We start from the raw sequence: 284,666 nt of genomic DNA, 5'->3' as shown, positions 1-284,666 counted from the left end.
AACAATTCTTAGATTCCTTTGTAAATATTTAAAATATAATATGTGTAATCAAAACTGGATATGAGGAGGACAAACATAGAAAGTAAGATAGAGGGAAGAAAAGAGGGTAGAAAGAAGAAGAAGAGAAGGGTAATTGAGGGGGTGAGGAATTCAGGGAAGGAGTGTGGCTACCCCCGTAGCCCAGCGGACAGGATACATGCCGAGAAACGGCCCGAAGGCATACGACAATAAGCTACATAGTGTGTCGGGTTCTGGAAACCCAGAGATCCAGTTCAGGAGTTTCCCTAAAAGCGATCCAAGGGGCCCATATGTTGTAGGTTTTCTCTACGTTACCTGGTGACTGGTTTATCAACTGCTCCATTCTATAGATGCTATTAAGTTCTGCCACAAATTCTGTACGGGTAGGAAATTTTTCTTGTTTCCAAAACCTAGGGATTAGATTTCTGACTGCGGTAAGAAAGTGTCTGAGGATACCCCTCTTGAACCTAGATATTGATAGGTCGCATAGAGACAGCAATGCTAGACCTGCTGAAGGTTGGATCTGTGTGATAGACAACTTATTATGAAGTTCAAAGACAGCCGACCACAGATCCTTTACGGGGGGGCAATCCCACCAGATATGCATGTAAGAGCCTATTTCCTTTAAACATCTCCAGCAAGAGTCAGGGGTCGTGGGGAACACCGCATGCACCATGGCGGGGCATCTATACCATCTTGCTAGAATCTTATAGCTCCTCTCCTGTGATACCGCGCATAATGACGATCTGGAAGAGAAGAGAAGAATTTTTCCCCTGTCTTCAGATGACAAGGACCTTCCCAGATCGCCCTCCCATTTCGAGAAAAACAATGGCCAACCCTGCAGTGGAGCCCTCCCCTCTTGGAAAATTTTATATAGCAGCGAGACAGTATGATCCGGGGGATTTGCTGATGTACAAAGCATCTCAAAGGGAGTTAGCGGCCTGTAGATATTGGTTTGTTTAGAGATTGAGTGGATATAACTTTTTAGTTGTTCATAGAAGAACCAATCGGTAGAGTGAGATTCTTCCTCCGGGAATAATTCCCGAAGGGACTTCATCCCAGTTTCTTTTAAGTAATGATGGATGATGGGTTTGGAGTCTTTTCTCTTATTTAGAAATGTCTCTCTATTCAGCCCTGCTGGAAAAGCAGAGTTGTCATAAATTGGAATTAAGGGGCCTGGGAGAGTTGTGATCTGAAGGTCTTTGTTCCGGTTTTTAATGAGAAGCAATATGTTTCGCGTGAGGAAAGGTATGTAGGTGCCCGATCCTAGCCCCCTGCCTCCTGTCCAAAGAACAACTTGCGGGTCACATCCGTTAAGATCGTTTTCCAGGTTTACCCACTTTTTGTTGTTTTTACTGTGATAAAGGTCTAGGATACAGGTTCCTATTGATGCATAACTATAAATCGCGAGATCCGGGAGACCCAATCCACCTGTCAGTTTAGATCTACTTAATGTTGTATATGAAATACGTGCCCGATTATGAGACCAAATAAAACGAGTAATTGTTTGTTTAAGGCGGGAAAAGAAGGAAGCTGGTAGGTATAGGGGGATTGTTTGGAAAAAATATAAGAGGCGAGGTAAGAGGTCCATCTTAACTGCATTGATCCTACCCAGCCAGGACAGTTGGAGCTTGTGCCATTAAATGTTCATTTTTATTTAAACATTCCAAAAATTCCTGTGAAGCACCAGAAGGGTTAATAAACTTCTTGAATATGGTTTTGAGCACCATGAGGGGTGCAGTTTTTGGAATGGTGTCACACTTGGGTATTTTATATCATATAGACCCCTCAAAATGACTTCAAATGAGATGTGGTCTGTTGTGAATTCTGTGGCAGAGCTCCCTCCTGTGGTCACAAGTGGTACTTCGGCTGATTCTCTCTGTGAGCTTCCGTTGGTGGAGGAGAGTGGTACTGCGGCTTCTGAGTTTCCTTCCTCAGGTGATGTGGTGAAGTCGTTAGGTGCTGCTCTATTTAACTCCACCTAGTGCTTTGATCCTGGCCTCCAGTCAATGTTCTAGTATTGGACCTGTTTCCTCCTGGATCGTTCCTGTGGCCTGCTGCTCTGCATAGCTAAGTTCCGCTTTTGCTATTTGTTTGCTGTTTTTTTCTGTCCAGCTTGCTTATTTGTTTTTCTTGCTTGCTGGAAGCTCTGGGACGCAGAGGGTGTACCTCCGTGCCGTTAGTTCGGTACGGAGGGTCTTTTTGCCCCCTTTGCGTGGTTGTTTGTAGGGTTTTGTGTTGACCGCAAAGTTACCTTTCCTATCCTCGCTCTGTTCAGAAAGTCGGGCCTCAATTTGCTATATCTATTTCATCTCTACGTTTGTCTTTTCATCTTAACTCACAGTCATTATATGTGGGAGCTGCCTTTTCCTTTGGGGTATTTCTCTGAGGCAAGGTAGGCTTATTTTCTATCTTCAGGTTAGCTAGTTTCTCAGGCTGTGCCGAGTTGCATAGGGAGCGTTAGGCGCAATCCACGGCTGCCTCTAGTGTGGTTGGAGAGGATTAGGGATTGCGGTCAGCAGAGTTCCCACGTCTCAGAGCTCGTTCTATGTTTTTGGGTTATTGTCAGGTCACTGTATGTGCTCTGACTTCTATGTCCATTGTGGTACTGAATTACCAGATCATAACAGTGGTCCCTAAAAAAAAATGGTGTTGTAAAAATGAGAAATTGCTGGTCAACTTTTAACCCTTATAACTCCCTAACAAAAAAAATTTTGGTTCCAAAATTGTGCTGATGTAAAGTAGACATGTGGGAAATGTTACTTATTAAGTATTTTGTGTGACATATCTCTGTGATTTAATTGCATAAAAATTCAAAGTTGGAAAATTGCGAATTTTTCATAATTTTCGCCAAATTTCCATTTTTTTCCACAAATAAACGCAGGTACTATCAAATAATTTTTACCACTATCATGAAGTACAATATGTCACGAGAAAACAGTGTCAGAATCACTGGGATCCGTTGAAGCGTTCCAGAGTTATAACCTCATAAAGGGACAGTGGTCAGAATTGTAAAAATTGGCCTGGTCATTAACGTGCAAACCACCCTTGGGGGTAAAGGGGTTAATGAGCGTTGAATTAAAAAAAAAACGGCGTGGGCTCCCGCGCAATTTTCTGCCGCACAGAGCCCCGGCAGCCTGCACAGAGCCCCGGCATGCCGCACAGAGCCCCGGCTGTTATGAGAGGTAATTCAGTACCACAATGGACATAGAAGTCAGAGCACATACAGTGATCTGACAATAACCCAAAAACATAGAACGAGCTCTGAGACGTGGGAACTCTGCTGACCGCAATCCCTAATCCTCTCCAACAACACTAGAGGCAGCCGTGGATTGCGCCTAACGCTCCCTATGCAACTCGGCACAGCCTGAGAAACTAGCTAGCCTGAAGATAGAAAATAAGCCTACCTTGCCTCAGAGAAATACCCCAAAGGAAAAGGCAGCCCCCACATATAATGACTGTGAGTTAAGATGAAAAAACAAACGTAGAGATGAAATAGATTTAGCAAAGTGAGGCCCGACTTACTAAACAGAGCGAGGATAGGAAAGGTAACTTTGCGGTCAACACAAAACCCTACAAACAACCACGCAAAGGGGCTAAAAGACCCTCCGTACCGAACTAACGGCACGGAGGTACACCCTCTGCGTCCCAGAGCTTCCAACAAGCAAGAAAAAAACAAATAAGCAAGCTGGACAGAAAAAAGCAGCAAACAAAATAACAAAGCAGAACTTAGCTATGCAGAGCAGCAGGCCACAGGAACGATCCAGGAGGAAACAGGTCCAATACTAGAACATTGACTGGAGGCCAGGATCAAAGCACTAGGTGGAGTTAAATAGAGCAGCACCTAACGACTTCACCACATCACCTGAGGAAGGAAACTCAGAAGCCGCAGTACCACTCTCCTCCACCAACGGAAGCTCACAGAGAGAATCAGCTGAAGTACCACTTGTGACCACAGGAGGGAGCTCTGCCACAGAATTCACAACACCCGGCAGCCTGCACAGAGCCCCGGCACGCCGCACAGAGCCCCGGTACACTGCACAGAGCCCCGGCAGCCCGCACAAAGCGCCGACAGGCCCATACAGGTCCCCTGGCAGGCCCGCACAGAGCCCCGGCAGCCCGCACAGAGCCCTGGCAGCCCGCACAGAGCCCTGGCAGCCCGCACAGAGCCCCGGGAGGCACGTACAGACCCCCGAGAGGCCCGTACAGATCCCTGGCAGGCCCGCTCAGACATAGACGCACAGTGTCCGCCCACGCACCGCCCACACTCTTCCCCCCTTCAGAACAGGATGTAGAAGGACAGAAAGGGCTTATTTACATTCCGATATTTGTGTCCCACTGACTTGCATTGGTATCGGGTATCGGTATTGGCGATATCCGATATTTTTTGAATATCAGCCGATCCAATCCGATACCGATACTTCTGGATATCGGAAGGTATCACTCAACACTACTACTGGCCTAACCAATAATTCTTAATTTTCAGTTAGTTCCCTAAGTGCTTGTCTCTCATACTGGTTAAGATTGTCAAAATCAGAATGTGATACTCTATCTAATGCCACTAGATCTTCTTCAATTAATTCTTAAAAAATATCCAACACAGCTGACCTACATTGGATGGGGTAGAAGGAAAGGTTAGACATATAAAAAGAATCATTCTTAGAATAGTCATGGGTTAACGACAGACTGGATAAGTGAATTAATAATAATAATTTTATTTATATAGCACCAACATATTCCGCAGCACTTTACAAATTATAGAGGGGATTTATACAGACAATAGACATTACAGCATAACAAAAACACAGTTCAAAATAGATATCAAGAGGAGTGAGGGCCCTGCTCGCAAGCTTACAATCTATAGGAAAAAGGGAGACACGAGAGGTGGATGGTAACAATTGCTTTCGTTGTTCGGACCAGCCATAGTGTAAGGCTCGGGTGTTCATGTAAAGCTGCATGAACCAGTTAACAGCCTAAGTATGTAACAGTACAGACACAAAGGGCTATTAACTGCATGAAGTGTATGAGAACATGATGTGAGGAACCTGATTATGTTTTTTTTTTTTAATGGGCCACACAGGGATAGTTAGGTTAATGCGTTGAGGCAGTAGGTCAGCCTGAACAAATGCTTTTTTAGGGCACGCTTAAAACTGTGAGGATTGGGGATTAATCGTATTAACTTGGGTAGTGCATTCCAAAGAATTGGCGAAGCACGTGAAAAGTCTTGGAGATGGGAATTGGAGGTTATGATTATTGATGATGCTAACCTCAGGTCACTAGCAGAACAGAGAGCACGGGTAGGGTGGTAGACTGAGACCAGGGAGGAGATGTAGCGTGGTGCTGAGCCATGGAGCGCTTTGTGGATGAGGGTAATAGTTTTGTACTGGATTCTGGAGTGGATGGGTAACCAGTGTAATGACTTTGCACAAGGTAAAGGCATTAGGGTTGAGCGAAACGGGTCGAACATTTTCAAAAGTCGCCGACTTTTGGCTAAGTCGGGGTTTCATGAAACCCGATCCGACCCCTGTGCGGGGTCGGCCATGCGGTACGCGACTTTCGCGCCAAAGTCGCGTTTCAATGACGCGAAAAGCGCCATTTCTCAGCCAATGAAGGTAAACGCAGAGTGTGGGCAGCGTGATGACATAGGTCCTGGTCCCCACCATCTTAGAGAAGGGCATTGCAGTGATTGGCTTGCTGTCTGCGACGTCACAGGGGCTATAAAGAGGCGTTCCCGCCGACCGCCATCTTACTGCTGCTGATCTGAGCTTAGGGAGAGGTTGCTGCCGCTTTGTCAGAAGCAGGGATAGCGTTAGGCAGGGTCCATTAACCACAAAACCTCTTGTGCTGCAGCGATTTGCACTGTCCAACACCACCCTCGGTGTGCAGGGACAGTGGAAGTTTTTTTTTTTTTTTTTTTCCCCTCAGCGCTGTAGCTCATTGGGCTGCCCTAGAAGGCTCCCTGATAGCTGCATTGCTGTGTGTACGCCGCTGTGCAAACCAACTGCTTTTTTCAAAGCACAAATCCTCTTGTTCCTTCCTTTCTGCACAGCTATCTTTTTTGTTTGTCCACACTTTTTATTTCATTTGTGCATCAGTCCACTCCTTATTGCTGCCTGCCATACCTGGCTGAGATTACTGCAGGCAGGGAGATAGTAGCTGCCTGCCATACCTGGCTGAGATTACTGCAGGCAGGGAGATAGTAATTGTAGGACATTCCCTGTTTTTTTTTTTTTTTTTTTTTTGGTGGGAGATTAAGATTGGCAATTTGGCATTTCTGCTAGAGTGCCATCCCTGTGTGTGCCATCTCTCTCACATAGTGGGCCATAGAAAGCCTTTTCATTTTTCTGTATTTTTTTTTGTGGGGTGTATAAATTCTCCCTGATAAAAATACAGTGGGAGATTAATATTGGCCTTTGGGCTTGTGTGCCAGTCCTGAGTGTGCCATCTCTCTCACAAATAGTGGGCCATAGAAAGCCTATTTTATTTTTTTTTGGGTTTTATAAATTCTCCCTGAAAAAAAGGGAGATTAATATTGGCCTCTGGGCTTGTGTGCCAGTCCTGAGCGTGCCATCTGTGCCAGCCCTGAGCGTGCCATCTCTCTCACAAATAGTGGGCCATAGAAAGCCTATTTAATTTTTTTTTTGGTTTTATAAATTCTCCCTGAAAAAAAGGGAGATTAATATTGGCCTCTGGGCTTGTGTGCCAGTTGTGAGCGTGCCATCTGTGCCAGTCCTGAGCGTGCCATCTCTCTCACAAATAGTGGGCCATAGAAAGCCTATTTAATTTTTTTTTTTTGTTTTATAAATTTTCCCTGAAAAAAGGGAGATTAATATTGGCCTCTGGGCTTGTGTGCCAGTTGTGAGCGTGCCATCTGTGCCAGTCCTGAGCGTGCCATCTCTCTCACAAATAGTGGGCCATAGAAAGCCTATTTAAATATTTTTTTGGTTTTATAAATTCTCCCAGAAAAAAAGGGAGATTAATATTGGCCTCTGGGCTTCTGTGCCAGTCCTGAGCGTGCCATCTGTGCCAGTCCTGAGCGTCCCATCTCTCTCACAAATAGTGGGCCATAGAAAGCCTATTTTTTTTTTTTTTTGGGTTTTAGAAATTCTCCCTGGAAAAAAAAAGGGAGAATAATATTGTCCTTTGGGCTTGTGTGCCAGTACTAAGCGTTCCATCTCTCTCTCTCTCTCAGTCAGTGGGCCATAGAACGCCTATTTTTGGTTTTATTTGTTTTCTAAATTCTCCCTGAAAAAAACATTTTATTTTATTTGGTTTCTAAATTCTTCCTGATAAAATCATATTTTTTTTATTATTTTTTTTTCTAAAGTCTCCCTGAAAAAAAAAAAAAAAAAAAAAAAAAACAGTGGGAGATTAATATTGGCCTTTCTGCTTGTGTGCCAGTCTTGACTCCTGGGTGCGTCATCTCTCAGTCAGTGGGCCATAGAACGCCTATTTTTGGTTTTATTTGTTTTATAAATTCTCCCTGAAAAAATCATTTTATTTTATTTGGTTTCTAAATTCTTCCTGATAAAATCATATTTTTTTTATTATTTTTTTTTCTAAAGTCTCCCTGAAAAAAAAAAAAAAAAACAACCAAAAAAAACAGTGGGAGATTAATATTGGCCTTTCTGCTTGTGTGCCAGTCTTGACTCCTGGGTGTGCCATCTCTCTCTCTCTCTCTCTCTCTCTCCAATTGTGGTCCATAGAAAGCCTATATTTTTTTTCCTTGATTTGGGTTCCAAAATCTACCAGAGAAAATAACTACATCAATCATTGGTAGAAAAATATTGGCCTCTGGGCTTGTGTGCCACTCCTGACTCCTGTGTGCGTCATCTCTCAGTCAGTGGGCCATAGAACGCCTATTTTTGTTTTTATTTGTTTTATAAATTCTCCCTGAAAAAATCATTTTATTTTATTTGGTTTCTAAATTCTTCCTGATAAAATCATATTTTTTTTATTATTTTTTTTTCTAAAGTCTCCCTGAAAAAAAAAAAAAAAAAACAACCAAAAAAAACAGTGGGAGATTAATATTGGCCTTTCTGCTTGTGTGCCAGTCTTGACTCCTGGGTGTGCCATCTCTCTCTCTCTCTCTCTCTCTCCAATTGTGGTCCATAGAAAGCCTATATTTTTTTTCCTTGATTTGGGTTCTAAAATCTACCAGAGAAAATAACTACATCAATCATTGGTAGAAAAATATTGGCCTCTGGGCTTGTGTGCCACTCCTGACTCCTGTGTGCGTCATCTCTCAGTCAGTGGGCCATAGAACGCCTATTTTTGTTTTTATTTGTTTTATAAATTCTCCCTGAAAAAATCATTTTATTTTATTTGGTTTCTAAATTCTTCCTGATAAAATCATATTTTTTTTATTATTTTTTTTTCTAAAGTCTCCCTGAAAAAAAAAAAAAAAAAACAAACAAAAAAAACAGTGGGAGATTAATATTGGCCTTTCTGCTTGTGTGCCAGTCTTGACTCCTGGGTGTGCCATCTCTCTCTCTCTCTCTCTCTCTCCAATTGTGGTCCATAGAAAGCCTATATTTTTTTTCCTTGATTTGGGTTCCAAAATCTACCAGAGAAAATAACTACATCAATCATTGGTAGAAAAATATTGGCCTCTGGGCTTGTGTGCCACTCCTGACTCCTGTGTGCGTCATCTCTCAGTCAGTGGGCCATAGAACGCCTATTTTTGTTTTTATTTTTTTTATAAATTCTCCCTGAAAAAATCATTTTATTTTATTTGGTTTCTAAATTCTTCCTGATAAAATCATATTTTTTTTATTATTTTTTTTTCTAAAGTCTCCCTGAAAAAAAAAAAAAAAAAACAAACAAAAAAAACAGTGGGAGATTAATATTGGCCTTTCTGCTTGTGTGCCAGTCTTGACTCCTGGGTGTGCCATCTCTCTCTCTCTCTCTCTCTCTCCAATTGTGGTCCATAGAAAGCCTATATTTTTTTTCCTTGATTTGGGTTCCAAAATCTACCAGAGAAAATAACTCCATCAATCATTGGTAGAAAAATATTGGCCTCTGGGCTTGTGTGCCACTCCTGATTCCTGTGTGCGTCATCTCTCACTCAGTGGCCCATAGAAAGCATATAGTTTGTTACATTTGTTTTCTAAATTCTCCCTGCAAAAATCTATTTTTTTTTTTTGGGGGGGTTTCTAAAGTGTTCCTGAAAAAAATAAAAATAAAAAAAAAATAATAGTGTGACATTAATATTAACATTTGTGCTTCAGTGACAGTCCTGCGTGTGGGGCATCTCTCTAATTTGCAGCCACCAAAAAAAGAGTGTGTAACATTGGGCCTGATTTTCGCTGTGGTCTCACCAACCTGTAAAGGGGTAGCTAAATCATACTGAAGTTATAGCTCACCGTGTAAGTTGTGTGACTGCAACAAATAACGTTAGTTTGGTTACGTTTTTAAAACAATGAGGAAGTCTAGTGGAAGAGGTCGTGGCCGGGGGCGTTCATTGTCAGCTGGTAATGAGGGTAGTGGTAGTGGTGGAGCATCAGGTGGTCGTGGGGAAAAAAATATTGCACCTAAGTCTGGAGCTGTGGAGCCAGGTTCGTTGTCCGGCTACACAAGGCCTCGAACGCTCCCTTTTCTGGGATTAGGAAAACCGCTTTTAAAGCCGGAGCAGCAAGAGCAAGTTTTGGCTTATCTTGCTGACTCAGCCTCTACCTCTTTTGCCTCCTCTCGTGAAACTGGTAAAAGTAAAAGCAGCGCGTCGTTAGTGGATGTTCACGGTCAGGGACAAGTCACTTCCTTGTCCTCTTCAGCAAAAACAACAACAGAGAAGAATGCAGCAGGCGACACAACGGGTTACTCCATGGAGCTCTTTACACATACCGTCCCTGGCTTAGAAAGTGAAGCAGTTAACAGTCCATGCCCATTACAAATTGAATCTGACATGGAGTGCACTGACGCACAGCCACAGCCAGACTACTATGCTGGTCCTTTGACTCAGACCACAACATTGCCCTCGCAGGGTGCTGATCAAGAATCAGACCCTGATGAGACTATGTTGCCCCATCACGAACGCTATACCACCGAACGACACGGTGACACAGACGAAGTTGCGCAGGAGGTACAAGAAGAGTTATTAGATGACCCAGTTCTTGACCCCGATTGGCAGCCATTGGGGGAACAGGGTGCAGGCGGCAGCAGTTCTGAAGCAGAGGAGGAGGAGGGGCCGCAGCAGGCATCAACATCGCCACAGGTTCCATCTGCCGGGCCCGTATCTTGCCCAAAACGCGTGGCAAAGCCAAAACCTGGTGGAGGACAGCGTGGCCATCCGGTTAAAGCTCAGTCTGCAATGCCTGAAAAGGTATCCGATGCTAGAAAGAGTGCAGTCTGGCATTTTTTTAAACAACATCCAATTGATCAGCGCAAAGTCATCTGTCAAAAATGTCCTACTTCCTTAAGCAGAGGTCAGAATCTGAAAAGTCTCAATACTAGTTGCATGCATAGACATTTAACCACCATGCATTTGAAAGCTTGGACTAACTACCAAACGTCCCTTAAGGTTGTTGCACCCTCGGCCAATGAAGCTAGTCATCAACGCAACATCCCTTCCGGCAGTGTAGGACCACCATTTAGCGCACCACCTGCTGTATCTGTGCAGGTATCTTTGCCAGGCCAAAGCAGTCAGGGTCAGGGAATCACCAGTTTCGTAGTAGGAAACACTGCATCTAGGGCACCGGCGGCAACAATACCATCTCCCACCGTCTCTCAGTCTGCCATGTCCACCGGCACCCCCGCTAGTTCCACGATCTCCAGCTCTCCAGTCCAGCTCACCCTACATGAGACTATGGTTAGAAAAAGGAAATACTTAGCCTCGCATCCGCGTACACAGGGTTTGAACGCCCACATAGCTAGACTAATCTCGTTAGAGATGATGCCCTACCGGTTAGTTGAAAGCGAAGCTTTCAAAGACCTGATGGACTACGCTGTACCACGCTACGAGCTACCCAGTCGACACTTTTTTTCCAGAAAAGCCATCCCAGCCCTCCACCAGCATGTTAAAGAGCGCATCGTCCATGCACTCAGGCAATCTGTGAGCACAAAGGTGCACCTGACAACAGATGCATGGACCAGTAGGCATGGCCAGGGACGTTACGTGTCCATCACGGCACACTGGGTAAATGTGGTGGATTCAGGGTCCACAGGGGACAGCAAGTTTGGGACAGTTCTGCCTAGCCCACGGTCTAGTAAACAGTTGTCTGTAGCCGTTCGCACCCCCTCCTCCTCCTCCTCCTCCTCGTCCTCCTGCAGAAGCAAGAGCTCGTCCACAGACCGCAGTCGCACAAACACTCCATCCGCACCTGCCACTGTTGCACACCAGGTCTCCCATTATGGGGCAGCTACTGGCATACGTCAGCAGGCTGTATTGGCTATGAAGTGTTTGGGCGACAATAGACACACCGCGGAAGTTCTGTCCGAGTTCTTGCAGCAAGAAACGCAGTCGTGGCTGGGCACTGTAGATCTTGAGGCAGGCAAGGTAGTGAGTGATAACGGAAGGAATTTCATGGCTGCCATCTCCCTTTCCCAACTGAAACACATTCCTTGCCTGGCTCACACCTTAAACCTGGTGGTGCAGTGCTTCCTGAAAAGTTATCCGGGGTTATCCGACCTGCTCCTCAAAGTGCGTGGACTTTGCGCACATATCCGCCGTTCGCCTGTACACTCCAGCCGTATGCAGACCTATCAGCGTTCTTTGAACCTTCCCCAGCATCGCCTAATCATAGACGTTGCAACAAGGTGGAACTCAACACTGCACATGCTTCAGAGACTGTGCGAACAGAGGCGGGCTGTTATGTTTTTGTGGGAGGATACACATACACGGGCAGGCAGTAGGATGGCAGACATGGAGTTGTCAGGTGTGCAGTGGTCGAAGATTCAAGACATGTGTCAAGTCCTTCAGTGTTTTGAGGAATGCACACGGCTGGTTAGTGCAGACAACGCCATAATAAGCATGAGCATCCCCCTAATGCGTCTGCTGATGCAAAGTTTGACGCACATAAAGGATCAGGCGTCTGCACCAGAGGAAGAGGAAAGCCTTGATGACAGTCAGCGATTGTCTGGTCAGGGCAGTGTACATGACGAGGTACCGGGCGAAGAGGAGGTGGAGGATGAGGAGGATGATGGGGATGAGTATATTTTTAATGAGGAAGCTTTCCCGGGGGCACGGGAAATTGGTGGCGTGGCAAGGCAGGGTTCTGGTTTTTTGAGGGACACAAGTGACGTAGATTTGCCTGCAACTGCCCCTCAACCAAGCACAACCGCAGATTTGACAACGGGAACTTTGGCCCACATGGCGGATTATGCCTTGCGTATCCTCAAAAGGGACACACGCATTACAAAAATGATGAACGATGACGATTACTGGTTGGCCTGCCTCCTTGATCCTCGCTATAAAGGCAAATTGCAAAATATTATGCCACATGAGAACTTGGAACTAATATTAGCAACAAAACAATCAACTCTTGTTGACCGTTTGCTTCTGGCATTCCCTGCACACAGCGCCCGTGATCGTTCTCACACGAGCTCCAGGGGCCAGCAGACCAGAGGTGTTAGAGGGGCAGAAATCAGAAGTGGCGTTGGCCAGAGGGGTTTTCTGACCAGGTTGTGGAGTGATTTTTCTATGACCGCAGACAGGACAGGTACTGCAGCATCAATTCAAAGTGACAGGAGACAACATTTGTCCAGTATGGTTACAAACTATTTTTCATCCCTTATCGACGTTCTCCCTCAACCGTCATTCCCATTTGATTACTGGGCATCCAAATTAGACACCTGGCCAGAATTGGCAGAATATGCATTGCAGGAGCTTGCTTGCCCGGCAGCTAGTGTCCTATCAGAAAGAGTATTCAGTGCTGCAGGTTCAATACTAACAGAAAAAAGGACTCGTCTGGCTACCCAAAATGTAGATGATCTAACCTTCATTAAAATGAACCACAACTGGATTTCAAAATCTTTTGCCCCACCCTGCCCGGCTGACACCTAGCTTTCCTATGAAAAGGTCTTGCCTGTGGACTATTCTGAATGACTTTTCCAATCTCGTAATTTTCTTCACCTGATTGTCCAGCATACGACATGTTTCCACCTCACGAAATGGCCAAACTCCCCACACGGGGCCGTGCTATCGCCACTTTGCGCTTGGACCCTTGAGAGTGCTGTTTGTCTGAAGAGGTGGGTGTGGCCGCTTTTGGTCGACGGCACTGCCACTGGGTCCCTCATAGTACAATAAAGTGTCTCTGGCGGTGGTGGTGCGCACCCAACGTCAAACACACCGTTGTAATATGAGGGGCCCTGTGCCTGTACCGCCGGCCACAAGACAGTTCCCCCCCCCAGCTCAAACAGTGCTCTACCACTAGCAAAATTATCTCTCACAGCTTCACCAATGTGTAGTCTAGGCGCTGACATCCTTCAATGCCTGGCACTGACAATACCATTGTTTTGACATTTTTGTTATGTTAGGCCTTCGAAGCCTGTCTGCGGTCCCTTCTTTCTACAACTACTACACTGACCAGGCCACTGCTGGCCGTGTTACCCTGGAACCAATTTAAAAGTGCCTACAGTCAGCCCAATTTTGTTATGTTAGGCCTTCGAAGACTGTCTGCCGTCACTCCTTCCACTAGACTTCCACTGACCATACACTGCTGCCCATGTACCCCTGGAACCAATTTAAAAGTGCCTACAGCCAGCCCAAGTTTGTTATGTTAGGCCTTGGAAGCCTGTCTGCGGTCACTCCTTCCACTAGACTTCCACTGACCAGACCACTGCTGCCCGTGTACCCCTGGAACCAATTTAAAAGTGCCTACAGCCAGCCCAAGTTTGTTATGTTAGGCCTTCGAAGCCTGTCTGCGGTCACTCCTTCCACTAGACTTCCACAGACCAGACCACTGCTGCCCGTGTACCCCTGGAACCAATTTAAAAGTGCCTACAGCCAGCCCAAGTTTGTTATGTTAGGCCTTGGAAGCCTGTCTGCGGTCACTCCTTCCACTAGACTTCCACTGACCAGACCACTGCTGCCCGTGTACCCCTGGAACCAATTTAAAAGTGCCTACAGCCAGCCCAAGTTTGTTATGTTAGGCCTTGGAAGCCTGTCTGCGGTCACTCCTTCCACTAGACTTCCACTGACCATACACTGCTGCCCATGTACCCCTGGAACAAATTTAAAAGTGCCTACAGCCAGCCCAAGTTTGTTATGTTAGGCCTTCGAAGCCTGTCTGCGTCCCGTTCTTTCAACTACAACTACACTGATCAGGCCACTGATGGCCGTGTTCCCTTGGAACCAATTTTAACTTGCCTACAGCCAGCCCTATGTTATTATGTTAGGCCTTCGAAGCCTGTCTGCGTCCCGTTCTTTCAACTACAACTACACTGACCAGGCCACTGATGGCCGTGTTCCCCTGGAACCAATTTTAACTTGCCTACAGCCAGCCCAATGTTAGGCCTTTGATGCCTGTCTGCCGTCACTCCTTCCACTAGGCCTCCACTGACCTGTCTATTGCTGCCCGTGTACCCCTTGAACCAACATCATTAAATATAAAAAAAATTAATTTGATTATAAAAAATAAGATCGTGTTGAGATCTCAAATGCAGACATTTTAACAATCAAAACAAACACACAACAAATATCTGGAACTGTACTACAAAGGTCCAACAGCTACAATTTCTTTCTCCTGCAAGAAGTTAACTGAAAGTTTTTTGGAGTTGTTAACACAGATATGGCATCCACCGAGTGTTGTCCTGTCGCGTCTCCTTTAAATTATTTCCAATAAGATGTTAAACTATTAATTTAATAAAATCAATAATTAAAAAAATAATTGAGTAAGTCAAAAGCACATTGCAAATAAACATTAATTACAAATCAAGAAGCATGGCGCGTCCGAGGGTGAGTAGATGCCGAATAAGAATATAATCACCCTCGGACGCGCAATGCTTATTTACAACAGCCTTCCTTCCTAAGAATCAGCCCTTCCGTGGTGTAGAGAGAGGTTGTGTTACACTCCAAGGTGTTCCCCAGGTTGCCTTTCCTGAGCTTCGATCTTCCGGCTCTCGTTTAGTAGCTGTTGGAAACTACGCTGCATTAGGCCTACTAATTGTGTATGGGTGAAACAGTGGCGCATCTGCGGTCCCTCCTTCCACTAGGCCTCCACTGACCTGTCTACTGCGGCCCGTGTACCCCTTGAACCAACCTAATAAAATATTTAAAAAATTAATTTGATTATAAAAAATAAGATCGTGTTGAGATCTCAAATGCAGACATTTTAACAATCAAAACAAACACACAACAAATATCTGGAACTGTACTACAAAGGTCCAACAGCTACAATTTCTTTCTCCTGCAAGAAGTTAACTGAAAGTTTTTTGGAGTTGTTAACACAGATATGGCATCCACCGAGTGTTGTCCTGTCGCGTCTCCTTTAAATTATTTCCAATAAGATGTTAAACTATTAATTTAATAAAATCAATAATTAAAAAAATAATTGAGTAAGTCAAAAGCACATTGCAAATAAACATTAATTACAAATCAAGAAGCATGGCGCGTCCGAGGGTGAGTAGATACCGAATAAGAATATAATCACCCTCGGACGCGCAATGCTTATTTACAACAGCCTTCCTTCCTAAGAATCAGCCCTTTCGTGGTGTAGAGAGAGGTTGTGTTACACTCCAAGGTGTTCCCCGGGTTGCCTTTCATGAGCTTCGATCTTCCGGCTCTCGTTTAGTAGTTGGTGGAAACTACGCTGCATTAGGCCTACAAATTTGGTATGGGGTGTAGAGACAGGTTGTGTTACACTCCAAGGTTTTCACCAGGTTGCCTTTCCTGAGCTTCGATCTTCATGCTCTCGTTTAGTAGGTGTCGGAAAGTAGGCTGCATTAGGCCTACAAATTGGGTATGGGGTGGAGAGAGATGGTGTGTTACACTCCAAGGTGTTCCCCAGGTTTCCTTGCCATTGCTTCGGTCTTCCGACTCTCGTTTAGTAGTTGTAGAAAAGTACACAGCATTAGGCCTACAAAATGGGTATGGGGTGGAGAGAGATGGTGTGTTACACTCCAAGGTGTTCCCCAGGTTGCCTTTCCTGAGCTTCGATCTTCATGCTCTCGTTTAGTAGGTGTCGGAAAGTAGGCTGCATTAGGCCTACAAATTGGGTATGGGGTGGAGAGAGATGGTGTGTTACACTCCAAGGTGTTCCCCAGGTTTCCTTGCCATTGCTTCGGTCTTCCGACTCTCGTTTAGTAGTTGTAGAAAAGTACACAGCATTAGGCCTACAAAATGGGTATGGGGTGGAGAGAGATGGTGTGTTACACTCCAAGGTGTTCCCCAGGTTGCCTTTCCTGAGCTTCGATCTTCATGCTCTCGTTTAGTAGGTGTCGGAAAGTAGGCTGCATTAGGCCTAAAAAATGGGGAATGGGGTGGAGAGAGATGGTGTGTTACACTCCAAGGTGTTCCCCAGGTTTCCTTGCCATTGCTTCGGTCTTCCGACTCTCGTTTAGTAGTTGTAGAAAAGTACACTGCATTAGGCCTAAAAAATGGGTATGGGGTGGAGAGAGATGGTGTGTTACACTCCAAGGTGTTCCCCAGGTTGCCTTTCCTGAGCTTCGATCTTCATGCTCTCGTTTAGTAGGTGTCGGAAAGTAGGCTGCATTAGGCCTACAAATTGGGTATGGGGTGGAGAGAGATGGTGTGTTACACTCCAAGGTGTTCCCCAGGTTTCCTTGCCATTGCTTCGGTCTTCCGACTCTCGTTTAGTAGTTGTAGAAAAGTACACAGCATTAGGCCTACAAAATGGGTATGGGGTGGAGAGAGATGGTGTGTTACACTCCAAGGTGTTCCCCAGGTTGCCTTTCCTGAGCTTCTATCTTCAGGCTCTCATTAAATTGTGGTTAAATGGAACAACTGCATTTGGCGTACTAGTTGGTTTGGGGCCTACTATCGGTGTCTGCCACTCCTTGCTGTTCTCCTGGTTTCCTGTCCTGAAATACCATTTTCAGCCTCTCGTTAAGTAGTTGTTAATGTTAGACTGCATTTGGCCTACTAGTTGGGTTGGGGCCTACTATCGGTGTCTGCCACTCCTTGCTGTTCTCCTCCACTGAACAAAGCTGTGCCGCCTGTTTACTACGGTTGCCAATTTTGAACTGCATTTCGACTACTTACTGATTTGGCCCTACTCTCTGTGTCAGCCTCTCATTCCAGTTGTCCTCCACTGCAATGCCCCCTGGTTATTCCTGTGTTACCAATTTTGAACTGCATTTAGCCCACTTTCTTCTTTGGGCCTATATCTGTGTTTCCACTTCATCGTGCCCATTGCCCAGCCAGTGATAGATGAGTCTGCTGGTACATTGACCCATAACGCAACATTCCCCGTGCACGCTACACAACAACATTGTGACCCTGCTGAAAGTCAGGTTGCTCTTCCCGCATACCATACCACCTTACACGGGGACAAAGAGGAAGGTGCAGATGAAAGTGCAGGTTCCTTCATCAGGTGGGGGGAGGAATACTAGTTGGCGACGTCACTGGCACAGGGCCTCTCATAGTACGCAAAAGTGTTGCTGCCGGTGGGAGGCGCCCCCGCCGTGCAAACACACCGCTGTACTTTGAGGGGCCCTGTGCCAGTGCCAATGCCAACGAGTGGGCCCCCCCTGCTTGCTCAGGTTCACAGCACTTGCAAAGTTGAAATACTTACCTCTCCCTGCTCCACTGCCGTGACGTGGTCCAGATTTCCTGGGCCCACTAATTACTTGAACCAGCCCTACCCCCCACAACTTTAGCCAAATGACCCCCAATTTCAAATGCCTTCCAATTATTATAAGGTAAATTACGCTTGACAAGCTTCATTAAGAAGAATGGATGGTTTTGACATTAAAATGGCCACTCTAGGTGTTTTCCTGGCCCCCACTCACTGCCGACTATGCTGCCCCATTGACTTGCATTGGGTTTCGTGTTTCGGTCGATCCCGACTTTACGTCATAATCGGCCGATTTCACTCGACCCGACTTTGGACATAGTCGGGTTTCGCAAAACCCGGCTCGACTCTAAAAAGGTCAAGGTCGCTCAACTCTAAAAGGCATCAGTGTAACGGTTGGTGAGGAATATGATCCTGGATTTAGATCGTGAAAGAGAAAAAAGCATGTGGTTTGTTATCTACTACATGGAAAGAATTTTCAGTAGAAGCAATACACAGACCATCATTATTAGGGGACTGATGAAAATGATATTTCAATGTCAAGTTTCTGGCTAATTTATTAGTATCCAAAATAGTCTTGAAAATACACATTTTTTTATAGGACAGAAATGTAAGCCTTTTTCTAACTAAGAGATTTGTGATTCAGATAAAATAAAGCTAGACAAGTTCCAGAAGGGACAGATTAATATTTCTTTCTGTTCCTCAGTTGATAATCTCGCCCACTTGTGCTTCCTCCCTGCACTCCTTGGTCGTTTTTTTTTAAACTTAGTATAAGGTACTAAGTATAAGGATTAAGCGACTTGTCCTTTCCTGTAAATTTACTGTGATGGTCATTCAAGGAATTATCTGAAAAATCCTCAGAAGAGTTATGAGCAGATGATGAATCAAAAGAACTGGTGAAGCTGACTCTCCGTCCCTGGTCATGTCTTTGATAATTAAACCTTCTTTTTTGGTAGAAGCTTGTATTTCTGGACTTTTCCAGGTATAGACTTGGTCTAATTCAAAGTCTCGTATATCTCTTTTAAATTTCATCTTTTTTTTATCTCCGCTATATTATCCTCAAATGTATTGAGGTTTTTCTCCATTTTTTTCTACCAATTATTCATCATTATCAGATCTGTTCAGTTCCATTTGTAACTTGTATTGTTGCATTCTGTGCAAGCCGGGGTGTGGCCTCCCTGTTTCTGAGCTAGAGATTGTATATAAGGCTTCCTCAGTCTGATGAACCCTAGTTGGGCCCAGTCCTTTTGTCTGCCCTTATTCACACTGAGGTCAACATTGACACATGGTAAGGTTTAACTTTTAATATTAGACAGTGTAGGACTGTCCCTATCTGTTGTGAATTCCGCTCTTGGGCTCCCTCCGGTGGTTGTAAGTGGCACTTTTGTGAGTTCTGCTCTTGGGCTCCCTCTTGTGGTTTCTAGTGGTATGGCTGCTCCTTGGAGTTAGCTGTCATCAGCTGCCTCCACTTATCGTCTCTTCTGCTCGGCTATTTAGGTCTGGCTCTTTCTTCTGCCAGTGCCACTTGTAAATGGTTCCTGGTTGGATTCACATCTCTTTGGAGTTCCCTGTTATCCTGACCAGTTCAGCTAAGCTAAGTTTTTGCTTGCTCTTTTCTGTCCATAGATTGTGGACTTATTCATTCTGTGCTTTCTATGTTTGTCCAGCTTATCAGTGTGAATTAATTCTGTCTTGCTGGAAGCTCTGGGAGGCAGATTTGCTCTCCACACCTTTAGTCAGGTGTGGAGATTTTTTGTAAACTCTGCGTGGATTTTTGTAGTGTTTTATACTGACCGCACAGTATTCCATCCTGTCCTATCTATTTAGCTAGACTGGCCTCCTGTGCTCATCCTGGTTTCATTCTGTGTATGTCTTTTCCCTCTCCACTCACAGTCATTATTTGTGGGGGGGGGGCTAAACTATCCTTTGGGGATTTTCTCTGAGGCAAGATAGTTTTCCTGCTTCTTTCTTTAGGGGTAGTTAGCTCTTAGGCTGTGACGAGATGCCTAGGGAGAGTTAGGAGCATTCCACGGCTACTTCTAGTGTTGTGTTGAGCTTAGGGACTGCGGTCAGTACAGCTACCACTTCCTTCAGAGCTCTTTCCATGTTGCTCCTAGACCACCGTATCATAACACCTATCAGAGTTACCTTGACACGGTGGGATGGCTTTTGTGCTATTTTTTTTAATCAAAAAACAGTATTACTAAAAACTCTGTTATTTAAATGCACTTTTGCTTTTTTACTTAGTTACATCAGGGTTTTTGCTTACTTTTTCTCTAGTAGGTTTTACCATTTGAAACTTTGTAATGTCCTGTTTAACATCAGTAAGTTCAAAGTCTTCATAATTAATAATTATCTCCATCGGTTGGATAGAACACGAAGTGAGAGCCTGATTTCACAATGTGGAGAAATTATCCGAATACATGCAGTTTGCTTTTTGTAAATCTACAAACTGCACGTCTATCTTCAGCACGTCTGACACTGGTAGTACGTCTGGCACCTGTAGTACATCTGACACTTGTAGTACGTCTGGTACTTGTCAGCACCTCTTAGTCCTCACTCGTAGATTCTGTCTGATCCTTGTGACTTAAAGTACTGAAGTTGAATTCCTGACACTTGTATAATAGACCTTTAGCAAAGCTCTACTCTCTTCCCCCATGTACAAGCAGAAGGAAATCCACTCAAAATAGCACAAAAAAAAATCAGAAATGGCTGGCTCATCATTGTTAAATATACTTATTTGGGATATTTATTTATACAGGACTCTTTACCAGATGCGATGCTCTAAAGAAAATGTCACAATGTTTCTTATAAAAAATGTAGTGGTTTATTGGATTGTCCACCAAAAAGAATCACTGCAGCAAAACATAAAATAGGTGAAATAGTTACGAAGAGATTGTCCATACCAAAATTTGTTCCCCATCTTTCCCGGGATCCTGAATGGTAGATTCCATCTGTCTCTGTCAAAAGCATGGCTGAATAAAGAAGCGCGTGGTTAACTCACATACCATCTGTCCAGCGTACAACCTGATGTCTGTGTAGAGTGTGTTTGAAGTGTGCGCCCCTTCCTGTGGGTCATGTGTTATATATGTCCCACAGAGCACGTGTTCTCTCTATATGGTGCTAACATCTACCCTGAGCTAAATATACAGAATACATGTAATGTCAGCTAAACCTTCCACGAGGCCATGTGCTCAGTACAGAATTGAGAATAAGAATAAATTAATAACCAACAATTAATATTTAACAGTGGTGGAGATTACAGTAAATGGGGGAACAGTGCTGGCTAATCAGTTAGCATTCTTAACCCCTTTCTGATCTCGGATAGGATAGTACGTCCGAGGTCATTTACCCTGCTTTGATGTGGGCTCCGGTGGTGAGCCTGCATCAAAGCCGGGACATGTCACCTGTTTTGAAAAGCTGACATGTGCCCGCAATAGCAGCGGGTGGAATCACGATTCACCCACCACTAATAACTAGTTAAATTGCGCTGTCAAACGCTGACAGTGGCATTTAACTAGCGCTTCCGGCCATCCACGTGAACGGGGGTCAGGGATGCATCAGCACAATAACCAGAGGTCTCCTTGAGACCTCTATGGTCGTTGATGCCGGATTGCTATGAGCACCACCCTGTAGTCGGCGCTCATAGGTATGCAACAATTCTACTACATAGGAGCGATCTGAGCTTCGCTCCTATGTAGCAGAGGTGATCGAGTTGTGCCAGCTTCTAGCCTCCCATGGAGGCTATTGAAGCATGGCAAAAGTAAAAAAATGTTTTAAAAAATGTGAAAAAATTTAAAAAATATAAAAGTTTAAATCACCCCCCTTTCGCCCCATTAAAATAAAACAAAAAAAATCAAATATACACATATTTGGTATCGTCGCGTTCATGTTCAGTAAATGCACAATATACTTGATCGGGCTACTTTTGCAGCAATTACTGCATCAATGCGGCGTGGCATGGAGGCGATCAGCCTGTGGCACTGCTGAGGTGTTATGGAAGCCCAAGTTGCTTTATTAGCAGCTTCAGCTCATCTGCTGTTGTGAATTCTGTGGCTGAGTTCACTTCTGTGGTCACAAGTGGTATTGCAGTCTCTGGGCTTCCTCCCTCAGGTGTTTTGGTGAGCTCGTTGGCTGCCTTGCTATTTAGCTCCACCTGAGTCTGTCTTCCTTGCTCCTTGTCAATGTTCCAGTGTTGGATCTGAGCTACTGCATCTTTCCTTGGGCCTGCTGCTCTGCTAGATAAGTGCTTCTAGTTTGTTTTCTGTTTTTTTTCTGTCCAGCTTGCTATTGTCTTTTGCTGGAAGCTCTGAGAAGCAGAGGGGTGCACCGCCGTGCTGTTAGTTCGGCACGGTGGGTCTTTTTGCCCCTTTGCGTGGTTTTCGTTTTAGGGTTTTTTGTAGACTGCATAGTTCTCTTTGCTATCCTCGCTCTGTCTAGAATATCGGGCCTCACTTTGCTGAATCTATTTCATTCCTACGTTTGTCTTTTCATCTTGCTAACAGTCATTATATGTGGGGGGCTGCCTATTCCTTTGGGGTATTTCTCTGAGGTAAGTCAGGCTTGTATTTCTATCTTCAGGCTAGTCAGCTCCTCAGGCAGTGCCGAGTTGCATAGGTAGTTGTTAGGCGCAATCCACTGCTGCTTATAGTTGTGTGAGGATAGATCAGGTACTGCAGTCTACAGAGATTCCACGTCTCAGAGCTCGTCCTATTGTTTTTGGTTATTGCCAGATCTCTGTATGTGCGCTGATTACTGCACGCTGTGTTGCCTGATTGCCAGCCATAACAGTACAAGGAGCCACACCAATGATTCCCAATAGAGGGAAAAAAGAAATCCTGACATCATTTTTTTTTCTTAGCTCTGTCTTCAGTCTTTTTTTTCCCCTAGACATTAGAGTGCTTCAGGACACAGCTGTGGACATGGATATTCAGGCTCTGTGCTCCTCAATGGATAATCTCGTTGTAAATGTACAAAAGATTCAAGATACTATTGATCAGAAATCGATGCTAGAACCAAGAATTCCGATTCCTGATTTGTTTTTTGGTGACAGAACTAAGTTCCTGAGCTTCAGAAATAATTGTAAGCTATTTTTGGCCTTGAAACCTCATTCTTCTGGTAATCCTATTCAACAGGTTTTGATTATTATTTCTTTTTTGCGCGGCGACCCACAGGACTGGGCGTTTTCTCTTGCACCAGGAGATTCTGCATTGAGTAATGTTGATGCATTTTTCCTGGCGCTCGGATTGCTTTACGATGAGCCTAATTCAGTGGATCAGGCTGAGAAAAATCTGCTGGCTTTATGCCAGGGTCAGGATGATGTAGAAGTATATTGTCAGAAATTTAGGAAATGGTCAGTACTCACTCTGTGGAATGAATCTGCACTAGCGGCTTTGTTCAGAAAGGGTCTCTCTGAAGCTCTTAAGGATGTAATGGTGGGATTTCCTATGCCTGCTGGTTTGAATGAGTCTATGTCCTTGGCCATTCAGATCGGTCGTCGCTTGCGCGAGCGTAAATTTGTGCACCATCTGGCGGTACTGCCTGAGAGTAAACCTGAGCCTATGCAGTGCGACAGGACTATGACTAAAGTAGAACGGCAAGAACACAGACGTCTGAACAGACTGTGTTTCTATTGTGGTGATTCTACTCATGCTATTTCTAATTGTCCTAAACGCACTAGGCGGTTCGATAGCTCTGCCGTTATTGGTACTGTACAGTCCAAATTCCTTTTGTCCATTACCTTAATGTGCTCTTTGTCATCGTATTCTGTCATGGCGTTTGTGGATTCAGGCGCTGCCCTGAATCTGATGGATTTGGATTATGCTAAACGTTGTGGATTTTTCTTGGAGCCTTTGCGGTGTCCTATTCTGTTGAGAGGAATTGATGCTACACCTTTGGCCAAGAATAAGCCTCAGTACTGGGCCCAGCTGACCATGTGCATGGCTCCTGCACATCAGGAAGTTATTCGCTTTCTGGTACTGCATAATTTGCATGATGTGGTCGTGTTGGGGTTGCCATGGCTACAAACCCATAATCCAGTATTGGATTGGAACTCTATGTCGGTAACCAGCTGGGGTTGTCAGGGAGTACATGGTGATGTTCCATTTTTGTCTATTTCGTCATCCATTCCTTCTGACATCCCAGAGTTCTTGTCGGACTTTCAGGATGTATTTGAAGAGTCCAAGTCTGATGCCCTACCTCCGCATAGGAATTGTGATTGTGCTATCGATTTGATTCCTGGTAGTAAATTCCCTAAGGGTCGTTTATTTAATTTGTCCGTACCTGAACACACCGCTATGCGCAGTTATGTGAAGGAGTCCCTGGAGAAGGGACATATTCGCCCATCGTCGTCACCATTGGGAGCAGGGTTCTTTTTTGTAGCCAAGAAGGATGGTTCGCTAAGACCGTGTATTGATTACCGCCTTCTTAATAAGATCACTGTTAAGTTTCAGTATCCCTTGCCATTGATTTCTGACTTGTTTGCTCGGATTAAGGGGGCTAGTTGGTTTACTAAGATTGATCTTCGTGGTGCGTATAATCTGGTGAGAATCAGGCAGGGAGATGAATGGAAAACGGCATTTAATACGCCCGAGGGTCATTTTGAGTATCTGGTGATGCCGTTCGGACTTGCCAATGCTCCATCTGTTTTTCAGTCTTTTATGCATGACATTTTCCGTGAGTATCTGGATAAATTCTTGATTGTTTACTTGGATGACATTTTGATCTTCTCAGATGATTGGGAGTCTCATGTGAAGCAAGTCAGAATGGTTTTCCAGGTACTGCGTGCTAATTCCTTGTTCGTGAAGGGATCAAAGTGTCTCTTCGGTGTGCAGAAAGTTTCATTTTTGGGGTTCATCTTTTCCCCTTCTACCATCGAGATGGATCCGGTTAAGGTTCAGGCCATCCAGGATTGGACTCAGCCGACATCTCTAAAAAGTCTGCAGAAATTCCTGGGCTTTGCTAATTTTTATCGTCGCTTCATCTGTAATTTTTCTAGCATTGCCAGACCATTGACCGATTTGACGAAGAAGGGTGCTGATTTGGTTAATTGGTCTTCTGCTGCCGTGGAAGCTTTTCAGGAGTTGAAGCGTCGTTTTTGCTGTGCCCCTGTGTTGTGTCAACCTGATGTTTCTCTTCCGTTCCAGGTCGAGGTTGATGCTTCTGAGATTGGTGCAGGGGCGGTTTTGTCACAGAGAGGTTCTGGTTGCTTAGTGTTCAAACCATGTGCTTTCTTTTCCAGGAAATTTTCTGCTGCTGAGCGTAATTATGATGTGGGCAACCGAGAGTTGCTGGCCATGAAGTGGGCATTCGAGGAGTGGCGTCATTGGCTTGAGGGTGCTAAGCATCGCGTGGTGGTATTGACTGATCATAAGAACTTGACTTATCTCGAGTCTGCCAAGCGCTTGAATCCTAGACAGGCCCGTTGGTCGTTATTTTTTGCTCGTTTTGATTTTGTGATTTCATACCTTCCGGGCTCTAAAAATGTGAAGGCGGATGCTCTGTCTAGGAGTTTTGTGCCCGACTCTCCGGGGTTATCTGAGCCGGCGAGTATCCTCAAGGAAGGAGTCATTGTGTCTGCCATCTCCCCTGATTTGCGGAGAGTGTTGCAGAAATTTCAGGCTAATAAACCTGATCGTTGTCCGGCCGAGAAACTGTTCGTCCCTGATAGGTGGACTAGTAAAGTTATCTCTGAACTTCATTGTTCGGTGCTGGCCGGTCATCCAGGAATCTTTGGTACCAGGGAGTTGGTTGCTAGATCCTTCTGGTGGCCATCTCTGTCACGGGATGTGCGTGCTTTTGTGCAGTCCTGTGGAATTTGTGCTAGGGCTAAGCCCTGCTGTTCACGTGCCAGTGGGTTGCTTTTGCCCTTGCCGGTCCCGAAGAGGCCTTGGACACATATTTCGATGGATTTCATTTCTGACCTTCCCGTTTCTCAAAAAATGTCGGTCATTTGGGTGGTCTGTGATCGCTTTTCTAAAATGGTCCATCTGGTGCCCTTGGTTAAATTGCCTTCCTCCTCTGATTTGGTGCCTTTGTTCTTCCAGCATGTGGTTCGTTTACATGGCATTCCTGAGAATATTGTTTCTGACAGAGGTTCCCAGTTTGTCTCGAGGTTCTGGCGAGCCTTTTGTGGTAGGATGGGCATTGACCTATCTTTCTCGGCCTTCCATCCTCAGACTAATGGCCAGACCGAACGAACCAATCAGACCTTGGAAACATATCTGAGATGTTTTGTTTCCGCTGACCAGGATGATTGGGTGTCATTTTTGCCGTTGGCTGAGTTCGCCCTTAATAATCGGGCCAGCTCGGCTACCTTGGTCTCTCCATTTTTCTGCAATTCTGGGTTCCATCCTCGTTTCTCTTCAGGACAGGTTGAGTCTTCGGACTGTCCTGGTGTGGATTCTGTGGTGGACAGGTTGCAGCAGATCTGGACTCAGGTAGTGGACAATTTGACCTTGTCCCAGGAGAAGGCTCAGCTTTTCGCTAATCGCAGACGCCGTGTGGGACCCCGACTTCGTGTTGGGGATTTGGTTTGGTTATCTTCTCGTCATATTCCTATGAAGGTTTCCTCTCCTAAATTTAAACCTCGTTTTATTGGTCCGTATAGGATTTCTGAGATTCTCAATCCGGTGTCTTTTCGTCTGACCCTCCCAGACTCCTTTTCCATACATAATGTATTCCATAGGTCGTTGTTGAGGAGATACGTGGCACCTATGGTTCCATCTGTGGAGCCTCCTGCCCCTGTTTTGGTGGAGGGGGAATTGGAGTATATTGTGGAGAAGATTTTGGATTCTCGTGTCTCTAGACGGAAACTCCAGTATCTGGTCAAATGGAAGGGTTATGCTCAGGAAGATAATTCCTGGGTTTTTGCCTCTGATGTCCATGCCCCAGATCTTGTTCGTGCCTTTCATGTGGCTCATCCTGGTCGGCCTGGGGGTTCTGGTGAGGGTTCGGTGACCCCTCCTCAAGGGGGGGGTACTGTTGTGAATTCTGTGGCTGAGTTCACTTCTGTGGTCACAAGTGGTATTGCAGTCTCTGGGCTTCCTCCCTCAGGTGTTTTGGTGAGCTCGTTGGCTGCCTTGCTATTTAGCTCCACCTGAGTCTGTCTTCCTTGCTCCTTGTCAATGTTCCAGTGTTGGATCTGAGCTACTGCATCTTTCCTTGGGCCTGCTGCTCTGCTAGATAAGTGCTTCTAGTTTGTTTTCTGTTTTTTTTCTGTCCAGCTTGCTATTGTCTTTTGCTGGAAGCTCTGAGAAGCAGAGGGGTGCACCGCCGTGCTGTTAGTTCGGCACGGTGGGTCTTTTTGCCCCTTTGCGTGGTTTTCGTTTTAGGGTTTTTTGTAGACTGCATAGTTCTCTTTGCTATCCTCGCTCTGTCTAGAATATCGGGCCTCACTTTGCTGAATCTATTTCATTCCTACGTTTGTCTTTTCATCTTGCTAACAGTCATTATATGTGGGGGGCTGCCTATTCCTTTGGGGTATTTCTCTGAGGTAAGTCAGGCTTGTATTTCTATCTTCAGGCTAGTCAGCTCCTCAGGCAGTGCCGAGTTGCATAGGTAGTTGTTAGGCGCAATCCACTGCTGCTTATAGTTGTGTGAGGATAGATCAGGTACTGCAGTCTACAGAGATTCCACGTCTCAGAGCTCGTCCTATTGTTTTTGGTTATTGCCAGATCTCTGTATGTGCGCTGATTACTGCACGCTGTGTTGCCTGATTGCCAGCCATAACAATCTGCATTGTTGGGTCTGCTGTCTCATCTTCCTCTTGACAATACCCCATAGATTTTCTATGGGGTTAAGGTCAGGCGAGTTTTCTGGCCAATCAAGCACAGTGATACTGTTGTTTATAAACCAGGTATTGGTACTTTTGGCAGTGTGGACAGGTGCCAAGTCCTGCTGGACAATGAAATTTCCATCTCCAAAAAGACTGTCAGCAGATTGAAGCATTAAGTGCTCAAAAATTTCCTTGTAGACGGCTGCGCTGACTTTGGGCTTGATAAAACACCGTGGACCTACACCAGCAGATGACATGGCTCCCCAAACCATCACTCATTGTGGAAACGTCACACTAGACCTCAAGCAGCTTGGATTGTGTGCCTCTCCACTCTTCCTCCAGACTCTGGGAACGTGATTTCCAAATGAAATGCAAAATTTACTTTCACCTGAAAGCAACACCTTGGACCACTGAGAAACGGTCCAGTTCTCTATCTCCTTGGCCCTGGTAAGATGCTTCTGGCGTTGTCTATTGGTCATGAGTGGTTTGACGCAAGGAATGTGACACTTGTAGCCCATGTCCTGGATATGTCTGTGTGTGGTGGCTCTTGAAGCAATGACTCCAGCAGCAGTCCACTCCTTGTGAATCTCCCCCAAAATTTTTAATGACCTTTTCTTATCAGTCCTTTCAAGACTGCAGTTATCCCAGTTGCTTGTGCACCTTTCTCTACCACACTTTTTCCTTCAACTCAGCTTTCTGTAACATGCTTGGATACAGCACTCTGTGATCAGCCAGCATCTTTAGCAATGACCTTTTGTGGCTTACCCTTCATGTGGAGTCCGTCAATGACTGCCTTCTGGACATCTGTCAAATCAGCAGTCTTCCTCGTGATTGAGGAACCTATTGAAGCAGACTAAGGGACCATTTTAAATGCTTAGGAAGCCTTTGCAGGTGTTTATTGTTAATTATTCTAATTTACTGAGATAATGACTTTTGGGTTTTCATTGAATGTAAGCCATAATCATCAACATTAACAGAAATAAACACTTGAAATAGATCACTCTGTTTGTAATTACGCTATATAATATATGAGTTTCACTTTTGTATTGAAGAACTGAAATAAATTGTACTAGCCTGTTACCTCTGCAGCTTTAACGCAGCGGCCAGAGATAAGCAGACCAAAGGTGGGCCGCCTCAACTCGAGGGCCACTGACTTGTGGTTGCCCCAAGGCTGAAATATGCCAGTCAGCTCCCGTGTGCCACCATACCCTGCATTATTTATATAGTGTAGTATTTAATACATTTACTATCACAAAATCTTATTATGTAAATTGCATGGAGCTTGGTGGTATACTTCATAAGTAGAGTGAGGGCTGCCTAATTGTTGCCACTTGCTACATCTGTAGTACAGGTAGAGAGTAGTGCAGTTTATGCAGTATAAATAGAGGCCATTACAGATTCATATTTTATAGCGTACAGATCAGGGGTGAAAACCATTTGTATACATGTTCAGATATCTACAGCATATTTTTGCATGAAGAAGAGCTTAAATGGAATCTGTCATCAGGTTTATGCTATGTAATCTGAGGACAGCATGATGTTGGGGTTAAAACACTAAAATCAGCTGTGTGCCACTTATTAGGCTGTGTGCTGTTGTTTACTTGTAATGAAGATTTTATCACTAGGACATTATCATTGCTGGGACTAGCTGCCTTGTTCCAAGTCATCCGACCACGCCGCCTCCTAAGCAGTACTTAGCACTTGCTTATATCTAACTTATAGCTGACTTGGACATAACAAAACAAATAAATTGGAAAAATAGATAGGCAGCACAAATAAAAATGAAACCTAGATATTCTGCACATGTTGTGTATTAAATTGGGATATTTCAGGTTAACTGTGCAAAGGAAGTATGATGAGTTACTCAGCTCTGGATTTCAGAATTGCAGCCAAATGATGAAGCCAAGAAAGATGCAATGAGAAAAACATTGTGTTTCATTGGAAAAAGACATTTCTCAATATTTGTTTAACTAAGAGTTTAAATAACATTCAGTACAAAGATTCAGCAGCTGCAGAGAACAAGTCATGATGGTGAGTACTCTATTACTATATAACCCTCAGGTTGATACAAAGCAGTTTTGATATATACTGTATGTCATATACTGTATGTTCAGGACATAGCGTCCTTTCAGTTTTACTTTGATAATAATTGAAAAAAAACATTAAAAACTCATGTGCAAAAATGTACTAAATGAAAAACATCAAAACTTTAGCAAAAATCAACTATACAATGATTATAGTGCTGTCAGTGCAGCATACACATAGGCATGAGCATGACAAATTTGCTTTGAACTTTGCTGTTACAAGTAAACAAGTGAAGAAAGTTTAGTAATAGACTATTAGCCAATACATATGCCATCTTTTTTTCAAATACAGTCATATATAGTGGACAATGAAATGGCACTCAGAAGGCAACTGAGGAAATAGAACCATAATTGTTTATTATAGCAATATATCTAGTTAAATACATTTTCTGATTATCAGTCACCTATGGGCCTTATTTGTTTTTGTTTTGAAGTTTTCTTGCATACTTTTTTGCAGTGTATTTTAAAGGGAATCTGTCAACAGGTCTGAGTGCAGAATATTGTAGACACAGAGATCCTGATTCCAGCAATGTGTTACTTACTGGGCTGCTCGCTGCAGTTTTTATAAAATCACAGTTTAATCTACTGCAGATCTACCAGTTCTCTGAATGCTGAGCTCAGTATAAACCCACCTACACCACGGATTGGAAGATTCCTGTACACACTGTGCATAGGCAGAAAGCTGCCAATCAGTGATGGGGGCAGGGTTATAAAGGCACTCAAAAATATGGAGGTCTACCTGGTTTGCCAGTCCTCCAGGAATAATCTCCTGTGGATTTGTCAAAACTGCATCAAGCAGTAAGTGACACGTCACTGGAATGAGGGTATCTGCGACTACATTATACTGCTCTCAGACCTGGTGACCGATTCCCTTTCACCCCAAGCCTATTTTCACCTTCATGACTACGCCAAATTTTACAATTCTGACCATTGTCACTTTATGAGGTAATAACTATGGAACACTGCAATGAATCTCACTGACTATGAGACTTTTTTCATGAAATTTTGTACTTCATGATAGTGGTAAAACTTGTTTGATACAACTTTCGATTCTTTGAGAAAAAAATGCTAATTTGGTGAAAAGTTTAAACATTTTGCCATTTTCAAACTTTTAATATTTATGCCCTTAAACCACAGAGAAACATGACACAAATAGTTACCGTACCGGCTCTGTGCTGTGGCAGGGGCTCTGTGCTGGGGCAGGGGTGGTGGCTCTGTGCTGGGGTAGAGGCTCTGTGTTGGGGCAGGGGCTCTGTGCTTTGGCTCTGTGCTGGGGCAGGGGCTCTGTGCTCCGGGGCAGGGGCTGTGCTCCACTGCAGTGGCAGCAGCTCTCTGTGCTCTGTGGGGGGCTCGCTGGCATGGGAACATGGTCTCCGTGCCAGTGTCAGCACATGCTCAGATTCAGATCTCATCTGTAGATCTTGGGAGATGAGTTCTCGGGACGAGATCTCGTTGCCGAGATTTGAATATGAGCATGCACCACCCCCGGCCCAGCGGCCATGTTCCCGGAGGCCATGTTCCCGGAGGCCACCGCAGCATGGCAGCAACGGATATGCGGGGGCCTCCGGGCTTTTACAAAATGCCGACGGAGCCCCCAACGAAGCACAGAGAGCTGCTGCTACTTCCACGGTGCACAGCCCGCCACTACCACACCACAGAGCCCCACCGCACTGCCACAGTCGCAGGATTTGTAAGTATATTGCGACCATAAGACCCCCATTTCCCCCAGAATTTTTTGGGGAAAAAGTGCATCTTATGGTCCAAACAATACGGTAATAAATAACATTTCCCACATGTCTACTTTACATCAGCAGAATGAAACAATTTGAAATAATTTTTCTTTGTTAAGAAGTTATAAGGGTTAAAAGTTGACCAGCGATTTCTCAATTTTCCAACAAAATATACAAAACCATTTTTGGGGGGCCACATCACATTTGAAGTGACTTTGAAGGATCTATATGACAGAAAATATCCCTCAGGGTACTCAAAACCACATTCAAGTAGTTTATTAACCATTCAGCTGCATCACAGGAATTAATAGAATGTGGAAGGAAAGAATGAACATTTAACTTTTTTTCCCCAAAATTTTACTTTAGACCCAATTTTTTTTTTTTTACAAGGGTGACAGAAGAAAATCGACTCCAAAATGTATTGTACAATTTTTTTGAGCACATCGGTATACCATATATGGTAAAAAAGCACTGTTTGGGTGCACAGCAGGGCTTGGAAGGGAAGGAGCGCCATTTGACATTTTGTATGTAAAATTTACTGAAATAATTAGCGGACGCCATGTTGCGTTTGGAGAGCCCCAAATGTGCCTAAGTAATAGAAACCCCCCACAAGTGACACCATTCTGGAAAGTAGACTCCTCAGGGAACTTATCTAGATGTGTGGTGAGCACCTTGAAACCCCAGGTGCTTCACAGAAGTTTACAACATTGAGCCGTAAAAATCAATATTTCACATTTGCCAACAAAAATGTTTTTAGCCCCAAATTTTGCATTTTCACAATGGAGGAAAACTACTGTTTTGGCTCACGTTAAGGCTTAGAAGGGAAAGAGCGCCATTTGACTTTTTAAATGCTGATATAATTAGCGGATGTCATGTCTCATTTGGAGAGCCCCTAATGTACCTAAATAGTGGAAACACCCACAAGTTTATAATGTAAAGCCGTGGAAATAAAAATATCACATTTTTCCCATGAAATGGTCATTAAGTCCCAAAATTTTTATATTCACAGGAGTAACAGGAGAAAATACACCTGAAATAATTGTTGTGCAAACTCTCCTGAGTATGCAGATACCCCATATGTGGGGGAAAATTACTGTTTGTGCAAACAACAGGGCTCAGAAAGGAAGGAGTGGAATGCAGACTGGTGTGAGGGGGTCATGTCGCATTTGGAGAACCCTTGATGTCACTCAACAGTGAAAAAAACCCCACAAGTGACCCCATTTTTTAAACTAGATCCCTCCCACAGGTGTTTCGCGGAATTTTACAACGTTGATCTGTGAAAATGAAAAATAAATATATTTTCCCACAAAAATGTTGTTTTAGCCCACAATTTTTTCATTTTCACAAGGATAGCAGGAGAACTTAGATCTGAAAATTTGTTGCACAATTTCTGCTGAGTATGCCAAACCCCATATTTGGTCAGAAACTACTTTTGAGACACAGTGAAAAGCTCAGAAGGAAAGAAGCGCCATACTGGAGTTCAGATTTTGCTGGACTATTCTGAGGGTGGCATGTCACATTGGCAGAACCCCTGAGGAGCCAGAGCAGCAAAACCATTCATAAGAGACCCCATTTTACAAATTACACCTCTCAATGAATTTATCTAGGTGTGCAGTGATCATATTGAAAGCACTGAATTTTATACTATTGGGGAGGAAAGAAAAAAATAATTATGTTTTTACTACCAACATTTTGTTTTTTCACATTGGGTGGCGGATAAAAATGGCGCCAAAATTTGTCCCACAATTTCTGCTGAATGTAGAAATTCCTCATATGTGACTGTATAGTACTGCTTAACCACACAGCGAGCCTCTGGAAGGATGGAGCGCTAATTGCCTCCTGGAGTGCAGATTTTCCTAGAATAGTTTGTGGACTTCATATACAGAGCCCCTAACTGCTAGAAGAGCAAAATCCCCCTGAAGTGACCAAATTTTGGAAAGTATACCCCTTTGGAAATTTATTTACAGGTGTAGTGACAGGTGTGTTATCCAGAAAAAAGCAGCAGTGGATGTTGCTGATTGAAAATTGCAAACTGCCATTGTAATGAAGAGTACGTTGTAGTGAGCAATATGTTGTAGTGACCAGTACATTGTAGTGACCAGTATGTTGTTTTTCCCAGCTCATGATTCTGGAGACACGCGCCCGTAAATTAGGTGGGCTCTCATCAAAACAGAAATGCCAAACATGTGAATACTAAATGTGGTTTAGGCACACTGTGGGGCTCAGGAGATAAGGGGGTATTTGGATTTGGGAGCACAGAATTAGCTGAATATCTTTTTCGGACGAGGAGCCATTGTGCTTTTACTGAGCCTTTATACAACCAGTAACATGGAATTTCTATTAAGAGATGATGGACCTGAGTGGGGACTTGTTTTTGTTAGAAACATTTTACATAACATTTGGGATCACATGCTAAGCACTTTATTGGGGTTTCCATCTAAATCTATGAGTGGCATGATTCAGATGAAACATCCTAGGGATCCATTCACTATAATGAGACAGAAGAGTTACTCTGGACTCTGCCTGGCCTCTGCTCAGCCTTCCCCTTCTTTTCAGAAGTGCACAAAATTATGGCGGACTGTGTTTTCATATATGCCTAAGAAGACGGACATGACTGGATCACAGGTAAGATTGTGTCCACAGTGCCTCCATCAGCCTCTTTATAGGGAATCTTCCACCGGGTTCCGTCTGAATCACGTTTTTCAGAGATGTACATGGAAATCCCGGTGTAAGTGCTCAGTGCAGAGTGCAGGATAAATGTGAGCCGAGACTTGCTGTGATTTTTAGAAGGCAGAATGAGCAAATCAACAGAAGTGAAGAATTGGTTTTATTTATTTTTTTTTACACAATTTTTTTAAGTGATTAGATGACTTTATTCTTAAGTTTCGTGGTATTACAATGATACCAGGTTTATAGCATTTTTTTTCTGTTTGGCTGCTGTCACACACTAAAAGATGCTTTTAAGGAAAGGAGAAAAAAGATCCAGCAGTAGGCGTGAGTGAGTTAAAAAATAACTTTTATTCCATAGTGATTAAAAAAATTGAAAAAACATAATGTCAGGCACTCTACACCATTGGAACCGATCAACGGTCATGATCATGAAGAAGACTAACGTCGAAACGCGTTGATCTGTGCCTGACGTCCACAGATGGGGGTTGTGCTCACAGCCCAACACCGTGCAGGATGCCTGGCATTTGCCACAGAACACCACGATTGGCAAGTTCGCCACTGGCGCCTTGTGCTCTTCACAGATGAAAGCATGTTCACACTGAGCACGTGATAGACGTGACATAGTCTGGAGACGCCGTGGAGAGCGATCTGCTGCCTGCAACATCCTTCAGCATGACCGGTTTGGCAGTGGGTCAGTGATGGTGTGGGGTGGCATTTCTTTGGAGGGCCGCACAGCCCTCCATGTGCTCGCCAGCGGTAGCCTGACTGCCATTAGATACCGAGATGAGATCCTCAGACCCCTTGTGAGACCATATGCTGGTGCATTTGGCCCTAGTTTTCTCCTAATGCAGGACAATGCCAGACCTAAATCAAATGGGAATGGTGACAGTTTTCTTGTGTAGGGTGTCTTGCATTGAAATCTGCTGCAATGACCCGGGTACTGCGTTCACCAGACAGCGACACAATATCTGTCCACTGCTCACGTGTTAACCTCTTTGACATATCAATGGCTGTAAACAAAGGGAAACATGTTTATAACTCATGAAAGAATAAAGTTACGTTAAAACCAAGCACACCGTTGTTTTTCTTGTGAAATTCTCAATAAGTTTGATGTGTCACATGACCCTCTTCCCATTGGAAAAAATGAAGTTGGATTCAAAATGGCCGACTTCAAAATGGAAGCCATGGTCACCACCCATCTTGAAAAGTTTTCCCCCTCCCATATACTAATGTGCCACAAACAGAAAGTTGATATAACCAACCATTCCCATTTTATTTATGTGTATCCATATTCATGGCCCACCCTGTATACACAGCTCTGGCAAAAATTAAGCGACCACCACATCAAAACCCTGTCATGTGCAGCCCAATCTCCAGACGTGAACCCCATTGAAAACCTCTGAGTGTAATCAAGAGGATGATGGATAGTAACATGGCCATCAAACAAAGAAGAACTGCTTAAATCTTTGCGCCAGAAGCAGTGTGAAAGACTGGTGGAAAGCATGCCAAGACGCATGTGATAAAAATCATGGATATTCCACAAAATATTGATTTCTGAGCTCTTCCTGAGTTAAAACATTAGAATTGTTGTTTCTAAATGATTATATATATATATATATATATATCTATTCCTTACTTTTTTTTACTTTGTCCCATTATGGGGCTTTCACATTTTTGCAGTCTGGATCGCTTGTGAAGTATATCAAAGCAGGAGCATTGCTATGCTTTACAAACTGACAGCGCTGCACTGACAGACAAACTTGCCACACTATGCTCTGTGCATGTTGTAGCAAGTCTGCTAGCTCTTGTGACTGATGATGATAGGCCCCTCGCGATGACGTTGCAGGGGGAGAGCAGAGGGGGCTCCCTCCTTTGGCATGCCTTCTAAATGCTGCGATCAATATCGTGGGGGATCCAGTTGGAGAACAGATGGGGCTCTTTAACTCAGCATGTCTGCTAAATGCAGCCTTTGCTATCGATCGCAGAATTTAGGGGGTTAAAGTGACGGGAGTGGTGCAGGGGTACCTGGCACTGACTGCTGACACCCTGCGGCGATCGCACACACACACAGCCTCCTGTGCACGGGTGATCGCATGACGTATATATACTGCTTCAGTCATGAAGTCTTTCTCAACCATGGCGTATACATGCCTCAAATTTCGGGAAGTGGTTAAAATTAAAAAGTAAAAAAATACAAGAAAACTTCAAGTGATAACAAATAAGGCCTGAGAGCAGCATAATGTAGGGGCAGAGACCCTAATTCCAGATTTCTGCCTATGTAAAGTATGCACAGAAGCTGTCACCCAGTGGTGTGGGCGGGGTTAGACAGAGCTCAACATTCAGAGAACTGGTAGGTCTGCAACAAATAAAACTTATTTTATCAAACCTGCAGCAAGCAGCCCAGTAAGTGACTCATTACTGGAATCAGGGTTTCTGCCCCTACAACATGCTGCTCTCAGATGGGTTAGCAAAAACCTGCCGACAGATTCCCTCTATTTGAAAACCAAGAGTGAAACATATCTATGAAAAAAAGACAGACTTAGGCCAGATTCAGAGGGATGTATTTCATGGTCCGTGTACGGATTGCAGTGTTAGGACTGACTGTGGATCTACGTATCCAAACTTACAGATTCATATGTATCTATGAGGCTATAACTTCAGGTCAGAAAACCCACAGTCAGCCCTGGCATTGTGGTCTATATACGGACTGTGAAATATGTCCGCTTGAACACTGCCTTACTGATAGAAGTGTGAAACTCTAGTTCACCGGTATCAGTAAGCATGGAATGTTTTTACTCATGTAATTTTAGTCCATTTTCTGTGAATCGCTTTCAAAATGTGAAGTTTGTACTATACAGAAAAAAACAAGGGATTTGTCAGCCATGCTCACACATTGAACTTTAAACATTTTTCATTGTAATGTTTTCAAAAGTTTTAGGTTATTTTTTTTATTTTCCTGCCATTTTCTAAGTTTTGTGAAGAAGTCTAAGGAAACAAAACACCAGAAAAAAATGCCAAAAATTTGCTAAATAACACAGTTATCTGCCGCGAAAGGTGTGGGCTCAGCTTGTGAGCCTACATCAAAGTCACGGAGGCAGCTTGTGATGTACTAGTACGTAAGAGGTTAATAAAAACAACAACTTTGTAGTGTCTGTTTGAAAAGCGAGCGCTATATGGATGTAAAAACCTGACGTGAAGTGGTTGTCCGGTCACCAGATATTGATGATAAATCCTTAGGGTAAGGCTCATGCAGAGGTCTGTGCAAATTGGTCCAAGCATGGACCGCTAATGCATGGACTGGCCAAGGGTCTCCTGCCCCGAGCGTGACAGCTTCATAGAAATATACGAAGCGTTGCGGTCCATGATCGAACCGATTGACCTGGAAGCCTACATGAGCCCTCAGTTATAAATATCAGATTGCATTTCAAAAACCTGACCTGCACATCCAAACATAGACTGAGTGTGAACAGATGCTGAACCCAGAGTCGCCAACTCGTATATAGTTAAGTAAAAAGGGGGGCAGCACACTGCAGCGCCAAAACATGCAAACTTGAAAACACGAAATTTGAACTGCATTACTGCACTAGAAATATGAAAAATGAGAGCTTTTAGCGCATAAAAATGGCCATATTTATGTGTACCTCGTAGCCACTTTACGGCATCTCTCTTATACGAGGTCCTACGCTTGACCTACCTCACCGAGAATAAACGTCTCCATCTGAATGGGTACATGTGAAACCTCTTCTTGGACTCAAATTCTCTCTTTCTGTGGAGGGGTATTGGATCTACTATAATTAAAACACCTGTGGCTAGGAGGCGGGGAGTGCACGATCAGAAGGCTAAAGAATACATTTCAAAAACCTGACCTGCACATCCAAACATAGACTGAGTGTGAACAGGTGCTGAACCCAGAGTCGCCAACTCGTATATAGTTAAGTAAAAAGGGCAGCACACTGCAGCGCCAAAACATGCAAACTTGAAAACACGAAATTTGAACTGCATTACTGCACTAGAAATATGAAAAATGAGAGCTTTTAGCGCATAAAAATGGCCATATTTATGTGTACCTCGTAGCCACTTTACGGCATCTCTCTTATACGAGGTCCTACGCTTGACCTACCTCACCGAGAATAAACGTCTCCATCTGAATGGGTACATGTGAAACCTCTTCTTGGACTCAAATTCTCTCTTTCTGTGGAGGGGTATTGGACCTACTATAATTAAAACACCTGTGGCTAGGAGGCGGGGAGTGCACGATCAGAAGGCTAAAGAATACATTTCAAAAACCTGACCTGCACATCCAAACATAGACTGAGTGTGAACAGGTGCTGAACCCAGAGTCGCCAACTCGTATATAGTTAAGTAAAAAGGGCAGCACACTGCAGCGCCAAAACATGCAAACTTGAAAACACGAAATTTGAACTGCATTACTGCACTAGAAATATGAAAAATGAGAGCTTTTAGCGCATAAAAATGGCCATATTTATGTGTACCTCGTAGCCACTTTACGGCATCTCTCTTATACGAGGTCCTACGCTTGACCTACCTCACCGAGAATAAACGTCTCCATCTGAATGGGTACATGTGAAACCTCTTCTTGGACTCAAATTCTCTCTTTCTGTGGAGGGGTATTGGACCTACTATAATTAAAACACCTGTGGCTAGGAGGCGGGGAGTGCACGATCAGAAGGCTAAAGAATACATTTCAAAAACCTGACCTGCACATCCAAACATAGACTGAGTGTGAACAGGTGCTGAACCCAGAGTCGCCAACTCGTATATAGTTAAGTAAAAAGGGCAGCACACTGCAGCGCCAAAACATGCAAACTTGAAAACACGAAATTTGAACTGCATTACTGCACTAGAAATATGAAAAATGAGAGCTTTTAGCGCATAAAAATGGCCATATTTATGTGTACCTTGTAGCCACTTTACGGCATCTCTCTTATACGAGGTCCTACGCTTGACCTACCTCACCGAGAATTAACGTCTCCATCTGAATGGGTACATGTGAAACCTCTTCTTGGACTCAAATTCTCTCTTTCTGTGGAGGGGTATTGGACCTACTATAATTAAAACACCTGTGGCTAGGAGGCGGGGAGTGCACGATCAGAAGGCTAAAGAATACATTTCAAAAACCTGACCTGCACATCCAAACATAGACTGAGTGTGAACAGGTGCTGAACCCAGAGTCGCCAACTCGTATATAGTTAAGTAAAAAGGGCAGCACACTGCAGCGCCAAAACATGCAAACTTGAAAACACGAAATTTGAACTGCATTACTGCACTAGAAATATGAAAAATGAGAGCTTTTAGCGCATAAAAATGGCCATATTTATGTGTACCTCGTAGCCACTTTACGGCATCTCTCTTATACGAGGTCCTACGCTTGACCTACCTCACCGAGAATAAACGTCTCCATCTGAATGGGTACATGTGAAACCTCTTCTTGGACTCAAATTCTCTCTTTCTGTGGAGGGGTATTGGACCTACTATAATTAAAACACCTGTGGCTAGGAGGTGGGGAGTGCACGATCAGAAGGCTAAAGAATACATTTCAAAAACCTGACCTGCACATCCAAACATAGACTGAGTGTGAACAGGTGCTGAACCCAGAGTCGCCAACTCGTGTATAGTTAAGTAAAAAGGGCAGCACACTGCAGCGCCAAAACATGCAAACTTGAAAACACGAAATTTGAACTGCATTACTGCACTAGAAATATGAAAAATGAGAGCTTTTAGCGCATAAAAATGGCCATATTTATGTGTACCTCGTAGCCACTTTACGGCATCTCTCTTATACGAGGTCCTACGCTTGACCTACCTCACCGAGAATAAACGTCTTCATCTGAATGGGTACATGTGAAACCTCTTCTTAGACTCAAATTCTCTCTTTCTGTGGAGGGGTATTGGACCTACTATAATTAAAACACCTGTGGCTAGGAGGCGGGGAGTGCACGATCAGAAGGCTAAAGAATACATTTCAAAAACCTGATCTGCACATCCAAACATAGACTGAGTGTGAACAGGTGCTGAACCCAGAGTCGCCAACTCGTATATAGTTAAGTAAAAAGGGCAGCACACTGCAGCGCCAAAACATGCAAACTTGAAAACACGAAATTTGAACTGCATTACTGCACTAGAAATATGAAAAATGAGAGCTTTTAGCGCATAAAAATGGCCATATTTATGTGTACCTCGTAGCCTCTTTACGGCATCTCTCTTATACGAGGTCCTACGCTTGACCTACCTCACCGAGAATAAACGTCTCCATCTGAATGGGTACATGTGAAACCTCTTCTTGGACTCAAATTCTCTCTTTCTGTGGAGGGGTATTGGACCTACTATAATTAAAACACCTGTGGCTAGGAGGCGGGGAGTGCACGATCAGAAGGCTAAAGAATACATTTCAAAAACCTGACCTGCACATCCAAACATAGACTGAGTGTGAACAGGTGCTGAACCCAGAGTCGCCAACTCGTATATAGTTAAGTAAAAAGGGCAGCACACTGCAGCGCCAAAACATGCAAACTTGAAAACACAAAATTTGAACTGCATTACTGCACTAGAAATATGAAAAATGAGAGCTTTTAGCGCATAAAAATGGCCATATTTATGTGTACCTCGTAGCCTCTTTACGGCATCTCTCTTATACGAGGTCCTACGCTTGACCTACCTCACCGAGAATAAACGTCTGAATGGGTACATGTGAAACCTCTTCTTGGACTCAAATTCTCTCTTTCTGTGGAGGGGTATTGGACCTACTATAATTAAAACACCTGTGGCTAGGAGGCGGGGAGTGCACGATCAGAAGGCTAAAGAATACATTTCAAAAACCTGACCTGCACATCCAAACATAGACTGAGTGTGAACAGGTGCTGAACCCAGAGTCGCCAACTCGTATATAGTTAAGTAAAAAGGGCAGCACACTGCAGCGCCAAAACATGCAAACCCATTCAGATGGAGACGTTTATTCTCGGTGAGGTAGGTCAAGCGTAGGACCTCGTATAAGAGAGATGCCGTAAAGTGGCTACGAGGTACACATAAATATGGCCATTTTTATGCGCTAAAAGCTCTCATTTTTCATATTTCTAGTGCAGTAATGCAGTTCAAATTTCGTGTTTTCAAGTTTGCATGTTTTGGCGCTGCAGTGTGCTGCCCTTATATATAAATATCAGATTGGTGACAACCCCCACTGGTCAGCTGTTAAAAGTTCCGGCAGCTTATAAAAAAAGTAAGACAAGCGGTTGGGGTAAGCAATTTAGGAATTACGCAGAAACTGTTCACTACAAAATGGTATTAATGTTTAGTATTCGTAATCAGAAATTCCCATTCACAGTCTCCATCTTCCTTTGTGTAAGTACACATAGTACAACTTTTGTTCTTTCCAAAGTGAAGTGAACATCAGAAAATATTTTCATTTGGTCAAAAATTCACTTTCCCAAAATATATTCTTTTATGTTTTTACCTGTGCTAGTTTTACAGTCACCCATGTAGTAAGACATCAATGCATGGAGCTTCCACAACATTTGACACAAATGTTCAGATACCCAACATTACTGGTCAAAATGATATTGACATTTACGACACTGATGTGCGTGACATCACATCCACCATAAATCCTCATAAATAATAGGTTTATTACAGATCTAGAGAGCGGAGGATTTATATAAATTACCTTTGTGTTTTTGAATGAGTGAAATTGACCAATCTTAGGTCCCCAGAGGCTGTAAAACTTTGCCTTTTATTTCAGAAATCCTATTTGGTGATTGCTTGGTTTGGTGCTGGGGTCTTTATGGGTGTATGCAATGCCGCCTGCTTTTTCCAAGGATCTATGGATGGAGATCCTGGGGGTAAGAATTGTTTTTTATATATATCTTTTTTTTTTTTTTGGGGGGGGGGGGAGGGAGTGTGTGGGATTAAATTAGGTGGACGACTAGACTATATAACTTTATAAAATGCAACTTTTAGCACCAGCCACATATTGTGTGTAAATTCAGGATTCCCCTGTCCTCGTATAAAATTATAAGAAGAAACTCTCCATACAATGTTTTAATTTACATTTCAAATATTTTGATGTATTAAACATTCACTTTCACATATGCAAATATATACACATTTACAACATAGACTTTTACAATATTCCCCCGCGGTGTATGGCTATCCAGGTAGAAGGGTCGTTCTTGGTTTCCAAAATAAAGATCTTAATTTATTGACGATGCTGAGATGTAAAAAAAATGTTTTGTTTTCTTTTTTTTCTGGTCGAGGTGCCATGACTGATTATAGGCTTTATCTGGTATTGTAACCATTCCAGTATAATACCAGGACAACGTTTCTGGACCAGTGTGGTGTTTTTTTTCTGCATGAGAATTTTGTTGTGAATGAGTATTTTTATTTTCTAGGATGCAGTTATCAAGGAGAGCTGCATAATTATCGTTCATCGTGGACAACAAAGGACTGCCTAGACTGTGACTGCTATAATGATGGGACTATGAGATGTTGCTCTAAGTAAGTTGTTTATGAAGTTCACTATTAATAAAGTAGTTTGCAGTCATTTTATATGAAATGTCATGATTCCCTTGTATTCTCGCAGAGAGGATGGTCACATTACATGTGCCATCTAAATTCCCATCCAGCTTCTCTCAATAGACAAGTGGATGAGAGCCTAGTCAGCATTTGACCACAACTATGCAACTTGCGTACTTAACGTCACATTACCGCCCACTCGTACAATGAATACATGGGAAATCTGACAGTATGCGCAGAACACACGATTCAGCAGTCTGGAGTTACATTTCGGAAATGTATTATTAGATTTCTATCAATCTGAAGTTTTCCATAATGCTTATTTATAGCGAGAACAGTGGCTTATTTTAGACCTAGTTTTCTTTTGCAGATTTAAAAGTGAAATAGACCTCTCTTTCTCCAGGCAGTAACTGTACAGGGTCTTAGATTTGATAAGGCCGGTTTCACACGTCAGTGACTCCGGTACGTCTGGTGACAGTTTCCTCACGTACCGGAGACACTGACTCACGTAGACACATTAAAATAAATGTGTCACTGCACATGTCAGCGTGTTTTCACGGACCGTGTGTCCGTTTGCAAAACACGGAGACATGTCAGTGTTTGTGGGAGCGCACGGATCACACGGACCCATTAAAGTCAATGGGTCCGTGTAAACACATACCGCACACGGATGCTGTCCGTGTGCCGTCCGTGTGCGTTTTTCCTGTCATAGGGTTAAAATTGTAAAATTTGTTGCAAGACACGGACACATGTACAGCACACGTACAGTACACGTACAGCACACGGACTCTAAAAACGTACTCGCGGACATCACACGGATCCCACACGGATGGCCTACGTGAGCACACGGACACACGGACACGGATAACTCCGGTACCGTTTTCTCCGGTACCGGAATTATCTGGACGTGTGAGACTGGCCTAAGATAGTATATGCCTTGGAGCTGGCGTATACAGGGAAAGATTTCTCTGATTCTAAAAAGGTTTATTCCCATCACCAAAAGTCATTACCCATGTAATAGATAGGTGACAACATAGGGATTGGTAAGATTGATGGGGACCCACACCAAAACCAATAACAAATTTCTGAAATTATTTGTTGCAATGAAGCGGTAGCCATTCATGTGAGTCACAGCTCCATTCATTGGGTGAGGAACTAAGGCTAGTTTCACACGGCAGGGCAGATGTATGCAGATGCCTCCGCAATGTTTCTTTTTGAAGCTGTGCTGACCTGCATCGAACGCAACATGCTGCATTTTGTTGTGGTCGGCGCAGCCCCAAAACGACGCATGCGGAGGCATCTGCATACATCCACATGGCCTGCGTACCCAATGTTAAAGATGGGGTACGCAAGACGCTTGCAGACGTAGGCGGAGCTGAAGGAAGAGGCGTGGCAGTGGGCGGGACTTAACGGAGGAAGAAGGCATTTTTCGGCAGCCCTGCCAAATGCAAGTCTGAAACCAGCCTAACATACTCGTCTCTCTCAGGCAGTCCCACAAAGAATGAAAGGAGCAGTGTCCGATTAAGCATTTCAGAGACAGAGATATTCCATGCTCAGGAACGCACTGCTGTCAGACACACACCACTCTGTAAGTTGTCATCTATCATTTGGATAGGTGATCACTTTCAATGATGTGAATAACTGTTTAACTAGATGTATACCATAACTGCAGAAAAAAAGAGACATGGGCCATCCAAATGATATACGTGTGCTAAGCCATTTTTTTAGAAATGAAAATGAAGTTCTCAGTTGACATTTAGATCAAAGTGTACAAGCACAAGGCCACATCAAGACCTCTTAACCCTTTAAAGACTGAACCACTTTGTACGTTAATGACCAAGCGTGATTTTTCAAGTCTGACCAGCGTCACCTTATGAGGTAATAACACTAGGACACTTCAGCATATCCCAGTGATTCTGATACCGTTCTTTCATGACACATTGTACTTCATGTTAGCGGTAAATTTTGGTTGATATGATTTACGTTTATTTATGAAAATATTGAAAATTTGACCAAAAAAATTTACATAACATGATAACATGATTTACGTCTGTTAGCCAGCATAAGTACATGTGGGGATTCCGTAGCAACCAGGCAACCCCCACATGTACTGCTGGCTAACAGATGTAAATCATTCAGCTGAGGCAATGAAAACTAAATCTCCAAGCACTAAAAAATACTCGGAGGACCCCCAAGCATGCTCGAGAATCTCGAGTAACGTGTATATTCGCTCATTACTATTAGTTAAGTTAAAAGTTAATCAGCAATTTTTCATTTTTCCTACAAAACCTATTTTTTGGGGATCACAGCAAATTTGAAACGGCTTTGAAGGGCTATAGAAAATACCCAAAAGTTACACTATTTTAAAAACTGCACCCCTCAAAGTACTCAAAACTACATACACTGATACCCCATAGGTGGTGGAAAACTACTGTTTTGGACACATGACAGGATTCGGAAGGGAAGGAGCACCATTTTCATTTTGGAGTGCAAAATTATCTGGAATAGATAACGTATGCCATGTCACGTCTGCAGAGCCCCTGATATTCCTAACCAATTTAAACCCACGAGCAAGTGACCCCAATTTGGAAACTGCACCCCTCAAGGAATGTATCTAGAGGTTTGATGTGCACCTTGAACCCACAGATGCTTCACAGAATTTTATAACGTTGAACTGTGAAAAATGGAATGGGGGCACCACCAAATGAATGGGATCACCTATGGCATATCAATACATTTTTTCCCACAAAAATGTTGCTTTTGCCCCAATTTTTTTCATTTTCACAAGGAAGCAGAAGAAAATAGACCGTACAATTTATTGTGCAATTTCTCCTGAATAAACCAATGCTTCATATGTGATGGAAAACTATTGTTTGGGCACATGGCAGGGCTCTGAAGAAAATAAGCTCCATTTAACTTTTGGAACGTAAAATTGGCTGGAATAAGAGCCTTCAAGGTTCCAAAACAGCAGAAACCCCCATAAATGACCAAATTTTGGAAACTACACCCCTCAAAGAATTTCTCTAAGGGTGTAGTGAGCATTTTCAACCCACAGGTATTTCAAAGAATTGTATAACATTGGGTTGTGAAAAGGAAAAAGTACATTTTTCCACTAAAATATTGTTTTAGCCCCATGTTTTTAATTTTGAAAAGTGCTAATAGGACTAAATGAACCACAAAATTTGTTACGCATTTTCTGATGAATACAGCAATACCACATATGTGATCCAAAACTACTTTTTAGGCAGAGTGCAAGGTTCAGAACAGAAGTGGTGCCATATTGAAGTGCAGATTTGCCCGGAATGGTTTGCTGGTGCCATGTCACATTGGTAGAGCCTCTGAGGTGTCAGAACAGCAAGATCCCCCATAACTCACCCCATTTTACAAACTACACCTGTTAGCGAAATTATCTGATGGTGCAGTAAAGGTACCTTCACACTAAACGATATCGCTAGCGATCCGTGACGTTGCAGCGTCCTCGCTAGCGATATCGTTCAGTGTGACACGCAGCAGCGATCAGGATCCTGCTGTGATGTCGTTGGTCGGGGCTAGAAGGCCAGAACTTTATTTGGTCACTGGCTCTCCCGCTGACATCGCTGGATCAGCGTGTGTGACGCCGATTCAGCGATGTCTTCGCTGGTAACCAGGGTAAACATCGGGTTACTAAGCGCAGGGCAGCGCTTAGTAACCCGATGTTTACCCTGGTTACCATCCTAAAAGTAAAAAAAACAAACGCTTCATACTTACCTTCCACTGTCTGTCCTCCGGCGCTCTGCTTTCCTGCACTCACTGTGAGCACAGCGGCCGGAAATCAGAGCGGTGACGTCACCGCTCTGCTTTCCGGCCGCTGTGCTCACAGCCAGTGCAGAGAAGCACAGCGCCGAGGGACAGACAGCGGAAGGTAAGTATGAAGCGTTTGTTTTTTTTACTTTTAGGATGGTAACCAGGGTAAACATCGGGTTACTAAGCGCGGCCCTGCGCTTAGTAACCCGATGTTTACCCTGGTTACCGGCATCGTTGGTCGCTGGAGAGCTGTCTGTGTGACAGCTCTCCAGCGACCAAACAGCAACGCTGCAGCGATCCGGATCGTTGTCGGTATCGCTGCAGCGTCGCTTAGTGTGAAGGTACCTTTAGTATAGTGACGCCACATGTGCTTCACAAAATTTAATACCATTGAGAGATAAAGAAATAAGAATGACATTTTACTGTTAAAATGTTATTTTAGCCCCAGAATTTACATTTTCCCAAGGCAAAATAGGTAAAAATGAACACATAATTTGTTACACAATTTCTCATATATGTCTGTACAGTACTGTTTGGCCACATGATAAGACTCAGGAGGGAAGGAGTGCTATTTGACTTTTGGAAAGCAGATTTTTCTAGAGTACTTTACAGACTCCATTTGCAGAGCCCCTAAGTATGAGAAGAGCAGAAACCTCCCTCAATTGAACCCAATTTGAAAATGACACCCCTCTGGAAATTCATCTACGGGTGTAGTAATAATTTGACTCTATACAGTAGGTGTTTTCCAGAAACAAGCAGAAATGGACGTTGCAGAGTGAAAATGCAAATATGCCATTGTAGTGCCTGTGCATTGTAGTGCCCAGTTCATTTTAGTGTCCGTACATTGTGCCCAGCTTGTGCTGCTGGAGATATGCACTCGTAAATTACGTGGTATCTCCTCGCTACCATAATGCCAAACATGACAATGCTAAGTGTGGTTTATGCACACTGTGGAGCTCAGGAGGAGGGGGCAGCATTTGGATTTGAAAGCACAGATTTAGCTGGATTTCTTTTGGTGGGAGCCATGTCACTTTTACAGAGCCTTTGTGCTACCAGTTACGTGGAAGCTCCTTATATTTCTGTGAAGTGATAATAAACCTGAATGGGGACTTGTTTTTTGTGGATTGATTGGAAGCTTTTATTTGGTTGCATTTTGGGGTACAGAACATTTTCGATCAGTTCACATTTATCCTGCACTCTATGCTGAGCACTTACATCAGCATTTCCATCTAAATCTGAAATGTACGTGATTAGGAATAAACCCCTGATGGATCCATTCACTAAGGAGGCAGCAGAGATACTATGGATTCTGTGTGGCTTCTGTTTGGTGGTATCCGGCTTTTAAGAGCTACAAAAAAACTGTGCTTTTATGTAAAAAGATGGACACAGCTGCATCACAGACCAGTCAGCATCCAGGGGTTCAGTATGAATCATGTATTACAGAGATTTTCATGGAAAACCCGGTGTAAGTGCTCAGTGTAGAGCGCAGGATAAATGTGAGCCGAGCCTTACTGCGATCTTTGGGAGGCAAATAAATAAATCAACAGCAGGTAAAGAATTGGTTTTATTTTTTTCACGACATTTCTTGTGCAGTAAAAGCGATAAGAAGACTTTACTCTTTGGGTGGGTGACAAAACAGCGATACCAGATTTATATACTTTGTTAAGATTTTGCTACTATCACACACTAAAACCCCTTTTTTTTTGCAAAAAAAAGTTTTTGCATTGCCATATTTTGAGAGGTATAATATTTCTATATTTCTGCTGGCAGAGTCATGAAAGGGCTAGTTTTTTTGTGGGAATTGAAGTTCATACAGTATTAGTACCATTTTTGTGCAGATAATATTTTTTGATCACTTTCTATTCTGGTTCTTTGAAGGCAGAATGAACAAAGATAAGCAACCATGGTGGTTCATGGCTAGCATAGCAGTCTTGCAGCGCTGGGGTCCTGGGTTCAAATGCCACCAAGCACAACATCTGCAAGGAGTTTGTATGTTCTCCCTGTGCTTGTGTGGATTTTATTCCACTTTTTTTCCTGAGGAATGATGAAAAAGCAGTTTTTTGCCACGTTATTTATTTATTTATTTATGTAGGTGTAACTACTATGACAGTGTTATGGATTGGATCGTTTTGGGTGCAACAATACCAAATATGTGTACTTTTGTTTCTACATACATATGTGTACTTATTGTACATCATGATACAGGAACTGACACCTTCTTATGACGTACTATACCCGTCATTAGTTGTGAAGGGGTTGAAGGGGTTATCTAGGAATGTTATAATTTTGCATATGGGGCTAAGAACTAACAGGCAGGTATTTCCTGTTCTGCTTGGCGATGATTTCTCCTGGCTCAGAATGGTCAGGGACCACTTCTGTTGATGATTCCCCTGCTTTCATTTTCGTCAAGCCAAGAGAGCAACATCTTCTCTTCCACTCTGGTCTGTTAATGGGGCGTCTCTGCCGATATCATGGTGATTGACAGCTGGCTCCCGGCTGACTAATTGTGGGAAACTGGCTGTTAATTAGGATGATGTCTGCAGTGATACCCTGTCAGCAGAGCAGAGTGGAAGAAGAAGATCTGCTCTGTATGAAGAGATGTGAAATAAAGCAAGGGAATTGCTGGCTGAGCCAGCAGACATCATCCCAGTGCAGAACAGGCAGTTAATTATAAACTCAATGATATGTCGTAGCAATCTCTTTTTAAGTGGATCCCTGCAAAAGGATTGTGACTTTTGAAAGTGTTTTACTTCAAAGTGTTTTACGCCAGACAACAATCATAAAATACTTTGCTTAATCGTCCCCCCCAAATCCTCCTGGGTCTTGCAGTGGTTGAGTGTTTTCCTTTAGCCTCTCACATTTTTCCCCTTCCTATACCTCCCCTGTTTCCCACTCTGTTGTTATATTTGTATGACTGTAGTTTTCTTTTATCCCTGTCTGTTAAACCTGTCTATTTGGTTAGTGTTATCCTATACACTTCGGCTCCTTACCTCCCTGGATGGGGAGATATCAGATTAGGATTAGGAGCATAGATAGGTACTAGAACCTGGTGTCTCCACCTTGAGGAGTAATTTGGGAGACAGGGATAAACTAGGATGCCCCTGGTTTGCGGGATCGGGTTTGTGCCCACAGTCCCTTGACACTATGTTACAGACACTGAGTGCACACAACCTTATTGAAATATGGCTTTGGGAGTCAGTTCACAGGATGGATGAAACAATTGAGTAACCCAGCCAGGGCAGTGGGGTACTCGGTACCGGGTCCTGTCGGCTGTTAAAGGCAATGTCACAGTGGCTGCGACCCGGTCTGTGGCCCTGGGGCTCAATGTTAAAGGGGGTTGGGTCTTTAAAGGGGAAAATGTTCAAAGCCTGTTGTGACGCTACCTGTGGTGTTCGGTCAGTAGTGGGACCGACGCTGCGTTGAAGGGGTCCCCTGGGGGATGTTGATGCAGCATGGGTGTTACACTTCCCACAGGTGAAGCAGGGTCCCCTGGGGTCCTATGGTGTAAGGCGTGGATGATGGTATGTGCCGATGAATAAATGGAGGAGACAAGTTGTAAGTCTTTACCTGGTTTACTGTAGGTTGCTGGCCACAGTCCAGGGTACCAGGCACAGGTGATGGTGGTCTGGCCGGCTCAGAGGCAATGTAGGGTCCCCCTCTCCAGGTGAGGTCCGTGAGCCTTTCCTCTAGCGCCATTTAAGGTGAAGTTCCTGCTGCCTGAAGCTTCCTACAGGGTCCTACAGTTTCCCACCTGTCCTGAGACAGGTACCTCGACGACGAGCAGCTTGAGCCATTTTACAGGGACTCTAACATGTCAGGTGTGGTGTGGGCTAATTACATACAGTTCCTATCCCTTCGGTTCTGCTCTGTCCTAGAGTCTCACAAAAGCCTCGGGCTCCCGATTCCTGGTACTGTGCTTCAGCTCTGATGGTGCCCTGCCACAGTTCCCCTCTGAGCTCTGTTCCTCTCCTTTGCTCCTTTCCTCTCTAGGCACTCCACATTCAACCCTTCCAGGTTATCTGTCCTTCCAGAGGCTGCAGCTCCCTCATGGCTACCAGGCCCCTCTGTCTGCACTCAGTTCCAGACTTCCTTCTCCTTCAGTGTCTCTGAAGAACTCCCTAACTCCTCCTCCAGGTCATGATACATAAAGCCTAGGGAAGCTCCCCTGAAGCCAGGTCTTGAGCTCCCCCTCCTGGCCTGGATTCAGAATGTGTTGCATGTGTGTGCCTCACCTGGTGAGAACTCTATTGCCTCTGAGCATGACATTACCCTCCCCGAAGGAAAAGCAACATCACTGCAGCAACCGGTCACCTGGGGTGCTGCACAATCATATAACAGTGCCTCTGCCAAACTGTGTAAAATGTCAAAGCCTTTTTTTATTTGCCTAAATAATATTGCAAGTTTATGGCTATAAATATTTTTGATCAGCATTTAGCTACTGACATACAGTACAGACAAAAAGTTTGGACACACCTTCTCATTTAAAGATTTTTCTGTATTTTCATGACTATGGAAATTGTATATTCACACTGAAGGCATCAAAACTATGAATTAACACGTGGAATTATTTAGTTAAAAAAAGTGTGAAACAACTGAAATTATGTCTTATATTCTAGGTTCTTCAAAGTAGCCACCTTTTGCTTTGATGACTGCTTTGCACACTCTTGGCATTCTCTTGATGAGCACCCCCACACCATCACACCTCCTCCTCCATGCTTCACGGTGGGAACCAGGCATGTAGAGTAGATCCGTTCACCTTTTCTGCGTTACACAAAGACACGGTGGTTGGAATCAAAGATCTCAAAGTTGGACTCATCAGACCAAAGCACAGATTTCCACTGGTCTAGTGTCCATTCCTTGTGTTCTTTAGCCCAAACAAGTCTCTTCTGCTTGTTGCCTGTCCTTAGCAGAGGTTTCCTAGCAGCTATTTTACCATGAAGGCCTGCTGCATAAAGTCTCCTCTTAACAGTTGTTGTATAGATGTGTCTGCTGCTAGAACTCTGTGTGGCATTGACCTGGTCTCTAATCTGAGCTGCTGTTAACCTGCGATTTCTGAGGCTGATGACTCGGATAAACTTATCCTCAGAAGCAGAGGTGACTCTTGGTCTTCCTTTCCTGGGGCGGTCCTCATGCGAGCCAGTTTCTTTGTAGCGCTTGATGGTTTTTGCCACTGCACTTGGGGACACTTTCAAAGTTTGCCCAATTTTTCGGACTGACTGACCTTCATTTCTTAATGCAATGATGGCCACTCATTTTTCTTTACTTAGCTGCTTTTTTCTTGCCATAATACAAATTCTAACAGTCTATTCAGTAGGACTATCAGCTGTGTATCCACCAGACTTCTGCAGAACACAACTGATGGTCCCAACCCCATTTATAAGGCAAGAAATCCCACTTATTAAACCTGACAGGGCACACCTGTGAATTGAAAACCATTCCCGGTGATTAGCTCTTGAAGCTCATCAAGAGAATGCCAAGAGTGTGCAAAGCAGTCATCAAAGCAAAAGGTGGCTACTTTGAAGAACCTAGAATATAAGAAAATTTCAGTTGTTTCACACTTTTTTGTTAAGTATATAATTCCACATGTGTTCATTCATAGTTTTGATGCCTTCAGTGTGAATGTACAATTTTCATAGTCATGAAAATACAGAAAAATCTTTAAATGAGAAGGTGTGTCCAAACTTTTGGTCTGTACTGTAAATAATATGGAAACCCAGGATATAAGAGGATTCCCTATTTGAGTATCACATGGATAACATGTTATACTAGTGAGTGTGAACAGACAACTCAATGTGTAATAGCTTCTACTCTAATAGTGTTTTCTTTTTTATTTACCGTAGTTTTGGCAGACCAGTCAATTACAACAAGGTAAAATGTGAAGCAATCTTTGACAAGGAGGCCTGTGTTTACACGGTGGTTAGAAAAGATAATCCAAAGAAGACCTGTAAGCACGCAATGGTGGGATAAATCCATTCACAAATATCAGCAATGTAACTTGTAATAAATACAGCATTTATATTCTGTGTATAATGACATCAGTTACACTATTACTTGCCATATACATTATTTTCAGCAGTGTGTGTGATCATATTATGTGCTAAATAAATAAAACAGCTTATTACTAATGATGACATGAGAAATGTTTGATTTCTTGACCTAATAACATGAAGACTAGTAATAAAAGTTGATAGATTTGCTTTGTCGTGGACTACTGAGCACAGGTAATATCTCTTACATCTCATGTAGCTATTCCAAAGGAAAGAAATAACATCAAGCTCATCCCATAAAAGTGTATGGAAGCGAGGCCATGCCCACTGGCCAGGAGTATGTATAACAAATACATAACCTCCAGTCCTGGCTCAGAAACCGGAGAATCCTTGCAGCGCACAGTGTGACTGCAGACTTATCAATTTGGATTTAAAACATGGCCTTGTAATTAAATGGTTTGTCATTTTCATACAAGTATCACAAGGGTTATCAGGGATATTTTTCCCTAGCTTTCCCATTATACTTACCCACCTCTGCCAATGCTCCGGTCTGTGTTGACAGACTGCTGCAGTGCACATGAACGATGCAGCCAATCACGAGCCTCAGTGCTTCTTCCAATGTAGATGACACAAGCTGCTGATTGGCTGCCTCAGTCATGGGAGCAGAAGTCATGATGTCACTATTGTAGCCAGTGACCGGAGCAGCAGGCAACACCCTTAATCACTGTAAAATGAAAAGTTCTGCAGCTTTCTAAAAGCATAACAAACGTTATACAAGCTTCCATATTACAGGCACATTTAGCTTCCATATTGCATCCGTGATTTCCAGCTTGCCCACAGGTCTCAGGGCCCGAGCTAACAGCAATAAAGGCAAATATTTAAATCATAAGTCTCTCATCTGCACTGGAAATTGCAAGCTTAATTAGCACAATCATGTGAACAAGCCCTATAGCAGCTACAAAGGAAGGAAACAAATCTAATCCAGAATAGAAAAAAATTAAATACTTTTCCCACTTCTACACCAAAATAAGAGTTATTTTTAACCGGTTTGTCTGTTGTGTGAGCCAACACCCTGCCAGTGCTTATTCCTTATTGTGTCTTTCTTACTTGGGACTTGTTGCCACCATCATTGCAACAACATTTTGCTCACTAATGCTGAATCCTCTCTTAAAACCTGTCCGTGTCTGTATTGAACCACCATCAGGATATTTTTGCAGGGCCAATTGGTCATTTGTTGCTGGAACATGGCAGGCACATTGATGATAACTTGCAAGGGGGAATTTGAGTTGTTCTTTCTTTTGCTACTTGTCAGGGGGGCGGATGTTGTACAACGTACATGATCAATTTTGTTGAGGGGTTGGTTTAGCTTAGCTGCTTGTCTGTTTGGAGAAGGCTACTGTTGTAGATAAGTGGACATTTGTTGTTTGCCAAGGGATTGTTAGGCATCAAGATATGTTTATTAATTGTTACTAGAGAGTGTAATTTGATTTTTTTATGTCTCTGATCTTACACGAGGAATTGGAGTTTAGGGTACAACTTTGCTAAATATATTTACCGTAAGTGGTACTCCCATTTTGTACATTTATGGCACATCTATACTTATCAATTGCAGTTCCAAATACCTTTCCATTGATAACAGCATACATAACAACCTATTGCTGGGATCTGCATTTTCTAGAGATAAGTGAATCATTTGAAATTCAAAATCAGCAAGGAAAGACAAAGAATAAATCTTCTTACCCAGTGGAATCTAGAAACTGAAATTGACTATGCTGTGCAAGTCCTGTTCCTGGCTGTTCTCAAATGGGAACACTGTTCCCTAATAGAGTTAAGCGGGTTTTGCTTTTTTAGGATCGAGTCGGGTTTCGCGAAACCCGACTTTGTCAAAAGTCGGGTTGGGTAAAATCGGCCGATTATTGCGAAAAGTCGAGGGCCGACCGAAACACGAAACCCAATGCAAGTCAAAGGGGAATCAAAGTCGGCAGTGAGTGGAGGACAGAAAAACACCTACAGTGTGCATTTTAATGCCAAAAACATCAATTCTTATTTCTTAAGCTTGTGAATCTTAATTTACTTTATAATAATAGTTAGGCATTGAAAACAGGGGGTCATTTGGCTAAAGTTGTGGGGGGGTAGGGCTGGCTCAAAATTTTCGTGGGCCCAGGAAACGTGGAATATGTCAAGGCGGTGGAGCAGGGAGAGGTAAGTATTTCAACTTTGCAAGTGCTGTGATCCTGAGCAAACAGGGGGGCCCACTCGTTGGCACTTGGCACTGGGCCCCCCATAGTACGGCGGTGTGTTTGATGGCGGGTGGCGCCTCCCACTGCCAGAGACACTTTTGCATACTATGAGGGGTCCTGTGCCAGTGACGTTGCCAACAAGTATGCCCTCCTCACCTAATGAAGGAACCTGCACTTTCATCTGAACCTTCCTCTTTGTCCCCGTGTAAGGTGGTATAGTATGCAGGAAGGGGAACCTGACTTTCAGCAGCGTCAGATTCTGGCTGTGTAGAGTGCAAGGGGAAATAGTGGTCTGGGTCAATGTATCAGCAGACTCATCTAGCAGTGGCTGGGCAATGGGCAGGATGAGGAGGAAACACAGATATAGGCCCAAATAAAAAAGTAGGCTAAATGCAGTTCAAAAATGGTAACAGGACTAAACAGGCGGCCTAGCTTTGTTCAGTAGAGGACAACTATAATGAGTGGCGCAGACACAGTTAGTAGGCCCAAATACAAAAGTAGGCTAAATGCAGTTCAAAATTGGTAACAGGACTAAACAGGAGGCATAGCTTTGTTCAGTGGAGGACAACTGTAATGAGTGGCGCAGACACAGTTAGTAGGCCCAAAATAAAAAAGTAGGCTAAATGCAGTTCAAAATTGGTAACAGGACTAAACAAGCGGCCTAGCTTTGTTTAGTGGAGGACAACAGTAATGAGTGACGCAGACACGGTTAGTAGGCCCAAATACAAAAGTAGGCTAAAAGCAGTTCAAAATTGGTAACAGGACTAAACAGGCGGCATAGCTAGGTACTGGGGTGGGCTCCTCTGCTAAGTAGCAGACAGTGGTAGAAGACGCAAAGTATTAACTGGTCTAAATGGAGGCCAGGGCCCCTGTATATTTTAACTATCATCTATCATTTCAACAAATTTGTATTGGCAGTGCCATTGAAGGATTTAACAGCACAGACTACACAGTGGTGGAGCAGGGAGAGGTAAGTATTGCAAGTTGTAGAGCACTGTTCGAGCTGGGGGGAACACTCTCTCGTGGGCGGCAGTACTGGCACAGGGCCCCTCATATTACAACGGTGTGTCTGACGTTGGTTGTGCACCACCACCGTTAGAGACACTTCATTGTACTATGAGGGACCCTGTGCCAGTGCCGTCGCCCAAGAGTGGGCGCACCCACCTGTCCAGGCAAACGGCACTCGCACGGGTGCTTGCGCCAGGTGGTGACCACGGCCCTGTGGGAGGAGTCAGCCCATTTAGGGAGGTATAAAAATGACCTATGGTGGACATTCAGCAGCTGCAAATGGCGGAATTGGAGAAGTCAGTAAGAGGAGGCCAAAAGCAAGACATTTTTCAGGCAAGCTACATGTCAGCCAGAGAAGGTTGGGCAAAATAATTTAAAATCCATGATTGGTTCATTTTAATGAAGGTTAGATCATCAACATTCTGGGTAGCCAGATGTGTCCTTTTTTCTGTCAGTATTGAACCAGCAGCACTGAAGACTCTTTCTGATAGCACACTAGAAGCAAGGCAAGTGAGCTCCTGTAATGCATATTCTGCCAATTCAGGCCAGGTGTCTATTTTAGATGCCCAGTAATCAAAGGGGAATGACCTGTGAGGGAGAACATCGATAAGGAAGGAAAAGTAGTTCGTAACCACACTGGACAAATGCTGTCTCCTGTCACTTTGAATTGATGCAGTACTACCTGTCGTGTCAGCGGTCTTTGCAAAATCACTCCACAACCTGGTCATAAAACCCCTCTGTCCAACGCCACTTCGGATTTGTGCACCTCTAACACCTCTGCCATGTTGCCCCCTACGGCTCGTGTGAGAACCATCACCGCCGCTGTGTGCTGGGAATGCCTGAACCAAACGGTTTACAAGAGTTGCTTGTTTGGTAGCCAATATTTGCTCAAGGTTCTCATGGGGCATGATATTTTGTAATTTTCCTTTATATCATGGATCCAGGAGGCAGGCCAACCAGTAATCGTCATCTGTCATCATTTTGATAATGCGGGGGTCCCTTTTTAGGATACGCAAGGCATACTCAGCCATGTGGGCCAATGTTCCAGGTGTCAATTTACTCGTTGTGCTGGGTTGGGGAGCACTTTCTTGCAAATCAACATTACTTGTGTCCCACAAAAACTCTGTACCTGTTGCAACGCTACCAGTTTCTATTGCCACCTATGAAGCATCCTCCTCCCATAAATATTCATCCCCATCATCCTCCTCCTCTTCGTCCGCCACCTCGTCCAGGAGAGTTCCCTGAGCAGACAATGGCTGACTGTCATCAAGGCTTCCCTCCTCCTCGGCTGCAGACGCCAGCTCCTTAATGTGCATCAAACTTTACATCAGCAGACGAATTAGTGGGATGCTCAATGACATTACTTCAACGACCAGGACCCTGGGGCGCTGCACATGCTTATGATGGCGTCGTCTGCACTTACCAGCTGTGTGCATTCCTCAAAACACTGAAGGACTTGACAGAGGTCTTGGAGCTTCGACCACTGCACACCAGACAACTCCATGTCTGCCATCCAACTGCCTGCCCATATATGTGTATCCTCATACAAATTAATTACAGCACGCCTCTGTTCGCACAGCCTCTGAACCATGTGCAGTGTGGAGTTCCACCTTGTTGCAACGTCGATTATTAGGCGGTGCTGGGGAAGATTCAGCGATCACTGATGGTTCAGCATATGGCTGGAGTGTACGGGCGACCAGCAGATGTGCGAGCAAAGTCTTCGCACCTTCAAGAGCAGGGCTGGTAACTCCGGATAATTTTTGACGAAGCACTGCACCACCAGGTTCAAGGTGTGAGCCAGGCAAGGTACGTGTTTAAGTTCTGAAAGGGCTATGGCAGCCATAAAATTCCTTCCTTTATCACTGACTACCTTGCCTGCCTCAAGATGTACACTGCCCAGCCATGACTGAATTTGTTGCTGCAAGTACTCGGCCAGTACTTCCGCGGTGTGTCTGTTGTCGCCCAAACACTTAATTTCTAACACAGCCTGCTGACGCCTCACTAGCTGTTCGATAATGGGACACCTCATGTGCAACACTGGCAGCTGCGGATGGAGTGGTCGTGCGACTGCGCTCTGTGGATGAGCTTTCGCTTCTGGAGGAGGAGGATGAGGAGGGGTGGCGAACGCCTACAGCCAACTGTTTCCTAGACCGTGGGCTAGGCAGAACTGTCCCACTATGGCTGTCCCCTGTGGAGCCTGCATCCACCACATTAACCCAGTGTGCCCTAACGTCCCTGGCCATGCCTACTGGTCCATGCATCTGTTGTGAGGTGCACCTTTCTACTGACTGATTGCCTCAGTGCATGGACAATGCGGTCTTTGACATGCTGGTGGAGGGCTGGGATGGCTTTTCTCGCAAAGAAGTGTCGACTGGGTAGGTCATAGCGTGGTACTGCGTAGGTCATCAGGGCTTTGAAAGCTTTGCTTTCAACCAATCGGTAGGGCATCATCTCTAATGAGATTAGTCTAGCAATGTGGGCATTCAAACCCTGTGTACGCGGATGAGAGGATGAGTACTTTCTTTTCCTAACGAGAGTCTCTTGTAGGATGAGCTGGACTGGAGAGGGGCATATGGTGGAACTAGCAGTGGTGGTGGTGATGGACATGGCGGATTGGTGATGGTATTCTTGATGTTGTCCTCCATACAGTCTTCCTACCAATAACCTTGTGATTCCCTGACTGCTTTGGCCTTGCGACGATACCTCCACATTTGCTGCTGGTGGTGTCCTACAGTGAGGGAAGCAATGTAGCGTTGCTGACTACCTTCATTCTGAGCAGGTGCACCAACGGTACGGGACGTTTGGTAGTTAGTCCAGGCTTGCAAGGGCATGCTGGTTAAATGTCTAAGCATGCACGTTGTATTTCAATTTTGAAGATTCTTCCTTCTGCTAAAGGTCTTTGAGCATTTCTTACAGATAACTTTTGACTGATGATTCGGATCTTGGTTAAAAAATTGCCACACTGCACTCTTCCTACTATGGAATACCTTTTCAGGCATTGCACGCTGTGCTACTTTCACCGGATGGCCACGCTGTCCTAAAACTGTTTTTGTTTTTGACAAACGTTTTTGGCCTGATACGGGCCTGCCAGATGACAGCTGTTGTGATGTAGATGGCTGCTGCGGATCATCCTCCTCCGCTTCTGAGCTACTGGCAGCGGCACCCTCTTCCCCCAATGGCTGCCAATCTGGGTCAACAACTGGGTCATCTATCACCTCCTATTCAATGTCATGTGCACCTTCCTCTGTGTCACCATGTAAGGTGCTATAGCGTTCAGGACGGGGCACCATAGTCTCATCAGGTTCAGATTCTGGCTCAGTACACTGTAAGGGCAATGTAGTGATCTGAGTCAATGGAAGAGCATTATAATCTAGCTGTGGCTGTGCATCAGTGCACTCCAGGTCCGATTCATCTTGTAAAGGGCAGTTAACAATTTCCCATTCTAACCCAGGCACGGTATGTGTAAAGAGCTCCATGGAGTAACCTGTAGGGTCGCCTGACGCATCCTTCACTTTTGGTTTGGGTGAAGGACACAAGGAAATGTCTTGTTCCTGACCGGGAGCATCCACTGATGACTCGCTGCTTTTATATTTGGAACTTTCTGAAGAAGAGGTGAAAGAGCTAGAGGCTGAGTCAGCAAGGAAAGCCAAAACTTTTTCCTGGTGCTCCAGCTTTAAAAGCCGTTTTTCTACTCCCAGATAAGGGAGACTTCGAGGCCTCATGGAGCCAAACGATGACGCTGGCACAACATCTCCAGCCTTAGGTGCTATTGTGCTTTTGCCACTACCACCAGATGCACCACCACCACCATCAGTACCAGCTGGCAACCACCGCCCACGGCCTCTTCCACCTGACTTCCTCATTTTTTGGAAAATCTAACCAAAATAACAACCGTTATATGGTACTGTAAAGCAAGGTAGAAGGTGTATATAAACGTATTGAGATTTTAAATCTCCCTTTTTTTTTTGTTGGGGGGGGGGGAGACTGAACAAAAAATCAGGCCCTGTGCAAAAAACAACACAATGTAAGTGGCAGAAAGTGGCTGGCTAATATACCACAAACTAACAGGACTTAAATATATCCATTTTGTGATAATTTGAATCTCACTTTTTTTTGGGGGGGGAGACTAAACCAAACCTCAGGCCCTGTGCATAAAACAACACAATGTAAGTGGCAGAAAGTGGCTGGCTGATATACCACAAACTAACAGGACTGCAGTATATCCACTTTGTGAAAATTTGAATCTCACTTTTTTTTGGGGGGAGACTAAACCAAACCTCAGGCCCTGTGCATAAAACAACACAATGTTAGTGGCAGAAAGTGGCTGGAAGATATACCACAAACTAACAGGACTGAAATATATCCACTTTGTGATAATTTGAATCTCACTTTTTGGGGGGGAGACTAAACCAAACCTCAGGTCATGTGCATAAAACAACACAATTTAAGTGGCAGAAAGTGGCTGGAAGATATATGAAAAAATACAAGGACTGTAGTACAATTTCAATCTCCCTACAATGATCTCAGGACAAGTATGGCAGCAATAAAAAGGACTGCTGCACACAAAAGTGTGGACAAATAAACAAGATAACTGTGCAGAAAGGAGCAACAGGATTTTTGCTTTTAAAAAAGCAGTTGGTTTGCACAGCGGCGTGCAAACAGCAATGCAGCTATCAGGGAGCCTTATAAGGCAGCCTAATAAGCTACAGAGCTGATGCACAAAAATATAAACTCCACTGTCCCTGCAAACAAATGGTGGTGTTGGACAGTGGAAATCGCTACAGCGCAAGCAGTTTCGGGGCTTAATCGTCCCTCCCTAACTATATCCCTCCTTCTGATGGAGCTGCGGCTTTCTCTCCCTATGCTACGATTGGCAGAAGTAAGATGGCGGTCGGCGTGCACGCCCCTTTATAGCCCCTGTGACGCCACAGAAAGCAAGCCAATCACTGTCATGCCCTCTTCTAAGATGGTGGGGACCGAGACCTTGGCTGAAAAATGGCGCTGAATGCGTCATACAAAATGCGACTTTGGCGCGAAGATTGCCGACCTCATGGCCGATCCCACACTAGGATCAGGTCGGGTTTCATGAAACCCGACTTTGCCGACAGTCGGCGATTTTTGAATTTGTCTAATCCGTTTCGCTCAACCCTACTCATCACCTGTCCAATACAATCCCCAAAGTGAAACATGGTGGTGGAAGCATCATGCTATGGGGGTGTTTTTCAGCTACAGGCACAGGACGACTGGTTGCAATTGAAGGAAACATGAATACAGTACAGAGTTACTCTGGATGAAAATCTCTTTCAGAGTGCTCTGGACCTCAGACTTGGCCGAAGATTCACCTTTCAACAAGACAATGACCCTAATCACACAGCTAAAATAACAAGGGAGTGGCTTCAGAGCAACTCTGCGACCATTCTTGACTGGCCCAGCCAGAGCCCTGACCTAAACCCAACTGAGCATCTCTGGAGAGACCTGAAATTGGCTGTCCACCAACATTCCCCTTCCAACCTGACAGAACTGGAGAGGATCTGCAAGGAAGAACGGCAGAAGATCCTCAAACCCAGGTGTGAAAAACTTGTTGCATCATTCCCAAGAAGACTCATGGCTGTACTAGCTCAAAAGGGTGCTTCTACTCAATACTGAGCAAAGGGTCTGAATACTTATGACCATGTAATATTTCAGTTTTTCTTTTTTTTTTTACATGTGCAAACATTTCTACATTTCTGTGTTTTTTTCAGTCAATTAAAGTGGTCTGAATACTTTCCGTACCCACTGTATATCTATAGAACGATATATCTATAGGTAGATGGATAGATATATCTATAGTTGGATAGATAGATCGATATACAGTGGGGCAAAAAAGTATTTAGTCAGTCAGCAATAGTGCAAGTTCCACCACTTAAAAAGATGAGAGGCGTCTGTAATTTACATCATAGGTAGACCTCAACTATGGGAGACAAACTGAGAAAAAAAAATCCAGAAAATCACTGTCTGTTTTTTTATCATTTTTTTTTGCATATTATGGTGGAAAATAAGTATTTGGTCAGAAACAAACAATCAAGATTTCTGGCTCTCACAGACCTGTAACTTCTTCTTTAAGAGTCTCCTCTTTCCTCCACTCATTACCTGTAGTAATGGCACCTGTTTAAACTTGTTATCAGTATAAAAAGACACCTGTGCACACCCTCAAACAGTCTGACTCCAAACTCCACTATGGTGAAGACCAAAGAGCTGTCAAAGGACACCATAAACAAAATTGTAGCCCTGCACCAGGCTGGGAAGACTGAATCTGCAATAGCCAACCAGCTTGGAGTGAAGAAATCAACAGTGGGAGCAATAATTAGAAAATGGAAGACATACAAGACCACTGATAATCTCCCTCGATCTGGGGCTCCACGCAAAATCCCACCCCGTGGGGTCAGAATGATCACAAGAACGGTGAGCAAAAATCCCAGAACCACGCGGGGGGACCTAGTGAATGAACTGCAGAGAGCTAGGACCAATGTAACAAGGCCTACCATAAGTAACACACTACGCCACCATGGACTCAGATCCTGCAGTGTTGTGAATTCTGTGGCTGAATTCACTCCTGTGGTCACAAGTGGTACTGCAGCTTCTGAGCTTCCTCCCTCAGGTGTTCTGGTGAGCTCGTTAACTGCTTCATTACTTAACTCCGCCTGATGCTGCTATCCTTGCTCCTTGTCAATGTTTCAGTGTTGGATCTGAGCTTCTCCTGATTGTTCCTGTGACCTGCTGCTCTGTATAGCTAAGTGCTTTTTGCTTTTTTGTTGCTTTTTTTCTGTCCAGCTTGTCTTTTGTTTTGCTGAAAGCTCTGAGACGCAAAGGGTGTACCGCCGTGCCGTTAGTTCGGCACGGTGGTTTTTTTTGCCTTATAAATGGGGTTGGGACCATCAGTTGTGTTGTGTAGAAGTCTGGTGTATACACAGCTGATAGTCCTACTGAATAGACTGTTAGAATTTGTATTATGGCAAGAAAAAAGCAGCTAAGTAAAGAAAAACGAGTGGTCATCATTACTTTAAGAAATGAAGGTCAGTCAGTCTACTGTTGTGAATTCTGTGGCTGAATTCACTCCTGTGGTCACAAGTGGTACTGCAACTTCTGAGCTTCCTCCCTCAGGTGTTCTGGTGAGCTCGTTAACTGCTTCATTACTTAACTCCGCCTGATGCTGCTATCCTTGCTCCTTGTCAATGTTTCAGTGTTGGATCTGAGCTTCTCCTGATTGTTCCTGTGACCTGCTGCTCTGTATAGCTAAGTGCTTTTTGCTTTTTTGTTGCTTTTTTTCTGTCCAGCTTGTCTTTTGTTTTGCTGAAAGCTCTGAGACGCAAAGGGTGTACCGCCGTGCCGTTAGTTCGGCACGGTGGGTTTTTTTGCCCCCTTTGCGTGGTTTTGCTTTAGGGTTTTTTGTAGACTGCAAAGTTCGCTTTACTGTCCTCGCTCTGTCCTAGAATATCGGGCCCCACTTTGCTGAATCTATTTCATCCCTACGTTTTGTCTTTTCATCTTACTCACAGTCATTATATGTGGGGGGCTGCCTTTTCCTTTGGGGAATTTCTCTGGGGCAAGTCAGGCCTATTTTTCTATCTTCAGGCTAGCTAGTTTCTTAGGCTGTGCCGAGTTGCCTAGGTAGTTGTTAGGCGCAATCCACAGCCGCTTTTAGTTGTGTTTAGGATAGGATCAGGTGTGCAGTCTACAGAGTTTCCACGTCTCAGAGCTTGTTCTTGTATTTTTGGGTATTTGTCAGATCACTGTGTGCGCTCTGATCGCTAAGCACACTGTGTTTCTGGATTGCCTTCATAACACCTGTCATTAGCAAACATAACAGTACAAGGAGCCAAGGATAGCAGCATCAGGCGGAGTTAAGTAATGAAGCAGTTAACGAGCTCACCAGAACACCTGAGGGAGGAAGCTCAGAAGCTGCAGTACCACTTGTGACCACAGGAGTGAATTCAGCCACAGAATTCACAACAGTAGTCCTGTGGGCAGGGGCGGTTTTGTCACAGAGAGGTTCTGATTGCTCAGTGATGAAACCATGTGCTTTCTTTTCCAGGAAGTTTTCGCCCGCTGAGCGTAATTATGATGTGGGCAATCGAGAGTTGCTGGCCATGAAGTGGGCATTCGAGGAGTGGCGTCATTGGCTTGAAGGAGCTAAGCATCGCGTGGTGGTATTGACTGATCATAAGAACTTGACTTATCTCGAGTCTGCCAAGCGCTTGAATCCTAGACAGGCCCGTTGGTCGTGATTTTTTGCCCGCTTCGACTTTGTGATTTCGTACCTTCCGGGCTCTAAAAATGTGAAGGCGGATGCTCTGTCTAGGAGTTTTGTGCCCGACTCTCCGGGTTTATCTGAGCCAGCGGGTATCCTCAAGGAAGGAGTCATTGTGTCTGCCATCTCCCCTGATTTGCGGCGGGTGCTGCAAAAATTTCAGGCGAATAAACCTGATCGTTGTCCAGCAGAGAAACTGTTCGTCCCTGATAGGTGGTTCTAATAAACTTATCTCTGAACTTCATTGTTCGGTGTTGGCTGGTCATCCTGGAATCTTTGGTACCAGAGAGTTAGTGGCTAGATCCTTCTGGTGGCCATCTCTGTCACGGGATGTACGTACTTTTGTGCAGTCCTGTGGGATTTGTGCTAGGGCTAAGCCCTGCTGTTCTCGTGCCAGTGGGTTGCTTTTGCCCTTGCCGGTCCCAAAGAGGCCTTGGACACATATTTCGATGGATTTCATTTCTGACTTTCCCGTTTCTCAAAAGATGTCAGTCATTTGGGTGGTCTGTGATCGCTTTTCTAAAATGGTCCATCTGGTGCCCTTGGCTAAATTGCCTTCCTCCTCTGATTTGGTACCTTTGTTCTTTCAGCATGTGGTTCGGTTGCATGGCATTCCTGAGAATATTGTTTCTGACAGAGGTTCCCAGTTTGTTTCAAGGTTTTGGCGAGCCTTTTGTGGTAGGATGGGCATTGACCTATCCTTTTCCTCGGCTTTCCATCCTCAGACTAATGGCCAGACCGAACGAACCAATCAGACCTTGGAAACATATCTGAGATGTTTTGTTTCTGCAGACCAGGATGATTGGGTGTCCTTTTTGCCGTTGGCTGAGTTCGCCCTTAATAATCGGGCCAGCTCGGCTACCTTGGTTTCTCCATTTTTTTGCAATTCTGGGTTCCATCCTCGTTTCTCTTCAGGACAGGTTGAGTCTTCGGACTGTCCTGGTGTGGATTCTGTGGTGGATAGGTTGCAGCAGATCTGGACTCAGGTAGTGGACAATTTGATCTTGTCCCAGGAGAAAGCTCAACTTTTCGCTAATCGCAGACGCCGTGTGGGTCCCCGACTTCGTGTTGGGGATCTGGTTTGGTTATCTTCTCGTCATATTTCTATGAAGGTTTCCTCTCCTAAATTTAAACCTCGTTTTATTGGTCCGTATAGGATTTCTGAGGTTCTCAATCCTGTGTCTTTTCGTTTGACCCTCCCAGACTCCTTTTCCATACATAATGTATTCCATAGGTCGTTGTTGCGGAGATACGTGGCACCTATGGTTCCATCTGTTGAGCCTCCTGCCCCGGTTTTGGTGGAGGGGGAATTGGAGTATATTGTGGAGAAGATTTTGGATTCTCGTGTTTCTAGACGGAAACTCCAGTATCTGGTTAAATGGAAGGGTTATGCTCAGGAAGATAATTCCTGGGTTTTTGCCTCTGATGTTTATGCTTCCGATCTTGTTCGTGCCTTTCATGCGGCTCATCCTGGTCGGCCTGGGGGCTCTGGTGAGGGTTCGGTGACCCCTCCTCAAGGGGGGGGTACTGTTGTGAATTCTGTGGCTGAATTCACTCCTGTGGTCACAAGTGGTACTGCAGCTTCTGAGCTTCCTCCCTCAGGTGTTCTGGTGAGCTCGTTAACTGCTTCATTACTTAACTCCGCCTGATGCTGCTATCCTTGCTCCTTGTCAATGTTTCAGTGTTGGATCTGAGCTTCTCCTGATTGTTCCTGTGACCTGCTGCTCTGTATAGCTAAGTGCTTTTTGCTTTTTTGTTGCTTTTTTTCTGTCCAGCTTGTCTTTTGTTTTGCTGAAAGCTCTGAGACGCAAAGGGTGTACCGCCGTGCCGTTAGTTCGGCACGGTGGGTTTTTTTTGCCCCCTTTGCGTGGTTTTGCTTTAGGGTTTTTTGTAGACTGCAAAGTTCACTTTACTGTCCTCGCTCTGTCCTAGAATATCGGGCCCCACTTTGCTGAATCTATTTCATCCCTACGTTTTGTCTTTTCATCTTACTCACAGTCATTATATGTGGGGGGCTGCCTTTTCCTTTGGAGAATTTCTCTGGGGCAAGTCAGGCCTATTTTTCTATCTTCAGGCTAGCTAGTTTCTTAGGCTGTGCCGAGTTGCCTAGGTAGTTGTTAGGCGCAATCCACAGCCGCTTTTAGTTGTGTTTAGGATAGGATCAGGTGTGCAGTCTACAGAGTTTCCACGTCTCAGAGCTCGTTCTTGTATTTTTGGGTATTTGTCAGATCACTGTGTGCGCTCTGATCGCTAAGCACACTGTGTTTCTGGATTGCCTTCATAACACCTGTCATTAGCAAACATAACACTGCAGTGCCAGACGTGTCCCACTGCTTAAGCCAGTACATGTCCGGGCCCGTCTGATGTTTGCTAGAGAGCATTTGGATGATCCAGAGGAGTTTTGGGAGAATGTCCTATGGTCTGATGAAACCAAACTGGAACTGTTTGGTAGAAACACAACTTGTCGTGTTTGGAGGAAAAAGAATACTGAGTTGCATCCATCAAACACCATACCTACTGTAAAGCATGGTGGTGGAAACATCATGCTTTGGGGCTGTTTCTCTGCAAAGGGGCCAGGACGACTGATCCGGGTACATGAAAGAATGAATGGGGCCATGTATCGTGAGATTTTGAGTGCAAACCTCCTTCCATCAGCAAGGGCATTGAAGATGAAACGTGGCTGGGTCTTTCAACATGACAATGATCCAAAGCACACCGCCAGGGCAACGAAGGAGTGGCTTCGTAAGAAGCATTTCAAGGTCCTGGAGTGGCCTAGCCAGTCTCCAGATCTCAACCCTATAGAAAACCTTTGGAGGGAGTTGAAAGTCCGTGTTGCCAAGCGAAAAGCCAAAAACATCACTGCTCTAGAGGAGATGTGCATGGAGGAATGGGCCAACATACCAACAACAGTGTGTGGCAACCTTGTAAAGACTTACAGAAAACGTTTGACCTCTGTCATTGCCAACAAAGGATATATTATAAAGTATTGAGATGAAATTTTGTTTCTGACCAAATACTTATTTTCCACCATAATATGCAAATAAAATGTTAAAAAAAGCAGACAATGTGATTTTCTGGATTTTTTTTTCTCAGTTTGTCTCCCATAGTTGAGGTCTACCTATAATGTAAATTACAGACGCCTCTCATCTTTTTAAGTGGTGGAACTTGCACTATTGCTGACTGACTAAATACTTTTTTTGCCCCACTGTATATCTATAGATAGATAGATAATACCAAGCCCGATGTTTAGTAATAAACATAATAAAATGGTACATAGAGAGTTAAATAAAGACACACACAAAATCTGCGTTAAGCTGGGGTCACACTTGCGAGAAACTTGCACGAGTCTCGCACCTCAATACCTAGCACTGCCACCGGCACTAGGACTGGAGCATTCAGCTGCATAGAAATACATACAGCCACACACTCCAGTCCCGTGTGCTGGTGGCAGTGCTGGGTATTGAGGTGCGAGACTCGTGCGAGTTTCTTGCAAGTGTGACCCCGGCCTTAAACACAATATCTGTTTAATTGAAAAAAAAATTGAAAAAAAATGGCGTGGGCTCCTGTGCAATTTTTTGCGACAGAGATGAAAAGCCAGTGACTGGGGCCGATGTTTATAGCCTTGGAAGGGGTTAATACCCATGGATATTCCCAGGCTATTAATCTCAGCCCGCAGCTGTATATTTAGCCTTTACTGGCTATTAAAATAGGGAAACCCCCCCTAAAAACGACGTGAGGTCCCCCTATAATTAATAGCCAGAAAAGGCTATGCAGACAGCTTTGTGCTGATATTCATAGCTTAAGAAGGGACCATGGATATTGGCCCCCCTTGGCTACAAACACCAGCACACAGCCGCCCCAGAAATGGCACATCTCTAAGATGCACCAATTCCGGCACTTAGCCTCTCTCTTCCCACTGCCCTGTAGTGGTGGCATTTGGGATAATATTTGTGGGGTTGATGTCACCTTTGAATTGTAAGGTGATGTCAAACTGGCTTAGTAATGTAGAGGTATCAATAAGACACCTAACCATTACTAATCCTATAGTTGTGAAAAGGTTAAATAAACACACAGGCAGAATAAAGTATTTTAGTGAAATAAAACAGTACACAATTTGCCATCTTTATTGTACGCCTAATTCCTGCGACACCCTCGATCTCCTGCAACAAAATAAAATAATAAACCAACACAATGTAACCCATTTAATAAAGACTGTCCCACAACAATCTCCTCTATAGAGCTGTCACATCAGGAGATGGGACCGCTGTACAGGGCCTCCAGTGACATGGTGACAGGAGATAATGGCTCCTGCAGTGTTATCACTGAGGGTTTAATGAAGTTCATGCTTTCACTTTACGGCACTGCTGCGTGAGAATTTTCCCACGCAGCGGGGCCGCAAGTGACAGTATGAACTCTGCTGAACTCACGGCGGCAAAGGGACACAGTGAGGAGGATTATCTCCTGTCATTGTATCACTGGAACCCCAGGAGAGTGGTCACATCTGCTGATGTGACAGCTCTCCATGGAGGATCATCGTGGGACACTCGTTATTAAATGGATTACATCGGAACACGGAGAATACTGTTGTTTTTTTTGTTTTTTTACAGGTGATCGAGGACGTTGGGGACTAAGTGATTGTTGAGTATGTACTGTATATGTGTGTATTTTTTACACTTGAACACAGTAACAGGATGATGGGACTACTACTGTCCCAACATTGGCTAGCTGTCACTGTGGCAGGCATAGCCGGATGGGACTAGTAGTCCCATCGAACGATGCCTGCCTACATACAGACCCCCCCCACACACACAGATAGACATACATAGACACACACAGCCCCGCAGACCTCGAAGACACACACAGACAGACACAAACACCCGCACACAGACATGCACATGCACATATTCTCCACACACACACACATTCTCCCACACACATAGTCTCCGCCCACACTCTTCCTCCCGATCTGCAGCGTTTCTCGCACGCAACTCCGCAGCAAAACTGCAGATCTTTTTAAATCTGCGGTTTTGCTGTAGATTTGCCTTACTCAAAGGTAGTCAATGGGTGCAGAAACGCTGCAGATCCGCAAAAATAATTGACATGCTGCAGAAAATAAAACGCTGCAAATGCATGCATTTTTTCTGCAGCATGTGCACAACAATTCTCAATTTCCCACTGACTAACATTGCTTTTGCACTACACTGCGGATTTGATGCAATTCCGCGCATCCAAAAATGCTGCAGAAATGCATTAAAATCCGCAACGTGTGCACACAGCCTAAACCCTTCTGGTAGTCCACAACTAGCTATGTTTTTTGTATTTTAGTCACAGCTGCTATCCCTTAAATACTGACATGGTGTTGTGAATAGGGTTATTTAGCCTTTTACTGCCTTCATATTGTGCATGTTTTTTTGCACATCTATTGGTTCATGGGTTTAACCATTTACTAAGAGTACATATTAATGTTCTGTTTTCTCATGAATCTTTGTTTATGTGAATTTTTTCTGCTGGTATTATATACTAATATATTGCCATTTGGATTTTTGTGAACTTCTGTGGAGGTAGGTTATTACCATATTGTTTTTTTAATCTTGTTTTTAGTCTGTCTTGTTGCACGTGATCTGTTGTTATTTACATCAATAAAGTTCAAATTGTATATATTTTCCTGGGAGTTTCCTATTTTTTAGCATGCATCTTTTCTCTTCTATTTTCTCCATTGCTATGCAGCATCTTTTAGGAGAACCCCTTTAGTTCAATTATGAATTAGCGGTGTCCTCAGTTTCTTAGTCTTGCAATAAGCTAAATGCAATCAGTAAATACTTTTCAGGCACAGTGCAAGGCTCAGAAGAGAAGGAGCGCCATACTATAGTGCAGATTTTACTGTTAGGCTGAGGTCACACTTAGCACAGGGAAATACGGTCTGTTTTTTACAGGCGTAATACGCAGAAATGATCTCAAAACAGTGATCCGTATGTAATCCGTAGGCAGGGTGTGGCTGCGTTATTTACGCATGTCATCCTCCATATGTAATCAGTATGTTATCCATAATGCGTTTTTTTTTTTCACGCAACCTTACAAAATGGACATTTAATGGTTTTGAGGCCTGAAATTAATTTAAATCATCAGCAGCAACCCTATTTAAGGCCTATACAATAGGTGGCACCCTCCTATCTGGCCATTTTGTTGCTGTGCTTGTGTAGGTGTTTTGGTGGTACTTGGGCAACATGTGTGACCTCCTGCATTTCTCACCAACTCAGCAGGTGTTATTTAATTGGGTGTTGCCTGTTATGAAAGGCAATTCAGAATCACAATGGACATGGAGGTCAGAGCACATACAGTGAACTGACAATAATCCAAAATAATAGAACGAGCTCTGAGACGTGGGAACTCTGCAGACCGCAATCCCTAAGCCTATCAAACCACACTAAAGGTAGCCGTGAAGCGCTCCTGACCAGAACCTAGGCGCCTCGTCACAGCCTGAGAAACTAGCTAATCCTGAAGATAGAAAAATAAGCCTACCTTGCCTCAGAGAAATTCCCCAAAGGAAAAGGCAGCCCCCCACATATAATGACTGTGAGTAAGATGAAAACACAAACATAGAGATGAAACAGATTTAGCAAAGTGAGGCCCGACTAGCTGAACAGAACGAGGATAGGGAAGATAACTTTGCGGTCAGCACAAAAACCTATAAAAAAACCACGCGGAGGGGACAAAAAGACCCTCCGCACCGACTAACGGTACGGAGGTGGTCCCTCTGCGTCTCAGAGCTTCCAGCAGGCGAGAAAAACCAATAAAGCAAGCTGGACAGTAAAATAGCAACAAAATAACATAAGCAAAACTTAGCTTTGCAGAGCAGCAGGCCACAGGAATGATCCAGGGAAAAAAACAAGTCCCACACTGAAACATTGACAGGAAGCATAGATCAAAGCATCAGGTGGAGTTAAGTAGAGAAGAAGCTAACGAGCTCACCAGATCACCTGAGGGAGGAAACTCAGAAGCTGCAGTACCACTTTCCTCCACAAACGGAAGATCCCAGAGAGAATCAGCCGAAGTACCACTTGTGACCACAGGAGTGAACTCTGCCACAGAATTCACAACAGTTGCCACACCGCTTTGGCCAGCCATACCCCGTGATAGTGGATCCGCGAAGGAGGAGAAGAATGTGGGTGCATCCACCTTTGAGGCAATGCCTCACCAAAGGCCATTTTCACGGGCTGTATACAGCTCTGTGAACACATCCGGGCAAATTCTTTCAGTACTGTCGCATGACAATACCCACCTTTGACATCTTGTTGGAGACAGTACGTCCAGGAATAACATATCAGGATACCATGATGTGGAAATGCATATCCGCAGAGGAGCATCTTCTCCTTACCTTACGGTATGTATTCATCATCCTCACATACTGTATGTTGATGATGTTTTTTGTCCTATTTTGACAAAATTATATTAATTATATTTAAATTCATAGCCTGGGAAGATCCATGGGTATTAACCCCTTCCCAGGCTATAAACATCGGCCCCCAGTCACTGGCTTTCTCTCTCTGTCGGAGAAAATTGCGCAGGAGCCCACGCAATTTTTTTTTCAATTTTTTTTTCAATTAAACAGATATTGTGTTTAAGGCCGGGGTCACACTTGCAAGAAACTCGCAAGAGTCTCGCACCTCAATACCCGGCACTGCCACCAGCACGCGGGACCGGAGTGTGTGGCTGCATGTATTTCTATGCAGCTGAATGCTCCAGACTTGCGAGACTCGTGCAAGTTTCTCGCAAGTGTGACCCCAGCCTAATGCAGATTTTGTGTGTGTGTGTCTTTATTTAACTCTCTATGTACCATTTTATTATGTTTATTACTAAACATCGGGCTTGGTATTATCTATCTATCTATCTATCTATCTATCTATCTATCTATCTATCTATCTATCTATAGATATATTTATCTATCTATCTATAGATATATCTATCCATCTACCTATAGATATGTCTTTCTATAGATATTCAGCAGGTACGGAAAGAATTCATACCACTTTAATTGTTTAACTCTTCGTTTCATTTCAGGCATTTGGTAAATTCAAAAAAGTTCATTTTTTCTCATTAGTGTGCACTCTGCATGACATCTTGACTAAAAAAACCAGAAATGTAGAAATTTTTGCAAATTTTTTTAAAAAGAGAAAATCTAATATATCACATGGTCATAAGTATTCAGACCCTTTGCTCGGTATTGAGTAGAAGCACCCTTTTGAGCTAGTACAGCCATGAGTCTTCTTGGGAATGATGCAACAAGTTTTTCACACCTGGATTTGGGGATCCTCTGCCATTCTTCCTTGCAGATCCTCTTCAGTTCTGTCAGGTTGGAAGGTGAATATTGGTGGACAGCCATTTTCGGGTCTCTCCAGAGATGCTCAGTTGGGTTTAGGTCAGGGCTCTGGCTGGGCCAGTCAAGAATGGTCGCAGAGTTGCTCTGAAGCCACTCCTTTGTTATTTTAGCTGTGTGCAACCAGTCGTCCTGTGCCTGCAGCTGAAAAACACCCCCATAGCATGATGCTTCCACCACCATGTTTCACTTTTGGCATTGTATTGGACAGGTGATGAGCAATGCCTGGTTTTCTCCACACATATCACTTAGAATTATCACCAAAAGTTCTGTCTTCATCTCATCAGACCAGAGAGTCTTATTTCTCATAATCTGGGAGTCCTTCATGTGTTTTTTAGCATACTCTACAGTATGCAGGCTTTCATATGTCTTGTACGTACATGTAATCCCCTTAAAACTTCACTTTTAATATTCACATACATAAAACCCAGACCCAGTATTCAAATTTGGTTAGATACCATATAGATAGAAAAAGTATAATAACCAAAGCAGTGGCGTAGGAAGGGGGGTGCGGGGGGGGCGGTCCGCCCCGGGCGGCACAATGCGGGGGGCGGCCGGCGCTGCAGGAGAAGAAAAAAAAAAAAAAAAAGACGCCCCTTTAAATCTTCGGGCGGCGCCGTCCGCCGCCACGACCAGGGCCAGCTCCCCCCACCCCCGGGTCCCGCCCCCGCCCCCACCCCCGCCCCCCGCTCTAATACTCACCTCTCCTGGTTCCTGCGGCTTCAGCGTCCTCTGACTCTGCGACGTCTCAGAGCAGAGGGCGCGATGACGTCACTACTGTGCGCGCCGCTCTGCCTCTCTGTCCTGAGCGTCGCAGAGCCGGAGAGACGCTGACTGCACCGGACCTACGCTAGGAACGGGAGAGGTGAGGATTTTTCTTTTTTTTTTTTTTCTTTATGTCTGACTGTCTGGGGCTGGGGCAATGCTGGACACACTGGGGCAATACTGGAGACCATGGGGCAGATTGCTGGACACACTGGGGCAGTACTGGAGACCATGGGGCAGAATGCTGGACACACTGGGGCAGTACAGGAGACTATGGGGCAGATTGCTGGACACACTGGGGCAATACAGGAGACCATGGGGCAGATTGCTGGACACACTGGGGCAATACATGAGACCATGGGGCAGATTGCTGGACACACTGGGGCAATACATGAGACCATGGGGCAGATTGCTGGACACACTGGGGCAATACAGGAGACTATGGGGCAGATTGCTGGACACACTGGGGCAATACTGGAGACCATGGGGCAGATTGCTGGACACACTGGGGCAATACAGGAGACCATGTGGCAGAATGCTGGACACACTGGGGCAATACAGGAGACCATGGGGCAGATTGCTGGACACACTGGGGCAATACTGGAGACCATGGGGCAGAATGCTGGACACACTGGGGCAATACAGGAGACCATGTGGCAGAATGCTGGACACACTGGGGCAATACAGGAGACCATGGGGCAGATTGCTGGACACACTGGGGCAATACAGGAGACCATGTGGCAGAATGCTGGACACACTGGGGCAATACAGGAGACCATGGGGCAGATTGCTGGACACACTGGGGCAATACAGGAGACCATGGGGCAGATTGCTGGACACACTGGGGCAATACTGGAGACCATGGGGCAGAATGCTGGACACACTGGGGCAATACAGGAGACCATGTGGCAGAATGCTGGACACACTGGGGCAATACAGGAGACCATGGGGCAGATTGCTGGACACACTGGGGCAATACTGGAGACCATGGGGCAGAATGCTGGACACACTGGGGAAATACTGGAGACCATGGGGCAGAATGCTGGACACACTGGGGCAATACAGGAGACTATGGGGCAGATTGCTGGACACACTGAATACTGGAGACCATGGGGCAGATTTCAGGACACATTGAGGCAATGCTGGAGACCCTGGGCAGACTTCTGGACATACTGGGGCAATACTGGAGACCATGGGGCAGATTGCTGGACACACTGGGGCAGTACTGGAGACCATGGGGCAGAATGCTGGACACACTGGGGCAGTACAGGAGACTATGGGGCAGATTGCTGGACACACCGGGGCAATACTGGAGACCATGGGGCAGATTGCTGGACACACTGGGGCAATACTGGAGACCATGGGGCAGAATGCTGGACACACTGGGGCAATACAGGAGACCATGTGGCAGAATGCTGGACACACTGGGGCAATACAGGAGACCATGGGGCAGATTGCTGGACACACTGGGGCAATACTGGAGACCATGGGGCAGAATGCTGGACACACTGGGGAAATACTGGAGACCATGGGGCAGAATGCTGGACACACTGGGGCAATACAGGAGACTATGGGGCAGATTGCTGGACACACTGAATACTGGAGACCATGGGGCAGATTTCAGGACACATTGAGGCAATGCTGGAGACCATGTGGCAGAATGCTGGACACACTGGGGCAATACAGGAGACCATGGGGCAGATTGCTGGACACACTGGGGCAATACTGGAGACCATGGGGCAGAATGCTGGACACACTGGGGCAATACAGGAGACCATGTGGCAGATTGCTGGACACACTGGGGCAATACAGGAGACCATGTGGCAGAATGCTGGACACACTGGGGCAATACAGGAGACCATGGGGCAGATTGCTGGACACACTGGGGCAATACTGGAGACCATGGGGCAGAATGCTGGACACACTGGGGCAATACAGGAGACCATGTGGCAGAATGCTGGACACACTGGGGAAATACTGGAGACCATGGGGCAGAATGCTGGACACACTGGGGCAATACAGGAGACTATGGGGCAGATTGCTGGACACACTGAATACTGGAGACCATGGGGCAGATTTCAGGACACATTGAGGCAATGCTGGAGACCATGTGGCAGAATGCTGGACACACTGGGGCAATACAGGAGACCATGGGGCAGATTGCTGGACACACTGGGGCAATACTGGAGACCATGGGGCAGAATGCTGGACACACTGGGGCAATACTGGAGACCATGGGGCAGATTGCTGGACACACTGGGGCAATACAGGAGACCATGTGGCAGAATGCTGGACACACTGGGGCAATACAGGAGACCATGGGGCAGATTGCTGGACACACTGGGGCAATACTGGAGACCATGGGGCAGAATGCTGGACACACTGGGGCAATACAGGAGACCATGTGGCAGAATGCTGGACACACTGGGGCAATACAGGAGACCATGGGGCAGATTGCTGGACACACTGGGGCAATACAGGAGACCATGTGGCAGAATGCTGGACACACTGGGGCAATACAGGAGACCATGGGGCAGATTGCTGGACACACTGGGGCAATACAGGAGACCATGGGGCAGATTGCTGGACACACTGGGGCAATACTGGAGACCATGGGGCAGAATGCTGGACACACTGGGGCAATACAGGAGACCATGTGGCAGAATGCTGGACACACTGGGGCAATACAGGAGACCATGGGGCAGATTGCTGGACACACTGGGGCAATACTGGAGACCATGTGGCAGAATGCTGGACACACTGGGGAAATACTGGAGACCATGGGGCAGAATGCTGGACACACTGGGGCAATACAGGAGACTATGGGGCAGATTGCTGGACACACTGAATACTGGAGACCATGGGGCAGATTTCAGGACACATTGAGGCAATGCTGGAGACCCTGGGCAGACTTCTGGACATACTGGGGCAATACTGGAGACCATGGGGCAGATTGCTGGACACACTGGGGCAGTACTGGAGACCATGGGGCAGAATGCTGGACACACTGGGGCAGTACAGGAGACTATGGGGCAGATTGCTGGACACACCGGGGCAATACTGGAGACCATGGGGCAGATTGCTGGACACACTGGGGCAATACTGGAGACCATGGGGCAGAATGCTGGACACACTGGGGCAATACAGGAGACCATGTGGCAGAATGCTGGACACACTGGGGCAATACAGGAGACCATGGGGCAGATTGCTGGACACACTGGGGCAATACTGGAGACCATGGGGCAGAATGCTGGACACACTGGGGAAATACTGGAGACCATGGGGCAGAATGCTGGACACACTGGGGCAATACAGGAGACTATGGGGCAGATTGCTGGACACACTGAATACTGGAGACCATGGGGCAGATTTCAGGACACATTGAGGCAATGCTGGAGACCCTGGGCAGACTTCTGGACATACTGGGGCAATACTGGAGACCATGGGGCAGATTGCTGGACACACCGGGGCAATACTGGAGACCATGGGGCAGAATGCTGGACACACTGGGGCAATACAGGAGACCATGGGGCAGATTGCTGGATACACCGGGGCAATACTGGAGACCATGGGGCAGAATGCTGGACACACTGGGGCAATACAGGAGACCATGGGGCAGATTGCTGGACACACTGGGGCAATACTGGAGACCCTGGGGCAGATTTCTGGACACATTGAGGCAATGCTGGAGACCCTGGGGCAGACTTCTGGACACACTGGGGCAATGCTGGACACTGGGGCAGATTGCTGGACACACTGGGGGTAATATGCTGGACACACTGGGGCAATGCTGGACACTGGGGGTAATATGCTGGACACACTGGGGCAGACTGCTGGACACACTGGGGAAAGGCTGGACACTGGGGCAGATTGCTGGACACACTGGGGGCAGTGCTGGACATACTGGGGCAGATTGCTGGACAACATGGGGGTAATATGCTGGACACACTGGGGCAGATTGCTGGACAACATGGGGGTAATATGCTGGACACACTGGGGCAGATTGCTGGACAACATGGGGGTAATATGCTGGACACACTGGGGGCAGGACTTGAGGCATGGGCAGAATGTAGATACGGGGCATGATTGGAGACACGGGGCAGGATTGGATCATGGGGCAGGACGGATACGATGGAGGCTGGTGGGGCAGGATGTGGAGATCATATGGGGTAGAATGGATACTCATGAGGGCAGGATGCGAGAACATATGGCTGGAGCCAGGAATGAGAAACGGGGCCAGGGTGGGGAATATTATTACCATAGGGGCTAATTAAGGGATATTATTACTGCAGTGATGTATTTATTTTATTTTTTGAGTATACTGTTTTAAATGGGGGGGCGGTCCTGTTACTGTGCAGAGTGACACTATATCACCTTTTTTTCTTCATGTGATGTAATGTAGAAGTTGTGAAAAATTAAGTAATGTGTTCTGCAAGCGGAGCTCGAGATAACTGTGTTATTTCCTGCAGAAACGAGTCCTGGCTGGAAGGAATGATGGCGGTCTGTGCTGGATGAAAGATGAAGGACTTCACCTAGAGACATCACTGGTGAGTCAGTGTTACCTATACACTGACACTATACACTGTATACTATATAGAGGTCCTGTGTATAATGTCACCAGTGATCTCTGTATTACCTCTACACAGACACTGCATACTAAGTACAGATCTCCTGTGAATACTGGCACTTATGGTGATAGTATTGTGTTTTTTTTTTATTACTGATCATTATTGTAGTATTCAGTCACTATGTGGTGGTAATATGTGGTCTGGAAATGGTGTTGTGGTATTTGTCCCTTGTATGTAGTATTATTCGGTCACTATGTGGCCTGGTCATGGTGTGGTGGTATTAAGTCACAGGTGTGGCATGTGGGGGTGACACCATTAGGCCCAGTTTAAGTTCTACAAAACAGGAAAACCGTTTTTGGTAACCTTTGTGTGTATTGAGCCGGGGGGGGGGGGGGGGGGGGGTGCCAAACTCGGGAACAGCCCCGGGCGGCAAAAGCTCTAGCTACGCCTCTGAACCAAAGGCAGTTGCCTAATAAGGCCCTATATCAGGCCTACTACTCACACCTGCCTTGCTGTGGAGGTTGGCTCCCTAAGAGGCGATTTTTTGGTGCCCCCACTCAATGCAGACTCTCCCTCTCTTCCCTACAATCACCCTATCAATATAGGTGGGAAAACAATACAGCCAAGAGCAGTGATGAAACATAGATAACAATTATTAGTATGTAGTGTTGAGCATTCCAATACTGCAAGTATCGGGTATCGGCCGATATTTGCTGTATCGGAATTCCGATACCGAGTTCCGATATTTTTGTGATATCGGAAATCGGAATCGGAAGTTCCTATAAGTTCCCAGTCATCTTCGGCGTGTGCGGTGCGTATGGTTCCCAGGGTCTGGAGGAGAGGAAACTCTCCTTCAGGCCCTGGGATCCATATTAATGTAAAAAATAAAGAATAAAAATAAAAAATATGGATATACTCACCCCTCCGACGAACCCTTGCTGTCACCGCTGCAAGCATCTGCCTCCGTTCATAAGAAGGCAGAGAGTGAAGGACCTTCGATGACGTCGCGGTCAGGTGACCGGTCAGGTGACTGGTCACCTGACCGCAACGTCATCGAAGGTCCTTCACTCTCTGCCTTCTTATGAACGGAGGCAGACGCTTGCAGCGGTGACAGCCAGGGTTCGTCAGAGGGGTGAGTATATCCATATTTTTTATTTTTATTCTTTATTTTTTACATTAATATGGATCCCAGGGCCTGAAGGAGAGTTTCCTCTCCTTCAGACCCTGGGAACTATCCAGGATACATTCCGATATTTGTGTCCCATTGACTTGCATTGGTATCGGGTATTGGTATCGGCGATATCCGATATTTTTTGAATATCGGCTGATACCATCCGATACCGATACTTTCAAATATCGGAAGGTATCGCTCAACACTATTAGTAAGCAAAACGATCTCCATTTAGGCCTTGTGAGGCACCTCTGAATAGCAAAAAACTATACCAACACAATGATTCGATTCACAATAAGCTGTCAATTCCTATCGTCATGTGTTGGTATCACACATGCTAAGTTATTTTATTCTATACCATTTTATGGCTGTTCTATGACCCGAAATAGAGTCTGGTTTGATATATATCTGGAAAATGATTACATGCTGTGGCGATAGGAATAGACAGCTTATTGTGAATCGAATCATTATCTGTCTGAACTATGTGTATTTTGTTGGTATAGTTTTTTGCTATTCAGAGGTGCCTCACAAGGCCTAAATGGAAATCGTTTTGCTTACTAATAATTATTATCTAAATGATTTAAAATATATTACTCAATGTAACCAAAATCAGATACAAATATGTATTTATTGTAAAATGTAAGTAGCCAGTGTACCTTTTGGAAGGTACACTGGTATCCTGCCTTTTTATATCCTCATATTACTTGGCTTTACTATGCTTTTTATCAAGCATTCTTACATTGCTAATATATTTTTTGGTTGCCCAAAAGGGAGGATTGGCTGAAAATAACCCATGGATTTAATGACTCTTGTGATTTTCCCCACTGTATTGGAGCCCTGGATGGGACACATATCAGGGTGCGTAAGCCGCCGAACTCGGGCTCCTAATTCTACAATTATAAGCAGTTTTTCTCTGTAGTTCTGCTAGCTGTAGTTGACAGTCACTACAGGTTTATAATTGTAGATATTGGGTCCTATGGGCGAATTGGAGAATCTAGAGTCTTCAATTCGTCCATTATGGGTTGGCGGCTACGTGAAAACCAGTTGGACCTCCCACCACCACGACAACTCCCAGGCTCCAATGCTGAGGCAGTGCCATATGTACTTGTGGCAGATGAGGCCTTCCATTTGACCAGGCATGTCATGAGGCCTTATCCCCGGCGCAACCTGGACCACCGGCGGTGGGTGTTTAATTTGAGACTTTCACGGGCGCGACGACTGGTAGAGTGTGCCTTTGGGACTGTGTGCCAAATGGCGGGTCCTCCAGTCTGCCATTCAGTTGAGTGAGGCAAATGTTAATGAAGTTATAAAAGCTTGTGTTGTTTTACACAACTTCACAAGAATTCATGAGTGCTCCTCAGCTGATAGTGATGAAGGCATGTTGGTCAATGTGGGTAGGCCTACACCACGTGGCCTTCCTCAGCGGCGTCCCCTTTCTGGCCTTAAAGTTAGGGATATTTATATAAATTATTTTGTTTATCCTCAGGGTGCTACTCCCTGGCAAGATAATGCTGTCTCTATGTTGTGATTTATTTTTTTTACCTATATATACATCCCCAAATATAAAATTATGTTACTTTATTGTGTGTTTTGGTTTTTTATATTTGTTATATTTTTATGTTTCTAAATGTTTGAATTGTGTGTGGTGTAATAATGATTTTGCAAACAAAAAGAAATTGGCTTGTTAATTTGTTTTGTAAATGATATCATAAGCCAAATTAGTTATTTATCACACCACATTGCCATCATATGGCTTTTGTGGCCATTTAAACTTGGCCAAAGTAAATTAAATAATGATATAGAAGGGTTAATAGTTTGCCTTTAAGTGCCTTTTGCCTTTAATTGCTACAATTGCTAGAATCTGTTGATGCAGTAGTCTTAGTGTCTCCAATTCAAGGAGACCATACTTCTTATCATGTATGTTCCCAATAGTCAGTCACAACATGCTCTGGGTACGTTAGAGAATAAAGGTCAGTATGACCCTGGGTGATGGTGGGGGCTACATGAATTACATTAGAGTTACAGTTGTTGTAAATGGTATATAATATTGCCTCTTGCTCTATTACTTCAGATAAAAGTGACTTGCTCACAGGATATGTGTGAGGTGTCTTTTTGTCTCCAAGCGCGCTTGTAAAATGACGGGCGTAACTCCACAATTTGGCCCTCACTGGTGATCTGTCAGCTGACATTTGGGTCAGAATGAAAAACAGCTATAACAGTTTTGGCGCCCGACCGGGGCCGTGTATCCAGCCTATTCGGAATCCGTATGGGGGAGCTTCTGGGAGATTGGACATGCAAAACACTAGCTGCAGCAAGGTGAGAAATGTTATTCTTACAAACCTGTTTTGCACCAGCAATCTTTCATCTGGATCTCTCCATACCTCTGGGTAAAAGGCTGCGAACATGGTTCAAAGAATCCACATCACCAGTGAGTTTTGTGTTTGTTTTCTGTTTATGTCCGTATGAGAGTTGAATAATAGAGTTATAAGATGATAATTGTTATCTGTATCATTTGTCATTACCCTAATTGGTTGTGTATTTGCGTAGTGTGTAATGCAGAGCTGGGATAGACTCTGTGCAGTGTTGTTATTTTGGTCATTTTGGATTGGCAGTACATTATATGAAGCTGTATTTTGTATTAAGGCCGTGGTTTTTGTTGTTTGGCCTTAAAGTGCTTTCAGAGTGTCAGTGGACACTGCTGCAGTTTTTGTTATATAGAGTTGTGTTAATTCCAAAGTGCAAAATAGGCAGGCTGTGTGAGCCTTGTATGTCTATGAGAACTCTGAATGGGATGACAGGTGAGTAAATGAGTATAAGGAATAAACATAAATCCCTGATTGATTAGGGGTTCCGTTAGGTGTGGTCCTCTGTATGTGACAGAAGACATTATTCAGCGCAGTTTGAGCTGAATTAGGTGAAGTGATTGAGATAAGGGATTTTCTTCTTGTAAAAATCAACTGAAAAGTGGAAGTAAAAGAAACAACAATCCCTGAATGAACATGTATGTATGAGTGATCACATAAGTATCATTACTTATCATTACTTATCTAACTGTTGTTAATTGTCCAGGATGAATGAGTTGTGGATATTTTTAATGTACATTTAATTTACATCTGAGATTCTGTGAAACCCGTGTTATGTGTAGTTTGACATTGGATAGGTTTCTATATGTGTTTTGGCCGGACGCGGTCAGAATCAGCTTATTCAAGTTGTGCAGTGATCTGCCTGTATAGAGAAACTGTTTTTAATCCCGAGAGAATGAATGTTTTGTAGAGATTAAGTCTGAAAACTGCTGCATTCTGTTTGAGTGTGTGTTAGACAACAAGCTTATCAGAGCGAAATAGCTGATGGGAGGGGTAAGCTGAGCCCCTGCGCGACTTGCTTGAGACTTCTCCCTTTTGTGCTGTGGGCCAGAGGAAGGGGGTCCACATAACTGCATTCTAAAGTTTCTCTGTCTTTGGTTTAGTACACGCTGAGAGATTGTGTTTAAAGCAATAAGTACTGTAGGTATTGAAGAAAAAGGGAATGTTGTACAATTGAAGTTGGAATTTGAAAATGAAAGAATTGTGCCTATTTTAGGGAAAATTTGTAAGTGATTGAAAAGATTCTCCTGCTTCAAGTTGAGTAATTGATATAGCGAATTGAGGATCAACAGAGGAGGTAGCCAACTGCACGGCTGATGTAGTGTACGGAGCAACCTGCTACAGTCAGTCTACGGCATTAGGTGGTGTAACCTTGCCGTCCATGAAGCTGTGCTAGCCAGCTGATTTACCGAGTGGTAGGTAGTGAACCTGCTTGGTAAAATCCTTTAAGTCCACCGAGTGGTAGGTAGTGCACCTGCTCGGTGCCACCGAGTGGTAGGTAGGGAACCTGCTCGGTGTTGTTGAGCGGATAAGTTGAAGCCATGGGCAACTTATTCTGTGTGCAGTCAGGGCCTCAAATGCGATCCAAAAACCGCTGTACAGATTGGAAAAAGGAAGCAGTGAAAGATGTGAGACCAATATTGAAACAGGCAAAAATGCCAGTGAGTGGATGGATGTTTGGATGTTCAAAAAGGCACAGACAAATGAGGAAAATAGCATGTGAATAAATGGCATCTGAGAGAGTGCAGCAGGACGGAAGTAAGGTGTATTATGAATGTTTTGATGCTCAAAAGTCCGATTATGACCGACACATTACTGCTACGGTCATACCTTTGTATAACCAGAGACCAAGACAAGACAGATGGACTTGTAAACATTGCGGTCAGACAAACCCAGACTGGAGAAATACTTGTATGATCTGTGATGTAATCAGGTAGTGTAAGACAGATACATGAGTATTATCACTGGAAGCCCTCTGACTAGCTAGCTATGCTAAAATGATTGGCTGACCCTGAGAACAAACCTTTCCAAAGACAATATGATGGACGTATAAGTGCACCTGAGCAGACCTAGAGAGTTGGTGAGCACCAAAGCAGGTGACGTACTAGGATGCAAATTAAGAATTTTACAGATGTGACTGAAGGAGAGAGAGTAGAGATGTACTCTGGACGGTTACAGCTGAAATGGGCAGACATGGGGTACAGTCCAGTAAACCCACTCGATGTTAAAATATTGGTAAATACATTCACCTCAGGGAAACTTGAGGGAAAGCCCACCTGGATCCATGCCAGTCACTGCAAAAAGATCTTTTCACCAGCAGAATGACTGTTGTCCTAATCACCTTGCTGGCAGTGGTAGGATGTTTGCACCTTACAGAGACACTGGATAAACAAACTTATTCAACATCTTGCTTTTCTTATAAAAGACGCGGAAGGACAAAAACTGCTTGACTGTTGGATCTGTGCACACAGCCCAGTATCTGCAAGGACTATGCTGTACTTAGCCTTACCCCAGGACCCAAGGAAGGTATTAACACCACACTGCATGCACAGTGAGACTTGGACTCAGATTTTCGTGGTTCCTTAAGGCTCTTAATGAGACTAATACAATATAGAGACTCCTTTTTAAATCCAGCCAATTGGCTTAGCGGCCTAGCGGATGGATTATTTTTGGTATTTTACAGACTTGTATGCAAATTTTGTTGCTTTGCTTATTGTTTTATGTAGCCGTAAAAGCGCTAATATATGTATTACCTAAGCTATGGAATAATGTATGTGTAGAAAAAAACCCTAAGGCTAAACCTTCTGTAGTATATCATAGGCCCCGTATGGCCACTGTTGATGGGGGAGGTGAGTGTCCACACTGAGGGTGGATGGGTGAAGCAGGTAGGAAGTCCCCTTGTGGGTACTAGACCCATGAGACAGGAGCTCCTTTGTGGACATCAGCTGACCCCGTAGCAGAGGTTATACCATTTACAAAAGGGGGAAATTGATATAGAAGGGTTAATAGTTTGCCTTTAAGTGCCTTTTGCCTTTAATTGCTACAATTGCTAGAATCTGTTGATGCAGTAGTCTTAGTGTCTCCAATTCAAAGAGACCATACTTCTTATCATGTATGTTCCCAATATTCAATCACAACATGCTCTGGGTACGTTAGACAATAAAGGTCAGTATGACCCTGGGTGATGGTGGGGGCTACATGAATTACATTAGAGTTACAGTTGTTGTAAATGGTATATAATATTGCCTCTTGCTCTATTACTTCAGATAAAAGTGACTTGCTCACAGGATATGTGTGAGGTGTCTTTTTGTCTCCAAGCGTGCTTGTAAAATGACGGGCGTAACTCCACAATTTGGCCCTCACTGGTGATCTATCAGCTGACATTTGGGTCAGAATGAAAAACAGCTATAACAATAACAAAAAAAAAAATTGCTATCACAGCAGATTAAACAATTTGTGCATATTACACAAAATTGCCAAAGATAAAACAGTTTTTAAAGATTAAGATACGTTGGTGGAGGTGATGGCGGCAGTTCGGGTTGCTGCTCTTGTGGCCTTTGTTGGGCAAATTGTCCTTCACCCTGTTGGTGTGATCTCTGTTAGGCCTGCTCCAAAATATGGCCATGTTCAGATTGCCCAGTTGAGTACTAACCAAAAGGCTTGATACTATGGGCATCATGACGAGAGTAAAAATCACGTCAGTCATAACCCCCACCAATATGGCCATGTCGTCCAAACCCAGGTTGGGACCAGCCTCCAACACTGGGTCTAGACAAGTGGCCATATTGGTAAGGTTGCTGGAAGGATGCCATTTGGTAAGGTGTAGGCATTGGGGGGTTACGTTGGGGAAATGGTTGAGTTGTAGGCACACATGGAGGAGGTGCTTCAGATCCCTCTTGAGCATGCACTGGTTGATTTGTTTGCATACGCATGAGGTTACATGGTGACAGCTGCCACCTCTCAATGTACTCAAACAAATCATCAGGGCTATTTGGGGGGGGGGGTGCATGCATCAAGAAGAATTTGAAAGCACCCTCTCACACGTAGCCTCACCTCACGGGGTAGTGGATACCGGGCCAGGCTTCGTGAAAATGCCTCCTCACCCTCATCCTGAGCAGCCCTGGCTAAATAATTCAACACGCCAGTGTGCACATTCCTTCAGCTTTCAATTAGCTCTCTCCTTCTGCGGCCATGGCGTGAGGTCACAGCAGGCTGTGGGGAGGCCTCCAGCGGAACAGTGGGGCTGCTGCTGTGGCCAGGATCTTCGGGCATCACTGAAGCTGGTGCATCTGTGGGTGGGCCTGCAGCATCTGGCCCAGGTGGTTGTGGAACATGGGGGCAGCCGAAGAAGGATCCGAAGGGATAAACATGGTAGGAGCCGTAGATGGGCCAGCCACCTCTTCTCCTTCCCCAACAGGATCGATCAATGGCTCTGATTCGGACCCTGTTGTCTCCCTCTCAGTGAGGTTGGATTGTGTTCTGTTATGAAAATCTAAAAATTAAGTTTTAAAATTCATCTATGAGCATTCCAAACATATGTGTAATGTGGTGTGAGGTTTGTTCTTACGGTCTGAGATCCATACTGGGATCCAGAAAGGACAGCCGGTCAAAATAGATATATTTTATTTTTGCCGGAGCAGATGACCCACTTCTGGCCAGCTGCTGCCTTTCTCTCCGGTACTGGTCCCGAATGCTGCGCCAACATCTCATAACGCGGGCAGCACGGTGGCGCAGTGGTTAGCACTACAGCCTTGCAGCGCTGGGGTCCTGGGTTCTAATCCCACCCAGGACAACATCTGCAAAGAGTTTGTATGTTCTCTCCGTGTTTGCGTGGGTTTCCTCCGGGCACTCCGGTTTCCTCCCACATTCCAAAGACATACTGATAGGAATTCTAGATTGTGAGCCCAATCGGGGACAGTGATGATAATGTGTGCAAAACTGTAAAGCGCTGCGGAATATGTTAGCGCTATATAAAAATAAAGATTATTATTATTATTATTATAACATCTTCCACTGCAATGACAGAGAAGAAAATAATGTATAAGGCCATTGTGCACATTGGTAACACAAGGTGTTAGTGATTTTACACATTGTAATATGCCCTAGTAAGCTGCATTTCTTACTAAATATCTTCAGCAATCAAATTTACCACCCAAATACCACAATACCATAAAAGGGGAACACCATACAAGGTAAGTACACAATGACAGTGTCCTCTCCCCTCTATACCAGTCTGTCATTGTAAATTTGCTTACTGTAAGCGACTTCTGTATATGCTGTATGTAACCCCTTTCTCATGTCCAGAACCCAGGGCCGCCATCAGGGCATGACAGCCATCATCACAGTATGGGGCCCGGTGGTCAGAGGCAAAAAGGGGGGCCCGAACACGCTGGCAGGTCACTCCGCTCGGGCCCCCTTCTCTTTGTTTCTGTTCATCGGGCCCCTGGACATTTTGTTCTGTGTTCTGCCGAACGCCCGATGCATAACAACACTGTGGTGATTTAAAGATACACCTACAGTGTTGTTAATGCATCGGGCGGACGTAAATAGGCACTGTACCTTTAAGTTGACACTGGCCCGGGGACATCATGGTCCTGACGTCACTCTGCTCGTGCTCACACTTCCTCATGCCGAGCAGCAGAGCAGCATACAGTCACGGTGTGCCAGGTGTCAGCGGGCTGACGAAGTAGGTTGAGGAGGAGGGGGAGGCGGCGGGCGGGCTGTCAGAGTTACTGCAAGTTAGGCTACTTTCACACTAGCGTTTTCTGCAATCCGTCACAATGCGTCGTTTTGCAGAAAAAACGCATGCTGCAAAAGTGCTTGCAGGATGCGTTTTTTTCCCCATAGACTTGTATTGACGACGCATTTGCGACGGATTGCCACACGTCGCATCCGTCGAGTGACGGATGCGTCGTGCTTTTGCGGATCGTCGGGAGCAAAAAACGCTACATGTAACGTTTTTTGCTCCTGACGGACCGCTTTTTCCGACCGCACATGCGCGGCCGGAACTCCGCCCCCACCTCCCCGCACCTTACAATGGGGCAGCGGATGCGCCGGAGAAATGCATCCACTGCCTCCATTGTGCAGTACGTTAAACGCTAGCGTCGGAATCTCTCCCCGACGCATTGCGAGTGTGAAAGTAGCCTTAGGAGACTGCACTGCGGCCAGTCTCTCGGAGTCTAATGAGCAGATGAGGCTTCAGGTGGCTGTGCCTGGCAGCGTGTGGCTGATGAGGGAAGGCGAGTGGGGGCTGCATCCTACAGGGTTCAGTGGAAGGATAATGGGGAGTGGGACTGCCAGCCCCTACTAGCCTCCCCCTGGGCCCTGCAGCCCCCACTAGCTGCTGCTTCCCCCTGGCCCCTGCAGCCCCCCAGCCCCCACTAGCCTCCCCCTGGGCCCTGCAGCCCCCACTAGCCGCTGCTTCCCCCTGGACCCTGCAGCCCCCACTAGCCTCCCCCTGGGCCCTGCAGCCCCCACTAGCCCCTGCCTCCCCCTGGACCCTGCAGCCCCGCAGCCCCCACCAGCCTCCCCCTGGGCCCTGCAGCCCCCACTAGCCGCGGCCTCCCCCTGGACCCTGCAGCCCCGCAGCCCCCACCAGCCTCCCCCTGGGCCCTGCAGCCCCCACTATAAGCTGCCTCCCCCTGGACCCTGCAGCCCCCCAGTCCCCACCAGCCTCCCCCTGGGCCCTGCAGCCCCCACTAGCTGCTGCCGCCCCCTGGACCCTGCAGCCCCCACCAGCCTCCCCCTGGGCCCTGCAGCCCCCACTAGCCGCTGCCTCCCTCTGGACCCTGCAGCCCCCCAGGCCCCACCAGCCTCCCCCTGGGCCCTGCAGCCCCCACCATCCTCCCCCTGGGCCCTGCAGCCCCCACTAGCCCCTGCCTCCCCCTGGACCCTGCAGCCCCCCAGTCCCCACCAGCCTCCCCCTGGGCCCTGTAGCCCCCACTACCGCTGCCTCCCCCTGGACCCTGCAGCCCCCCAGTCCCCACCAGCCTCCCCCTGGGCCCTGCAGCCCCCACTAGCCGCTGCTTCCCCCTGGACCCTGCAGCCCCCAGCCCCCACTAGCCTCCCCCTGGGCCCTGCAGCCCCCACTAGCAGCTGCCTCCCCCTGGACCCTGCAGCCCCCCAGTACCCCCCTAGCCTCCCCCCAGACCATGCAGCCTCCAGTCCCCACTAGCCTCCCCTCTGGGCCCTGCAGCCCCCAGTCCCACTAGTCTCCCCCTGGGCCCTACAGCCCCCAGTCCCACTAGCCTCCTGCTGGACTCTGCAGCCCCCAGTAGCCTCCCCCTGGACCCTGCAGCCCCCAGTCCCCACTAGCCTCCCCCTGGGCCCTGCAGCCCCCAGTCCCACTAGCCTCCCCCTGTGCCTTGCAGCCCCCAGTCCCACTAGCCTCCCCCTGGGCCCTGCAGCCCCGAGTCCCACTAGCCTACCCCTGGGCCCTGCAGCCCCCAATCCCACTAGCCTCCCCCTGGGCCCTACAGCCCCAAGTCCCCACTAGCCTCCCCCTTTGCCCTGCAGCCCTCTAGCCTCCCCTGGGCCCTGTTGGATGTGGCAGCCAGTCATGGACTGGGGCCGCATCCAACAGGGCCCAGGGTGAGGCTAGTGGGAACTGGGGGCCACGTCCAACAGGGTGAGGGGAGGCTGCTCAGTGGAGTGAGGGGAGGCTAGTAGGGTAAGGGTGCTAAGGGGAGTGTGTATTCAGCAGGTGGAGATTGCTAGGGGGAGTCTGCGTCCTGCAGGGGGAATCTGTTGCGGGGAGTCTGTGTCCCATTGGTGGAGGCTGCTAGGGTGAATCTGCATTCCGCAGGAGGAATCTGCTGCAGGGAGGCTGTGGAGACGGCGAGGACAACCAGGGCTAGTCGACGATGCGTTTCAAGAGGGTGCCAACCTCTGCAAACAGGTAGCAAACAAGAATAGTTGACAATTGTAAATAGTTGTGGAATTAATGGTGCTATAAAAGTAAGTAAAATAATAATAATTCTTATTTATATAGCGCCAACATACTCCACAGCACTTTACATTATATAGGGGACTTATACGGACAATAAACATTACAGCATAACAATAAACACAAATCAAAACAGATGCATGTAAAGAAGCTGCGGAGACACCATCACGTGTTTCTCGACGCAAGCAGTGAATAGCCAGGCCTTTCCCCGGGAAGGAACAACCACGGGAAGGGCAGCATCCTATGAAGGAAAGCCACCTATGCCAAGCATGGTATCCATCCACAGACAGCTGTTTCGGGGTTTTTGCCCCTCATCAGTGTGGAGTAGGAATCTGGCTATTAGGAGCAGTGCCTAGTAAAAAGGCTATAAAGGCACAGATGATTGGCCTCGGAGAGACCAAAACATCCAACACCGCGGAGACACCATCACGTGTTTCTCAACGCAGTGATTCCAGAACACTGCCCCCATCCCTTATGGGAAATATGCAGATGCATGTAAAGAAGCTGCGGAGACACCATCACGTGTTTCTCGACGCAAGCAGTGAATAGCCAGGCCTTTCCCCGGGAAGGAACAACCACGGGAAGGGCAGCATCCTATGAAGGAAAGCCACCTATGCCAAGCATGGTATCCATCCACAGACAGCTGTTTCGGGGTTTTTGCCCCTCATCAGTGTGGAGTAGGAATCTGGCTATTAGGAGCAGTGCCTAGTAAAAAGGCTATAAAGGCACAGATGATTGGCCTCGGAGAGACCAAAACATCCAACACCGCGGAGACACCATCACGTGTTTCTCAACGCAGTGATTCCAGAACACTGCCCCCATCCCTTATGGGAAATATGCAGATGCATGTAAAGAAGCTGCGGAGACACCATCACGTGTTTCTCGACGCAAGCAGTGAATAGCCAGGCCTTTCCCCGGGAAGGAACAACCACGGGAAGGGCAGCATCCTATGAAGGAAAGCCACCTATGCCAAGCATGGTATCCATCCACAGACAGCTGTTTCGGGGTTTTTGCCCCTCATCAGTGTGGAGTAGGAATCTGGCTATTAGGAGCAGTGCCTAGAAAAAAGGCTATAAAGGCACAGATGATTGGCCTCGGAGAGACCAAAACATCCAACACCGCGGAGACACCATCACGTGTTTCTCAACGCAGTGATTCCAGAACACTGCCCCCATCCCTTATGGGAAATATGCAGATGCATGTAAAGAAGCTGCGGAGACACCATCACGTGTTTCTCGACGCAAGCAGTGAATAGCCAGGCCATTCCCCGGGAAGGAACAACCACGGGAAGGGCAGCATCCTATGAAGGAAAGCCACCTATGCCAAGCATGGTATCCATCCACAGACAGCTGTTTCGGGGTTTTTGCCCCTCATCAGTGTGGAGTAGGAATCTGGCTATTAGGAGCAGTGCCTAGTAAAAAGGCTATAAAGGCACAGATGATTGGCCTCGGATTGGCCAATCATCTGTGCCTTTATAGCCTTTTTACTAGGCACTGCTCCTAATAGCCAGATTCCTACTCCACACTGATGAGGGGCAAAAACCCCGAAACAGCTGTCTGTGGATGGATACCATGCTTGGCATAGGTGGCTTTCCTTCATAGGATGCTGCCCTTCCCGTGGTTGTTCCTTCCCGGGGAAAGGCCTGGCTATTCACTGCTTGCGTCGAGAAACACGTGATGGTGTCTCCGCAGCTTCTTTACATGCATCTGCATATTTCCCATAAGGGATGGGGGCAGTGTTCTGGAATCACTGCGTTGAGAAACACGTGATGGTGTCTCCGCGGTTTTGGATGTTTTGGTCTCTCCGAGGCCAATCATCTGTGCCTTTATAGCCTTTTTACTAGGCACTGCTCCTAATAGCCAGATTCCTACTCCACACTGATGAGGGGCAAAAACCCCGAAACAGCTGTCTGTGGATGGATACCATGCTTGGCATAGGTGGCTTTCCTTCATAGGATGCTGCCCTTCCCGTGGTTGTTCCTTCCCGGGGAAAGGCCTGGCTATTCACTGCTTGCGTCGAGAAACACGTGATGGTGTCTCCGCAGCTTCTTTACATGCATCTGCATATTTCCCATAAGGGATGGGGGCAGTGTTCTGGAATCACTGCGTTGAGAAACACGTGATGGTGTCTCCGCGGTTTTGGATGTTTTGGTCTCTCCGAGGCCAATCATCTGTGCCTTTATAGCCTTTTTACTAGGCACTGCTCCTAATAGCCAGATTCCTACTCCACACTGATGAGGGGCAAAAACCCCGAAACAGCTGTCTGTGGATGGATACCATGCTTGGCATAGGTGGCTTTCCTTCATAGGATGCTGCCCTTCCCGTGGTTGTTCCTTCCCGGGGAAAGGCCTGGCTATTCACTGCTTGCGTCGAGAAACACGTGATGGTGTCTCCGCAGCTTCTTTACATGCATCTGCATATTTCCCATAAGGGATGGGGGCAGTGTTCTGGAATCACTGCGTTGAGAAACACGTGATGGTGTCTCCGCGGTTTTGGATGTTTTGGTCTCTCCGAGGCCAATCATCTGTGCCTTTATAGCCTTTTTACTAGGCACTGCTCCTAATAGCCAGATTCCTACTCCACACTGATGAGGGGCAAAAACCCCGAAACAGCTGTCTGTGGATGGATACCATGCTTGGCATAGGTGGCTTTCCTTCATAGGATGCTGCCCTTCCCGTGGTTGTTCCTTCCCGGGGAAAGGCCTGGCTATTCACTGCTTGCGTCGAGAAACACGTGATGGTGTCTCCGCAGCTTCTTTACATGCATCTGCATATTTCCCATAAGGGATGGGGGCAGTGTTCTGGAATCACTGCGTTGAGAAACACGTGATGGTGTCTCCGCGGTGTTGGATGTTTTGGTCTCTCCGAGGCCAATCATCTGTGCCTTTATAGCCTTTTTACTAGGCACTGCTCCTAATAGCCAGATTCCTACTCCACACTGATGAGGGGCAAAAACCCCGAAACAGCTGTCTGTGGATGGATACCATGCTTGGCATAGGTGGCTTTCCTTCATAGGATGCTGCCCTTCCCGTGGTTGTTCCTTCCCGGGGAAAGGCCTGGCTATTCACTGCTTGCGTCGAGAAACACGTGATGGTGTCTCCGCAGCTTCTTTACATGCATCTGCATATTTCCCATAAGGGATGGGGGCAGTGTTCTGGAATCACTGCGTTGAGAAACACGTGATGGTGTCTCCGCGGTTTTGGATGTTTTGGTCTCTCCGAGGCCAATCATCTGTGCCTTTATAGCCTTTTTACTAGGCACTGCTCCTAATAGCCAGATTCCTACTCCACACTGATGAGGGGCAAAAACCCCGAAACAGCTGTCTGTGGATGGATACCATGCTTGGCATAGGTGGCTTTCCTTCATAGGATGCTGCCCTTCCCGTGGTTGTTCCTTCCCGGGGAAAGGCCTGGCTATTCACTGCTTGCGTCGAGAAACACGTGATGGTGTCTCCGCAGCTTCTTTACATGCATCTGCATATTTCCCATAAGGGATGGGGGCAGTGTTCTGGAATCACTGCGTTGAGAAACACGTGATGGTGTCTCCGCGGTGTTGGATGTTTTGGTCTCTCCGAGGCCAATCATCTGTGCCTTTATAGCCTTTTTACTAGGCACTGCTCCTAATAGCCAGATTCCTACTCCACACTGATGAGGGGCAAAAACCCCGAAACAGCTGTCTGTGGATGGATACCATGCTTGGCATAGGTGGCTTTCCTTCATAGGATGCTGCCCTTCCCGTGGTTGTTCCTTCCCGGGGAAAGGCCTGGCTATTCACTGCTTGCGTCGAGAAACACGTGATGGTGTCTCCGCAGCTTCTTTACATGCATCTGCATATTTCCCATAAGGGATGGGGGCAGTGTTCTGGAATCACTGCGTTGAGAAACACGTGATGGTGTCTCCGCGGTGTTGGATGTTTTGGTCTCTCCGAGGCCAATCATCTGTGCCTTTACAAATCAAAACAGATACCGAGAGGAGTGAGGGCCCTGCTGCTCACAAACTACAAACTATGAGGAAAAGGGGAGACACGACAGGTGGATGGTAACAATTGCTTTATTCGCACCAGCCATAGTGTAATGGTACCGTTACACTTAACGATTTACCAACGATCACGACCAGCAATACGACCTGGCCGTGATCATTGGTAAGTCGTTGTGTGGTTGCTGGAGAGCTGTCACACAGACAGCTCTCCAGCGACCAACGATGCCGAAGTCCCCGGGTAACCAGAGTAAACATCGGGTTACTAAGCGCAGGGCCGCGCTTAGTAATCCAATGTTTACCCTGGTTACCATTGTAAAAGTAGAAAAAAAAAACAAACACTACATACTTACATTCCTGAAGACACAAAAGAGAATGGTAAAACCAAAAACACTCAGTTTGAAAAAATGTTTGCAGTAATCCGCAAGTGCTAGTAAAAGATGTAAATAACGGGGTATTTGGTTGATACGTTTTTTGCAAAAAATGTATACTAAGCTGCTCTACCAATCTTCACGGTATACCCATATCAGAGCAGTCCTAACTAATGTATGCAATCCCTATCTGATGTATTTAAAAACCTGATCATCTGTATATTACCTGTGTGAACAGGGTTCAGAGAGGAAAAATCCATGTGTGCATACAGGGCAGAACAGCTTTTGTGCAGCTAGCCCAAGAGGAGTGGTGGAACTCCCCAGTCTTGTAGACACAAGAGAACAATCATGGAAACAGGAACACATGGGCTACTTGCACAGTGAACAAGTCTGTAAGAACATGTTCACACACCACCAAGAAACCTGAAGACACAAAAGAGAATGGTAAAACCAAAAACACTCAGTTTGAAAAAATGTTTGCAGTAATCCGCAAGTGCTAGTAAAAGATGTAAATAACGGGGTATTTGGTTGATACGTTTTTTGCAAAAAATGTATACTAAGCTGCTCTACCAATCTTCACGGTATACCCATATCAGAGCAGTCCTAACTAATGTATGCAATCCCTATCTGATGTATTTAAAAACCTGATCATCTGTATATTACCTGTGTGAACAGGGTTCAGAGAGGAAAAATCCATGTGTGCATACAGGGCAGAACAGCTTTTGTGCAGCTAGCCCAAGAGGATTTTTCCTCTCTGAACCCTGTTCACACAGGTAATATACAGATGATCAGATTTTTAAATACATCAGATAGGGATTGCATACATTAGTTAGGACTGCTCTGATATGGGTATACCGTGAAGATTGGTAGAGCAGCTTAGTATACATTTTTTGCAAAAAACGTATCAACCAAATACCCCGTTATTTACATCTTTTACTAGCACTTGCGGATTACTGCAAACATTTTTTCAAACTGAGTGTTTTTGGTTTTACCATTCTCTTTTGTGTCTTCAGGTTTCTTGGTGGTGTGTGAACATGTTCTTACAGACTTGTTCACTGTGCAAGTAGCCCATGTGTTCCTGTTTCCATGATTGTTCTCTTGTGTCTACAAGACTGGGGAGTTCCACCACTCCTCTTGGGCTAGCTGCACAAAAGCTGTTCTGCCCTGTATGCACACATGGATTTTTCCTCTCTGAACCCTGTTCACACAGGTAATATACAGATGATCAGGTTTTTAAATACATCAGATAGGGATTGCATACATTAGTTAGGACTGCTCTGATATGGGTATACCGTGAAGATTGGTAGAGCAGCTTAGTATACATTTTTTGCAAAAAACGTATCAACCAAATACCCCGTTATTTACATCTTTTACTAGCACTTGCGGATTACTGCAAACATTTTTTCAAACTGAGTGTTTTTGGTTTTACCATTCTCTTTTGTGTCTTCAGGTTTCTTGGTGGTGTGTGAACATGTTCTTACAGACTTGTTCACTGTGCAAGTAGCCCATGTGTTCCTGTTTCCATGATTGTTCTCTTGTGTCTACAAGACTGGGGAGTTCCACCACTCCTCTTGGGCTAGCTGCACAAAAGCTGTTCTGCCCTGTATGCACACATGGATTTTTCCTCTCTGAACGCTGTTCACACAGGTAATATACAGATGATCAGGTTTTTAAATACATCAGATAGGGATTGCATACATTAGTTAGGACTGCTCTGATATGGGTATACCGTGAAGATTGGTAGAGCAGCTTAGTATACATTTTTTGCAAAAAACGTATCAACCAAATACCCCGTTATTTACATCTTTTACTAGCACTTGCGGATTACTGCAAACATTTTTTCAAACTGAGTGTTTTTGGTTTTACCATTCTCTTTTGTGTCTTCAGGTTTCTTGGTGGTGTGTGAACATGTTCTTACAGACTTGTTCACTGTGCAAGTAGCCCATGTGTTCCTGTTTCCATGATTGTTCTCTTGTGTCTACAAGACTGGGGAGTTCCACCACTCCTCTTGGGCTAGCTGCACAAAAGCTGTTCTGCCCTGTATGCACACATGGATTTTTCCTCTCTGAACGCTGTTCACACAGGTAATATACAGATGATCAGGTTTTTAAATACATCAGATAGGGATTGCATACATTAGTTAGGACTGCTCTGATATGGGTATACCGTGAAGATTGGTAGAGCAGCTTAGTATACATTTTTTGCAAAAAACGTATCAACCAAATACCCCGTTATTTACATCTTTTACTAGCACTTGCGGATTACTGCAAACATTTTTTCAAACTGAGTGTTTTTGGTTTTACCATTCTCTTTTGTGTCTTCAGGTTTCTTGGTGGTGTGTGAACATGTTCTTACAGACTTGTTCACTGTGCAAGTAGCCCATGTGTTCCTGTTTCCATACTTACATTCCTGTCGCGTCCCCCGGCGTCAGCTTCCCTGCACTGTGTCAGCGCTGGCCGGAAAGCAGAGCGGTGATGTCACCGCTGTGCTCTGCTTTACGGCCGGCCGGCGCTGACACAGTGCAGGGAAGCTGACGCCGGGGGACGTGACAGGAATGCAAGTATGTAGTGTTTTTTTTTTTTTACTTTTACAATGGTAACCAGGGTAAACATCGGGTTACTAAGCGCGGCCCTGCGCTTAGTAACCCGATGTTTACCCTGGTTACCAGTGAAGACATCGCTGAATCGGCGTCACACACGCCGATTCAGCGATGTCAGCGGGTGATCCAGCGACGAAATAAAGTCCTGGACTTTCCCCAGCGACCAACGATCTCCCAGTAGGGGCCTGATCGTTGGTCGCTGTCACGCATAACGATTTCGTTAACGATATCGTTGCTACGTCACAAAAAGCAACGATATCATTAACGATATCGTTATGTGTGACGGTACCTTTATGCTCAGGTGTTCATGTGCAGCTGCATGAACCAGTTAACTGCCTAAGTATGTAACAGTACAGACACAGAGGGCTATTAACTGCATAAAGTGTATGAGAACATGATGCGAGGAACCTGATTATGGTTTAGGTTTTTTGAATGGGTCACACAGGGATCGTTAGGTTAATGTGTTGATGCGGTAGGCCAATCTGAACAAATGAGTTTTTAGGGCACGCTTAAAACTGTGGGGATTGGAGATTAATCGTATTAACCTCGGTAGTAAATAAATGGGGTGATCTTCCCTTTACTATTGACTACTTTTTATTTTTTATACGATCACTTTGAGTTAAGTTTTGAGGTGTATTTATGTTCTACAATTTATAGATTTTTAATAAATGCCAATAAAGATATTTTTTAGTTTTGCATAATTGGTAATTATATATGCAATAATATACACTGTTTCCATTTATTTGGTGGGCAGGCTGAGGCGGCAGCGGTGGGCAGACCTAGGTGACCATTAGGTTCTTCTTGACTGGGTGGTGCACGCTGTGGCAACATCGGCTGTGTGAGTAAATAACAAGTCCATGTATTCGTTTGTCCACCATTTCAGTATGTGATTGTATGATACAATCATTCCTTTCCCCTCCCACTCCCCAACAGCAATGTATATATGTTACTGGATGAGCCTGAGCTGCTGCAAAACCTAATGCCCAATTACAACATCAGGCAGCAGCTCAGGATCATCCAGTAACTTACAACTTTTGGTTGGGGTTGGGAAGTGGGGTGGAGAATAATTGATGCAAGAGAGTATATATGATTGGGAAGCATCTTTATTATTATGGCAGCGTAATGTTTGAAAGGGGAAAATCGGTCTGTGCTCACACAGCAGTGCAAGGATCGGGCGCCGATCTCCTGACCAGCATCCTCATACATGCTGTGAGGCTGCTGAGTTCAGGTCAGGAGACCCGCAGCCCGTCCCATGTGCAGACTGATATTCACCAATGGTTCCTCTAGTCAGATTCCTGTAGTTAGATCAACAGTCTACCTTGTCGTGGTGGCAGCTTAAAAAATCTTTTGGTCAAAACAAAAGCTGATGGCTATGTATATGATATGGTGTTAATGTTTGATTGGTGAGGACGTGGTGCAGAAGTGGAGTTTTTCCAAGAGTGGGTGGTGGGACTGTAGAAGGTTCGATGGGTGGAGGCGGAGCTAGGGTGGAGGTGAAACTGGGGTGGAGCCTGGGCGGAGTTTGAGGGGGGGCCCCGAAATTTTGACAGTATGGGGCCCTGAAATAGACTTTCATTGGCGGATTTTTTACGCAGTGCGCTGACAAATGCAGCATGCTGCGATTTTCTACTGCCGTAAAATACGGCTGCAAAATATACACCAGATAGGAGCTTCCCCATAGAGAATCATTGGTCCGTGTGCAATGCGTAGTTTTTGCGCCTCTAATACGTCCGTAAAACTCTCTAGTGTGATGCCGGCCTTATGGTTTGCAGGAGCCATGACCCACAGGGAAAGCCCCTGAGTTGGCAGAACAGCAGAAACCCCCATAAATTGCCCGATTTTACAAACTACACCTCTCAATGAATTCATCTAGGGGTGCAGTGATCATATTGAGACTATGATTGTGTCATAGAATTTTATACTACTGGGCAGAGAAGAAAAAATAATTACATTTTTACCAATAAAAATGTATTTTAGCCCCAGATTTTACATTTTCATACAAGAAGTGGGTAAAAATGGCACCAAAATTTGTCCCCCAATTTCTACTGAACGTGGCAAAACTCCATATGTGGCTGTACAGTACTGCTTAGCCATACGGAGAGACTTGGGAGGTACAGAACGCTATTTGCCTCCTGGAGACATCACCATATTTTGAGAGCTAACATTTTTCGGCCAACAGAGTTATGTGTTGGCTTGCTTTTTACGGGGTGAGTTGATGTTTTTATTGGCACCATTTTCAGACACATGACATTTTTTGATCACTTTTATTCTGATTTTTGGGTGGCAGAATAAACAAATAACAGCATTTTTTTGTCATTTTGCTTGTGGAAAAATTGATAAGGCAGTTCTATTCTTCAAGTCAGTACGATTACAGTGATATCACATTTTTAGCATTTTTTATGTTTTGGCACTTTTACACAATAAAAACTATTTCATAGAAAAAATAATTATTTTTGCATCACTGTATTCTGAGAGTGTTAACTTTTTAATTTATTCGCTGATGGAGCTATACGATGGTTTGTTTTTTGTTGGACAAGATGGCATTTTCAGGGGTATCATGTTTATTTATATTGATATTTTTAATCACGTTTAATTCCACTGTTTGTTCGGCGGTATGATGATAAAGCATTGCTTTTTGCCTTGTTTTTTATTTATTTTTTATGGTGTTTACTAAAGGGGTTAACTAGTGGGACAGACACTTGCTACATCTGTAGTACAGGTAGAGAGTGGTGTAGTATATGCAGTACAAATAGAGTCCACTACAGACCCATATTTTAGAGCGTACAACTAAGGCTTCTTTCACCCTTCCGTATTTACAATCTGCACACGATCCGTCATTTCAACATTTTGACGGATCCTGTGCAGATTGTAAAAAATGGGTGCACTGGACCCGTTTTTCTGACGGACCCGTCGAGGCTATTTGCACCTGTTGCATATGCATCTTTGCAGCGGTTTTCCGGTGCGAAAATGCGTACACAACACAACCCAGGTTAAAAATAATTAAAAAAATATCGCAATATTCTTACCGTCCGGCGTCCTGCGCAGCGTTACCAATGCTCGTGAGTCGTGATGCTCCCGGCAGCTGGCGTTCCCAGTAATGCCTGCTTGCATAGGCAGCATCAATAGTAAAAAGAAAGAGAGAGAGAGAGAAATTCCTTGACTGGAAATTCTTCCACGCATGCTCAGTTTCAAAAGACGGAACCCGTCGCTGAATTCCTGCTTTTGACTGTCAGCGACGTATCCTGCATCCATAGGCTTCCAATATAGCCCACGACGGGCAGCGCAGGAACCATCAATGAGCGATTTTCCGACGTGCAAAAAAAGATTGCCTTACGCAGGCGAGGACATAAAATGAACTTCAATCCAATATTGCGGCCAGCATGCAGCCAGCGGGTAAGGAAAGGGTGAATCAAACACCCGAAAACTCCGCCCATATGCCAAAAACCGGTCCTGCCAAATTCAGGTGACAGGTTCCCTTTAAGGTACGTAATAATTGTAAATACTATTAAAAACTACATGACACAACATATAATGACAAACTCGTGCATTGACCACACAGGTCAACAGGACAAGGAACTGATAAACAGTCCAAAAGAGGAAAAATCAGTAGTCAATTTGGAACTCAACACAGCCTTAAGGGCTTATTATCACAATGTACACCCTGTCCAGTAAAGCAGAGGAACCAAAAATACCAATGTATGCTACTGTTACAGAAAATTTACTTAAGGTTCTCTATAAGGTGAAAGAAAAAACAGCACCCACCGCTATTTATCACCAATGAGAAACCTCAAATACACGAGGACACACATAGAGCTATTGGAACAATCTCACCCAAATGTGGCGCTGCAGCATACTGAAATGTGTTCCCCATGTCAAGGTAAGAGTTTCATCTCAGGGAACAAAAAAATCTCCAGGGAGCCTCTGGAGATTATAAACTCCCTGGAGATTTTTTTGTCTCGGTTGAGCACTCCATCAAGTCCTGACCACATACTTACTGCCTTATCCCCTGATGATTCTTCCCTGAGATGAAATGCGTAGGGAGGTGGTCTTTAACGCAGGAGGTGGTCTTGGAGTCCAACGGATCCTAGATGGACGGAATTTGATCCATGGGACTCTTACCTTGACATGGGGAACACATTTCAGTATGCTGCAGCGCCACATTTGGGTGAGATTGTTCCAATAGCTCTATGTGTGTCCTCGTGTATTTGAGGTTTCTCATTGGTGATAAATAGCGGTGCTGTTTTTTCTTTCACCTTATAGAGAACCTTAAGTAAATTTTCTGTAACAGTAGCATACATTGGTATTTTTGGTTCCTCTGCTTTACTGGACAGGGTGTACATTGTGATAATAAGCCCTTAAGGCTGTGTTGAGTTCCAAATTGACTACTGATTTTTCCTCTTTTGGACTGTTTATCAGTTCCTTGTCCTGTTGACCTGTGTGGTCAATGCACGAGTTTGTCATTATATGTTGTGTCATGTAGTTTTTAATAGTATTTATTAAACGTTATATTTTAGGTTCCCTTTTGCTATTTACAATATAATTTTTCTGGGCACCCTTTGTTCAGTTTGAGTGGTTTATTACCCCCCTTTTTTTGCTATACTATAACGTAATAATTGTAAACAAATGCCAGTCATAATTATTATTGGTCTGCCATGTATTATTTGTATTTTCCTTTATGTCTTTAGGTAAACACCACCATAAATGGAATTGATTGTAATTTTATTTTTTTATTTTTATTTCAGATTTCTGGCAACCGGAGAGAGCTTATCATCCCTCCACTTTCAGTACCGGCTTGGAATTTCCACCCTGTCTGGAATAGTTGCGGACACCTGCCGGGCTTTGTGGAATGTTCTCCGGGATGAGTTTATACCCCTACCCACGGAGGACGTGTGGATTGAAATTGCAGAAAAATTCTGGAGTGTGTGTGATTTCCCCAACTGTTTGGGAGCGGTGGATGGAAAGCACATACGCATTATCAAACCCGCATGAACTGGATCGGAGTACTTCAACTACAAAAAATATTTTTCAGTTGTGCTCATGGCAATAGCAGATGCGGACTGTCGCTTCATCGCTGTGGACATTGGAGCTTTTGGCCGTGGCAATGACTCTCAGACTCAAGAACTCAGATATGGGCCGACGTGTGTATGGAAGAAATTTAAATTTTCCACTGCCACGACCTCTCCCCAACACTCAAGGCCTACCGATGCCATTTGTTATGGTTGGGGATGAGGTCTTCCAGATGTGTGAAAACCTACTGAAACCAATTTCCAGTCAGGACTTGAACCACACTAAAAGGATTTATAACTACAGAGTGACCAGGGCCCGAAGAACAGTAGAGTGTAGCTTTGGGATTCTAGTCTCAAAATGGTGCATCCTTGCGACAGCCATTAATCTAAAAATGGAGACAGTCGATGAGGTGGTCAAAGCCTGTGTGGTTCTCCACAATTACATAATGGCTAAGGAGCGACCCAACATTGAACTGGATGAACCAGTTGCAAACCCATTGCCAGATTACCAGCATCACCCGCTACGGTCAACTATGGAAGTTGGCCATATGCAAGACCAATTTGCTGCCTATTTTGATTCTGATATTGGACGTGTGGCATGGCAAGACAGTATTGTGTAAAATTTCCTGTTGGGTTTGGCCCTGTACCAGTTATGTTCTAAATGTTAGTATTTTTTGTTAATAAAATTTGTGTTTTGATATCTTGACCGAGTCTCCTATGTATTTCCTCTAAAAACTACTTATGTTGTTAGTGGAAAGGTAGTTGACGTCATTACGTCCTAATTCTGTTCTGCAGTATCTATGGGACGCAGACTGAAGATACTATAGAGGTATAATACAAAGCAGATCTACACTCATCAAGTCAGGTGTCATAAATAATGAATTCATGATGCACAAATAACAGCCTCATGAATTCACTATTTCTGACACCTGTCCAGGTGAGTATAGATATGCCTTGTATGACCTACATCGTCTCTTCGGTTTGTGTGAAATAGATTACGTACACTGAAGAAAAAAATGGAGGTTATACAAGGCAGTTCTCTACTCACCAGGTCAGGTGTCATATATAATGAGTTCATGACGCAGAGCTTTGTGCATCATGAACTCACTATTTATGACAAATGACCTGTTGAGTATAGTTCTGCTTTGTATTACCGCCATTTTCTCTTCAGTCTGCGACACCGTATTAATCAGACTGAAGAGATTACGGAGAAAATACAAGCTATATTTATTTTTTGCCACCTCATAGCTGTATACCAAACACACAAAGCTGCAATCTTGTACTTAATAACTACTGGAGCTATGATTTGGCAAAAAAATATAGTGTGCAGCGCAGTGTTTTATTAAGGACACGGTGTGTGTTGCCGGCGCCGAAATACACAAATAAGCAAACATTATTGGGGGCAAAAAACATTATTATTTATTTTTAAACCATAAAAAAAAAAAATTAACTGCACCTGCTTGGGGTAGAGTGACAGAACTGGGGTGTGTGTAGCTGTGGACGATGCAGGGGTGGCAGGAGAAGGGGCAATCAACCTAGTGGGATCTGGGAGTTCGGGGATGGGGCTTGACGCATGAGAGGGCTGAGACACACTGGAAGGGTGAGACAAACCTGACATTAGAGACACATTGGGAGGTGAGGGGGGAGGAATATTGATAGCTGCTTTTTATTTTTTTTCCCCTTTTGGGATCTAGATAGTCTGGGGAGCCTCGGTGGGCTCATTTGTTCCGGCCTGGTCGTGCTGGCTGACCTGTCAGGGTCCGACTGCTGCAGCTGCATTGTGCTCGTAGAGCGGACAGCCATACCAGAGTCCTGCTGCACATGGTGGTGGTGGAGCAGAAGGCCATGCCAGAGTCCTGCTGCATCGTGGTGGTGGAGCGGAAGGCCATACCAGAGTCCTGCTGCATCGTGGTGGTGGAGCGGAAGGCCATGCCAGGGTCCTGCTGCTGCATGGTGGAGCGGAAGGCCAAGCCAGGGTCCTGCTGCTGCATGGTGGAGCAGAAGGCCATGCCAGGGTCCTGCTGCTGCATGGTGGTGGATTGGTGGTGGAGTGGTGGTGGAGCGGAAGGCCATGCCAGGGTCCTGCTGCTGCATGGTGGTGGCAGTGGAGAAGGTTCAAGCAGGAGCAGCAGTTGTCATGGTGGTGGCTGTGGGCTGTCCAACAGCACTCGGCATGGTGGTGGTGCTGTAGTGGTGTCTGGCAGTGCTTGGAATGGAGGTGGCCGTGCAGTGGTATGCAGCAGAGCTTGGCATTGAGGTCAAGCGTGACAGTGTTGGCACTGGTGGATATGCCGCCACTGTCTGCTGAAAATACCAACTCTGCTGCATAGCCTGCACGTAAGCAGCATTGCAGGCCTGCATGACACTAAGCTGAAGATCAGGAGTAAGGTGTTCCGACATGCCCTGTTCAACTTGATTGAAAAAAAAATGATGTGCTGGCCTCTGGAGGTTGGCTTTCACTTGGTCAAGGCTTTTGGTGACCTCCTGGATATGTGTATTCATATTGTTTATGGCACTATCCAGTCAGTCACCAATCGCCTTGAGTCCATCATGAAAGACCGAGCTCAACTGCAAAAACCTCAGGCATGAGTGATCTATCCGAGGCACTCTGCCGCTGCCAGGAAGAGCCCCCCAAAAAAGAGGCAGAGGCAGAGGACTGGGACAGGGGAACACCTGATGGACCAGCTTCCTGGTCTCCAGTCTATGTCGCAGGCCCACTTGCTGCAGCGCTGCTGGAAGGCTGGGACGGGTCCGTGGCTGTTTGATGAAGGACCGCTCCAGAACCAGGGTCAAGAGTGCTGCTCCATGTGCTGTGAAAAAAAGAAGAAAAAAGCACTTTACTGCCAAACATTTGCAATAGTAAAGCACCAACTCCTGAGGAATAGAAAAGTACAGATTAGGCAATCCAACACAACCCATTACACCACAAACAATACTTACGTTCTCTGGGCAAGGACCGGTCTCAAAAATGCAAGGATGCGGTGATACTTGTATTTGCGGATCCTTGCTCCAAAACCACTAGGAAGCCGGCTCTCTTGACGAAGGTCCTTGTTGAAGCGATCCTTCATTGAACGCCAACGTGTTTTAACTTTGAGCACTGTTGAAAAATATAAATAATGGTTAGACAATGCACTTTTGACCGTGATCATACAACTATGTGTGATGATAGAAACTCTCAGGAGTTTCTCTCATCACACACAGTTGTGTGATCCCGGCCAAGGTCACTGCTACAGCACACTGCATTGCAATACTTACAAAATGCATTTCGGACCTGAGTCGGGGCATTGTCCCAGGCATCCCACATCGCTTTGGCCACCTCATTCCATAGCCGCCGGATCGTCACGTTGTCCGAGTGCTGCGGAACCCGGGTGTCCCACAACGGGACTCGCTCATGGACAAGGGAGATGAGGAGGTCATTTTCAATGAGGTCCTCATCCTGTTCTGGAACCTAAAAAATAAATAAAGACATTAATGTTGGAGACATTAACATAAGGAAAAGAAAGAAAACAGAGACAGAAAACTGGCATGAATATTGAAAGTCAAGAAAAACAGGAGTCAAGAAGAAAAAGGTAAAGAAAGTGGAAAGTAAAGAAATTAATATTCAAGAATATTAAAGTCAGGATACAATAGTCAGCTAGGTATACTTACACCCTGCCGCCTTGCCACCCGACCGTGACCCTGCTGCTCCTGCTCAGCCTCTGCCGCAGTGGAAGAAGTGCTCTAAAAAAAGGAAAAAAAAAAATTGTCATATGTGTAGATATGACAGTGAATACTTACCAATCTGAGGCGAGTACTCACTTCACTGACATGTTCGGCTTGTGCAGGCCCAGGACGTTGCTCCTCCTCAGAAGAAGATGACATTCTGATGCATGCAGAAAGAAAATAATTTCAGAAATTAGGACATATAGAGACAGAAAATAGAAAATAAAGACATTGGCTAGGATATACTCACATAGTTCAGTGTCTTGTTTCCTCCAAGGTTCTTGCCTGCGTCTGCTCTGCTTTTCTGTCTGCTGGGTAGTGATCTGCAAATGCCCACTCCCTCCTTTTATCAGTTTGTATGTGGGGGGTGGCTAATCAGTGTCTAGACATGTTTTCCTGTGGTGCAACGCTGTAATGTATTGTACATAGTCTGTTAAGAGTCTTGTGCTTGGGTGCGAGGAAGACACAGGAGACAGAGGTTTAGTTATAACTTGCTTGTATTACTTCATACAAGTAGGTCACAGGGAAAAGGGCTTCACACAATTGCAGGTACACAGGCAGGAGACACGGCAGATGGCACGGCAGGTCGGAGTAAACATTAAGTCCAACATTTAGCACAAACTGGTTCCAAGTCTCTCTCTGTTACTTCCCTTGCAAATGTAGATCAGCATGCAGCAGAGTTCCAGTGTCCAGAGATCCTCAGTAGTAGATGGAGAGTCCAAGGCTTCCAGGAGCAGGTAACAGGCTGACTGCAGACATGTTTCAGAAGCACTGATTGAACAGCTGTGGCTGCTGAAAAAGGCAAGAGGCTGAGAACAGGGCGGAAACACAGAAGCTAGAAACTCCATACTGACTCAGGGCAAAGTAGCTGCAGCAGGACAAAGCAAAATGGCCGACGGAAAAACCAGATTACAATAGCAGAAAATCACAGCAGATATAACAAAGAGACAGAGAACCTTACATTACTCCCCCCTTAGGGACAGCCTCTGGATGACCTCAGACCAGGCTTGTCTGGGTACCTCTGATGGAATTGGCGGAGTAAGCGAGGAGCATTAATGTTATCAACCGGTTCCCATGAGTTGTCCTCAACTGGGTAGCCCTGCCATTTAATCAGGTATTGTAGCTGATTTCTATATAACCTGGAATCCAGAATCTTCTCCACCACAAATTCCTCCTGACCATCAATCAGCACTTGATCAGGTTGAGGAGAAGAACGTCCAGGAAACGTATTAGGTACTGCTGCCTTTAGTAGAGAAACGTGAAAGACAGGATGAATTCTCATAGTTCTGGGCAGTTGAAGACGACAAGCAGCGGCACTTACAATCTTATTGATCTTGTAGGGTCCAATGTACTTATGTCCCAATTTGGACGATGGGATTCTCAATTTAAGATTTTTAGTTGATAGCCAGACAGAGTCTCCTATCTTGAAGGTTGGTGCGGGTTTACGAAATTTATCTGCTGCTCTCTTATACCTTTCCTGAGCCAATTCCAGATTTTCCTTTAGAAGAACAATATTCTGTTGTAAAGACTTGATTCTTTCAGCCACAGCTGGCAATGGCGTATCTATGGGAAATTGAGGAAGAATGTTAGGATGATAACCAAGATTAGCGTAAAAAGGAGACTGTTTAGTGGAAGCGCTCTGAGAGTTATTATAAGAGAACTCGGCCAGTGGAAGTAAATCCACCCAATCATCCTGTAGGTGGCAGATAAAGCAGCGAAGATACTGCTCCAGGGTCTGATTAGTCCGTTCTGTTTGTCCATTTGTCTGGGGATGAAAAGCAGAAGAAAGGTTTATTTTAATGTCCAATGCGGCACAGAAATTCTGCCAAAACCTTGAAGTGAATTGCACCCCTCGATCAGAAATAACTTCATCCGGTACTCCATGCAAGCGAAACACGTTTTGAATCATTAAATCTGATGTCTGTTTAGCAGTGGGTAAGCCGACGCAGGGAATAAAGTGAGCCGCCTTTGTTAACCGATCTACTACCACTAAAATGGTGTTCTTCCCTTGAGAGGTTGGTAACTCCACAATGAAATCCATGAAAATGGATCCCCATGGACTGGAAGGGGTGGGTAGGGGTTGCAATAGACCTGTTGGCGAGGAACGTGGTGTGTTGCATCTCGCACAAACTTCACATGAAGTGACATAGTTTAGAACGTCCTTTCTGCAAGTGGGCCACCAAAAGAAACGTGAAAGAAATTCCTGTGTCTTTAGAATTCCTCTATGCCCAGCAATCTTAGAATCGTGGATGAGTTGCATTACTCTTAATCTGACCGTTTCAGGAATATACAGGCGTTGCCCCTGAATCCACACACCACTTTTATAAACAAGGCTTACGTCTCTAGGAGGTTGTGCCAGCAAAGAATCTGAATGGTATGCGTCTTTGATGTCCTTAAGTAGGTCATGATTATGAATCACTCCCAGGAATCTAGAATCAGGAAGATTAGTCTTAGGAGGAGTAGATGGACGGGTCTCCGTTGAATGGATCCTAGAGAGTGCATCAGCCTTTCCATTGCGTGATCCTGGCCTGTAAGAGATTACGAAATCAAATTGGTTTAAGAAAAGATTCCAACGGGCCTGGCGAGGAGTCAGGCACTTAGCCGACCTTATAAATTCAAGGTTGCGGTGGTCAGTTAGGACGACTATTTGCTGTGCAGCACCCTGAAGAAGGTGTCTCCATTCCTTGAATGCGGCAATAATAGCTAGCAATTCTCTATTGCCTACATCATAGTTCCTCTCAGCCACAGATAACCGCTGGGAAAAGAAAGCACAGGGATGCAAGACACTCTTCTCACCTGTTCTCTGGGAGAGTATAGCTCCGATGGTACAGTCTGAGGCATCCACCTCTATTGTAAAAGCAAGTTCAGGGTTGAGATGCACTAGGATAGGTGCTGTGGTGAATTTATCCTTCAGACTGGAAAATGCTTCTTGGGCTTGAGGGGTCCAAGTGAAGCTAACCTCTTTCCGGGTAAGTTGTGTGATAGGTTTCACTACCTCAGAAAAATTTCTAATAAAACGCCTGTAGAAATTGGCAAACCCGATGAAGCGCTGCACTTCCTTCACATTCCTGGGAACTGGCCAATTCTTGATGGCTTGGGTCTTGCTTCCATCCATACTAATTCCCTGTGTAGACATTACATACCCCAGAAATTGAATTTCGTTCCGATGGAATTCACACTTCTCCAGTTTAATGTAAAGATGGTTTTGTCGTAGACGTTCTAAGACCATTCTCACGTGTCCATGATGTTCCTCTGTGGAGTTATAAAAAATTAAAAAGTCATCCAGATAAATCACCACGAATGTATCTAAGAGATCCCTGAAAATGTCATTCACTAAGTGTTGGAAAGTGGCTGGGGCGTTACACAGACCGAACGGCATAACTAGATATTCAAAGTGTCCATAGCGTGACCTGAATGCAGTCTTCCATTCATCCCCAGGTCTAATACGGACCAAATTATAGGCCCCTCGGAGATCCAGTTTAGAAAAAATCTTGGCATGCTGTACTCTCTCCAATAGCTCAGGGATCAATGGCAGTGGGTAACGGTTTCTAATAGTGACCTTATTGAGTTCCCGATAATCTATGCAGGGTCTAAGAGATCCATCTTTTTTCTTCACAAAGAAGATGGGTGCACCTGCAGGAGATGAAGAGTGGCGTATGAAGCCCTTGGCTAGATTTTCGTCAATATAGTCCTTCAACGCCTTTAGTTTGGGCCCTGCCAGAGGGTAGATTTTACCAAAGGGTATTCCTGCTCCGGGCAATAATTCAATCGGACAATCGTATGGACGATGAGGGGGAAGCTGGTCAGCGTTCCTCTTGTCACATACATCCGCATACTCCTGGTATATAGCTGGTAGTTCAGAGACTGACGTGGGTATCTTAGGAACCGAACAAGCTGAAACTTTGGAACCCATCTGTTTCTCTGGAAAATGCAGCTCCTTGGTCTCCCAGTTAATTGTAGGGTTTTGAGCCTGCAGCCATGGTAGCCCTAGAATAATGGGGAAGTGAGGAGAAGAGATGAGCAAAAAAGACAGCCTCTCCTGATGATCCTTACCCATAAAGACCTTCAAAGGCTCTGTTTCCTGATCCACTGGCCCAGAGGTTAGCAGGGAACCATCCACAGTCTCCATCTGTAAAGGGGTAGCCTTCTTCACTGAGCGTATCCCATGTTTCTGGGCAAAGGAGATGTCCATAAAATTACCGCTTGCCCCTGAGTCAATCATAGCAGAGCTAGACACCCAGACCGAGTCAACCCAGAGCTTGATGGAAATAAAACAATGAGACTTGTTCTTCTTACAGCTCAGCTGGGACACTGCTGAGGAAACTTGAACAACTGCGGCATTTACACAGTCATCAGAATCTGAAATAACGGAGTTTAAGTCTGAGAAATCAACGTCTATAGCTGCAGACCTTTCTGGAGCCTGAGGTTCGGACATGACTGATCTCCTTTCGCAACACTCACAGTGAATGACTGCTGCAGTAGTCTTACGAGAACGGCTGGGGCAGTTTATAATGAAGTGCCCTGACTTACCGCAATAGAAACACAGATTTTCTTTTAGGCGATGTTCTTTGCGTGCATCACTAACCCGTCTCTGTAAAGAGTCCACCTGCATGGGTTCAGGTTCTGGTTCCCGTGTGATCCTGCTCAGAGGTTCACTAGCTGGGGAGGAAGGTAGGAAATGGTTAATGCGATTACTTTCAGACCATCTCTCCTGTCTGCGTTCAGTAAGACGGGCATCAATGCGGATGCAGTAGTTAATAAAGTCACCTAACGCATTGGGAGGGCCAGCACGCGCAAGTTCATCCTTAATCATGGGAGACAACCCTTTCCGGAAGATAGGTTTTTTGGCGGAACTGTCCCAAGTGGTATCGAGGGCCCATCTCTTGAAATCCAAGGCATATTCGGCTACTGAGCGCTTACCTTGGCGCAAAGTTAACATGGCTGCTTCAGCTGTCGCACCTCGGTTAGGGTCATCAAACACCTGCCCCATGGCTAAAACGAAAGCATCCAGATTATTCAAGCACTCATCTTCAGTCTCAATCAGGGGATTTGCCCACATTAGAGCTTTGTTAGAGAGCAGCATGATTATGGTAAGCACTTTGGATCGTTCTGAGGTAAATTGCGAAGCATGTGCAGAAAAAAAAAAAAGTTTGCATTGGTTTATAAACCCCCTGAATTTTTCACGTTCACCACCAAAACGAAAAGGGGGTAACTTGGGAAACCCAGAACCTGGAGGTGGGGATGGTGCCTGGACTCGTTCCTCCAGAGCCTCAATCCTGGCTCGTAAATCCTGGGTATTTTGTCCGAAAACTTGCAGATTGTGATTGTTAAGATCCTGTAGACTTGTAAAGCGGGTCTTTAAAGCCTGTATATCCGCAAGGATTGTATCGGTGACTTCACACAATTCCTTTACGCGAGCCTCCATCTTTCCAGATCCTTTAAGGCAGAAGTGCTAGAAAAGAAAAAGGCGCACAATAGTGTTTACCCGTGGTAACACACCTGACTGGAAAGAAGGGAATGCGCTCACCTGAAATGGTTGTAAGAAGTCACAACCACAATCATCACAGAAGGTATAAATGAAATATCTTCCCAGATCCTCTAAGGCAGAAATGCTGGAAGAGAAACAAGGGCGCACAATAGTGTTCACCTGTGGTAACACACCTGGCTGAAAAGAAGTGAATGCGCTCACCTGAAATGGTTGTGAGAAGTCACAACCACTGTCATCACAGAAGGAGTATACAGATGCACGGTCCACAGCAGACTCGGCGTCATCAGACCCAGCAGACTCTAAAGTTGGCTTCTGAATCTTGTAATGTATTGTACATAATCTGTTAAGAGTCTTGTGCTTGGGTGCGAGGAAGACACAGGAGACAGAGGTTTAGTTATAACTTGCTTGTATTACTTCATACAAGTAGGTCACAGGGAAAAGGGCTTCACACAATTGCAGGTACACAGGCAGGAGACACGGCAGATGGCACGGCAGGTCGGAGTAAACATTAAGTCCAACATTTAGCACAAACTGGTTCCAAGTCTCTCTCTGTTACTTCCCTTGCAAATGTAGATCAGCATGCAGCAGAGTTCCAGTGTCCAGAGATCCTCAGTAGTAGATGGAGAGTCCAAGGCTTCCAGGAGCAGGTAACAGGCTGACTGCAGACATGTTTCAGAAGCACTGATTGAACAGCTGTGGCTGCTGAAAAAGGCAAGAGGCTGAGAACAGGGCGGAAACACAGAAGCTAGAAACTCCATACTGACTCAGGGCAAAGTAGCTGCAGCAGGACAAAGCAAAATGGCCGACGGAAAAACCAGATTACAATAACAGAAAATCACAGCAGATATAACAAAGAGACAGAGAACCTTACAAACGCATGCATTCACAAACACAAGCAAACGTATGTGCTTGTGAACGCATGCGTTCACATAAACTGATATGCGTTTTTTTGCCGCATTCCTTTTGCTAACAACCGCATACGTTTCTAGGCGGCAAATTGAAGCCTCTAAAATTACTACATATAGCGTTTACCGTGCCAAACCACAGACGACGAAACGACTCATGTGTCGTCTAACGCGTCAAAGCGCAACTGATCACAGACACATGCGTCCCTAATGTTAAAGATAGTGCAGCGCCCCAGAGACCTGGTCGTTGCAGTAATGTCGCTCTGCCGCTAAGGAGGGTGATGTTATGTCTGATTGCACTAAAGGAGTTCACCTGACCAGGTATCACAAGCACACATTACACTTCACACTCTGGCCACTAGGGGGAGCAAAAGGCACTATGTATTAGGCCACTCCTCACACTGGTAAAACTAGGGGTCGGATAGGAAGTTAGAGCAGAACGCAGCCTGGGGAGAGTCCAGGGAGGACCTGTCAGGGGTGGGTTCCTGACAGGGGCCTAGCAGAACGAATAGAAAGCAACGGAACCGCGCCTTCACTACCTTGTGGCGGTATCCTAAGAAAGGACAAGACGAGAAGGATATTGTGGAAAGTGAGAAACAAGATCAAGCACAAAGGAGAGCCAGTAGGAGTCGTGCCCCGGGAACGGGAACATCCTACTGAGGCGCGTAGCTGGTGACCGGAACACCGAGAAAGTAACTGACTTTATGCCTTACTTCAAATACCGCAGTACAGTTAATTATAGGTTGGCTGTCTACCATACATCACCTAAGCAGACATAGGGGGCAAGCATGGAGAGGGGCATCTCTAGGGTCCCAGAATAGCTCCGAGCCTTCCCATCAAATGGGTGCGTCCTATCCAGATAAACTTGGGGGACGGAGAGAGAGAGAGAGAAAGAGAAAGAACGAGAACAGAAGTTGTGAGGACTATCCCGAATGCTCAGCAGGGAAGAACTAACACACACAGGTGCTAGTGGTAGGCAACGATTTCCACCTGCAAAGGGAACTCTGGATGTGCCTTCGGACCGGCCGGTCTCAGACAGCCCAGTTAGCAGTGCTCTGGATTGAGGATCCCGAAGTCTTCAGTAAAAGGTAAAGAGACTGCAACCCTGTGTCCTCGTTATTAACTGCGCCTCACATCATCACCACCTACACTACTGGGAAGCCCTGGGGATATACTTCACCTGTGGGAAGGTATACCATCCAGCTGCCATAACACCACCCCAGTGGACCCCAAGCAGCGTCGGTCACCCTGACCGAATACCACAGGTGGCGTCACAAAACCTTGGCCGACTTTCATCACCCTTTTTATTGGATGCCCCTTAGCAGGGTCACGGACCGGGTCCAGCCACCGTGACGACCCTAGAACCAAGATAGAGAGGACCGGTACCGAGCACTCCAACTTGGCATCACGAACAGGATCGTACTTAAGCCTGAGGAATCAGGTCATGTGTGCCTTGGAACTGTGTTGCAATTGTGCTTGAACTGTGATTTATTGCAACGACTGTGTATTGTTATTTGCCGCCAAGATTCCCGCCAAATCTGCCGCCATTACAGCGTCACGAGGAGCGCTGGAGAAGAAGAAGGGCGTGGAGTTGTGGGCGTGAACGAACTGAGAAGCGTGAAGAGCAATGGCTGCCCAGTCTAAATATTTCTGTACCTTGAGGACGTGTCCGTCAGCAGCCGAGATCCGCCTCCTGATCCTCAATGGTGGGCAGAGACAAAGAAAGCGAAGCCGCCCACAGAGGAGAGAGCGGGAAAAGGACGAGGGAAAAGAAGTGAGCCACGTGGGAGACGCCATGGCCAGCCGACCGGGATCGGAGCATGGGGTCGGAGCAGAGGACTCCCCCAGCTACCCAGAGAGATACCGTGGCCAAGTGAACAAAAACAAGAGAAAAGAAGCTGCTCAATTGAATGCACACCCAAGATTAATAAAGAAGAATGCATAAGCTATAACCGCAAGAGTTTTTATTAACACACAACAACTTCAAACACATAAAACATAATTAAAAACAACAGTACAAAGTACATTTGGCACACATAAAACAATAACATGTTAGAAATACAAATGCAAAAAGCAAGTCTGCAAACCTGGATATATATTACACAAGTAATAACCCTCTGGCTCATGGAGCTAATACCGAGAAAACGGGCAAACGTATATAGCCCTATAGCAGCAAAAATATGCCTACCAAAACCAGGGGAAAGAATATATTTCAAAGGACCACCATAGTGGCCAAGCCACTCAAATCTAGTGGCTCAGACCGTGATAAGCCATGGGGTCTCAACGTACCACATGCCCCTAATGAGGCAACCAAGATGTAACATACCCAAAGTGGGAAAGAGAAGCACGCCGTCCCCAGGTGCAGACAAGTGTGAGCCAAAAAGAAACTACTCAACGCGTATCGCCCTACTAGCGAGGGCTTCGTCAGGGGAAGATGTTGTGTGTCAAATGCCCCCTGTATAAATAGTAGCCATATGGCTTACCTGATGAGGTGCAGGTGAACGAAAATGCCGGCGTGACCGGAAGTGCGGCGCTCAGGGAGAACAGGACGCCCGTCACAAGACAGGACATGGGGTAGACACGCCCCCCAACTAAGTAAGGGGCGCGCACGCGCGATCACACGGCTGGGAGGAGCGAAGCTCCTCCTGTAGCCGGGGACATAACCAGCCGGTGTAAGTGTCCACACAGATAGTGCGCAGGCGCAAACAAGCAGCTGAGAGAAGCCCAGGTCCTCATCTGAATAAGGAGTGCGCACGTGCAATCGCGCAGCTGGGAGGAGTAAAACTCCTCCCGTAGCCGGAGATATAGCCGACCGGCAAGAGTGTCCATGCACAGATTGCGCAAGCGCAAAATAAACAGCTGAGAGGAGCCCAGCTCCTCCTATCGCCGGAGATGTAACCGGCCAGTATGGATGACCATATAACACCACGAAAAGCTAAGGGGCCCGAGGCTATACCTTGGCTGCTTATTTGCACCCCGATTGATATTTTATTCTAGTTGGTACGAGTAGTGCGCTCTATTTTTCTATTTTTCCTGATACCGTGGCCAAGTGACACCTGTGGGCCCCGGCTTCCTGCAGGCCAGAGTGGACGAGCTCAGCGATCAACTCCGGCGGATGCAGCTGAGCACTGAGGCCGGGTGGAAGGAGACTGTCATCGGGGGCCTCACCCGACGTCTGTTGGCTGCCTCGTCTGGTCCGGAGCAAGAAAGAAGTTCAAGCGCTCCGAAGCCAGAAAGCAAGGCCCTGCCGGAAAGCCAGATACTGCAAACAGAGATGACAACGCCACAGCGCAAGTCCCTGCAGTCAGCGTTCCAGAGCCCGCCGTCGGCAGAGTCGGCCGACCCCGAGGACACCGTGGTGGCAGGTAAGGATGCCGACCCTGCCCCAGTGACAGAAGACCTACTGGTAGGCCCCGTAGCAGCGCCACCTGCTGCCATGACTAAGACTAACTCTGAACTGACAAATCCTAATACTACTACCACAGTGGGCATTATTGCCGCTACTGAACCTACTACCAAAATTGACATTCGAACCCAGATTATACCTGAAAAACCAATTAGTGACATTTATACCGCATCGGATGAGAAGTCGAACACAGATCTTTCCAGGCCAGGAAGTGTTCACTACCAACTGATGCCTTGCAACCTACCGTCCTGAGAATAAACCTCGAAACTCCAACAAATGTAAATGGTTAACTGTTTGTTTCCTGCTCTTTTGCTGCCTAAGCCCGTTTAGGATTAACTCTTAAAGGGATCCCTTTGTTGACCCGGGATCTCTATTGTTTCGAGTTTTGCAATCTTTCTACTAAAGACTGCCGAATCATGGACGGTGAATGATTCACAAACTGTGTTGTATATAGTTCGCACCCTCTTAAGAGTGCTCTCTACTGGTTTTACAAGGAAAGAAAACTTTGTGAAGAGACGATTCCAGATGACGACGTGGAAGTTTCTCGAGTCTTGCAGTTCCTTAGTGACTTGATTATTGTTTGCACTACCTCAGAGAAGACTGATTTCCCCTCTTAAAGGAATGTTATTTGTTGCCTTTTTGATAATGATGCCTTAAGTAGTAAGATAGTGATAATGTTTGCATAGTAGATACCATGTAGCTAGAAGAGCTAGAAAGTGAACCCATAGGGGTTAGTGAGTCTGAGAACCATAGAGAGATGGTTGCTGTGGACTTAGAAGAAAAGAGGTAGTAGGCCTGGACGAATAGCCAGGCGGTCCTGCATCTGTGTGAAGTTAGAAGAAGTAAAGAAAACGTTAGATTTGTACTGTAATGTTTTATAGTAAGCCTTTAGTGGGTTCAGCTTATACGCCCTTAAAGGAGAAGTTAAATTATTGTTCAAAGATTTGCACTTAGTAGAATACCCGGCTGGGTAATAGGAATTATTTATAGTCTGTAGAATAGAATGTTATTTAAAATATTTAAACATGTTTCTGTTTGTAACGTTAAAGTGACCTCACCTCCCATAAGGGGAAGTATTGTAATGTTTACATTGTTCAAAGCATTTAAAAATTTTGTATGTCCTTTTCTAATAACTATTGTTGTTCTTCTTTTCCCAGTCCGGGAGTACTGGATTTAACCAGGGGGGAGTGCAGCGCCCCAGAGACCTGGCCGTTGCAGTAATGTCGCTCTGCCGCTAAGGAGGGTGATGTTATGTCTGATTGCACTAAAGGAGTTCACCTGACCAGGTATCACAAGCACACATTACACTTCACACTCTGGCCACTAGGGGGAGCAAAAGGCACTATGTATTAGGCCACTCCTCACATTGGTAAAACTAGGGGTCGGATAGGAAGTTAGAACAGAACGCAGCCTGGGGAGAGTCCAGGGAGGACCTGTCAGGGGTGGGTTCCTGACAGGGGCCTAGCAGAACGAATAGAAAGCAACGGAACCGCTCCTGCACTTCCTTGCGACGGTATCCTAAGAAAGGACAAGAAGAGAAGGATATTGTGGAACGTAAGAAACGAGATCAAGCACAAAGGAGAGCCAGTAGGAGTCGTGCCCCGAGAATGGCAACATCCTACTGAGGCGCGTAGCCGGTGACCGGAACACCGAGGAAGTAACTGACTTTATGCCTTACTTCAAATACAGCAGTACAGTTAATTATAGGTTGGCTGTCTACCATACATCACCTAAGCAGACATAGGGGGCAAGCGTGGAGAGGGGCGTCTCTAGGGTCCCAGAATAGCTCCGAGCCTTCCCGTCAAACGGGTGCGTCCTATCCAGATTATCTTGGGGGACGGAGAGAGAGAGAAAGAGAAAAAACGAGAACAGAAGTTGTGAGGACTATCCCGAATGCACAGCAGGGAAGAACTACAACACACAGGCGCTAGTGGTAGGCAACGATTTCCACCTGCAAAGGGAACTCTGGATGTGCCTTCGGACTGGCCGGTTTTAGACAGCCCAGTTAGCAGTGCTCTGGATTGAGGATCCCGTAGTCATAAGTAAAAGGTAAAGAGACTGCAACCCGGTGTCCTCGTTATTAACTGCGCCTCACATCATCACCACCTACACTACTGGGAAGCCCTGGGGATATACATAGTAACATAGTAACATAGTAACATAGTTAGTAAGGCCGAAAAAAGACATTTGTCCATCCAGTTCAGCCTATATTCCATCATAATAAATCCCCAGATCTACGTCCTTCTACAGAACCTAATAATTGTATGATACAATATTGTTCTGCTCCAGGAAGACATCCAGGCCTCTCTTGAACCCCTCGACTGAGTTCGCCATCACCACCTCCTCAGGCAAGCAATTCCAGATTCTCACTGCCCTAACAGTAAAGAATCCTCTTCTATGTTGGTGGAAAAACCTTCTCTCCTCCAGACGCAAAGAATGCCCCCTTGTGCCCGTTACCTTCCTTGGTATAAACAGATCCTCAGCGAGATATTTGTATTGTCCCCTTATATACTTATACATGGTTATTAGATCGCCCCTCAGTCGTCTTTTTTCTAGACTAAATAATCCTAATTTAGCTAATCTATCTGGGTATTGTAGTTCTCCCATCCCCTTTATTAATTTTGTTGCCCTCCTTTGTACTCTCTCTAGTTCCATTATATCCTTCCTGAGCACCGGTGCCCAAAACTGGACACAGTACTCCATGTGCGGTCTAACTAGGGATTTGTACAGAGGCAGTATAATGCTCTCATCATGTGTATCCAGACCTCTTTTAATGCACCCCATGATCCTGTTTGCCTTGGCAGCTGCTGCCTGGCACTGGCTGCTCCAGGTAAGTTTATCATTAACTAGGATCCCCAAGTCCTTCTCCCTGTCAGATTTACCCAGTGGTTTCCCGTTCAGTGTGTAATGGTGATATTGATTCCTTCTTCCCATGTGTATAACCTTACATTTATCATTGTTAAACCTCATCTGCCACCTTTCAGCCCAAGTTTCCAACTTATCCAGATCCATCTGTAGCAGAATACTATCTTCTCTTGTATTAACTGCTTTACATAGTTTTGTATCATCTGCAAATATCGATATTTTACTGTGTAAACCTTCTACCAGATCATTAATGAATATGTTGAAGAGAACAGGTCCCAATACTGACCCCTGCGGTACCCCACTGGTCACAGCGACCCAGTTAGAGACTATACCATTTATAACCACCCTCTGCTTTCTATCACTAAGCCAGTTACTAACCCATTTACACACATTTTCCCCCAGACCAAGCATTCTCATTTTGTGTACCAACCTCTTGTGCGGCACGGTATCAAACGCTTTGGAAAAATCGAGATATACCACGTCCAATGACTCACCGTGGTCCAGTCTATAGCTTACCTCTTCATAAAAACTGATTAGATTGGTTTGACAGGAGCGATTTCTCATAAACCCATGCTGATATGGAGTTAAACAGTTATTCTCATTGAGATAATCCAGAATAACATCCCTCAGAAACCCTTCAAATATTTTACCAACAATAGAGGTTAGACTTACTGGCCTATAATTTCCAGGTTCACTTTTAGAGCCCTTTTTGAATATTGGCACCACATTTGCTATGCGCCAGTCCTGCGGAACAGACCCTGTCGCTATAGAGTCCCTAAAAATAAGAAATAATGGTTTATCTATTACATTACTTAGTTCTCTTAGTACTCGTGGGTGTATGCCATCCGGACCCGGAGATTTATCTATTTTAATCTTATTTAGCCGGTTTCGCACCTCTTCTTGGGTTAGATTGGTGACTCTTAATATAGGGTTTTCATTGTTTCTTGGGATTTCACCTAGCATTTCATTTTCCACCGTGAATACCGTGGAGAAGAAGGTGTTTAATATGTTAGCTTTTTCCTCGTCATCTACAACCATTCTTTCCTCACTATTTTTTAAGGGGCCTACATTTTCAGTTTTTATTCTTTTACTATTGATATAGTTGAAGAACAGTTTGGGATTAGTTTTACTCTCCTTAGCAATGTGCTTCTCTGTTTCCTTTTTGGCAGCTTTAATTAGTTTTTTAGATAAAGTATTTTTCTCCCTATAGTTTTTTAGAGCTTCAATGGTGCCATCCTGCTTTAGTAGTGCAAATGCTTTCTTTTTACTGTTAATTGCCTGTCTTACTTCTTTGTTTAGCCACATTGGGTTTTTCCTATTTCTAGTCCTTTTATTCCCACAAGGTATAAACCGCTTACACTGCCTATTTAGGATGTTCTTAAACATTTCCCATTTATTATCTGTATTCTCATTTCTGAGGATATTGTCCCAGTCTACCAGATTAAGGGCATCTCTAAGCTGTTCAAACTTTGCCTTCCTAAAGTTCAATGTACCTGTGGGAAGGTATACCATCCAGCTGCCATAACACCACCCCAGTGGACCCCAAGCAGCGTCGGTCACCCTGACCAAATACCACAGGTGGCGTCTCGAAACCTTGGCCGACTTTCATCACCCCTTTTATTGGACGCCCCTTAGCAGGGTCACGGACCGGGTCCAGCCACCGTGACGACCCTAGAACCGAGATAGAGAGGACCGGTACCGAGTAACCCGCGGCCCTGCGTCTGGGGGCGCTCCAACTGGAAAACACGACACATGCAGATAATTGCGGCACAAGCGCTGCGGACACAACCCCAAATGTGAAACCGGCCTAATACAAGTCTATGGGAAAAAACAGGATCCAGCAGAAAAATTTGCTGGATCCTGTTTTTTAAAAAAATCGACGGATTTCGATGGGAGCTCAAAGACGGAAGTGTGAAAGAGGCCTAAAGGGTGACAACAATTTGTATACATGTTCAAGTATGTGCAGCATATTTCGGCAGTTTAAAGGAATCTGTCAGCAGGTATATGCTATGTAATCTGAGAACAGCATGATGTAGGGGTTAAAACATTGTGACAGTTTCCCTTTAATTTGTTTATCTTTAACTACATAGCACTTGCTTATATCGACATTATAGCTTACTTGGACATTAAAAAAACTAATAAGGCTGAAAAGTAGATTGGCAGCACAAATAAAAATGAGACCTAATTATTCTGCACATGTAGTGTATTAAATTGGAATATTTCAGATTAACTGTGCAAAGTTACTCTGCTCTGGATTTCAGAATTGCAGCCAAATGATGGAGCCAATAAAGATGCAATGAGAAAAACATTGTTTTTGGTTGGAAAAAGAAATTTCTCAATATTTGTGCAACAAAGAGTTTAAATAACATTCAGTACAAAGGTTCAGCAGCTGCAGAGAACACGTCACGATGGTGAGTACTCTATTACTATATTCATTTTAGGTCCCAAAAGGCAATTTTGATATATATGTGATCAGGGTCGGCTCCAGGTTTTCGTGGGCCCTAGGTGAAAGAGTTTCAGGGGGCCCCTTTAACACATACCACAATTCATGATGTACAGATACAGCAGAGAAATATAGGTATAGTACAATGCCAAAGATTTCACTTACTTCTTACATTACATGAGTGATATCTCTTGTAAATTCTACAATATGTCAGGAACCAGACAGTATTGTCCTCCGTACAATATAATGGGCACCACTTTGTGCTCCATACATTATATTGAACCCCCTATATTGCTCTATACAGTATTATTAGCCCCATATATTGCTCCATACAGAATAATGGACCCCATATAATGCTCTATACAGAATAATGAGCCCCATATTTTGCGCCATACTGAATAATGGACCCCATATAATGCTCTATACAATATAACGAGCCACATATATTGCTCCATACAGAATATTGGACCCCATATAATTCTTTATACAGTATATTGTGCCACATATAATGTTCCATATAATATAATGAACCCCATATATCGCTCCATACAGAATACTGGACCCCATATAATTCTTCATACATTATATTGTGCCACATATAATGTTCCATGTAATATAATGAACCCATATATTGCTCCATACAGAATAATGAACCCATATAATGCTCTATACAGTATAATGAGCCCCATATATTGCTCCATTCAGAATAATGGACCCCATATAATGCTCTATACAGAATAATGAGCCTCATATTTTGATCCATACAGAATAATGGACCCCATATAATGCTCTATACAGTATAATGAGCCATATATATTGCTCCATACAGAGTAATGAACCCCATATAATGATCCATACAGTATATTGATCCACATATAATGCTCCATATAATACACTGCTCAAAAAAATAAAAGGAACACTAAGGCTATGTGCACACGTTCAGGAATTTTCACTATAAAAACGCAATAAAACCGCTAAAAAAATGCATACATTAAGCATCCTATTATTAGAATGCATTCCGCATTTTTTGTGCACATGCTGCATTTTTTTCCGCGGTGGAATCGCATTCCGGAAAAAAATGCAGCATACTCATTCTTTGTGTGGAATTGCGGGGATACAGCACACATGGGAATGCATTGATCCGCTTACTTTCCACATGTGGCTATACCCACCATGCGGGAAGAAAGCAGATCATGTGCGGTTGGTACCCATGGTGAAGGAGAGGAGACTCTCCTCCAGGCCCTGAGGACCATACTAATGCTAAAAAAAAGAATTAAAATAAAAAATCATGATATTCTCACCTTCCGGCATCCCCGGCAGTCTTCCCACTCCTCGCGTTGCTCCCGTTGCCAATAATGCCTAGAGCGGCAATGACCTGTGATGACGTAGCACCCCCTCTCAACGTGCTGTTCTGATGCCAGCAACTGCTTTATGATTGTAAGCAGTGCATGGCAGGGACATCATGTGCTGCTTGCAAGCTGAAGGGCCAGCTGCCGGAATACTCAATGCTCTGCATGCTGGGACTGTGTGCGTGCAAAGCAGTGATTATTGATTGCTCTCTAGCGCACACAATGTCAGCCGGAGACTTTCTTCATCTAAGAGAAATGAATATTCACACCATTCCATGAATATTTATTTCTTAAGTATTGTCACATGTGACCGGCGTCATCGGAGTAGGACGCTGGGAGGGAACGCCGGGAAGGTAAGTACAATGGTTTGTTTATTTTAATGTTTTCTTATGGGGCCATGCATACCACGATGGGGGTGAGGGCCAATCATACCAGGATAAGGAAAGGATGGGACCATTCATACCAGGACCGGGATGGGGGCTCATCATATCAGAATGCCATTAAAGAGAAATGAATATTTATTGCCATCCATGCCAATGGGCGTGGAATACAGTGAATATTCATTTTTTTTAGCAGCGGGCACAGGGGTTAGCCGCAGCAGCCGACTCCTACCTCTGTAAGTCGCTGTTCTGCCGAAACCGCTTCCCTGCCACCTCAGCCGGTACATTGGGACTATAATACGCACCACCCCATCTTCCTCCACATTTTTTGTAGTAAAAAAGTGTCCCATATAGTCTGAAAAATATGATGTATGTATGTATATATATATATATATATATATATATACATACATACACACACACACACACACACACACACACACACACACACACACACGTGCACGTTATTTTGTGGCTAACAGTAGTATGGTCAATACAGCATGTTATGACACAGCGATGTGACTAATTATAATATCCATGCAACATTCTATTACCATATATACTTGAGTATAAGCTGACCCGAGTATAAGCCGACCCCCCTAATTTTGCCACAAAAAACTGGGAAAACTTATTGACTCGAGTATAAGCCTAGGGTGGAAAATGCAGCAGCTACCGGTTAATGTCAAAAATAAAAATAGATACCAATAAAAGTAAAATTAATTGAGACATCAGTAGGTTAAGTGTTTTTGAATATCCATATTGAATCAGGAGCCCCATATAATGCTCCATACAGTTCATGATGGGCCCCATAAGATGCTCTATATAAAAATGTGCCCCATATACAATGCTCCATACAGTTCATTATTGCCCCATAGATGCTCCATATAAAGCTGTGCCCCATATACAATGCTCTGCACCGTTCATTATTGCCCCATAGCTGTGCCATATAGTGCTCTGCACCGTTCATTTTTGCCCCATAGCTGTGCCATATAGTGCTCTGCACCATTCATTATTGTCCCATAGCTGTGCCATATAGTGCTCTGCACCGTTCATTATTGCCCCATAGCTGTGCCATATAGTGATCTGCACCGTTCATTATTGCCCCATAGCTGTGCAATATAGTGCTCTGCACTGTTCATTATTGCCCCATAGCTCTGCCATATAGTGCTCTGCACCGTTCATTTTTGTCCCATAGCTGTGCTATATAGTGCTCTGCACCGTTCATTATTGCCCCATAGCTGTGCCATATAGTGCTCTTCACTGTTCATTATTGCCCTATAGCTGTGCCATATAGTGCTCTGCACCGTTCATTATTGCCCCATAGCTGTGCCATATAGTGCTCTGCACCGTTCATTATTTCCCCATAGCTGTGCAATATAGTGCTCTGCACCGTTCATTTTTGTCCCATAGCTGTGCCATATAGTGCTCTGCACCGTTCATTATTGCCCCATAGCTGTGCCATATAGTGCTCTGCACCGTTCATTTTTGCCCCATAGCTGTGCCATATAGTGCTCTGCACCGTTCATTATTGTCCCATAGCTGTGCCATATAGTGCTCTGCACCGTTCATTATTGCCCCATAGCTGTGCCATATAGTGATCTGCACCGTTCATTATTGCCCCATAGCTGTGCAATATAGTGCTCTGCACTGTTCATTATTGCCCCATAGCTCTGCCATATAGTGCTCTGCACCGTTCATTTTTGTCCCATAGCTGTGCTATATAGTGCTCTGCACCGTTCATTATTTTCCCATAGCTGTGCCATATAGTGCTCTTCACTGTTCATTATTGCCCTATAGCTGTGCCATATAGTGCTCTGCACCGTTCATTATTGCCCCATAGCTGTGCCATATAGTGCTCTGCACCGTTCATTATTTCCCCATAGCTGTGCAATATAGTGCTCTGCACCGTTCATTTTTGTCCCATAGCTGTGCCATATAGTGCTCTGCACCGTTCATTATTGCCCCATAATAAAAAAGAGAAAACATACCAGTAACAATAATCAATAAATATAATCATAAATCGTAGAACCTGGCACTGAATAAGACTTATAGTGGACAGACTGCAACTCAGAATAACATCAAACACCACAAGAACAAAAGCAGTCAAAAGGTCCAGTTATATGCAAATTATCAAAAAATCTTTATTAGAAATATAGGTGAACAGACAGCAGGGAATGGATTCCCCATGATAGCCTCAACACATATAGAAAGGGCACAGGTAGGTGTGCAACAGAGTATCCGATGCAAGGTATAATATACCACCCATTAAGGACACATATAACAGTCAAGTGACATGAATCACCATGAAGCATAAATACTTGGATGGTACATACCCGTAGCTGGAAATAATGGTTACTGCGCACACCCTATCGCGCCCACCCCGACGCGCGTTTCGGCGGATGCCTTTCTCAAGGGGTACCATCTTGTACTAACGGATTTAATTTATAGCTCCCAGACACTCCCGATTTGTGCAAAAACGGCTTCCTATGATGTCATCAGCTCCGGACACCGGCGCACAGTGCGGCGACACCGGAAACACATGGGCCCATGTGATCCAGGGTCACCAGCCCTGCAGCGTCCGCGGCCGGAAGTGACGTGTGCGCAAGCGCACATTGCAGACTCGGCGCCATGATAGTATAGAGGGCTGTGACATACAGCTATCCAGCTACAGGCATATCCGCCCACAACGTCCGAAACCGGAAGTGTGGTGCCCACATATGCGCACAATGTAGGAGCAGGCGCCATATTGGTACAGGAGGCTGTACAACACAGCCATCATGGTACAGTGCGGAGACATATAATCCTATATCTAACCACCATGTACAGCAAGTGGCAGATCGCACCAAACTCAATACAAATAAATCATTGGCGCTTTTAAATTCTATCATCCACCAGTGTAAGAATATCCCACCTGGTAGATCAATCAAACGGGGGCGGATCTAGGATATATCTGAAGCATATATATAGTACATACACAGCTAATAATATATTATGGAACACAAGACTAAAAACTATTAACACACATAAATACATACATCAAAGGGACAATGGAACGAAGAAACATCTATGCATGTGGACATATTGTACGGCCCACGGACATGGATACATTCACATATCACAGGAGAAATATAAAGTTGACTATACACGGCAGATAATGCAGCATTCATATGGATAATACTATAAATATCGACATTCTAAGTATAACAGTACGAATCCATATGATTAAGACACAGTAATTACAATATAATAAGATGTTCTAACATACTAAATGAAAAATTACATGTATAGACTATACAAAATACATACATCTATAAATACATATATCCACATATGGACAACTGTCCTATTAACATATTCTCCGGTGATCCTTTTTATCCGAGGTCCGGCGATGAAAATGTTGTCACGTCGTTCAACAGGTGGCCCACACTTGCGATACCACAAGAAAATACTAAAAAGTAAAAACAATCCTTAAAATCAAAATATAAAAACATATGAGAAGAGGATAACAATGTGGAAAGCGCAGCAGCCGATGGACTAAAGATATGGTGCAAAGGATAGATTTTCATTCAATCCGTCCGGTTGGACGGTCTGGAGGCGCCAAATCCATTGGGTTTCCAATTTTCCCAACCTTTTGAACAGTTGGCCGCCTCTAATGTTAATTTTCAGGGCATCAATGCCCCTAACCCTTAATAGCGATGAATTACAGTCATGAAATTCCCAAAAATGTCTCGGTATAGTTTTAAGCATTGATCCATCCATGTGGCCAGAGGCCGCCTGTATCCCAAGTACGTGTTCCCTAATTCGCACCTTAAATTGACGGGTCGTCATACCAACATAGATCAACCCGCAGGGACATGTAGCATAGTATATAACATATCGTGTATATAGTGCTCTGCACCGTTCATTATTGCCCCATAGCTGTGCCCCATATAGTGCTCTGCACCGTTCATTATTTCCCCATAGATGCTCCACATAAATCTGTGCCATTGCTGCTGCTGCTGCTGCAATATAAAAAAAAGCCATACTCACCTTTCTTGCTTGCAGCCAGGCTCGGACTGGCCCACCGGGGAACCGGTGGGCCCTGGCACTGACACCCCCGCTCCAGGGCCACCCCCCGCTCCAGGGCCCCCCCCCCCCGCTGCCCGCCTTGAATACTCACCCTGCTCCAGCGATGGTCTCGGCGTCTGCACTGCAGTTCGTCCTGAACGAGCGGTCACGTGACACCGCTCATTAAGATCATGAATATGCGCATATTCATGATCTTAATGAACGGTGTCACGTGACCGCTCAAGCAGGAAGAAGGTGCTGCGCCGGCGCCGCCGCCTGGAGTCGGGACAGAGCGCGAGGGATGTCGGCATGGCCGTGCAGTGGGACAGGTGAGTATGAGGGACGGGGCCGGGGGACGGGGGGACGGGGGGACGGGGGGGGGATGAAGGAGGACATAAGCCGGCGCGCCGAGCGGGTGCAGAGAGATAAGCCGCCATGCAGGGGGGAATATATATGAGCCATACAGAGGGGAATATATGAGCCATACAGGGGGGAATATATGAACCATACAGGGGGGAATATATGAGCCATACAGGGGGGAATATGAGCCATACAGGGGGGAATATATGAGCCATACAGGGGGGAATATATGAGCCATACAGGGGGAATATATGAGCCATACAGGGGGCAATATATGAGCCATACAGGGGGGAATATATGAGCCATACAGGGGGGAATATGAGCCATACAGGGGGGAATATATGAGCCATACAGGGGGGAATATATGAGCCATACAGGGGGCAATATATGAGCCATACAGGGGGGAATATATGAGCCATACAGGGGGGAATATATGAGCCATACAGGGGGCAATATATGAGCCATACAGGGGGCAATATATGAGCCATACAGGGGGAATATATGAGCCATACAGGGGGGAATATATGAGCCATACAGTGGGCAATATATGAGCCATACAGTGGGCAATATATGAGCCATACAGGGGGGAATATATGAGCCATACAGGGGGGAATATATGAGCCATACAGGGGGGAATATATGAGCCATACAGGGGGGAATATATGAGCCATACAGGGTGGAATATATGAGCCATACAGGGGGGAATATATGAGCCATACAGGGGGGAATATATGAGCCATACAAGGGGGAATATATGAGCCATACAGGGGGGAATATGAGCCATACAGGGGGGAATATGAGCCATACAGGGGGAATATGAGCCATACAGGGGGGAATATGAGCCATACAGGGGGGAATATGAGCCATACAGGGGGGAATATGAGCCATACAGGGGGAATATGAGCCATACAGGGGGGAATATGAGCCATACAGGGGGGAATATGAGCCATACAGGGGGGAATATGAGCCAAACAGGGGGGAATATATGAGCCATACAGGGGGGAATATATGAGCCATACAGGGGGGAATATATGAGCCATACAAGGGGGAATATATGAGCCATACAGGGGGGAATATATGAGCCATACAGGGGGGAATATGAGCCATACAGGGGGGAATATGAGCCATACAGGGGGCAATATATGAGCCATACAGGGGGAATATATGAGCCATACAGGGGGGAATATATGAGCCATACAGTGGGCAATATATGAGCCATACAGTGGGCAATATATGAGCCATACAGGGGGGAATATATGAGCCATACAGGGGGGAATATATGAGCCATACAGGGGGGAATATATGAGCCATACAGGGGGGAATATATGAGCCATACAGGGTGGAATATATGAGCCATACAGGGGGGAATATATGAGCCATACAGGGGGGAATATATGAGCCATACAAGGGGGAATATATGAGCCATACAGGGGGGAATATGAGCCATACAGGGGGGAATATGAGCCATACAGGGGGAATATGAGCCATACAGGGGGGAATATGAGCCATACAGGGGGGAATATGAGCCATACAGGGGGGAATATGAGCCATACAGGGGGAATATGAGCCATACAGGGGGGAATATGAGCCATACAGGGGGGAATATGAGCCATACAGGGGGGAATATGAGCCAAACAGGGGGGAATATATGAGCCATACAGGGGGGAATATATGAGCCATACAGGGGGGAATATATGAGCCATACAAGGGGGAATATATGAGCCATACAGGGGGGAATATATGAGCCATACAGGGGGGAATATGAGCCATACAGGGGGGAATATGAGCCATACAGGGGGAAAATGAGCCATGCATACAGGGGGGAATATAAGCCATACATACAGGGGGGAATATGAGCCATACAGGGGGGAATATATGAGCCATACAGGGGGGAATATATGAGCCATACAGGGGGGAATATATGAGCCATACAGGGGGGAATATATGAGCCATACAGGGGGGAATATGAGCCATACAGGGGGGAATATATGAGCCATACAGGGGGGAATATATGAGCCATACAGGGGGGAATATATGAGCCATACAGGGGGGAATATATGAGCCATACAGGGGGGAATATATGAGCCATACAGGGGGCAATATATGAGCCATACAGTGGGCAATATATGAGCCATACAGGGGGGAATATATGAGCCATACAGGAGGGAATATGAGCCATACAGGGGGGAATATGAGCCAAACGGGGGAATATATGAGCCATACAGGGGGGAATATATGAGCCATACAGGGGGGAATATGAGCCATACAGGGGGGAATATATGAGCCATACAGGGGGGAATATATGAGCCATACAGGGGGGAATATATGAGCCATACAGGGGGGAATATATGAGCCATACAGGGGGGAATATATGAGCCATACAGGGGGCAATATATGAGCCATACAGTGGGCAATATATGAGCCATACAGGGGGGAATATATGAGCCATACAGGAGGGAATATGAGCCATACAGGGGGAATATGAGCCAAACAGGGGGGAATATATGAGCCATACAGGGGGGAATATGAGCCATACAAGGGGGAATATGAGCCATACAGGGGGAATATGAGCCATGCATACAGGGGGAATATAAGCCATACATACAGGGCGGAATATGAGTCATGCATACAGGGGGGGGGATATGAGCCATGCATAGGGGGGGGGGTCATTATACAGTATGGAGCATCATGTGTGGCCGTTATACAGTATGGAGCATCATTTGTGGCCATTATACAGTATTGAGCATTATGTGGGATCATTATACAGTATGGAGAACTGTGTGGCCGTTATACACTATGGAGCACTATGTGTGGGTGGCCATTATACACTATGGAGCACTGTCTGGCCATTATACAGTATGGAGCAATGTGTGGCCATTATACACTATGGAGCATCATGTGTGGCCATTATACACTATGGAGCATCATGTGTGGCCATTATACAGTATGGAGCATCATGTGTGGCCATTATACAGTATGAAGAACTGTGTGTGGCCATTATACAGTATGCAGCATCATGTGTGGCCATTATACAGTATGGAGCACTGTCTGGCCATTATACAGTATGGAGCAATGTGTGGCCATTATACAGTATGGAGCATCATGTGCGGTCATTATACACTATGGAGCATCATGTGTGGCCATTATACAGTATTGAGCATCATGTGTGGCCTTATACAGTATGTATGGAGCATCATGTGTGGCCATTATACAGTATGGAGCATCATGTGTGGTGGCCGTTATACAGTATTGAGCATCATGTGTGGCCATAATACAGTATGGAGCATCATGTCTGGTGGACATTATACAGTATTGAGCATCATGTGTGGCCATTATACAGTATGGAGCACTGTGTGGCCATATTTTTGTTTGCTTATAATTATCGTATATAAAACAGTGTGATCAGCAGTGCTAAATGGCTGTGGTTGGGACGTGGATATGGGTGTGACTAGTTGTGAAATGGGTCTGGTCAGAGGCGTGGCCTAAAATTTGCCGCGGTGCACTACGCGCGCCGCAAACTTTATACCTCCTTCCCTTCTTCAAAAGTTGGGAGGTATGGTACCACATTTGCCAGATCATGGCAAGTGCCGCAAATCCCATAGGGAATGAATGAGGCCGAACGCAGTGTTGCCGTAAGTGATCCGTTACACGGCAGATGCAGAAAAACTGCCCGATCTGCTGCAAAAGGCGACTTTCACATCAGCGATTCTTGCCAAAGTCACTGCCGATAGTGTCATACTCACCAAAAGGGGGAGGCAGCACTAAAAGTGCCTAGGGCAGCAGAAACACTAAATACGGCCCTGGGGGGCTACATTATATTCTGTGGGGGGACTGCATTATACTCAAGGTACTACATTATATTATGGGGGCTACATCATACTATATGAGGGGTTACAGTATACTCTATGGGGGGCTGTATTATATTCTGTGGTGGGTTGCATTATTCTCTCAGGGGACTACATAATATTATGGGGGCTACATCATACTATATGAGGGGGCTACAGTATACTCTATGTGGGGCTGCATTATATTCTGTGGTGGAACTGCATTCTCTCGGGACTACATTATATTCTGTGGTGGGTGGCATTATACTATATGGGGGGGGGGCTGCATTATACCCTATGGGGTGCTACATTATATTCTATGGTGGGGACTGCGTCATACCTGAGAGGGTTGCATTATATTTTGTGGGGTGCTGCATTATATTCTATGAGGGGGGACTGCATTATATTTTATGAGGGGGCTACATTATATTCTGTGAGGGGGCTACCACAACCCTTGCTACATAATTAAGACGTGAACTACCTTATATTATACCCTAATATTAGCGCTTTTTACCGCACAATTGGTGGTCTTGTATCTATTTCTATGTAGCTACATAGTGGGCCCCAAGAATGATTTTCTCTGGTGGGCCCAATGTGCTCCAGTCCGACGCTGCTTGCAGCTCCCAGCGTCCGGTCTCTGCGTCTCTCCACACTGACTGATCAGGCAGAGGGCGCCGCGCACACTATATGCGTCATCGCGCCCTCTGACCTGCACAGTCAGAGCGGAGAGACGCCGGGAAGATGGAGCGGCGCCCGGCGGCTGGAACGGGAACAGGTAAATATGCGATACTTACCTGGTCCCGGCGTCCGGCTCCTTCTCCCGCACAGCTGGTCTTCGGTGCCGCAGCTTCTTCCTCTATCAGCGGTCACCGTTACCGCTGATTAGAGAAATTACTATGTGGCTCCACCCCTATGGGAGGTGGAGCCCTATATTCATTTCTCTAATGAGTGGTCCCATGTGACCGCTGACAGGAAGAGCTGCGGCACCCGAAGACAGTGTGACAGGCATGGGCAGCGTCAGGATCGCTGGGACTAGGTAAGTATGCCTCAGCGCCCTCACCCCCTCACCCGCCGACCCTGCCACCCACCTTGACTCGAGTATAAGCTGAGAGGGGCACTTTCAGCCCAAAAATTTGGGCTGAAAATCTCGGCTTATACTCGAGTATATACGGTATATACACTCCTCTTAATGTTGTAGCGGTTAAAGGGAAGGTGCCATAAAGAAATAATTTTTCAGCAACTGAAAAAATGTAAGGTATTAATGTTTTTTAAAAAGTTATTTGTTTTTAAACAACGTAAAACTTGCTGAAAAGGAAAAAAATCAATGTATATTAAATGGAAAGAGTAGGGGCATATCTAAAGATGAATATAAAGCTGTCTGCTGGGAATTCCAGGCCAAGCAATAGAAGAGCTAAAGAAAGTAATGAAGTGAGGCTTGCAAGCGAGACAAATTGCAATAACAAAGGATATGTTAAAAGCAAAAGAAAAGGCAAAGTTGCTATAGGATTTTTATAGGATGAAAAGGTTCTGAAGTGCTCAAAAATGAGGTTGAGAAGGCCGAACTTTTAAATTTCTATTTTGCATTTGTAACATTAACTGATCTTCACGGTGACATTGAAGGAGTAAAAGTATCCACACTATCTATAAACAGATAGATGGTGATGGAACGATCAGCAAATTTATAGGAATTTAAATCTTTTGGTCCAGATGAATTACATCCTAGGGTAATAATGGATAATAATAATAATAATAATAATAATAATATATTATTAATAATAATAATAATCTTTATTTATATAGCGCCAACATATTCCGCAGCGCTTTACAGTTTAACAGTTTCAAACACAAAAGTCATAAGTAACAACGTTAACAATACAATAATTAAAGCAAAATAAGACGAACCTGCTCGTGAGAGCTTACAATCTACAATGAGGTGGGGGAGATACAAAGTACAGGTGTGTATTTTCAATGATGTATTTGCAATGTTGATCCAGCCATCTTCAGGGGTTGGGTAATAGATAGGGAAAGTGAATGGGCTACACACACACAAACATAAAATGACTTTGATTAGTGAACGTGATAGGCCGCTCTGAACAAATGTGTTTTGAGCGAGCGCCTAAAACTATGCAAATTGTGGATGGTCTTAATATCTTGGGGTAGAGCATTCCAGAGGATAGGCGCAGCACGGGAGAAGTCTTGTAGTCGGGAGTGGGAGGTACGAATTAGTGCAGAGGTTAGTTGAAAGTCATTTGCAGAGCGCAGTGGTCTGTTAGGCCGATAGACAGAAATGAGGGAGGAGATGTAAGGGGGTGCCGCACTGTGGAGAGCTTTGTGGGTGAGAACAAGTACTTTGAATTTTATCCTGCAATGAATGGGCAGCCAGTGTAACGACTGGCGAAGAACGGACACGTCCGAGTAATGATTAGCCAGATGGACGACCCTGGCTGCTGCATTAAGGATGGACTGGAGAGGGGAAAGTCGAGTGAGGGGGAGGCCAATTAATAGAGCATTGCAGTAGTCCAGGTGGGAGTGGATCAGGGCGACAGTGAGGGTTTTAGTTGTCTCCATGGTGAGAAAAGGGCGGATTCTAGAGATGTTCTTTAGGTGTAAGCGGCACGAGCGGGCAAGCGATTGTATATGGGAGGTGAAGGAGAGATCGGAGTCAAACATAACACCCAGACAGCACGCCTGCTGCCGGGGTGTTATTATGGTGCCACCCACGGAGAGGGAAATGTCAGATTTAGGGAGGTTAGTAGATGGCGGGAGCAGAAGAAGTTCACTTTTGGAGAGGTTGAGTTTCAGAAAGAGAGCAGACATGATGTTGGAGACTGCGGACAGACAGTCAGTGGCGTTCAGTAGTACAGCGGGGGTAAGGTCAGGGGATGACATGTATAGTTGTGTGTCATCAGCATAAAGATGGTACTGAAAGCCAAATCTGCTGATGGTCTGTCCAATTGGGGCTGTGTAGAGGGAGAAGAGAAGGGGGCCAAGGACTGAGCCCTGAGGTACCCCGACAGCGAGAGGAAGAGGAGATGAAGTGGAGCAAGAGAACAGAACACTGAAGGAGCTGTCAGAAAGGTAGGAGGAGAACCAGGAGAGAGCAGTGTCCTTAATGCCTAGTGACTGGAGCCTAGAGAGTAAGATAGGGTGGTCAACAGTGTCGAAAGCTGCAGAAAGGTCGAGGAGAATGAGCAGAGAGTGGTCACCATTACGTTTTGCTGTCAGAAGGTCATTGGTCACTTGGATGGTCACTTGGATGTGATTATGTGACAAAGTCCGGCATTGTGGTGAATGGCCGATATGTGTGTCGCAGAGGAGGAGACTCTGCGCTGCCAGCCTGAAGCGATGTGGTGTTGTGGGACTATAGGTCCCAGAAGTATTTTGTATGTTTATAATGGGAGGTTGGCAGGGCTAGTTATGTGAGATGGGCGGGACAAACTAGCCACACACCAACACTCCCACCCAGGGGAGTGGTTAGAGGTATATGATGTGACCAGGATGTGGGTTACAGGTCACTGTGAGTTTCCTGTTTGAAGCCTGTGTTGGAAGACCTGGGAGGAGGCTTCCTGAAGAGCACATGGTGGGGCTTTGCTACTGATGGCCTGGGTATTGGACGGTCCCGGCCGGGGATGGATGTCCTGAATAGTACCCGGACAGGCCACCTGTGTGATCCTGAGTAACCTGGGTGTTGGGAGGTCCTGGGAGTAGGACCGGATCCCTGAATAGCACGAGGTGAGGACAGGGATCTGCAGAGCCAGTGACAGCTACTGTGTGGGGAAGCTACAGTCCTTCGGTGGGTCTGGACTGACTAATATGTGCCGACCTGGCAAGTTGGTGATCCCCGTGAGGCAGCCTTCCCAAGTGAGAGGACTGACAAGGAGTCAGCAGGTGGAGCAGGAGCTCCCATAAGGTTGTTGGTGCTTCTTATGTTATATGAACTGTGTGGTAACCCATGGCAACTGGTTAGAGGAGGACCAGAGTGTTTAGTTGCCACAGACTTAATGTGATATCCTGATGGAATGTGTAATGGACTGTTCCTGATACGGTTTATGAGTCTTTACTAAACCAAAGGGACTGTTTGTTCAAAAAAACATGCCTGTCTATGTTTATCCTGCTGCCAAGCGAGTGTCCCCCAATACACTCATTAAGAGCAATCTTACAATACAGATTAGATATTAGAAAAAACTTTTTGACTGTGAGAGTGATCATTGAGTGGAACAGGCTTCCAAGAGAAATGGATATATCTGTCTGAGATGGTTTAGGGAATTCTGCATTGAGAAGGGGGTTGGACACGATGACCTAGGAGGTCCCTGCCAAGTCTAATGTGGCCACCCCAAGAGTTCAGTTGCCACAATGGCATTGCCTTCATCACAGGGGGGTGATGTCATGCCTGGAGGTAAGGAGGTATCCCCTTGTCAGGTAACACAAACATACAACACCAATAATCATTGCTCAGTGGCAGCACAATGGCATGTAGTCATGTTCTATCCGCAATGCTTACCCATACTGAGGTGTAGTGCCGGACCTGTGTATCGCCGCTACCAGGTAGGTAGGTAGCGGCGATACACAGGTCCGGCACTACACCTCAGTATGGGTAAGCATTGCGGATAGAACATGACTACATGCCATTGTGCTGCCACTGAGCAATGATTATGTGATGTGTCACTGTGTCTGATTGTAGGGACACAGTGTAGATGCTTCTCTGACTGATATTTGAGCACTAAGCACTTTATCTCATTATACTTGGCTTGGCATATACCTGTGGCTGACCTGATCCCTTATCTTTGTACTTGTTGTTATTTTGATCTATATGTAATTAATGATTTATTTAATAAGATTTGTATATTTTTACATATGTTTTGTGGACTCAATGCTCCGTATTTTTCTCTTGGTGGCCATTGTATTCAGGAGTGTCCTCTCTTATTGAGACTGCTGTAGGCATTGTGTCAAATTGTGATGTATGTTCTAGGCATCCCATTATTTAAAGTGTTCCCTTTGGGTTGGAGTTATATCATTCTATCATTATACAGTATTATACAGTATCTGTATCCATTTGAATTCAGTGAACTCCTTACTAGCAGTGCACCTACATCTTCCTTTGGTGCAAAACACCAAAGTGTAATGATAATGAACATTGCATGCAGTGTTATTGATATTTCGATATAGACTTTAAAATAACATCTTGTTGCAACATTTTTGAAACAGAAAAAACTTTAACACCCCATAAAATATTACAATAACTCCCCAAATAGGTTTTTATTTTATAGAAAATGCAAACAGAAGCACAAATAATTGAAGCTTATTGATTGTATCCTATTTATTTGAAGCCAACAGTCATTACATAGAGCTTGTAAACAAGTAGGACAGGCAGCGGTGTTATTGAATAGTTTGGGAATGACACAGAATAAATACATCTTCTTAATATATACTTGCCTTGTAATGTCTTCACATCCTGTTCCGTCCAGATGTGTCCGGATCCCAGAATTCCAAGCGGCAGAAGTTCACAGATCTCCATATTGGGACACGCAAGTGATGGGTGTCTCAATATGGAAACTGCTCGTGGTACCAGCCTCTTGTGCGGTTAACGCAACACCATCGCACCACACACACACACACACACCGTATACGCCATACGCAGCCTCTTGCGCGGAACCACGAGCGGAACACCGTCGTGAACACGCCGCCGCTGGGATCAGCGAATGATTCACTGACCGCCGCCATCTTTGTACAGGAGAAGCGCATGCACAGTTTTAACGTGACTGCCGCTATCTGTCTGCACAAAGATGGCAGTGGTCTGATTTACTGCGCCTGCATGAATTCCGCGCAGGCGCAGTGAATCATTTGGCTGATCCCGGCGGCAGACACGCGACGTTTCTACAGGCAATGTTTTTAAAAACATTAAAGGGGTTTTTCAACAAACAAAAGTTCATTTTAAAAATCGTCTGTGACCGTGTACGGAGCATACCACATCTCCTGGGCAGGGGAGGAAGCAAAAGACAATACTGACATTACGGCAGGGGATCACAGCGGATTTCTTTTGTCAGGTAAAATATTTCACTGTCTGTTTTTAAACAATATTTTACCTCATAAAATGTATCATCTGTGATCTCCTGCTGTAATGTCAGATCACAGTCAGACAAAGAAAATTCACAGGACAAAGAAGAGATGACATGAGAGGAGAAGACAGCAGATGGGGGAGAGAGAAAGCGCACAGGGGTGAGAGAGAAAGAGCACAGGGGGAGACAGCTCAAATGGGACAGCACATGAGGGGAAAACACAGCACAGGAAGAAGAGAGACAGCAGACAAGGGGGATAACACATGGGGTAGACAGGTCAAAGAAGAGAGCACAGACGAGAGAAGTCAGCACATGGGGAAAGAGAGAGTGGATAGGTGGGAGAGATACATGGGGGAGAGATTCTCAATGCTGCAAAGCCTGCCCCCTTCGTGACATTACCGCCCTCCTGATGCGATAGCATCGGGCTTCCATCTAGTTTACTATAATTCTATAAAAAAAATTAGGATTATCAGCTGGAAAAAAATAAAAATATCCCATTCGCAGTCCTCTCTTACCATTCTTTATCATACATAGTGGATATAAAAAGTCTACACACTCTTATTAAAATGTCCGTTTTGTCATATAAAAAATCATGCCAAGAAGAATCATTTCAGAATTTTTTGTCCTTTAATATAGATCATAATCTGTATAAATGCCCTTTTATAATTGGAGATGTGGTTATGTTCTGAATAAGGCACAAGATCTGACAAAAATGTCCAGATAGATCTTACATTTACTTTTGAGCCTGATATTGAAGTTTATTACTAACTAGATGGTGGCCCGATTCTAACGCATTGCGTATTCTAGAATATCTATGTATATAGCAGCCACATAGTATATAGCACAGGCCACGACATATTGTTTAATTCCCGATGCGTTAATACAGGCCACGCAGTATATAACAGTGGCCACGCAGTATATAACACAGCCCAAACAGTATATAACTCAGCCCACGCAGTATATAACATTGCCCACATAGTATATAACACTGCCCACGTAGTACATAGCAGCCATGTAGTATATAACACAGCCCAAGCAGTATATAACATTGCCCACATAGTATATAACACTGCCCACGTAGTACATAGCAGCCATGTAGTATATAACACAGCCCACGCAGTATGTAACACAGCCCACGTAGTACATAGCTATGTGGGCACTATATGCGTGGTTAAAAAAGACTTAAAATAAAAAATAAACATATACTCACCTTCCGAAGGCCCCTTGTAGTCCTGGCACCTGTGTGCGGTGCACGCGGCAGCTTCCGGTCCCAGGGTTGGTATGAGGGCAGGACCTGTGATGACATCGCAGTCACATGACCATGACGTCATGGAAGGTCCTTCTCGCATAGCATCTTTGGAACCGGAACCTGCCGCTTGCACTGCCAAGGACAGCGTGCACGTCGGAGGGTGAGAATAACTTTTTTTTTTATTATTATTATTTTTAACATTAGATCGTTTTACTATTGATGCTGCATACGCAGCATCAATAGTAAAAAGTTGGTCACACAGGGTTAACAGCTGCGTTAATGGAGTGCGTTACACCGCGGTCCATTAACGCTGCCTTTAACCCTGTGTGTGCGCTGACTGGAGGGGAGTATAGAGCGGGCACTGACTGTGGGGAGGAAGGAGCGGCCATGTTGCCGCCGGACTGCGCCCGTCGCTGATTGGTCGTGGCAATGGTCGTGGGCGTTTTGCCACGACCAATCAGCGACTTGGATTTCCATGACAGACAGAGGCCGCGACCAATGAATATCCGTGACAGACAGACAGAAGGACAGACAGAAAGACGGAAGTGACCCTTAGACAATTATATAGTAGATGTGTCAATGACAACACTTCCATCACAAATCCTCACGAGGCTTACTACCATTTTGAGGAGAGTGGGTCAATTTATGCAAAATACTAATGTCCTTGTGGGCACATACTGTAAATGATCAGTTACACTTACAGGCTGGAAAACTTTGTCTTTTATTTCAGAAATTCTCCTTGACAATTGCTTTGTTTGGTGCTGGGATCTTTGTCGGTGTTTGTCATGCTGCCTGCCTTTTGATTCCAAATGAGAGTCTTAGTGATGGAAATCCTGGAGGTAAGTTTGAGAGTAGGACGATGACAAGATCATGTACAATCTGGCTGGTTTTTACTTTACATTTTTTACCGGGAATCTGTCATGTGTAAAAAATCTATCTACCTGCACATATAGGGTTAATCTCCAGGTTGACAGTTTTACTTAAAGCACAGTTATGGGGAGAAAATGAACTTGCATCCTTCTGGGAGAAGCTCGCTTTCAGCCATAGTTGTTTTTTGAGCTGCCACCACTCCCAGTAGTAAATGATGACTGTAACCAATCACACACCCTGGAGTGAAAGTGAGAAAACTCCCACAAGGAATAATGTTCATTTTCTCTTGGAAGACATGCTTTCTGTAAGGTGGTTGAACAGTATTGTAATGCTATTTACCTGCAGAATAATGTTTGTAAGTAAATTGCGTTTTTGCACGTGACATGTTCGCCTTAAATAAAATCTCTCTTTGTTGGACACTTTCAGGAAGTAGACAACCTATGTTAGTAGTTATATATACAGTACCATTCACTCTATTCGGAAGGGATTTTCAAAATCTTTATAAACACCTAGTTAAAGGGGTTATCCAGAATAATAAGAGTTTTTTGGCTATTTATTGGCATTATAGCTTATCCCAATAAAAGCCAATGCTATACGAGAAAAAGTAATGGACAAGAGGGCTGCTGGTTCTGCATGAGCAATTTGTTATTAATAAGTACTTTTATTTTCTAGGATGTAATTATGATGGAAAACTTCATGAATATGGATCATCGTGGAGAACAAAAGACTGTCTAGAATGTAAATGTGATGATGATGGGAACATACATTGTTGCCATAGGTAAGTTGTTTACTTTTGAGTTGAAATCACCTGTAAAAAAGGAACTTTACTTATAGGTGAATATAGGAAAGCATGACATTTATTTTATCACAGAAGCCTACTCCCATCCCCACTAATCAGACATGTCTTCTCCTCCTGCCTTCCTCCTGAACTTATCATTCACTCACAAACACTAAAAAAAACAGCTTGAGTCTTCTTACCAAGACATGATAGACTGCAAGTGTCATGTGGATTAGCCAAGGGGGAGGAGAAGTGAGGAGCAGTGAGAGGAAACAGGCAGAGAAGACATGGAAACAGCAGTAGTGAGCTTTCTAACAACTCTTTTACTTCACCCCAGAGCAGATTTAAAGAGAACCTGTCATGTGCAATAATGCTATTAACCTGCACTTATGGGGTTATTATGCAATTTAATAAAGTTCTGACTTTGGGCGGCCGCAACACTGATAGACCTGCTACCGGGAGGAAATGAACTTTAGTCCCCCCAGCACCACCATGCCGGCTCCACCTCTGTGAAAGAGCGAGCCTGCAAGGGTAAATAAAGTTCAATACCTCCTGGAAGAGGGGCTTTCGGTGCCTTACCAATACTGTTTATACTTGATAAACCCGCCACTTTGAGTGCAAACAAGCAAATACTGCACGATTTGTGGCTATGTAAAAAACAGATAAGCAGATAAATCAACACACTTGGGGTTTAGCCCAAGCTTAGCTTCTCGCCTCGACGCGTTTCCCCGCCCATACGGTTCTTCAGTGGCGGGTTTATCATATATAAACTGTATTGGTAAGGCTAGTCATATGGCCCCTTGGTTGTTGTTCTTTGGTGTACAGGCTTTGATTAACTAATAAGGATCCATAAGGTTCATTTGTGTTATATGGGTTATATATAAAAAATTGCCTGGCACGTAATACCTATGGACAAGGGTGTCAATTAGCACATAACCTACTCTGTTATCTAATAAGTACTATCCCTTCATCTCTTTAATTTTCTTGTTGTTTTCCCACCTATAGCATATCAGGGAATTATCAGGGTTAGTCAGGGATAGCCACCGTTGAGTGGGGGCGCCAAAAAATCGACTCTTTTAGGGTGCCAACCCCCGCTGTTAGGAAGGGTTAACAGGCCAATTATAGGGTTGTTTGTAGGTTATGTCAGACCATATATATGTATATAGTATTTGCAATGGGAGGGTGTGTTTTCTAATATTTTTTCATTAAAGTTACATTTTTACAAGGAATTACTTGATTTACACTTTGATTTTTTTCTCCCCCGGCTTTAATATTTTGTCTTAACCATATAAGCCAGCTCAGCCAGTTCCATATGTCTGTCCTGATACAGGTTCAGCCATCGAATTCTCTCCTTCTCTGCCCTCCTGGGCCTTTTATAATTACTACTGTGTCACAGCTATCACCTGACCTGGTGTCTCCTCCAATCTCTTCCCACAGGAAACATACGCTTTGCTCTACAATTCCTAATGCAATTCTCTCGGCTTTCCCTTTTCCTATAATATTTGACCGGCAGATGGCGATGTTTGCTTGCAGACAAGTTTGCTATTGCAGATTGAAAAGTGAAGTAGACTTTTGTCTAGGCAGTGGCCTTACAGTTTCCTGCATTTGGGACTGGATTTCTCAGGAAAAGAGATTTTAATGATTCTCTAATTACTGCTTTAGATGCTTCGATTACATTAAAGAGTAATTGTCATTTTTTCTTAATAAATCAATAGTACACATGAAAATAAGAAATGTTGTAATTTATCTTATTAAAGAAATCTACTTGTTTCTTGTCCTGGACTGATCAGTCATTTTCAAAATTCTCAATTCATGAATATAATCTGTCTTCAGCGATTACAGACTCACCCATTACTGAGATAGGATATGATAGCTGCTACAGATGAGATTCTATGTAGCGAAGAGGGGGTATAAGGAGGGAGGAGCGAGAGCCAGCATCCCTTCCTCTCCCCCTCCCGTCTACATAGAATCTTATTAGCACCAACTGCATTGTCCATCTGTCAATTACAAATCTGTATTCACTGAATGCAGATTTTACCTATAAACTGGGGATCAGTTGGATCACAACCGCTGAGACCCACACCAATGAATAGGCTTCTGAAATGTTTTGTCAGAATGAAGCTATGGCAGTGCATGTGCATGTGCATCACTACTCCATTCATTCTTTGTGGGACTTCTGAGAAAAGCCGAGAACTGTCCTCGATTGTCTCCAGCATTTCCATAGTAAATGAATGGAGCACGTCTACCCTTGTTTTCTGATGCAGCATTTCATAAACTCATTCTCAGCAATTCCCTGTGATCAAACTCATAACAATCTTTAAGTTGTCATCCATCCTATCTATAGGTAATAACTTTTAATGATGGAAATAACCCATTTAAGTAGATGTATATTATTACTGCTGAGCTGAATGCTCCTGTGTTGTCTAAAGGTACCTTCACACTGAACAACTTAACAACGATAACGATAGCGATCCGTGACGTTGCAGCGTCCTGGATAGCGATATCATTGTGTTTGACACGCAGCAGCGATCTGGATCCTGCTGTGACATCGCTGGTCGGAGCTAGAAGGTCAGAACTTTATTTCGTCCAGCGTCGGACTGGAGCACCTTGGGCCCACCAGAGAAAATCATTCTTGGGGCCCACTATGTAGCTACATAGAAATAGATACAAGACCACCAATTGTGCGGTAAAAAGCGCTAATATCAGGGTATAGTATAAGGTAGTTCACGTCTTAATAATGTAGCAAGGGTTGGGGTAGCCCCCTCACAGAATATAATGTAGCCCCCTCATAAAATATAATGCAGTCCCCTCTCATAGAATATAATGCAGCACCCCACAAAATATAATGCAACCCTCTCAGGTATGACACAGTCCCCACCATAGAATATAATGTAGCACCCCCATAGGGTATAATGCAGCCCCCCCCTCATATAGTATAATGCCACCCAGCACAGAATATAATGTAGTCCCCTGAGAGAATGCAGTTCCACCACAGAATATAATGCAGCCCCCCCATAGAGTATACTGTAGCCCCCTCATATAGTATGATGTAGCCCCCATATTATGTAGTCCCCTGAGAGAATAATGCAGCCCCACCACAGAATATAATGCAGCCCCCCATAGAGTATACTGTAACCCCTCATATAGTATGATGTAGCCCCCCATAATATAATGTAGTACCTTGAGTATAATGCAGTCCCCCCACAGAATATAATGTAGCCCCCCAGGGCCGTATTTATTGTTTCTGCTGCCCTAGGCACTTTTAGTGCTGCCTCCCCTTTTGGTGAGTATGACACTATCGGCAGTGACTTTGGCAAGAATCGCTGATGTGAAAGTTGCCTTTTGCAGCAGATCGGGCAGTTTTTCTGCATCTGCCGCGTAACGGATCACTTATGGCAACACTGCGTTCGGCCTCATTCATTCTCTATGGGATTTGCGGCACTTGCCGTGATCTGGCAAATGTGGTACCATACCTCCCAACTTTTGAAGAAGGGAAGGAGGTATAAAGTTTGCGGCGCGCGTAGTGCGCCGCGGCAAATTTTAGGCCACGCCTCTGACTAGACCCATTTCACAACTAGTCACACCCATATCCACGTCCCAACCACAGCCATTTAGCACTGCTGATCACACTGTTTTATACAATAATTATAAACAAAAAAATATGGCCACACAGTGCTCCATACTGTATAATGACCGCACATGATGCTCAATACTGTATAATGGCCACACATGATGCTCCATACTGTATAATGACCGCACATGATGTTCCATACTGTATAATGGCCGCACATGATGCTCCATACTGTATAATGGCCGCACATGATGCTCCATACTGTATAATGGCCACACATGATGCTCAATACTGTATAACGGCCACACATGATGCTCCATACTGTATAATGACCGCACATGATGCTCAATACTGTATAATGGCCCCACATGATGCTCAATACTGTATAATAGCCACACATGATGCTCCATACTGTATAATGGCCACACATGATACTCCATACTGTATAAGAGCCATACATGATGCTCCATACTGTATAATGGCCACACATGATGCTCCATACTGTATAACAGCCACACATGATGCTCCATACTGTATAATGGCCACACATGATGCTCCATACTGTATAATGGCCACACATAATGCTCAATACTGTATAATGGCCACAAATGATGCTCCATACTGTATAACGGCCGCACATGATGCTCCACACTGTATAATGACCCCCCTCCTGTATGCATGGCTCATCTCCCTCCTATCCCATATACATAGCTCATATTACCCCTCCTGTATGCATGGCTCATATTCCCCCCTGCATGGCTCATATTTCCCTCTGCATGGCTCATATTCCCCCCTGCATGGCTCATATTCCCCCCTGCATGGCTCATATTCCCCCCTGCATGGCTCATATTCCGCCCTGTATGCATGGCTCATAGTCCCCCCTGCATGGCTCATATTCCCCCCTGTATGGCTCATATTCCCCCCTGTATGGCTCATATTCCCCCCTGCATGGCTCATATTCCCCCCTGCATGGCTCATATTCCGCCCTGTATGGCTCATATTCCCCCCTGTATGGCTCATATTCCCCCCTGCATGGCTCATATTTCCCCCTGCATGGCTCATATTCCCCCCTGCATGGCTCATATTCCCCCCTGCATGGCTCATATTCCGCCCTGTATGCATGGCTCATAGTCCCCCCTGCATGGCTCATATTCCCCCCTGTATGGCTCATATTCCCCCCTGTATGGCTCATATTCCCCCCTGCATGGCTCATATTCCCCCCTGCATGGCTCATATTTCCCCCTGCATGGCTCATATTCCCCCCTGCATGGCTCATATTTCCCCCTGCATGGCTTATATCCCCCCCTGCATGGCTCATATTCCCCCCTGCATGGCTCATATTCCGCCCTGCATGGCTCATATTCCCCCCTGCATGGCTCATATTCCCCCCTGCATGGCTCATATTCCCCCCTGCATGGCTCATATTCCCCCCTGTATGCAGGCTTATCTCTCCGCACCCGCACCTGCACCTGCTCCTGCTCCTGCTCCTGCTCCTGCTCGGCGCGCCGGCTTATGTCCTCCTTCATCCCCCCCCCTTCCCCCGTCCCCCCGGCCCTCATACCCACCTGTCCCACTACACGGCCGTGCCGACATCCCTCGTGCTCTGTCCCGACTCCAGGCGGCGGCGCCGGCGCAGCACCTTCTTCCTGCTTGAGCGGTCATGTGACACCGTTCATTAAGATCATGAATATGCACATATTCATGATCTTAATGAGCGGTGTTACGTGACCGCTCGTTCAGGACGAGCTGCAGTGCAGACGCCGAGACCATCGCTGGAGCAGGCAGGGTGAGTATTCAAGGCGGGCGGCGGCGGCGGCGGGGGAGGGGGCCCTGGAGCGGGGGGAGGGCCCTGGAGCGGGGGGAGGCCCTGCCAGCAGATGCCAGTGTCAGGGCCCACCGGAGGATCCTCCGGTTCCCCGGTGGGCCAGTCCGAGCCTGATTTCGTCGCTGGATCACCTGCTGACATCGCTGGATCGGCGTGTGTGACGCCAATCCAGCGATGTGTTCACTGGTAACCAGGGTAAATATCGGGTTACTAAGCGCAGGGCCGCGCTTAGTAACCCGATGTTTACCCTGGTTACCATTGTAAATGTAAAAAAAAAAACACTACATACTTACATTCCGGTGTCTGTCACGTCCCTCGCCGTCAGCTTTCCGCACTGACTGTGAGCACCGGCCGTAAAGCACAGCGGTGATGTCACCGGTGTGCTCTGCTTTACGGCCGGCCAGCGCTCACAGTCAGTGCGGGAAGCTGACGCCAGGGGACGTGACAGACACCGGAATGTAAGTATGTAGTGTTTTTTTTTTTTACATTTACAATGGTAACCAGGGTAAACATCGGGTTACTAAGCGCGGCCCTGCGCTTAGTAACCCGATGTTTACCCTGGTTACCCGGGGACTTCGGCATCGTTGGTCGCTGGAGAGCTGTCTGTGTGACAGCTCTCCAGCGACCACACAACGACTTTCCAACGATCACGGCCAGGTCGTATCGCTGGTCGTGATCGTTGGAAAGTTGCTGAGTGTGACGGTACCTTAAGAGAGAGCCTCTGTCAGACTTCTCTATCCACTACTTTTTTTTAAGAACTAAAGGATCTGCAGTCTGGACATGCCAGATCTTTATCTGCCACAACAATCATCTGTCAGGGGCCCCCACACACATTATATTGTCGTCTGAACCCATCAATATCTGCAGGATCGGCTGACGTTTGTTGAATATTAGGACCTAACTACTATCTACAGCTTATTGGCACTTTTAGTTTGAATTACTAGAAGGGAACTTAAAGTTCCAAATATGGCCCTGAGTAGGACTCCGCCTGCCATGACTACATATTGGCTGCCTTATTGAAATATGGTTTATTTAGGGGATACGTTTATAGGATGAATTAAATCATATTAAATCATAGTGACTTGGCAAGGCTGTGTAAAATGCAAAGGCCTCACTAAAGATTGAAAGACAATTGCCATAAATACTTGTTTTCACCATTTATCCATTGGCAAAGATAATATGGAAACCCAGGATATTAGAGGATTCTTATTTGAGCATTACATAGATACTGTCTTACACTCGTGAGCTTTTCAATAGTCAATTCAATGAATAATAGATTTCTTACTCTATTAGTGTTTTCTTTTTTTATTTAGTATCGGCACACCAGTCGGATATGACCGGGTAAAATGCAAAGAAGTGTTTTACAAGGAAGCCTGTGTTTACATCGTGGTTCGAAAAGATAATCCAAAGAGGAGCTGTAAACACGCACTGGTGGGATAAATCCATTCACAAATATAAACAATGTAACTTGATATAAATACAGCATTTACATTCTGTGTATAATGACATCAGTTACACTAAATCTTGATATATACATGATTTTCATCACTGTGTGTATTTTTATGCGCTAAATAAATAAACTTATTCCTTATGATAAAATGAGATACGCTTTACAAATATTTCATCTATTGACCCAGTAACAAGTTCATAAAAGAGTCACAGTTTGCTTTATCTTGGTGTGCTGAGCACAAATAGCAATGTCTGCCATAAATGCTTCATTAAAGCGATTGTCTGGAACTTTAACATTGATGACCTATCCTTAGGATAAATCATCAATGTCTGATCAACCCTTGGTATCGATGTCGGTGTCAAGGGAACAGTGTCCACTGCTGGGTACTGCACATTCACCCCCTGTCGATTGGAAAAGGCGTCAGATGTGCAGCACCCAGCTGCTGCTGCTACTCTGTCGATGGAGCTGTGCTGTGCAGCTCCGCAACTGAGCAGCTCCAGCGACTGCCAACATCGGGAATAGCTGATTGGCAGGGATGCCACTGTTTAGCACCATCTCCAATCAGAGATTGACGACCTATCCTAAGGATAGAGCATCAATGTCAAAGTTCTTGACAACCCCTGCTGTCACCTGTGTTAGGGCTAGCGGAATGCACCAAATAATTAAATAGATATAATAAGGTGCGTTCGCAGCCCGGGGTCCACCGTGCAGAGATGGAACCTGCTGCTAAGTAATGACGGACTATATGGCGGTACAATGAGGATACACACATGGGTTAACTTCACCCTGTATGAAGAAAGCGATCCCTGTTAAGTCACAGGGTCGCGGTACTGCACAGAGAGCGCAAGCAAGGAACCACAGAACTCTATCCCAGGACACAGGATTAGAGTTAGTGTAGACCTCTTGCGATCGACACCACAATTTGGGTATCAGAGGTAACTAATATGCACAGAAGTGCATGCTGTGCCACACTAGCGGATGCCACTAACCACCCAGACTTGGGTAAGGTAAGCGCTCTAATAGCGCACGGCGCCGCACTGGCGGTCACAGCAGTTAGACGCTGTTTCGTGTGTTAAAGCTGTGAGTTTAGCCGGGCGCTAGATTGCAGCCATACACCTTACGCGAACAGTCATACACAAGGGATGGGTTTTTTAAGGAACGACTTGCACTCATCAACACACACACGATAACAATTGTATACTAGCGCATGGCCGTGCGGCCATGTAAACCTTTTATAGCTGCAGCAAGTACAAGACCTTCCGAGAAGGACCAATGGGAGTCTGCCACAGAAGAACACCTTTAGGACCTTCCTAGAGGACCAATGGGATTAGCTGCAGTATCTAAGCATGTGACCCTCGACCTCCAATGGGAGGTCATCCCGTGGGCATGCTCAAAAAGGGAAAATCTGGACTTAGTCCCAGAAAGACCTGCTCGCTGCTGAACATTGCTGGCTACAAGAACAGAGGCTGGAAGGGCAGTAGTAACCAGTCGTCCAGTATTAGCCTGAGCTAGACGCTGGGACCGACGTCTCCGCTGAGCAGACTCCACTGCGGCTGGAGAAGAATGGGAGACCGCAACGGAGATGGTTCGAGATTCCCCCTGTGCAGAGGTGGGAACTCGACACATAACAACCTGCTTAACCAAACAGGAAGTACATCATCACATCAAAGAAATCAACAAGTCTTTAGCACTGCATGAACTGAGTACTGTAATAGACCCCACATTATATATACAATATAAAAGGATTACATAAAAACAGACTGTACCACAGGACTAGAGCATATGTGGCACTAATATTCTAAACGGGATAAAAAACTGAACCTGAAAACTATGGGTCTGTGGGTTTAAATTTGAGGGGAATCTGTCAGCAGGTTTTTGCTGAGACACGGATTTCAGGCATGCATCACGTATTAGGTTAAGTGTTATTGTTTCCATACAATAAATGTTTTATCACAAGAGATTATCAATGCTTGGACCACAATGCATGTGAGCCCTGGTCCGACCACACCTTCTCCTCTGATAAGCAGCTCACTGTTAATAGACAATGTACATATAAAGTGTGTGTGGTGATGTGGTGTGGGTGGCGTTAGCTATCTGAGCTCTGCTTCATGCTGCATCTAAAAACTAACTCTGATTGTGTCACAACTACTGCACCGAATAAACTAGGTGACACATTGCTGGAACAAGGGTCTCTTTTCCTGCATTATGCTGTTCTCAGATGATGTATCAAAACCTGGTAACAGATTCTGTTTAAGCTTAAAAAGGAGGTAAGTTCCTGACTGAAACGGTGTAAGGCTGTGGGTGTTGTCTATCTGGCCTTTTCAAAGGTGTTTGATTCAATGTCTCATAAAAGGTTAGAACTGTACATAAAATGAGATTTATATAGGGATAATGGTGTGCACTCAGGTCAGGGACAAGCAGGTGCTGGTAAAACGGACCGTGTGGTCCAGTTAATCCAAATAGAAAAAAATTACCGCACACAATACTGGTATGATGCGAAAAAAGGTATATGCCAGGTTTTATTTAAACAAAGAATTTCAAAGTTGCCACAGATTTTGTAGACAGAAATATATACAGACAGAGACCCAACGTTTCGACCCTCCTGGGTCTTATTCATGGGGTTTTACTGGGGAGACAAGGAGACAACATAAGTGGCTGTTTGTCATATAACATAATAATCATAAAAGAAAAAAACACACTGGATAAATAACTGATAAGTACTACCTAAAAAGAAAACAAACCAAAAAACATGCAAAGGAAACAATATATACAGTGGTACAACAAATTTAAAAGTCGCCAATAATGGTGGAGGGCTGGCGGTAAGGAGCAGCGTCCGCTACTATGATTACATTAGGTAAGCAATGGCAAGGAAAACATAAGTATTTTACCTCTGATCCTATGAAACAAATAGACAAGAGTGGCAATAGTAGAAGGTAGGCGACCAATTCCTCTAAAGCATAACCTGTCATCATGATAAAGCATAAAATGTATAGGTAGCTGGACAGTATACAGTGAGGAGTAATACTACACTAGTATGTGGGAGAAGGGGGTCCGGGGATCCCTAACAAGTAACGTCTAACCCAGGGGATAAATATGAACAAGGTGGTATCTATAAATCTAATGGTAGAGTCCCCATACTAATGAATCCAGTGGTAAATGGAGGGATGCAAGTGAAGGTCCCAGAGCAGCCTCGTAATAGTTAAAAAGTTATGATAACAATGGTAAAAGGAGGGCCGTGGTTGTAATGAAAAACACCCCCTAATATAATAAGCACGGTGGGAGTAAAAGCGCTGTGAGATACCTTGTAGTAGGGCCAGTATAAGGCCTATGTGTCCAGGGTGGAGGAAGGTTGGTAACAGGAGCCATCACACTTAAGGATGGCCTGTAATGTAAAGGTACCCATAGGTCAGTGTGCGGTAATGCCTGGAAGGGAGATGAGGGGACAAGCGCCGTAATACCTGTAAGTCCTGTATATAGGTGTGTGATCAGCGGCGCTCCCGCGCCCTGTTGCAGCGATGAACAGGAGAGGAAGTGAGGGTAGACAGCGGTGTCTCCCTGAAATACCGCCAGACCGGAAGTGAGCGCTCCCGGACCGGAAATGACGCGGCGTCATGTTACAGAGGGAGCCGCGCATGCGCAGATGGCGCTGCAGGCTAGTAAGGGCATGGAGATGCCCAGATGTGGGAGTGTGTAGAGGTTAGCCGCCCTATGAGTACTGAGAGGAGGTGTAGTGGGTGCGGCATAGTAATCTGCATAGTGTGAGGCTAATGAATGGCATGGGAGGAGTAGGTTGATGGAAACAAAGGGTGGAACAGAAAACAAGCATGTAAAAGAGGGGGGGAAGGAATGGAAACAAAAAGTGGTAGAAAAAATATAATATATAAACAGAACCTGTATAAGCAAATAATGGCAAAAAATAGAAAAAACTAAAAAGCAAAAATAAAAATAGAAATAAATATAAAAATAAAAATGAAAAAATAGAAAAATATATATAAATAATCAAAAAAAAATAAAAATAAAAAAAAATTGAGGATATTATGCAAAATAAAGAACAAAAAAAGAAGAATAGGGGAAATAAAAAATATAAATAAAAATTCAAATAAAAATCGGTAATATGGAAGATGAAGGGGATTCACCTAAAAGATAGTGGATTCAACGTGTCTGGAAAGCAAAATGGTACAAAGGTTAATATGATGTTACAGCAGCCAGTCCATTTCCCCGTTGAGGCCTTTAGGAGTTAGGGTCTCAAGTTTGTGGATCCAAAATGCTTCTCTCAATTTTAATTGTTTAATATGGTTACCCCCTCGTCTCGGTCTGGGTACCTGTTCAATCACCTGGTACTGTAGTTGTGCTACCGTATGTCTACACTTAGCAAAATGTTCAGGAATTGGTAGCCATGTTTTATTACAACGGATGGTAGATTTGTGACTCGCTATTCGGTCCTTAATGTGTTGGGTTGTTTCCCCTACATACAGGAGGCCGCATGGACACTTTATGACGTAAACCACGAAGTTCGTGTTACATGTGTAATAACCCCGGATGGGGTATGTTTTACCCGTTCTGGGATGTGTCACGCTATCGGATTTAATTATGTTTGAGCAGGAGGCACAACTCAGACAAGGAAATGTCCCCTGGCGGCGTGGAGTCAATACACTTTGGCTATTGGGGGAGCGTGTGCTGCCAATGTCAGCCCGAACAAGTTTGTCTTTAATGTTGGTGGCTCTCCTATTGCACATAAGGGGTGGTTTTGTGAAACTCGGAATATTGGGATAAGCCCTAGCCAAAAGGGGCCAGTGTTTTTTAATGGCGGTCTCTATCTTGGGCATGAGAGGGTTGAAGGTGTGGACGAACGGTACTCTCTCTTCATTGGTAGGTCTCAGTGATGGTGATTGTGGTTGAAGAACCCGTGATTTCTCCTGGTCTAGAAGACGCTGGGGATAATTTCTTTCCCGAAATTTTTCGGACATGTTGTCTAAGCGTGTAGGGAGTATGTCCCGATCCGATACAATCCTGGCTACTCTGGTGAACTGGGAACGTGGGAGGCTATTGCGTGTAGCTTTAGGGTGGCTACTCGAGTAGTGCAGAAGACTGTTGCAGTCTGTAGGTTTGGAAAAAATGTCAGTCGAGAGGTGACCCTGATCGTCCCTCTGTACAAGGGTATCCAAAAAGGAGATCCGGGCCGAGTCATACTGCATTGTGAAATGAAGCTCTGGATAGACAGAATTGAGGGTCTGATGAAATGCTTGTAGTATGTCCGTGGGCCCTGTCCAAATCAAGAAAATATCATCTATATAATGGAGATAACAATCTACATACTGCTTAAATCTATCATCCGTGTAGACAAAGGTCTCCTCAAATGAGTCCATATAGGCGTTAGCATACGCCGGTACGACGTTGGAGCCCATCGCGGTCCCTTGGCGCTGTACATAGTAGGTGTCCCCATAGAGAAAAAAGTTTTCATATAAGACTAGTCTTAATAGGTCCAGACAAAGTTGTGTGGAATTACTGGATCTATCAGACTTTTCCAATAGCCGTTTTGATGCTGCAATGCCCTTCTCGTGTATAATGGACGTGTAGAGGCTAGATACGTCCATGGTGACCAGGAGGCTGTCTGGGGGTATGTTACCATGCTGAGGGTGGAAGGTGTGGACGAACGGTACTCTATCTTCATTGGTAGGTCTCAGTGATGGTGATTGTGGTTGAAGAACCCGTGATTTCTCCTGGTCTAGAAGACGCTGGGGATAATTTCTTTCCCGAAATTTTTCGGACATGTTGTCTAAGCGTGTAGGGAGTATGTCCCGATCCGATACAATCCTGGCTACTGAGGAAATGACCTGTGTCTAATACAAAAGATTTAGTGGTTTTGATCAGTGGTGTTAGGATTTTTTCTAAAAAGATAGATAGGGGCGCAAGTACGGATTCGGTAGACGCCACTATGGGACGTCCGGGGGGATTAGTTAGAGATTTATGGACTTTTGGAAGAACATAAAAAACAGGGGTTATTGGGTGCGGGTTAGTCAGGAACCTAGCTGTCTGCTGATCAATCGTGCCATTGTCGATGTAAGTATTAATAACCGACTGAATTTTCCTGTGAATCTCAAAAGTAGGGTCCCTTGGGATGATACTGTATGTGTTTGTGTCTGACAACTGACGTAGTACCTCAGCAGTGTATAGTGTGTGGTCCATGACTAGCCTGCAGCGCCATCTGCGCATGCGCGGCTCCCTCTGTAACATGACGCCGCGTCATTTCCGGTCCGGGAGCGCTCACTTCCGGTCCGGCGGTATTTCAGGGAGACACCGCTGTCTACCCTCACTTCCTCTCCTGTTCATCGCTGCAGCAGGGCGCGGGAGCGCCGCTGATCACACACCTATATACAGGACTTACAGGTATTACGGCGCTTGTCCCCTCATCTCCCTTCCAGGCATTACCGCACACTGACCTATGGGTACCTTTACATTACAGGCCATCCTTAAGTGTGACGGCTCCTGTTACCAACCTTCCTCCACCCTGGACACATAGGCCTTATACTGGCCCTACTACAAGGTATCTCACAGCGCTTTTACTCCCACCGTGCTTATTATATTAGGGGGTGTTTTTCATTACAACCACGGCCCTCCTTTTACCATTGTTATCATAACTTTTTAACTATTACGAGGCCGCTCTGGGACCTTCACTTGCATCCCTCCATTTATCACTAGATTCATTAGTATGGGGACTCTACCATTAGATTTATAGATACCACCTTGTTCATATTTATCCCCTGGGTTAGACGTTACTTGTTAGGGATCCCCGGACCCCCTTCTCCCACATACTAGTGTAGTATTACTCCTCACTGTATACTGTCCAGCTACCTATACATTTTATGCTTAATCATGACGACAGGTTATGCTTTAGAGGAATTGGTCGCCTACCTTCTACTATTGCCACTCTTGTCTATTTGTATCATAGGATCAGAGGTAAAATACTTATGTTTTCCTTGCCATCGCTTACCTTATGTAATCATAGTAGCGGACGCTGCTCCTTACCGCCAGCCCTCCACCATTATTGGTGGCTTTTAAATTTGTTGTACCACTGTATATATTGTTTCCTTTGCATGTTTTTTGGTTTGTTTTCTTTTTAGGTAGTACTTATCAGTTATTTATCCAGTGTGTTTTTTTCTTTTATGATTATTATGTTATATGACAAACAGCCACTTATGTTGTCTCCTTGTCTCCCCAGTAAAACCCCATGAATAAGACCCAGGAGGGTCGAAACGTTGGGTCTCTGTCTGTATATATTTCTGTCTACAAAATCTGTGGCAACTTTGAAATTCTTTGTTTAAATAAAACCTGGCATATACCTTTTTTCGCATCATACCAGTATTGTGTGCGGTAATTTTTTTCTATTTGCATAAAATGAGATTAACGGGACTCGAGGAAAAAAATAGTGTCTGTGTCCAGCTATCGTCTCATATCGCTGCTCCCGTTTGCCTCCAAACTTTCCTCCCATCTCGCATCTATCTCACTCTTTGACAACCTATAGTTCAGCTTTCATCCCCACTACTCCACCAAAACTGCCCTGACCAAAATGTCTAAAGATTTAACACCAAAGCTAAACTCCTCCTTCTAGATCTGTCCACTGCCTTTGACACAGCTGACCAATTCCTCATGCTACATATTCTCTCTTCCCTTGGCACCAAAGACCTTGCCTTCTCCTTGATCTCCCCATACTTTTCTAATGGCACATTTAGCATCTCTCCTCCCATAAGACCTTCTCATCCCACCGTCACTCTGTTAGTGTCCCTCTAGGCTCTATATTGGCCCCCCTAACCTTCTCAATCTATACCTATAGCTCATAAAGTCCCATGGCTTCCATTCGCACCTACCTCTCTGACTCAGATGTCACCTTTCTGCTGTCCAGAATGACAGAGTGTCTATCAGCCATATCCTCCTCCTTCTCCCCTCACTTCCAAAAACTTAATGTGGCCTAAATTGAACTCATCATCTTTCCTACATCTCACCTAACCCTATATATATATATATATATACAGTATATATATACATACATATATACATATATATATATACTGTATATATATATATATATATATATATATATATACTACCGCTCAAAAGTTTAGGGTCATCCAGACAATTTTGAGTTTTCCATGAAAACTTTTATTAATCAAATGAGTTGCCAAATACATTGAAAATCTAGTCCAGACATTGACAAGGTTCAAAAAAAAGATTTTTATTTGAAATAATAATTTTCTCCTTCAAACTTTGCTTTTGTCAAAGAATGCTCCCTTTGCAGAAATTACAGCATTGGAGACCTTTGGCATTCTAGCAGTTAATTTGCGGAGGTAATCTGCAGAAATTTCACCCCATGTTTCCAGAAGCCCCTCTCACAAGTTGGTTTGGCTTGATGGGCACTTTTTGCTTACCATACGGTCAAGCTGCTCCCACAACAGCTCAATGGGGTTGAGATCTGGTGACTGCGCTGGCCACTCCATTACAGATAGAATACCAGCTGCCTGCTTCTTCCCTAAATAGTTCATGCATAATTTGGAGGTGTGCTTTGGGTCATTGTCCTGTTTTAGGATGAAATTGGCTCCAATCAAGCACTGTCCAGAGGGTATGGCATGCCATTGCAAAATGGAGTGATAGCCTTCCATATTCAAAATCCCTTTTACATTGTACAAATCTCACACTTTACCAGCACCAAAGCAACCCCAGACCATCACATTACCTCCACCATGCTTGACAGATGGCATCAGACACTCTTCCAGCATCTTTTCAGTTCTGCGTCTCACAAATGTTCTTCTGTGTGATCCAAACACCTCAAACTTGGATTCATCTGTCCATAACACTTTTTTCCAATCTTCCTCTGTCCAATGTCTGTGTTCTTTTGCCCATATTAATCTTTTCCTTTTATTAGCCAGTTTCAGTTACGGCTTTTTCTTTGCCACTCTGCCCTGAAGGCCAGCATCCCGGAGTCGCCTCTTCACTGTAGACATTGACACTGGCGTTTTGTGTGTACTATTTAATGAAGCTGCAGTTGAGGACCTGTGAGGCATCGATTTCTCAAACTACAGACACAAATGTACTTGTCGTGATGCTCAGTTGGGCAGCGGGGCCTCACACTTCTCTTTCTACTGTGGTTGGAGCCTGTTTGTGCTCTCCTCTGAAGGGAGTAATACACGCCGTTGTAGGAAATCTTCAGTTTCTTGGCAAATTCTCACATTGAATAGCCTTCATTTCTAAGAACAAGAATAAACTGTCGAGTTTCACATGAAAGTTCATTTCTTCTGGCCATTTTTTGAGTTTAATGGAACCAACAAATGTAATGCTCCAGATTCTCAACTAGCTCAAAGGAAGGTCAGGTTTATAGGTTCTCTAATCAGCCAAACTGTTTTCAGCTGTGCTAACATACTTAGCAAACAAAAAGTACCATGAGAACACTGGAGTGATGGTTGTTGGAAATGGGCCTCTATACACCTATGAAGATATTGCATTACAAACTAGACGTTTGCAGCTAGAATAGTCATTTACCACATAAACAATGTATAGAGCATATTTCTGAATCATTTAATGTTAGCTTCATTGGAAAAACTGTGCTTTTCTTTAAAAAATAAGGACATTTCTAAGTGACCCTAAACTTTTGAATGGTAGTGTATATACACATATATACACATATATAAAAAATACTTATCAGCACCTTCTAAGTGTAAACATGTGCAAGCAGCTTGCACATGTTCACACTTAGGAGGTGCTGATAAGTCTTTTTGTATATTTAGCTATTGGATGTTGGCTGCATCCAGCCTAATTGTGCACTCCTCCCATTGACCTGCAGGTTGCCGTAATCATCTCTACTTGCCAATAAATTGTAGGCTAAACCCAGGAGCAGACATGAGTGTCCAAAATTGTAGGTTGATAGTTGAAGAGAAGGCATGTACAATAGAGAAGGGACCCATCAGAGGGAGGTCACTTTGTCGTGGTTGATGGGCATACATGAATTGGCCAAGAACCTTAATTTCCGTAAGTTTCAAAAAAACATTTTTTTGAAAAAAAATGTGAGTAGCAAAATCCAGATTATGTTTTTTAATGTTTTTCTGTGTTTTCACATGGCTTAAACTTATACATAGTGCAGGTGTGCTCTCCTTTCTCTCTCTCTCTAAAATCCAAACCCTAATGATTATATTTACCAAATCATATCTATAATCAATTCAATATATCAGATCTACACTAAAGGGATAGCCTCATATCATGTAGCACTCATAGTCTATTTTGTATAATCAACCACAGATAATATAACGACTAGTGTTGAGTATTCTGATACTGCAAATAACGGGTATCGGCCGATATTCGCTGTATCGGAATTGCGATACTGAGTTCCGATACTTTTAAGATATCGGATACCGGAATCAGAAGTTCCTATAGTGCAATGATGCACTATAATGAAGTGTGGGCGGTGTGTGGGCGGAGACTGCGTGTCTGTGTGTGCGGGCGGGGTCTGTGTGTGACCGTGGGGAGTCTGTGCGGGTCTGCCGGGAGTCTGTACAGGCCTACCGGGGGTCTGTGCGGCCTGCCGGGTGTCTGTGCGGGCCTGTCAGGGGTCTCTGTGGGCTGCCGGGGGGTCTGTGCGGGCTGCCGGGGGTCTGTACGGGTCTGCACGGGCCTCTCGGGGGTCTGTGCGGCCTGCTGGGGGTCTGTGTGGCCTGCCAGGGATCTGTATGGGCCTTTCGGGGGTCTGTGCGGCCTGCCGGGGGTCTGTGCGGGTGTGCAGGCATCGTCCGATGGGACTACAAGTCCCATCTGGCTATGCCTTCTACAATGGCAGTGATTAACACATGAGCCAATGATGGGACAGTAGTAGTCTCATCAACCGGCTAATGTGTTGAATGTAAAAAAAACAAAAAAAACATACATACTACATACAACATGCTACATACATACTACATACCACATACTACATACAACATACATACATACATACTACATACTACATACATACTACATACATACAGTTGTGCCCAAAAGTATTGACACCCCTGCAATTCTGTCAGATAATACTCAGTTTCTTCCTGAAAATGATTGCAATCACAAATTCTTTGGTATTATTATCTTCATTTTATTTGTCTTAAATGAAAAAACACAAAAGAGAATGAAGCAAAAAGCAAAACATTGATCATTTCACACAAAACTCCAAAAATGGGCCAGACAAAAGTATTGGCACCCTCAGCCTAATACTTGGTTGCACAACCTTTAGCCAAAATAACTGCGACCAACCACTTCCGGTAACCATCAATGAGTTTGTTACAATGCTCTGCTGGAATTTTAGACCATTCTTCTTTGGCAAACTGCTCCAGGTCCCTGATATTTGAAGGGTGCCTTCTCCGAACTGCGATTTTTAGATCTCTCCACAGGTGTTCTATGGGATTCAGGTCTGGACTCATTGCTGGCCACCTTAGAAGTCTCCAGTACTTTCTCTCAAACCATCTTCTACTGCTTTTTGAAGTGTGTTTTGGGTCATTGTCCTGCTGGAAGACCCATGACCTCTGAGGGAGACCCAGCTTTTTCACACTGGGCCCTACATTATGCTGCAAAATTTGTTGGTAGTCTTCAGACTTCATAATGCCATGCACACGGTCAAGCAGTCAAGTGCCAAAGGCAGCAATGCAACCCCAAAACATCAGGGAACCTCCACCATGTTTGGCTGTAGGGACCGTGTTCTTTTCTTTGAATGCCTCTTTTTTTCTCCTGTAAACTCTATGTTGATGCCTTTGCCCAAAAAGCTCTACTTTTGTCTCATCTGACCAGAGAACATTCTTCCAAAACGTTTTAGGCTTTTTCATGTAAGTTTTGGCAAACTCCAGCCTGGCATTTTTATGTCTCGGGGTAAGAAGTGGGGTCTTCCTGGGTCTCCTACCATACAGCCCCTTTTCATTCAGATGCCGATGGATAGTACGGGTTGACACTGTCGTACCCTCGGACTGCAGGGCAGCTTGAACTTGTTTGGATGTTAGTCAAGGTTCTTTATCCAACATCCACACAATCGTGCGTTGAAATCTCTTGTCAATTTTTCTTTTCCGTCCACATCTAGGGAGGTTAGCCACAGTGCCATGGGCTTTAAACTTCTTGATGACACTGCGCATGGTAGACACAGGAACATTCAGGTCTTTGGAGATGGATTTGTAGCCTTGAGATTGCTCATGCTTCCTCACAATTTGGTTTCTCAAGTCCTCAGACAGTTCTTTGGTCTTCTTTCTTTTCTCCATGCTCAATGTGGTACACACAAGGACACAGGACAGAGGTTGAGTCAACTTTAATCCATGTCAACTGGCTGCAAGTGTGATTTAGTTATTTCCAACACCTGTTAGGTGCCACAGGTAAGTTACAGGTGCTGCTAATTACACAAATTAAAGAAGCATCACATGGTTTTTCGAACAGTGCCAATACTTTTGTCCACCCCCTTTTTTATGTTTGGTGTGGAATTATATCCAATTTGGCTTTAGGACAATTCTTTTTGTGTTTTTTCATTTAAGACAAATTAAATGAAGATAATAATAACAAATAATTTGTGTTTGCAATCATTTTCAGGAAGAAACTGAGTATTATTTGACAGAATTGCAGGGGTGTCAATACTTTTGGCCACAACTGTAGGTAGTTTACAGTTCTAGGTGGGTGTTTTGGCACTTCTGGACTGGGAATCCTGATCCTGGAGCAGAGATGGAGGGTCTTCCATATGAATTTGCTGGCAGTGCAGGCAGTACCTGACCCCTGGCTGCAATTGAGCCCAGGGATAGCCCTGGTGATACAATCAAGCTGTGGATGGGAGAGACAGGTGAAGGTGCCCCTACAAAGGGACCTGAAAATAATTCCTGTAGGGGCCGCAATGCCCGCATGTATCCCAGAAGCTGTCAATCCAGACCATGGCTTGCAAACTTGTGAAGGCGGTACTGGAGAAAATCTAGCCAAAAAGGTCCCCCACTGCGATGAGTTTGTAATCTGGCGGCGGTTGGTTCTGGAAGAAGCTGATCCCTCCCAGTAAGAGTCTACTCTTATCGCTACATTGGCCCCACCACCAAGAAACTTTCATTTTTTAAATAGATAATATGCTGCTTATGTTTTCTTTTCTTTCACTCTTCTGGTTTGGTTTAATTGTCTTTTAGAATTTTTTATTAAATTTTTCAACTTACAATATGAGATTTAGCATTTATTTTATTTGTATTTCTTTTCTTACTATGTCAAAGCACACATATGTATAGCTATAACATGTACTTTTCTATGAGTTAATTGTTCAGTGAGAAATTATTTACTGCATTGTTTTACTAAATGTGAAAGCCACAATTCAATACATTTGATTGAAACTAAACAAAATCAAATAAAAAAAAAAAAACGTGACAAAATGGTATGCAATGTTGTAATGTTTAGAAGTCAACATGACGTTTTGCTAACTTGGTCCTCCTCCAAGTATAAAATCAAGCTCAAAGTGCAAAACGTTCAGTGGCTGCAAAAGTATTCCAGGATGGTGAGTAGTGTTTTATTCTTGCTGGTTGAATTGAATTTTTATTTTATCTATTAGACAATGGAAGTGACTTTTGTAGCCTATTTTTAAAAAATGGATTTGAGTGTCTTTTTGTATTCTTGTTTATATAATAAGTCTGTAAGCATCTTGTAGTGTTTATAATTGGTTTAATAATGGTAGTGATTGAAAGGATACCAGGGAAGCGAATGAAATTAAAACATACTGAAATGTTACAAGAGCAATTGAATATAAGCCAGGGTTTCCAACTTAACTTTTTATTTTTCAAAAAAATCACAGACAGACAATATTTTTTAGGGACACATTGGAAAACCATAATAAATTATTATCATTATAAGTAGAAATGAGTGAACCCAAATTGTAAAGTTCGGGGTTTCATACAGGACACCTAGTGTCCGGTGCTGAACTCCGAACAGACTTCTGGGAGAAGGAAAGCGCGAGAGAGATAGAGATAGAGAAAAAGAGAGAGACTTTGGCAGCCCCTTAGCCCTTACAACAACCATTTTACAGCACCAAATTTCAGGTCCCGATTGACTTCTGTGGGGTTCGAGTTCAAGTTCAAGGCTAGTACTGGTACCCGAACCGAACTTTGGACTAAAGTTACAGACGAACCCGAAATTCCACTGGTCTGCTCATCCCTAATTAAAATTACTCTGCAAAACAGCCTCTGTGTGTGTATTCTGCAAAACAGCCTAGTTGGGGGTACTCTGCAAAACAGCCTCTGTAGGGGTACTTTGCAAAACAACCCCTCTGTGAGGTTACTCTGAAACCAGCCTCTGTGGTGATACCACTTTAGTGGTGTGTGACGATCGCTTTTTTAAATGTAGATAATCCAAGTTGAGTATCCTTCATGTGTGGTGCTTGTAACAGAAGGGCTCCCAGGTGGGCAGGCATGCACTTACTTTCAGTCAACAACCTGTGTTACTATCCTTACATTTTTTTAACATTAGTGCTTTACTAAGCTGATATTTGTGCCATCTGAGTGTGGCTGTGAAAATAACATTGAGCTGTTGCATGAGGTATCAGGGCTCCAAGCAAAGAAGGCTTGCATCACTCTTTTACCCACCAACTTCAATTCAAAGCTCTACATGCTGGCAAAGACCCTGATACCTCATGCATGACCCATGGCTGACTACTTCTGTGCCATTATTAAATGTTCTACTGTGGGTCAATTGATCAGTCAACTACCTGTGGTACTATCCTCACATTTTTCTAACATTAGTACTCTACCAAGCTGACTGATATTTAGGCCACCTGAGTGTGGCTGAGCAAAAAAGTAGGTTGAGGTGTTGCATCAGGGCTCTGAGTAAAGCAGGCTTACACCAGTACCTCACCCAACTCATCTTAATTGAAACATAAATTCAAAGCTATAAATGCCGTCCCAGGCCCTGATACCTCATGCATGGCCTATGCTTGACTGCTGCACCATTATAACATTTCTACTGTAGGTCAATGATGCCACCTTTCCTGGTGTCTACTCTTAATTTTTGGAAATGTTTAGACTCCAAGTTGGGTCTCATTCATGTGTGTTGCCTGAATTTGGTAGGCCTCTCAGAACACCAGGCCTACACTTGTCACTCATCCACCTGTTACTGATCAATGTTTCAGCTAGAAATACTAGTCCAAGTCCTTTCCCAGGTCCTGTCCCATTCATCCATGCTGCGCAATTATACTATTTGTACTATGGGTCAATTCATGCCACTTTCCATATGTTTGCCGCTGATTTGAGCAGTTTGGGAAGCATTTTGGCTCCCCTTAACCCCTTACCGACCTCTGCCGTACTATTACTGCGGAGGTCAGATCCCCTACTTTGATGTGGGCTCCGGCGGTGAGCTCGCATCAAAGCAAGGACATGTCAGCTGTTTTGAACAGCTGACATGTGCCCGCAATAGCAGCGGGTGAAATCGCGATTCACCCGCTGCTATTAACTAGTTAAATGCCACTGTCAAATGCTGACCCCTGCCTGTAAAAACCCGGCGAATGAATGGAATGTAGGTAAATGACCTGTAGTTACCTCGAGTTGCCGTGATTCTCCCTCTGCTGGATGTCCTCATATGAACTCGAGCCTGGGAAAATATTCTGAAAAGTTCCCAGGCTCGAGTTCATATGAGGACATCCAGCAGTCAGTGTGATTTTACTGTACACCGCGCTGAATTGCCGGCTTTTTTATAGAACACCGCTGCGTATTTCTCACAAGTCACACTGCTGGTCCGTGTGTAATCCGTAATTTTCTCGCCCCCATAGACTTTCATTGGCGATTTTGGGTGGAAAGAGATGATTTGCATAGCTCCGCCTACTGCAAAGGATTCTGGGTAAACCTGCTATTCTTTGTATTATGCTGCTTGCAAGTACTTTTCGTTTTAGGAAAGCATCCACTATGTATTTCCTTTAAGTAGAGGGCTTTTCGGTCTCTTTCGTCCCGCTACATTTAGCCCAACTTGGGTCTCTCCCTAAGGTGGCTAGCATATATGTATCGCTTGCTCACCGAGCCCCACTCCATACAGCCAACCAATTCCAGCCCTGTGCTGATGAGGGCCTAAAGCCCGAAACACGTGTCCACAGGTAGGAATTGGTTGGCTGTGTAAATTTAGAAACTAATCCGCAGCATTGCACGCTTGGCGGTTCCAAGCGCTGTGGATTAGATTGGGGTGGAAAGAGATGATTTGCATAGCTCTGCCTACTGCAAAGGATTCTGGGTAAACCTGCTATTCTTTGTATTATGCTGCCCACAATATAAAAAGTGAAATTCATATATTACAGAGTCATTACAAACAGAGTGATCTATTTCAAGTGTTTATTCTGTTAATGTTGATGATTATGGCTTACAGCCAATGAAAACCCAAAAGTCATTATCTCAGTAAATAAGAATACTTTATAACACCAGCTTGAAAAATGATTTTAAAATGTTGGCCTACTGAAATTAATGTTCAGTAAATACACTCAATACTTGGTCGGGTCTCCTTTTGTATCAATTACTGCATCAATGCAGCGTGGCATAGAGATGATCAGCCTGTGGCACTGCTGAGGTGTTATGGAAGCCCAGGTTGCTTTGATAGCAGCCTTCAGCTCGTCTGCATTGTTGGGTCTGGGGTCTCTCATCTTCCTCTTGACAATACCCCATAGGTCAGGTGAGTTTGCTGGCCAATCAAGCACAGTGATACTGTTGTTTATAAACCAGGTATTGGTACTTTTGGCAGTGTGGACAGGTGCCAACTCCTCCTGGAGAATGAAATTTCCATCTCCAAAAAACTTGGCAGAGGGAAGCATGAAGTGCTGTAAAATTTCCTGGTAGACGGCTGCACTGACTTTGGTCTTGATAAAATATAGTGGACCTACACCAGCAGATGACATGGCTCACCAAACCATCACTGATTGTGAAAACTTCATACTAGACCTCAAGCAGCTTGGATTGTGTGCTTTTTGATGTATACATAATATGTCTTCTCCCGAATTATTAACCATAGAAATATATTGACTTAGCCGAAAATGGTATATTTTAAAAAGTTAATATTTCACTGAATAAACGTGGAATGAACAAGTTGGCGACATATTGCAACATCTATCTTTTTCCATTCTTCAAGAGCGACCACTTTTAGATCCTGGATGCTGGATGGAGAGTGATGCTCAACTTGTCTCTTCAGAATTCTGTTCATTTGGGTTCAGATTAGGATACATACTTTCAATCAATCAATCACTTTTACCCTGTTTTCCTAAGAAATGAAGAAATGCAACAGTTGTGTGTTCTGGATTATTATTATGTAGGAAAAGTGCAGGTCTACAAAGGACATGGAATAACGGTAACATCTTTTTTAATACAGAGCAGTACATCGGTGCAGATGTTGCAATATGTCACCAATTTGATCATTTCTTGCTTATTTAGTATTTTACTAGATGTGGGGTGTATTCATTTTTGCATCAACTAATTTGAGTAAAACGGAAGATTTTGTAATGAAAGTTATATCATTAACCGTAATCTCATGTTATGGGTTAAAACTATTTTCCATGAAACTCAGTCTTGTCAAAATTTTGGAGATTGTTCTTGTGTTCATTGAGAAAGTGATTAAAATCTTACTTTTCATAGGGGTGTACTCATTTAAGCTGAGGTTTATGCGTATATATCTCAGACTTGTCTACATTTAGCTTTCTATTAGTATTGTCAATAACCTCTGCATTCCTATTATTTCAGGTATATTCACTGTACTACTCACTACCATAATTTTATTCATCTCTATACGTTTAGAATAGACTTGGTAGTGGATAGGGAAAGGATTAGGAGCAGTTTAGGAGCAGGATTGCCACTAATGACCCACTTTATACTTTATTAGTGAGTCATAGTTATGATATGTACTCCTCTTTTTTGTACACAAGTATATATAGTAAGCATTATTATCACAGCTGTTTTTGATTGTTTATTCTTTTCAATACTCTTTCTATTTGTCTGTTGGATACATTGTGTTTTGGCGTTGTTTGCTTCTTTTAACAAGTGTATTATAAAAAGTTTCAGTTCAAACAGGATGATTTTTACTGATAAATATGTCACCTCTGTATCACATGGTCTTATTTTTAAGTATTAAAGGAATGTAATTATAACACAACAGGAAATTATAGTTTATGCTATATATTATAGAAGAGACAAGAATAGAAAAACATCAAACACTGTATCCATATATCTAAATGTCATTGTGTCCTAACCAGAGCTTACCCAGGAAATAATAAAGAATATGGCACAATCACATATAAGAATGCTATCTACAGCAGCCAAATGAAGCAAGTTTCCAGAGAAATTGATACACTTGTTTTACTGCCATTTGAACTGGAACATCAAACATGAAGATAAATATTAACCAGTTACCAATGAAATCATAAACAATATGGTGCTGGCAAAGTAAAGTTAAAGATTAACTTTCCACTAAAGTTTAAACATGAAAAGAATCTCTGTTAGTGTTCTTCCCAATATCAGAAAGTTATCAAATCATTTTCTACATATATATATATATTTGTAGCAATGGCTAAAGGAGTTGTCCGGTACAAATCAATAAATCTGCAGTCAGTGTATGGAGAACGAGGCAGTATCCACTGCCCGGGAGTATGTACTGTATAATACATACATACCCTCCGGTCCAGGGGCAGAAATCGCAGTGCACAGCACGTGACAGAGTGACTATAGACTTATCAATTTGGACCAGACAACCCGGACAACATTATTCTTTACTCTATAGGATTCACTGTATCACTTGCCCTCTTAGGCCTCTTTCACACTCTCCCGTTGAGATACGTCGTTTTTTGAGAAAACAGGATCCTGCAAAAAAAATTTGCAGGATCCTACATTTTCCCATAGACTTGTATTAGCGACGTATGGCCACGCGTTTCGTCCGTCGTGCACTGGATCCTGCGGTATTTGACGGCCCGTCGTTTGGAAAAAATGTTCAAAGGAACATTTTTTTGCTGCAGTGGAAAAACGTGCCAGGACGCCTCCTGCGTGATACGTCGTTCCACAGAATGGGAGCCTATGGACGCAGGATCCTGCGGTCACGGTGAAACGCAGGAATCCAGTGATGGATCCTGTTTTTACATTTGAGCATGCCTGGAAGCATTTTCCAACCCGAGGAAAAATCTCTCTCTCTCTCCTCCCCAGAAATTTCTCCATTGAAATTCAGGCAAGAACACAAACGACGCATCCGTCAAAACGCTGGATGCGTGACACATGTTTTTCACTATTTTCAAAACGTACGTCGATCTGTCGCAACAACGCATTACGACGCCCGCCAGAAGACGAAAGTGTGAAACAAGCCTTACAGGTCTGCGGGAGCAAATGCAGTGAACTAATTTTCACTCACACATTAAACAGGATGTGTCCAGTCTCACCCAACAATCTGTAAGGCCTGTAAGCTCAACTGCGCTGTCATTGACTTGGTAATATTGTGCAGTTCTCATGCTGGGCTTAGTGGTGTGCAGTGTTGGTCCATTCTCTATTGCGCAGGTCTAAAATATACTGTTTGACGCTTAAATGATTATGGAGCTCTATGCATTTATTAAAACTAAAGTAAAATAGTATTCATAAATATAAAACTAGTCTACAGTTTACATTTATATACTGATGTTTTTATAAATATGTAAGAGAAATAGATAAAACTACATAACAGCAATACAGATCTGTATTGTACATTGTTACATCATCTATATTACAATTATGTAATAGTAACATATCAGTAATATACAAGAAAATGATGTTCTCTTTTGAGTGCAGGAGATGTAGATGGGGGTGTTGCAATTTAGTAGAGTAGATGGAGGGTTCTGTAGCACTGAGGAGAAGCAGTGTGCTGCTGGGAAATGTAGTTCTAGTAGAATAGAACTGTCCATTCTGTTCTGTAAAGCTGGATATACAGAAAGACAGTAGACAAAAAAATTCAAAAAGGTACAAGAAAGAGATTGTATTCTTGGATTAGTCTGTAGAATAACAATAGATTTACTGTTATTCTGCTTTGTGAAAAATAATGCAATTGGGAGAATAACCTTTCAACTACCAGATAAACAAGAGAGCATCAGGCATAATTAGAAGTTCCCCAGTTCACCAGGATTTTCCTAGGAAATTAGATCCGCAATTAAATTATCCTCAGCGAATATCCAGGTCCCAGAGCATAATAAACATAACATATGAAAAAAAAATTCTGACTCCTCCGCTTCTTACCATTGTTACCTTTCATGCGCTTGCACAGAACCATCCCTTGCCTCATCAGAGCTAGTCTAATGCTTAGAGGACTGGGATCTCAGTGCCACTGGTAGTGATAAGAAAATGGGACAGGGATGGTGAGGATCAGCGGGGCTATGGAAGTGAGTGATTAGGTGAATATGTGTTTTTATTTTTATTTTAACCTTTTGATGGCCCTTTTTTTTCATCTCTACTATCAGAAACACAACATGGAGATTCTAGATCTGTACACAAAACATGGACTCCTATCATTTAACCCTGCTGTTCTGTTCGGTCTGGGGAGACCTATTTTGAACTTTGGTATTTTTTGGGGTGTTCAAGATGCGGTTCTGAAACTTGTGGTTGATTGACTTAAATGAGGATGGGTCGGTCGGCCACGGGTTTCAGAGCCGCATCTTGAATATTTTAAAGAATATTGAAGTTCAAAGTCGGTCATTTTTGACCAACAGAACAGCAGGGTTAACCCTGCTGTTCTGTTCGGTCTGGGGAGACCTATTTTGAACTTTGGTATTTTTTGGGGTGTTCAAGATGCGGTTCTGAAACTTGTGGTTGATTGACTTAAATGAGGATGGGTCGGTCGGCCACGGGTTTCAGAGCCGCATCATGAATATTTTAAAGAATATTGAAGTTCAAAGTCGGTCATTTTTGACCAACAGAACAGCAGTTAAAAAAATGACCGACTTTGAACTTCAATATTCTTTAAAATATTCAAGATGCGGCTCTGAAACCCGTGGCCGACCGACCCATCCTCATTTAAGTCAATCAACCACAAGTTTCAGAACCGCATCTTGAACACCCCAAAAAATACCAAAGTTCAAAATAGGTCTCCCCAGACCAAACTGAACAGCAGGTTACCCTGCTGTTCTGTTGGTCAAAAATGACCGCCTTTGAACGTCAATATTCTTTAAAATATTCAAGATGCGGCTCTGAAACCCGTGGCCGATCGACCCATCCTCATTTAAGTCAATCAACCACAAGTTTCAGAACCGCATCTTGAACACCCCAAAAAATACCAAAGTTCAAAATAGGTCTCCCCAGACCGAACAGAACAGCAGGGTTAACACATCATTTATATTACTTGTATCCTCTTTTAGGTTATTTCAGGCAGTTTATACCTTTGCGTACCCATAGAGTTAGGCCCCTCCTAATTACAGTTAAAGGGAATCTGCCACAAGTTATACTTCTTCGTTTGAGTGCAGCTTAAAATAGCAAAATAGAATTTTATTACAGAGGTACGTGACTTACTGTGCTTTTTACTGTACTTTTCATACTATAACTGGTTTATCAGTGGCAGCTCTGCTAATCTTCTCAATGACGAGCTCAGTCAAACCAGCAGGACCACTACACTGTGCATAGTCGGAAAACTGTTCCTCAATGGTAGAGAGCAGGGCCTCATAAATATACAGGTGCTTCTCACAAAATTAGAATATCATCAAAAAGTTAGTTTATTTTAGTTCTTCAATACAAAAAGTGAAACTCATTATATAGAGTCATTAGTACAAACAGAGTGATCCATTTAAACTGTATATTTCTGTTAATGTTGATGATTATGGCTTACAGCCAATGAAAACCCAAAAGTCAGTATCTCAGTAAATTTGAATACTTTATAACACCAGCTTGAAAAATGATTTTAAAATGTCAAATATAGATTCTCTATAGGGTTAAGGTCAAGCAAGTTTGCTGGCCAATCAAGCACAGTGATACTGTTGTTTTTAAACCAGGTATTGGTACTTTTGGCAGTGTGGACAGGTGCCAAGTCCTGCTGGAGAATTAAGTTTCCATCCCCAAAAAGCTTGTCAGCAGCGGGAAGCATGACGTGCTCTAAAATCTCCTGGTAGATGGCTGAGCTGACTTTGGTCTTGATAAAACACAGTGGACCTACACCAGCAGATGACATGGCTCCCCAAACCACTGATTGTGGAAACTTCACACTAGACCTCAAACAGCTTGGATTGTGTGCCTCTCCACTGTGTGCCTCTCTTCTTTTTTAAATAATTTGCAAACATTTCTACAATTGTTTTTTTTTTCAGTCAAGATGGGGTGCAGAGAGTACATTAATGTAAAAAAAATTTACTTTTTTGAATTTACCAAATGGCTGCAACGAATCAAAGAGTGAAAAATTTAAAGGGGTCTGAATACTTTCCGCACCCACTGTACATTTGGTTTGGCCTCCCATTGAGATTAGTAGGGTTCAGGTACGTTCATTGAACAGTTCGTGAACGTCTAAACGTTCGGCAAATCGAACCGAACCTTGAAAGGTTCGCTCATCTGTACTCAGCATTCCAAGCAATACTACAGCTGCAGCACAAAAAACTGTGATTCTCTCATAAATGCTGCACCCAGTAAACTAAGTGATTAATAGATGGAATCATGATCTCTTTCCCTACATGATGCTGCTGTCAGATTACACAGCAAAAACCTGCTGACAGACTCTCTTTAAGGATGAAGAGCAGGAATTCATCTCCATGTTCTGTGCTATGTATGGGGGGCATCATTGGAGCTTGTCTTCTCCCACCAGCTCAGAGTCAATTGCAAATCAAGAAATAGACCCTGCAAGTGATGAAGGGGGGGGGGGAGGGCAGTGGTAAAAATGCAGGATACAAGTTGTATAATACCCAAAGATGGTGTTTTTCTTTTCATTAATATTCACTAATTTTAACAATTTCATACTTTTTACACATTTCAGAAATTCCTTCTAGCAATTGCCTTTGGTACTGGAATCCTTGTGGTTGTATGCAATGCTGCTTGTTTTAGTAGTGAAAGTAAAATAAAGGCGGGTAAAGAACCTAAAGGTAAGTGTGATTAATTACCATGAATTAGCAGTTTAATGTTATTATTAGTTAGATACAAGTTTTTACTTGTATTTGTTGTTTAATAGTGTTGATGTTTTAGCAGTAATTACATTGAAATTTAATAATCAGTAGTTTACTGACGAGGACTATTTAGATAAATTCTATGGAATACAACATTTTTTTTATAAATTCAACAAAGTAAGTGTTTTTCTATATGAAGAGACAACTTCTCTTTACTTTTAGAAGCACGAGAATCTTTTGTGCCACAATTGTTGTCGACTTTCATTTTGAACTATATATATAGAATTGTAGATTTTATGCAGCAAAATTAAGTAAAGTTTAGATCTTCCAGATGAGATCCCGCACAGAAGATCAAGGATGTGCATAAAGCAGGAGAATGCAAATATAATGTAAACTATTGGAAATTTTATTAATAAATCCCAAAATACATATTTGAAAACACCTAGAAAAGGTGCATAGAGGCACAATAATATGTAAGAATGTGGTTAAGGTAAGCCAACAATCTTATCTCACACTCAGCTATAATAAAATCAAATAAATAATCGTATGAATAATTTATATCAAGCTGTGGTCAGATCAAAACCAGAATATGAAATTACCATAAAAAATAAAATAAATACATCTTCATGAAATATTAAAAAGCTCTGCAATTTCACAGATAGAAATGTGACATAGCATATTTAATGACAATAGACAGTATATACTCGTGTTTTTCAGCACATATTTTTGTGCTGAAAACGCCCCCTTCGGCTTATACACGAGTCACAGTACAGAAAGCCGGCGAGAGTAGGGGGAATGGCGGAGCAGCGGGTGCTAGGAGACGATGCACACATCATACTCACCTACCTGTGTGCTTTGGGTGCTGGCACTGCATCTCGTTCCGGCCACCAGCGCCTGTCTGCAGCTCTTCCTGTGCTCAGCGGTCATGAGGTAACGCTCATTAAGGCGATGAACATGGACGCGTCTCCACTTCCATAGGCATGGAGCGCATATTCATTACCTTAATGAGCGGTACCATGTGACCACTGAGCACAGGAAGAGCTGCAAGCAGGCACCTGAGGCCGAAACGAGATGCAGTGCCAGCACCCAGGGAGCGCAGGTAGGTGAGTATGATGTTTTTTTTTTCAATACGAAACATGCACACAGGGATAGGGGATAAGGAGGCATCCATACAGGGAAGGAAGGATGGAACGGGAAGACATTCATACCAGGATAGGGATGGGGGAGGCATGCAGACAGGGGCAGGAAAGGGGGAAGCATGCATACAGGGACAGGGAAGGGGGAGGCATGCAGGGACGGAATGGGGGAGGCATTCCTACCAGGACAGAGAAGGAAGAGGCATGCAGACAGCGGTAGGGATAGGGAGGTATGCATACAGGGGCAGGGAAGGGGGAGGCATACAGACAGGGGCAGGGATGGGGAGGCATTCATACCAAGACAGGGAAGGGGGAGGCATGCGTAGCCGGACAAGGAGGAGGGGACAATGTATACCCGGCTTATACTCGAGTCAATAAGCTTACAGAGTTTTCTGTGGCAAAATTAGGTGCCTCGGCTTATACTCGGGTTGGCTTATACTCGAGTATCGTATATACTCGAGTATAAGCCGACCCGAGTATAAGCCGACTCCACTAATTTTGCCACAAAAAACTGGGAAAACTTAATGACTCGAGTATAAGCCTAGGGTGGAAGATGCAGCAGCTACTGGTAAATTTCAAAAATAAAAATAGATACCAATAAAAGTAAAATTAATTGAGACATCAGTAGTTTAAGTGTTTTTGAATATTCATATTGAATCAGGAGCCCCATATAATGCTCCATACAGTTCATGATGGCCCCATAAGATGCTCTATACAAAATACACCCCATATAATGCTCCAAACAGTTTATGATGGGCTCCATAAGATGCTCCATATTAAAATATGCCCCATATAATGCTGCACAAATGCTGATTATGGCCCCATAAGATGCTCCATAGACACATTTGCCCCGTATAATGCTCCACAAATGCAGATTATGGCCCCATAAGATGCTCCATTGAGATATTTGCCCCCATATAATGCTGCACATGGCCCCATACAGATATTTGCTCCATATAATGCTGCACATGACCCCATACAGATATTTGCCCCATATAATGCTGCACATGGCCCCATAAGATGCTCCATACAGATATTTGCTGCATATAATGTTGCACATGGCCCCATAAATTGCTCCATAGAGATATTTGCCCAAGATAATGCTGCACATGGCCCCATAAGATGCTCCATACAGATATTTGCCCCATATAATGCTGCACATGGCCCAATACAGATATTTGCCCCATATAATGCTGCACATGGCCCCATAAGATGCTCCATACAGATATATGCCCCATATAATGCTGCACATGGCCCCATAGGATGCTCCATAGAGATATTTGCCCCCATATAATGCTGCACATGGCCCCATAAGATGCTCCATACATATATTTGCCCCCATATAATGCTGCACATGGCCCCATAAGATGCTCCATACAGATATTTGCCCCATATAATGCTGCACATGGCCCCATGAGATGCTCCATACAGATATATGCCCCATATAATGCTGCACATGGCCCCATAAAATGCTCCATACAGATATTTGCCCCATATAATGCTGCACATGGCCCCATAAAGATATTTGCTCCATATAATGCTGCACATGACCCCATACAGATATTTGCCCCATATAATGCTGCACATGGCCCCATAAGATGCTCCATACAGATATATGCCCCATATAATGCTGCACATGGCCCCATAAGATGCTCCATACAGATATTTGCTGCATATAATGCTGCACATGGCCCCATAAGATGCTCCATAGAGATATTTGCCCCCATATAATGCTGCACATGGCCCCATAAGATGCTCCGTACAGATATTTGCCCCATATAATGCTGCATATGGCCCCATAAGATGCTCCATACAGATATATGCCCCATATAATGCTGCACATGGCCACATAAGATGCTCCATACAGATATTTGCCCCATATGCGGTTTCTGCGATTACAAAAAAAAAAATCAGATACTCACCTCTCAGGCCCCCCGGCATTTGCTATATTCACCTGCTCTCCGTTCCGGTCACATGGTACCGCTCATTACAGTAATGAATATGCTGCTCCACCCCTATGGGAGTGGAATCTGGTCCATATTAATTGCTGTAATGAGCGGCACCATGTGACTGCTCACTACAGGTAGAAGCTCATGGCGCCGAGAACCAGGGACGTGCAGGGACAGCACCAGGAGCAGGTGAGTATTATTACACAGTTGCCGCTCCCGCTCCCCTGCCGACCCCTGGGTATGACTCGAGTATAAGCCAAGAGGGACAATTTCAGCCTAAAAAAATGGGCTGCAATTCTCGGCTTACACTCGAGTATATACGGTAAGTAAAAAAAGAATGATTAGCAAAGAGTGGAGAAAACAGGTTGTAATCAATGGCCAATAGTGTCTTACAAAGAATAAATAACACAAATAGCATTTCAGAATGTCAAAACAGGTGATGATAAACAACAACCAATGGTACATTATAGTATTCAAGTAAAACGTCCAAGTATTGTCCTATTAATGTGTGCCTAATATGTAACATAAGAAAAGAAAAAGTAATGTTTACCAAAACAGGCGCAACAAAGGTTGGGAGAAAAAGAATGCACCACATTTTTCACCACGCAAGTGGCTATGTCAGGGGTAGATTGAAAATAACAAAAGAATATGGTCTATTTATAATAGAAAAAAAATGAAAAACTATTAAAACAAAAATGGTGTTTCATTCTAAATGTATCAATTTGAGACCCTGAGTCATTTCTTTGTCCTTGCTGCATGATACCTCTGTGGGATGGTTATCACTTAACCCAGAAGTGGAGAACTTCTGCTCCATGGGCCATCATTTGCACCCCGCGATGACCTTCTCTTATTCTCCCAGGAGGATTCTTGGGGACCGCAGTGCTCAGGCCAGTGGTCGCATTTTGACAGCCCTTTCATTCCTTATTGCACTGTGAGCATGCAGCATTCACTACTGTATGCTGCGGAGCATGCATTGAGAGATTATGTCTTGACGCGGGCCAGTGTCAGTGTCTGGCTGTACTTTGTTGGTAGAGTTAGAACACAGTGCTCTCCAGATCCACAAATGAATAAAACAATGCCAGCCCCCATGTCTCCTGTGATGTACATACCCCAGCTTGACTTTCTCCTGTGATATATGTACTCCAGCCCTACTGTCTTCTGTGATAAAACTGCTGCAGCCCCAACATCTCCTGTGAGCTATATATGCTGCAGCCCCAGCATCTCCTGTGTGATGTATATGCCCCTGGGTCTCCTATGTGATTTGTATGGTCTAGCACCATTGCCTCTATGTGATTTATATGCTCAAGCCCCAGTGCCTTTTATGTAATATACACGCTCCAGCATCTCCAAAGTGATGTATTTTCTCCAGCTCTAGAATTTTTATGTGATGTATAATGATCCAGCCACAGTTTTACCTATGTCATGCGTATACTCCAGCCCCAGTGTCTCCTATGTAATGTATATATTGCAGACCTCCCACTGCTAGCCTTCTATAAATGTGAAGTGAGCAGTGATTACGGTAATTTCCCACATGTACACACGTGGTCAAAATTGTTGGTACCCCTCGTTTAATGACAGAAATATCCAAAATGGTCACAAAAACAACTTGAATCTGACAAAAGTAATAATAAATAAAAAGTCTATGAAAATGAACAAATTAAAGTCAGACATTGCATTTCAACCATGCTTCCACAGAATTAAAAAAATAAAATAAAACTCATGGACTAGGCCTGGACAGAAATGATGGTACCCTTAACTTAATATTTTGTTGAACAACCTTTTGAGGCAATCACTGTAATCAAACGATTCCTGTAACTGTCAATGACAATCCTGTACCTCTCGACAGGTATTTTGGCCCACTCCTCAAGAGCAAAGTAATCCAGTTGTCTCGTGTTTGAAGGTTGCCTTTTCCAGATGACATGTTTCAGCTCTTTCCAAAGATGTTCAATAGGATTTAGGTCAGGGCTCATAGAAGGCCACTTCAGAATAGTCCAATGTTTTCCTCTTAGTCATTCTTGGCTGTTTTTAGCTGTGTGTTTTGGGTCATTATCATGTTGCAAGACCCATGACCTGTGACTGAGATCAAGCTTTCTGACACTGGGCAGCACATTTCTTTCTAGAATCCTTTGATAGTCTTGAGATTTCATTGTACCCTGCACAGCTTCTAGACACCCTGTGCCAGATACAGCAAAGCAGCCCCAGAATATAACAGAGCCTCCTCCATGTTTCACAGTAGGGACAGTGTTCTTTTCTTGATATGATTCATTTTTCCATCTGTGAACATAGAGCTGATGTGCCTTGCCAAAAAGTAAAATTTCTCCCAGAAGCTTTGTGGCTTGTCAACATGTAGTTTGGCAAATTCCAGTCTGACTTTTTTATGTTTTTTTTCAACAATGGTGTCCTCCTTAGTCGTCTCCCAGGAAGTCCACTTTGGCTTTAACAATGACGGATGGTGCGGTCTGACACTGATGTTCCTTGAGCTTGAAGTTCACCTTTAATCTGTTTAGAAGTTTTTCTGGGCTCTTTTGTTACCATTTGTATTATTCGTCTCTTTTATTTGTCATCAATTTTCCTCCTGTGACCACGTCCAGGGAGGTTGGCTACAATTCCATGGCTCTTAAATTTTTGAATAATATGTGCAACTGTAGTCACAGGAACATCAAGCTGCTTGGAGATGGTCTTATAACTTTTACCTTTAACATGTTTGTCTATAATTTTCTTTCTAATCTCCTGAGACAACTCTTTCCTTTGCTTCCTCTGGTCCATGTTGAGTGTGATACACACCATGTCACCAAACAGCACAGTGAGTATCTGTAGCCCTATATACAGGCCCACTCACTGATTCCAGGACTGTAGACACCTGTGATGCTAGTAAGGCCTATTTCACACATCAGTTTTTTAGAATCAGTCACAAACCGTCAAAGTGTTGAAAAGACTGATCCTGTGCAGATTGTAAAAAAACTGATGCACTGGATCCGTTTTTTTAAAGGATCCGTTGAAGCAGCTGCTGCAGGAATTTAAAGGAACAGGATTCTGGAGAGAGAGAGAGACCCTGAATGGAAAAATGGTTAAATTAAGGGAACAAAAATTCTTCCAGGCATGCTCAGTTTCAAAAAAACGGAATCCGTTGCTGGATTCCGTCTTTTGACTGACAGCGACGGATCCTGTGCCCACAGGCTTCAATTATAGCCATCAACAAACGGCGCGGGATCCATCGCTGTCCGACTTTTCGATGTACACTAAAACGTTACTATGTCCGTTGTCTCTGGCCAACGGACATAGACTTTACGACGGATCCGTCAAACGACGGATGAAACGGAAGGCCATCCGTCACAATCCATCGCTAATACGAGTCTATGAGAAAAAAACGGATCCAGCAGCAACATTTGCTAGATCCATTTTTTTAAAAAACGACAGATTTTGATGGAAACAATAAGACTGATGTGTGAAAGAGGCCTTAGTGGACACACCGTGATTTAACATGTCCTTTTTATCACATTATTTTCAGAGGTACCATCATTTCTGTCCAGGCCTATTTCATGAGTTTTATTTTTTTTTATTCTGTGGAAGCATGGTTGAAAAGCAATGTCTGACTTTCATTTGTTCATTTTCCTAGATCTTTTATTCGTTATTACTTTTGTCAGACTCAAGTCATTTCTGTGACCATTGTGTATTTTTCTGCCATTAAATGAGGGGTACCAACAATTTTGACCACATGTATAATATACATCTGTGTTCAGAACAACTTACTGCAGCGAGTTCTTTACAAAACTATTCCCAACGAGTTGACTGCGCTTCAGACCAATGCAAAAACAGTTATGAGTAGCAACATGTCAAGTATCACCTAACATCACACATCTCCCCAAAGAAAAGCAGTTCTAGACATCACATTAGGGGTAAGTTATTTGACCAAATATAGCAGGATCATTTTCAAGTTGATAATTTTGTGATGGCATAAATATCCAAATGGCTCTTGGCTGAAAAAAGGTTGCCCATCCCTGACCTAACCCATCAAGCACCTTGGGTCTGCCACTTAGAGTGTTTTTCTGTATTCAGAAGTGCACAGATACTCAGGCCTTCTGGTTTCCTGTGTGCCAGAGACATGACTTTTGCACTAAAATAAATACACAAAACACACTATTTTGGTTGTCAAAATGGCCACAGCTTTTATTTAAATCACAGGATTAAATAATCACAGTAGGAATCAAGTGGAGTGCTAGTACATTGGGATTCACAAGTACTGTGATACCCAAAGCTGTCTGACATACATCACCAGGACAGACAGCCATAAAGGGGCAGCACTCACTGGCTTGCCATTCAAGCAGAGCCAGTAAACTTTCAGGGCACCAATGACCCTATTATCATCACTCCTGTGCTTAACCACTGTGCCTGCCCCAATTAACGTAACCATTACATCGTTCCTGAGGCTGGCCACCAAAGCTGAGCCTGTTCACCACCATGAGGTTTTACATCCTCTATGAGTTAAAATGAGTCTACCTTAATTTGTCTGCAACTTCTACCTGACTCCTAAACCGCAAAGCCGTGACGAGTTATAAATTCCAAGTCACATTTGACACTTTTTTTTTTAAATTAAATCACTTTTGTAAAGTTAAAAACTAGTAGTCCCTGGAAAAACATTAAGGGGACTAAACTTGGCTAACCTCCGACTCACAAAGAGTCATCCTACAGTGCTAAGGAGAGGAAAAAACCATGTGGAGGAAACATCTAGGGAACCATGGCTGATGGATTGCCCTTCCCTTGGGATTAGAAGGTTAATGCAAATGATAACTCTTTATAGCCAATATAAAATTGAACCTGGTACAATATATTCAATGGCAAATTCAAAAATACAATAAAGCATTCATCATTATACAAGCATTAATTAAAATGATTTATGATAGAGATTATAAACAGGGCGGGAAGGTGGGTAATTTTCCTCCAGTTCATCCAGAGAGAAAGAGGAAGTGAGAGCCAGAGTTACCTCACCTATATAAGCCCCCACCCTCCTCACAGTAATACACCAGGCACAAACATACTAAGCTCCTTCATCTTAACATAGTAACATAGTAACATAGTTAGTAAGGCCGAAAAAAGACATTTGTCCATCCAGTTCAGCCTATATTCCATCATAATAAATCCCCAGATCTACGTCCTTCTACAGAACCTAATAATTGTAAGATACAATATTGTTCTGCTCCAGGAAGACATCCAGGCCTCTCTTGAACCCCTCGACTGAGTTCGCCATCACCACCTCCTCAGGCAAGCAATTCCAGATTCTCACTGCCCTAACAGTAAAGAATCCTCTTCTATGTTGGTGGAAAAACCTTCTCTCCTCCAGACGCAAAGAATGCCCCCTTGTGCCCATCACCTTCCTTGGTATAAACAGATCCTCAGCGAGATATTTGTATTGTCCCCTTATATACTTATACATATTTGATCGCCCCTCAGTCGTCTTTTTTGTAGACTAAATAATCCTAATTTCGCTAATCTATCTGGGTATTGTAGTTCTCCATCCCCTTTATTAATTTTGTTGCCCTCCTTTGTACTCTCTCTAGTTCCATTATATCCTTCCTGAGCACCGGTGCCCAAAACTGGACACAGTACTCCATGTGCGGTCTAACTAGGGATTTGTACAGAGGCAGTATAATGCTCTCATCATGTGTATCCAGACCTCTTTTAATGCACCCCATGATCCGGTTTGCCTTGGCAGCTGCTGCCTGGCACTGGCTGCTCCAGGTAAGTTTATAATTAACTAGGATCCCCAAGTCCTTCTCCCTGTCAGAATTACCCAGTGGTTTCTTAAAGCCACATCACTCTTGTTTAAAATCCACACCTCAATACAAACAAAGCTGCAGGAGTTAAAGGTCCACCCATCCCCATATCATGTCCTCCTCCATCTAGTCTCCGGTGGTTTCTGTCTGCACCTACAGTTAGGTCCATATATATTTGGACAGAGACAACATTTTTCTAATTTTGGTTATAGACATTACCACAATGAATTTTAAACAAAACAATTCCACTGCAGTTGAAGTTCAGACTTTCAGCTTTCATTTGAGGGTATCCACATTAAAATTGGATGAAGTGCTTAGGAGTTTCAGCTCCTTAACATGTGCCACCCTGTTTTTAAAGGGACCAAAAGTAATTGGACAGATTCCATAATTTTAAATAAAATGTTAATTTCTAGTACATGGTTGAAAACCCTTTGTTGGCAATGACTGCCTGAAGTCTTGAACTCATGGACATCACCAGACGCTGTGTTTCCTCCTTTTTGATGCTCTGCCAGGTCTTCACTGCGGTGGTTTTCAGTTGTTGTTTGTTTGTGGGCCTTTCTGTCTGAAGTTTAGTCTTTAACAAGTGAAATTCATGCTCAATTTTGTTGAGATCAGGTGACTGACTTGGCCATTCAAGAATATTCCACTTCTTTGCTTTAATAAACTCCTGGGTTGCTTTGGCTTTATGTTTTGGGTCACTGTCCATCTGTAGTATGAAACGACGACCAATCAGTTTGGCTGCATTTGGCTGGATCTGAGCCCACAGTATGTCTCTGAATACCTCAGAATTCATTCGGCTGCTTCTGTCCTGTGTCACATCATCAATAAACACTAGTGACCCAGTGCCACTAGCAGCCTTGCATGCCCAAGCCATCACACTGCCTCCACCGTGTTCTACCGATGATGTGGTATGCTTTGGATCATGAGCTGTACCACGCCTTCGCCATAATTTTCTCTTTCCATCATTCTGGTAGAGGTTGATCTTGGCTTCATCTGTCCAAAGAATGTTCTTCCAGAACTGTGCTGGCTTTTTTAGATGTTTTTTAGCAATGTCCAGTCTAGTCTTTTTATTCTTGATGCTTATGAGTGGCTTGCACCGTGCAGTGAACCCTCTGTATTTACTTTCATGCAGTCTTCTCTTTATGGTAGATTTGGATATTGATATGCCTACCTCCTGGAGAGTGTTGTTCACTTGGTTGGCTGTTGTGAAGGGGTTTCTCTTCACCATGGAGATAATTCTGCGATCATCCACCACTGTTGTCTTCCGTGGGCGCCCAGGTCTTTTTGCATTGATGAGTTCGCCAGTGCTTTCTTTCTTTCTTAGGATGTACCAAACTGTAGATTTTACCACTCCTAATATTGTAACAATTTCTCGGAAGGGTTTTTTCTGCTTTCGCAGCGTAAGGATGGCTTGTTTCACCTGCATAGAGAGCTCCTTTGACCGCATGTTTACTTCACAGCAAACCTTCCAAATGCAAGCACCACACCTCAAATCAACTCCAGGCCTTTTATCTGCTTAATTGAGAATGACATAACGAAGGGATTGCCCACACCTGTCCATGAAATAGCCTTGGAGTCAATTGTCCAATTACTTTTGGTCCCTTTAAAAACAGGGTGGCACATGTTAAGGAGCTGAAACTCCTAAACCCTTCATCCAATTTTAATGTGGATACCCTCAAATGAAAGCTGAAAGTCCGATCTTCATCTGCATCTGAATTGTTTTGTTTAAAATTCATTGTGGTAATGTCTATAACCAAAATTAGAAAAATGTTGTCTCTGTCCAAATATATATGGACCTAACTGTATAACAACTGCTGCACCCACTAGACATTGCTGGATAGCAAAAACCTGATCGCAAATTCCTTTAAATATGTAAAAAATGCAGTTGAAAGAAAAGTCCTTTGGTTTGATTTTTTCAATCATTTTATTTCTAGGTTGTTACTTTAGAAAAAAGATGTATCCTCTCCAAAGTCAATGGCGGACTAAAGATTGTTTGGACTGTTCATGTAATTTTTATGGGAGTTACAAATGCTGCACAGCGTAAGATAATCCCTTCACTAATCACTCATAATTAATAGTATATCAACATTAAGAACTGTGTATGATAAAATGTGCCTTATAGCTGCAATAAATGCATGTAGAAAGATAGAATATGTTTAACAACATGGATATACCACACTATAAAAAAAATAAATACAAAGAGGAAGGTTTATAAGGAAGCATTTTCCATCTTTAAACACTATTGAGTATTAGGCTGCCGTCACACTAGCAGTATTTGGTCAGTATTTTACATCAGTATTTATAAGCCAAAACCAGGAGTGGAACAATCAGAGGAAAAGTATAACAGAAACATATGCACCACTTCTGCATTTATCACCCATTCCTGGTTTTGGCTTACAAATACTGATGTAAAATACTGACCAAATACTGCTAGTGTGACGGCAGCCTTAGGCCAGTCTCACACGTCCAGATAATTCTGGTACCGGAAAAATCGGTACCGGAATTATCCGTGTCCGTGTGTCCGTGTGCTCCCGTGCACATCAGTGTGGCACACGTGCGGCATCCGTGTGCGCCCGTGTGCCGATTGAGTACCACATGCACCGTGCAGGAGACAGCGCTACAGTTAAGCGCTGTCCCGTGCATCTGGTGCTGAAACCGCCATTCATTTCTTCTCTCCAGCATCGTTCGCTGGAGAGAAGATATGAAAAATCTTTTTTTTTTTTTTTGGTATTTAAAAAAAAGATCCCTGTTCCCAACCCCCTCCCACCCCCTGTGCGCCCCTCCTCCCCCCCCCCCCCCCCCCCGCTGTTAATAAAATACTTACCCGGCTCCCTCGCTGCTTCTTCTCCTCGTCACAGCTTCTCCTGTATGAGCGGTCACGTGGTGCCGCCCATTACAGTGATGAATATGTGGCTCCACCCCTACTGTAGCGCTGTCTCTTGCACGGCACACGGACAACATCCGTGTGCGGTACGTGTTTTACACGGACCCATTGACTTTAATGGGTCCGTGTAATACGTGCGCTCCCATGAACACTGACATGTCTCCGTGTTTTCCAAACGGACACACGGTCCGTGAAAACACGCTGACATGTGCAGAGACACATTGATTTTAATGTGTCTACGTGAGTCAGGGTCTCTGGTACGTGAGGAAACTGACACCTCACGTACCGGAGCCACTGACGTGTGAAACCGGCCTTATTCTTTGAAATTACTTTTTTTTAAAATAATTAACAGGACTGAGAACTGCTTGCTCGAAATGTGTAGACCCACTGTCTCTCTTCCCCCTTTTTCATCATGCTTTTAATTTTTTCTTGGATTTAGCTTTTCCAATAAATGTGTTGTTTTAATTTTACAACTATGTTTTGTGGTTGCTGGAACGAACATTTCCTTCATAGATGTATTTATCCTAATTGTACCTCAGCTTTATCACCATGATGATTCATGTCACACATATAAAATACCTTAGACACTATTCACGTGTAAGAATTTGGTCAGTATTATTGCATCAGTATTATTACGCCAAAACAGGAGTGGAAAACATATAACTTAGTTTACAATTACTAATGAAATACTGGCCCAAAATACGGAAGTGTGAATAAGGGTTAAAGTGTTGTTTCTCATCTTATACACAGCACTGCATAGATGTGGCTTGCATTGTATAGCGGTTATTTTTTTACAATTGCAGTACATAATGTGTTTTTATTGCTCCTCTGTTCCATATAGTTACGGCAGACCAGTAAATTATGATGAAGAGAGATGCAAATTTGTGTTTGACGAAAAGGAATGTGAATACAAACTGATTCCAAACGAAGATCCAAACAAACAGTGTTTGTCGTACGGAATGGTGGGATGAGTCTATTGTCTGCAACGTCCACATCAATACTCCTCTTTATAAAAGATAATTAACAATGTGTAGGCACCTAAATAAAAAATGTGCTTTTTTCATCATCTTACCACTATTGGAATTTTTCCTCTTTTTCAGAATGTTACATGGTAAAATGAATGGGGTCGTTCAAAACTACAACTCTTCCAGCGAAAAAAACAAACCCAAATTGTTATATAGCTATGTCAACGAATAATAAAAATGTTATAGCTCTTGGAAGAAGGGGAGTGAGGCAATGTGCTCACAATGCGTTTTTTTTACACTTGTGTTTTTGCTGCATTTTGCATTTCCAGTAAAGTGGATGGGATTTATAGAAATCTCCTGCCCAGTGTGCTTCTTTTTTACTCAGCGTAAACTGAGCTGTGTTGTGGGTTTCAAATCCGCATCATATCAATTTCTCTTGCAGGTACACTGAATATTCCTGTGCAGATTTTAGCCAAAGACTTGCATTAGATGTGGAAAAACCGCACTTAAAAACCTCACATGCGCACATGACTGTATGAATAAAATTCTGGCAAAATCAAATGTCAGGACGTATAAAAAACAAAGCAGCTTTCTTTAGAGAACAACACATAAAAAAAAGAGACAAAAACCACAGCACTCAAAAACGCAATTGAAAAATGCAAGTAACCAAATTTACTTAATAGGTGCAGAAAATCTGCATGATCAAGAACACATCAAAAGCTTTTTTGGGGAACGTAGTCTAAAAGCAAAAAATTAAAAGCGAAAAATTCCCCGGTTATGAAAGGGTTAAAATTGTAGGGGCTCTGAGTCTTTCTTTGTAATCGAGAGAAGGAGGGCCATCTGTACTCAGAAACTTCATCTCTATCTTATCCCAGCCTGATAATAGCAAATGCGAGAGATGGAATAGGTGATAAATATTCCAGTTATGGAAACTCCTTTTACACTCTAAGGCCGGGATCACACATGCGAGAAATACGACCGAGTCTTGCATGGTAATACCCGGCATTGCCGCCGTCACTCATATAGCAATACATGCGGCCGCACGCTTCGCTCCTGAGTGATGGCGGCAATGCCGGGTATTACCATGCGAGACTCAGATGTATTTCTCGCATGTGTGATCCCGGCCTAAGGGTATGTTTCCACGTTCAGGAAACGCTGCGTGTTTGACGCTGCGTAGAGCCGCAGCGTCAAACACGCAGCGTCCAGATGTTACAGCATAGTGGAGGGGATTTCATGAAATCCTGTCTCCACTATGCATTAAAAGACGCATGCGGCATACCCGCGGAAATGGACATGCTGCGCGTCTTTTAAGAACGCAGCATGTCCTTACTATGCTGAAACAACGCAAGAACAACGCAGGTGACCTGCCAGTGACCTCAGGTGCAGATTTGGTCAGAATTTTACCTGCATAAAATCCTGACCAAATCCTGATGCAATCCTGAATGTGGACACATACCCTTAGGCTGCAGTCACACAGTCAGTATTTGGTCAGTATTTTACATCAGTATTTGTAAGCCAAAACCAGGAGTGGAACAATCAGAGGAAAAGTATAATAGAGACACGTCACCACTTCTGGATTTATCACCCACTCCTGGTTTTGGCTTACAAATACTGATGTAAAATACTGACCAAATGCTGCTAGTGTGACGGCAGCCTAAAATTGAATTTATTATTCATAACTTATAATAGAAAATCATGCTTTACAGCTAAAGCTTAAATTTGAGAATCTGAAATAATTTGCATGTTTGTAATATATAGTTATTAGTATTACCAAAATAGTGCATGTGGAGATTTCCAATTAGCAGACCATGGGTCCGCATGTAAAATCAGCCATGTGCATTGGCACATCGGCTATAATGTAGCCTACGTGTTTGTATTTTGTTGTGCACAGTGCACACAGGCAGCATGTGGACTCATAAGGGTGTTTTCATGTCCAGTATTTGCTGCGGATTGGACGCTGTGCACAGCCGCAGCGTCCAGATATTACAGCATAGTGAATGGGATTTTATGAAATCCCATCTCCACTAGTGCAGCAACCAGGCAACCCCCACATGTACTTATGCTGGCTAAGGCCGGTTTCACACGTCAGTGGCTCCGGTACGTGAGGTGACAGTTTCCTCACGTACCAGAGACACTGACTCACGTAGACACATTAAAATCAATGTGTCTCTGCACATGTCAGCGTGTTTGTCCCCTGCGTGCGGTGCTGAAGCTGGTATTCATCCCTTCTTACCAGCAGCGTTCGCTGGAGAGAAGGAATGAATAATCTTTTTTTTTTTTTTTTCCTTAACCCTGCTGTTCTGTTCGGTCTGGGGAGACCTATTTTGAACTTTGGTATTTTTTGGGGTGTTCAAGATGCGGTTCTGAAACTTGTGGTTGATTGACTTAAATGAGGATGGGTCGGTCGGCCACGGGTTTCAGAGCCGCATCTTGAATATTTTAAAGAATATTGAAGTTCAAAGTCGGTCATTTTTGACCAACAGAACAGCAGGTTAAAAATAAAGTTTGTGCGTCCCCTCCCGCCTCCCATCCCCTGTGCGCCCCCCTCCCCCGCTTGCCAGGAAATACTCACCGACACCCAGCTCCAGCGATGTCTCCTCTCAGCGGCTGCAGCCTGTGCTGTGTGAGCGGTCACGTGGTTACAATGAGGAGCTCTGTGCCAGTGTCAACAAGTATGCCCCCTACCTGATGAAGGAACCTGCACTTTCACCTGCACCTTCCTCTTTGTCCCCGTGTAAGGTGGTATAGTATGCGGGAAAAGGAACCTGACTTTCAGCAGGGTCAGATTCTGGCTGTGTAGAGTGCAAGGGGAATGTAGTGGTCTGGGTCAATGTACCAGCCGACTCATCAAGCAGTGGCTGGGCAATGGGCAGGATGAGGAGGAAACACAGATATAGGCCCAAATAATAACGTAGGCCAAATGCAGTTCAAAATTGGTAACAGGAGTACACAGGCGGCATTGCTTTGTTCAGTGGAGGACAACTGTATTGAGTGGTGCAGAGAGACTTAGTAGGCCCAAAATAAAAAAGTAGGCTAAATGCAGTTCAAAATTGGTAACAGGAGTACACAGGCGGCATTGCTTTGTTCAGAGGAGGAGGACAACTGTAATGAGTGGCTGACAGCCAGACACAGGAAGTAGGCCCAAATGATAAAGTAGGCTAAATGCAGTTCAAAATTGGTAACAGGAGTACACAGGCGGCATTGCTTTGTTCAGTGGAGGACAACTGTATTGAGTGGTGCAGAGAGACTTAGTAGGCCCAAAATAAAAAAGTAGGCTAAATGCAGTTCAAAATTGGTAACAGGAGTACACAGGCGGCATTGCTTTGTTCAGTGGAGGACAACTGTATTGAGTGGTGCAGACAGACTTAGTAGGCCCAAAATAAAAATGTAGGCTAAATGCAGTTCAAAATTGGTAACAGGAGTAGAGGCGGCATTGCTTTGTTCAGTGGAGGAGGACAACTGTAATGAGTGGCGCAGAGAGACTTAGCAGGCCCAAAATAAAAAAGTAGACTAAATGCAGTTCAAAATTGGTAACAGGAATAAACTGGCGGCATTGCTTTGTTCAGCAGAGGACAACTGTAAGGAGTGGCTGACACAGTTACTAGGCCCAAATAAGTAAGTAGGCTAAATGCAGTTCAAAATTGGAAACAGGGCTAAAAAGGCGGCATTGCTTTGTTCAGCGGAGGACAACTGTAATGAGAGGCTGACACAGTTAGTAGGCCCAAAAAAGTAAGTAGGCTAAATGCAGTTCAAAATTGGTAACAGGACTAAACAGGCAGCATTGCTTTATTCAGTGGAGGACAACTATATTGAGTGGCTGACACAGTTAGTAGGCCAAAATAATAAAGTGGGCTAAATGTCTGCCAAAAAATTGTTCATAAATAAACAGGTGGCATAGCTAGGTACAGGGGTGGGCTCCTCTGCTGAGTAGCAGACAGTGGTAGTTGGCGCAAAGTATTAAGGGGTCTAAATGGAGGCCAGGGCCCCTGTATATTTTTACTATCATCTATCATTTCAACAAATTTGTATTGGTAGTGCCATTGATGGATTTAACTGCACAGACTACACAGTGGTGGAGCAGGGAGAGGTAAGTTTTGCAAGTGGTAGAGCACTGGGGGGGAACACTTTCTTGTGGGCGGCGGTACTGGCACAGGGCCCCTCATATTACGACGGTGTGTCTGACGTTGGTTGTGCACCACCACCATCAGAGACACTTCATTGTACTATGAGGGACCCTGTGACAGTGCCGTCGCCCAAGAGTGGGCACACCCACCTGTCCAGGCAAATGGCACTCGCACGGGTGCTTGCGCCAAGTGGTTACCACGGCCCTGTGGGGGGAGTCAACCCATTTAGGGAGGTATAAAAATGGCCTATGGTGGACATTCAGCAGCTGCAAATGGAGGAATTGGAGCAGTCAGTAAGAGGAGGCCAAAAGCAAGACATTTTTCTGGCAAGCTACGTGTCAGCAAGGGAAGGTGGGGCAAAATAATTTGAAATCCATGATTGGTTCATTTTAATGAAGGTTAGATCATCAACATTTCGGGTAGCCAGACGTGTCCTTTTTTCGGTCAGTATTGAACCAGCAGCACTGAAGACTCTTTCTGATAGCACAATAGCAGCTGGGCAAGCGAGCTCCTGTAATGCATATTCTGCCAAGTCAGGCCTGGTGTCTATTTTAGATGCCCAGTAATCAAAGGGGAATGACCTGTGAGGGAGAACATCGATAAGGGAGGAAAAATAGTTCGTAACCATACTGGACAAATGCTGTCTCCTGTCATTTTGAATCGATGCAGCAGTACCTGTCGTGTCTGCGGTCATTGCGAAATCACTCCACAACCTGGTCATAAAACCCCTCTGTCCAACGCCACTTTGGATTTGTCCACCTTTAACACCTCTGCCATGTTGACCCCCAACAGCTCATGTGAGAACCATCACCGCCGCTGTGTGTTGGGAATGCCTGAACCAAACAGTCTATAAGAGTTGCTTGTTTGGTAGCCAAAATTTGCTCAAGGTTCTCATGTGGCATGATATTTTGTAATTATCATCTCTGCATCCACCACATTAACCCAGTGCGCCGTGATGGACACGTAACGTCCCTGGCCATGCCTACTGGCCCATGCATCTGTTGTGAGGTGCACCTTTCTACTGACTGATTGCCTGAGTGCATGCGGTCTTTGACATGCTGGTGGAGGGCTGGGATGGCTTTTCTCGCAAAGAAGTGTCGACTGGGTAGGTCATACCATGGTACTGCATAGGCCATCAGGGCTTTGAAAGCTTCACTTTCAACTAACCGGTAGGGCATCATCTCTAACGAGACTAGTCTAGCAATGTGGGTGTTCAAACCCTGTGTACGCGGATGAGAGGATGAGTACTTACTTTTCCTAATGAGAGTCTCTTGTAGGGTGAGCTGGACTGGAGAGCTGCATATGTTGGAACTAGCGGGGTTGGTGGTGGACATGGCAGATTGAGAGAGGGTTGGTGATGGTATTCTTGATGTTCAAGTAAACAAGGCAGCACACTGCAGCGCTAAAACATTAGTTAAAAGACACAGTACCCACCTAATATACCCACAAATCTTGCCTAAACATAAATATAGATCATAATATATCTCATGGGGTAAAGGTGCACTGTGAAAGTTTCAGTGGATAACCACTGAGAAAGGGGAACCAAACCACCTGCCCACCACAGGATAAGAAATCACCAGAGGGTACCACAGCACTGATATCATTAATATGCCTTTATTACATATACTTTGGCAATTCATACAACAATTAATATATATATATTTTAAAAAATGAATACATATATGAATAAAAACAAAAACAAACCGCAGGAATAGTATTTGTATGGGGCCCAGAAATCTCAAAAAAATATAAATTAAAAACCCACCAGGGATAACAAAGCCAAATACTCGCCGTGCTACACAATTAAATGGTTCTTTAGTAAATCCAAAATAAAATCAAATCAAATTATATGTGACCCATATAAGATCTAATATATATAGAAAAAGGTGAAACCAAAAAAAAACTACTACACAGAATCTATTGTATTTTTTTAAAAAAATATAAAAAAGTGAAACTCCAATAAAAACCATATAATGTTTCAAAAACAACAAGAGTGCCGAAAAAATCAGATAAAAATTTATACAAGTGGGATTATAACAGCGTACCTCCTATAAAGTGTGCAAGTGCAAAAAGTGTTAATAACACAATGAGGTAGATGGAATATGTGTTAGTTCATTGATTATAAAGTGTCAGAGTGCAAAGAGTAATGATGGCAGTGATGGCACAGTGAGGTAGATGGGGATTGTATATACGCTCACTGCATATATCTATGCTAAATAGCCAAATTAAGCCGTGGGTACATAGGCATACAATCTATTAACACATTATAAATGTATACCCACGTGCAGACAAATGACTAAATCGGTAAAGCAAAGCCGCAAGTGAGCTCCCTGTATAATAGCAGATTAATAGCTAGGCGAGCAAACCATAGCCGCACATAAATTTTCCATAGCTACCTGTGGGGTAAGACTGGGTCCCGGACCTGCATGCGCCCGACGAGCGTTTCGGATGTCTTTCCTTCGTCAGGGGGTAGTTAATAATGATCCCAGAGGGGTTTATATAGCACACTCACTAGACGCTGCGGTCCGGATGTACGCGGCGCATGCGCAGCTTGGAGGCCGGCAAGTTCCGGTCTCCACGTCACATGATCCGTCACCACGGGAACGGAGTACCCGGCGTGACTAACAAATCAAGGACGCAGAGCGCCAGGACCCGCAGGCACGAACCGCGCATGCGCACCACCGGGACCACAGCGTGAGTGAAGTAGTACTCAGCTGTAAGTCTAGTGGAGCGCAAAAGATACCGACATGAAATAGCTGGATGACAGCGGGGCTGAATGAAATAGTACTCAGCTGTGAGTTTAGTGGAGCGCAAAAGATACTGACATGAAATAGCTGGATGACAGCGGGGTTGAATGAGTATGAGCGGGGGGGGGGAAGGGGAGGGGGGGTAATTTAAGTGAATATACTATAGCTCTCCAATATATTGGATGAAATAAGCCAGTTGGAGACATCCATAAAGGCTAATTAGAAAAGAAAAAAGAGGAAAAGGGGAAAAATAATGATACAAAAATAATAAACTTAATAAACAAAGGGGGAACTTCGGCCTTGGTAAAAACATGTGTAAATATACGTATATAGGTATATCGTGCACTATGACACGTGCACATACATTAACACATGACTGAAATATCCCACACTCATACAATACAGCTATCCCATCGTTCCTTACCAACACAAAAACAGCACCGGGGTGCAAACCTTGCGGCCAATGTGTGGCCTGTAATAATATTAAAAGAACCAATACTTTTTGTAACTATAATGGTAATACTACATACAAAATCAAACAGACAATTAATTGCACCTCAAAAGCTGTTATTTATCATGCCACCTGTCCATGCTCCCTGGTGTTTGGCGCGGTTATACCCCTTTTTCACTGACCGCTTACTATACCCTCTTTCCAAGAATCTTTCTTTTAAGTCATTTGATTGGTTTTCAAAGTCTACTTCATTTGAACAGATCCTCCGTAGACGTAGAAATTGGCCTATTGGAATTGAATTAATCATGTTGGGAGGATGCGACGAAGAGGCGTGTAATAGTGCGTTTACTGCTGTCGACTTACGAAAAATATTTGTATACAGGCAACCACTCTCATCTCTATGTATACCCACGTCCAGAAATTCCATGAATTCCATATCACATTTGTATGTTAGACGGATGTTTAGCTCATTTTTATTCAAATGCTCCATAAAAATATGGAGTGAATCCATGGTGCCCTGCCAGACAAAAAATATGTCATCAATAAACCGCACCCAAATTGGGATGCGGTCCATTGACGACTCAAGCCCGGCGTGGAATAGGTCCCTCTCCCACAGCCCCAGGAACAGATTTGCATATGAGGGCGCAAAAGATGCGCCCATTGCTGTTCCCTGGAGCTGTAGGTAGAGGGACCCCTTGAAGAAAAAGAAATTTTTTGAGAGCGAAAATTCAAGCATCTGAACCATGAATTGTTTCATGGACGTGGGCATAGATGAGGAGTTCAAAACATATTCAGTGGCGCGAATGCCATCACTGTGGCGAATGTTGGTATACAGACTCTCTACGTCGCAGGATACCAGAAGTGTATTCTCGCCAATATAGAGTCCATCGATCTTTTTTAAGAATTCGTTTGTATCCTTTATAAATGAGGGCAAGTTCTCGACCAAGGGTTGTAATTTTGAATCAATAAACTTATTGATTTTTTCAAGGTAATTGCCACATCCAGATATGATGGGTCTACCAGGTGGTGTTTTTTGGTTTTTATGTACCTTGGGTAATAGGTAGAAGGTCGGTACAGTTGGTTCCGACACTTGAAGGGCTGTGAATAATTGTTTCAAGATCACTTCAGTTTCAAGGGCATCCTTCAAAATTATCGAAAGTTCGGTTCTGAATTTCCCCAAGGGATTAAATGTCATTTTCTTATAGTAAGTACTGTCCCTCAACTGGCGGAACACCTCAGTTTCATACATCTGTCTAGGCCAAATTACTATATTTCCCCCCTTGTCAGCCGGCTTAATTACCACATCACTTAATTGACTCAAATTTTTCAACGCTATTTTTTCTTTTTTATTTAAATTCTCGATACCTGGAAAACGGGGAATCTTGTCAAACTCCCTACTAACTGTTTTCACAAAAGTATCAATGACAGGACAGGCTGACAAGGGGGGAAATTTACGAGACTTTGGTCTGATGGAGGGTGGAATCTTACCTCCTAATTAGTGTTGAGCATTCCGATACCGCAAGTATCGGGTATCGGCCGATACTTGCGGTATCGGAATTCCGATACCGAGATCCGATATTTTTGTGATATCGGGTATCGGTATCGGAAGTGTAAAATAAAGAATTAAAATAAAAAATATTGTTATATTCACCTCTCCGGCGGCCCCTGGACATCAGCGGGAGGATCCGGCGTCCGGCACGGCTTCTTTCTTCAAAATGCGCGCCTTCAGGACCTGTGGAATGACGTCCCGGCTTCTGATTGGTCGCGTGCCGCCCATGTGACCGCCACGCGACCAATCAGAAGCCGCGACGTCATTCCTCAGCTAAAGTCCTAGAATGAGCGCCTTCTAGGACCTGAGGAATGACGTCGCGGCTTCTGATTGGTCGCGTGGCGGTCACATGGGCGGCACGCGACCAATCAGAAGCCGGGACGTCATTCCACAGGTCCTGAAGGCGCGCATTTTGAAGAAAGAAGCCGTGCCGGACGCCGGATCCTCCCGCTGATGTCCAGGGGCCGCCGGAGAGGTGAATATAACAATATTTTTTATTTTAATTCTTTATTTTACACTTTAATATGGATCCCAGGGCCTGAAGGAGAGTTTCCTCTCCTTCAGACCCTGGGATCCATGAGGATACATTCCGATACTTGATGTCCCATTGACTTGTATTGGTATCGGATATCGGTATCGGCAATATCCGATATTTTTCGGGTATCGGCCGATACTATCCGATACCGATACTTTCAAGTATCGGACGGTATCGCTCAACACTACTCCTAATGGATCATTATGTTCGCGGGCTAGTTCGTCCAAAATCTCTAGTGTCTCCTGCTCCGCCTCTGTTGGGAACAATTTAAGCAATTCTTCATTATGGAAATGTTTTTTTAAAAATTAGCTTCCTGGCAAATAAATGTAGGTCCTTAATGGCTACAAACTTATCAAATTGTGCTGTAGGGCAGAACGTGAGACCCTTCTTAGGGACATCTATTTCAAATTCAGTTAAAACATGATCACTCAGATTAATCACCTTTAAGTTGTTGTCAGGATTGGGTCGATAATTCCGTTTAGCAGGTGTATAGCGGGGTTCGCGCTTGCGTTTGGGCGTAGAAGCCATTGAAGCCAAGGTAGATACAGAGACGGACGAGGAGGCACCAGAGACGTCAACCGTAGCCAAGTTAGATGTGGTAGAGTCTATACGATCACGTGTATTGCCCTCTTGATGTTGTTTACGCCACCTATAAATTTTACCACTGGAAAAATCTCTTTGATCTCTCATTAATTTGCTTTTTTGGGTGGTCTGGATATCTTTAATCCATTGATCCATTTGCTTTTCAAGTAGGCTATCCATGGATGATAATTGTTCGACTGTTAGGCAATTCTTAGCTTTTACATATAGTTCATCTAATGATTTATCGATGGTGATTATATTTTGAGAGTTATACTTCACCAATAACTCCATCAGTTGCTTTGAAGCGATATTACACACACCTTCCCAGCTTTTTATAAAATCCTCGTCGGTGACAGGAAAAGCAGGTGTGACATGTATTCTTAATCCCCTAGGGATTAATTGGTGTTGTATATAATTTTCTAGAAAAGCCTTACTCCACCAGGCCCTAGTTCTTTTATATGTCAGATTCTTAATATTTTTAAAAAAAATCATCAAATTGCAAACCGTCTGTAACCACAATATTCGTATTGCCATGTGAGAATACGGCATTAATCTGTCCTTGCCATGACGCCTCTCTGGCTTTGAAATCCATATCCGGATGGTAAGGTAAAGAAACCTGTGCAGAACACAGCAGTATATAGTTAAAAGACACAGTACGCACCTAATATACCCACAAATCTTGCCTAAACATAAATATAGATCATAATATATCTCATGGGGTAAAGGTGCACTGTGAAAGTTTCAGTGGATAACCACTGAGAAAGGGGAACCAAACCACCTGCCCACCACAGGATAAGAAATCACCAGAGGGTACCACAGCACTGATATCATTAATATGCCTTTATTACATATACTTTGGCAATTCATACAACAATTAATATATATATATTTTAAAAAATGAATACATATATGAATAAAAACAAAAACAAACCGCAGGAATAGTATTTGTATGGGGCCCAGAAATCTCAAAAAAATATAAATTAAAAACCCACCAGGGATAACAAAGCCAAATACTCGCCGTGCTACACAATTAAATGGTTCTTTAGTAAATCCAAAATAAAATCAAATCAAATTATATGTGACCCATATAAGATCTAATATATATAGAAAAAGGTGAAACCAAAAAAAAAACTACTACACAGAATCTATTGTATTTTTTAAAAAAAATATAAAAAAGTGAAACTCCAATAAAAACCATATAATGTTTCAAAAACAACAAGAGTGCCGAAAAAATCAGATAAAAATTTATATAAGTGGGATTATAACAGCGTACCTCCTATAAAGTGTGCAAGTGCAAAAAGTGTTAATAACACAATGAGGTAGATGGAATATGTGTTAGTTCATTGATTATAAAGTGTCAGAGTGCAAAGAGTAATGATGGCAGTGATGGCACAGCGAGGTAGATGGGTAGGACCTGGTATAAGAGAGATGCCGTAAAGAGGCTACCAGGTACACATAAAATTGGCCATTTTTATGCGCTAAAAGCTCTCATTTTTCGTATTTCTAGTGCAGTAATGCAGTTCAAATTTCGTGTTTTCAAGTTTGCATGTTTTAGCGCTGCAGTGTGCTGCCTTGTTTACTTGACTATATGCGAGTTGGCGACTCTAGGTTCAGCACCTGTTCACACTGTGTCTAAGTTTGGATGTGCAGGTCAGGTTTTTGAAAAGGTATTCTTGATGTTGGCCTACCTACAGTGTTTCCTACCAAGAACCTTGTGATTCCCTGACGGCTTTGGCCTTGCGACGATACCTCCACATTTGCTGTTGGTGGTGTCCTTACCAGTGGGCTTACAGTGAAAGAAGCAATGCAGCGTTGCTGACTACCTTCATTCTGAGCGGGTGCACCAATGGTACGGGATGTTTGGTAGTTAGTCCAGGCTTGCAAGTGCTTGCTGGTTAAATGTCTACACATGCATGTTGTATTTAAATTTTGCTCATTCTTCCCTCTGCTAAAGGTCTTTGAGCATTTCTTACAGATAACTTTACGCGGATCATTCGGATCTTGGTTAAAAAATTCCCACACTGCACTCTCCCTACTATCGAATACCTTTTCAGGCATTGCACGCTGTTCTCCTTTCACCGGATGGCCACGCTGTCCTAAAAGTGTTTTTGGTTTTGTCAAACGTTTTTGGCCAGATACGGGCCTGCCAGATGACAGCTGTTGTGATGTAGATGGCTGCTGCAGATCATCCTCCTCCGCTTCTGAGCTACTGCTAGCGGCACCCTGTTCCCCCAATGGCTGCCAATCTGGGTCAACAACTGGGTCATCTATCACCTCCTATTCAATGTCATGTGCACCTTCCTCTGTGTCACCGTGTACGGTGCTATAGCGGTCGGGACGGGGCACCATAGTCTCATCAGGGTCAGATTCTGGCTCAGTACACTGCGAGGGCAATGTAGTGATTTGAGTCAATGGAACAGCATAATAATCTAGCTGTGGCTGTGCATCTGTGTACTCCATGTCCGATTCATCTTGTAATGGGCTGTTAACTATTTCCCTTTCTAACCCTGGAACGGTATGTGTAAAGAGCTCCATGGAGTAAACTGTAGTGTCGCCTGCCGCATCCTTCACTTTTGGTTTGGGTGAAGGACACAAGGAAGCGACTTGGTCCTGACTGGGAGCATTCAGCGACGACTCGCTGCTTTTATATTTTGAACTTTCGGAAGAGGAGGCAAAAGAGCTAGAGGCTGAGTCAGCAAGGAAAGCCAAAACTTTTTCCTGCTGCTCCGACTTTAAAAGCTGTTTTCCTACTCCCAGATAGTGGAGCCTTCGAGGCCTTGTGTAGCCAGACGATGAAGCTGGCTCAACACCTCCAGCCTTAGGTGCTATTTTGCTTTTCCCACTACCACCAGATGCTCCACCACCACCACCACCATCAGTACCAGCTGGCAACGACCGCCCACGGCCTCTTCCACCAGACTTCCTCATTTTTTGGGAAAATCTAACCAAAATAACAACCGTTATATGGTACTGTAAAACAAGGTAGAAGGTGTATATAAACTTGTTGTCAATTTAAATCTCACTTTTTTTGGGGGGAGACTGCGGGAAAAAACAGGCCCTGTGTATTACAATACACAATGTAAGTGGCACAACGTGGCTGGCAGATATACGACAAACAGAACTGACATAAAGAAACTTGTTGTCAATTTAAATCTCACTTTTTTTGGGGGGGAGACTGCTGCAAAAAACAGGCCCTGTGTTTTACACTACACAATGTAAGTGACACAACGTGGCTGGCAGATATACGGCAAACAGAAATGACGTATAGAAACTTGTTGTCAATTTAAATCTCACTTTTTTGGGGGGGGAGACTGCTGTAAAAAACAGGCCCTGTGTATTACACTACACAATGTAAGTGGCACAACGTGGCTGGCAGATATACGACCAACAGAACTTACGTATAGAAACTTGTTGTCAATTTAAATCTCATTTTTTGGGGGGGAGACTGTCGCAAAAAACAGGCCCTGTATATTACACTACACAATGTAAGTGGCACAACGTGGCTGGCAGATATACGACCAACAGAACTGACGTATAGAAACTTGTTGTCAATTTAAATCTCACTTTTTTGGGGGGAAAACTGCGGAAAAAAACAGGCCCTGTGTATAACACTACACAATGTAAGTGGCACAACGTGGCTGGCAGATATACGGCAAACAGAAATGACGTATAGAAACTTGTTGTCAATTTAAATCTCACTTTTTTGGGGGGGAGACTGCAGCAAAAAACAGGCCCTGTGTATTACAATACACAATGTAAATCTCACTTTTTTTGGGAGGGAGACTGCAGAAAAAAACAGGCCCTGTGTATAACACTGCACAATGTAAGTGGCACAACGTGGCTGGCAGATATACGACAAACAGAACTGACGTATAGAAGCTTGTTGGCAATTTAAATCTCACTTTTTTGGGGGGAAACTGGGGAAAAAAACAGGCCTGGTGTATTACACTAGACAATTTAAGTGGCACAACGTGGCTGGCAGATATACGACCAACAGAACTGGCGTATAGAAGCTTGTTGTCAATTTAAATCTCACTTTTTTTGGAGGGAGACTGCAGCAAGAAACAGGCCCTGTGTATTACACTACACAATGTAAATGGCACAACGTGGCTGGCAGGTATACGACCAACAGAACTGACGTATAGAAACTTGTTGTCAATTTAAATCTCACTTTTTTGGGGGGGAGACTGAAGCAAAAAACAGGCCCTGGGTATTACACTACACAATGTAAGTGGCACAACATGGCTGGCATATATATCAAAAAATACAAGGGCTGTAGTACAATTTCAATCTCCCTACATGATCAAAGGACAAGTATGGCAGCAATAAAAAGGACTGCTGCACACAAAAGTGTGGACAAAGAAACAAGAGAACTGTGCAGAAAGGAGCAACAGGATTTTTGCTTTTAAAAAAGCAGTTGGTTTGCACAGCGGCATACAAACAGCAATGCAGCTATCAGGGAGCCTTATAGGGCAGCCTAATAAGCTACAGCGCTGATGCACAAGAAAAAAAAACTCCACTGTCCCTGCAAACAAAAGGTGGTGTTGGACAGTGGAAATCGCTACAGCACAAGCAGTTTCGGGGTTAATCTTCCCTCCCTAACTATATCCCTTCTTCTGATGAAGCTGCAGCAACCTCTCCCTATGCTAAGATCGGCAGAAGTAAGATGGCGGTCGGCGTGCACGTCCCTTTATAGCCCCTGTGACGCCACAGAAAGCAAGCCAATCACTGTAATGCCCTTCTCTAAGATGGTGGGGACCGAGACCTATGTCATGACGCTGCCCACACTCTGCGTCCGCCTTCATTGGATGAGAAATGGCGCTGAAAGCGTCATACGAAACGCGACTTTGGCGCGAAGATCGCCGACCTCATGGCTGATCCCACACTAGGATCGGGTAGGGTTTCACGAAACCCGACTTTGCCAAAAGTCGGCGATTTTTTAAATTGTCCGATTCGTTTTCCTCAACCCTACTTAGAAGTAATTGCTGCAGTGTCAGTATTTGAGTCCTCCAGCTCCCCGCTATTCTCTTGGGGGAAGCATCTGATGGTGGCCCAGGGTGTAGAGCTGAGTTATTTTCGGTGCTGTCACATTCGGCACACTTTGCACTAACCTCACAGTCCCTGGTGAAGTGGGAGGTTGAAGAGCAGCATTTATAGCAGATGTGGTTCTCCTTAAGGAATGCCTTCCGTTCTTCCAATGACTTTTCTCTGAAAGCTCTGCACTTAAGTAAGGAATGTGGCTTCTTGTGTAAGGGACTCTGCCTGCTGGGGTCCTTGGATTTGTCTTCTCATTGAGGGGAAATGAACTCTTTGTGAACTGAACCTGTGGAAGAAATGTTAGTTTTGTGGACCTCTACAGTTGTTCTACGAGGTTTACTAACAGAGTTATTGGCACATGACAGCGTGAAATCAAAGCTAGGATCATTTCTAATTTTCAATTCTTCTGAGACAAAATCTACAAACACATTGAATGGAGGAAATGGTACATTTTAAGTCTGTTTATACCTAGAACCATATGTAACCCATTTGTCTTGCAGGTTATATGGGAGTTTTTGAACTATGGGGTTCACACCTCTAGCAGTGTCGAAATATGTCAACCCCTCCGGACTCACATCCCCTGGTATGCCCTCGTTCGCTAGGCTAGGAATGGTGTCTTGTCAGTGGCACAGGAAGTCACTGGGGCTGGAGCGGCGGCTGGTGGTTGGTCATGGTCTGGGCGGGGAGCGGTCACTGGAGCAGGATTGGTCGGTGGGGCAGGGGCGTTTTCTGTACCTGCGTCTGATGTGGTTCCACCGATGTCGATCCGCCCCGCTGACAAGAACTCTGGAGTCTGCTGCTGCTCAGACCACGGTTCTTCCAGTGCAATCTTCCGGCACAGCTCCGACTTCCATTTCTTCACTGCTGTCGGCTCTGCGTCCAGGAGGGGATGGCTTGGCTCCTCCACCTGCGGATCCAAGAAGTCTGGATCCTCCGGCAGCGGCGAGTTCGGGCTCACCTCCGGTCGCCTGAGATGGTCCTGGGTCACTTTGTCGTCGTTCAGGTACCTGCTGGTCGCCATCTCTGCTCCTGGACCTTCGGCAGCACACGCACGCTGTTCCTCCATTTTCTGGGGGAGGAGCTCCTTGACTGCTGGGCACGTCGTCATCTCGTAGCAGTAGTCAGAGGGGGCGGTCGTCACTTTTGGCGCCGCTTTGGTAGTCTCCTCCCATGTTGGCCCGCCCTTCTTCTTCTCCTGCGCTCCCCATGGCGCTGTAATGGTGGCAGTTTTGGTGGGAATTTTGGCGGCAAATGGCAATACACAGTTCTTTAGTACAAACAGTTCAAATACGGTTCTGGCACAGTTCTTAGGAGCACATGACCTGATTTTTCAAGCTTAAGTAGATCCTGTTCGTGACTCCAAAAGATTTGGAGCGCCCCCGTAGGGCTAGGGGTACTCGGAGCCGGGCCCTTCGGTTCCCAAAGGGGGATGTCACGGTGGCTGACCAGGTCCGTGGCCCTCGGGAGGTCCGTTGATAAAAGAAGGGAAAGGTCTTTAAAGGGATAATGTTCGTGACGCCACCTGTGGTATTCGGTCAGGGTGACTGACGATGCTTAGGGGTCTGCTGGGGTGATGTTATGGCAGCTAGATGGTATACCATCCCACAGGTGAATTATGTCCCCAGGGCTTCCCAGTGTATAGATGGTGGATGGTGGATGGTGCAAGACGCAGTGAAGAACAAGAACACAAGGGTGCAGTCTCTTTACCTTTACTGAAGGCTTTAGTGTCCACAGTCCAGAGCACCAGATCACAGGGCAGGCAGAGTCCGGCCGGTCTGAAGGCAAATCCAAAGTCCCCTTACCAGGTGGAAATCAGTAGACTTCCTCTAGCGCCTGAGTGTTGTAGTACCTCCCTGCTGTGCATCTCGGTAAGGTCCTCACAACTGTTGTGGATGTTCTAGATGTTATGTCTCTTTCTCTCTCTGTCCCCCTGATGGATAGGATGGGACAAACCCGTATGACTGGTGGCCTGAGGCTTTTTACAGGGACTCTATCACGCCCGGCCCTCACAGTTGCCACCGTGCCTCCTGGGTATAAGGTCTGGCAACTAATATGGAACTAGCTGTCCTGCCGGTCTCTGGAGCCAGGCTTGGAGACGATGACTCCCTCGGTGTTCCGGCTACCGGGTTCTGCGCCTCAGAGGGAGGCAGTCTGTTGCAGGGCAGGGCAGAACTCCCTCTGGTTTCCTCTCCTTTTGCTATGACCTCGTTTCTCACTCTCAGCAACGCAAATCCCTTCAATGTCTCTTTCTTACAATGCTGCCACACGTGAGTAGGCACAGCTCCGTAACCTTCTGGCTAGGCCTCTGACAGGATCCCACCCCTGTCAGGGACCTCTCTGTCTGCAGCTGGTTGATGTTCCTCCTTTCCCCTGTCTGCCTGACAGGTGCTGCCTGGGTGAAGCCCAGTCAGCTTCTCACTAACTTCCTATCCAGACCACCAGTTTTACCTAATTGTGAGGAGTGCCCTAATAGATAGGAGCATGGCTCCCCCTGGCAGCCTGGAGTGTGAAGTGTGTTGTGTGGTTTGTGATACCTGGTAAAGAGATCTCCTTTATTGCCATCAGACGTAACATCACTCCCCCTGGTGGAAGAATGACATTACTGCAACGACCAGGACCTTGGGGCGCTGCACAGCCATAGCCTTATTGTCTCCCCCCAGTTTTTAACAATACTGTCCATCCTTGATAACAAAGCAGTTTTATAGACATGACTAACTACTTAAAAATGACTTCTTAAAAGAAATAGACTTGTGTTACTGCTCATGTAGAAACTTTCCTTGAACTGTATCCTGCAGGATGTGCAACTCAAATATTAATCTCATCACTCCATAGCAAGATTATCTGGTGACTGATAACAGAAGCATAACATTTGTAGTTCTAATCCTGCCCGCCATTTGCTGCCATTCTAGCCATCATTTTATGTTGCTAATTGTACATTTTTCTTTTTAAAGGATTAGAATAATTAAAGTAAGAATTTATATTGTGCATTAGTTAAATGAAGCAAACATATGGCCATATTTACTATCATTACTATTATTTTTACTTAGGTTTTTTTTTTCAGAAACAGCTGAAAATAAAAATTTCCCAGGAGTCCTATTATGTAAAGGCCACAGTATAAATTATGTGGTTATGAGAAGAGCACAGTTCCGGACCCAACATTACAGTCTAAGATGGTAGGTTTCTTCTTCATCAGCAATAGATATCATTAATAGAATGTAATATATCGCTATGGATGTGCTTCACAATTTATGCAAGTTAAAATTTCCAATGCATCTCTCTGTAATTCCTGATAAATTGCATTTCCTTGTATTGTAATTCTTTCTGCAATTGTAAGGAATATTGTTCCACAATCTTCTGTACATTTCTTTGGCCCCTTGTACTATATTTTTCACGATCCAAAGAGCCATCATTTTTTTAATAAAGTAGCTTATTTTTTGCAGGATGGAGATTGTGTTATTTTAATAACCCCATTTGAGTCACATTGAAATTGTTTATTAAACTCTTATTACCTTTTTGGGGAGAATTGGGATAGATTCTGCCAAAGCATAAATACCATATTACCTTTTACCAAATATATAAAATATAGTTATTTTTCATGTTTTACTACTCTTTCAAATTTCATCTAAAAAATGTGTTTTTTTTTTATATGTGTCGCCTTATTCCAAGAGCCATGCGCTTTATTTTTTTAATTTATGCAACGGTATTTGTTAGGACAATTTTGTAGCATATATAAACTATTGATTACCGTAAATTAAATAATTTTAGGGTATGTGCACACGTCAGGATTTCTTGCAGAAAATTCCTGAAGAAAACCGGACATTTTCTGCAAGAAATCCACATGCGTTTTTTTCACGTTTTTTCCGCGTTTTTTGTGCATTTTTTTCGCGTTTTTTTCCTGAGCTTCACAATGCATTATATAGGGGGAAAAATGCTAAAAATCAGCAAAATTAATAAACATGATGCGTTTTTTACCGCAATGCATTTTTTTAGCGGAAAAAAATGCATCATGTGCACAAAAATTGCGGAATGCATTCTAATTGATGGGATGCATATGTATGCATTTTTTATGCGTTTTTATCATGCTTTTGTAGCGAAAAAATGCAACGTGTGCACACAGCCTTAGGGTAGATTAGAAAAATAAAACAATTAGCTATTTTCTTTTCATGTCACCCTAAGTTTTGGGCAGAGTTAGGATGACCAGGAGAGCTCCCTCCCTCTGTCTGACCACCTAGAAGCACTGGTTACTATGCATCCCAGCATCCAAGTGGTTAAACAGCTAAGATTGAAATAATCTTGTATATCACAGTTGAAACCAGCAAATGTCTTGAATACAGCTCTTCTGTAATGCACAGAAAAAGACACCCATTTGCAGGAAGAGTTTAAAGTGAATCTCGCAGATCCGATAATGCTATTAACCTGCAAATATAGGTCTAATCTTCTAGTTAATTGCATTATGAAAATTTTTTTCTCTGAGGAGCTACTGGCTTTCAGTCATGCAGGCGTACGTGGAGCAATTACAGTCACCATTCATAGCACTTGAGCGTTGGCTGTCACCAGTACATTATGCCCAGCTCATGCTTCTAGAGACATGCACTCATAAGTTAGGCGGGCCCTCCTCACTACAAAAATGTACATGTGGGTGCTAAATGTGGTTTAGGCACACTGGGGCTCAGAAGGGAGGAGGGCATTTGGATTTGGGAGCGGCGAATTTGCTGAATTTCTTTTGGAGGACGATGAGCCATTTAGCTTTACCAGAGCCTTTGTAGTACCAGTAACGAGGAAGCCCCCTATATTTCCATTAACTGATGACAGACCTGAGTGGAGACTTGCTTTTCTTGTGGACAGAGTTGAATCTTTTATTGGGAACATTTTACATAAGGTTTGGGATCACATTTATCCGGCACTCTACGCTAACTACTTACTTTGGGGTTTCCATCTAAATCTGCAAGTGACGTGACTGATGAAACTCCTGAGGGATCCATTCACTATAATGAGGCAGCAGAGTTACTCTGGACTCCGTCTGGCCTCTGTTCAGCATTGTCCTTTTCAGAAATGCAAAAAACTGGCTGAAGGCACTTTTATGCAGTCCTAAAAAAACAGACACCGCCAGCTCACAGGTCAGACTGCCTCCACAGTGCCTCAATCTGCCTCAGTATAGGTAATCTTCCGCCGGGGGTTCTGTCTGAATCACATATTTCAGAGATTTACACGAAAACCCCTGTGTAAGCGCTCAGTGTAGAGCGCAGGATAAATGTGCGCTGAGCCTTACTGCAACCTTTGGGAGGCAGAATGAAAAAATCAACAGCAGGTGAAGATTTGTTTTTATTTATTTTTTATGCTGTTCATTGTGCGGTATAAGTGATTAAGTGACTTTATTCTTCAGGTTGGTGCGATTACAGCGATATCAGATTTATATGGGGTTTTTATGTTTGGCTGCTGTCACACAGTAAAAGATGCTTTTTTATTGTGAAAACTAGTTTTTGCATCTCCATATTTTGAGAGCTATAATATTTTAATATTTCGACAGACAGTCATGTGAAGGCTTGTTTTTTGCGGGACGAGCTAACGTTTTTATTGTTACCATTTTAGGGCACATGACATTTTTTGATCGCTTTCTATTCTGATTTTTGGGAACCAGAATGAACATAAAACAGCAATTCAGTAATTGCTTTTTGTTTTGTTTTATTTATAATGTTCCACGTGTGGTAAAATTTGTAAGGCAGCTTTATTCTTTGGGTCAGTACAATTACAGCCATACCTCATTTATATAGTTTTTTATGTTTTGGCACTTTTACACAATAAATACTATTTTATAGAAAAAATTATTATTTTGCATCGCTTTATTCTGAGAGCTAACACTTTTTTATTTTTCTTCTAATGGAGCTGTATCGTGGCTTGTTTTTTGTGGGACAAGATAACGCTTTCAGCGGTACTATTTTTAATTACATCCATATTTTCGATCGCTTTTTATTGCACTTTTTGTTCGGCGGTATGATGATAAAGCATTGTTTTTTGCCTCGTTTTTTATTTATTTTTTATGGTGTTCACTGAAGGGGTTAACTAATTGGACAGTTTTATAGAGTGGGTCATTACGGATGCGGTGATACCAAATATGTGTACTTTTATTGTTTTTTATTTTTTAATATACATAAAAAATGTTTTTATTGGAAAAATATTTTTTTTCTTTATCTTTTCTTTATTTTCCTTTATTTAGAGATATTTAAAAAATATATATTTTTACACATTGTACTTTTAAAAAAAAAGCTTTTTACATTGTCCCAGTATGGGACATCACTATATAATGTCATATCGCTGATCTAACACTTTGCACGATCTGATAGGCAGGTAAGGAGGCATGTCGGCACCTGCTCTTAGCAGGTGCTCACAAGCCACCTTCCCTGCAAGACCTGGAAGGACCCTGCAGCCATATTCATGCCAGGGGTCTCCATGGAGACCATCAGGACATCGCGATGCGATTGCGATGTCCTGATAGAAGCGCGCAGGGAGCCCCTTCCCTGTGCGATGCTTCTTTATGCCGCTGTCCCTACTGACAGCAGCATCAGAGGGGTTAAATGCCTGCGATAAGTGCTAGCACCGAGTGTGGGCATTGCTGTGGGGTGTCAGCTGTCACATACAGCTGACATCCACACCCGATCACCGTGGCACTCAGCGTGAGGCCGCGTGATTGGAGTGCCATACATATACTTCTCTTTGTGGGAACCTACCTCCCGCAGAGCAGTATATGTACAGTGCATGTCAGGAAGGGGTTAAAAAATAATATAAATTCAGTATCACCATAGTGGTATTGACCGGAAAAGTTAAGTTATCAATGATTTCCTATTTTTCTGGTAAAGTGAATGGTTTTCTTCAAATAGTCTCTCATACACCTTTGTTGATGGGGAGGGAGTTATGGCTCTTGGAAGAAGGAAAAATCCTAAACCCAAAAGCAAAATTGTCCCAGTAAGAAAGGGGTTCAAATATTCTTAAGCAGTGCCACCACATAGCTTTAATCTGTTATATATTAAATAAGATCATTTTAAAAAGTAATAGTGAGCCAATAGTGTGATTGGGAGCTCAAAATCCCCTGAAGAAACATAGAACCAATTCATCCTTATTTATTAGCCACCTTTCTTTTTTTGTCTTCTGATATTCACTGACATTTTTGAGTCGATTTTTTCAAAATGGTGCATGTGGTTCATGAATTTTGTGCAAAATTAATAATGGTCTTTATTTTTGTCCTATAATTTTTTTGCACGTTTAGAGTAAAAAGTCTCATATTCTGCTAAAATGTTGAAATATTTGAAAGAAAAAGAAGCCCAAGGGTACGTAAAATAACTCCAAGATGTGACTGGAGTACATTTGGCGAAAAAAATTTAGACTTTTTAATAACTCAAAATTAATTAATTAGGTAAAAGATCTGGAAAACAAAAAAACATGCCCACATGAACATAAAAGACTTAGAAGTGAACACTTATAAAACAGTCTTCAACAAAGGTGCTAACCAAAAAAAGCATTTGGAACATATAAAAAAGGGTAAAAGCACCAAAAAAACAGACCAAAAAAGGCACAAAGGCAGTGAGTGATTGGGCCCATAGATTTTACAGATTACAGCCACAACTAAAGGGTGATATGGAGCACATGTACAGTCACAAGTACTGTATTTTGCGGATTATAAGATGCACCCCAAATTTTGAGGAGAAAAAAACCTTTTTAATAAAATGGTGGTGCTTCTTATAATCCGTGCGTCTTATTGCTTACCGGCGGTGGTGGCTGTGGTGAAGCGGGGTCCCATGGTCGCTGATGGAGGAGGCAAGAGTGGAACGTTGCTGCAGGCCCAGGCTTGGATGAGGGGGTGTTCCAATGTGCGCTGTTGTGGGTGTTCAGTAGTGTGGGGGCTCTACCGACATTTTGTGAAAGCCCAGAGCCCCCGCACTTACATGGTTTGCTATGTGGTGGGCTCCTGTAAAATGGCTGCCAGGAGAGTCGGTCTCGGCACCAAGATCTCGGGAAATGAGATCTCAGTGCGTCTTATAATCCGAAAAATATGGTACTATATACTGTATATATATTGTTCATCAGTGAGATTATTGCCCACAGTAGGAAAAATACTAGCATGCACCAGACAGGGAGCACACAGTGCATGCGCAATATTTCAATTTCAATTGGCATGCAGTTTCTGACCTTGAAGAGTGCCATATGAAATGTATTCTAAAAGGATAGGCATGATGGAGGCAAGGGAAGTGGAGATTGGAATAGCAGAGGGACAGTAATGGGAGGAAAGTGCACACTGTAATAAATATGGAATTGTCTTCTGAAGTAATCTGGGGTAAAGATCACAACACTGGTAGTGGACAGATATCTGATCCTACATTAAAAAACAGTAACGAGTGTATACCATTTCTATGTATCTTTCAGAAGTGTCTTGTGGTTCTACTACTCTATGCTGGAGTCTTCATCACTCTGAGTGATGCAAGCTGCTATTTTGCACTACCTAAAGCGGGTGTTGAAGGTGAGATGCTCAAGGTTAAGTAAATATTTCACCAACAGTCCATAATGTGATTTTTGGTAATGTACAAACATCAAAATTGGTTTCTCTACAATATGTTTATAGACATTTTTCCAATATTCATGAACTTTCAAGAATAGATCATTAAGACGGCTCTAGTATAAAATGAAAAAAAAAAGCATCCAATAAAAAGACATTTTAGAACTTGTATGTCTGTTACCATATGATATAAAACATTGGACAGCACATATTGTATGGTGTCCATATATCGCACCTGTATTATGCCTGAAAACAGAGAATCAGGTAGCCAAGACAGTTTACTGCATGTTATGTGGGAGGATGTTAAACGCCTGGATATGAATGAACCTTGTTACAACCTGTATTACTATCACTGTACTGTATAGTGGGAGATAGATAGATAGATAGATAGATAGATAGATAGATAGATAGATAGATAGATAGATAGATAGATAGATAGATAGATAGATAGATAGATAGAATGAAGAAAAAGGTATCACTCCAAAATCTAAAAAGGATTACTGTGATTTATTGACACCAAGTCATAATGGCGACATTTCATTCTGAAGCAATGATAGTGTACACAAAGCAATCATTTACGACAATATCATGTGACACTGATCAATAATCCGATATGACAATAAAGCATATTTACAATGCAAGATATCATATACATAAAGTGATGGTATGTGACATTGGGACATAATCTATGCAAGAAAGTGCCTAATATCTAACATTTATATACATTATAGAGAGTGTAGTATAAGTGTAGTAATTGATGATCAGGTACAAGTAAACAAAAAACAATACAAAGTTATAGCTTACCATTCCGTTGATCCGACCAATCATAGAGAGAAATAGCCAAAGTCAGGGCATACAGATCTCTACTGTGCATGTCACATCTACCGTTCCGCTATCCGCTGGGCACCTACTATGCAACTAAATTGGTGCGCGCCTTAGTAGAAATGGGGGCCTGTATACAGTAAAGGAGACCATGTGTGTGTACTAGCCACTTGGGAAATAGCATGATATAATAAGCACGGACACACATAACCTCCAACATCCTGAAGATAGGTACATGTCGTAAAAAATCCTGAACATGTAGTGTGTAGGCGTCCCAGTGCCTTTGTCCGTGCATATAATAATAGATTTTAAAAATGCTGTAAGTTAAATTGCCAGTATACTTTTTTCATTTATTAAGAATTACTTCTTTTTTACTGAACAACACACAATGATGGTGTGCTGAACACTTGTGGGCATAGGAAAATATGGATGAAAGGTGACCCTAATTTTTATACTGGAGCTCTATCAGCCATGACTGTATACAATCTATGCGTGAAATAGGAGACTAGAAAATGACAAGATCCTGTGTCCATAGCATCTTTTCAGAAGTGTAAGCATCTCAGTTCAAAGCACCACTCCAATATCCACTCCAGCACCATTCCAGTGCTGAAAAACAAAGAAAGCTGACGTGATGCATTAAAGAAGGCTCATAAAAAATGTAATTTCATAACCCCCCCCCCTAATTATGTATATAAATGTGTGGAACTATATTAAAATACTTATCAATCGTCGCCTTTCCTGATCTCCTTTGCTGCTCCAGTGTAAGGAGATGGCCAAGTGAGAAGATTCGCACTGTTAATGCCTAGTCAACTGTGCAAGAGAGAACTGACATCTGCTGATCAAAGATAATAGGAAAAGAGGAAGCAGGAACTGAAGAGTGAAGCGCATGTTCCCTGAGGGAAGAAATTGGAGGAGACATCGGGTCAGGTGATAGCTGTGGTGCAGTTAAAAATGATAAAAGGCCCAGGAGGTCAGGAGTCAGGCCCAGGACCTGTGGCAGGATGAACGAGCAGTGCAGCAGAGTTGGTTTTCAGCCATCATTACGAGTGAGGAACCGAGTCACCAGACCTGATTGAAGCCAAGTGACCAGAACCGGAGACGAGAGACCAGAACCGGAGACGAGAGACCAGAACTGGGAGATAGGAGAGGATCAGGTCACCAGCTGGGAAAGGGTCCATGACAAATTTACAGCAATTGTTTTACAGGTTGCTTGACTTGAGTACATTTTCATATTACCCGTATTTATTGGTCAATAATGAGAAATATGAAAAAATATTTTTTTTTCTTAGCAATGGAAAATCAGGCATTACAAAATATTTAACTTTCTATTATTATTATTATTATTATTATATGGGGAAAAATGTGTAACACATTATCATTAAGCAAGAGTGTTGCACGCACCTCTCACCAATATTTCATATGGGTCTTACTGTATGCATAATGCAAAACAATGCTCTTTCATAAAACTCATTGCTTCTTTTTTTTTCTATAATGCCAGAAGTGATTTATTTTTCTCATGCCATTTTTACAGTCTTATTATGCTTCATATTCTAGGTTGTGTTCATGATGGCAAATTATATGAAAGAGGTGCGAACTGGAGGGATGACGATTGTTCAGACTGTTTTTGTAGTAAAACTGGAGAGAAGAGTTGTTGTAAAAAGTAAGTTGTTTATACATAATGTTAGAAATAACCAACAATTACTTAAGCAGCTCTCTGAAAACGTTTTTTTGCCTTCATAGTGTAGTATAGGCTGAATGGTGGGCAACTGGGAGTTATGAGCTGTACACAGGGCCTTACACAGTGGAATATTTATTTATTTTACTTACATATATAGCGTCATCATATTCCCCAGCGCTTTACATATATAATCATCACTGTCCCCATTGGGGCTCACAATAAAAATTCCGTTTTACAATTTATTCTGGAGTGTGGGAGGGTAAACTCCTTGCAGATGTTGTCCTTGGTGGGAGATTTGAACCCAGGACCCCAGCACTGCATAGCTACAGTGCTAACCACTGAGCCACCATGCTGCCCTACCTATTGTTAGAACTACGGTTTTGCATTATTCATGTCTGTAAATATTTGTGGAATTAATGGCACTATATAATTGAGTAAAATAAAGAAATAAAATAAATAAATTATTCAACAATAGAGATGAGTGAATCTGTTAGTCAAATTGAATTAAGGTAAATTCACCACAAATCTAACAAAAATTGGAATTCTGCAGAAATAGAATTTCTTGCAAATGACCTAGTGATCTATAGCTCCTGTGCATCTTCTTCCATGAGCTTCATGCCGACATTGTGCCTTGATAACGTCTGAGGCCTACTTGGTGCCAAAAGCCCGGTACTCAGTCAAGATTGTGGAAGAAGATGTGTGCAGAGCATCAGACGGTAGGCTGTGTAACAGGTAAATAGCAAGGTGCGTATTTACTTATTTTTTCCACCCCATGTTTATTATTCCCTAGGGTCTGGAGAGACCCCAGAATAATAAAGAAAATTCAAATGATCTCAAATCTCGAGTCATTTGCTGTAATGAGAATATATGAACCCTTTTAATGTATTTATTAGGGGAAAGCAGTCTACAATTATTTTATTCCAGCATGCGGAATCTTTGCCTACTCACAATCCTCCTCTGTGTCATAAGATCTGTTTAAGAAACAGTAAACACTAAACTGGGAGGAGGGGTATGCAGCTGCAGTATTTCTTTTTCCATTTTCAGAGAAATATCAAAAGGGCAAGACAGAGCAGCAGGGGCCATCTTATTACAGAGAGCATTCCTGACAATAACAAGAAAAGATAGCCTATTCAGCATAAAGTTAAAAAAAATGCAAACTTATTAACCCCTTTCCGACATCGAATGTCCATTTACGCCAATGTCGGACTCCCTCCCTTTGATGTGGGCTCTGACAGCGACATTTAACAAGCGCTTCCGCCAATCGTGCCAGAAATCCGCACACAGGTGACACACATTACGTGATCGCGGGTCACTGGTGTGTTGGCATCACAATCGGAGGTCTCCAGGAGACTCATAGCAAGTGAGTCATTCTGCTATATAGAGGCGATCTGTTTATCGCCTCTATGTAGCAGAGCCGATGGGGCTATGGCAGCTTCTAGAGACTATTGAGGCATGCCAAAAGTTAAAAAAAATGTTTTTAGAAATATTAAAAATTTAAAAAATGTAAAAGTCCAAATCACCCCCCTTTCGCCCGATTTGAAATAAAATAAAATAAAAAAAGAAACATAAACATATTTGGTATCGCCGCGTTCAGAATTGCCCGATCTAGCAATAAAAAAAGATTAACCTGATCGCTAAATGGCGTAGCGGGAAAAAAGTCAAAACACCAGAATAACGTTTTTTTGGTCGCCGCGTCATTGCATTACAATACAATAACATGCGATCAAAAGTTCGTATCTGCACCAAAATGGTATCATTAAAAATATCAGCTCGGCACACAAAAGAAAGCCCTCACCTGACCCGAGATCTCAAAAAATGGAGATGCTACAGGTCTTGAAAAATGGTGCAATCTTTTTTTTTTTTTTTTAACAAAGTTTGGAATTTTTTTTCACCACTTAGATAAAAAAAAAGAACCTAGACGTGTTTGGTGTCTATGAACTCGTAATGACCTGGAGAATCATACTGGCAGCGCACTTTTAGCATTTAGTGAACGTAGTAAAAAAGCCAACCAAAAAACAAGTGTGGGATTGCCCTTTTTTCGCAATTTCACCGCACTTGGAATTTTTTTCCTGTTTTCTAGTACACGGCATGGTAAAAGCAATATTGACAGAAAAATAAAAAAAAGTTATCGCTCTGGGAAGAAGCGAAGCAAAAAACAAAAACGCAAAACCGAAAAAAGCTCCAAGGGTTAAGCGGTTAAAGAAGTACTCCCATCAAAGTTTTATCCCCTTAATATGTTGCCGTCATCATATTATTTAGCACAGAGTACTTACTCATTTTACCCTTGTATCCAGCTAATTCTTCTCTTTTCTATTAATAATCTTAATAATCTTTATTTTTATATAGCGCTAACATATTCCGCAGCACTTTACAGTTTGCACACATTATCATCACTGTCCCTGATGGGGCTCATAATCTAAATTCCCTATCAGTATGGCTTTGGAATGTGGGAGGAAACCGGAGAACCCGGAGGAAACCCACGCAAACACGGAGAGAACATACAAACTCTTTGCAGATGTTGTCCTGGGTGGGATTAGAACCCAGAACCCCAGCGCTGCAAGGCTGCAGTGCTAACCACCATAGACCACCATTAGGTCTATGACATCACATGATTAAAAACTAGCGAATCCTTCTAAGCTTTATGTAGCAACAGAAGGTCAATTTTCCCTGCACAAGTCATGAGTCACTGCAAAAGTCTATGGCAGGGGAGATAAATAGCGCAGCTGGGTCAAGTGTTAAAGAGGGGAATGAATTATGCATGGAAAAGAGACTTCCCGCTTCTACATACAGCAGAGAAAAGAAAACTATTAGCTGGTTAGAAATGCAAAATGAGCAATTGTAAGTACACAGCACTATGTACCGTAATATAATGACTGTAATATATTAAGTGAATAACAACTTTGATGAGAGTGCTTCTTTAACCTCTACCCGACCTCCACCGTACTATTACCGCGGAGGTCGGGTCCCCTGCTTTGATGTGGGCTCCGGCGCTGAGCCCACCTCAAAGCTGGGACATGTCAGCTGTTTTGGCGCCTGTGATCGGCGCTCATTGCAAGCCTGCAATTCAGCTACATAGCAGCGATCTGATGATCGCTGCTATGTAGCAGAGCCGATCCGGTTGTGCCAGCCTCCTCCCATGGAGGCTATTGAAGCATGGCAAAAGTTAAAAAAAAAGTTTTGCCCCATTCAAAATAAAACAATAAAAAAATCAAACCTACCCATATTTGGTATCTCTGCATTCAGAATCGCACGATCTATCAATAAAAAAAGATTAACCTTATCGCTAAATGACATAGCGAGAAAAAAATTAGAAACGCCAGAATTACGTTTTTTTGGTCGCCGCGACATTGCATTAAAATGTAATAACAGGCGATCAAAAGAACATATCTGCACCAAAATGGTATCATTAAAAATGCCAGCTCTGCATGCAAAAAATAAGCCCTCACCTGACCCTAGATCACAAAAAGTGGAGACGCTACGCGTATTGGAAAATTGCGTTTTTTTTTTTTTTTTTTCAGCAAAGTTTGGAATTTTCTTTTACCACTTAGATAAAACTTAACCTAGACATGTTTGGTGTCTATGAATTCGTAATGACCTGGAGAATCAACATGGCAGGTCAGTTTTTGCATTTAGTGAACCTAGCAAAAAAGCCAAACAAAAAATAAGTGTGGGATTGCACTTTTTTTGCAATTTCACCGCACTTGGAATTTTTTTCCTATTTTCTAGTACACGACATGCTAAAACCAATGATGTCGTTTAAAAGTGCAACTAGTCCCACAAAAAACAAGGCCTCACATGGCCATATTGACGGAAAAATAAAAAAGTTATGGCTCTGGGAAGGAGGGGAGCGAAAAACGAGATCGCAAAAGCGGAAAAGGGCAAGGTCGTGAAGGGGTTAAAACACACAGTGAAGGAAAAAAATAACCAAAAATTTGGCTCCTGTACACATCTAATACATCCCTTGCAAATAAGAGATTCTTATCTCTTTAAAACATATGTTGAACCTTCACATTTCCTGATAAAGAGCTGTTCTTTTGTGTATATTGAAGTCATAATGTGAGCTTTCAAACTAATATATTTCTTTATATTTCCATAGTTTTCACAAGCCCACTAAGTATGACCACGAGAAATGTACTTTAAATTTTAATAAGGAAACCTGTAATTATGAGGTCATTTCTAAAGAAGATCCTGAGAAGCAATGCATGGCTTTTGAATCAGTGGGCTGAATATCCGGCTTACAAGATGAAGACATGTTTAATACATGAATAGGCATCAGTCTACAATGTGTTTAAAGCATCTCTCTGCCAAACAAATAAAAGAATACATTCTCAGCTCTCAGTCTACATAGAGTACTCTACTTGTTATTTTCTGCAGCTTGTTATGTTCTTATATAATAATGGCGGGCTATTCTGCTGCATTCCTAACCCTGCAGGCAACAATCACGCTATGTGTATAGTGTCATGCAGTCTTACAATAAGGCTAAGTGCACACGTCCGGAATTGCTGCGGAAATTTCCGCAACTGTGCCGCGGGTAAAACGCATGCAGAATTGGCATGCGTATTCCCGCTAAACACTAGCGTTTTACAAGCCTAATTAGCTTGCAGAATGCTAGCGTTTTACAAGTGATCTGCAGCATTGCTTGGAAAACTGATTGACAGGTTGGTCACACTTGTCAAACATAGTGTTTGACAAGTGTGACCAACTTTTTACTATTGATGCTGCCTATGCAGCATCAATAGTAAAAAAAATCTAATGTTAAAAATAATTAAAAAAATTAAAAAATCGTGATATTCTCACCTTCCGGCGTCCCCGACAGCCTTTCCTACTCCTCACGATGCTCCCGTTCATAATAATGCCTTGCGGCGATGACCCCAGATGACGAAGCAGTCTCGCGAGACCGCTACATCATCACAGGTCATTGCCGCAAAGCAACCCTGGAAACGGAAGCATCGCGAGGAGCAGGAAGGCTGCCGGGGCCACTGGAAGGTGAGAATATCACGATTTTTTATTTTAATCCTTTTTTTAGAGGTATATGGTTCCCATGGGCCTGGAGGAGAGTCTCCTCACCTCCACCCTGGATACCAACCGCACATGATCCACTTACTTCCCGCATGGTGGGCATAGCTGTTATGATACGGTGGTCTAGGAGCAACATGGAACGAGCTCTGAAGGACGTGGTAACTGTACTGACCGCAGTCCCTAAGCTCAACACAACACTAGAAGTAGCCGTGGAATTCTCCTAACTCTCCCTAGGCATCTCGTCACAGCCTAAGAGCTAACTACCCCTAAAGAAAGAAGCAGGAAAACTATCTTGCCTCAGAGAAAATCCCCAAAGGATAGATAAGCCCCCCACAAATAATGACTGTGAGTGGAGAGGGAAAAGACATACACAGAATGAAACCAGGATGAGCACAGGAGGCCAGTCTAGCTAAATAGATAGGACAGGATGGAATACTGTGCGGTCAGTATAAAACACTACAAAAATCCACGCAGAGTTTACAAAAAAAACTCCACACCTGACTAAAGGTGTGGAGGGCAAATCTGCCTCCCAGAGCTTCCAGCAAGACAGAATAAATTCACACTGATAAGCTGGACAAACATAGAAAGCACAGAATGGATAAGTCCACAATCTATGGACAGAAAAGAGCAAGCAAAAACTTAGCTTAGCTGAACTGGTCAGGATAACAGGGAACTCCAAAGAGATGTGAATCCAACCAGAAACCATTTACAAGTGGCACTGGCAGAAGACAGAGCCAGACCTAAATAGCCGAGCAGAAGAGAAGATAAGTGGAGGCAGCTGATGACAGCTAACTCCAAGGAGCAGCCATACCACTATAAACCACAAGAGGGAGCCCAAGAACAGAACTCACAAAAGTGCCACTTACAACCACCGGAGGGAGCCCAAGAGCGGAATTCACACCAGATACCCCAATACTGAGCCGCTGCTGCTGTATGTGTCCCTATTGCTGCACCTAATACCCCGATACTGAGCCTCTGCTGCCGTATGTGTCCCTATTACTGCACCTGATACCCCAATACTGAGCCTCTGCTGCCATATGTGTCCCTATTACTGCACCTGATACCCCAATACTGAGCCTCTGCTGCCTTATGTGTCCAAGAGCAGAATTCACAACACATAGCCACATGCGGAAAGTAAGCAGATCAATGCATTCCTATGTGTGCAGAATCGCCGTGATTCCACACAAAGAATGAACATGCTGCGTTTTTTTCCGGAATGCGATGCCGCCACGGAAAAAAAACGCAGCATGTGCACAAAAATTGCCGATTCCATTCTAATAATAGTATGCTTAATGTATGCGTTTTTTTGCAGCTTTATCGCGTTTTTATAGCAAAAAAACGCAAAACAAAACCTTAAAAATCCTGAACATGTGCACACAGCCTTAATGTGAATAGTGATGTGCGTCTTACATAATGTGTTATGGTAATGTACAGCATATGAGTGATGTAGAATGTGAGTACTGCAGAGTTGCAGCGCCCCCCAGGGCTAGGGGTTACTCAGATCCGGGCCCTTCTTCTGTACTCAGTGGGGATGTCACGGTGGCTGACCCGGTCCGTAGCCCTAGGGGAACGTCCGCTGTAAATTGTGGGGGAAAGGTCTTTCAAGGGATAATGTTCGTGACGCCACCTGTGGTATTTGGTCAGGGTGACCGACGCTGCTTAGGGGTCCGCTGGGGTGATGTTATGGAAGCTAGATGGTATACCTTCCCACAAATGAATTATGTCCCCAGGGCTTCCCAGAGTGTAGATGGTGGATGATGTAAGGAGCAGTGAATAACGAGGACACAAGGTTGCAGTTTCTTTACCTTTACTGAAGGCTTCAGCATCCACAATCCAGGGTAGGGACCACAGGGTAGGCAAAGTCCGGCCGGTCTGAAGGCAAATCCAGAGTCCCCTTATCCAGGTGGAAATCAATAGCCTTCCTCTAGCGCATGGGTGTTGTAGTACCTCCCTGCTGAGCAACTCGGTAAGGTCCTCACAACTATTTCAGATGTTAAGTCTTCTCTCTGTCCCCCTGACGGATAGGACAAACCCGTATGACTGGTGGCCTGAGGCTTTTTATAGGGACCCTAGAGACGCCCTGGCCCCCACAAGTTGCCACCCTGCCTCCTGGGTATATGGTCAGCAGTCAATGTGGAATCAACTGTCCTGCCAGTCTCTGAAGTAACGGCATAGAGATCCTTACTCCCTCGGTGTTCTGGCTACCGGTAGTGCGCTTCAGAAGGAGGCAGCCTGCTTCTAGCTGGTCTCCCTCTGATGTTCCTCTCCTTTTGCTATGACTTCGTTTCTCACTCACTGCAATACAATTCCTTTCGTGTCCTTTCTTAGGATGCTGCCGCGTGGGATGCAGGTGCAGCTCCGTGTACCTTCATCTTCCGCAGGCCGCAGTCTGGAGCTGGCTGGAACCCACTCCAACCAGCCTCTGCCAAACTCGGTCAGGACTCACTGACTGACTCCTACTCCCTCCAGTCAGCTTCTGTCTAACTTCCTAACCAACCCACCAGTTTTACCTAAGTGTGAGGAGTGCCCTAATAGATAGAAGCATGGCTCCCCCTGGCGGACTGGAGTGTGAAGTGTGTTTTGTGGTTGTGATACCTGGACAGAAGATCTCCTTCATTGCCTTCAGACGTAACATCACTCCCCCTGATGGAAGAACAACATTACTGCAACGACCAGGACTCTGGGGCGCTGCACAGAGTTAGCACAGGATTAGGCTAGCGATAACTATACAGTATAAACTGTACTTATGCTAAGTGGTTTAGCAATAGAATAGGATATAAAATAAGAACAATAGGATAGGATATAATTATTGATAGAACTTGCCCAGTGGATGGAAACTAGTGTTAATAAAATGCTTGTTGCCCAGGAGAGGTGTCTAATCAGGACAGGGACCCAACAATGAAGGACACCTGTTGGGTTCACATGTATTAGCCAAACTATGCACTAGGAACCTTCTGTTTTACTGTAATTTTTCATAGCAATATTGCAGTTTCATTTTTCCAATATTCCATATGTACATAATGTAGCATTTTCTTATTTTCTATGGCACTAATGCAGTTTCAATTTTCTAAAGTCATCGTTCTTAACAATTCAGAGTGCAACTTTATCCTTTTTTATAGTTGTATTTTTTTATCTAGCACCTGTTCACACAAGTTTGGATGAGCTGGTCATTTTTTTCTATCTTTAATAAAAGATGGGCACTTCTTGGTAGTGGGGAGATTAAAAAAAAGTGTTATGACAAGGTCAAGTTCAGGTGCAGTGGGCTGCAAGATGCAGCATGTACCAATCTTGAGGCAGTTGCAAAAAGAGTGGGGAGACAAAAAAGCTCAATAGGGTCTTATCCACGTTGCAAAGGAGAGAATATACCTTGAAATTTGCTCACCTGGTAAAGATGAGATAAGAGTGCAGCGCCCCAGAGACCTGGTCATTGCAGTATGGCACTCTGCCGCTAAGGGGAGTAGCGGTACGTCTGATGGCACTAAGGAGTTCTCCTGACCAGGTATCACCAGAACACATTACACTTCACACTCCGGCCACTAGGGGGAGGAAAAGGATTTATTTATTGGGCCACTCCTCACACTGGTAAAACTAGGGGCTGGGGAGGAAGTTAGTCAGAAGCTGACTGGGTTGGATTCAGGCAACATCCCGTGGCAGGGGGTGTTGCAGGGAGAAGGCACAGGGGGGCCCCTGTCGGGCGTGGGAACCTGGCAGGTGCCTAGCGAACAGAACAGAACGTAACGGAACCGCGCCTGCACACCTTGCGGCGGTATCCTAAGAAAGAGACACAAAAGGAAGGATATTGTGGAACCGTGTAAACAAGATCAAGCACAAAGGAGAGCCAGTAAGAGTCGTGCCGAGAGAAAGACAGGCAACATCTTACTGAGACGAGTAGTCGGTGGCCGGAACACCGTAGGAGTAACTGACTTCAGGCCTTACTTCAATCTCCGCTGGACAGTTAATCATAGGTTGGCTGTCTACCTTACTACACCTACGAAGACATAGGGGGCAACATTGGGAGAGGGGCGTCTCTAGGGTCCCAGAAGACCTCCAAGCCTTCCCGTCACACGGGTGGCGTCCTAGCCATAACTTACCTGGGGGACATTAGAAACTAGTAACATCTGGAACCAAAGAACGAGAGAGAGAGCTGTAGAGAACGAACGAACGAGAACAGCAGTTGTGAGGACTATTCCGAATGCTCAGCAGGGTAGGACTACAACACACAGGCGCTAGTGGTAGGCAACGATTTCCATCTGCGAAGGAAACTCTGGATGTGCCCATCGGACCGGCCGGTCTCTGAGAGTCCTGTTAAACGTACTCTGGATTGAGGATCCTGAAGCCTTCAGTAAAGAGGTAAAGAGACTGCAACCTTGTGTCCTCATTATTGACTGTACCTCTCACCATCACCATCCACCTTACTGGGAAGCCCTGGGGACATACTTCACCTGTGGGAAGGTATACCATCCAGCTGCCATTCCATCACCCCAGTGGACCCCATAGCAGCGTCGGTCATCCTGACCGAACACCACAGGTGGCGTCACGAACCTCTGACAGACTGTTCCACTACTTTCATTGGACGCCCCTTAGCAGGGTCGCGGACTGGGTCTAGCCACCGTGACAGCCTCAGAACCGAACCAGAGAGGCCCGGTACCGAAACGCGTGGCCCTGTGTCTGGGGGCGCTCCAACTTGGCGTCATGAACAGGATTGTACTTAAGCCTGAAGAATTGGGTCATGTGTGCCTTGGAACTGTGATTGAAACGTGTTGGACTGTGATTTATTACAAAGAATATGTACTGCTATTGTTGCATGATTCCCGCCAAAACCGTCGCCATTGCCGCGCCACGAGGAGCGCAGGAGAAGAAGGAGGGCGTGTCATGGGAGGAGATCGAGAAAATTGCGCGAACAGCAACGACCGCCCACTCCGACTACGGCTGCAGGATGACGAGCTCAGGAATGGAGGAGCTCAAACCCCAGAAAATGGCGGAGCCTCGTGTGTGTGCTGCTGCAGACCAAGGGGCAGAGCTGATGACCAGCGGGTACCTGAATGACTACAGAGTGACCCGGATCACCGCAGCCCAGCGGAGCCGGATCAGGGCTTGCCATCACAGGGGAACCCGGATCCCCTGGAGTTGCCGGAGGAGGCATCGGATCACCCGACTCCAGACGGGGGGTCGGCGACGGCGAGGAAATGGAAGTCGGAGCTGTGCTGGAAGGCCACCCGGGAGGAGCTGTGGTCAGGGCCGCAGCGGACTCTAGCATCCTCGTCAATGGAGCCGACCAACATCGGTGGAACCACATCAGACACAGGTACCAACAGCGACCCTGCCCCACCGACCACTCCGGCTCCGGTGACCGCTCCCCAGCCCATTGATGACTGGTCTCCCGCCACTGAGATTGTGGTGGCGGCCCTTTACGCCATGAAGGGGATCCTGCCCCCGCTGCCGACACCTCTGGGTACACCGATAGACATCAGCCCCAGGGGGGTGGTCTTGAGTGGAATGCTCCCCGGTTCCGACCAGACGGGTCCCGACAGGAGGGCTCCTATGTCATCAGGCTCACCTGGGATCAGTATAGACGAAGTTTGATTTCACAATGGGAAGACCGAGAACGAATGGAACAGACTGTCCGACCAGAAGAACGGGTGCCCCTTGTCAACTGCTGCCCTGAGAGTTTGATAAAACAGGGGATTGTGCTGGCCTTCCACCGGGGGAGGGGTTGGGGCTTCATATTAGAGCCAGGGCTGCTGACCGAGGTCTATGTGACTAGCTGCAACGTGGAACCCCAGTCCCGCAGTGTACCTCCACTCCGAATCTTGTACAGAGGGGACCATGTGACCTACACCCGCCACTGGAGTGAGCAAGGGTGGTATGCCAAGAGAGTCAAACGCTGCGTGCTCGTGGTCGCGCCATCCACGATCACGACCAAAACCGGTGGCGGGACCCCGCTGACTCCGGACCCCGCCGGACCCAGCGCAACCACCCCGGCAGGTGGTGTCCTGCTTACGGAGTCTGCCACCGGCATCACCGCTCGTACCCAGACCGCTGCTGATCCGATGGAGACGGTGCTGGACTGTGACACAGGGCCAGACCTTCCCCGGCCGGGACGTGGTCACCACTGGCTGATGTCGTGTCACCTATTACAGCACTAAACCTCAGAGACCCGAAATGTATATAGTTAACTGTTTCCTGCTGTTGCTGCTACTTTAAACCCATCCAGGGTTAACTCCTAGGGATCCCTTTGTTTACCCGGGAACCCTAGTGTTTTCTATTTCTTTCCTACGTTTGCACAAGTTATCACTGTTTAAAAGACTGCCGGATCATGGACGGTGAATGATTCAAAACTGTTTTTGTATATAGTTTGCACCTTCTTAAAGGTGCTCCCTACTGGTTTTACAAGCGAGAGAAGACTTTGCGAAGATGATGCTTCAAGATATGACGCAGAAGGTCTTGCTTTCGGTGGACTGGCAGACAGAGAGAGAATCTGCACTGGAGACTTGGGTCCCTCTTAAAGGGAATGTTTATATGATGGCTTTAATAAAAGTTGAACGTTAATAATGTTAAAATTTAGAAAGTTTGATAATGTTAATAAAGATTGAGGACAGGAAAGCTTGAAGTGAACCCGTAGGGGTTAGAGAGAGAGTCCTCCTGAGAGATGTAGAAAGATGGTCGACACAATGGCAGTAGGCCCAGTCAAGGAGCTAGGCGGTCCTGCATTGGGAAGGTTAGAACGGAAAGAGAAGTTGAGTTATTTAGTATTTTATGGTAGGCCTTTAGTGGGTTCAGCGTATACACCCTTAAAGGAAAAGTTAACTTATTGTTCAAAGTTTGCACTTAGTAGAATACCCGGCTGGGTACTGAGAGTTATTTATAGTCAAAATGTTATTTAAAAATATTTAATCCTGTTTTTGTTTGTAACGTTCAAGTGTCCTTACCTCCCATAAAGGGAAGCAACTTTTCTATTTACTTGTTCTAAGCATTTCAAAAATTTGTATGTCTTTTGCTGTATTATATTGTTGTTCTTCTTCCCAGTCCAGGAGTACTGGATTTGACCGGGGGGGAGTGCAGCGCCCCAGAGACCTGGTCGTTGCAGTATGGCACTCTGCCGCTAAGGGGAGTATCGGTACGTCTGATGGCACTAAGGAGTTCTCCTGACCAGGTATCACCAGAACACATTACACTTCACACTCCGGCCACTAGGGGGAGAAAAAGGCTTTATTTATTGGGCCACTCCTCACACTGGTAAAACTAGGGGCTGGGGAGGAAGTTAGTCAGAAGCTGACTGGGTTGGATTCAGGCAACATCCCGTGGCAAGGGGTGTTGCAGGGAGAAGGCACAGCGGGGCCCCTGTCGGGCGTGGGAACCTGGCAGGTGCCTAGCGAACAGAACAGAACGTAACGGAACCGCGCCTGCACACCTTGCGGCGGTATCCTACGGACACGAAGGGAAGGATATTGTGGAACCGTGTAAACGAGATCAAGTACAAAGGAGAGCCAGTAAGAGTCGTGCCGAGAGAAAGAGAGGCATCATCTTACTGAGGCGCGTAGTCGGTGGCCGGAACACCGTAGGAGTAACTGACTTCAGGCCTTACTTCAAACTCCGCTGGACAGTTAATCATAGGCTGGCTGTCTACCTTACTACACCTATGAAGACATAGGGGGCAACATTGGGAGAGGGGCGTCTCTAGGGTCCCGGAAGACCTCCAAGCCTTCCCATCACACGGGTGGCGTCCTAGCCATAACATACCTGGGGGACGTTAGAAACTAGTAACATCTGGAACCAAAGAACGAGAGAGAGAGCTGTAGAGAACGAACGAACGAGAACAGCAGTTGTGAGGACTATTCCGAATGCTCAGCAGGGTAGGACTACAACACACATGCGCTAGTGGTAGGCAACGATTTCCATCTGCGAAGGAAACTCTGGATGTGCATATCGGACCGGCCGGTCTCTGAGAGTCCTGTTAAACGTACTCTGGATTGAGGATCCTGAAGCCTTCAGTAAAGAGGTAAAGAGACTGCAACCATGTGTCCTCATTATTGACTGTACCTCTCACCATCACCATCCACCTTACTGGAAAGCCCTTGGGACATACTTCACCTGTGGGAAGGTATACCATCCAGCTGCCATTCCATCACCCCAGTGGACCCCATAGCAGCATCGGTCATCCTGACCAAACACCACAGGTGGCGTCACGACCTTCTGACAGACTGTTCCACTACTTTCATTGGACACCCCTTAGCAGGGTCGCGGACCGGGTCTTGCCACCGTGACAGCCTCAGAACCGAACCCGAGAGGCCCGGTACCGAAACCCGTGGCTCTGTGTCTGGGGGCGCTCCAAGAGCATATATGCTGGCGGCTGCTGCAGAGCCACAGGTCCTCAACGACCAGAAAAAATAGCGTATTCACTATGAATCTTGAGGCAGTGACAGGCCGTACTGACATCCCTTGTGGACATTTCTGTAACATCTGGAGCCTAGGACTCAGCCCAGGTACCAAGGAGAGGGCTTGGTCTTTTGACATGAAATCTCGAGGTCGGTGAACATGGAATCACGTGAAGAGCAGGTGGCTAGTCCCGGAGTAACAGGCCAGATTAACCCCCCCAGCCAGAATATACCCAGGGTTAAAGTGGCCTAGGCCAATTTATACCCCTCTGGGGCAGAATATACCCTGGGCATATTATGGCCTAGGCCAAACTATACCCCGGGGTATAAATTGGCCTAGGCCAGATTATACCCCTCCAGGTCAGAATATATGTTAGCATGCTATGACTAAGGGCACTACTTCCTGCAACGCGTCAGCTTGTTTTTATGATGCACTAATAAAGGACAAGATTTTTATTCTATTTTCATCTCCTCCATTCAATATTTGCATGAGCTGGACAAGTGAGTGATTTACATTGCAATGTAGCCCAGCTGTGCCAACTCTGCATGCACTCAGACAACACCACTATCTACTGGCTCCACTCCATAACTGCTGTAGTATAGAAAAGATATATATATATATTGTGACTAACAGGCTGCACTGGATTTCTCTAACTGCTGCCCTACTCCTGGATATTATGCCTTATACTGTAAGCAGAGCAGGCTGTGCGGGAGAAGTAGAGTCCAGTGCGGGACTGCGGGGCACAGCCTCAAAATCGGGACTGCGGGGCACAGCCTCAAAATCGGGGCAGTCCCACAGTATGAGGGACGGTTGGGATTTATACACACGGTCGAACTGCTTCTGGTGGCAGCGGGCGGTCTCCGGTTTTGCCTGCTGAGCCCCTAGTCCATATAACTGTGGAACAAAATGATAAAGCTCTCCACAAGATCTCACGTGGTGCATATCTCTCTGGGCAGCTGCCGGCCCGTCACCTGAATGGCTGCGCTGCAATGCTCTGCCCGGCGTGTGCCTCTCTGGGTGTCATTGTGCTACCCGCCAGGGCCTAGGTGTATTCGGTACCGGGTTCGGTCGACGTTAGAGGTGGTAACAGTGGCCGCGATCCGGTCCATGGCCCTGGGCACCCAAGTAAAAGGGAAAGTTTTAAAGGGAGTTGTAAAGCAATAAAAGTTCGTGATGCCACCTGTGGTACTCGGTCAGGGGTGACCAACGCTACTTAAAGGGGTCCTCTGGGGGTGATGGTACGGCATTAAGATGGTATCGCTTCCCACAGGTGAAGCGGGCTCCCGATGCGCTGGGCAGGGATGGTGTGGTGCCGGTAATAAATGGAGGACACGGGGTTGCAGTTTCTTTGCCTGGTTTACTGTTCTAGACAGCCTCAGTCCAGGGTATCGGGAACAGGTGTCGATGGATTCCAGGCAGCCTGAAAACAAGTGGGAATCCCTTTGCCAGGTCTGTTTGGGAGCCTTCCACTATGCGCTGATTACTATTCCCTTGCTGCCTGTGGCTTCCTGACAAGGTCCTTATTTACTCTCTGTCCTGGGACAGTCCCTGCATGGTAGGCAACACGAGCCGTTCCCTTGGGGTCTCTATACACGGTGACTCCAGGCTCTGGATGTTGCTGTACCTCAGGTGTACTGTGAGCAAGTCACTTTCAGCTTCCTGCCCTCTGGTTCTGCCATGGGACTTGTAGTTCCACACCGCCTCGGCCTCCCGGTCCCCAGTTTCTAAGCCTCTGCCTGGAAGGAGCCCAGTCACGGCTCCGTTCCAGCTCTGTAATTCTCATGTGCTCCTTCACTGTTCCTTGTCTGCACCAGACTAACTAACTCCTCCTCCAGACCAGAATGTATAAAGGGAAGTTCCCCTTATACTGGGTTCAGAGCTCCCTCTTCAGGCCTGGAGTCAGAATGTGTTGAATGTACAGCCTAGGCCTCTTCCACACTTCCGTCGTGCATTCCCCGTCACAATGCATCATTTTGAGAAAAAAACGCATCCTGCAAATTTGCCTGCAGGATGCGTTTTTTTCCCATGGACTTGTACTAGCAACGTATCGCGACGCATGGCCACACGTTTCTTCCGTCCTGCACTGGATCCTGAGCAATTTGACGGCACATCGTCTGGAAAAAACCTTCAATGAAACGTTTTTTGTCAGCATCAGAAAAATGTGCAATGACGCATCCTGCGGCATACGTCGTTGGCTATAATGGCAGCCTATGGACGCAGGATGCGTTGTTGCCTGTGAAAAGCAGGAATCCTGTGATGTATTGCGTTTTTCTATTCTGAGCATGCCTGGAAGGATTTTCTAGTCTGGGGAATATCTCTTTCTCTCTTTCTCTCTCTCCAGAAATGTATACCTACGAATTCAGGCACTTCCTGATTCGACGGGTCCGACAAGACACTGGATGCGTTGTATCAATTTTTCTTTATTTTCCTGACATCCGTCGATACGTCACAACAACGCATTGTGATGGCCACCGAATGACGGAAGTGTGAAAGAAGCCTTACCTGCCAAAGGGACTCTCCTCATTTCCAGGCATGGCATCACCCTCCCCAAGAGGAAGGCAATACCACTATGGTACCTGAACTCCTGGGGTGCCACATCAGCCGACACCAGAATGTCTGTACTGCGATGCTCTGCCTCACGCGCGTTCCCCTACTCACCCGCCAGTATGGGCAAGTCTCTCATGTGGCCACCCAGTCTCTGTGTGCCACGGCCTGTTGCTCCCCTCACAGCGGCTGCGGTCTGCACCTGTCTTGTGTTCTGGTGGGAAGCCCTTCTCTGTTCCTGTGCAGCACCTTTTTGCTTACTGTCCCTGGACACGCCCCCTTCCCCTAGGTTACCGGCTCACTCCAGCTGAAATTGCATTCCCTCCGGCAACTGTAGGTGCGGCACCAGCAGTTCTGGACCCGGCATTTCAGCAAGTACCCACAGCCTAGTCTTCCTCCTTACACAGCTGCACAGGGGTCCAGAAGGTAAGGGTGACCACTTCTGCCCCAAAGCAAATGAAATTGTGCATTATGACAGACCTTCCAACCGTCCCGGATCCAGCGGGACTGTCCCGATTTTGACAGTCAGCCCCGCGATCACGGGTGGGACATTAGTTGTCCCGCACTGGTTGGGAGGTGTGTAATATCAACCGGTCAGCTCCCTGAGTCCCTGCACCAGCAGAGCAGCACACCACATACTGGCTGCTCTGTGCGCACAGGACCTGTGATGACGTCACAGGATGGGAGGAGTCAGGGGTCACATGATCTGGAGAAACTCCGTGTACAGGACTCTGCTGGTTGTCATTGCGCTGGAGGAGTGTAAGCGTATGTGTGAGGTCAGGAGGTATTTACAGTGTGGATGTAGCAGAGCCGTGTGTGTACGAAGTGTATAGATCGGAGCAGCGTGTGAAAGGTGCATGGAGCAGAGTCGTGTGTGTAAAAGGTGTACGGAGCCATGTGTATGAGGTGTACAGAGCACAGCCACGTGTGTACAAGGTCTACGGATCTGAGTAGCGTGTGAAAGCTGTATGGAGCGGAGCCATGTGTGTAAGAGGTGTACGGAGCGGAGCAGCGTGTGAAAGGTGTATGGAGCGGAGTTGTGTGTGTACGAGGTGTACGGAGCGGAGCTACGTGTGTACGAGGTGTACGGAGCAGAGCCACATGTGTACGGAGCGGAGCCGTGTCTGTACAAGGTATACAGAGCAGAGGAGAGTGTGCAATGTGTATGGAGCGGAGTCGTGCGTGTACGAGGTGTACAGAGTGGAGCCGTGTGTGTACGAGGTGTACGGATTGGAGACGCGTGTGTATGAGGTATACGGAGTGGAGTCATGTGTGTGTACGAGGTGTACGGAGCAGAATCATGTGTGTGTACGAGGTGTACGGAGCGGAGACGCATGTGTACGAGGTGTACAGAGCAGAGTCGTGTGTGTGTACGAGGTTTACAGAGCGGAGTCGTGTGTGTGTACAAGGTGTACGGAGTAGAGTCGTGTGTGTGTATGAGGTGTATGGAGTGAAGCCTTGTGTGTACGAGGTGTACTGAGCAGAGCCGTGTATGCAAGGTGTATGGAGCGAATTTGTGTGTGTACAAGGTGTGCGGAGCGGACGCTAGCTGTGTCGGATCGGAGCAGATATTGCTCCTCGCTCTGACACTGACTGGCACAGGAGACACGGAGAGGTCTTTATCAGTGGCGTATCACAGCTGCAGCGACGTGAGCAGTCAGCGGCGCAGCTGGATGACATCATTCAGCGCCGCAGGAGTGGAAGCTGCCGGCTGCTGCAAGGGAGCGCGGTGAAAGGTGTGTGTGTAGTGATGGAGAAGGCAATGATGGGGGTGGGGTATCCATGTGTGGCCATTATACTGTACCCAGCATCATGTGGGGCCATTATACTGTATGGACCATCACGTGGGGCCATTATACAGTATGGTGAACTGTGTGGCCATTATCCCCTTTACCCCCAAGGGTGGTTTGCACGTTAATGACCGGGCCAATTTTTACAATTCTGACCACTGTCCCTTTATGAGGTTATAACTCTGGAACGCTTCAATGGATCCTGGTGATTCTGACATTGTTTTCTCGTGACATATTGTACTTCATGACAATGGTAAAAATTCTTTGATATTACCTGCGTTTATTTGTGAAAAAAACGGAAATTTGGCGAAAATTATGAAAATTTCGCAATTTTCCAACTTTTAATTTTTATGCAATTAAATCACAGAGATATGTCACACAAAATACTTAATAAGTAACATTTCCCACATGTCTACTTTACATCAGCACAATTTTGGAACCAAAATTTTTTTTTGTTAGGGAGTTATAAGGGTTAAAAGTTGACCAGCAATTTCTCATTTCTACAACACCATTTTATTTTAGGGACCACATCTCATTTGAAGTCATTTTGAGGGGTCTATATGATAGAAAATACCCAAGTGTGACACCATTCTAAAAACTACACCCCTCAAGGTGCTCAAAACCATATTCAAGAAGTTTATTAACCCTTCTGGTGCTTCACAGGAATTTTTTGAATGTTTAAATAAAAATGAACATTTAACTTTTTTTCACAAAAAATTTAATTCAGCTCCAATTTGTTTTATTTTACCAAGGGTAACAGGAGAAAATGGACCCCAAACATTGTTGTACAATTTGTCCTGAGTATGCCAATACCCCACATGTGGGGGTAAACCACTGTTTGGGCGCATGGAGAGCTCGGAAGCGAAGGAGTGCCATTTGACTTTTCAATGCAAAATTGACTGGAATTGAGATGGGACGCCATGTTTCGTTTGTAGAGCACCTGATGTGGCTAAACATTGAAACCCCCCACAAGTGACACCATTTTGGAAAGTAGACCCCCTAAGGAACTTATCTAGAGGTGTGGTGAGCACTTTGACCCACCAAGTGCTTCACAGAAGTTTATAATGTAGAACCGTAAAAATAAAAAATCATATTTTTTCACAAAAATTATTTTTTCGCCCCCAATTTTTTATTTTCCCAAGGGTAAGAGAAGAAATTGGACCCCAAAAGTTGTTGTACAATTTGTCCTGAGTACGCTGATAGCCCATATGTGGGGGTAAACCACTGTTTGGGCGGATGGGAGAGCTCGGAAGGGAAGGAGCGCCGTTTGACTTTTCAATGCAAAATTGACAGGAATTGAGATGGGACGCCATGTTGCGTTTGAAGAGCCACTGATGTGCCTAAACATTGAAACCCCCCACAAGTGACACCATTTTGGAAAGTAGACCCCCTAAGGAACTAATCTAGAGGTGTGGTGAGCACTTTGACCCACCAAGTGCTTCACAGAAGTTTATAATGTTGAACCGTAAAAATAAAAAATCATATTTTTTCACAAAAATTATTTTTCGCCCCCAATTTTTTATTTTCCCAAGGGTAAGAGAAGAAATTGGACCCCAAAAGTTGTTGTACAATTTGTCCTGAGTACGCTGATACCCCATATGTGGGGGTAAACCACTGTTTGGGCGGATGGGAGAGCTCGGAAGGGAAGGAGCGCCGTTTGACTTTTCAAAGCAATATTGACAGGAATTGAGATAGAACGCCATGTTGCGTTTGAAGAGCCACTGATGTGCCTAAACATTGAAACCCCCCACAAATGACACCATTTTGGAAAGTAGACCCCCTAAGGAACTTATCTAGAGGTGTGGTGAGCACTTTTACCCACCAAGTGCTTCACAGAAGTTTATAATGCAGAGCCGTAAAAATAAAACAAAATTTTTTTCCCACAAAAATTATTTTTTTAGCCCCCAGTTTTGTATTTTCCTGAGGGTAACAGGAGAAATTGGACCCCAAAATTTGTTGCCCAATTTGTCCTGAGTGCGATGATACACCATATGTGGGGGGAACCACTGTTTGGGCACATGGGAGGGCTCAGAAAGGAAGGAGTGCCATTTGAATGCAGACTTAGATGGAATGGTCTGCAGGTGTCACATTGCGTTTGCAGAGCCCCTAATGTACCTAAACAGTAGAAACCCCCCACAAGTGACACCATTTTGGAAAGTAGACCCCCTTAGGAACTTATCTAGATGTGTGCTGAGCGCTTTGACCCACCAAGGGCTTCACAGAAGTTTATAATGGAGAGCCGTAAAAATAAAACAAACATTTTTTCCCACAAAAATTATTTTTTAGCCCCCAGTTTTGTATTTTCCCAAGGGTAACAGGAGAAATTCGACCCCACAATTTGTTGTCCAATTTGTCCTGAGTGCGCTGATACCCCATATGTGGGGGGGAACCACTGTTTGGGCGCATGGGAGGGCTCGGAAGGGAAGGAGCTCCATTTGGAATGAGGACTTAGATGGAATGGTCTGCAGGTGTCACATTGCATTTGCAGAGCCCCTAATGTACCTAAACAGTAGAAACCTCCCACAAGTGACACCATTTTGGAAACTAGACCCCCTAAGGAACTCATCTAGATGTGTTGTGATAGCTTTGAACCCCCAAGTGTTTCACTACAGTTTGTAACGCAGAGCCGTGAAAATTAAAAAAAAAAATCTTTCCCCCCAAAATTATTTTTTAGCCCCCAGTTTTGTATTTTCCCGAGGGTAAGAGGAGAAATTCGACCCCAAAAGTTGTTGTCCAATTTGTCCTGAGTACGCTGATACCCCGTATGTTGGGGGAAACCACCGTTTGAGCGCATGGCAGAGCTCGGAAGGGAAGGAGCGCCATTTGGAATGCAGACTTAGATGGAATGGTCTGCAGACGTCACATTGCGTTTGCAGAACCCCTAATGTACCTAAACAGTAGAACCCCCCACAAGTGACCCCATATTGGAAACTAGACCCCCCAGGGAACTAATCTAGATGTGTTGTGAGAACTTTGAACCCCCAAGTGTTTCACTACAGTTTATAACGCAGAGCCGTGAAAATAAAAAATCTTATTTTCCCCACAAAAAATATGTTTTAGCCCCGAGTTTTGTATTTTCCCAAGGGTAACAGGAGAAATTGGACCCAAAAAGTTGTTGTCCTATTTGTCCTGAGTACGCTGATACCCCATATGTTGGGGTAAACCCCTGTTTGGGCACACGGGAGAGCTCGGAAGGGAAGAAGCACTGTTTTACTTTTTCAACGCAGAATTGGCTGGAATTGAGATCGGACGCCATGTCGCGTTTGGAGAGCCCCTGATGTGGGGTTTCCACTGTTTAGGCACAATTATAACTGAAACCCTAATCCAAACACATCCCTAACCCTATCCCAACAGTAACCCTAACCACACCTCTAACCCAGACACACCCCTAACCCTAATCCCAACCCTATTCCCAACCGTAAATGTAATCTAAACCCTAACTGTAACTTTAGCCCCAACCCAAACTGTAGCCCTAGCCCTAACCCTAGCCCTAACCCTAGCCCTAACCCTAACCCTAGCCCTAACCCTAGCCCTAGCCCTAACCCTAGCCCTAACCCTAGCCCTAACCCTAACCCTAGCCCTAACCCTAGCCCTAACCCTAACCCTAACCCTAGCCCTAACCCTAGCCCTAACCCTAGCCCTAACTCTAACCCTAGCCCTAATGGGAAAATGGAAATAAATACATTTTTTTAATTTTTCCCTAACTAAGGGGGTGATGAAGGGGGGTTTGATTTACATTTATAGCGGTTTTTTAGCGGATTTTTATGATTGGCAGCCGTCACACACTGAAAGACGCTTTTTATTGCAAAAAATATTTTTTGCGTTACCACATTTTGAGAGCTATAATTTTTCTATATTTTGGTCCACAGAGTCATGTGAGGTCTTGTTTTTTGCGGGACGAGTTGACGTTTTTATTGGTAACATTTTCGGGCACGTGACATTTTTTGATCGCTTTTTATTCCGATTTTTGTGAGGCAGAATGACCAAAAACCAGCTATTCATGAATTTCTTTTGGGGGAGGCGTTTATACCGTTCCGCGTTTGGTAAAATTGATAAAGCAGTTTTATTCTTCAGGTCAGTACGATTACAGCGACACCTCATTTATATCATTTTTTTATGTTTTGGCGCTTTTATACGATAAAAACTATTTTATAGAAAAAATAATTATTTTGGCATCGCTTTATTCTCAGGACTATAACTTTTTTATTTTTTTTCTGATGATGCTGTATGGCAGCTCGTTTTTTGCGGGACAAGATGACGTTTTCAGCGCTACCATGGTTATTTATTTCTGTCTTTTTGATCGCGTGTTATTTCACTTTTTGTTCGGCGGTATGATAATAAAGCGTTGTTTTTTGCCTCGTTTTTTTTTTTTTTCTTACGGTGTTTTCATTATTTTGGAATATTTTTTTTTATTTTTTTTTACACATTTGAAAATTTTTTTTTTTACTTTTTTACTTTGTCCCAGGGGGGGACATCACAGATCAGTGATCTGACAGTTTGCACAGCACTCTGTCAGATCACTGATCTGACATGCAGCACTGCAGGCTTCACAGTGCCTGCTCTAAGCAGGCTCTGTGAAGCCACCTCCCTCCCTGCAGGACCCGGATCCGCGGCCATCTTGGATCCGGGGCTTGAGGAAGCAGGGAGGGAGGTGAGACCCTCGCAGCAACGCGATCACATCGCGTTGCTGCGGGGGCCTCAGGGAAGCCCGCAGGGAGCCCCCTCCCTGCGCGGTGCTTCCCTGCACCGCCGGCACATCGCGATCATCTTTGATCGCGGTGTGCCAGGGGTTAATGTGCCGGGGGCGGTCCGTGACCGCTCCTGGCACATAGTGCCGGATGTCAGCTGCGATAGGCAGCTGACACCCGGCCGCGATCGGCGGCGCTCCCCCCGTGAGCGCCGCCGATCGCGCTGGACGTACTATCCCATCCATGGTCATAGGGGCCCACCCCACATGGACGGGATAGTACGTCCGATGTCAGAAAGGGGTTATACAGTATGGAGCATCATATGTCGCCATTATACAGTATGGAGCATCATGTGGGGCCATTATACAGTATGGAGCATCATGTGTAGCCATTATACAGTATGCAGCATCATGTGTGGCCATTATACAGTATGCAGCATCATATGTAGCCATTATACAGTATGGAGCATCATGTTTGGCCATTATACAGTATGGAGCATCATGTGGGCCCATTATACTGTATGGAGCATCACGTGGGGCCAGTACACTGTACGCAGCATCATTTGGGGCGATTATACAGTATGGAGCACTATGTGTGGCCATTATACAGTATGGAGCATCATGTGTGACCATTATACAGTATGGAGCATCATGTGTGGCGATTATACAGTATGGAGCATCATGTGTGGCCATTATACAGTATGGAGCATCATGTGTGGCCATTATACAGTATGCATCATGTGTGACCATTATACAGTATGCAGCATCATATGGAGCCATTATACAGTATGGAGCATCATGTGTGGCGATTATACAGTATGCAGCATCATGTGGGCCCATTATACTGTATGGAGCATCACGTGGGGCCAGTACACTGTACACAGCATCATTTGGGGCCATTATACAGTATGGAGCACTATGTGTGGCCATTATACAGTATGGAGCATCATGTGTGGCCATTATACATTATGGGGCATCATGTGGGGCCATTATACAGTATGGAGCATCATGTGTGGCCATTATACAGTATGGAGCATCATGTGTGGCCATTATACAGTATGGAGCACTGTGTGGCCATATTTTTTTTTTATTATAATTATTGTTTATGAAACATTGTGATCAACAGTGCTAAATGGGTGTGGTTGGGGCGTGACTAGTTGTGAAATGGGTGTGGTCAGAGGCGTGGCCTTCAATTCGCCGCAGCGCGCTGTGCGCACCACTAACTTTGTCCCTCTTTCCCTTCCTCAAAAGTTGGGAGGTATGCATTATGATGAGCTTTTAGACTGCAAATGACTGATGTTATTATTCTTGAGCAGAGGCCCTCTTCTTTCTGTGTCCTCCACTGCCACTGATAACACAGAATCCACCAACCACAATAGGCGGTCACAGCTCACCCTGCATCCCCTCCCTTCACAATGACCTTTGCACAGGATTGGAGTCTGTTTATTTTGGCTAGTGTACATATCAATTTCGTAAAACAACAGTAAGTTAAGAATCCAAAAACACCCAGTGGCCAATGTGAAAATTGCAAGAATTATAATTTTTATTTTAATGAGGAATGAGAAATATATCTAAAAAAAAATTAGGACAAAAACTTGATTTTAACAAAAGGTCATTTTATCATTATGCATTCTATTTAACTAGGTTATCCACAACAATGTTAAAGATATATCCTTGTCATTAATCAACGTAATGGATGAGTGAATAGGAGCTATACTGCATTACTAAAGAGGAGCCGCTAGATGGTGTATGGCTCTGTAGTGTTCTGTCCCACTACACTGTTGACATTGTAGCCACAGTAGGAGGTAATAACAGCTGATGATGGTGGTGTCAAATGTTGGACTCCTACCGATCTGATGATGATGATGTTATCAGTATCAAAATACTGGAAAAACCCTTTAGTTGTAGTCAATACATTAATGTTGGGATGTGGATCTTTGCAAAAAACTGTGAAAATTCAGTTACAAAAGAGAGACAAAAGACCCATAGCGAAAGAACTGTCAATTACGTGCAGTGGTGTGGGAGAAATCAGTTGGGGCAGAGCCAGAGTAGTCTGGTCTACTGTTATGGTCTCTGACCAGATCTTCAAAGTATATTTTCTATGAAATGTCGGAGTATTTCAGAAAAAAATTATACCTAACCTCAATCATGTAGCACGGCTGTCCATGGTTTGAGCATCATGAATCAAGTGACAGCAGAGCCGGTTTTAGTGAGGTACTGGGCAAAAGTTAAAGTGAGGCCCCAAATGGTCACATATTGCACCATCACATAGAAACTTTTCTGTTGTATTTACAAGCGCTAACTTCAGGCCGGAAAACGAGCGTGATCGACAAAATTGAAGTCGTTAGATGCTTGTTTCCCGGCCTCTTTAAGGTATGTGCACACGTTCAGTAATTGGCAGCACTTTGGACACAGCACATGACCGCTGCATCCAAAGCACTGCTGTCTATTGAACGCAGGTGAATCCATATGTGAGCATTGAATCCTGCGGATTCCAATACATTGCATAGGTGAAATTTATCTTGCGGAGACTTGCATCTCCGCAAGATAAATAGACATGCTGTGGTCTGGAGAGAGGCGCCACATGTCAGTCTCCACAGGTGACCTGCGGCCATCTGTGCATGCATAGTGGGCATGGGATTTCTTAAAATCCCATCCACTATGCTGTAACATCTGGACAGTGCACAATCACGCAGCGTCGAACCCGCATCATTTACTGACCGTGTTCACATACCCTTATTCCGGCTGAGGAAGAATGATTGGTACAGATAGTCCTCAACACAGTATAATGCAGTGTTGAGGGCTATACATACTATAGTACGTATAGTAAAATGCACTCCCCATGCTCCTTGATAGAGTATACTGCAGCCCCACTCATAGTATAATGCAGCCCCCTTAGAGTATACTGCAGCGCCCCTCATAGAGTATAATGCAGCCCCCTCAGAGTAAACTGCAGCCCCCTCAGAGTATAATGCAGCCTTCCCAGAGTATGATGCAGCCCCCTCAGAGTATACTGCAGCCTCCCTCATAGAGTATAATGTAGTCCCCTCATAGAGCATAATGCAGTCCCTCTTGGAGTATAATGCAGCCCCCTCAGAGTATAATGCAGCCCCTCACACACAGTATAATGCAGCTCCCTCAGAATATAATGCAGCCCCTTCACAGTATAATGTGGCCCCTTAGGATGTATAATGCAGCCTCCAGAGTATAATGCAGCCCCTTCAGAGTATAAAGCAGCCCCTCAGAGTATAATGCAGCCCCCTGAGAGTATAATGCAGCCCCATACACACACAGTATAATGCAGCCCCTCACACACAGTATAATGCAGCTCCCTCAGAATATAATGCAGCCCCTTCACAGTATAATGTGGCCCCTAGGATGTATAATGCAGCCTCCAGAGTATAATGCAGCCCCTTCAGAGTATAAAGCAGCCCCTCAGAGTATAATGCAGCCCCCTGAGAGTATAATGCAGCCCCATACACACACAGTATAATGCAGCCCCTCACACACAGTATAATGCAGCCCCACCACATACACAGTATAGTGCAGGCCCCCACACACAGTCTAATGCAGCCCCCCACACACAGTATAATGCTCCACACATAGTATAGTGCAGAAGACACACACAACACAGTATAGGGCAGTCCCCTACACAGTATCATGCAGCAGACACATATATATACACGCACACAATACTTAGCTCCCCTCCCTGTCCCCCTGCTACTCTGGCTTCTGCAGAGTGTCTCAGTGTCTCATCAGTTCCACTGCTGACACACACTGAATCAGAGGCAGAGGGGGAGTGATGGGAGAGAGCATCACATGACACTCTCTCCTCCATAACTGCTTTCAACTGTATCAGCATCTATGATGCCATTAAGTTGAATGTGTGATTGGGTGGAGGGGGCAGCATGGTGCCGGCCCCCTCTTTCTCAGGGGCCCCATAGCGGCTGTGTGCTTTGCCGCTGTTAGCGGCCCGCCACTGGCTGGGAGCCCCTGGAGGAGCGGGGGCCCTAGGCGGTTGCCTGGTCTGCCTGCCCCTAATGCCGACCCTGAGTGACAGGTTCCTTTTGAATTAATTATCAACTGATCCCTACACATGAACTCTTAGAGCAGATAGAACAGTTCTAGTCTTTGTGAGTAAATGTTAGAACATTGTACTATATTAGTTTGTAAATGTGTTTTTAATTGATTATGATTTGATCTGAATACTTATTATGTTTGATGTAGCATTTACTAAAAAATGCAAACTGCTTTTTTTTTATTAATACATTTTGAATTATTATTTTATTTCTCATCATGGAAGGATGACTTCATAATTTCAAACTTCCCCCCACTGCCATCAAATTATGAAACCCTGAACTTTCAATTTTCCATAGCTTTCTATCATTATTCCCTTTCTTTTTGGTGAAAAAAAAGTGTTTTAATGGTCATAGCTAGTAATGGTGTGAATTGATTCACAGAACCTGATAGCTTTATCACATCAGTAATCTGTAGTATAAGAAATTTGGCACTCCAGATAATGGTGCAAAAATAATTTATTTCATGTAGTAACAACTCTGTTGCAAAAACACCAAGGTTACTTACCAGTAGCCATTTTTTCCAGAAGCCATGACAGCACACCAGAGAGAGGGATTTGCCCAGCCATGAGGTTACAACTATATAATGCACCCAAAGCAGACACCTGGACCTTAGGGGTACCCCAGTTCAAACCCGACTGAAGGAACTCTAGGATGGGACCGATTGGAGGCTTTGGGCCTAATGGCTTTCCTAAAAATTCCAAGAATTTTTTCCATGTCCTACCATAGATTTTTGTTGTTATGGGTTTCCTACTTTTTAGCAAGGAGGAAACTAATCCCGTCGAAAACCCCATGCTACTCAGCACTGCCCTTTCAAATTTCATGCTGCTAGATGGAAGCCCTTTACCTGAGTGTGGAATATTAGCCACTGCATAAGAAGGTCCAGGATCTCCGGCAGGATCCATGGATCTGATAGTGACATTGTCCTTAACAGGGAAAACCAAGGTCTTTTTGGCCAGAAGGGGGCAATCATAATCACTCTCACCTGATTCTCCCTGATCTTCCTCATGACTGCTGGGACCATCGCTATTGGAGGAAAGGCGTAAGGAATCCTGAGGTCCCAGGGAATCTGGAGAAAGTCTACTGCAAATGGGTTTTCCCTAGGGTTCAGAGAACAGAACCTTTTTACCTTCCTGTTCTGTCTGTCGGCAAACAGATCTGTTTCCAGCAACCCCCATAGATGTACTATCTCCTGGAACAGTTTGGGGTATGGGGCCCATTCGCCCTGTTTTAGTTTGTTGCGGCTTAGAAAGTTTGCCTCGACATTCTCTGCTCCCCTTATGTGGAGTGCTGTAAGGAACAAAATATGTTAATCTTCCATCTGGAGGATGTTGTTTGCTGCTACCATTAGGGAGTGGGACCTGTTGTGAATTCTGTGTCAGAGCTCCCTCCTGTGGTCACAAGTGGTACTTCGGCTGATTCTCTCTATGAGCTTCCGTTGGTGGAGGAAAGTGGTACTGCGGCTTCTGAGTTTCCTTCCTCAGGTGATGTGGTGAAGTCGTTAGGTGCTGCTCTATTTAACTCCACCTAGTGCTTTGATCCTGGCCTCCAGTCAATGTTTTAGTATTGGACTTGTTTCCTCCTGGATCGTTCCTGTGGCCTGCTGCTCTGCATAGCTAAGTTCCGCTTTTGTTATTTTTGTTTGCTGTTTTTTCTGTCCAGTTTGCTTATTTTGTTTTTCTTGCTTGCTGGAAGCTCTGGGATGCAGAGGGTGTACCTCCGTGCCGTGAGTCGGTATGGAGGGTCTTTTTGCCCCCTTTGCGTGGTTGTTTGTAGGGTTTTGTGTTGACCGCAAAGTTACCTTTCCTATCCTCGCTCTGTTCAGAAAGTCGGGCCTCACTTTGCTAAATCTATTTCATCTCTACGTTTGTCTTTTCATCTTAACTCACAGTCATTATATGTGGGGGGCTGCCTTTTCCTTTGGGGTATTTCTCTGAGGCAAGGTAGGCTTATTTTCTATCTTCAGGCTAGCTAGTTTCTCAGGCTGTGCCGAGTTGCATAGGGAGCGTTAGGCGCAATCCACGGCTGCCTTTAGTGTTGTTGGAGAGGATTAGGGATTGCGGTCAGCAGAGGTCCCACGTCTCAGAGCTCGTTCTATGATTTTGGGTTATTGTCAGGTCACTGTATGTGCTCTGACTTCTATGTCCATTGTGGTACTGAATTATGTAATCATAACAGTACTGGAGGCCAAAAGTACTAATGATTCTCAATAGAGGGAAAAAGGAAGTTCTGAGACCATTTTTTTTTCTCTGCACTGTGTTTTGCCTTTTTTTTCCCCTAGACATTTGGGTGGTTCAGGACACAGGTGTAGCGATGGACATTAAAGGTCTGTCTTCATGTGTGGATCAGCTCACGGCAAGAGTACAAAATATTCAAGACTTTGTGGTTCAGAATTCTATGTTGGAACCAAGAATTCCTATTCCTGATTTGTTTTTTTGAGATAGAACTAAATTTCTGAGTTTCAAAAATAATTGTAAACTATTTCTGGCTTTGAAACCTCGCTCCTCTGGTGACCCAGTTCAACAAGTTAGGATCATTATTTCTTTTTTATGAGGCGACCCTCAAGACTGGGCATTTTCTCTTGCGCCAGGAGATCCTGCATTATGTAATATTGATGCGTTTTTCCTGGCGCTTGGATTGCTGTACGATGAACCTAATTCAGTGGATCAGGCAGAGAAAAATTTGCTGGCTCTGTGTCAGGGTCAGGATGAGATAGAGGTATATTGTCAGAAATTTAGAAAGTGGTCCGTACTCACTCAATGGAATGAAGGTGCGCTCGTAGCTATTTTCAGAAAGGGTCACTCTGAAGCCCTTAAGGATGTCATGGTGGGATTTCCTATGCCTGCTGGTCTGAATGAGTCTATGTCTTTGGCCATTCAGATCGGTCGACGCTTGCGTGAGCGTAAATCTGTGCACCATTTGGCGGTATTATCTGAGCATAAACCTGAGCCTATGCAGTGCGATAGGACTTTGACCAGAGTTGAACGGCAAGAACACAGACGTCAGAATGGGCTGTGTTTCTACTGTGGTGATTCCACTCATGCTATCTCTGATTGTCCTAAGCGCACTAAGCGGTTCGCTAGGTCTGCCACCATTGGTACGGTACAGTCAAAATTTCTTTTGTCCGTTACCTTGATCTGCTCTTTGTCATCTTATTCTGTCATGGCATTTGTGGATTCAGGCGCTACCCTGAATTTGATGGACTTGGAGTATGCTAGGCGATGTGGGTTTTTCTTGGAGCCCTTGCAGTGTCCTATTCCATTGAGAGGAATTGATGCTACGCCTTTGGCCAAGAATAAGCCTCAGTACTGGACCCAGCTGACCATGTGCATGGCTCCTGCACATCAGGAGGTTATTCGCTTTCTGGTGTTGCATAATCTGCATGATGTGGTCGTGTTGGGGTTGCCATGGCTACAAGTCCATAATCCAGTATTAGATTGGAAATCCATGTCTGTGTCCAGCTGGGGTTGTCAGGGGGTACATGGTGATGTCCCATTTCTGTTTATTTCGTCATCCACCCCTTCTGAGATCCCAGAGTTCTTGTCTGATTACCGGGATGTATTTGATGAGCCCAAGTCCGATACCCTACCTCCGCATAGGGATTGTGATTGTGCTATCGATTTGATTCCTGGTAGTAAATTCCCAAAAGGTCGACTCTTTAATTTATCTGTGCCTGAGCACGCCGCTATGCGTAGTTACGTGAAGGAGTCCTTGGTGAAGGGGCACATTCGCCCGTCATCGTCGCCATTAGGAGCGGGATTCTTTTTTGTGGCCAAGAAGGATGGTTCGCTGAGACCTTGTATAGATTACCGCCTTCTAAATAAGATCACGGTTAAATTTCAGTACCCCTTGCCACTGTTATCTGATTTGTTTGCTCGGATTAAGGGGGCTAGTTGGTTCACCAAGATAGATCTTCGTGGTGCGTATAATCTTGTGCGTATTAAGCGAGGCGATGAATGGAAAACTGCATTTAATACGCCCGAGGGCCATTTTGAGTACCTAGTAATGCCATTCGGACTTGCCAATGCTCCATCAGTGTTTCAGTCCTTTATGCATGACATCTTCCGAGAGTACCTGGATAAATTCCTGATTGTATACTTGGATGATATTTTGGTCTTCTCGGATGATTGGGAGTCTCATGTGAAGCAGGCCAGAACGGTGTTTCAGGTCCTGCGTGCTAATTCTTTGTTTGTGAAGGGATCAAAGTGTCTCTTTGGTGTTCAGAAGATTTCATTTCTGGGGTTCATTTTTTCCCCTTCTACTATCGAGATGGACCCTGTTAAGGTCCAAGCCATCCATGATTGGACTCAGCCGACATCTCTGAAAAGTCTGCAAAAGTTCCTGGGCTTTGCTAATTTTTATCGTCGCTTCATCTGCAATTTTTCTAGTATTGCTAAACCATTGACCGATTTGACCAAGAAGGGTGCTGATGTGGTCAATTGGTCTTCTGCTGCTGTGGAAGCTTTTGAAGAGTTGAATCGTCGTTTTTCTTCTGCCCCTGTGTTGTGTCAACCAGATGTTTCGCTTCCATTCCAGGTCGAGGTTGACGCTTCTGAGATTGGAGCGGGGGCTGTTTTGTCGCAGAGAAGTTCTGATTGCTCGGTGATGAAACCATGCGCCTTCTTTTCCAGGAAGTTTTCGCCTGCTGAGCGAAATTATGATGTTGGCAATCGAGAGTTGCTGGCCATGAAATGGGCATTCGAGGAGTGGCGTCATTGGCTTGAAGGAGCTAAGCATCGCGTGGTGGTCTTGACTGATCATAAGAACTTGACTTATCTCGAGTCTGCCAAGCGGTTGAATCCTAGACAGGCTCGTTGGTCGCTGTTTTTTGCCCGTTTTGACTTTGTGGTTTCGTACCTTCCGGGCTCTAAAAATGTGAAGGCGGATGCCCTGTCTAGGAGTTTTGTGCCCGACTCTCCGGGTTTATCTGAGCCGGCGGGTATTCTCAAAGAGGGAGTAATTGTGTCTGCCATCTCCCCTGATTTGCGGCGGGTGCTGCAAAAATTTCAGGCTAATAAACCTGATCGTTGCCCAGCGGAGAAACTGTTTGTCCCTGATAGGTGGACGGATAAAGTTATCTCTGAGGTTCATTGTTCGGTGTTGGCTGGTCATCCTGGAATCTTTGGTACCAGAGAGTTAGTGGCTAGATCCTTTTGGTGGCCATCTCTGTCGCGGGATGTGCGTTCTTTTGTGCAGTCCTGTGGGATTTGTGCTCGGGCTAAGCCCTGCTGTTCTCGTGCCAGTGGGTTGCTTTTTCCCTTGCCGGTCCCGAAGAGGCCTTGGACACATATCTCTATGGATTTTATTTCAGATCTTCCTGTCTCTCAAAAAATGTCAGTCATTTGGGTGGTTTGTGATCGCTTCTCTAAGATGGTCCATTTGGTACCCTTGTCTAAATTACCTTCCTCCTCTGATTTGGTGCCATTGTTCTTCCAGCATGTGGTTCGTTTACATGGCATTCCAGAGAATATCGTTTCTGACAGAGGTTCCCAGTTTGTTTCGAGGTTTTGGCGAGCTTTTTGTGCTAGGATGGGCATTGACTTGTCTTTTTCCTCGGCTTTCCATCCTCAGACCAATGGCCAGACCGAACGAACCAATCAGACCTTGGAAACATATCTGAGATGCTTTGTTTCTGCTGATCAGGATGACTGGGTGTCCTTTTTGCCTTTGGCTGAGTTCGCCCTTAATAATCGGGCCAGCTCGGCTACCTTGGTTTCGCCGTTTTTCTGCAACTCTGGGTTCCATCCTCGTTTCCCTTCAGGGCAGGTTGAGTCTTCGGACTGTCCTGGTGTGGATACTGTGGTGGACAGGTTGCAGCAGATTTGGACTCATGTAGTGGACAATTTGACCTTGTCCCAGGAGAAGGCTCAACGTTTCGCTAATCGCAGACGCTGTGTGGGTCCCCGACTTCGTGTTCAGGATTTGGTTTGGTTGTCTTCTCGTCATATTCCTATGAAGGTTTCCTCTCCTAAGTTTAAACCTCGTTTCATTGGTCCGTATAGGATTTCTGAGGTTCTTAATCCTGTGTCTTTTCGTTTGACCCTTCCAGATTCTTTTTCCATCCATAACGTATTCCATAGGTCATTGTTGCGGAGATACGTGGCACCTATGGTTCCATCTGTTGATCCTCCTGCCCCGGTTTTGGTGGAGGGGGAGTTGGAGTATATTGTGGAGAAGATTTTGGATTCTCGTGTTTCAAGACGGAAACTCCAGTATCTGGTTAAGTGGAAGGGTTATGCTCAGGAAGATAATTCCTGGGTCTTTGCCTCTGATGTCCATGCTCCCGATCTTGTTCGTGCCTTTCATATGGCTCATCCTGGTCGTCCTCTCTATGAGCTTCCGTTGGTGGAGGAAAGTGGTACTGCGGCTTCTGAGTTTCCTTCCTCAGGTGATGTGGTGAAGTCGTTAGGTGCTGCTCTATTTAACTCCACCTAGTGCTTTGATCCTGGCCTCCAGTCAATGTTCTAGTATTGGACTTGTTTCCTCCTGGATCGTTCCTGTGGCCTGCTGCTCTGCATAGCTAAGTTCCGCTTTTGTTATTTTTGTTTGCTGTTTTTTCTGTCCAGTTTGCTTATTTTGTTTTTCTTGCTTGCTGGAAGCTCTGGGACGCAGAGGGTGTACCTCCGTGCCGTGAGTCGGTACGGAGGGTCTTTTTGCCCCCTTTGCGTGGTTGTATGTAGGGTTTTGTGTTGACCGCAAAGTTACCTTTCCTATCCTCGCTCTGTTCAGAAAGTCGGGCCTCACTTTGCTAAATCTATTTCATCTCTATGTTTGTCTTTTCATCTTAACTCACAGTCATTATATGTGGGGAGCTGACTTTTCCTTTGGGGTATTTCTCTGAGGCAAGGTAGGCTTATTTTCTATCTTCAGGCTAGCTAGTTTCTCAGGCTGTGCCGAGTTGCATAGGGAGCGTTAGGCGCAATCCACGGCTGCCTTTAGTGTTGTTGGAGAGGATTAGGGATTGCGGTCAGCAGAGTTCCCACGTCTCAGAGCTCATTCTATGATTTTGGGTTATTGTCAGGTCACTGTATGTTCTCTGACTTCTATGTCCATTGTGGTACTGAATTACGTAATCATAACAGGGACCATGCTCCCCCCTGGTGGTTTATGTATGCCACTGTGGCCCTGTTGTCTGACATAATGCGGATGTGGCGATCCAGGAGGCGAGGGAGAAAGCTTTCTAGAGCCCTTTCTACCACCCCCAAAATTCATTTAGATTTGATGACCTTTGCAGCTCTGGAGGTGCCCAAGACCTCTGAACTGCCTGACCTCTCAGATGTGCCCCCAACCTGAGATGCTTGTTTAACACCCCAGGAATCCAGTTGTCACAGTGGTATTGCCTTCCTCATGGGGAGGGTGATGCCATGCCTGGAAGCGAGAAGGATCCCCTTAACAGGTAACACTTACATGCAACACTTTTCTGACTCTAGGCCAGAAGGGGGAGCTCTAGACCCGGTTTCAGGGTAGCTTCCCTAGATATATTCTGGCTTGAGGAGGAGTTAGGGGAGATTGTAGGAGACAGTGAGGGGAAAAGGAGCACAGGAGGAGAGAGAAACTGGAGTGGAGCTGCAAGTGGGCTCCCTCCAAGTTTAAGCGCAAGAAACCGGAGGCTGGAAGTCCGAGGTTGTGTGGGGAACTGTATGCCCCACAGCAGAAATAAGCGGGCAGGAGATTCCAAGTCTCCTGGCCACAATTACACCCGAAGGCACAGCAACAGATTGGAGTCCGGAGTTACGAGAATGGACACCTGTAGAAAGGCTCGAGTTGCCTGCCATGCGGGTAGTGTCCACCTAAAAGGACAGACAGAGAGGACCTTGTGGGAAGCCTCAGGCAGCAAGGGACTGAGAATACAGCGTAGTAAGTAAGGCTTCCAACCCCACCTGGCAAGGGGGATTCTGAATCACTTCCAGGCTGCCCGGATTCCAAAGATCACCTGTAACCTGTACCTGAACTTCACCAGTAAGGCTGCCGTCACACTAACAGTATTTGGTCAGTATTTTACATCAGTATTTGTAAGCCAAAACCAGGAGTGGAACAATTAGAGGAAAAGTATAATAGAAACATATCCACCACTTCTGCGTTTATCACCCACTCCTGGTTGTGGCTTACAAATACTGATGTAAAATACTGAACAAATACTGCTAGTGTGACGGCAGCCTAAAAAGTTGAGACTGCAACCCTGTGTCCTCCAATTCTTTCCTGCACGTCACATCTATCATCCTTACCAACTACAGCGGGAGCCCTGGGGGCTAAGCTCCACCTGTGGGGAGCTATACCAACCCTGCAGCAATACCATCATCTCCAGTGGACCCCTTTAACCCCTTTCTGCCAGCTGACGGCATAGTACGTCAGCTGGCAGTATCCCCCACTTTGAGGTGGGCTCCGGCGGTGAGCCTACCTCAAAGCCACGACATGTCAGCTGTTTTCAAAAGCTGACATGTGCATGCAATGATGGCGAGCGGAATCACGATCTGCCCACGCCCATTCAAACTGACAGCGGCATTTAACAAGCGTTGCTGGCCGCGTGACCAGAGGTACGCGCACCGCGGACCCCCCTTATGTGATCGTTGCCATCACAACCTCGTTGCCATCTCCTCGAGACCTCTATGGTTGTTGATGGCAGATTGCTATGAGCGCCACCCTGTGGACGGCGCTCATAGCAAGCCTGTAATTCTACTGCATAGAGATGATCTGTGCATCACCTCTATGTAGCATAGGCGATCGAGTAGTGGATGCTTCTAGCCTTCCATGAAGGCTATTGAAGCGTGCCAAAATTTTAAAAAAATGTGTTTAAAAATATAAAAAAATAAAAAAGATATAAAAGATCAAATCACCCCCCCTTTCACCTCAATCAAAATAAAACAATAAAAAAATCAAACCTACACTGTTGTGAATTCTGTGGCTGAGTTCACTTCTGTGGTCACAAGTGGTATTGCAGTCTCTGGGCTTCCTCCCTCAGGTGTTTTGGTGAGCTCGTTGGCTGCCTTGCTATTTAGCTCCACCTGAGTCTGTCTTCCTTGCTCCTTGTCAATGTTCCAGTGTTGGATCTGAGCTACTGCATCTTTCCTTGGGCCTGCTGCTCTGCTAGATAAGTGCTTCTAGTTTGTTTTCTGTTTTTTCTGTCCAGCTTGCTATTATCTTTTGCTGGAAGCTCTGAGAAGCAAAGGGGTGCACCGCCGTGCTGTTAGTTCGGCACGGTGGGTCTTTTTGCCCCTTTGCGTGGTTTTCGTTTTAGGGTTTTTTGTAGACTGCATAGTTCTCTTTGCTATCCTCGCTCTGTCTAGAATATCGGGCCTCACTTTGCTGAATCTATTTCATTCCTACGTTTGTCTTTTCATCTTGCTAACAGTCATTATATGTGGGGGGCTGCCTATTCCTTTGGGGTATTTCTCTGAGGTAAGTCAGGCTTGTATTTCTATCTTCAGGCTAGTCAGCTCCTCAGGCAGTGCCGAGTTGCATAGGTAGTGATAGGCGCAATCCACTGCTGCTTATAGTTGTGTGAGGATAGATCAGGTACTGCAGTCTACAGAGATTCCACGTCTCAGAGCTCGTCCTATTGTTTTTGGTTATTGCCAGATCTCTGTATGTGCGCTGATTACTGCACGCTGTGTTGCCTGATTGCCAGCCATAACAGTACAAGGAGCCTCACCAATGATTCCCAATAGAGGGAAAAAAGAAATCCTGACATCATTTTTTTTTCTTAGCTCTGTCTTCAGTCTTTTTTTTCCCCTAGACATTAGAGTGCTTCAGGACACAGCTGTGGACATGGATATTCAGGCTCTGTGCTCCTCAATGGATAATCTCGTTGTAAATGTACAAAAGATTCAAGATACTATTGATCAGAAATCGATGCTAGAACCAAGAATTCCGATTCCTGATTTGTTTTTTGGTGACAGAACTAAGTTCCTGAGCTTCAGAAATAATTGTAAGCTATTTTTGGCCTTGAAACCTCATTCTTCTGGTAATCCTATTCAACAGGTTTTGATTATTATTTCTTTTTTGCGCGGCGACCCACAGGACTGGGCGTTTTCTCTTGCACCAGGAGATTCTGCATTGAGTAATGTTGATGCATTTTTCCAGGCGCTGGGATTGCTTTACGATGAGCCTAATTCAGTGGATCAGGCTGAGAAAAATCTGCTGGCTTTATGCCAGGGTCAGGATGATGTAGAAGTATATTGTCAGAAATTTAGGAAGTGGTCAGTACTCACTCTGTGGAATGAATCTGCACTAGCGGCTTTGTTCAGAAAGGGTCTCTCTGAAGCTCTTAAGGATGTAATGGTGGGATTTCCTATGCCTGCTGGTTTGAATGAGTCTATGTCCTTGGCCATTCAGATCGGTCGTCGCTTGCGCGAGCGTAAATCTGTGCACCATCTGGCGGTATTGTCTGAGAGTAAACCTGAGCCTATGCAGTGCGACAGGACTATGACTAAAGTAGAACGGCAAGAACACAGACGTCTGAACAGACTGTGTTTCTATTGTGGTGATTCTACTCATGCTATTTCTAATTGTCCTAAACGCACTAGGCGGTTCGATAGCTCTGCCGTTATTGGTACTGTACAGTCCAAATTCCTTTTGTCCATTACCTTAATGTGCTCTTTGTCATCGTATTCTGTCATGGCGTTTGTGGATTCAGGCGCTGCCCTGAATCTGATGGATTTGGATTATGCTAAACGTTGTGGATTTTTCTTGGAGCCTTTGCGGTGTCCTATTCCGTTGAGAGGAATTGATGCTACACCTTTGGCCAAGAATAAGCCTCAGTACTGGGCCCAGCTGACCATGTGCATGGCTCCTGCACATCAGGAAGTTATTCGCTTCCTGGTACTGCATAATTTGCATGATGTGGTCGTGTTGGGGTTGCCATGGCTACAAACCCATAATCCAGTATTGGATTGGAACTCTATGTCTGTAACCAGCTGGGGTTGTCAGGGAGTACATGGTGATGTTCCATTTTTGTCTATTTCGTCATCCATTCCTTCTGACATCCCAGAGTTCTTGTCGGACTTTCAGGATGTATTTGAAGAGTCCAAGTCTGATGCCCTACCTCCGCATAGGAATTGTGATTGTGCTATCGATTTGATTCCTGGTAGTAAATTCCCTAAGGGTCGTTTATTTAATTTGTCCGTACCTGAACACACCGCTATGCGCAGTTATGTGAAGGAGTCCCTGGAGAAGGGACATATTCGCCCATCGTCGTCACCATTGGGAGCAGGGTTCTTTTTTGTAGCCAAGAAGGATGGTTCGCTAAGACCGTGTATTGATTACCGCCTTCTTAATAAGATCACTGTTAAGTTTCAGTATCCCTTGCCATTAATTTCTGACTTGTTTGCTCGGATTAAGGGGGCTAGTTGGTTTACTAAGATTGATCTTCGTGGTGCGTATAATCTGGTGAGAATCAGGCAGGGAGATGAATGGAAAACGGCATTTAATACGCCCGAGGGTCATTTTGAGTATCTGGTGATGCCGTTCGGACTTGCCAATGCTCCATCTGTTTTTCAGTCTTTTATGCATGACATTTTCCGTGAGTATCTGGATAAATTCTTGATTGTTTACTTGGATGACATTTTGATCTTCTCAGATGATTGGGAGTCTCATGTGAAGCAAGTCAGAATGGTTTTCCAGGTACTGCGTGCTAATTCCTTGTTCGTGAAGGGATCAAAGTGTCTCTTCGGTGTGCAGAAAGTTTCATTTTTGGGGTTCATCTTTTCCCCTTCTACTATCGAGATGGATCCGGTTAAGGTTCAGGCCATCCAGGATTGGACTCAGCCGACATCTCTAAAAAGTCTGCAGAAATTCCTGGGCTTTGCTAATTTTTATCGTCGCTTCATCTGTAATTTTTCTAGCATTGCCAGACCATTGACCGATTTGACCAAGAAGGGTGCTGATTTGGTTAATTGGTCTTCTGCTGCCGTGGAAGCTTTTCAGGAGTTGAAGCGTCGTTTTTGCTGTGCCCCTGTGTTGTGTCAACCTGATGTTTCTCTTCCGTTCCAGGTCGAGGTTGATGCTTCTGAGATTGGTGCAGGGGCGGTTTTGTCACAGAGAGGTTCTGGTTGCTCAGTGTTCAAACCATGTGCTTTCTTTTCCAGGAAATTTTCTGCTGCTGAGCGTAATTATGATGTGGGCAACCGAGAGTTGCTGGCCATGAAGTGGGCATTCGAGGAGTGGCGTCATTGGCTTGAGGGTGCTAAGCATCGCGTGGTGGTATTGACTGATCATAAGAACCTTACTTATCTTGAGTCTGCCAAGCGCTTGAATCCTAGACAGGCCCGTTGGTCGTTATTTTTTGCTCGTTTTGATTTTGTGATTTCATACCTTCCGGCTCTAAAAATGTGAAGGCGGATGCTCTGTCTAGGAGTTTTGTGCCCGACTCTCCGGGGTTATCTGAGCCGGCGAGTATCCTCAAGGAAGGAGTCATTGTGTCTGCCATCTCCCCTGATTTGCGGAGAGTGTTGCAGAAATTTCAGGCTAATAAACCTGATCGTTGTCCGGCCGAGAAACTGTTCGTCCCTGATAGGTGGACTAGTAAAGTTATCTCTGAACTTCATTGTTCGGTGCTGGCCGGTCATCCAGGAATCTTTGGTACCAGGGAGTTGGTTGCTAGATCCTTCTGGTGGCCATCTCTGTCACGGGATGTGCGTGCTTTTGTGCAGTCCTGTGGAATTTGTGCTAGGGCTAAGCCCTGCTGTTCACGTGCCAGTGGGTTGCTTTTGCCCTTGCCGGTCCCGAAGAGGCCTTGGACACATATTTCGATGGATTTCATTTCTGACCTTCCCGTTTCTCAAAAAATGTCGGTCATTTGGGTGGTCTGTGATCGCTTTTCTAAAATGATCCATCTGGTGCCCTTGGTTAAATTGCCTTCCTCCTCTGATTTGGTGCCTTTGTTCTTCCAGCATGTGGTTCGTTTACATGGCATTCCTGAGAATATTGTTTCTGACAGAGGTTCCCAGTTTGTCTCGAGGTTCTGGCGAGCCTTTTGTGGTAGGATGGGCATTGACCTATCTTTCTCCTCGGCCTTCCATCCTCAGACTAATGGCCAGACCAAACGAACCAATCAGACCTTGGAAACATATCTGAGATGTTTTGTTTCCGCTGACCAGGATGATTGGGTGTCATTTTTGCCGTTGGCTGAGTTCGCCCTTAATAATCGGGCCAGCTCGGCTACCTTGGTCTCTCCATTTTTCTGCAATTCTGGGTTCCATCCTCGTTTCTCTTCAGGACAGGTTGAGTCTTCGGACTGTCCTGGTGTGGATTCTGTGGTGGACAGGTTGCAGCAGATCTGGACTCAGGTAGTGGACAATTTGACCTTGTCCCAGGAGAAGGCTCAGCTTTTCGCTAATCGCAGACGCCGTGTGGGACCCCGACTTCGTGTTGGGGATCTGGTTTGGTTATCTTCTCGTCATATTCCTATGAAGGTTTCCTCTCCTAAATTTAAACCTCGTTTTATTGGTCCGTATAGGATTTCTGAGATTCTCAATCCGGTGTCTTTTCGTCTGACCCTCCCAGACTCCTTTTCCATACATAATGTATTCCATAGGTCGTTGTTGAGGAGATACGTGGCACCTATGGTTCCATCTGTGGAGCCTCCTGCCCCTGTTTTGGTGGAGGGGGAATTGGAGTATATTGTGGAGAAGATTTTGGATTCTCGTGTCTCTAGACGGAAACTCCAGTATCTGGTCAAATGGAAGGGTTATGCTCAGGAAGATAATTCCTGGGTTTTTGCCTCTGATGTCCATGCCCCAGATCTTGTTCGTGCCTTTCATGTGGCTCATCCTGGTCGGCCTGGGGGTTCTGGTGAGGGTTCGGTGACCCCTCCTCAAGGGGGGGGTACTGTTGTGAATTCTGTGGCTGAGTTCACTTCTGTGGTCACAAGTGGTATTGCAGTCTCTGGGCTTCCTCCCTCATGTGTTTTGGTGAGCTCGTTGGCTGCCTTGCTATTTAGCTCCACCTGAGTCTGTCTTCCTTGCTCCTTGTCAATGTTCCAGTGTTGGATCTGAGCTACTGCATCTTTCCTTGGGCCTGCTGCTCTGCTAGATAAGTGCTTCTAGTTTGTTTTCTGTTTTTTCTGTCCAGCTTGCTATTATCTTTTGCTGGAAGCTCTGAGAAGCAAAGGGGTGCACCGCCGTGCTGTTAGTTCGGCACGGTGGGTCTTTTTGCCCCTTTGCGTGGTTTTCGTTTTAGGGTTTTTTGTAGACTGCATAGTTCTCTTTGCTATCCTCGCTCTGTCTAGAATATCGGGCCTCACTTTGCTGAATCTATTTCATTCCTACGTTTGTCTTTTCATCTTGCTAACAGTCATTATATGTGGGGGGCTGCCTATTCCTTTGGGGTATTTCTCTGAGGTAAGTCAGGCTTGTATTTCTATCTTCAGGCTAGTCAGCTCCTCAGGCAGTGCCGAGTTGCATAGGTAGTGATAGGCGCAATCCACTGCTGCTTATAGTTGTGTGAGGATAGATCAGGTACTGCAGTCTACAGAGATTCCACGTCTCAGAGCTCGTCCTATTGTTTTTGGTTATTGCCAGATCTCTGTATGTGCGCTGATTACTGCACGCTGTGTTGCCTGATTGCCAGCCATAACACTACACATATTTGGTATCTCCGTGTTCAGAATTGCCCAATCTATCAATAAAAAAGGATTAACCTGATTGGTAAATGGCGTAACGTGAAAAAAAATCGAAACACCAAAATTACGTTTTTTTGGTCGCCGCAACATTGCATTAAAATCCAATAACGGGCGATTAAAAGAACGTATCTGCACAAAAGTTGTATAGTTAAAAACGTCATCTTGGCAAGCAAAAAATAAGCCCTCACCCGACCCCAGATCACGAAAAATGGAGACGTTACGGGTATTGGAAAATTGCGCAAACTTTAGCAAACTTTGGAATTTTTTAACCACTTAGATAAAAGAGAACCTAGACATGTTTGGTGTCTATGAACTCGTTATGACCTGGAGAATCATAATGGAAGGTCAGTTTTAGCATTTAGTGAACCTAGCAAAAAAGCCAAACAAAAAACGAGTGTAGGATTGCACTTGTTTTTGCAATTTGATCGCACTTGGAATTTTTTTTCCCGTTTTCTGCTACACGACATGATAAAACCCATGGGGCGTTAAGGGGTTAAGCAGCGTCGACCATCACTGGTTGAGTACCACAGGTGGCGTCATGAACACTACTACATTAGACTTTATTTCCTCTTTCATTTACCCCCTTTTAATGGACGCCCAGGGCCACGGATCGGGTCACTGCTGCCGTGACACATTGCTTTAAGAACCAGCCCGGTTCCGAGTACCCCATGGTCCTAGCAGGCACTCCATTTTGGTGTCATAAACAGATTGGACCGATCCATTAAAATGGGTCTTGTGCGCCTCAAAGACTGTGTTTAACAAAACATTGAACTGGACAATTGCCGCCATTGCAGCACCATGTGGCATGCAGGAAGAGCAGGGTGTGTTTTTGTGGGCAGAGCATGGAGGAATGGCTCAAAAGCTATGACCGCCCCTCACCAATACTACTATGTCATAGAGATCTGCCGTCCACTAGAGAGATCCGCCTCCTGGTCTGGGATGGCGGGAAGTGAGAAGGGACCACCCACGGAAGAGAACATGGGAACAACAGGAAGGTGCTGCCCAGAACCTAGCCTGCAAGATGGCGAGCGGAGGTCACCCAGAGGAAGGGGAGGAAGCAGGAAACTGACCCGGTCAATGGGAGGAAGTATATGACCAGCCATCAGCAATGAACCCGGAGGTTCTAGGAGCCAAAGTGGAGGAGCTGCGCTGTCAGCTCCAGCGGTCCCAGCTCATCACAGAGGAGAAAGTATAGGAGTAGCAGACAACCAGGCACACAGCATCTCCACCCCCTACGGAGGAGTCCGGCACCGGAGACACAGCGGTAGAAGGTTAGCTGACCAATCCTGTTCCGGTGGCCGAGGACCTCCTCATAGGGCCCTTTGACGCTCCGCCAACCTCTCCACCCAACCGGGTATACAGACACCTTGATTGGGAGCAGCCCTCGGGTATCGTACACACCTTGACAGACCCGGCTGCAGCATCAGACTCCCTAAATGCATCAGTCCCTACAGGAACAGAAACAGGCCAGTTACTCAGCGTCATCAGTCCACCCAGACACCCATGGTGAAATCAATTGACTTGGCTTATGACAATTTACCCATGGCCAGGTATGACCCGGTGCTTGCGCATTCAGAGGGTGGCAGTAGTCAGGTCTTAGCAAGTAATGGTAAACTGACTGAACAGAGAACTAGTCTGAACTTGTGCGTAACCAAAAACAAATTGCATAGCAAATAGATAAATGGCTGCACTCAATTGTACTAAAGCAAATGAATGTGTGATCACAGCATATTTTTGGTTACGCACCAGTTCAGACTAGTTCTCTGGTCAATCAGATTACCATTACTTGCTATGTACTATTTTTTCTGACTTGAACACCCCAACCTTCACCATGCTGTGATTTTAATTACATCCAAACACATTTGGTTCTGACCTTCCTATAAATACAGGCTTTACCATGACATTAGCCAGAGGTAAGTGTTCACAATAGGCAGTTAGGTCAGGAACTCATCCGATTCATGAGATTACCTTGACGTTGGTTGATGGGCTCACATATTTTGGCCAAATTTTGTGCTAAGCATCTCATGTTTTTTTTTCATAGATTTCACAAGCCATTATGCTATTCACATTTCATGTATCACACATTAATTTGCTTTAGTACTCAGGTCTTGCCCTGGAAAAAGAAGTAAATTGACTGCAGAGGCAAATGTGAATAATTGAAAGTTACTGTTACCTGGTTAGGTGTTGCAACTTGAAAAGACTGAGGAATCATGAACAATGCATGATCAAAACTGTTGGTGTACATAGTTAGCACTTATTAACCCCTTCATGACCCAGCCTATTTTGACCTTAAAGACCTTGCCGTTTTTTGCAATTCTGACCAGTGTCCCTTTATGAGGTAATAACTCAGGAACGCTTCAACGGATCGTAGCGGTTCTGAGATTGTTTTTTCGTGACATATTGGGCTTCATGTTAGTGGTAAATTTAGGTCAATAAATTATGCGTTTATTTGTGATAAAAACGGAAATTTGGCGAAAATTTTGAAAATTTCGCAATTTTCACATTTTGAATTTTTATTCTGTTAAACCAGAGAGTTATGTGACACAAAATAGTTAATAAATAACATTTCCCACATGTATACTTTACATCAGCACAATTTTGGAAACAAAATTTTTTTTTGCTAGGAAGTTATAAGGGTTAAAATTTGACCAGCGATTTCTCATTTTTACAACGAAATTTACAAAACCATTTTTTTTAGGGACCACCTCACATTTGAAGTCAGTTTACGGGGTCTATATGGCTGAAAATACCCAAAAGTGTCACCATTCTAAAAACTGCACCCCTCAAGGTGCACAAAACCACATTCAAGAAGTTTATTAACCCTTCAGGTGCTTCACAGCAGCAGAAGCAACATGGAAGGAAAAAATGAACATTTAACTTTTTAGTCACAAAAATTATCTTTTAGCAACAATTTCTTTGATTTCACAATGGTAAAAGGAGAAACTGAACCACGAAAGTTGTTGTCCAATTTGTCCTGAGTACGCTGATACCTCATATGTAGGGGTAAACCACTGTTTGGGCGCACGGCAGGGCTTGGAAGGGAAGGAGCGCCATTTGACTTTTTGAATGAAAAATTGGCTCCACTCTTTAGCGGACACCATGTCACGTTTGGAGAGCCCCCGTGTGCCTAAAAATTGGAGCTCCCCCACAAGTGACCCCATTTTGGAAACTAGACACCCCAAGGAACTTATCTAGATGCATAGTGAGCACTTTGAACCCCCAGGTGCTTCACAAATTGATCCGTAAAAATGAAAAAGTACTTTTTTTTCACAAAAAAATTCTTTTAGCCTCATTTTTTTCATTTTCACATGGGTAACAGGATAAAATGGATCCTAACATTTGTTGGGCAATTTCTCCTGAGTACACCGATACCTCATATGCGGGGGTAAACCACTGTTTGGGCACATGGTAAGGCTCGGAAGGGAAGGAGCGCCATTTGACTTTTTGAATGAAAAATTATCTCCATCGTTAGCGGACACCATGTCGCGTTTGGAGAGCCCCTGTGTGCCTAAACATTGGAGCTCCCCCACAAGTGACCCCATTTTGGAAACTAGACCCCCCAAGGAACTTATCTAGATGCCTAGTGAGCACTTTAAACCCTCAGGTGCTTCACAAATTGATCTGTAAAAATGAAAAAGTACTTTTTTTTCACAAAAAATTTCTTTTCGCCTCAATTTTTTCATTTTCACATGGGCAATAGGATAAAATGGATCCTAAAATTTGTTGGGCAATTTCTCCCGAGTACGCCGATACTTTATATGTGGGGGTAAACCACTGTTTGGGCACACGGCAGGGCTCGGAAGGAAAGGCGCGCCATTTGACTTTTTGAATGGAAAATTACCATATATACTCGAGTATAAGCCGAGATTTTCAGCCCATTTTTTTGGGCTGAAAGTCCCCCTCTCGGCTTATACTCGAGTCATATACCCGGGTGTCAGCAGGGGAGGGAGAGCGGGGGCTGTGTAATCATACTTACCTGCTCCCAGCGCGGTCCCTGCAGTCCCTGGCTTCTCCGGCGCTGCAGATTCTTCCTGCACTGAGCGGTCACATGGCACCGCTCATTACAGAAATGAATAGGCAGCTCCACCCCCATAGGGGAGGAGCCGCATATTCATTTCTGTAATGATCGGTGCCATGTGACCGCTCAATTACAGGAAGAAGCTGCAGCGGCGGAGAAGCCAGGGACTGCAGGGACCGCGCCGCAGCAGGTAAGGGGAGCGCAGCGCTATAATTACCTGCTCCTCGCTCCGGCTCCGTCTGCAGCGTCCTCTAGCAGTGACGCTCAGGTTAGAGGGCGCTGTGACGTAGTCAGTGCGCGCCCTCTGCTGAGCGTCAGTGCTGGAGACGGAGCCGCACGAGGAGCAGGTAATTATTGAAAGCGCCGGCGTCCTGAGAAGAGAGGTGAGTATGTGATTTTTTTTTTTTTATGGCAGCACCAGCAGCATTCTAAGGAGCACCTATGGGGCCATAAAGGTGCAGAGCATATATGGGGCACAGCATTCTAAGGAGCACCTATGGGGCCATAAAGGTGCAGAGCATATATGGGGCACAGCATTATAAGGAGCACCTATGGGGCCATAAAGGTGCAGAGCATATATGGGGCACAGCATTATAAGGAGCATCTATGGGGCCATAAAGGTGCAGAGCATATATGGGGCACAGCATTATAAGGAGCACCTATGGGGCCATAAAGGTGCAGAGCATATATGGGGCACAGCATTATAAGGAGCATCTATGGGGCTATAAAGGTGCAGAGCATATATGGGGCACAGCATTCTAAGGAGCACCTATGGGGCCATAAAGGTGCAGAGCATATATGGGGCACAGCATTATAAGGAGCACCTATGGGGCCATAAAGGTGCAGAGCATATATGGGGCACAGCATTATAAGGAGCACCTATGGGGCCATAAAGGTGCAGAGCATATATGGGGCACAGCATTATAAGGAGCATCTATGGGGCCATAAAGGTGCAGAGCATATATGGGGCACAGCATTATAAGGAGCACCTATGGGGCCATAAAGGTGCAGAGCATATATGGGGCACAGCATTATAAGGAGCATCTATGGGGCTATAAAGGTGCAGAGCATATATGGGGCACAGCATTATAAGGAGCACCTATGGGGCCATAAAGGTGCAGAGCATATATGGGGCACAGCATTATAAGGAGCACCTATGGGGCCATAAAGGTGCAGAGCATATATGGGGCACAGCATTATAAGGAGCACCTATGGGGCCATAAAGGTGCAGAGCATATATGGGGCACAGCATTATAAGGAGCACCTATGGGGCCATAAAGGTGCAGAGCATATATGGGGCACAGCATTATAAGGAGCATTTATGGGGCCATAATCAAAGGTGCAGAGCATATATGGCACAACATTATAAGGAGCATTTATGGGGCCATAATCAAAGGTGCAGAGCATTCTATATAGCACAGTTGTATATGGAGCATCTATGGGGCAATAATGAACGGTATGGAGCATCTATTTTTATTTTTGAAATTCACCGGTAGCTGCTGCATTTTCTACCCTAGGCTTATACTCGAGTCAATAAGTTTTCCCAGTTTTTTGTGGCAAAATTAGGGGGGTCGGCTTATACTCGGGTCGGCTTATACTCGAGTATATACGGTAGCTCCAATTGTTAGCGGACACCATGTCGCGTTTGGAGAGCCCCTGTGTGCCTAAACATTGGAGCTCCCCCACAAGTGACCCCATTTTGGACACTAGACCCCCCCAAGGAACTTATCTAGATGCATATTGAGCACTTTAAACCCCCAGCTGCTTCACAGAAGTTTATAACGCAGAGCCAAGAAAATAAAAAATAACTTTTCTTTCCTCAAAAATGATTTTTTAGCCTGGAATTTCCTATTTTGCCAAGGGTATTAGGAGAAATTGGACCCCAAATGTTATTGTCCAGTTTGTCCTGAGTACGATGATACCCCATATGTGGGGGTAAACCACTGTTTGGGCGCACGGCAGGGCTCGGAAGGGAAGGCACGCCATTTGGCTTTTTAAATGGAAAATTAGCTCCAATCATTAGCGGACACCATGTCACGTTTGGAGAGCCCTTGTGTGCCTAAACATTGGAGATCCCCCACAAGTGACCCCATTTTGGAAACTAGACCCCCAAAGGAACTAATCTAGATGTGTGGTGAGGACTTTGAACCCCCAAGTGCTTCACAGAAGTTTATAACGCAGAGCCATGAAAATAAAATAAAAAATTATTTTCTCAAAAATGATCTTTTAGCCTGCAATTTTTTATTTTCCCAAGGGTAACAGGAGAAATTTGACCCCAAAAGTTGTTGTACAGTTTCTCCTGAGTACGGTGATACCCCATATGTGGGGGTAAACTACTGTTTGGGCACATGCCGGGGCTCGGAAGTGAAGTAGTGACGTTTTGAAATGCAGACTATAATGGAATGCTCTGCGGGCATCACGTTGCGTTTGTAGAGCCCTTGATGTGGCTAAACAGTAGAAACCCCCCACAAGTGACCCCATTTTGGAAACTATACCCCGAAAGGAACTTATCTAGATGTGTGGTGAGCACTTTGAACCCCAAGTGCTTCACAGAAGTTTATAACGCAGAGCCGTGAAAATAATAAATATGTTTTCTTTCCTCAAAAATAATTATTTAGCCAAGAATTTTTTAATTTTCCCAAGGGTAACAGGAGAAATTTGACCCCAATATTTGTTGTCCAGTTTCTCCTGAGTACGGTGATACCCCATATGTGGGGGTAAACCACTGTTTGGGCACACGTTGGGGCTCGGAAGTGAAGTAGTGACGTTTTGAAATGCAGACTTTGATGGAATGCTCTGCGGGCGTCACGTTGCGTTTGCAGAGCCCCTGATGTGGCTAAACAGTAGAAACCCCCCACAAGTGACCCCATTTTGGAAACTAGACCCCGAAAGGAACTTATCTAGATGTGTGGTGAGCAATTTGAACCCCCAAGTGCTTCACAGAAGTTTATAACGCAGAGCCGTGAAAATAATAAATATGTTTTCTTTCCTCAAAAATAATTATTTAGCCCAAAATTTTTTAATTTTCCCAAGGGTAACAGGAGAAATTTGACCCCAATATTTGTTGTCCAGTTTCTCCTGAGTACGGTGATACCCCATATGTGGGGGTAAACCACTGTTTGGGCACACGTTGGGGCTCGGAAGTGAAGTAGTGACGTTTTGAAATGCAGACTTTGATGGAATGCTCTGCGGGTGTCACGTTGCGTTTGCAGAGCCCCTGATGTGGCTAAACAGTAGAAACCCCCCACAAGTGACCCCATTTAGGAAACTAGACCCCGAAAGGAACTTATCTAGCTTCGTGGTGAGCACTTTGAACCCCCAAGTGCTTCACAGAAGTTTATAACGCAGAGCCGTGAAAATAATAAATACGTTTTCTTTCCTCAAAAATAATTATTTAGCCCAGAATTTTTTATTTTCCCAAGGGTTACAGGAGAAATTGGACCCCAATATTTGTTGTCCAGTTTCTCCTGAGTACGCTGATACCCCATGTGTGGGGGTAAACCACTGTTTGGGCACACGTCGGGGCTCGGAAGTGAGGGAGCACCATTTGACTTTTTGAATACAAGATTGGCTGGAATCAATGGTGGCGCCATGTTGCGTTTGGAGACCCCCTGATGTGCCTAAACAGTGGAAACCCCTCAATTCTACCTCCAACACTAACCCCAACACACCCCTAACCCTAATCCCAACTGTAGCCATAACCCTAATCACAACCCTAACCCCAACACACCCCTAACCCTAACGACAACCCTAATTCCAACCCTAACCCTAAGGCTATGTGCCCACGTTGCGGATTCGTGTGAGATTTTTCAGCATCATTTTTGAAAAATCCGCGGGTAAAAGGCACCGCGTTTTACCTGCGGATTTACTGTAGATTTCCAGTGTTTTTTGTGCGGATTTCACCTGCGGATTCCTATTGAGGAACAGGTGTAAAACGCCGCGGAATCCGCACAAAGAATTGACATGCTGCGGAAAATACAACGCAGCGTTTCCGCGTGGTATTTTCCGCACCATGGGCACAGCGGATTTGGTTTTCCATAGGTATACTTGGTACTGTAAACCTGATGGAACACTGCTGCGGATCCGCAGCCACATCCGCACCGTGTGCACATGGCCTAATTCTAAAGGTATGTGCACACGCTGCGGAAAACGCTGCGGATCCGCAGCAGCTTCCCATGAGTTTACAGTTCAATGTAAACCTATGGAAAACAAAAATCGCTGTACACATGCTGCGGAAAAACTGCACGGAAACGCAGCGGTTTACATTCTGCAGCATGTCGCTTCTTTCTGCGGATTCCGCAGCGGTTTTACAACTGCTCCAATAGAAAATCGCAGTTGTAAATCCGCAGTGAAATGCGCAGAAAAACCGTGGTAAATCTGCCATAAATCCGCAGTGGTTTAGCACTGCGGATTTATCAAATCCGCAGCGGAAAAATCCGCAGAGGACCAGAATACGTGTGCACATACCGAAACCCTAACCCTACCCCTACCCCTAACCCTACCCCTAACCCTACCCCTACCCCTACCCCTAACCCTACCCCTAACCCTAACCCTAACCCTACCCCTAACCCTAATTCTTACCCCAATTTTAGTGGAAGAAAAAAAAAATCGTTATTTTATTATTGTCCCTACCTATGGGGGTGACAAAGGGGGGGGGTCATTCAGTATTTTTTTTATTTTGATCACTGCGATAGGTTTTATCGCAGTGATCAAAATGCACTTGAAACGAATCTGCCGGCTGGCAGATTCGGCGGGCGCACTGCGCATGCGCCCGCCATTTTGGAAGATGGCGGCGCCCAGGAAAGAAGACCACGGACCACGGGAGGCCCGGTAAGTATGATGGGGTGGGGGGGAGCACGGGGGGTGGATCGGAGCATGGGGGGGTAAATCGGAGCACGGGGGGGTGGATCGGAGCACGGGGGGGTGCATTGGAGCATCGGGGGGTGGATCGGACTGCAGGGGGGGTGGATCGGACTGCAGGGGGGGTGGATCGGACTGCAGGGGGGGTGGATCGGAGTGCAGGGGGGGTGGTTGGAGCACGGGGGGGTGATTGGAGCACGGGGGTGAGCGGACAAGAGCACGGGGGGGAGCGGACAGGAGGACGGAGGGGAGCGGAGCCGTGTAAAGGAGAGATCGGGGGGCTGGGGGGTGATCGGTGGGGTGGGGGCACATCAATATTTCCAGCCATGGCCGATGATATTGCAGCATCGGCCATGGCTGGATTGTAATATTTCACCAGTTATAATAGGTGAAATATTACAAATCGCTCTGATTGGCAGTTTCACTTTCAACAGCCAATCAGAGCGATCGTAGCCACGGGGGGGGTGAAGCCACCCCCCCTGGGCTAAACTACCACTCCCCCTGTCCCTGCAGATCGGGTGAAATGGGAGTTAACCCTTTCACCCGATCTGCAGGGACGCGATCATTCTTTGACACAGCATATGCGTCACAGGTCGGATTGGCACCGACTTTCATGACGCATACGCTGTGTCACAGGTCGGGAAGGGGTTAAGGTGCTTCTTACTGGTTTTACAGGTAACCGGAGAAGAAACCGTTGTTTACTCTAAAAGTGCCTTAAAATGACCAAGAACTAAAACTATCTGGCATGGCCGAAGCAGAGATCTAAGAGGGAGTCCAACCACGCCTTGTAGCCATGCCCAAGTCCTACATTGGGGGTTTGAGAAGGGTCTCCCATCTTGCATTCAAGAGAAGCACTACCTCAGTTTCAGAATATGTTGACTTTGTTGCACTTTGCTAGGGAAAAGTGTTAGTATTTCATGTAGCCAGAGAAAGTTTACCTATAAGGGGAATCATATTTTATATTGCTAGGGAAAAGTGTTAGTATGTCATCATGTAGGCAGAGAAAGTTTACCCGTAAGGGAAATGGGAAATCGTATTTTATATTTCAGACAGTTTAATATATGAACAAGTAATATTTTGTGTCACAGAAAGTTCTGTTTTTGGTAAAGCTATTTTTCACCTTATATTATAGTTATTTGCAACGTTCAAGAAAGTAACCTCCCATAAAGGGAAGAAAAGTTTATATTACAATGCATATTTAAAAAATGTTTGCATGTCTAAACCTGTTTATTGTTTATGGGTTTTTTTCCCCAGTCCGGGAGTACTGGATTTAACGGGGGGGAATGTGACACACCCCAGGAATCCGGTTGTCACAGTGGTATTGCCTTCCTCATGGTTAGGGTGATGCCATGCCTGGAAGCGAGAAGGATCCTCTTGACAGATAACACTTACATGCAACACATTTCTGACTCCAGGCCAGAAAGCGGAGCGCTAGACCCGGTTCCAGGGTAGCTTCCCTAGATATATTCTGGCAGGAGAAGTTAGGAGAGATTGTAGGAGACAGCGAGGGGAGAAGGAGCATATGAGGAGAGATAAATTAACCCCTTTACCCCCAAGGGTGGTTTGCACGTCAATGACCAGGCCAATTTTTACAATTCTGACCACTGTCCCTTTATGAGGTTATAACTCCGAAACGCTTCAACGGATCCTGGTGATTCTGACATTGTTTTCTCATGACATATTGTACTTCATGATAGTGGTAAAATTTCTTTGATAGTACCTGCGTTTATTTGTGAAAAAAACGGAAATTTGGCGAAAATTTTGAAAATTTCGCAATTTTCAAACTTTGAATTTTTATGCAATTAAATCACAGAGATATGTCACACAAAATTCTTAATAAGTAACATTTCCCACATGTCTCCTTTACATCAGCATAATTTTGGAACCAATTTTTTTTTTTGTTAGGGAGTTATAAGGGTTTAAAGTTGACCAGCAATTTCTCATTTTTACAACACCATTTTTTTTTAGGGACCACGTCTCATTTGAAGTCATTTTGAGGGGTCTATATGATAGAAAATGCCCAAGTGTGACACCATTCTAAAAACTGCACCCCTCAAGGTGCTCAAAACCACATTCAAGAAGTTTATTAACCCTTCAGGTGTTTAATAGGAATTTTTGGAATGTTTAAATAAAAATGAACATTTAACTTTTTTACACAAAAATTTTACTTCAGCTCCAATTTGTTTTATTTTACCAAGGGTAACAGGAGAAAATGGACCCCAAAAGTTGTTGTCCAATTTGTCCTGAGTACGCTGATACCCCATATGTGGGAGAGCTTGGAAGGGAAGGAGCGCCGTTTGACTTTTCAATGCAAAATTGACTGGAATTGAGATGGGACGCCATGTTGCGTTTGGAGAGCCCCTGATGTGCCTAAACATTGAAACCCCCCACAAGTGACACCATTTTGGAAAGTAGACCCCCTAAGGAACTTATCTGGATGTGTGGTGAGCACTTTGACCCACCAAGTGCTTCACAGAAGTTTATAATGCAGAACCGTAAAAATAAAAAATCATATTTTTTCACAAAAATTATATTTTTGCCCCCAATTTTTTATTTTTCCAAGGGTAAGAGAAGAAATTGGACCTCAAAAGTTGTTGTCCAATTTGTCCTGAGTACGCTGATACCCCATATATGGCAGTAAACCACTGTTTGGGCGCATGGGAGAGCTCGGAAGGGAAGGAGCGCCGTTTGACTTTTCAATGCAAAATTGACAGAAATTGAGATGGGACGCCATGTTGCGTTTGGAGAGCCACTGATGTGCCTAAACATTGAAACCCCCCACAAATGACACCATTTTGGAAAGTAGACCCCCTAAGGAACTTATCTGGATGTGTGGTGAGCACTTTGACCCACCAAGGGCTTCACAGAAGTTTATAATGCAGAGCCATAAAAATAAAACAAAATTTTTTTCCCACAAAAATTATTTTTTAGCCCCCAGTTTTGTATTTTCCCTAGGGTAACAGGAGAAATTGGACCCCAAAAGTTGTTGTCCAATTTGTCCTGAGTACGCTGATACCCCATATGTGGGGGGGAACCACCGTTTGGGCGCATGGGAGGGCTCGGAAGGGAAGGAGCGCCATTTGGAATGCAGACTTAGATGGAATGGTCTGCAGGCGTCACATTGCGTTTGCAGAGCCCCTAATGTACCTAAACAGTAGAAACCCCCCACAAGTGACACCATTTTGGAAAGTAGACCCCCTAAGGAACTCATCTTGATGTGTTGTGAGAGCTTTGAACCCCCAAGTATTTCACTACAGTTTATAACGCAGAGCCGTGCAAATAAAAAAAAATTTTTTTTCCACAAAAATTATATTTTAGCCCCCAGTTTTGTATTTTTCCAAGGTTAGCAGGAGAAATTGGACCCTAAATGTTGTTGTCCAATTTGTCCTGAGTACGCTGATACCCGATATGTGGGGGGGAACCACCGTTTGGGCGCATGGGAGGGCTCGGAAGGGAAGGAGCATCATTTGGAATGCAGACTTAGATGGATTGGTCTGCAGGCGTCACATTGCGTTTGCAGAGCCCCTAATGTACCTAAACAGTAGAAACCCCCCACAAGTGACCCCATATTGGAAACTAGACCCCTCAATGAACTTATCTAGATGTGTTGTGAGAACTTTGAACCCCCAAGTATTTCACTACAGTTTATAACGCAGAGCCGTGAAAATAAAAAATCTTTTTGTTTTCCCACAAAAATTATTTTTTAGCCCCCAGTTTTGTATTTTCCCAAGGGTAACAGGAGAAATTGGTCCACAAAAGTTGTTGTCCAATTTGTCCTGAGTACGCTGATACCCCATATGTGAGGGTAAACCCCTGTTTGGGCACACAGGAGAGCACGGAAGGGAAGGAGCACTGTTTTACTTTTTCAACGCAGAATTGGCTGGAATTGAGATCGGACGCCATGTCGTGTTTGGAGAGCCCCTGATGTGTCTAAACAGTGGAAACCCCCCAATTATAAATGAAACCCTAATCCAAACACACCCCTAACCCTAATCCCAACAGTAACCCTAACCACACCTCTAACCCTGACACACCCCTAACCCTAATCCCAACCCTATTCCCAACTGTAAATGTAATCTAAACCCTAACTGTAACTTTAGCCCCAACCCAAACTGTAGCCCTAGCCCTAACCCTAATCCTAACCCTAATCCTAACCCTAGCCCTAACCCTAGCCCTAACCCTAGCCCTAACCCTAGCCCTAGCCCTAACCCTAACCCTAGCCCTAACCCTAGCCCTAACCCTAGCCCTAACCCTAACCCTAGCCCTAACCCTAGCCCTAACCCTAGCCCTAACCCTAACCCTAGCCCTAACCCTAGCCCTAACCCTAACCCTAGCCCTAACCCTAGCCCTAGCCCTAACCCTAACCCTAGCCCTAACCCTAGCCCTAGCCCTAACCCTAGCCCTAACCCTAGCCCTAATGGGAAAATGGAAATAAATACATTTTTTTTTTCCCTAACTAAGGGGGTGATGAAGGGGGGTTTGATTTACTTTTGTAGCGGGTTTTTTAGCGGATTTTTATTATTGGCAGCCGTCACACACTGAAAGACCCTTTTTATTGCAAAAAATATTTTTTGCAATACCACATTTTGAGAGCTATAATTTTTCCATATTTTGGTCCACAGAGTCATTTGAGGTCTTGTTTTTTGCGGGACGAGTTGACGTTTTTATTGAAAACATTTTCGGGCACGTGACATTTTTTGATCGCTTTTTATTCCGATTTTTGTGAGGAAGAATGACCAAAAACCAGCTATTCATGAATTTCTATTGGGGGAGGCGTTTATACCGTTCCGCGTTTGGTAAAATTGATAAATCAGTTTTATTCTTCGGGTCAGTACGATTACAGCGACACCTCATTTATATCATTTTTATGTTTTGGCGCTTTTATACGATTAAAACTATTTTACAGAAAAAATAATTATTTTTGCATCGCTTTATTCTCAGGACTATAACTTTTTTATTTTTTGCTGATGATGCTGTATGGCGGCTCGTTTTTTGCGGGACAATATGACGCTTTCAGCGGTACCATGGTTATTTATTTCTGTCCTTTTGATCGCGTGTTATTCCACTTTTTGTTCGGCGGTATGATAATAAAGCGTTGTTTTTTGCCTCGTTTTTTTTTTTTTTTCTTACGGTGTTTACTGAAGGGGTTAACTAGTGGGACAGTTTTATAGGTCGGGTCGTTACGGACGCGGCGATACTAAATATGTGTACTTTTATTGGTTTTTTTTTTTTTATTTAGATGAAGAAATGTATTTATGGGAATAATATATATATTTTTTTTTTCATTATTTTGGAATATTTTTTTTAATTTTTTTTACACATTTGGAAATTTTTTTTTTTACTTTTTTACTTTGTCCCAGGGGGGGACATCACAGATCAGTGATCTGACAGTTTGCACAGCACTCTGTCAGATCACTGATCTGATAGCAGTGCAGGCTGCTTCACAGTGCCTGCTCTGAGCAGGCTCTGTGAAGCCACCTCCCTCCCTGCAGGACCCGGATCCGCGGCCATCTTGGATCCGGGGCTGGAGGGAGCAGGGAGGGAGGTGAGACCCTCGCAGCAACGCGATCACATCGCGTTGCTCCGGGGGTCTCAGGGAAGCCCGCAGGGAGCCCCCTCCCTGCGCGGTGCTTCCCTGCACCGCCGGCACATCGCGATCATCTTTGATCGCGGTGTGCCAGGGGTTAATGTGCCGGGGGCGGTCCGTGACCGCTCCTGGCACATAGTGCCGGATGTCAGCTGCGATAAGCAGCTGACGCCCGGCCGCGATCGGCCGCGCTCCCCCCGTGAGCGCGGCCGATCGGCTATGACGTACTATCCGTCCAGGGTCAGATAAGCCCAGGGCACCTCGACGGGATAGTACGTCTAAGGTCACAGAGGGGTTAAAGTGGAGCTGCGAGTGGGCTCCCTCCAGGTTTAAGTGCAAGAAACCAGAGGCCGGAAGTCCAAGGTTGTGGGGGGAACTGTATGCTCTATTATTATTATTATTTATTTATTTATTTATATTAATTCCATGGTGCTGTACATGAGAAGGGGTTACATCAAAATACAAATATCACTTACAGTAAACAAAACTAACAATGACAGACTAATACAGAGGGGCGAGGACCCTGCCCTTGCGGGCTTACACCCTACAGCAGAAACCGGCGGGCAGGAGATTCCAAGTCTCCTGGCCACAATTACATCGGAAGGCACAGTAACAGTTTGGAGCCCTGAGTCACCACGAGAAGGGACACCTGTAAAAAGGCTTGAGTTGCCTGCCATGTGGGTAGTGTCCACGTAAAAGGACAGATTGAGAGATGACCTTGTGGGAAGCCTCAGGCAGCAAGGGACTGAGAAAACAGCGCAGTAAGGAAGGCTTCCAACTCCACCTGGCTAGGGGGATTCCAAATTGCTTCCAGGCTGCCCAGATTCCTAAGATCACCTGTAACCTGTACCTGAACTTCACCAGTAAAAGGTAAAAAGACTGCAACCTTGTGTCCTCCAATTCTTTCTGGGACTACACCATCTGTCATCTTTACCCACTACACCGGGAGCCCTGGGGACTAAGCTCCACCTGTGGGGAGCTATACCAACCCTGCTGCAATACCATCATCCCCAGTGGACCTCTTTAAGCAGCGTTGGCCATCCCTGGCCAAGTACCACAGACATCACAAACACTACTATATTAGACTTTGCTTCCACTTCCATTTACCCCCTTTTATTGGACGCCCAGGGACACAGACTGGGTCACTGCTGCCGTGACACATCCCTTTAAGAACTGGCCCGGTTCCGAGTACCCCATGGTCCTACTGGGCGCTCCACTTGTGTTTGTCGTGATTATGTCGCTTACTGGCCTTACCCATGGGACTCCTGATGTCAAGTTTGCCCTGTCTGTTCTCCATCTGAGGGAGTTCATGACCTCTGAAGAAAGATCTGCCCTCCCTTCTAAATGCCCTTTTAGCGATCTCTGTGCATACAGCATCTCCCATTGCAGCTGCTTGGTGTGGAATTGGGCTCATATGACTGCTGGAATACAGGATATTAAGGTTCCCGACAGGGACATTGTTTTCCTCAGGGCCATCTGTGGAAGCTCTATGGCAGCCGAGAGTAGGTTCATCACCTTCTCTACCTTGTTGTCGGGCAAGAAGCAAGCCTGCAGCTCCGAGTTCAGTTCAAGGCCCAAAAAGGTCTGTACTCTTAGGGGTTGTAGCCTTGATTTTTGAGCATTCATAATCCAGCCCAGCTCTTGTAAGACTACTGAAAACTCTTTCAACTGTTTAGCACAGTGGCCCTCCGATCTTCCTACTATTAGAAAATCGTTCAGTTAAGGAACGATGACTGTGTTCCAGATACGAAAGAAGGCAGTCATCTCTGCACCACTTTTGTGAACACTCTCGGGGCTAGTTCCAACAAAGTGTTAATCCGCACAGCGGGGAAGCCCACTCAGTGCACAGGTAATTGCATGAACTGATGCTGCAAGCATGTATACAGCAGTAAGTGCTCCGTGAGCCGGGGTGCCACTCCAAAGAAAATAGCCACAATGGATACAAGAATTGAAAGGAACGGATGGCACTCACTGGTTAGAAAAATGTCTTTATTCCAATACTTTAAAACATCGGCGTTGGGAGGATGGGAGCAGGAGTGGAATGAACGACAGCCTTTTCGTGCTGCCCCCGATACTTTAAAACATCGGCGTCGGGAGGATGGGAGCAGAAGTGGAATGGACAACAGCCGTTTCGCGCTCTCGAGGCTAGTGACAACACAAAGGGAAGAGCTCGGAACTAAAAATTTCTGACTTCTCCTTGAATGTATATGGCTACCCTCAAGTATTTCTGATGGTCTGGATGGATCGGGATGTGTGTGATAGTAAGCATCCTTTAAGTCGAATTCCACCATAAAACAATTGTTATGAAGAAGCTTTATTGATGTATTCACTGATTCCATCTTGAAGGTTGGATTTTTTTTATTGAGCAATTGAGATTTATGATGGCTCTGAATGAGCCATCCTGCTTCTTTATCAAAAAGATTGGGGAATAAAATCCCCTTCCTATTTTTTTGCCCAAAACCTCACGTAGGATCTGTTTGTCCACTTGGACCAGAATCATTGTCTCTAGGGCAAGTTGTTCTCATGCCAATCTTCTGAAGGGAGTTACTACAAATGTTTGATGTGGCAGAACCCAAGTGCTGGAGGAGATTTTCTCTCAGGCTTTAACAAAGAGGGAAAGCCTACCCCCTACTGCTGTTCTGGCATCATTGTGAGGACTTCTTGGAAGTGGAGGAAGGTCCGCCGAACATGATTCAGGACTCCCTTTTACCTCTATCTTCCCACTTCCTTCTTCCCCCCGAAGGACGCCCCCTATTGAATTTTTTCCCCCGAAAGGAAGATCTTTTCGGCTCCCCTGAGATCCTGGGAAAGCCCTTCTTCCTGTCACCAGCTTTCTCCAGGATGTCATCGAGCTTTTTCCCGAACAAAAACTGGCCATCACACGGAAAAGGACATTACTTGTTCTTTGACTGCAGATCTCCTTGGCAACCCTTGAGCCATAAGGCCTGTTTTGCCATGTTTGATAGACCAGCAGACCTGGCCGCCAGTCTCACAGAATCAGTGGATGTATCCAGGAATTCTGCGGCTTCATGCAACAGAGACATGTTTGACAAGATTCTATCTCTAGACACCTTGGACTTAAAGGTACCTTCACACTAAACGATATCGCTAGCAATCCGTGACGTTGCAGCATCCTCGCTAGCGATATCGTTTAGTTTGACACACAGCAGCGATCAGAATCCTGCTGTGATGTCGTTGGTCGGGGCTAGAGGGCCAGACCTTTCTTTGGTCGCTGGCTCTCCCGCTGACATCGCTGAATCGGCGTGTGTGACACCGATTCAGCGATGTCTTCGCTGGTAACCAGGGTAAACATCGGGTAACTAAGCGCAGGGCCGCGCTTAGTAACCCAATGTTTACCCTGGTTACCATCCTAAAAGTAAAAAAAACAAACAGTACATACTTACCTAACGCTGTCTGTCCCCGGCGCTCAGCTTCTCTGCACTCCTCCTGTACTGGCTGTGAGCGTCGGTCAGCCGGAAAGCAGAGCGGTGACGTCACCGCTCTGCTTTCCGGCCGCTGTGCTCACAGCCAGTACAGGAGGAGTGCAGAGCACAGCGCTGGAGGACAGACAGCGTTAGGTAAGTATGTACTGTTTGTTTTTTTTACTTTTAGGATGGTAACCAGGGTAAACATCGGGTTACTAAGCGCGGCCCTGCGCTTAGTTACCCGATGTTTACCCTGGTTACCTGCATCGTTGGTCGCTGGAGAGCGGTCTGTGTGACAGCTCTCCAGCGAACAAACAGCGACGCTGCAGCGATCCGGATCGTTGTCGGTATCGCTGCAGCGTCGCTTAATGTGAAGGGGCCTTAAGCTGTTCCTCCAGTCCTCCAAATCATTAGGGAACGTGCCGTACAAGTTCTGGCGATTGCTGGTTTCAGTTCTCCCACTGCCACTTCCCATGTGCGTTTTAGATAAATGTCCGCCTTCTTATCTAATGGGTCCCTGAGTACCCCCGAATCTTCCAAGGGAAGCACTGACCTGTTAGGCAACCTGGACACAGCAACATTGGTCCCAAAAGTATGTATCCTTCTCCTCAAAAGGATATTTCCTTTATGAGGATGAGGGCTCCACTAATAAGAGCCTGGACCTTAGTTTTGACCGGGATGGTGCATTTTTTTCTTTTCTTCTAATCCTGCAAGCATCACGTCCTCAAAAGACTTGGTTGCCTTCTCCTCCTTTAGGCCTATAGTTGTTCTAACAGCCTTAAGTAGCTTATCTGTGTCCTCCACAGGAAAGCATGCTCCCCATGTAACTGTCAGTGGAGAACGAGGACTCAGTATAGCATTGTCCCTGTGATGTTTTTAGAGAGGAGTCAAGAGTTAGAGGAAAACTACATTTTTTTCTTCCCTTTTTTCAACAGGGTTTTAAGGGAGCCTTCCACTTTGGATCAAATAATGGACAGAAGGCTTGCTGAAAAGTCAGGGGTCTCCTCACTAATCATTCTGTGGATGCAGCCGAAGCTGGGACGGCTGCTGCTCTTACCACTCCAACGGCTGCTTTTCTTGTATCCATGCTGATGGTGAGCTGTTGTATGCTTTTGCTGCTGCTGCTGTTGAAGATTGCCTTGGTCCATGTTCACCTGGTATGATGACCCAGGTCTTTAGCAGCCACCTGCTCTGCTGCACTCCCTTAAGAAGATGTAGCCAGCGCCATCTTGTGGGGTCTCCCTTCCAGTTCCGCCCTCTCCCTCCCACCGCGAAAGCCAGCCAGGCACACTGTCGTGTCCAGTATCCCAGCCGGCGTCGCGTTGGGCACCGCTATTTTCTTTCCGGTGCACCCATCTGATGTCACTTGGGCACGCCCATACCCACCGTGCTCTGCGCCTGTGACATCAGCAGTACTCGCCGCATGTTGCTCTGGCCACTCTATCATTTTGAGACCAGTGAGGAGTCGGCATGGAGAGTGCAGCAGGGGTAGAGCAGTGCGGCGGACCAAGCCAGGACAGCACTGACTGTGCTGCCCCTGTCCACACATACAAGCCCCCGGGGGGTCCGTGGATGGCACTTCCAGCCACCTGAAGGCCAATATCACAGGTACGCAGCCTGCTCTTCTGACACCGGTGCAGACCTGGGACAATCCTTTTCTCTTCATCCATTATAGGTTACCACCAATTTTAGCACAGGAATCCCATCAAGGACAGGAACACAACTGAAGCGGGGGAGAGGTACCGCCCTTTTATTTCAGTAGGTTCCTGTCTTAGCCGAGCAGATCCCTCTCTCAGCTGTGCTGTCATGGGTGATGGCCATGATGCCATTCTCCTGCGCTGTTTCTGGAGCACCCGCTAGAATGGCACAGTACTTTGGCCGGATCCGATGATTTTTAAGGGGGTGGTCACGGCAGCAGTGACGCGGTCCGTGGTCCTGGGCATCCAATAAAAGTCAATTAAAGGGGAAATAAAGTTTATAGGGGGTTTGTTCATGACGCCACCCGTGGTGTTCGGCAATGAGTGGCCAACACTGCTTAAGGAGACCGCTGGGGCTGATGGTGATGCAGCTCTCCACTGGTTGTTACGGCTCTCCATGGGTAGAGTTGGCCCCCAGGGCAATTATAGTGTTAAAGCTATTAGTGATGGTTTTAGCGCAGGCTGGATGGTGCAGTAATAATTCAGAGGACACAGCCCGAGAGTGGAGTACCACACCTCTGGATGAGGTGCAGTACCTCTGTGGCGACTGGACCCTCAGGGGCGCCACATTTCTACATCCATTCCAGTCATTCACACTCTTTGGAACTCTCTGTTCTGAAGAAGGCTGTTTGTGGCCGAAACCTCAATTTTTTGCAATGGAGTTGTTACTACATGAAATAAATTATTTTTGCATCATTATCTGGAATGCCAAATTTCTTATATATCTTAGAGTGGATTCCTATTTGAGCACCCATTATAAGTGGGTGTGCCTCAAATGCTTCTTTCAATCTGTAGCCATTGGATGGGAGCCATGTGAACCACCTCTTACCACCCTTTTGACTAGCTGGCCTGGTGAGACATCAATAGGAGCTGGCAGGGCCATCGGGTAAGTGGTGGTTCACAAGGCTTTACCTTTATATTTTATCTTTTATATTTATCATCAAACTTGGTATTATATATTTTAAAAGGTTATTGCCATAATTCTACCCAAGTCACCTACCACTGGTGGTAGGGTTCCATAAGCAGCCAAGACAAACAGAACCTCTCTGGTTGCATAACTCCCATATATATGAATGTTAACTTTTATACCAATTTTTTCTCAATTGCATGCTCTACTTAAACTTACGTGTTCTCTGCAATAGTGCTAAAATCCTTCACTCATTTGCAAATATTGGAGATTCAGCTGCCTGAAAGCTTTCTGATGCAGTAAAGGACATATCCAACAAAGTTCTCTCATTGATGAATCATGTGACTGACACTATCTTAAGTGTCTTCTTCCTCTGTGAATAGTCAATTTGCATATTTAAATTTCCCAGAGAGAGGAGAATTGTATGGCCTATTGTCATAATTCTGGACGGGATTATCCAGCCTCCGTCCTGGTCAGGGCAGGGTTAAATAGGATTGCCTCTCTCTGGTTCGGTGGCAGCTATTTAATGCTGCTGGTTCCTGGGTCAGGTGTCGGTGATACTTCCGTTTACTCGGCTTTTGGTTGCTGACCCAGGTTACTCTCTGTAATCGCTGTGCCTCAGTGTGTGTGTGCTTTGCTGTGTATGTTCCCTGACTCCTGTCTCTGTTTTCTGCTAGGTACTGTTCTGTCTTTCCTGGTTCTCTAACCCCTTGGCTCGTCTCAGTTTACTCTTTGGTTTTGTCCCTGGTACCTCGTTCTCATCTGGCTTTTGACCCTCGGCTCCCCACTGACTACATCATTGTTTTCTGTCCTGTGCTCCGTGCTCTCAGCCGTCTCCCCGTCATCTCGCATGGTATCTCTACCCCTTTGTGGTCACGTGACTGTCTAGTCTCAGGTCCTGTGCTTACTGCATACCTTAGTTTCTGGTCCTGTGCGCACTGCGTGAACTGCTCCTTACACTTCCGTCCCTTGGTCCCAAACTCTCTGCTTGCGCCATCTAGGCTTTCCACAGTGACACTGTCAGTGTCACTACAATTATAATTCTTTTTACAGCGGCTTGGCACTATCCACAGGGAGAGATGTTCCACCTTAGACCCTCGGCTGAGGCAACTCATCTAGCCAAATCGGACCTCTGGCTTTGCAATGAGGAGGAAGAAAACACCATAAAATATGTGTCTGCCAATGGAGTATCTGGTTTGCATTTCATGCTAATCTAGTTGTAAGGCTTGATAAAGGGTCTGTATTGACTTTTAGGATTTTCCTCTTTGAAGAGACAATTTGGATAGAGCTATTTACACACTTGCAACCTATTTGGCCCTATAGATGGAGCTAAAGAGCTTGCTGCATATTGTCTTATTATGGAGTTTAACACCGTAAATAGTAGCATGCTGTAAACTTCCTTATCTCCCTTCTAACATGTAGAGAATTTTGGATATGGTGATCCATTTTAGGTTTCCACTCAGGAATAAAACTGCAAAACCAAGTCAGCACAATCTATACAATCTATATGAACAAGGACTTACATTGTCCATTTTGTATCAGATTTGATACAAGGGTATGTACCATGTTATTAATATTTGAGCATTGCTGAATGATTTATGAACTCCCTTGTTTGCTAAAGTCATATTTAAGCCTTCCTCTAATAAAGAAAATCCTTGTTTAAATATTTCAAATCTGATAAACTTCAAGGATGTAAGTGAAACCTGAAAAATATTTAGTAAGTTAATAAATCCTGATATGCAGTACATGAGACAATACGAATACACCCTATGGGGTTTGACCCTAATACAATTTTATTTTTAAACAATCCTGTAACTCCATATTTACTAAACAAACCATCTTAAATGGAACCTGTCATTCATTTCATATTGCCAAAACCATGGGCACCATGAATCAAAGCCTGGCTGAACAATTGAAGCCAGGTATATATTTTTCTATAACACTCTACATAATTCTTAGTCTTGGTTTTCTTTTTTAATCTGGGGAAGCCAGAATACAAGAGAAAATCCCCTTGGTAAGAATAATAAAATCATTAAATTCACGAGTTAGCATTAAAAACAGCAAACAGAAATAGGGAAAAAAACAAATATGAAAAAAAATGTACAAATTTATTTCTTCAAATTTGTTATTTTTTCCCATTTCTTTTTGGTGTTTTTAACCCTTTCGCCCCGAGGCCTGTTTTCACTTTCCTGACCAGGCCAATTTTTACAATTCTGACCACTGTCAATTAATGAGGTCATAACTCTGTAAATCTTCAATGGATCCCACTGATTATATTTTCTTGTGACATATTGTACTTAATGATAGTGGTAAAATTTATTTGATATGACTCTAATGTTTGTTTGTGAAAAAAACGGAAATTTGGGGAAAATTTTGAAAATTTCACAATTTTCAAACTTTTAATTTTTATGCCCTTAAATCAGAGAGCTATATCACACAAAATAGTTAATAAATAATATTTCCCACATGTCTACTTTACATCAGCACAATTTTTGAACCACAATTTTTTTTTGTGTTCGGAAGTTATAAGGGTTAAAAGATGACCAGCGATTTCTCATTTTTACAACAAAATTTGCAAAACTATTTTTTTTATAGGGACCACCTCACATTTGAAGTGACTTTGAGGGGTCTATATGACAGAAAACACCCCAAAATGACACCATCTAAAAACTGCACCCCTCAAAGTACTCAAAACCATATTCAAGAAGTTTACTAACCCTTCAGGTGCTTCACAGGAATTTTTGGAGCGTGGAAGGAAAAAATAAACATTTACTTTTCTTTCACAAAAATATGCCTTTAGACCTAATTATTTTTTTTTAACTTTCGCAGGGGTAACAGGAGAAACTGGACCATGCAATTTGTTGTGAAATTTTTCTTGAGCATGCCGATAGCCCCTATGTGGGGGACATCTACTGTTTGGGCACACAGCAGGGCTCGGAAGGGAAGGATAATCTATATATATAATTGTCTAAGGGTTTTTCCGTCTGTCTGTCTTTCTGTCTGTCTGTCTGTCTGTCTTTCTGTCTGTCTGTCTGTCTGTCCTGGAAATCCCACGTCTCTGATTGGTCGAGGCCGCCAGGCATCGACCAATCAGAGACCGGCACAGCATCGACGTAGAAATCCCACGCCTCTGATTGGTCGAGGCCGCCAGGCCTCGACCAATCAGCAACGGGCACAGCGACGATGATGTCATAAAGGACGTAGACATCTCACGTTTCTGATTCAGCGACGGGCACAGTATCGACGTAGATGTCATAATGGTTGCCATGGCGACGATGATGTCATAAAGGTTGCCTCGACCAATCAGTGACGGGCACAGTCTGCCGCGAATTCTGGAATCATCATTGTCCATATACTACGGGGACATGCATATTCTAGAATACCCGATGCGTTAGAATCGGGCCACAATCTAGTAATTATCATAATTAGCCTGATTAGCGGACGCCATGTCATGTTTGGAGAGCCCCTGGTGTGCCTAAACAGTGGAAACCCCCAACAAGTGACACCATTTTGGAAACTAGATGCCTTAGGGAATTTATCTAGATGTGTACTGAGCACCTTGAATCCACAGGTGCTTCACAGAAGTTTATAACGTAGAGCAGAGAAAATAAAAAAATTACATTTTTCCAGATAAATATTTTTTAGCTCAAAATGTTCCATTTTTGTAAGGGTAAAAGGAGAAATTGCTCCATACAATTTGTTGTGCAATTTCTCCTAAGTGTGCAAATACCCAATATGTGGAGGAAATCTACTGTTTGGGCACACGGCAGGGCTCGGAAGGCAAGGAGCGCCATTTCACTTTTTGAATGTAAAATTTGTACATTTTCAGAAGTGCACTAAACTGTGGCGGACGGCCCTTTTCTGTAATCCTAAAAAGATGGACACCGCCAGATCATAGGTCCTATGGCATCCACAGTGCCTCCATCTGCCTCATTATAGACACTCTTCCACCTGAGATTCCATCTGAATCACATATTTCAGAGATTTACACGCTATTTGTAATCTTGCCTGAAGAAGGAGCCACTGTGCTCTGAAAGCTTGCAAACATATTATTTTCTGGTTAGCCAATAAAGGTATCATTCCTAGAATACTTCTGTCATCATTGGGCAGAAAAGTATTCACATCGATTTTTCTGGCTAACATGGTACCACAATACAATTTGTTATTGTACATCAGAGATTTAAACGGAAAGCCCTGAGTATGCGCTCTGCGCTGAGCGCAGGATAAATGTGTGCCGAGCCTTACTCCAATGTTTGGGAGTCAGAATAAAAAAATCAACCACATGTGAAGAATTGGTTTTATTTATATTTTACGCCGTTCCTCGTGCAGTAGAAGTGATTACGCGACTTTATTCTTCAGATCGGTGCGATTACAGTGATACCAGATATATATCAGGTTTTTATGTTTGGCTTCTGTCACACAGTTTTTCCATCACCACATTTTGAGAGCCATAATTTTTCCATATTTCAGCCGATAGAGTCATGTTATGGCTTGTTTTTTGTGGGATGAACTGACGTTTTTATTAGTATAATTTTTGGGCACATGACATTTTTTGATTGCTTTCTATTCCGATTTTTGGGAGATAGAATGAACAAAAACCAGCAATTCAGGAATTGCATTTTATTTTTTTCTTGTTTTTTTTATACCATTCCGCGTGTGGTAAAATTGGTAAGGCAGCTTTATTCTTCAGGTCAGTACAATTACACTGATACTCAAACTACGGTATTTTATAGAAAAAAATATATTTTTGCATTGCTTTAACTTTTTTATTTTTTTATGGAGCTGTGTTACAGCTTGTTTTTTGCGAGACAAGATGATGTTTTCAGCTGTATGATTTTTAGTTACATTCATCTTTTTGATCGAGTTTTATTGCACATTTTGTTTGGCGATATGATGATAACGCATTGCTTTTTGCTTAGTTTTTTTTTTAATTTTACGGTGTTCACTGAAGGGGTTAACTAGTGGGCCAGTTTTATAGAGTAAGTCATTATAGACGCGGTGACACCATATATCTGTACTTTTATTGTTTAATTGTTTTCATTTACACAAATTAATGTATTTATTGAAAAATATTTGTTTATTTTTTTTCTTTATTTGAGGATATAAAAAAAATATTTTTACACTTTTTAATATTTAAAAAAAAAACTTTTTTACATTGTCCTATCCTGGGACATCCATCACTGTATGGTGTCAGATCGCTAATCTGATACTCTGCACTTCAGAGTATCACATCAGCATCTGACAGGCAGGAAAGAAGACATGTCAGCGCTTGCTGAGCAAGAGCTAACAAGCCACCTTCCCTGCAGGACCCTGTAGGACCCAGCGGCCATCTTGTGGCCGAGCATCTCCATGGAGACCATCAGGACAACGTGATAGCGTTGCGTTGTCCTGATGGAAGCACACAGGGAACTGATTCCCTGTGCGATGCTCATCTATGCCGCTGTCAGTTGTGACAGAGGCATCAGATGGGTTAAATGCTTGCGATCGGGGCTAGCACCGATCGTGGGTGTTCCTGCCTGGTGTCAGCTCTCATACAGAGCTGACACCCATACCCCGGTGCTCAGTGTGAGGTCGCGCGATTTGTGTGCCGTACCTGTGTCGCTGTTTGTGGGAGCGCAGCTCCCACAGAGCAGTACATGAACAGTGCATGTCGGGAAGTGGTTAATTAATACCCATTAACCCATTCACAACCTTAGACATATCCATATGTACAGGTTGGGAAGGACTTCCTGGCCCGGGCGGGCGACTGCATGTGCCCCTGTCACACACCACTAGGTATGTTGGGATAAGCATGATATTCATATTTTGAGTGTTATTTTCCATATTTGTTATGCTTCTACTCCTGTGACATCGGGCACTATGTGCGGTCTCCCACCGCTTGTGCTTTGACATGGTTCACCGCTTGTTTTCGCTTCAATCCTGTCTGTTAACATTTGTATTAGTAATAAAATTTATATTGCATATTTCTTTATTTGTTTTGGACATTTTTTCCCCTGATTTCCTTGTGGTGTGTCTTCCTAAGTAGCTGACTGCCATCATGACAAAGCTGCCATGTATTCCTCTGCTTCACCGGCAATCGTTACTCCTAGGCCCTGGACAAGCTGGGCTCCTTGACTTGAGAAATGTTACGTGGCTCAACTGCCCTGTATGGGCTCTGAGGCCCTTCTGACTAAATGCGGGAAGCTCTCTACACCTTACACAGTTGGCCCCTCCTAATTAGCTAGTTCCTACCCTCTTGCTATCTTTTACTATTGCTCCCCCCCCTCTAGTGGGCAAATCTGAGCACTACACTTTCCCTACACAATTACATTTAACAGTCATATACAATATAGCAGCATTATACAGTTCACAGCATAACGTATTACCGTAAATATACCAGCTTTTCAGGGACGTAAAATCTCGGGTGAGGGAGAGTGAGCACAACTAGTCCTTGTACCCCCTTACAGTTCCACTGTTTAGGCTCTCCAAACATAACATGGCTTTCACTAACGAGTCCATCATGTTTTGTGTTAAAAAAAGTCCAAACAATGGATTTCCTCCACATATTAGGCATCGGCATACTCAGGAGAAATTGCATGACAAATTGTATAGTATATTTTCTCTTGATACCCTTGTGAAAATACAAAAGTTTTGGGCTAAAGTAAATTTTTTATGAAAAAAGTAAAATGTTTATTTTTTCCTTCCACATTCCATTAATTCCTATGAAGCATCTGAAGGGTTAATAAACATCTTGAATGTGGTTTTGAGGACTTGCAGGAGTGCAGATTTTGGAATGGTGTCACTTTTGGGTATTTTCTGCCATATAAGCCCCCTAAGTAACTTCAAACATGATGTAGTCCCACAAAAAATGGTTTTCTTTGGTGCATAGTTGCTTTGTTCAATTGAGTACAGATCTACAGCAGCTCAGTGGTTATCTCCAAAGAAATTAGCACCCTATGGAAATTCACACTATCCACTAAGGGTGCACTACCAACCCTATTGATTATACAGTAAAATCGATGTTAAAGTCAGTGTTGTGCACATAGCTCTCTCATACACAGTTAATGGGTATGATAAAACCTACAAGACAGAGAAGTCACACCCTACTGGTCCCTGTAGAATAAAAAAAGTTTACAAGGGTTTCATTAAAAAAAAAATTGATTTTTCTCTGTCCAAATAGTGCTTGGGAACTGGACATATCACAATGTGCAAACAATGAAATGATGTATGAACACTGAATAATAAAGTAAATACATGCACAGCCAATTTACATAATAAAGGTGCAAGTTAAAGAAATGCATTACACACTGTTATGAGAAAACTATTAGAAAAGCTCTCCATGGAGAAGGGCATGGTTTGCGGGGGACAGGAGCAGACGTGTTTTCACGTAGCTCCTAATATTCCCCTATTTCAGCTACTTAAAGCATATTAAATTGTGGAATACCTGGTTATAAAACCTACTAAAACATGCCTGGACTGGGTTATAAGAATAAAAAAGAACATTCAACCAAGAAAATCCCTTTATTAAAACGGAGGGACACCTGGAGAAGATCTAATGAAAGCCTCCTCTCATCTGAGGTAAAGGTGACAAAGCCTTTGCCTCACAATATGGATCCCTGCAAAAAAACAGAGTCACAGCTTCTCAACAGTCATATGGCCTGTAAGACATCTGTTATAAAACATCCTGCACTCTCCGTCATCAGCTGATGCTGTCCTGCAAAGAAATCGGAGGAGCGCGGGGGATTCTGAGGCAATGAAGAAACAGCGGAGAGAGGAGAATGGTGACAAGGCAACAACTCCCGCCTTTTCCGGAGCTCCAGCTGACAGATATCCGAAGATGCACCGAGGGATCGCGATGGCTGCCGGAGCTGTGACACAGCGGAAAGGAGGAAGCTGGAGAAGACGGGGAGACGACGGAGATCCTCGCTCCTATCGAGACTCCAATGCAAGCTGCCAAACATAAGAAGAGGAGCAGGGGAGCCGCGGAGTTCTCGCAAGGTATGATGCAGCAAACAGAAAAAGAAGGTTATTCACCATCTTCAGTGCTGCACAGACACAAAGAGTTCTCCTCAGCTCTCCGTGTCCAAAGAAGTGATCACAGACATGACGCTGCGACGATGCAGAGGAGAAAGGAAGGAGAATCACTGGCATTAACACCACACGGTGGGGGGGAATCTCTTCAGCTCCCATAGATCAAAGAAGTAATTTGAGACATGATGCACCGGTGTTTGTGCCAGGGCCGATAAGCGCTGAGGGAGGCAGATCATTTAATGCGACAAAGGAAAAGGAAGGAAGTGTTATACAACTGCGGGGCTTGTCAGAAACACCCCATATTGGCTGGTCAGAGAAAAAACCCTCTGAAAATCACAGTGTACAGGGACACAGAGGGAAAGACCCTCTTCCATAATTCAGATAGAAAGGAAGAAAGAAAATATCAAAGAGGTGGCATTATCAGACAATCATATGGAGCAGTTAGCAAAATACCGATATTGAAAAATAAAAATCATCAACCATCACTTAATGTAAAGAATGGTGCCACTTCTACTTCTTTACATAATAGCCATAAAAACACAGAGTATTTAAAGGTGAACCCTACACATACAAAACAATTGTATAACCAGGTAATCACAGGAGATGGATCTTTCAAAGAATCATCTAATCTAAAGACAGATGAGGCCAAAATGTTATCTGATGATGGGGGTGTTGATCTGCATCTGATTTCTCTACCTGAAAAAAATTCCCCTTCTAAATCCTCATACAATACTAGATATTACAATTTAGGGAAAATTAAAGGGAAGTTTCCTAATATAGCTCCTTATTCTGCTAAATCTGTTAAAGAAACAGCAAATATCTCCAACACAGACAAATGTGTTTCCTACCAATCAGATGAATCAATTAACTCATCAGGACAGATGGAAAATGGTCATTTTGGGGAGTTTTATAGCGATATAGATTCATCTGATTATTGAGGTGACTTTTTTTCAGATGATATGGCCCTTGATGACATCTATTCTTCAGAGTCATATTCTTCCTCAGAACACAAATCTAGTAGTGAAAACTCTGAATTTTATGAAAAATGGAAGCAAAAAACTAAAACAAATCAAATCAAACAAAATCAGAAAAAATTACAAGGGCACTCTAACAACAACAACTCATTGATAAACGATATCCAAGCAACAGATGATAATCCAACATAAAAATTTATGATTAGCATATGTAAAGCCCTCCTAGTTTCAGTGAAAAATATTACTAGGTGATGATGACTCAAAAATATCTGAAACCGATTTGGAATCTGAAGACTCTATACTCTTAAACAATACCAAAGCGTCTGAGAGTTTCATTAAAGAGCTCTTTAAAGATATGTTATCATACATAGCTGTTAACACACACTCAAATTCTTATGGAGTTTCTGATAACTCCTTCTATAACTCAAAAAAAAAAAAATCTCTTCAGTCAAAAATCAAAGGTCCTCCTCATATCCTAATGAAGACCAAAATCTTGCTACACTCTCTAATTCATTGAAAAATATCCAAAATGATATCAACTCTTTTAGAAAAAATCTAAACAATCTTGAAGACTTTAAAAAGAAAAATAATGCAAAAATTAGAGGGATTCCAAAGTCAGCCCAGAACTCCCAACTAAAAGATTACATCTCTTCATTAATTTCTTATCTACTTCCTAACGCCAAAGAGGAAAATGTAATTGAAAAGGCCTTTATAGTACGCAGACCATCTGCTCTTCCACCTGATGTCGAAACAGATGTCATTGTCTCCTTCTACCCCAATTGGGTTAGAAATGCTTTACTAAGTTTTCCAAAGGGGCCGAAATTCCTTTCTTCTCCATATAACCACTTTGTATTTTTCAAAGACCTGTCTAAAGAAACATTACAAAAGCGAAAATTATTTCAGTCCACTACCTGTGAACTCCGAAAAGCTGGAATACCTTACAACTGGTCTCAGATCTCAACGCTAAAAATTAAATTTGCATCCAAATTGATCGATATTTCATCTCCGGCAGAGGGAGCTGACTTCCTGATAGGTGCAGGCATAATATCCTACATGGACTCCCACGGACTCCTCTCTAAGGTCCAAATCTGATCTTCGTCCCAAATGAAGAAATACTACAAACAAACAACACCTTATTGAACATAATGACTCTATTATTTGAATGCCCAGAAAGACTTTTCTTCATTTATTCCTCAATTGTAGCCTGTTTTTGAACCGTACTTTGCCCCACAAGGTCATAGGAACACCTAAAGGTGATTCCAGACATCCCGGGACGTATATATTTTTCCTTTTGAACCATATTTGACTTTTGAGTAAGCAACAGTTGTCCTGGTTCTATTTGAGTAAGCTACAGTATGTTAAAGTATGGAAGTCCTGTATTTTATTTCCCCTTTCTGTCCCTATTATCCCATGTATCCTTTTTTCCCCGCACCCTTTACCCTTACCTTTGTTAAATTTGTAAAACCAATAAAAATTTGTTGAAAAAGAAAAGCTCTCCATGATGCTATTCCTATCACTTGTGTCCCTTACTTTAAGAACATCCTAAATAGGCAGTGTAAGCGGTTTATACCTTGTGGGAATAAAAGGACTAGAAATAGGAAAAACCCAATGCGGCTAAACAAAGAAGTAAGACAGGCAATTAACAGTAAAAAGAAAGCATTTGCACTACTAAAGCAGGATGGCACCATTGAAGCTCTAAAAAACTATAGGGAGAGAAATACTTTATCTAAAAAACTAATTAAAGCTGCCAAAAAGGAAACAGAGAAGCACATTGCTAAGGAGAGTAAAACTAATCCCAAACTGTTCTTCAACTATATCAATAGTAAAAGAATAAAAACTGAAAATGTAGGCCCCTTAAAAAATAGTGAGGAAAGAATGGTTGTAGATGACGAGGAAAGAGCTAACATATTAAACACCTTCTTCTCCACGGTATTCACGGTGGAAAATGAAATGCTAGGTGAAATCCCAAGAAACAATGAAAACCCTATATTAAGGGTCACCAATCTAACCCAAGAAGAGGTGCGAAACCGGCTAAATAAGATTAAAGTAGATAAATCTCCGGGTCCGGATGGCATACACCCACGAGTACTAAGAGAACTAAGTAATGTAATAGATAAACCATTATTTCTTATTTTTAGGGACTCTATAGCGACAGGGTCTGTTCCGCAGGACTGGCGCATAGCAAATGTGGTGCCAATATTCAAAAAGGGCTCTAAAAGTGAACCTGGAAATTATAGGCCAGTAAGTCTAACCTCTATTGTTGGTAAAATATTGGAAGGGTTTCTGAGGGATGTTATTCTGGATTATCTCAATGAGAATAACTGTTTAACTCCATATCAGCATGGGTTTATGAGAAATCGCTCCTGTCAAACCAATCTAATCAGTTTTTATGAAGAGGTAAGCTATAGGCTGGACCACGTTGAGTCATTGGACGTGGTATATCTCGATTTTTCCAAAGCGTTTGATACCGTGCCACACAAGAGGTTGGTACACAAAATGAGAATGCTTGGTCTGGGGGAAAATGTGTGTAAATGGGTTAGTAACTGGCTTAGTGATAGAAAGCAGAGGGTGGTTATAAATGGTATAGTCTCTAACTGGGTCGCTGTGACCAGTGGGGTACCGCAGGGGTCAGTATTGGGACCTGTTCTCTTCAACATATTCATTAATGATCTGGTAGAAGGTTTGCACAGTAAAATATCGATATTTGCAGATGATACAAAACTATGTAAAGCAGTTAAAACAAGAGAAGATAGTATTCTGCTACAGATGGATCTGGATAAGTTGGAAACTTGGGCTGAAAGGTGGCAGATGAGGTTTAACAATAATAAATGTAAGGTTATACACATGGGAAGAAGGAATCAATATCACCATTACACACTGAATGGGAAACCACTGGGTAAATCTGACAGGGAGAAGGACTTGGGGATCCTAGTTAATGATAAACTTACCTGGAGCAGCCAGTGCCAGTCAGCAGCTGCCAAGGCAAACAGGATCATGGGGTGCATTAAAAGAGGTCTGGATACACATGATGAGAGCATTATACTGCCTCTGTACAAATCCCTAGTTAGACCGCACATGGAGTACTGTGTCCAGTTTTGGGCACCGGTGCTCACGAAGGATATAATGGAACTAGAGAGAGTACAAAGGAGGGCAACAAAATTAATTAAGGGGATGGGAGAACTACAATACCCAGATAGATTAGCGAAATTAGGATTATTTAGTCTAAAAAAAAGACGACTGAGGGGCGATCTAATAACCATGTATAAGTATATAAGGGAACAATACAAATATCTCGCTGAGGATCTGTTTATACCAAGGAAGGTGACGGGCACAAGGGGGCATTCTTTGCGCCTGGAGGAGAGAAGGTTTTTCCACCAACATAGAAGAGGATTCTTTACTGTTAGGGCAGTTAGAATCTGGAATTGCTTGCCTGAGGAGGTGGTGATGGCGAACTCAGTCGAGGGGTTCAAGAGAGGCCTGGATGTCTTCCTGGAGCAGAACAATATTGTATCATACAATTATTAGGTTCTGTAGAAGGACGTAGATCTGGGGATTTATTATGATGGAATATAGGCTGAACTGGATGGACAAATGTCTTTTTTCGGCCTTACTAACTATGTTACTATGTTACTATGTTACTCGTTTCTGCAGGCCTGCCACTTGGGCGGTAGTACAATAGTTATTCATTCTTCCCTACACAATAGCAACAACCCCTTTACCAATAAAAGAACCCCACCTCTACATTACCAATAGTCACAGCAGCCCTCCGCATAAGTTCACATACATTACAGCTGTCTTCTCCCCATAGAACTCCACGGGCACTACTCTGCATACAATAAGGATAATTATACACCAGATCTCATTACATTATCATATACTATAATTCATTGTTCATTAATATTTATGTAGTTGAAAATGTAGGAACATATTCAAATTAGAAAATTACCTCATCCTAATATTAGCTATATTAGGCAGCAACAAGTGATGCATTAGACAACTGGGTCAGGGTTTTGGGGGTATTCCTGCTATGAGGTGTTTAGTAGAAAAAAAAGTAAAAAGTAGGACAACATACAGTATTATATAATCCTGTCAAAGGGTCATAGGGGCACAAACTTCAGGAGTTTGCTGCTTATTGTGGTATTATTGAGTTAAGTACCGTACTGTATATAACAATATTTAGTTATCTCTTAACCTTCCTCCAGCGGTGGTTGCAGGTTGCTGAAATTACCTTAGAAACTATATGCATAAAAATTAATCAGCACACCATTTTGGACCAGATATGGTGATAAAAAGTGTAGATGTCTTATTAGGGTTTCAATCAGATCTAAGGCCCCAATTCATCAAGCCTGGCATTATTTAAGCCAGAGTTCATGAGGGGGCGTGTTGGAGTCAGTGGTTCAGGATTTTAATAAATCAGGCATATCCAAAAAGTGGTGTGTGCCTCTGTGCTCCTCACCACAAATCTTACTGTTGTCAGGGAATGAATAAGATTTATGGCATAAGACACACCACAGCTCATCATGAATTAGACGAGCTGACATCACCATGCTCCATTCCGCTCCTGTCCCACCCTAACTCTACTCATGTTGGCGGGGTTGGCTAAAACTGGCGTGAAAGCTCCAAAAGTTTGAGGAGCCTCATATTTCTCAAACATTTTACAACGTTTCGAACTGTTTTATGCCAAATTTTTGGCTTGAACTCTGATGAATTGGGGTCTAAAAGTTTAAAACCAAATCTGTAATGTATGAACAAGACCTTCCTTTGGCAAATTTGTGTCAAAATTTGTACAAGGAATTAGTGGATTCTATTAAAGGGAGTATGGCAGCCCCAAATGACTTTTCAATAAAAGCACAGTACCTTGTAGGATATGGAACAGTAATAAAAGTCATACCATTTTTTACCATTACCATTACCATTTTCTCACCATTGAAACTGCTAAGACTCTTACTGTTGCTCTTATTCATTCCCGTCTGGACTACTGCAACTCTCTTCTGATTGGTCTCCCTCTTACCAAACTTTCTCCTCTCCAATCCATCTTGAATGCTGCAGCCAGAGTCATATTTCTGTCCAGCGGTTTCATTGATGCCTCCATCTTGTGCCAGTCATTACACTGGCTACCCATTCGCTACAGGGTCCAGTATAAACTCATCTCTCTCACCCTCAAAGCTCTCCACAGTTTTGCACCGCCTTATATCTCCTCTCTCATCTCTGTCTATTGCCCTACACGTGCCCTCCGTTCTACAAATGACCTAAGACTAACCTCACACCTGTAATCCGAACCTCACACCTCCGTCTCCAAGACTTCTCTCGTGCTGCGCCAGCTCTCTGGAATGCACTTCCCAAGACAATCAGGCCGATACCTAGCCCTGACTTATTCAAGTGCGCTTTGAAAACCCATCTCTTCAAACAAGCCTACCACATCAACTACTCAGTAAACTAACTTTGTCCTGTTCCCTCCTTCCAAATATTACTCTGAATCTGCACCCTACTATTCATCTGTCTCCACAAACTCCATGCACATGATAACTGCACTTGATACTTGACTATTGCACTTAAACACACGGCTGATGACCGGATCATGCAGCTTTGTATGAAAATCCCTATTATCATTGCCAGACCTGAAATTAGAAGCACTTTTCACCTATTGTGTACCCCCATTTCCTTGTAGATTGTAAGCTTGCGAGCAGGGACCTCACCCCTAATGTCACTGTTTAAATTGTCTTAACTTGTACTGAATTTATTGTCTGTACATGTCCCCGCTTAATTGTAAAGTGCTGCGAAATATGTTGGCGCTATATAAATAAAAATTATTATTATTATTACCATTAGCTTCCAAATTATTCTTTATCCATATTGTCTAATGAGGCGCTTGGTGCATTTTTGACATCGCCAAGCAGTTCAGTGCACTTTCCCACCTACTTAATTTTCATCTATCTCCGCCCTCCTGTTTTTCTGCAAATCACAAACTGTCAATCAATGTGGAGTTGTGAATCAAGGTAGAGCGGAGATAAATGGAAAACCAGAAGGTGGGAAGGTTCACTGAACACCAAGAGTACATTGAGCACCTCATTAACATGTGTCAATAAAGAACAATTTCTGGCAAAATCAGCAATAGATTTGGACACTAAAGGTGCTATTTGCATTAAGGCTATATCACCTATAAGGTGGTGTGCTTAGTTTGAACAGTCATTTTGTGCTGACTGAGTCCATTTAACCCCTTCACCCCAAAGCCTGTTTTCACCTAAGTGACAGGGCCAATTTTTACAATTCTGACCACTGTCACTTTATGAGGTCATAACTCTGAAACGCTTCAACGGATCCTGGTGATTCTGACATTGTTTTCTCGTGACATATTGTACTTCATGATAGTGGTAAAACTTCTTCGATACGACTTGCATTTATTTGTGAAAAAAACAAAAATTTGTCGGAAATTATGAAAATTTAGCAATTTTCAAACTCTTAGTTTTTATGCCCTGAAATTAGAGAGTTATATCACATAATATAGTTAATAAACAACATTTCCCACATGTCTGCTTTACATCAGCACAATTTTGGAAACATAATTTTTTTTGTTAGGACGTTATAAGGGTTAAAAGTTGACCAGCGATTTCTCATTTTTGCAACAAAATTTGCAAAACCATTTTTTTACGGACCACCTCACACTTGAAGTGACTTTGAGGGGTCTATATGACAGAAAATGCCCAAAAGTGACACCATTCTAAAAACTGCACCCCTCAAGGTACTCAAAACCACATTC

General features: G+C 44.5%; 3 protein-coding genes across 3 annotated transcripts; all 3 read left to right on the top strand.

The window, feature by feature from the left end:
- The first annotated feature begins 29,386 nt into the window (after positions 1-29,386).
- On the top strand, positions 29,387-52,404 carry LOC138667757 (beta-microseminoprotein-like). Its single transcript, XM_069755853.1, has 4 exons — positions 29,387-29,514; positions 41,721-41,820; positions 42,370-42,475; positions 52,117-52,404. The coding sequence occupies exons 1-4, from the start codon at positions 29,509-29,511 to the stop codon at positions 52,241-52,243; spliced, it is 339 nt and encodes a 112-aa protein (XP_069611954.1). The 5' UTR covers positions 29,387-29,508; the 3' UTR covers positions 52,244-52,404.
- A 36,474-nt stretch (positions 52,405-88,878) lies between these two features.
- LOC138666810 (extracellular matrix organizing protein FRAS1-like) lies at positions 88,879-181,523 on the top strand. Its single transcript, XM_069754985.1, has 10 exons — positions 88,879-88,936; positions 96,681-96,764; positions 119,560-119,709; positions 137,737-137,845; positions 138,549-138,654; positions 145,364-145,487; positions 161,275-161,337; positions 168,421-168,526; positions 179,338-179,443; positions 181,129-181,523. The coding sequence occupies exons 3-10, from the start codon at positions 119,707-119,709 to the stop codon at positions 181,256-181,258; spliced, it is 747 nt and encodes a 248-aa protein (XP_069611086.1). The 5' UTR covers positions 88,879-88,936; positions 96,681-96,764; positions 119,560-119,706; the 3' UTR covers positions 181,259-181,523.
- Positions 181,524-196,107: 14,584 nt separating this feature from the next.
- Positions 196,108-211,657, top strand: LOC138667756 (beta-microseminoprotein-like). The gene is made up of 4 exons (XM_069755852.1): positions 196,108-199,450; positions 204,693-204,786; positions 207,199-207,304; positions 211,419-211,657. The coding sequence occupies exons 1-4, from the start codon at positions 199,448-199,450 to the stop codon at positions 211,546-211,548; spliced, it is 333 nt and encodes a 110-aa protein (XP_069611953.1). The 5' UTR covers positions 196,108-199,447; the 3' UTR covers positions 211,549-211,657.
- Positions 211,658-284,666: the final 73,009 nt, after the last annotated feature.

This window comes from Ranitomeya imitator, chromosome 2, assembly GCF_032444005.1.
Source record: "Ranitomeya imitator isolate aRanImi1 chromosome 2, aRanImi1.pri, whole genome shotgun sequence".
In the NCBI taxonomy this organism is placed as follows: Eukaryota; Metazoa; Chordata; class Amphibia; order Anura; family Dendrobatidae; genus Ranitomeya; species Ranitomeya imitator.
This window is presented reverse-complemented; position numbering and strand designations above follow the sequence as displayed.

Coding starts and splice junctions, on each gene's coding strand:
- LOC138666810 (XM_069754985.1), top strand. Junction 145,488..161,274: donor GTAAACACGCACTGGTGGGA/TAAATCCATTCA, acceptor CCCATAGACTTT/CATTGGCGATTTTGGGTGGA. Junction 179,444..181,128: donor AGTTACAAATGCTGCACAGC/GTAAGATAATCC, acceptor TGTTCCATATAG/TTACGGCAGACCAGTAAATT.
- LOC138667756 (XM_069755852.1), top strand. Junction 204,787..207,198: donor ACCTAAAGCGGGTGTTGAAG/GTGAGATGCTCA, acceptor TTCATATTCTAG/GTTGTGTTCATGATGGCAAA. Junction 207,305..211,418: donor GAGAAGAGTTGTTGTAAAAA/GTAAGTTGTTTA, acceptor ATATTTCCATAG/TTTTCACAAGCCCACTAAGT.
- LOC138667757 (XM_069755853.1), top strand. Junction 41,821..42,369: donor TATGGATGGAGATCCTGGGG/GTAAGAATTGTT, acceptor TTTATTTTCTAG/GATGCAGTTATCAAGGAGAG. Junction 42,476..52,116: donor ACTATGAGATGTTGCTCTAA/GTAAGTTGTTTA, acceptor TATTTACCGTAG/TTTTGGCAGACCAGTCAATT.